At 55.6% G+C, this 247,935-nt stretch overlaps 91 protein-coding genes across 91 annotated transcripts in view; 43 read left to right on the plus strand and 48 right to left on the minus strand.

The window, feature by feature from the left end:
* Positions 1 to 787: 787 nt before the first annotated feature.
* Positions 788 to 1,174, plus strand: CDEST_10202 (uncharacterized protein; the record flags this gene model as incomplete). The annotated part of the gene is made up of 1 exon (XM_062926360.1): positions 788 to 1,174. The coding sequence occupies one exon, from the start codon at positions 788 to 790 to the stop codon at positions 1,172 to 1,174; it is 387 nt and encodes a 128-aa protein (XP_062782411.1).
* A 658-nt stretch (positions 1,175 to 1,832) lies between these two features.
* Positions 1,833 to 7,471, minus strand: CDEST_10203 (Putative NAD-dependent epimerase/dehydratase, NAD(P)-binding domain superfamily). The gene is made up of 5 exons (XM_062926361.1): positions 6,908 to 7,471; positions 6,441 to 6,800; positions 6,152 to 6,280; positions 5,461 to 6,025; positions 1,833 to 5,408 (listed from the first exon to the last, which is right to left on the minus strand). The coding sequence occupies exons 1-4, from the start codon at positions 7,167 to 7,169 to the stop codon at positions 5,706 to 5,708; spliced, it is 1,071 nt and encodes a 356-aa protein (XP_062782412.1). The 5' UTR covers positions 7,170 to 7,471; the 3' UTR covers positions 1,833 to 5,408; positions 5,461 to 5,705.
* CDEST_10204 (Putative tetratricopeptide-like helical domain superfamily) lies at positions 2,549 to 5,472 on the plus strand (the record flags this gene model as incomplete). Its single annotated transcript, XM_062926362.1, has 3 exons — positions 2,549 to 2,631; positions 2,798 to 5,408; positions 5,461 to 5,472. The coding sequence occupies 3 exons, from the start codon at positions 2,549 to 2,551 to the stop codon at positions 5,470 to 5,472; spliced, it is 2,706 nt and encodes a 901-aa protein (XP_062782413.1).
* A 1,000-nt stretch (positions 7,472 to 8,471) lies between the features above and the next one.
* CDEST_10205 (uncharacterized protein) lies at positions 8,472 to 10,904 on the minus strand (the record flags this gene model as incomplete). Its single annotated transcript, XM_062926363.1, has 1 exon — positions 8,472 to 10,904. The coding sequence occupies one exon, from the start codon at positions 10,902 to 10,904 to the stop codon at positions 8,472 to 8,474; it is 2,433 nt and encodes an 810-aa protein (XP_062782414.1).
* Positions 10,905 to 12,580: 1,676 nt separating this feature from the next.
* On the minus strand, positions 12,581 to 14,911 carry CDEST_10206 (Putative major facilitator superfamily, MFS transporter superfamily). Its single transcript, XM_062926364.1, has 3 exons — positions 13,986 to 14,911; positions 13,335 to 13,917; positions 12,581 to 13,256 (listed from the first exon to the last, which is right to left on the minus strand). Exons 1-3 carry the CDS (start codon positions 14,399 to 14,401, stop codon positions 12,705 to 12,707), a joined length of 1,551 nt encoding a protein of 516 aa, XP_062782415.1. The 5' UTR covers positions 14,402 to 14,911; the 3' UTR covers positions 12,581 to 12,704.
* Positions 14,912 to 16,570: 1,659 nt separating this feature from the next.
* Positions 16,571 to 22,752, plus strand: CDEST_10207 (Putative Zinc finger, CCCH-type, Zinc finger, NF-X1-type, Zinc finger, CCCH-type superfamily; the record flags this gene model as incomplete). Its single annotated transcript, XM_062926365.1, has 4 exons — positions 16,571 to 16,587; positions 16,655 to 21,016; positions 21,074 to 21,144; positions 21,217 to 22,752. 4 exons carry the CDS (start codon positions 16,571 to 16,573, stop codon positions 22,614 to 22,616), a joined length of 5,850 nt encoding a protein of 1,949 aa, XP_062782416.1. The 3' UTR covers positions 22,617 to 22,752.
* A 426-nt stretch (positions 22,753 to 23,178) lies between these two features.
* Positions 23,179 to 26,382, minus strand: CDEST_10208 (uncharacterized protein; the record flags this gene model as incomplete). Its single annotated transcript, XM_062926366.1, has 3 exons — positions 23,179 to 23,832; positions 23,890 to 26,281; positions 26,348 to 26,382. 3 exons carry the CDS (start codon positions 26,380 to 26,382, stop codon positions 23,179 to 23,181), a joined length of 3,081 nt encoding a protein of 1,026 aa, XP_062782417.1.
* Positions 26,383 to 27,346: 964 nt separating this feature from the next.
* CDEST_10209 (uncharacterized protein) lies at positions 27,347 to 28,745 on the minus strand (the record flags this gene model as incomplete). The annotated part of the gene is made up of 3 exons (XM_062926367.1): positions 27,347 to 28,101; positions 28,163 to 28,671; positions 28,730 to 28,745. The coding sequence occupies 3 exons, from the start codon at positions 28,743 to 28,745 to the stop codon at positions 27,598 to 27,600; spliced, it is 1,029 nt and encodes a 342-aa protein (XP_062782418.1). The 3' UTR covers positions 27,347 to 27,597.
* A 2,036-nt stretch (positions 28,746 to 30,781) lies between these two features.
* On the minus strand, positions 30,782 to 32,876 carry CDEST_10210 (Putative six-bladed beta-propeller, TolB, SMP-30/Gluconolactonase/LRE-like region). Its single transcript, XM_062926368.1, has 8 exons — positions 32,580 to 32,876; positions 32,346 to 32,500; positions 32,097 to 32,290; positions 31,934 to 32,041; positions 31,662 to 31,871; positions 31,466 to 31,562; positions 31,325 to 31,404; positions 30,782 to 31,230 (listed from the first exon to the last, which is right to left on the minus strand). The coding sequence occupies exons 1-8, from the start codon at positions 32,823 to 32,825 to the stop codon at positions 31,022 to 31,024; spliced, it is 1,299 nt and encodes a 432-aa protein (XP_062782419.1). The 5' UTR covers positions 32,826 to 32,876; the 3' UTR covers positions 30,782 to 31,021.
* Positions 32,877 to 36,202: 3,326 nt separating this feature from the next.
* CDEST_10211 (Putative pectin lyase/virulence factor, right handed beta helix domain, PL-6 family) lies at positions 36,203 to 37,540 on the plus strand (the record flags this gene model as incomplete). Its single annotated transcript, XM_062926369.1, has 2 exons — positions 36,203 to 36,864; positions 36,958 to 37,540. The coding sequence occupies 2 exons, from the start codon at positions 36,203 to 36,205 to the stop codon at positions 37,538 to 37,540; spliced, it is 1,245 nt and encodes a 414-aa protein (XP_062782420.1).
* Positions 37,541 to 39,080: 1,540 nt separating this feature from the next.
* On the plus strand, positions 39,081 to 40,637 carry CDEST_10212 (uncharacterized protein). Its single transcript, XM_062926370.1, has 4 exons — positions 39,081 to 39,268; positions 39,326 to 39,703; positions 39,759 to 39,963; positions 40,056 to 40,637. The coding sequence occupies exons 1-4, from the start codon at positions 39,161 to 39,163 to the stop codon at positions 40,463 to 40,465; spliced, it is 1,101 nt and encodes a 366-aa protein (XP_062782421.1). The 5' UTR covers positions 39,081 to 39,160; the 3' UTR covers positions 40,466 to 40,637.
* Positions 40,638 to 41,081: 444 nt separating this feature from the next.
* Positions 41,082 to 43,699, minus strand: CDEST_10213 (Putative serine dehydratase-like, alpha subunit, serine dehydratase beta chain). The gene has a single exon (XM_062926371.1). The coding sequence runs from the start codon at positions 43,512 to 43,514 to the stop codon at positions 41,280 to 41,282; it is 2,235 nt and encodes a 744-aa protein (XP_062782422.1). The 5' UTR covers positions 43,515 to 43,699; the 3' UTR covers positions 41,082 to 41,279.
* Positions 43,700 to 44,333: 634 nt separating this feature from the next.
* Positions 44,334 to 45,186, plus strand: CDEST_10214 (uncharacterized protein; the record flags this gene model as incomplete). Its single annotated transcript, XM_062926372.1, has 2 exons — positions 44,334 to 44,554; positions 44,655 to 45,186. The coding sequence occupies 2 exons, from the start codon at positions 44,334 to 44,336 to the stop codon at positions 45,184 to 45,186; spliced, it is 753 nt and encodes a 250-aa protein (XP_062782423.1).
* Positions 45,187 to 46,023: 837 nt separating this feature from the next.
* CDEST_10215 (uncharacterized protein) lies at positions 46,024 to 46,383 on the plus strand (the record flags this gene model as incomplete). Its single annotated transcript, XM_062926373.1, has 1 exon — positions 46,024 to 46,383. One exon carries the CDS (start codon positions 46,024 to 46,026, stop codon positions 46,381 to 46,383), a length of 360 nt encoding a protein of 119 aa, XP_062782424.1.
* A 663-nt stretch (positions 46,384 to 47,046) lies between these two features.
* Positions 47,047 to 47,963, minus strand: CDEST_10216 (uncharacterized protein; the record flags this gene model as incomplete). Its single annotated transcript, XM_062926374.1, has 3 exons — positions 47,047 to 47,481; positions 47,538 to 47,564; positions 47,763 to 47,963. The coding sequence occupies 3 exons, from the start codon at positions 47,961 to 47,963 to the stop codon at positions 47,167 to 47,169; spliced, it is 543 nt and encodes a 180-aa protein (XP_062782425.1). The 3' UTR covers positions 47,047 to 47,166.
* Positions 47,964 to 49,900: 1,937 nt separating this feature from the next.
* On the minus strand, positions 49,901 to 52,268 carry CDEST_10217 (Putative major facilitator superfamily, MFS transporter superfamily). Its single transcript, XM_062926375.1, has 5 exons — positions 51,796 to 52,268; positions 51,139 to 51,619; positions 50,650 to 51,082; positions 50,350 to 50,591; positions 49,901 to 50,290 (listed from the first exon to the last, which is right to left on the minus strand). The coding sequence occupies exons 1-5, from the start codon at positions 51,976 to 51,978 to the stop codon at positions 50,037 to 50,039; spliced, it is 1,593 nt and encodes a 530-aa protein (XP_062782426.1). The 5' UTR covers positions 51,979 to 52,268; the 3' UTR covers positions 49,901 to 50,036.
* A 3,126-nt stretch (positions 52,269 to 55,394) lies between these two features.
* On the plus strand, positions 55,395 to 57,318 carry CDEST_10218 (uncharacterized protein). Its single transcript, XM_062926376.1, has 6 exons — positions 55,395 to 56,209; positions 56,341 to 56,499; positions 56,554 to 56,582; positions 56,638 to 56,758; positions 56,817 to 56,928; positions 56,991 to 57,318. The coding sequence occupies exons 1-6, from the start codon at positions 55,872 to 55,874 to the stop codon at positions 57,249 to 57,251; spliced, it is 1,020 nt and encodes a 339-aa protein (XP_062782427.1). The 5' UTR covers positions 55,395 to 55,871; the 3' UTR covers positions 57,252 to 57,318.
* Positions 57,319 to 60,218: 2,900 nt separating this feature from the next.
* CDEST_10219 (Putative major facilitator superfamily, MFS transporter superfamily) lies at positions 60,219 to 63,001 on the minus strand. The gene is made up of 4 exons (XM_062926377.1): positions 61,991 to 63,001; positions 61,156 to 61,886; positions 60,974 to 61,099; positions 60,219 to 60,899 (listed from the first exon to the last, which is right to left on the minus strand). Exons 1-4 carry the CDS (start codon positions 62,388 to 62,390, stop codon positions 60,417 to 60,419), a joined length of 1,740 nt encoding a protein of 579 aa, XP_062782428.1. The 5' UTR covers positions 62,391 to 63,001; the 3' UTR covers positions 60,219 to 60,416.
* A 1,430-nt stretch (positions 63,002 to 64,431) lies between these two features.
* On the minus strand, positions 64,432 to 65,808 carry CDEST_10220 (uncharacterized protein). The gene has a single exon (XM_062926378.1). The coding sequence runs from the start codon at positions 65,756 to 65,758 to the stop codon at positions 65,222 to 65,224; it is 537 nt and encodes a 178-aa protein (XP_062782429.1). The 5' UTR covers positions 65,759 to 65,808; the 3' UTR covers positions 64,432 to 65,221.
* A 1,507-nt stretch (positions 65,809 to 67,315) lies between these two features.
* Positions 67,316 to 67,933, plus strand: CDEST_10221 (uncharacterized protein). The gene is made up of 2 exons (XM_062926379.1): positions 67,316 to 67,411; positions 67,487 to 67,933. Exons 1-2 carry the CDS (start codon positions 67,401 to 67,403, stop codon positions 67,680 to 67,682), a joined length of 207 nt encoding a protein of 68 aa, XP_062782430.1. The 5' UTR covers positions 67,316 to 67,400; the 3' UTR covers positions 67,683 to 67,933.
* Positions 67,934 to 68,208: 275 nt separating this feature from the next.
* On the minus strand, positions 68,209 to 70,072 carry CDEST_10222 (Putative galactose oxidase/kelch, beta-propeller, immunoglobulin-like, immunoglobulin E-set; the record flags this gene model as incomplete). Its single annotated transcript, XM_062926380.1, has 5 exons — positions 68,209 to 68,944; positions 69,003 to 69,338; positions 69,399 to 69,580; positions 69,695 to 69,782; positions 69,894 to 70,072. 5 exons carry the CDS (start codon positions 70,070 to 70,072, stop codon positions 68,209 to 68,211), a joined length of 1,521 nt encoding a protein of 506 aa, XP_062782431.1.
* A 975-nt stretch (positions 70,073 to 71,047) lies between these two features.
* On the plus strand, positions 71,048 to 71,960 carry CDEST_10223 (Putative plant peroxidase, hem peroxidase, hem peroxidase superfamily, peroxidase, active; the record flags this gene model as incomplete). Its single annotated transcript, XM_062926381.1, has 3 exons — positions 71,048 to 71,378; positions 71,447 to 71,834; positions 71,891 to 71,960. 3 exons carry the CDS (start codon positions 71,048 to 71,050, stop codon positions 71,958 to 71,960), a joined length of 789 nt encoding a protein of 262 aa, XP_062782432.1.
* A 431-nt stretch (positions 71,961 to 72,391) lies between these two features.
* Positions 72,392 to 73,657, minus strand: CDEST_10224 (uncharacterized protein; the record flags this gene model as incomplete). The annotated part of the gene is made up of 1 exon (XM_062926382.1): positions 72,392 to 73,657. The coding sequence occupies one exon, from the start codon at positions 73,655 to 73,657 to the stop codon at positions 72,392 to 72,394; it is 1,266 nt and encodes a 421-aa protein (XP_062782433.1).
* An 18-nt stretch (positions 73,658 to 73,675) lies between these two features.
* On the minus strand, positions 73,676 to 81,876 carry CDEST_10225 (uncharacterized protein; the record flags this gene model as incomplete). Its single annotated transcript, XM_062926383.1, has 2 exons — positions 73,676 to 81,540; positions 81,594 to 81,876. 2 exons carry the CDS (start codon positions 81,874 to 81,876, stop codon positions 73,676 to 73,678), a joined length of 8,148 nt encoding a protein of 2,715 aa, XP_062782434.1.
* Positions 81,877 to 83,204: 1,328 nt separating this feature from the next.
* CDEST_10226 (Putative NodB domain, glycoside hydrolase/deacetylase, beta/alpha-barrel) lies at positions 83,205 to 84,304 on the minus strand. Its single transcript, XM_062926384.1, has 2 exons — positions 83,502 to 84,304; positions 83,205 to 83,442 (listed from the first exon to the last, which is right to left on the minus strand). Exons 1-2 carry the CDS (start codon positions 84,190 to 84,192, stop codon positions 83,369 to 83,371), a joined length of 765 nt encoding a protein of 254 aa, XP_062782435.1. The 5' UTR covers positions 84,193 to 84,304; the 3' UTR covers positions 83,205 to 83,368.
* Positions 84,305 to 84,326: 22 nt separating this feature from the next.
* On the minus strand, positions 84,327 to 84,827 carry CDEST_10227 (uncharacterized protein; the record flags this gene model as incomplete). Its single annotated transcript, XM_062926385.1, has 2 exons — positions 84,327 to 84,555; positions 84,805 to 84,827. The coding sequence occupies 2 exons, from the start codon at positions 84,825 to 84,827 to the stop codon at positions 84,327 to 84,329; spliced, it is 252 nt and encodes an 83-aa protein (XP_062782436.1).
* Positions 84,828 to 85,250: 423 nt separating this feature from the next.
* Positions 85,251 to 86,081, plus strand: CDEST_10228 (Putative CENP-V/GFA domain, Mss4-like superfamily protein). The gene has a single exon (XM_062926386.1). It carries the CDS (start codon positions 85,580 to 85,582, stop codon positions 86,021 to 86,023), a length of 444 nt encoding a protein of 147 aa, XP_062782437.1. The 5' UTR covers positions 85,251 to 85,579; the 3' UTR covers positions 86,024 to 86,081.
* Positions 86,082 to 86,358: 277 nt separating this feature from the next.
* Positions 86,359 to 87,545, minus strand: CDEST_10229 (uncharacterized protein; the record flags this gene model as incomplete). The annotated part of the gene is made up of 3 exons (XM_062926387.1): positions 87,284 to 87,545; positions 86,567 to 87,195; positions 86,359 to 86,463 (listed from the first exon to the last, which is right to left on the minus strand). Exons 1-3 carry the CDS (start codon positions 87,519 to 87,521, stop codon positions 86,359 to 86,361), a joined length of 972 nt encoding a protein of 323 aa, XP_062782438.1. The 5' UTR covers positions 87,522 to 87,545.
* Positions 87,546 to 89,320: 1,775 nt separating this feature from the next.
* Positions 89,321 to 92,450, plus strand: CDEST_10230 (Putative zn(2)Cys(6) fungal-type DNA-binding domain-containing protein). Its single transcript, XM_062926388.1, has 4 exons — positions 89,321 to 90,541; positions 90,599 to 90,685; positions 90,771 to 91,601; positions 91,676 to 92,450. The coding sequence occupies exons 1-4, from the start codon at positions 89,388 to 89,390 to the stop codon at positions 91,878 to 91,880; spliced, it is 2,277 nt and encodes a 758-aa protein (XP_062782439.1). The 5' UTR covers positions 89,321 to 89,387; the 3' UTR covers positions 91,881 to 92,450.
* Positions 91,884 to 94,289, minus strand: CDEST_10231 (Putative glycoside hydrolase, family 5, glycoside hydrolase superfamily). Its single transcript, XM_062926389.1, has 5 exons — positions 93,961 to 94,289; positions 93,614 to 93,901; positions 93,020 to 93,524; positions 92,827 to 92,943; positions 91,884 to 92,738 (listed from the first exon to the last, which is right to left on the minus strand). The coding sequence occupies exons 1-5, from the start codon at positions 94,033 to 94,035 to the stop codon at positions 92,140 to 92,142; spliced, it is 1,584 nt and encodes a 527-aa protein (XP_062782440.1). The 5' UTR covers positions 94,036 to 94,289; the 3' UTR covers positions 91,884 to 92,139.
* Positions 94,290 to 94,720: 431 nt separating this feature from the next.
* Positions 94,721 to 97,513, plus strand: CDEST_10232 (Putative major facilitator, sugar transporter, major facilitator superfamily). The gene is made up of 5 exons (XM_062926390.1): positions 94,721 to 95,922; positions 96,006 to 96,286; positions 96,347 to 96,418; positions 96,477 to 96,524; positions 96,598 to 97,513. The coding sequence occupies exons 1-5, from the start codon at positions 95,339 to 95,341 to the stop codon at positions 97,230 to 97,232; spliced, it is 1,620 nt and encodes a 539-aa protein (XP_062782441.1). The 5' UTR covers positions 94,721 to 95,338; the 3' UTR covers positions 97,233 to 97,513.
* A 1,275-nt stretch (positions 97,514 to 98,788) lies between these two features.
* On the minus strand, positions 98,789 to 100,153 carry CDEST_10233 (Putative pectate lyase PlyH/PlyE, pectin lyase/virulence factor). Its single transcript, XM_062926391.1, has 3 exons — positions 99,447 to 100,153; positions 99,240 to 99,374; positions 98,789 to 99,149 (listed from the first exon to the last, which is right to left on the minus strand). The coding sequence occupies exons 1-3, from the start codon at positions 99,955 to 99,957 to the stop codon at positions 98,977 to 98,979; spliced, it is 819 nt and encodes a 272-aa protein (XP_062782442.1). The 5' UTR covers positions 99,958 to 100,153; the 3' UTR covers positions 98,789 to 98,976.
* Positions 100,154 to 101,535: 1,382 nt separating this feature from the next.
* CDEST_10234 (Putative NmrA-like domain, NAD(P)-binding domain superfamily) lies at positions 101,536 to 102,597 on the minus strand (the record flags this gene model as incomplete). Its single annotated transcript, XM_062926392.1, has 2 exons — positions 101,536 to 102,294; positions 102,424 to 102,597. The coding sequence occupies 2 exons, from the start codon at positions 102,595 to 102,597 to the stop codon at positions 101,536 to 101,538; spliced, it is 933 nt and encodes a 310-aa protein (XP_062782443.1).
* Positions 102,598 to 103,781: 1,184 nt separating this feature from the next.
* Positions 103,782 to 104,774, minus strand: CDEST_10235 (Putative auxiliary Activity family 9; the record flags this gene model as incomplete). Its single annotated transcript, XM_062926393.1, has 1 exon — positions 103,782 to 104,774. One exon carries the CDS (start codon positions 104,772 to 104,774, stop codon positions 103,782 to 103,784), a length of 993 nt encoding a protein of 330 aa, XP_062782444.1.
* Positions 104,775 to 105,447: 673 nt separating this feature from the next.
* Positions 105,448 to 107,877, minus strand: CDEST_10236 (uncharacterized protein). Its single transcript, XM_062926394.1, has 6 exons — positions 107,640 to 107,877; positions 107,307 to 107,544; positions 107,017 to 107,233; positions 106,667 to 106,957; positions 105,868 to 106,584; positions 105,448 to 105,816 (listed from the first exon to the last, which is right to left on the minus strand). The coding sequence occupies exons 1-6, from the start codon at positions 107,830 to 107,832 to the stop codon at positions 105,712 to 105,714; spliced, it is 1,761 nt and encodes a 586-aa protein (XP_062782445.1). The 5' UTR covers positions 107,833 to 107,877; the 3' UTR covers positions 105,448 to 105,711.
* Positions 107,878 to 108,758: 881 nt separating this feature from the next.
* On the minus strand, positions 108,759 to 109,679 carry CDEST_10237 (Putative NmrA-like domain, NAD(P)-binding domain superfamily; the record flags this gene model as incomplete). Its single annotated transcript, XM_062926395.1, has 1 exon — positions 108,759 to 109,679. One exon carries the CDS (start codon positions 109,677 to 109,679, stop codon positions 108,759 to 108,761), a length of 921 nt encoding a protein of 306 aa, XP_062782446.1.
* Positions 109,680 to 110,132: 453 nt separating this feature from the next.
* On the plus strand, positions 110,133 to 111,406 carry CDEST_10238 (Putative short-chain dehydrogenase/reductase SDR, NAD(P)-binding domain superfamily; the record flags this gene model as incomplete). Its single annotated transcript, XM_062926396.1, has 2 exons — positions 110,133 to 110,676; positions 110,739 to 111,406. The coding sequence occupies 2 exons, from the start codon at positions 110,133 to 110,135 to the stop codon at positions 111,404 to 111,406; spliced, it is 1,212 nt and encodes a 403-aa protein (XP_062782447.1).
* A 332-nt stretch (positions 111,407 to 111,738) lies between these two features.
* Positions 111,739 to 112,256, minus strand: CDEST_10239 (uncharacterized protein; the record flags this gene model as incomplete). The annotated part of the gene is made up of 4 exons (XM_062926397.1): positions 111,739 to 111,741; positions 111,792 to 111,866; positions 111,921 to 112,119; positions 112,177 to 112,256. 4 exons carry the CDS (start codon positions 112,254 to 112,256, stop codon positions 111,739 to 111,741), a joined length of 357 nt encoding a protein of 118 aa, XP_062782448.1.
* Positions 112,257 to 114,747: 2,491 nt separating this feature from the next.
* Positions 114,748 to 115,615, plus strand: CDEST_10240 (uncharacterized protein; the record flags this gene model as incomplete). The annotated part of the gene is made up of 4 exons (XM_062926398.1): positions 114,748 to 114,900; positions 114,970 to 115,104; positions 115,168 to 115,516; positions 115,578 to 115,615. 4 exons carry the CDS (start codon positions 114,748 to 114,750, stop codon positions 115,613 to 115,615), a joined length of 675 nt encoding a protein of 224 aa, XP_062782449.1.
* A 1,015-nt stretch (positions 115,616 to 116,630) lies between these two features.
* On the plus strand, positions 116,631 to 118,628 carry CDEST_10241 (Putative FAD-binding domain, FAD/NAD(P)-binding domain superfamily). Its single transcript, XM_062926399.1, has 4 exons — positions 116,631 to 117,047; positions 117,155 to 117,426; positions 117,510 to 117,880; positions 117,979 to 118,628. Exons 1-4 carry the CDS (start codon positions 116,749 to 116,751, stop codon positions 118,489 to 118,491), a joined length of 1,455 nt encoding a protein of 484 aa, XP_062782450.1. The 5' UTR covers positions 116,631 to 116,748; the 3' UTR covers positions 118,492 to 118,628.
* Positions 118,629 to 118,671: 43 nt separating this feature from the next.
* On the minus strand, positions 118,672 to 122,388 carry CDEST_10242 (uncharacterized protein). The gene is made up of 8 exons (XM_062926400.1): positions 122,230 to 122,388; positions 121,846 to 122,151; positions 121,429 to 121,544; positions 120,815 to 121,278; positions 120,416 to 120,714; positions 119,924 to 120,361; positions 119,611 to 119,861; positions 118,672 to 119,535 (listed from the first exon to the last, which is right to left on the minus strand). Exons 2-8 carry the CDS (start codon positions 121,951 to 121,953, stop codon positions 119,004 to 119,006), a joined length of 2,208 nt encoding a protein of 735 aa, XP_062782451.1. The 5' UTR covers positions 121,954 to 122,151; positions 122,230 to 122,388; the 3' UTR covers positions 118,672 to 119,003.
* Positions 122,389 to 122,731: 343 nt separating this feature from the next.
* Positions 122,732 to 124,523, plus strand: CDEST_10243 (uncharacterized protein). Its single transcript, XM_062926401.1, has one exon. It carries the CDS (start codon positions 122,867 to 122,869, stop codon positions 124,520 to 124,522), a length of 1,656 nt encoding a protein of 551 aa, XP_062782452.1. The 5' UTR covers positions 122,732 to 122,866; the 3' UTR covers position 124,523.
* Position 124,524: 1 nt separating this feature from the next.
* On the minus strand, positions 124,525 to 127,352 carry CDEST_10244 (Putative FAD-binding domain, FAD/NAD(P)-binding domain superfamily; the record flags this gene model as incomplete). The annotated part of the gene is made up of 7 exons (XM_062926402.1): positions 124,525 to 125,454; positions 125,547 to 125,898; positions 125,960 to 126,117; positions 126,175 to 126,329; positions 126,399 to 126,543; positions 126,601 to 127,037; positions 127,109 to 127,352. 7 exons carry the CDS (start codon positions 127,350 to 127,352, stop codon positions 124,939 to 124,941), a joined length of 2,007 nt encoding a protein of 668 aa, XP_062782453.1. The 3' UTR covers positions 124,525 to 124,938.
* Positions 127,353 to 127,978: 626 nt separating this feature from the next.
* Positions 127,979 to 131,115, plus strand: CDEST_10245 (uncharacterized protein; the record flags this gene model as incomplete). The annotated part of the gene is made up of 10 exons (XM_062926403.1): positions 127,979 to 128,104; positions 128,192 to 128,225; positions 128,291 to 128,333; positions 128,405 to 129,500; positions 129,576 to 129,709; positions 129,768 to 129,788; positions 129,842 to 129,920; positions 130,001 to 130,250; positions 130,323 to 130,491; positions 130,569 to 131,115. 10 exons carry the CDS (start codon positions 127,979 to 127,981, stop codon positions 131,113 to 131,115), a joined length of 2,499 nt encoding a protein of 832 aa, XP_062782454.1.
* Positions 131,116 to 131,909: 794 nt separating this feature from the next.
* On the minus strand, positions 131,910 to 134,397 carry CDEST_10246 (Putative Cellulose-binding domain, fungal, glycoside hydrolase, family 5, immunoglobulin). The gene is made up of 5 exons (XM_062926404.1): positions 134,218 to 134,397; positions 133,780 to 134,151; positions 133,543 to 133,674; positions 132,267 to 133,441; positions 131,910 to 132,131 (listed from the first exon to the last, which is right to left on the minus strand). Exons 1-5 carry the CDS (start codon positions 134,363 to 134,365, stop codon positions 131,976 to 131,978), a joined length of 1,983 nt encoding a protein of 660 aa, XP_062782455.1. The 5' UTR covers positions 134,366 to 134,397; the 3' UTR covers positions 131,910 to 131,975.
* A 639-nt stretch (positions 134,398 to 135,036) lies between these two features.
* Positions 135,037 to 136,372, minus strand: CDEST_10247 (Putative MIOREX complex component 7). The gene is made up of 3 exons (XM_062926405.1): positions 136,181 to 136,372; positions 135,949 to 136,060; positions 135,037 to 135,869 (listed from the first exon to the last, which is right to left on the minus strand). The coding sequence occupies exons 1-3, from the start codon at positions 136,244 to 136,246 to the stop codon at positions 135,760 to 135,762; spliced, it is 288 nt and encodes a 95-aa protein (XP_062782456.1). The 5' UTR covers positions 136,247 to 136,372; the 3' UTR covers positions 135,037 to 135,759.
* Positions 136,373 to 136,545: 173 nt separating this feature from the next.
* Positions 136,546 to 139,529, minus strand: CDEST_10248 (Putative zn(2)Cys(6) fungal-type DNA-binding domain-containing protein). The gene is made up of 4 exons (XM_062926406.1): positions 139,266 to 139,529; positions 139,095 to 139,186; positions 137,959 to 139,043; positions 136,546 to 137,890 (listed from the first exon to the last, which is right to left on the minus strand). The coding sequence occupies exons 1-4, from the start codon at positions 139,374 to 139,376 to the stop codon at positions 137,178 to 137,180; spliced, it is 2,001 nt and encodes a 666-aa protein (XP_062782457.1). The 5' UTR covers positions 139,377 to 139,529; the 3' UTR covers positions 136,546 to 137,177.
* Positions 139,530 to 139,631: 102 nt separating this feature from the next.
* On the minus strand, positions 139,632 to 141,168 carry CDEST_10249 (Putative ELYS-like domain-containing protein). The gene is made up of 3 exons (XM_062926407.1): positions 140,861 to 141,168; positions 140,566 to 140,801; positions 139,632 to 140,507 (listed from the first exon to the last, which is right to left on the minus strand). Exons 1-3 carry the CDS (start codon positions 141,009 to 141,011, stop codon positions 139,974 to 139,976), a joined length of 921 nt encoding a protein of 306 aa, XP_062782458.1. The 5' UTR covers positions 141,012 to 141,168; the 3' UTR covers positions 139,632 to 139,973.
* A 161-nt stretch (positions 141,169 to 141,329) lies between these two features.
* CDEST_10250 (Putative structural maintenance of chromosomes protein) lies at positions 141,330 to 146,724 on the plus strand. The gene is made up of 3 exons (XM_062926408.1): positions 141,330 to 142,599; positions 142,651 to 146,037; positions 146,098 to 146,724. Exons 1-3 carry the CDS (start codon positions 141,553 to 141,555, stop codon positions 146,347 to 146,349), a joined length of 4,686 nt encoding a protein of 1,561 aa, XP_062782459.1. The 5' UTR covers positions 141,330 to 141,552; the 3' UTR covers positions 146,350 to 146,724.
* An 854-nt stretch (positions 146,725 to 147,578) lies between these two features.
* CDEST_10251 (uncharacterized protein) lies at positions 147,579 to 151,635 on the plus strand (the record flags this gene model as incomplete). Its single annotated transcript, XM_062926409.1, has 2 exons — positions 147,579 to 147,797; positions 147,874 to 151,635. The coding sequence occupies 2 exons, from the start codon at positions 147,579 to 147,581 to the stop codon at positions 151,633 to 151,635; spliced, it is 3,981 nt and encodes a 1,326-aa protein (XP_062782460.1).
* Positions 151,636 to 152,211: 576 nt separating this feature from the next.
* On the plus strand, positions 152,212 to 153,860 carry CDEST_10252 (uncharacterized protein; the record flags this gene model as incomplete). The annotated part of the gene is made up of 2 exons (XM_062926410.1): positions 152,212 to 153,037; positions 153,130 to 153,860. 2 exons carry the CDS (start codon positions 152,212 to 152,214, stop codon positions 153,858 to 153,860), a joined length of 1,557 nt encoding a protein of 518 aa, XP_062782461.1.
* A 289-nt stretch (positions 153,861 to 154,149) lies between these two features.
* On the minus strand, positions 154,150 to 154,981 carry CDEST_10253 (uncharacterized protein). Its single transcript, XM_062926411.1, has 4 exons — positions 154,805 to 154,981; positions 154,483 to 154,687; positions 154,368 to 154,415; positions 154,150 to 154,307 (listed from the first exon to the last, which is right to left on the minus strand). Exons 1-4 carry the CDS (start codon positions 154,846 to 154,848, stop codon positions 154,248 to 154,250), a joined length of 357 nt encoding a protein of 118 aa, XP_062782462.1. The 5' UTR covers positions 154,849 to 154,981; the 3' UTR covers positions 154,150 to 154,247.
* A 1,573-nt stretch (positions 154,982 to 156,554) lies between these two features.
* Positions 156,555 to 157,828, plus strand: CDEST_10254 (uncharacterized protein). The gene is made up of 2 exons (XM_062926412.1): positions 156,555 to 156,767; positions 156,953 to 157,828. The coding sequence occupies exons 1-2, from the start codon at positions 156,623 to 156,625 to the stop codon at positions 157,588 to 157,590; spliced, it is 783 nt and encodes a 260-aa protein (XP_062782463.1). The 5' UTR covers positions 156,555 to 156,622; the 3' UTR covers positions 157,591 to 157,828.
* Positions 157,829 to 160,491: 2,663 nt separating this feature from the next.
* Positions 160,492 to 161,387, plus strand: CDEST_10255 (uncharacterized protein). The gene is made up of 3 exons (XM_062926413.1): positions 160,492 to 160,818; positions 160,902 to 160,966; positions 161,048 to 161,387. The coding sequence occupies exons 1-3, from the start codon at positions 160,605 to 160,607 to the stop codon at positions 161,327 to 161,329; spliced, it is 561 nt and encodes a 186-aa protein (XP_062782464.1). The 5' UTR covers positions 160,492 to 160,604; the 3' UTR covers positions 161,330 to 161,387.
* A 287-nt stretch (positions 161,388 to 161,674) lies between these two features.
* CDEST_10256 (uncharacterized protein) lies at positions 161,675 to 161,982 on the minus strand (the record flags this gene model as incomplete). Its single annotated transcript, XM_062926414.1, has 2 exons — positions 161,675 to 161,812; positions 161,860 to 161,982. 2 exons carry the CDS (start codon positions 161,980 to 161,982, stop codon positions 161,675 to 161,677), a joined length of 261 nt encoding a protein of 86 aa, XP_062782465.1.
* Positions 161,983 to 162,045: 63 nt separating this feature from the next.
* CDEST_10257 (uncharacterized protein) lies at positions 162,046 to 163,438 on the minus strand (the record flags this gene model as incomplete). The annotated part of the gene is made up of 3 exons (XM_062926415.1): positions 163,153 to 163,438; positions 162,694 to 163,075; positions 162,046 to 162,614 (listed from the first exon to the last, which is right to left on the minus strand). Exons 1-3 carry the CDS (start codon positions 163,282 to 163,284, stop codon positions 162,046 to 162,048), a joined length of 1,083 nt encoding a protein of 360 aa, XP_062782466.1. The 5' UTR covers positions 163,285 to 163,438.
* A 2,945-nt stretch (positions 163,439 to 166,383) lies between these two features.
* On the plus strand, positions 166,384 to 167,125 carry CDEST_10258 (Putative GNAT domain, acyl-CoA N-acyltransferase; the record flags this gene model as incomplete). Its single annotated transcript, XM_062926416.1, has 1 exon — positions 166,384 to 167,125. The coding sequence occupies one exon, from the start codon at positions 166,384 to 166,386 to the stop codon at positions 167,122 to 167,124; it is 741 nt and encodes a 246-aa protein (XP_062782467.1). The 3' UTR covers position 167,125.
* Positions 167,126 to 167,193: 68 nt separating this feature from the next.
* CDEST_10259 (uncharacterized protein) lies at positions 167,194 to 167,858 on the minus strand (the record flags this gene model as incomplete). Its single annotated transcript, XM_062926417.1, has 2 exons — positions 167,194 to 167,463; positions 167,667 to 167,858. 2 exons carry the CDS (start codon positions 167,856 to 167,858, stop codon positions 167,194 to 167,196), a joined length of 462 nt encoding a protein of 153 aa, XP_062782468.1.
* Positions 167,859 to 168,175: 317 nt separating this feature from the next.
* CDEST_10260 (Putative JAB1/MPN/MOV34 metalloenzyme domain-containing protein) lies at positions 168,176 to 170,795 on the minus strand. Its single transcript, XM_062926418.1, has 3 exons — positions 170,386 to 170,795; positions 168,956 to 170,301; positions 168,176 to 168,885 (listed from the first exon to the last, which is right to left on the minus strand). The coding sequence occupies exons 1-3, from the start codon at positions 170,521 to 170,523 to the stop codon at positions 168,702 to 168,704; spliced, it is 1,668 nt and encodes a 555-aa protein (XP_062782469.1). The 5' UTR covers positions 170,524 to 170,795; the 3' UTR covers positions 168,176 to 168,701.
* A 1,143-nt stretch (positions 170,796 to 171,938) lies between these two features.
* On the plus strand, positions 171,939 to 172,941 carry CDEST_10261 (uncharacterized protein). The gene is made up of 2 exons (XM_062926419.1): positions 171,939 to 172,263; positions 172,327 to 172,941. The coding sequence occupies exons 1-2, from the start codon at positions 172,242 to 172,244 to the stop codon at positions 172,938 to 172,940; spliced, it is 636 nt and encodes a 211-aa protein (XP_062782470.1). The 5' UTR covers positions 171,939 to 172,241; the 3' UTR covers position 172,941.
* On the minus strand, positions 172,691 to 174,086 carry CDEST_10262 (Putative prefoldin beta). Its single transcript, XM_062926420.1, has 4 exons — positions 173,712 to 174,086; positions 173,574 to 173,644; positions 173,390 to 173,514; positions 172,691 to 173,325 (listed from the first exon to the last, which is right to left on the minus strand). The coding sequence occupies exons 1-4, from the start codon at positions 173,770 to 173,772 to the stop codon at positions 173,208 to 173,210; spliced, it is 375 nt and encodes a 124-aa protein (XP_062782471.1). The 5' UTR covers positions 173,773 to 174,086; the 3' UTR covers positions 172,691 to 173,207.
* Positions 174,087 to 174,424: 338 nt separating this feature from the next.
* Positions 174,425 to 177,108, plus strand: CDEST_10263 (Putative AAA+ ATPase domain, ATPase, AAA-type, core, MIT domain, spastin/Vps4). Its single transcript, XM_062926421.1, has 3 exons — positions 174,425 to 175,395; positions 175,460 to 175,910; positions 175,997 to 177,108. Exons 1-3 carry the CDS (start codon positions 174,749 to 174,751, stop codon positions 176,216 to 176,218), a joined length of 1,320 nt encoding a protein of 439 aa, XP_062782472.1. The 5' UTR covers positions 174,425 to 174,748; the 3' UTR covers positions 176,219 to 177,108.
* Positions 177,109 to 177,140: 32 nt separating this feature from the next.
* Positions 177,141 to 179,574, minus strand: CDEST_10264 (Putative nucleolar protein Nop56/Nop58). Its single transcript, XM_062926422.1, has 3 exons — positions 179,202 to 179,574; positions 177,878 to 179,000; positions 177,141 to 177,803 (listed from the first exon to the last, which is right to left on the minus strand). Exons 1-3 carry the CDS (start codon positions 179,369 to 179,371, stop codon positions 177,564 to 177,566), a joined length of 1,533 nt encoding a protein of 510 aa, XP_062782473.1. The 5' UTR covers positions 179,372 to 179,574; the 3' UTR covers positions 177,141 to 177,563.
* A 1,101-nt stretch (positions 179,575 to 180,675) lies between these two features.
* CDEST_10265 (Putative TRAM1-like protein) lies at positions 180,676 to 182,522 on the minus strand. Its single transcript, XM_062926423.1, has 2 exons — positions 181,379 to 182,522; positions 180,676 to 181,298 (listed from the first exon to the last, which is right to left on the minus strand). Exons 1-2 carry the CDS (start codon positions 182,279 to 182,281, stop codon positions 180,813 to 180,815), a joined length of 1,389 nt encoding a protein of 462 aa, XP_062782474.1. The 5' UTR covers positions 182,282 to 182,522; the 3' UTR covers positions 180,676 to 180,812.
* A 1,738-nt stretch (positions 182,523 to 184,260) lies between these two features.
* Positions 184,261 to 185,956, plus strand: CDEST_10266 (Putative glycoside hydrolase family 18, catalytic domain, glycosyl hydrolase family 18 (GH18) active). Its single transcript, XM_062926424.1, has 3 exons — positions 184,261 to 184,644; positions 184,724 to 185,080; positions 185,158 to 185,956. Exons 1-3 carry the CDS (start codon positions 184,445 to 184,447, stop codon positions 185,948 to 185,950), a joined length of 1,350 nt encoding a protein of 449 aa, XP_062782475.1. The 5' UTR covers positions 184,261 to 184,444; the 3' UTR covers positions 185,951 to 185,956.
* A 1-nt stretch (position 185,957) lies between these two features.
* On the minus strand, positions 185,958 to 187,295 carry CDEST_10267 (Putative zinc-binding ribosomal protein). The gene is made up of 3 exons (XM_062926425.1): positions 187,196 to 187,295; positions 186,430 to 186,813; positions 185,958 to 186,362 (listed from the first exon to the last, which is right to left on the minus strand). The coding sequence occupies exons 2-3, from the start codon at positions 186,805 to 186,807 to the stop codon at positions 186,273 to 186,275; spliced, it is 468 nt and encodes a 155-aa protein (XP_062782476.1). The 5' UTR covers positions 186,808 to 186,813; positions 187,196 to 187,295; the 3' UTR covers positions 185,958 to 186,272.
* A 193-nt stretch (positions 187,296 to 187,488) lies between these two features.
* On the plus strand, positions 187,489 to 188,793 carry CDEST_10268 (Putative ribosomal protein eS26 superfamily). The gene is made up of 4 exons (XM_062926426.1): positions 187,489 to 187,810; positions 188,006 to 188,133; positions 188,189 to 188,291; positions 188,509 to 188,793. Exons 1-4 carry the CDS (start codon positions 187,788 to 187,790, stop codon positions 188,615 to 188,617), a joined length of 363 nt encoding a protein of 120 aa, XP_062782477.1. The 5' UTR covers positions 187,489 to 187,787; the 3' UTR covers positions 188,618 to 188,793.
* Positions 188,794 to 188,830: 37 nt separating this feature from the next.
* CDEST_10269 (Putative S-adenosyl-L-methionine-dependent methyltransferase superfamily) lies at positions 188,831 to 189,953 on the minus strand. Its single transcript, XM_062926427.1, has 2 exons — positions 189,647 to 189,953; positions 188,831 to 189,569 (listed from the first exon to the last, which is right to left on the minus strand). Exons 1-2 carry the CDS (start codon positions 189,800 to 189,802, stop codon positions 188,874 to 188,876), a joined length of 852 nt encoding a protein of 283 aa, XP_062782478.1. The 5' UTR covers positions 189,803 to 189,953; the 3' UTR covers positions 188,831 to 188,873.
* A 505-nt stretch (positions 189,954 to 190,458) lies between these two features.
* On the minus strand, positions 190,459 to 191,530 carry CDEST_10270 (Putative cytochrome P450 superfamily; the record flags this gene model as incomplete). The annotated part of the gene is made up of 5 exons (XM_062926428.1): positions 190,459 to 190,645; positions 190,754 to 190,833; positions 191,085 to 191,163; positions 191,223 to 191,419; positions 191,528 to 191,530. 5 exons carry the CDS (start codon positions 191,528 to 191,530, stop codon positions 190,459 to 190,461), a joined length of 546 nt encoding a protein of 181 aa, XP_062782479.1.
* A 1,099-nt stretch (positions 191,531 to 192,629) lies between these two features.
* On the plus strand, positions 192,630 to 194,007 carry CDEST_10271 (Putative NADP-dependent oxidoreductase domain-containing protein; the record flags this gene model as incomplete). The annotated part of the gene is made up of 4 exons (XM_062926429.1): positions 192,630 to 193,203; positions 193,271 to 193,554; positions 193,632 to 193,907; positions 193,969 to 194,007. The coding sequence occupies 4 exons, from the start codon at positions 192,630 to 192,632 to the stop codon at positions 194,005 to 194,007; spliced, it is 1,173 nt and encodes a 390-aa protein (XP_062782480.1).
* A 757-nt stretch (positions 194,008 to 194,764) lies between these two features.
* CDEST_10272 (uncharacterized protein) lies at positions 194,765 to 195,973 on the plus strand (the record flags this gene model as incomplete). The annotated part of the gene is made up of 1 exon (XM_062926430.1): positions 194,765 to 195,973. The coding sequence occupies one exon, from the start codon at positions 194,765 to 194,767 to the stop codon at positions 195,971 to 195,973; it is 1,209 nt and encodes a 402-aa protein (XP_062782481.1).
* A 4,747-nt stretch (positions 195,974 to 200,720) lies between these two features.
* CDEST_10273 (Putative major facilitator, sugar transporter, major facilitator superfamily) lies at positions 200,721 to 202,574 on the plus strand (the record flags this gene model as incomplete). The annotated part of the gene is made up of 5 exons (XM_062926431.1): positions 200,721 to 200,865; positions 200,939 to 201,609; positions 201,680 to 202,029; positions 202,094 to 202,377; positions 202,438 to 202,574. 5 exons carry the CDS (start codon positions 200,721 to 200,723, stop codon positions 202,572 to 202,574), a joined length of 1,587 nt encoding a protein of 528 aa, XP_062782482.1.
* Positions 202,575 to 203,902: 1,328 nt separating this feature from the next.
* CDEST_10274 (Putative peptidase S10, serine carboxypeptidase, serine carboxypeptidase, serine active) lies at positions 203,903 to 205,842 on the plus strand. Its single transcript, XM_062926432.1, has 6 exons — positions 203,903 to 204,193; positions 204,275 to 204,477; positions 204,587 to 204,878; positions 204,953 to 205,330; positions 205,387 to 205,464; positions 205,531 to 205,842. The coding sequence occupies exons 1-6, from the start codon at positions 203,956 to 203,958 to the stop codon at positions 205,776 to 205,778; spliced, it is 1,437 nt and encodes a 478-aa protein (XP_062782483.1). The 5' UTR covers positions 203,903 to 203,955; the 3' UTR covers positions 205,779 to 205,842.
* Positions 205,843 to 206,642: 800 nt separating this feature from the next.
* On the plus strand, positions 206,643 to 208,738 carry CDEST_10275 (Putative cytochrome P450). Its single transcript, XM_062926433.1, has 3 exons — positions 206,643 to 207,288; positions 207,376 to 207,927; positions 207,980 to 208,738. The coding sequence occupies exons 1-3, from the start codon at positions 206,806 to 206,808 to the stop codon at positions 208,664 to 208,666; spliced, it is 1,722 nt and encodes a 573-aa protein (XP_062782484.1). The 5' UTR covers positions 206,643 to 206,805; the 3' UTR covers positions 208,667 to 208,738.
* Positions 208,739 to 209,467: 729 nt separating this feature from the next.
* Positions 209,468 to 211,005, minus strand: CDEST_10276 (uncharacterized protein; the record flags this gene model as incomplete). Its single annotated transcript, XM_062926434.1, has 4 exons — positions 209,468 to 210,070; positions 210,129 to 210,500; positions 210,601 to 210,857; positions 210,903 to 211,005. The coding sequence occupies 4 exons, from the start codon at positions 211,003 to 211,005 to the stop codon at positions 209,468 to 209,470; spliced, it is 1,335 nt and encodes a 444-aa protein (XP_062782485.1).
* A 100-nt stretch (positions 211,006 to 211,105) lies between these two features.
* On the minus strand, positions 211,106 to 214,451 carry CDEST_10277 (Putative glycoside hydrolase family 31, galactose mutarotase-like domain superfamily). The gene is made up of 2 exons (XM_062926435.1): positions 212,358 to 214,451; positions 211,106 to 212,292 (listed from the first exon to the last, which is right to left on the minus strand). Exons 1-2 carry the CDS (start codon positions 213,960 to 213,962, stop codon positions 211,258 to 211,260), a joined length of 2,640 nt encoding a protein of 879 aa, XP_062782486.1. The 5' UTR covers positions 213,963 to 214,451; the 3' UTR covers positions 211,106 to 211,257.
* A 1,232-nt stretch (positions 214,452 to 215,683) lies between these two features.
* CDEST_10278 (Putative major facilitator superfamily, MFS transporter superfamily) lies at positions 215,684 to 217,688 on the plus strand (the record flags this gene model as incomplete). The annotated part of the gene is made up of 5 exons (XM_062926436.1): positions 215,684 to 216,388; positions 216,447 to 216,506; positions 216,563 to 216,801; positions 216,858 to 217,144; positions 217,207 to 217,688. The coding sequence occupies exons 1-5, from the start codon at positions 215,786 to 215,788 to the stop codon at positions 217,686 to 217,688; spliced, it is 1,671 nt and encodes a 556-aa protein (XP_062782487.1). The 5' UTR covers positions 215,684 to 215,785.
* Positions 217,689 to 219,283: 1,595 nt separating this feature from the next.
* Positions 219,284 to 221,249, plus strand: CDEST_10279 (Putative flavin monooxygenase FMO, FAD/NAD(P)-binding domain superfamily). Its single transcript, XM_062926437.1, has 2 exons — positions 219,284 to 220,265; positions 220,380 to 221,249. Exons 1-2 carry the CDS (start codon positions 219,328 to 219,330, stop codon positions 221,200 to 221,202), a joined length of 1,761 nt encoding a protein of 586 aa, XP_062782488.1. The 5' UTR covers positions 219,284 to 219,327; the 3' UTR covers positions 221,203 to 221,249.
* A 1,182-nt stretch (positions 221,250 to 222,431) lies between these two features.
* On the plus strand, positions 222,432 to 225,028 carry CDEST_10280 (uncharacterized protein). Its single transcript, XM_062926438.1, has one exon. It carries the CDS (start codon positions 222,607 to 222,609, stop codon positions 224,863 to 224,865), a length of 2,259 nt encoding a protein of 752 aa, XP_062782489.1. The 5' UTR covers positions 222,432 to 222,606; the 3' UTR covers positions 224,866 to 225,028.
* A 355-nt stretch (positions 225,029 to 225,383) lies between these two features.
* CDEST_10281 (Putative ACT-like domain-containing protein) lies at positions 225,384 to 226,457 on the plus strand. The gene has a single exon (XM_062926439.1). It carries the CDS (start codon positions 225,602 to 225,604, stop codon positions 226,028 to 226,030), a length of 429 nt encoding a protein of 142 aa, XP_062782490.1. The 5' UTR covers positions 225,384 to 225,601; the 3' UTR covers positions 226,031 to 226,457.
* Positions 226,039 to 226,299, plus strand: CDEST_10282 (uncharacterized protein; the record flags this gene model as incomplete). The annotated part of the gene is made up of 2 exons (XM_062926440.1): positions 226,039 to 226,109; positions 226,176 to 226,299. The coding sequence occupies 2 exons, from the start codon at positions 226,039 to 226,041 to the stop codon at positions 226,297 to 226,299; spliced, it is 195 nt and encodes a 64-aa protein (XP_062782491.1).
* Positions 226,458 to 226,915: 458 nt separating the features above from the next.
* CDEST_10283 (uncharacterized protein) lies at positions 226,916 to 228,475 on the plus strand (the record flags this gene model as incomplete). The annotated part of the gene is made up of 1 exon (XM_062926441.1): positions 226,916 to 228,475. The coding sequence occupies one exon, from the start codon at positions 226,916 to 226,918 to the stop codon at positions 228,473 to 228,475; it is 1,560 nt and encodes a 519-aa protein (XP_062782492.1).
* Positions 228,476 to 229,369: 894 nt separating this feature from the next.
* On the plus strand, positions 229,370 to 230,920 carry CDEST_10284 (uncharacterized protein; the record flags this gene model as incomplete). Its single annotated transcript, XM_062926442.1, has 1 exon — positions 229,370 to 230,920. One exon carries the CDS (start codon positions 229,370 to 229,372, stop codon positions 230,918 to 230,920), a length of 1,551 nt encoding a protein of 516 aa, XP_062782493.1.
* Positions 230,921 to 232,323: 1,403 nt separating this feature from the next.
* On the minus strand, positions 232,324 to 232,842 carry CDEST_10285 (uncharacterized protein; the record flags this gene model as incomplete). Its single annotated transcript, XM_062926443.1, has 1 exon — positions 232,324 to 232,842. One exon carries the CDS (start codon positions 232,840 to 232,842, stop codon positions 232,324 to 232,326), a length of 519 nt encoding a protein of 172 aa, XP_062782494.1.
* Positions 232,843 to 233,714: 872 nt separating this feature from the next.
* Positions 233,715 to 234,749, minus strand: CDEST_10286 (Putative alpha/beta hydrolase-1; the record flags this gene model as incomplete). The annotated part of the gene is made up of 2 exons (XM_062926444.1): positions 233,715 to 234,636; positions 234,691 to 234,749. The coding sequence occupies 2 exons, from the start codon at positions 234,747 to 234,749 to the stop codon at positions 233,715 to 233,717; spliced, it is 981 nt and encodes a 326-aa protein (XP_062782495.1).
* A 1,354-nt stretch (positions 234,750 to 236,103) lies between these two features.
* CDEST_10287 (Putative NAD-dependent epimerase/dehydratase, NAD(P)-binding domain superfamily) lies at positions 236,104 to 237,220 on the plus strand (the record flags this gene model as incomplete). The annotated part of the gene is made up of 3 exons (XM_062926445.1): positions 236,104 to 236,485; positions 236,559 to 236,644; positions 236,708 to 237,220. 3 exons carry the CDS (start codon positions 236,104 to 236,106, stop codon positions 237,218 to 237,220), a joined length of 981 nt encoding a protein of 326 aa, XP_062782496.1.
* A 274-nt stretch (positions 237,221 to 237,494) lies between these two features.
* On the minus strand, positions 237,495 to 237,872 carry CDEST_10288 (Putative ankyrin repeat-containing domain superfamily; the record flags this gene model as incomplete). Its single annotated transcript, XM_062926446.1, has 1 exon — positions 237,495 to 237,872. One exon carries the CDS (start codon positions 237,870 to 237,872, stop codon positions 237,495 to 237,497), a length of 378 nt encoding a protein of 125 aa, XP_062782497.1.
* Positions 237,873 to 238,386: 514 nt separating this feature from the next.
* Positions 238,387 to 240,916, minus strand: CDEST_10289 (Putative tetratricopeptide-like helical domain superfamily; the record flags this gene model as incomplete). Its single annotated transcript, XM_062926447.1, has 4 exons — positions 238,387 to 238,392; positions 238,434 to 239,649; positions 239,707 to 240,286; positions 240,343 to 240,916. The coding sequence occupies 4 exons, from the start codon at positions 240,914 to 240,916 to the stop codon at positions 238,387 to 238,389; spliced, it is 2,376 nt and encodes a 791-aa protein (XP_062782498.1).
* A 79-nt stretch (positions 240,917 to 240,995) lies between these two features.
* On the minus strand, positions 240,996 to 242,504 carry CDEST_10290 (Putative patatin-like phospholipase domain, Acyl transferase/acyl hydrolase/lysophospholipase; the record flags this gene model as incomplete). Its single annotated transcript, XM_062926448.1, has 4 exons — positions 240,996 to 241,219; positions 241,304 to 241,734; positions 241,818 to 242,258; positions 242,376 to 242,504. 4 exons carry the CDS (start codon positions 242,502 to 242,504, stop codon positions 241,027 to 241,029), a joined length of 1,194 nt encoding a protein of 397 aa, XP_062782499.1. The 3' UTR covers positions 240,996 to 241,026.
* Positions 242,505 to 243,811: 1,307 nt separating this feature from the next.
* Positions 243,812 to 246,830, plus strand: CDEST_10291 (Putative NADH:flavin oxidoreductase/NADH oxidase, aldolase-type TIM barrel). The gene is made up of 3 exons (XM_062926449.1): positions 243,812 to 245,024; positions 245,173 to 245,742; positions 245,873 to 246,830. The coding sequence occupies exons 1-3, from the start codon at positions 244,432 to 244,434 to the stop codon at positions 246,012 to 246,014; spliced, it is 1,305 nt and encodes a 434-aa protein (XP_062782500.1). The 5' UTR covers positions 243,812 to 244,431; the 3' UTR covers positions 246,015 to 246,830.
* A 455-nt stretch (positions 246,831 to 247,285) lies between these two features.
* Positions 247,286 to 247,935, plus strand: part of CDEST_10292 (Putative ankyrin repeat-containing domain superfamily) — a gene marked incomplete at both ends in the record, with an annotated part of 907 nt that continues 257 nt past the window's right edge. The window contains 3 exons of the mRNA XM_062926450.1: positions 247,286 to 247,316; positions 247,380 to 247,389; positions 247,460 to 247,935. The exon at positions 247,460 to 247,935 is cut by the window's right edge and continues 257 nt beyond it. Of these exons, the coding sequence (XP_062782501.1) occupies positions 247,286 to 247,316; positions 247,380 to 247,389; positions 247,460 to 247,935 (517 nt within the window). The remainder of the gene's footprint in view (positions 247,317 to 247,379; positions 247,390 to 247,459) is intronic.

The raw sequence follows: 247,935 nt of genomic DNA on the forward strand, positions 1-247,935 counted from the left end.
AGATAGCCGAGTGGAGGGCAGCATCTGGTCGAGATTGGGCATCCACCGGGTTCCAAATGCTGTGGATGTTTTGCAATAGGAGGTGTGTGTGTCGGTTGTCAGAAGGGGCAATATGAGTGGTATTGAAAGTGAGTGTGAAACCACACGAGCGAGTGCAATGAGTTGCGAGAAGGGACTGCCACGAGGAAGCAGGACGAGTGGTGAGATGAGATGGGAAAAGGAGGGGCGGGAAGGGCGGGAAGGGCAGGACGCAATGGTGGGGGATGCCTGTGGCAGCCTAGGTAGGTACCTACTGAGGCGTCTTGTCCGGTGTCGCGACTGCGCTGCTGCTAACCCAATGCCACTGCTATCGTCCGTTCGTCCGCGGTTTGCTGCCCCGGGAGCCGGGAGACGACAGAAAAAGAAGGGACGACGAAGGAAGATGAGATGAGCAGACGGGCAGGAAAGATGGAAAGAAGGCAGGAAGGACGGGCCATTGCTGTTATGTCCTCCCTACCGTTTTCCTTACATTGTTGCCTTTCTCCTTCCTTCTTCCTTCTCTTCCTCCTCGCCTCTTCTCCCTCTGGCTCTTGATCCTTTGAACGCTGTGAATCGTCGTTGGCTTTGTTTCCGACCCTGACCCTCAATACTCATCCCTCGCCATCGCCAACACGGACCCGGCGCCGCCACAGCCCTTTGCCTCACTCGAACCCCAGCTCGACCGCCGTCATCCCTGCCCCGAATACCTTGAAGACCCCATGCCCCAATAGACGGCCGACATACGTATGAGATAGGTAATCAACAAGAGATGGTCAACTATCAATCGGCGCCGTACGCGCGGCTTGGCCAGGGACTTGCGCCGCCAGATTCCGCTCGCGGCCTACCTTGCAACGGTAACGGCAACGGCAGCGGTAGCGGCACAAGAAGCGCCGGTAACAGTGGAACTGCTGCTTCATCGGGACCGCATTCCATTTCCGAGAACCAAGGAGCCGATCAGGGTCGTCCTCAGGAACCAGCGCCTGGTGAGTGGAATCTCTCGTTTTGCATCATGTTCATCCCCCTAGTCCCCAAAAGACCATCTCTCCTCCGGATCCCTTTCGTGGAGATCACCTCATTTCATCAAGCCGGTGGACCCCCAAATCGGAATTATTGCTGCTGCTGCTGCTGCTGCTGCTGTTGCTGTTGCTGCTGTTAGTGCTGCCTTCGCCGCCGCGTTTATCTTCAGGGTCTCGACTGCAAGCCTTGGCCGTGGCATGTGGGAAGCGAAATATGTACATCCAAGCGCGCAGGGGGCTGTCTCGCCGGACATGCTGAATGGGCTCATGCCACCCCTTTGGAGGAGGTTGACTAGGCCTGGGGGCTGTTGTGCCTCCAACCTTTCTCCCTCGCTCCGTTTTTCAACGATTGCTGCCACCGACATGTTGCCCATGCGTGCAGGGCGGGCGAAATGGACAACCGTACAGGTTTGAATGGGAAATAAATACACCTTCAACGCTTACATACTCAACTTCGTCTTACATGCCTCATCCTGGCCCTACCCCCCGCCTCTCGACCACCCTTCGGCACCTAATCCTCGAGACCAACCCGCCCCACCTTGCACCGCCCACCACCAAAGTACAGACGAAGATGTACTACACTACTCAGTCCTCTTCGGCTTCGAGCCCGCAGCAAACCTGCAGCGCCGTCAGCATCAACTCAGCACCCACCCCAATAAAGCCTTGTTACCCAGCTCGTCAGCTGGGCTGCAGTGTGCTAGCGCCGGTGCTGCGGCTTGGGGGTTGGTGGAGCAGTATCTTCCACAGCGAGACCAACGACCCCTCCTTCTCTATAACTTCCCTGGCCAGTCCCACTTGGGAGAGAGAGAAGAGAGGGGAGGGGGACTTCCCCCCTCAACTGCTGTTCCAAAGAGAGAAATGCACCTCTGGCACCTGGCACACCCCATCTGGAGCTGTTCCCATGTTTCACTAGCCGGCTCATGCACCCTCGAAAAAGAAAGAAAAAGGGGACGGGCAACTTCTTCTGCACGCTAAAAAGAAAGGGTCCGCCGTCGAGAACCAGATGCTCTGAGCTTCGACCTGGTCTCTCCACCCCGCTTCCGGCCGCTCTCACTCCTCGCACCTCGGATTCGAGACTGAAAGCAAGCGAAAGCCAGTGAAAGCAGAGACAGTACGGATAATAGCCAAGGACGAAGCCCAATACTGGAAATCCCCAAGTCCTTTCCGACCTCAGCCGTGCCATTTCTTCTTCATTTTTTTATTGCCCCCTTTCTGCGCCTCATCCTCCCCACCCACGACAGGACTCGTTATCCTTGCTTGGGTTGTTCCGAACAGACAAGTCCGACAACGAGCAGCAGCAGTAGCAGCAGCAGCAGCAGCAGCTCTTTTCAGTGGCCCCAGAAGGTGGCCAGCGCCCTGTCAGCAACAGGCAAAGCAATTCTAATCTAGCACCGCACACTCCCAAAAAAACGCCGACGGCGGCTCCAACCTAAACGTCATTCAACTCAACCCCCGCTGACTGATTACCTCCTATTTATGCAGCTGCACCTCAGCCCAAAATCACAACTGACGAGATGCCACAATTCGGCGCAACGTTCGTTCCTGGAGGGTTCGACGACTATTACATGCCCGAGGTCGTTGCACCTTCGCCTCAGCGGTACGCGTATTCCCTCATTTTAATCTCGGCGGATCATTCATGGGTCCCTCCTTTCCCCCTTCGCTGGAACTGGAGATGGGGCCGTTTTTGGCGCCCATCCTGTCTTTGTTCTGTCCTTTCCCCCCCCCAGCCGGGACAGCTTTTGCTGACTGCGCGTTTTGTCCAGTGTGACGCCCCAAGTCCCCCAGAACATGCAAAACGACCTTCAGCGTATGGAACTTGAAGCCCGCGAAGTCGATCCGAACCGAACCTCGTCCAGCATCACCAACCGCCACGGCCGAGAGCCGTCGCTATCCTCGGTCCTCAAGCCCCCCGTCCCTGGCGCGCCGACTTTGCCACCGAAAGGACACGCTGACCCGCCAACCGGTGCACCCTCATCCGACTCCTACACAGCCTTCCACGAGAACAGCGCGAGCGGCAATCACCACAAGATGCGGCCCAGCGCGGCGCCCTCGTTCTCTCCCTTCCCCAAAGTCAAGGGCGACAACATACCCCCGACCGACGAGGAAAAGGAGGAGATCCTGTGGAACGCCCGCGAACATGTCCTGCACTCTAACAACGTCTCCATGCAGCTGTCGTGGGCCCGCGACACCTTGGCCTGGGCCGAGATCGTCATGGAGGCAAGAGCCAGAGACCCTGACAGCGGCCGCCAGACACCAAAGGTCGAGCACGAGTTGCGCGCCGACGCCATCAACATCGTCAACTACCTCGTGGGCCAAGAACATCCCGAGGCACTCTTTATGAAGGCAAAGTGGCTCGAGTTTGGCAAGTTTGGTTGCCGGCCAGACAAGCGAGATGCGTACACAAAGTACCAGCGCGCCGCTGAGCTCGGTTACGCGCGTGCTGAGTACCGCCTGGGCATGCTCTTTGAGAACTCGAACGATTACAACAAGGCTGTTGAGCATTACTACCTTGGCGTGCGACTCAAGGACTCGGCGGCTATGTACCGCCTGGGTATGATGAATCTCCTCGGTCAACACGGCCATCCGAAAGACTACCAGCGTGGTTTGGACCTTATCAGGGAAGCCGCAGACCTTTCGGACGAGGACGCGCCCCAGGGCTCCTATGTTTACGGAATGCTCCTTGCCAAGGACCTTCCCGACATTGACGTCCCCGAAGCACTACTGCCCGCCGACTTGACGCTGGCCAAGATGTACATTGAGAAGGCTGCCTACCTCGGATTTGCCAAGGCCCAGTTGAAGATTGGCCAGGCTTACGAGCTCTGCCAGCTTGGGTGCGACTTCAACCCTGCTTACTCGCTCCACTACTACGGCCTCGCCGCCCAGCAAGGCCAGCCCGAGGCATCGCTTGGTGTCAGTCGATGGTTTCTGTTCGGATACGAGGGTATTTTCAACAAGAACGAGCAGCTTGCGTTCAAGTACGCTCAGGATGCAGCCAACGCAAAGTTGCCAACGGGCGAGTTCGCCATGGGCTACTACTACGAGATTGGCGTATACGTACCTAAGGACTTGCGTCAAGCCCGGTTCTGGTACGAGGCTGCCGCTGACCACGGCAACAAGGATGCCAGAGGCCGACTTGATGCTTTGGATCACGAGAAGAGCCTAACCAAGGCCGACCACGAGACTACAACACTCACGAGAATCAAGTCGCAGCATGGGTCCCAGCGTGGCAGGCGACCCGACCGCTTCAAGGCGCAGCCAACCACTATGGCCACTGTTTCGGAGAGCGCGCCGGTCACTCCCACCGACGCACACCCCGGGTATCCGGGTGGTTCGGCCAGAACGTCACCTCACCCGTCTCCGAGAGTACACCCCTCACCCGGGCAAGACCACGTTGACTATCCCGACCCAGCCCGGCCCAATAGTATGGGCAACAGGCCATCCGCGTTCACTGTCAACCTTGATTCCAACTTGGCAATCCGCCCCAAGTCGGCCGCTCCTTACCCCGAAGACGACCGGCCCGCGCCGCTTAACCTCAACAGACCGAAGTCGACGGCCCCTTACCCTGATGACGACCTCCATGGTCGGGGCCCTGGACCTCAGTTGTCTCCCCACTACAACACTGGCGGCCGCCCTCCCGCCGGCCCCCACTCGGATCGACCCGGAAGCGCTTTTGGGATCCGTACCGGGCCTGGCGGCCCTCCGGGGCCCCCAGGCAACGTTCGTGCTTCGCAGTCGATGGGCAACATGATTCCCCCCGCCGGCTCAGACCCGCGCGCTCGTGTGCCAGTCGGACCGCCTTCCGGATATCGCCAGCCCAGCCCAGGACCCGCAGCCCGGCCGTCCACGACACAGCCATACCCCATATCAGGCGGCCTTCCCCCCAACCCTGCCACAAATAGGCTTACCAAGCAGAACCCGTACGCTAACCCTCAACCCTCACCGCCATTCCAGCAAGGGAACTACGGACCGGGCGATTACGGCCAGCCTGCACCGCTGCCGTCGCAGCCTGGAGGTTTTGGCCCGAGGACATCATCTATCCCGCCCGAGCAGCACGGAGGGTACGGCAGAGGCGGTGGAGCGGCACCTCAGCGCATCGACTCGATGCCGCTTAGCCCTTCTGGCCAGTCGCGTCCTCCCCAAGCTGGTACCGGGCCGGCTGGTGCGCCTAGGCCTTTTCCAAACCGGCCAGACCTTGCGGAGCAGCCTGGTCGCACAGGCAGTGCGCCGCCGTCATCGCAGCCGCGACCACAGCAGAAGCCTAGCCCTGCTCCCAGCGCCCAAACGGTGCCTCCTCCGAAGAAACAAGCGGCAGGCCAAGGACCTTCGACGTTCGAGGAGATGGGTATTCCCAAGGGCAAGGATGATTCGGACTGCGTGAGTACACATGTTTCGACACTGGTGGAACCCTTGCTGACAAAGTGCGTAGATCGTGATGTAAATTTTCCTCAGATACCAATTTCACTTGATGACATGATGCTTTCCAGCTTTGATACCGCGGTGGCTGGAGCGTTACATGTAGATAGACATACAGTTGGGCCCATAGGACGGCCAGGCGAGGAGTACACCAGCACCCGCGCAACAATTGAGTCATTTTGAGCACAGGGCACAGGACCGTGAGTGAAGCCTCGAACGTGTGTGTGTGTGTCTGGTCTTATATGCTTGATCCAAACATTACTTGGAGCCAGCTTCTGCGGCAGTATACTGCCCAGCCAGTGGCCCGATGCAATCTCGCAGGCTTGTCCAGCCCTTGCCGCCCTGCAGACGCCTCATCAGCTCGGTGGCCCTCTCGTTGGCAACAATGCCCTTGTCTGAGGCGAGGTCGGGCAGGTCGTCAGGGAAGCTCCGGTCAGGCTGCACCTCGCGGAAGACGGCGAGAAGGTCGTTGATGTTGAAACGATCGGCGTAGGCGATGAGACGCTCGGACTGGACATCAGGGAAAAGGAGGGCTGCGATGTGGATTCTGGCAATGTCGACGACGTCGCAGAACCATTCTTCACAGTGTCAGCTGGACAAAGTCATAGGGAACAAAGTCTGCCAAAGTTCTTCAAACTGCAAAGGGGGATGTGGGGATGTGTGGCATGTGGTAAGGAAGGGTGGTAGGGATTTGGATGGCTTACGAGCCGGAAACATGGCGGCGAACTCGGGCGTCAACTTCCCGTCCCAGAGGTTCTTCAGGACGCCGACGACGGTTGGGAAGCCTTGGTGTCCTGGGAGGAGGACCTTGCCTAAGGCGGCGTTGGGGACGACTATGACGAATCCGGTCAGCGCTTGTTATAACAATGACGATATTCCTCCATCGGAACGAAAGGTTAGAACTAAAGTGGCAGAGAAGAGCAAGAGCTTAGGCGAGCCAAAAAGGGGGAAGGGACATATGTGAAACCAAGCACCAGGGGGGTGGTTCCCTACTTGAATTCAACACAAACCCGGGCTTCTCCTCGCGATACCACCTCCAGAGCTCCAACTCAGCCTTGGTCTTTGCGGCCGAGTAGGCGATGTAGCCGCCGGCCATGCCGCCGGGGCCCTTTCTGGAATACGCGATCTCGACGGCCTGGTGATTGTATGTGCCGGGGTCGACGGTATAGGGCACGCCGGGCCTGGGCATGGCGGCGGCGCCGGAGGAGGAGGTGTAGACGAAGCGTCTGATGGTGGGGGAGCGGGCGGCGGAGCGGAGGACGGAGAGGGTCGCGGACACGTTCTGGGGGACGGAGTGCGTGGGGTCCGGGGAGAGGGAAGTGATGGCGAGGGTGTGGATTATACCGTCGGCACCTGCGGTCGTCGGTCAGCGTTCAGGTGCGGGTGAGCCGGCTTACTGGCTTTCCGGTCGTACAGAGAAAAGGGAGTGAGAAGAGGAAGGGAGAGGGGGGGGGATGAACCATCGACGACGTCGTCAAACGCGCCGTCCTGAGTGATCTCGGCGATCTTGTGGAGGGTGAAGCTCCCGGCGCCGTAGGTCTTGTCGAAGTGGTCGGCGAGCCAGCGGGTCTTGCTGGGGTCGCGGACGGTGCCGCGGACGAGGTAGCCGCGGGCGAGGAGCTGGTCGGCGATGTGGCTCGCGATGAAGCCGTTGGCGCCGGTGATGACGATCCTGGAGCCGAGGGGTAGGGCCGGTGACGATTCACGGGGGAAGTCGGACATTGTTGCCTGCTGGTGGTATCTGACTGCTATGCTCGTCTGCTAACGGGGTGTCGTATTTCTTTCGGTAATGGGAGGGAGGGAGGGAGAAAGTGTGCGGCGGGGGATTCCATCGTGTGAGCCTGGGAGGAGGGTTGCAGGTCTGGAGGTCGCCTTTATATCACCGGCCTTCTTGGAAATGGAAAATGGAAAATGTCCTCCTGGAGGTGGATCGAAAGAAGGGTTGTCGATGCGAGATGCGATGTTCTCGTTTCGCGATGGCGAGTCTGACGCGGGGATGTTCTGGTTTGTCAGAAGGGACCATCCCACCGGGGCCGTCGCGCGGCCGCGGGAGAAAGCTGATGTGAGCAGCCAGCCGATGGGAGATGGCATCCCGTCCGTCCGGTCTGCTTTCTCCTGCCTGTCAGTAATCGGTTCCAGGTTTTGGAGGCATATATCTTCTCTCCATCTGTGTACGGGACTTTGCTCTGCCTCTACCGAGCCGGCCGCGATACACGCTGGACGAGCGGGGATATATATCGTCGGGGGGGGGGGGCTTCGCGTCACAGGAACGAGCGGCTTTCAGCCTCATACCAACCACATGGAAAGCAGCTATTACTTGTTTATGACCAGCGAGCGGATGCTTTGCCCGTCACGCCTCAGTCGAGGCCGGGCTTCAGTCGAACAAGCAAGGCATGAGAGGAGACGAAGTAGGATTCACAAAAAGACCTCCCCCACTGAACTGGAGAGGGAGATGAGGAGGCCAGTTCGGAGCCAGTGGTTGGAAATGCGTTATCTGTCTGTCTGTCTTTCCGTTCGAATGAGGGTTGTTTGTTCTACTATACAATTTTTGCCAGGACCGAAGGCTACGTTCCGTGTGATCTTACAATTGCCCAAAGCCTAGTCCATCCAAATGCTGGAATGCCAACCGGCCACATTCCAAACCTGCAACGTGTTCCGATCGACACCCGAGTATCCTGACTTGTTTTTTTTTGTGTGTTTTCTTTCCCCGTTTTCCTTAGCCACCTTTGTCGACCCTTTTCCAGTCCGGGTATATCCATCCATTTGGGTATATCCGCTGTTCGTCCTCCTGTATGAATGCGTCGCAGCACTCGTCGTGTCATCAGTCATGTCGGACACCTTGACCCATGTCGGCTTCTTCTTAGCCGTCACAATCGTATACTGCTAGTCGTCTTTATTCTTTCCATACTCCCCTTGGTTACCAGTATTCGTCTCGTCTCGTGTCCGTTTGGTCGATACTCTCTCACATCTTCAAAATGTGTATGCCGGATGGAGTACAATGAGATACGGCCGCATACCAGAAACTCAGTGGTTCTTGCGTCGACGCGGAGGAGTCGAATCGGCCATGGACGCGCAGGTTATGGTGTCAGCCGCCTTGTCGTTGTTCGAGGGTCTGCCGCGCTTCTTCTCTCCACGGTCGACCCTGGCCTTGAGCGCGTCGTAATGCTCTTCGTACTGCTTCTGGAGCAACTCGAACTGACCATCTACCTTCTTCATGATGGCTAGCTCGAATGCAGTCTGCCTGTCGCTTTGAATGGTGTGCTGATCCTCCGTTTGCTTGATGATAGCTTGCTCAGAGGCGGCCTGTTGATCTTTGATCTCCTGAACGTGGTCGTCCAACTTCTTCAAGACGGTATTCTCCAAAGCAATCAGCTTTCCATCACAGGAATGCTTCTGGTCGTCAACTTTCTGCGTGATGGTCTTCTCTAAAATAGCCTGCTTGTCGCCAATGGCCTTGATGTCGCTAGACATGGCATCGAGGCGTTCAAGGAAGGGGGAAAGCTTGCTGTCGATAATCTTCTCGATTTTGTCACTTGTCTCCTCAATGATTTCGCGCTCCGTCTTTGCAGTGACAGTTCGACCGTTGAAGGAGAAGCCAGAGTTTCCAGAAAAAAGTCGCATGGCCACCATGTTCGTGAGATCAACAGGGCTGAACGGCTGGCTCATCCATTGAGTGAGTGGATAGGTAGGGGTGGGAGGAGGTGAAGCCATCGTGAGAACAGAAGCAGGAGCCATAGCAGAAGGAGGCGCGCCAAAGGCCGTAGAAGAAAGGGCCGCGGAGTCAGTAGCCGCGGAAGCGACGAGAGCAGGACTAGCCGCGGTGTTATCGACGGAAGTGACTGGACGAGCGGGTACGGCGGGGGCAGCCATGGTCATCAGAGCCGGCGAAGGACTGGTTTGTCGCTGAACTCCGGCCTCTGCATGACGAAAGGTGTCAACATGAGAGGTCTTGCGCTTCTTAGCCTGGGGCTGGCTCATCTCGGAGCGGTCCATCTTCTCGCCCTGCTTCGACTGCTGTTGCTTCCACTCGTTGTCGCGGCGCTTCTTGATGGGGGAAGGGTCAGAGATTTGAAGGTCTCGGACCATGTCTTCCGGTGTACGGTCTCGTCCGATGGCGCTGACTGGGCTCGATCTTACGACGATGGGGTTCTGCTTGGATGGAGTCGGACGGCTGGGGGCGAGTTGGTGCTGAGAGGAAGAGGCAATCTGATTGGCCTTGGCGGACAAAACAACCTTGGGAGGCAAGGGTTTGGCAGTCTTGTTGGCGTTGTGGGGGGTCTTTTGCAATTCGAAGGCAGAAGCAAGAGAGGCGGAAAGGGAAGGAGCCTTCTGCTGCTGGGCCGAAGAAACTGAAGAAGTCTTCTTCTGGGTTGGGGATGGAAGAGTCTCCTTCTGAGCTGAGGATACAGAAGAGATGTCAGGTAGCAAGTTTTTGACAACAACAGGGCGTGACATCAGCTCCTGCATGGAGATGACATGACACTTGCCGTGCATGTCTCGCCAGTGGCTGCAGGCCTCCTTGTTGTAGCCGTTGCTGACCAGCTTGAGCAAGGAGCTGTTCTCTCGGCGGAAGCAGTTGGCAATCATTCTGTTCTTGTGACCGCGGTCCAGGATGATGGCAGCAAGGTATGTGGTCTCAGCCCATTCCTTGTTGCGCGCAAGGCACCACGCAATCCAGATCTGAGTGACTCTCTTGGGACCCTCTTGGAACTTTTCCCAGACCTGTATGTTTTCCTTTGACTGCTGCTCGGCAATGTTCATGATGGCCACAGCACTGCGGATGATGGGATGGTCGGAGCGAGGAACAAAGACTGAGCGGCTCATGATGTCCTTTGCCCATTTCTCAATCTGGTCAGCAAGGCCAATGTCGAGGTTGGGGTGAGTGAGCGGTCTGCTGATCAACCCATAAAGCCTCTGGATCTTGGCCGGATGAGCCAACTGGTTCTTCTGCCAGTATGTATCGCGCAACTCTCTCTCCAGGCCATAGGTATGCACCATCTCAAAGAACTCCTGCAGGCGGGTCGGGTTCCAGATGTCTGTTCTGATGAAGGCTTCGGACAAGAGATAACGCTCTAGGTTAATCATCTCGTCCTGGCCCTGCTTCAAGATGCTCTTCATCTTGGAGTAGTGAATGTTGGATCCCAAATGACGACCTGCAATCTGGGCAGTTAAGCGCATGTCGACTTCAATGGAATCCATCAGGCTCTTTAGGGCCGGCGTGTGGACAAGCTCGCCTCTCATGGCACCTCGAACCATAGCCTCTGTGTAGAGGATCTTGGGCAGGGGTTTCTTGATGGGACGGGGTGGGCCGTAACGGATGCCGCCAGATTTGTTGGGTGGGTGGCTGTCAGTATCTTGCTCATGGTCGCTCTCATGAAGCACGCTGGCGCTGCGCTTCAGAGAGGGCCCTGAAGAAGGGGATGTGCCTCTCTGGGCTGGAAAGCCGTTGGCACTCATTCTGGTCTCTCAGTTGGGCTTGCTCTGAGGATGCATGGTTAGAAAACGAAAACATTCGCGATTCCATAGAGCGAAGAGAAAATATGGTTAAAAAAACAGATAAGCTATAAGCGTCTCTGAAGCTGGAGAAACAAAGAGAAGAGGGGGAAGAGAAAAGAATAAGCAGAGAGCTACTTACTGCTAGGGGCTGCAGTTGTCTTGTAATCAAAACCAAGGTACTTTGAGTGAGATGGAGCTTGACTTGAGAAGGCTGTGACAACAAGGGGCGGGTTGACGGAGGAAAAGAGGGAGGAGGGAAGCAGTTGTGTTGCAGAGACAATCGATACTGGAATATCGCCGCTGTGCGTGAAGATTGGTCGCGTCCAGCCGTTTGTGGTGGGAGGGAAGAAAACAATAACAAGAGACGCAGGTGAAGGCGAAGAAAGGTACCGACAAGAGAAGGTAAGGAAGGTACTGTAGAGAGGACAGAAAGGACCGGACAAGGGCCCATCTGCCCTAAGAAAATGAATACGCATCTGGTCTGGGAAGGAAGGTGCAAGGTGAGGTCGGTAGTCGTGCCTTCCCATTCTGGTTTTCCCACCTTAGGTGTTCATCCCAACTGAGATCTCACTTTGAACAATCTGATACTTGAGTAAGAGAGTCAGTCCACAGCGTAAAGATGACGTTAATTGAGAAGTTGGATCCGGAACTTGGACATGCGAAGAACCTGATGAAGTAAGTTAGGCATGACTGGGATATTGTACATCAAGCCAGCATAGCAGACCAAGACCCAGGCAACAGCAACAGCTTCACCATACCAACCCTGAGAATTATAAGGGAATAGCTGATGTATAAACGGACTGCTAGATCTGTATGCTTCTGGAAAGAGATGGATTTGTTGGGTGACCCGCGTAAGGCAGCCAACTATGAACTATAGGGTTACCGATTCGAAAGAGACCATGATTCTCGTTGCAGAGAGCCATCCATTGAGTGAGCCGGATCGGTATATGTGCATAGAATGAGCTACTGAACGATGTTTCCTTAGAAGGGAGAGGGAAATTCGATCTGCCTGCCGTGGCCTTGGCTGTAAACTGAGCCTTGGGCCTTGGGCCTTTGACGCCGTGTGATGACCACCAGGCTTGAGAATCATGTTGTTGTACGTATAAGATCTATTGCCGCAAAGTTGGACGAACTTGCCTGGCTTTTGGTTGAGAGTCGCCGTCTCACTTCACTTATTGGACCCTTTCCACTATGTGTAACTGTGTCAGCCAGCAGTAGCATCCCCTTACAGCTCAAATGCCGACCTCCACGCCGACGCCATCTAACGAGACCCCAAATATTGGCTTGTCCCAACACACCTGAAGGCTCTCAGCGCCGACACAAAACTGATGGCGAGGCTCCTGGATGCAGGTCAAAGGCCACCGATCTGCGCACATCCTCCCTCACCTGGACTGAGCGAGAAACCACGTCGGAGCGGCGCACGGCAATGCAGAGGCGTGACATCTTCCTACCTAAGGGGGGGGGTGTATCTAGGCCTAGGCCTCAAGGAGGCCGCGTCGCGTATGGCGCTTCTAGATCTGGTGGAAAGGCAGTAGGTCGACTCGATGCTGGGGAAGATGCACCGGTTGCGCGCGGAGGCACGGCAGACGGTCTACCCACCGCCCGGCACGCTTCAAGATTCACTTATTATGATCGTTGTCTATTAAATTAGGGCTGTATCGAGCCTACGCAAACGCCAAAAGCTGCTCGTGTCGAGCAGTCAACAAATAAGCAACGCTGGTCTGTCCGCGAAAGTACACTAACGCAGCAACGACAACCCTCTCACGTTTTGAACCAGAGCCCTCCACCGGCCTTTCTCGTCTTCACCACCCTTGCGGCAATCCAGAAACACATGCCGGCAAGCAAGCACGTCCCCGCGTAGACCTGCGCTCCGACATACCTGCCGCCATCGGCCGAAATGATAGCACCGGCAATCGGCGGACCCGTCAACACGGCAAAGCTGACAATGGTAAATGTCATACCCATCCTCGTCCCCTGCTTTCGCGGGTCGCTCGTCAGCTGGCTCAGGGCGGAGGGGAACAAGCTTTGGATGGCGCTAGCGGCGAGGCCATAGAAGGGCGTCCACGTGTAGAGGCCCGACGTGGAGGAGACGGCGACCCAGCAGTACATGAGCAAGCCGGAGATGAAAGACATGGGAATAAGAGTGTTGATAGAGCCGACGCGGTCGGCGATGTAGCCAGGTAAGATGCGGCCTGGCACGCCCACGCCGTTGAGGACGAGCAAGAGGTTGAGAGAGGGGTTGTAGCTCAACCCGATAATGTCGCGGGTGTAGGAGGCAAGGTAGTAAAAGGCGAAAAAGACGCCGAGGTAATTCTGTCACGTTTCGTCAGCACCAAGACAGTTTGAACGGTGATGGAGGGGTGTAGGGGGACGGGTGTTCATTTGCCATACCAAGAAAGATCCGATGGCGTAGAACGTGTACTCCAACTCTTTGAACGCCGCCCACTCAACGATGCTCCCGGCCTTCCTCGGCTTCACCCTCGGCCGCAGGAACACGAAAGCGATCATCAGCGTGCCCATCTGCACAAACGCGATGGCGCGGATCGTCCACCCGAACCCAATGGACGGGAGCAGCTGCCTCACCATGGTTGGATAGATCAAGCCGCCCGTCGAGCTGCCGATCGATACGAAGCCCAGCGCCAGGCCCCTCCTCTTGTCGAAGTAGGTCGACGCCGTCGACAGCGCCGGGCAGAACAGGCACCCGTTGCCGATGCCCAGGCAGATGCCCTGGGCGAGGAAGAACTGCCAGTACTGGGTGCAGAAGGAGGTGGCGAGCATGCCGAGGGAGACGAGGAGGAAGCCGGCGGCAAAGAGCGTTCGGAAATAGCCGGCGTCGGTGAGGCGGCCGCTAAAGGTGCTGATGAAGAAGAGGAGGAAGACCTCGAAGGAGCCGATCCAGGCGATGTCGGATGGCGGGCGGGAAAGGAGGGTCGTGTAGTAGGATTGGAAGACACCGAAGGAGTTAACTATGCCCCTGAGGCGTTGTTAGTTCTGCTTGGGAAGGGAAGAGGATGCGAATCTGGAAAATGGGGTCGTGCTCACCAGGTATTCATGATAACCAGGTGGGCGCTGAAAACTATAGTCCAGAAAGTCAGACTCGCAGTTTCATCGGTTCGTGTCGCGGCAACCTTACTAGCCATCCAGGCAGTCACGCCTCCGTCGGGAGGCGGCGCTGGCGTAATGCTCGACCTCGACGTCGTTCGGCTGAGAGCCTGGCCCGCGATAGTGGCGGCGTCGGCGGCGTTGACATCGGGCCCGTCTCCGGCATCCGGGTCCGGGTCCGTGTCCTTGTCCTGTGCCACTCTGGATCGGTTGTCATCCGACGACGACGACGGTTGGAACACGGACGGGGGGCTCCCGCTCTTCTCCAGATCTGAGCCTGACCGAACTGGCGTGTTTGTCATCTGCGTGGCCTGCCTCTTCTCTGAATCTCGGGCCTGGTCTGGAGGCGTGCTCATGGTGCACCAATCTGAGCGCCAAGCGACGGAATCTTGGGGTACTTCACTTAACGGCTTGGGCTGTCTCTCCACAGGGTTTTGTCAAATGCCGGCATGCTTTTTCCCTCGTACGTCGACGCGCGGAATCCTAGAGCTTGATTGGAGACGTTCAATAGCCGATGTCCAGAGGCCGTTTATCCCGTTTTCATGTCGCAATCGGGTTGGGGTGACTTTTCTACACAGCATCTCCTTCTCCTCCTTCGATCGAGCAGTTGCTGTTTCAACGTCCATTAGGGTCAAGCGACCCCTTGGGACAGGTAATCAAAGATTATCGATCACCCGAGTCATGACGGTGCAGCCATCGACTACCATACCCCCCCACCCCGGGGCCGACCCCGGCCGCGGCGATTGTCTTTTTGACCGGCGAGGGGAAATGGCATCCACATGTAGACACACGCAATCTGGGGTCGCGTCGGCGAAGCGAGAGTCCAACCGTGCGAAGGGAGGGGTGCTGCCCTGTAGCATTGTCAATAATGCGGTCAATCTTTGCCGAATGCTTGGGATGACATGCAGCAAGCTCAGATGAGGTGACCGGGCTGCCGTCCGTGCCATATTTCCCGCGAAGCGAAAGACATGGAGATGATTGTCGAGGAGGGCAACTTGCTGCGGAGATCCACTCCAACCGTCTCATCCCGTTTTTGAAGTCTGGTCTCTGAACATTGTGAGCATTAAGTCGAGGTTTGGCAACTTTGGCTGGGAATTATTGGGTTGATGGTGTCCAAAGATGAGAACACCAGGTGTCTTGCGCACTTAGTTAACCTACCCTACCTTAGGTACCTACTCATGTCCCCCCAAACACAGCGAAACAGCTTGAGCTGGGCGCTTGGATACCAAGGTACCTAGGCCCACTGCTGGGAGATGCTAGGCTGCCTACCTACCTACCTCACCTCACCTACGAAAGTAAAACAGAGCGCTCTGACCACATAATAAGTGGAACACATCGTGGGGGTCGCATTCCTTCCTCGTAGGAGGTCGCCCCCACCCCCTCTTCAGTCATGAATCTACCACCTTACATCGACCTCAGGTCGGCCTCACATCCGCACATTGCTGTCGACGAATGCCACGCAAGAACGCCAAACCAACCAACTAACAAACCACTCATACGCAATTCTGGTGGTATCAATCTGCTCGAGTGAGGCAGCCGGTTGCTTAGCTTGAGCTTCGCCTTGAAGCCAAGAGCACAGCCATTCCTTTCCGTAGCCGTCCGAGCACCCGACCAACAACAACAACCCAACCTGATGCGTACGTACATCGCAACCGTCATGCGACCTCAACCAGTTGGCTCTTCAAACGGCGACATCGAACCATCCACCGGACACGGAAGTAAGCAATGCAACACTGGATGACTGTCCGGGTCCCAGCTGCCGGCCGACGCGTCCAATACATGTGCTGGACACCGCCACCAGCTGTTGGCCCGTTTTGTCGACCCATCTTGCCTCAACCTCTTGCTATCCTAACTGCGAGGCCCTGGCAACATTGACAGTTGCCTGGCGGCATGACGCAGTCCAGCCCATCTAAAAGACCGCCAGGCTGAGTTTGCTCCATGGGTTAAGCATTCGTTTGCTGCCTTTCTACCGGACATAGTCCTCCAGCTCTGCTCGCCCGCTTACAGTCTAACTTTGGCCTTGGCCGGCCTCCTGCATCAACCGCGTTTGAGTTTGAGACTTTGGGCTGCGCTGCTAACAGTACCCGCTGAAGCCATAAACTCAGCAAAGAGACCGGTACTCTCTTCGATGATCCAGAATGGCCTCGTGTAAGGGCCGCCGTCTCACTGTGTACACCAAAGAAAGCCTCATGGGTCTTTTTAGACTTTCTATGGCGGGAGTGTTGCAGGGTTCCTTGAACATGCTGTAACCTACATTTGATCATGATCAACTGTTTTGCAAAGGTGCTTGAAGGTGCCGCGCGAATCTGCCCAATGCTAGGGCACCATGTTGCTTGGCAAATGCAGGCTTCCACATGGTCTTGTAGCAGCAGCAGCAGCAGCATGTTGGAGGTGAAGCACGCCTGCGTCCAACAAACTTCATAAATAGACGTGTGCTGGCTGATCCTGTTACCCAGCATCCACAACCATCTTGGCTAAAGTTCGTCTTCTCATACCACCATACCAGAAACAACAGATCACCAGCCATGGCTTCAGGAAAAGGGTAAGTGTGGACGAATCACCGCCTCCTCAATCTTGTCATCATTAGACTGACTCGATATTTTCACTAGGTCCCGCTCATCATCGGGCTTCACTTCGTTCGCTCCGTGTCGACAATGGAAGAGTACTGGCTCGTGCCGTTTCGGGGCCAAGTGCAAGTTCTCCCACGACCAAACCAATGGAGGCTATCATCAGCATGGCGTACAACAAGCCACCCCTCGAAACCAAGCTCTCAATCCCGAGTTCGAGAGACTTCAAGCCTGGAGACGGCTTCGTCCCAAGCCGGCTGAGATGCCCCTTCGAGGGGACCGCGAAACAGCCAACTACTTTCGGACAGCTGTTGATTTAGTGGAAGAGGATGTCAACTTGGCACAGGAGGTCGTCAAAGATATGGCTTCCGAGCGCCGGCTGTTCATCATCCGAGATGTCATCGAGGGAACGTTCAACAGAGCCTCTCAAGAAAAGGTTCTTCTCTGGGAGTCCCGAATTCTTCCGTTCTTTCGGATCCTTCTCCACCCAAGTGTCGCCGATTCTGTGATTCTGGAGCAGGAAACATCCATCCTCTTCCGATCGCTTCTGGGCCTTGACGCTACTCGCCTTCGTCGTCTGTACAGCTTTCTGTTCGATCTCGTGGATCATTGGGCAGAGCTGCCCTTTGACAACAACGTCAGCACCTCCAACATGGAAGCTCTCGCGCTCGCCTGTGGTGTATTGGCCAAAGTCATCAACACCAGCACATCGAACATGGTCAACTCACACTTCACTTCCATCATTGATGACATCCAACTACGCTTGGAGGCCCATGGCACTAAAAAGGCCGCTTTTCATGCCATACAAGCCAACAAGTATCTCGACTACGTCCGCCAACGCCTTGGACTCGGCCAATCCCTTCCAGATGCCACCCAAGCCCCGCAATCTTCAGGCTCCTTGGCCGAGTTCACGCTGAGTCAAGATCTACCGGGTAGCCTCTCTCGGCGTGGCCGGCGTCACGACAACGATCACGCGTGCATCGCGGACATCAAGCTCATGCCCACTCTCGACGAGATCTTATCTTCTAGGGAGGAGTATTTGCCAACCATCAACCCTGCGCAGCATCACCTGCAGGGACTGCAAGGCTTGGTTGATAGACACTTTCGTCTACTCCGTGAGGACACGCTGTACGACCTGCGCAATGCCATCCGCACCAGCGTGGAGTCAAACGTCAAAGTACGGGAGGTTCGTACAAGGATCGTTCCGTACGAGCGTGTCGTTGCTGTCGATATTTCTTTCGGAAGATGGTCCGGTCTTGAATTCATCGTCAAAGTGGACCAGCCACGAGCGACAAGGGGCCTCGACAAGATGGGGCGAGCGGCTTGGTGGGTACAGAACAAGAGGCTCGCGGATGGAAGCCTCGTCTGCATAGTCGACGAGATCGACAACATCTTTTTCTTTCAAGTTTCGAGGTCTACCATCAGAGATGCCAAGAACGAGAGGCAGCAAGGAGGCGCCGACGACACGCAAGAAGGGCCGCGTTACAGCTTACCCGATGACCAGCATTCCGCCTACGTGCACCTGCATCTGGTGGACACTAGCGTCGAGGAAGTCCAAAGGTCCCTGTTGTGGTTCAAAACCATGGGCGCCTGGCAGTATCGTCGGCTTTTCGAATTTCCCTCCATTCTTCTCCCAGCATTCGCGCCTCCATTGAAATCGCTGCAGAAGATGTCGCAGACGCTCGACCTCCCCTTCCAAAACCTCCTGACACTTCGTGCGGGTGATCGGCCGGTGGAGATCGAACCGCCCCTCTACTCCATGCGACCAGGATTCTCGTTCGACCTGAGCTGCCTATCTAATGACGGGACAGCACTGTCTTACACACCCGGCGAAGCGCCCAAACCGTTAGAACTCAGCCAGCATTCAAGCTTGGATCTGACCCAATCCGAGGCCATTCTCAACTCGCTCAGAAGATCATTCGCCTTGATCCAAGGCCCCCCTGGTACAGGCAAGAGTTATACCGGAGAGGCTCTCATAAAAGTGCTGCTTGCGAACAAGCCAAAAGCGAAATTGGGGCCAATCATGTGCGTCTGCTATACGAATCACGCCTTGGATCAACTATTGGAACATCTGCTGGATGGCGGTGTGCAGAATATTGTTCGTATCGGCTCTCGCTCCAAGTCGGAGAGGTTGAGTCCGGTGAACATGAGGGAAGTCGTCAAGGGTATGACGCGCACCAAGATGGAAGGGAAGTCGCTGTACAACTCCATCGAGACTCTCGAAAGTGACACCACCTACATTCGCCAAAAGCTTTCGACCTACAAGTTCCTCAACACCAATGAAAAGATCCGCCTCCTTCTCGCAGAGCATCATCGCTCACAGCATGATCAGCTCTTCGGGTCAGAGCCGGAAGACGAAGGAGGCTGGCAAACAGTCCGTCACTCGAGGAAAAACGCTCTGGACGAGTGGCTGTCGGGTGGGCACACAGCAAAAACTCCTCGCCCGCTTCCTGATCTCTACCGTCTGGGGCTCTCAAACATGTCTCGACAGGAGCGCGTTATTCTCCATCAGGATTGGCTGCACAGAGCATTGGAGCCAGAACTTGACGGGCTTTCTGCATCGCATGAGGCGTATCAACATGACAGGGAACGCAACAACAGGATCAGGAGCTCCATCGATCTGCGGTGTCTCCAGCAGGCAAACATCATCGGGGTCACGACCACGGGGCTGGCCACGAATCTAGATCTGCTCCGGCGTGTCCAGGGCAAGGTCCTTTTGTGCGAAGAAGCAGGTGAGGTTCTCGAAGCCCATCTTCTCACCGCCTTGCTGCCCACGGTTGAGCATGCCATCTTGATCGGAGATCATCTGCAGCTCCGCCCTCAGATTCAGGATTGGCGGCTCCAGCGTGCCAATCCAGCTGGAGTCAAGTACTCGCTGGATATGTCCTTGTTTGAGAGGCTTGTCCAGCCAGCTACCAACACTCCCGGTCTTCCGTTTAGCATCCTTGACACGCAGCGCCGCATGCACCCGTCTATCTCGGACCTGGTTCGATCAACGCTGTACCCCTCCTTGTCAGACTCTGACGGGGTTCGCGGGTATCCCGAAGTTTGCGGCATGGCCAAGAGGCTCTTTTGGTTCCACCATGAGAGTCCCGAGTCTGGACGCAATTCTGACCAAGAGTCCATCGAGACTTCGTACTCGAACGAATTCGAGATCGAGATAGTTTCGGCGCTCGTCTCCCATCTTCTGTGGCAGGGGGTGTACAAGTCTGGGGACATCGCCGTGCTGACGCCCTACTTGGGACAGTTGAACAAGCTGCGGCAGAAGCTCGGATCTGTGATGCAGATCGTCGTCAACGATCGTGACATGGACGAATTGACCGAGATGGGATCGTCCGAGGCACCTTCTCGGGACAGTCCTCGCAGGGAGGCGGCAAAGACGACAGCCCTGCACGAGGTTCGCGCTGCAACAGTGGACAACTTCCAAGGTGAAGAGGCCAAGGTCATAATCGTGTCGCTCGTCCGCAGTAACAACGAAAAGAGGTGTGGTTTCCTCAGCACCTCCAACCGCATTAACGTCTTGCTATCTCGTGCAAAACATGGCATGTATATCATTGGCAACTCGAACACTTCGAGCCACGTGCCCATGTGGGCGCAGGTCACCGAAATCCTTCAGAGCGGCGGCAACCTTGGCAAGGAGCTGGAACTACAATGTCCGAGACACCCGGAGAACAGGAGTTTTGTTTTGCGCCCGGAGCAGTTCGTTCAGTCGGCCCCAGACGGAGGATGTAATCTCAGATGCGACCGACGGTTGACCTGTGGCCATTCCTGCACCGGCCCTTGCCACTCTGACTTCCTCCATAACGCCGTGTTGTGCCTCGAAGACTGTGCAAGGCCAAAGGACAAGTGCGAGCATTCGTGCCGCAAGCGCTGCGGCGAAGCTTGCGACAAACTGTGCAATGAATTGCTGCGCGGCGTCGCGCTCGAGCTCTCATGCGGCCACGTCATTGATACAGTCGAATGCTGGAAAGCCCAATCCCCTTCTTCGATCAAGTGTGCCGTCCAAGTCGACAAGAAGATCCCCGGATGCGGGCACACTGACAAGATCTCTTGCCACGTGGATGTCACCAACGACAGTTACCGATGCAAGGCAGAGTGTGGTTTCAAGAGGCCTTGCGGTCACGCATGCAAGATGTCGTGCTCGGCTTGTCGTACGACAGAGGGTGGCATCGTCGTCAAGGAAGATCATGGAACGTGCAAGCAATTATGCGACAGACCGTTCACGTCATGCAGCCATCGCTGTCGGGAGGCATGTCACGGCGAGATGAGCTGCCCACCTTGCTCCTCTCCCTGTCAGAACCAATGCATGCACTCCAAGTGCGGGCAGAAGTGCCACGAGCCCTGCGCTCCTTGTGCCGAGGAGAACTGTTCATCCTGCTGTCCACACTCCAAGTGCAGCATGCCGTGAGTTTTGCTTCGAAAATACTTGCTTTGAGCTACTGCTAAACTCCCATTCGATAGTTGCGCGGCGCCATGCGACTGGATTCCTTGCACAAAGCGGTGCATGAAGCCATTGGGATGTGGCCATCAATGTAGGACCATCCATACTGATTGACTGGCAGATCCAGCTCAGCAAAGCTCCATAACGCTAACTTCATTCCAAGGTCCCTCCGTCTGCGGAGAGCGTTGCCCGGATCAGAGATTCTGTCAGGTGTGCGCGTCAGAAGATAACAAAGACAGAACCGTCGATTTCATTCTCATGGGCGACTACCGCTCCACTGACTTGGACGAGGAGCCATGCATCTTCCCGGACTGTGGCCATTTTCTGACGTATGCGACGATGGATGGCCTAATGGGAATCCAGGAACACTATGAATTGTCGCCCGAGGGCGTACCGGTGTCTATCAAGTCCGACTCGCACCCCTTCTCAGCGACCGAGATCAAGGTGTGCCCCGAATGCCGGGGATCCTTGAGAAATATCTCTCGGTACGGAAGAATCGTCCGTCGCGGTCTACTCGACGAGTCAACCAAAAAGTTCACCAGTTGGTCTCAAAGCAAGTGGCAGGCGTTGTCGAAGGCGTTGCTCGATGCACAAGACGCCTTGCAGAGCACGGACAGGACTGACTTCGTGATGCCCACGGAACCCTCTGGAGGATTCGACTTGCGGGGCTCGCGACAGAAGCAGGCAACCCATCTCTTGAACCTCACCGGGGCGAAACGGCACAAGAGTCTGAAGAGGCTCCGGAATCAGATCTCCCACTTTGTAAAATTGGTCAAGAGGGACGAGCAACCGTACCAGCGCGTGGCGCACCTGGTTTGGCACGTCAACAAGCGACGCAAGACCAGCGGCTTCTCCTTTGACGAGTCGGCGATCCAGATGGGCGGCCTGCTGCAGGCCACGTGCCTTCTCCTCCGCTGCGACCTGCTCCTGATCTCGGATTATGTCGCCTTGTGCCGTCCCCTCGAGGAGAACGCGGCTGCCAAGGCGGTAAAGGTTGAGGTCGCACCGTACATGCGAGACTGCAAAAACCTGATACAGATTGCACATGCGAGAAACTTCCACCGATTGGAAGTCGAGGGGCACATCCTGCTCGTCATGTTCTGCTCCTTTGCAGCCCCCGACGCCACCATGCCGGCAGACATGGTTGGTCCCAACGGAGACGACGGCCCGGGAAAAGACAAGCTGAGAGACCTCGGAGAGCATCATCTGCAGGTCGCAAAGGACCGTATCAGGCGGTGGCCCTCGACAGCCGCGCTGGAACCCGAACTCTCGTCGGCGGGACGCATGCTGCACGACGGCGTCTTTTACACTGAGATCTCGGCCGACGAGATGCGGGATGTCTACGCGGCCATGAGCAAGGAGCTCAGGGGAACGGGGCACTGGTACACGTGCCGGAACGGGCACCCCTTTGCGATCGGCGAGTGCGGCATGGCGATGGAGCGGGCGCGCTGCCCGGAGTGTGATGCCCCAGTCGGTGGCCAGAACCACACATCGGCCGAAGGCGTGCGACATGCAACTGATATTGAAGAGCTCGCTCGCGGCATGGGCAGCATGGGCCTCTGATGTATTCGTACCTAGACCTAATCTTTTGCTTAGTGTTCATGGCTGGCTAAGGGTGTGTGGGTTCTCCGCTTTTACTCACAAGGGATGACGGTCTCGGTCAACAGTTCTCCCAGATAAATCAGAATCTAGAACGTGTGGAAACCCAAATGCTAGAATAAAATAATTCTGAAATCTGCGCATCATGCCAGTCTCAATGACCTAGTATGTGAGCCGAGGTAGACATGCACACGGGACTCAGGTCCGTTGTCGGTTTGCACGTCATCAAGTAGCAGAGCCGGCCCGAGGGCAAATGAAGCGTCGTCAGAAAAAATACCAAGTAAAGCAAGAGCAGAGAGGACGAACGAGATGATCATCGTGGACCTCCAAAATCATTCATGTAGAATACTTGCAGTAGCATACATAGGTGTGCAATTGGTCCTTTCTCCCCATTCCTCATCTCGAACACACATTACAACTCGCAATGAGTCTCCCAAGAAATTTGGATCAAATGGTGTGACAACACAATAATCCTTCCATAATCCCCACGACAACAATCCTTGCTTCGTTGGTCATGCTCATTGACTCACATCAGAAAGTGCGCATTGATTCTGGAAGACGACAAGACTCTCAGGCCAGACGGGGTCCAGTACCAGGTAGGACCTCTTTGGCGCTGAGAGACCTCTGGCTCGGACTGTTGTCGACAGCTCGCCGTCGCGCAGTCATTCTTGCTCCAACCGACTCGGAGGTCATCGCCCCACCAGACCTGGGACTGGCCATCGACACGCAACGTGACCAGGATGGAGCTAAGACCGGTGAAGTCCACGGCGGAAAAGGGGGTAAGAGGGCAATCGGCAGTCTTGTTGCAAGCGTTGACCCAGGCATCTTGACTGACGGCTGCGATCTCCTCGGCGCTGCCGGCGTCCCACCTGTACCCCGTGAAGGTGAAAACACAAAGCTGGTTCGGGACGGCGGCGTCGGTATGGCAGCCCAGATTCATGCCAAAGAAGTCAAACTGGAAGCAGGGAGAAGAAGCAAGCTTTCCCATGCCAATTTGTGCCGTATCGCCAGATGCGTTGTCCGCGGAAGTGTTCGACAAAACAGGAGGCACAAACCCAATCAGACGGCCGCCGGAGGACGGAAGGAATGGCATCAGTGGTGGCGGGCCAACGAGGAATCCCTTGGAGAACCAGAAACGGTGGTATGGGTTGAAGAAGGGACCGGAAGGGACATCGTCGAACTGGAGAAAGGGAAAAAGTCAGCATCGGAAAAAACAAACGGAACGGAGGAAACATACATCCAGGTTGAGGTTGCCAACCTCCGTGGTGCCAGTGCAGATTGGTGTCGGCACTGGTTTCACAGCTGTCGCGGTCGTATTCACATAGCGCTTGTGGACGACTCCAGACTGGATGACGCTGGTGAAGACTCCGGTGGTGAAGACCTGGACGACAGAGCTTTGAACAATGACGCTCTGCCAGGTGGAGACAGCGACGGCAGAGGAAGTGACGACAGACCCAGAAACGGCGGCAGAGGCGGTCAAGGTGGAGGCAGTGGCAGTGCCCGCGGCGCCAGTGGCAGCTACGATGGTTGAGACGCCAACGGTGGTGACAAGCGACTCGTAGGGGAAAGTGTACGTGGTTGTTGCATCGGCGACGACGTTGACCAATGTACTGGTGAGCACTGCTGCTGTGGAGACAATCTCGGTCGTCAACGTGGTGGAGCAGGAAGTCTTGGTCGCAGCATTGGGAAGAGCAGAGTTGATACTTGACGCGACTGGCCAAAGGGTAACGACAGAAGGCGTGCTCTGGGGGAACGAGGCGAGAGTTGCAGGACTGACAACAGAACCGTAGCCGCCAATGACAGGTGTTGGAAGACCAGCAATGGAAGTGGGAAAGCCTACGAGTGATGTTGGAAGAACAACAACCGACGTGGGAAAGCCAACGAGAGATGTGGGAATGCCAGCGATGGATGTTGGGACACCAGCAACAGGAGTTGCTTGGGTGACTGTCCAGACGACGACCGTAGGACCAGAGACGAAAGGAGGAACACCAGTCTGAGCTGAGTCACCATAGCCACCCGGGAGACCGCTGACAGTTGTTGGATCAGTGCCACCTGAAGGAATAGTGATCGTGATGGGCACTCCCGGACCAGATCCCGGGATACCAGAGGCCGGAATACCAGAGCCTGGACCACCAGAGCCTGGACCGCCAGAGCCGGGAACGCCAGAGCCCGGGATACCAGAGGCGGGAAATCCGGATGCACCAGGAAGAGCGGGATCACCGTAGCTTCCAGGGATCGAGGTGGGAATCTGACCACCAGGCGTCAAGGGTGGTAAGCCAGATGCTGGCATCGTCTGAATGAGTGTAACGGTGGAAGCCGCGAGAGTGCTTGCGTCGCCAGAACCAATGCCTCCTGGGACGCTTGGAAGCACAGTGATGTAGGTGGCAGGACCGCCGTCCGAAGGTCGAGGAACTGTCAGAGTGAAAACGACAACAGACGGGTCCGAGGGATCCATTGGTTGGTTGCCACTGCCAGCGCTGGGAGAAGAACCGTCCAGAGTCGTGGTGACCACGGTTGCAACGCCGTCCGAGGGGATGTTTGAAGGTGAGGCTCGGACAATGGTGGTGGTCACAACAGATCCAACGGGAGAAGAGCCAGCAGTGGGCACCGTGAAAGTCGAAACAACTGTGCGAATGGAATAGCTCAACGAACCGTCAGGGCCAGGAACCACGGTTGCAATGTAACGAGTCGTTGTGCCGACAGAACCACCAGGAACGCCGCCTCCAGGGACACCTCCTGGGACAACAGTCGAAGCAGCGGGAACACCAGTGACGGTGAGCCCGGTTCCAGTGGGCGTCGGGAAGGTGACGGTGAAGCAAGTCACAAGTGCATCGACGACAGGCGTGCCTTGACCAGAGCCGGCACGTGTTCGGTACAGCGTAGTGGTGAAGGAAGTGACAGAGTCGCCATTGCTGGGGTTAGAGGGAGAGCCAGTGGCCACGGGTGCAGTGATGGTGTATGTGAAGAGCTCGCCAGAGCCAGGGTCGACGGCGCCAGTGGTCCAGGCAGAGCCAGGAACAGAACCGGTGGCAGCAGGTTGAGGGAACGTGACTGTGAAAGACGCAACAAGGCTGTCAACAGAGGGTGTGGCTTGACCTGGGTAAGCATTGGTTCTGAACAGAGTCGTGGTGATGACCGTGACGCCAGCAGTGTTGCTTCCAGAACCAGAATTGGGGGTGGCAGACTGGCAGTTGGAGGTGCCAGTCTTGGTGGGGTTCCAGGGGAAAGCAGGCGGTCCAGAGAGAGCACCAGTGGGCGTCTGTTGGCCACCAGTGACACCATTGCCAGCGGGAGCAGGAGAGTTTCCAACAGGGGTGCTGAGACCGGGAGAAGGGACAGTGACAGTGACGATAGTGAGAGCGGTGGGCTGGGCAGGGGATGACTCCCAAGGCTTGGGGCCAGTGAACTGGGAACCGCCAGTAGGGGGATCATAGCTGTCGATGGTGACAGTGAGAGTGGCCGGAAGAGCGGGAGAGGCAGGAGACCAAGGAGACTGGGCAGGGGGAAGAACCGTGGCAGTGACAGTCTTGACGACGACCGGGGGATCAACATTGTTGGCTGAGCCGACCGTGACAAAGACCGTCGTAGTGGCCGCCGCAGGACAAGTCGGCTGAGCGAAGCCGCCGGCGCTGCGATGGGATGTCAGCCCGTCAGGCCTCCGACCATCGAAATGACGTGAAAAGAAACAGACTTACACCAAAGCCGCCATGGCGACGAGAGAAGCCCGCATCTTGGGCGATCGGGAGTGTGTTGGTTGGCCTAGGTGTAGGAAGAACACGCAGGAGACGTAGGAGACGCAAAGCTGCAGAGTGAATACGCAAGGAACGAAGACAAGCAAGAGAGAGAGACTGATGATCGAAAGGAGAGGAGGGAAAAGAGTGAAGAGATTTGGGGAGAGCATGAAGAGAAAAGAGATCAGGGACGGAAAATGATGACGAGGGGGGATTAAATAGGAAGATGGGGGGGGACTGGGGAGATGGGAGAGAATCTTGCGGAACAGCTGTGAAGCCTGATGGGCGCAGGAGGGGGTTGCGTTCTTCCTTCCTGTTGTCCGTTATCTGCAGGGAACCATCGAAGACGAGGCAGTCACGCACCTGCGTGCTTGCTTGCTGAAGAAGGGGTAGGTGGGCCATATCGTGACGAGCAAGAACCATCTCACCTGGTCCTTCCTGGCCAGGAACAGGCACAATCGTATCGTTGGCGGTGATCTCCTGAGCATCCCCCGAGCATCCCCGCTAAACTTCCTCTCTCATGACATCGTCGGAAACACTGCGCTTGTGTAAAGTATACTGCCTGCTAGATGCGAAGACTGAAGGGACAGGGCATTGTGGGGGTATACTAGTCTTGAAGATTCACCAGGGCTCACCTCGGAGCGGCACATCCAAAATTTGGTGGTATTCTTCTATTGTTCCTCACACCCGCGGCACATGAAACCGCCTCATAGGCAAGTATGCCTCTCGCCCAGAACTTCCTATGGTGTTCCCTCCGAGAGCTTTCGAGCTGTTCTTTCCCTCATCAACGATGCAGCCCAGGCCCGCACTTGTGACATGACCTGTGGCAAAAACCCACCTACACAGCTTGGTGCGAGGAAAGAGAGGCAGGAGCTGAGAAAAGGTGCACCTCCTGAATCGTACCTGGGCTCCCTCCCCCATGACTTCACACGGTGCATGACCACGCCCTGTTTCTGTTAAGCTGGTAGTAGATGGAAGGTGCCGGGGCTGCTCTGGGAGAGGGAAGCTTCCAGCATCACAATGTAGGATGCAGGGTCTTGGGATGTTCTTGGGCACTCAGGCAGCCCGGGCTCGGGACGAGATGGCTGGTGACCCGGCAGAAGAGGCGGGCAGTGTTCGGGAGTTTGAGATCAAGAATGGGGAATGGGACGAGAGGGATAAACGATGGAAATGCTTGCTTGCTAGAAAGACACAATACAGCTCCATACACCTACTTAGACGGGGTCATCTTCGTAAGGAGGCGGCGGCGGAAGGGGTTCTCCCACCAGGCTCTCTGTCGCCTGCTGCCTCTTGTCGTCCTCGATCCTCGCCGCCCAAAGACCAGCCCCCGCCGACGTGGTGAGCAAGAAGAAGAATGATAGCACGGGGATCAGCTCGAGGATCATGGCGGCCGTGCCGAACCAGACATATTCCCAAGTCCTCGACTTGATCTCCTTCTTGGCTTCCTTCTTGCTCAAACCCCGCAGGTGAAACCATCGGTAATGTGCCAGCTTGCCCAACCGCGTACCCGTGATGATGATGAAAGCCGGGGTGCCAACCACCGGAACAAAGTTCAGCGGCAAGAAGATGACGAGTTCGATGATTTGGATCATCGACCAGGGGGTGAAGACGGCGGGGGTCGTCGGCTTGCCGAGCATCTTGACGGCGGTGGGGGCATCGTGGAAGAGGATCCTGTGGGGAGCGACAAGGTCCGTCTGTGATTCCTTGATGAGGGTAGCCTGGTAAATAGCGCCGTCAGTATGTCCTTCAACGAGCCGAGAGAGGAACAGGGAGGCTTACATCGAAAACATCCACTCGACACTCGTCGACGAAGAATCCTTCAAAGAGGCCCTGGATCACGACGAGCCCTTCTCCGAGAACCAACACCACGGCGTTGACCCAGGCGCCCCACCCGTGGAAGATGGCCAGGAGCGCAAACTGCGGCAAGAACGCAAATGTAAACAGAATGAAGTAGACGAGGAAGGATATGATTGATAGTGGAAGCAGGCGGCTCAGGAACAGCGGGTAGAACTCCTTGTTCCGCAGGAAGTACCAGATGCCGCGTAGGGGATACGACGCCGCAATGCCGGCACGCTTCAGGTACCCGACAGGTCGTTCAACGGGTCGTAAGAGGACGTCGGTGCGGGATGACCACGCTGAGGGCTGTGATTCCGGCATCTCGGCTCTGTTTCCGCTACGAGGACCGTCGTTTTGGAGTCGGCGAGCAGGCGTTTGCAAGGGGAAGTCGGGTTTGAGTTGGTGGTCGAAGGCGACGATGGTGGTGCAAGGGCGTGAATGGCAGCTGATGCCTACGTCATCTAAGATGGCATCACTTCATTGGTCGAAGCGTAGCATTGTCCCACATACCGGCAAGGAGGTCCATGCCCCTCACTGGGGGCCTTTGTCCTCCCACCTGGCAGCCAGTGTCAAACGGTCGGCTGCCAAATTGTCAAGGACGCAGTAACCACAAACCAAATTTTTTGGGATCATTTCCCTAGTTCGACAAGTTTTTTGGTACCCTAGAAAGAAATGCTCTTATTTTCTTCTTCTCTTTCTTTTGCGATATGTGGGGCATCTAAACGCCGACTCCAGCTCCGGCTTCTCGAGTCGGCCAGACCTGGTCGCATGCATAGCTTCGACACGATTTGGTGTTATTACCTATCTATGGTGCCTCTTGCAGTTCTCCCGGCGGTGTTCCCTCACCAATATCTGAAGGATACATACTGCAACGCCCATCCATGATCGAACCTTGAGTAGCCACCCTCACAGGTTCTAGTGACGACCGTTGGGGGTTTGGCTCTCAACGTTCAGGGTGATTCACAACCCTTTTGATACTACGGGCTGTGACAGAATTTTATTGCCAATCATGTCCCTCTATGGCCGTTTGTGATGAAAGCGAAAACTCATCACCTTCACAGCTTTAGCCTCTCATTTCCATGCGTCAGCCATCTTTACCTCGAGGGAACTGTCCTTTGCCTTCACAGGCTGTCGTCCGCACTTCGAATAAAATAATTGTCAGCTTACCCGTCTGTGTTGACACTTTAGGGTATGGAGTACCAGTATGGTGACCTTCGAGACACATGCTGATCGATCGCTCGTACGTGCCAAAGTTTGAGGAGGCATGTCTGAGTTCGATGCCCAGCAATGTACATGAAAAGGTAAACGGCCTGCAACATCGTGTTAAAAGGATCAACCTCTCCCTTCTCAAGCGGGAAAGAAAATTTAATGGCCGCAAGCGAGACAAGAATATCTCTGAAAGCTCAGTTGGTTTCAGCGACATCGAACGCCATCCACTCACACCCCCCACAGCGAAGAGGACAAGAAATTGGGAACTCACAAAAAGAAAACAAGAAAAGAAAAAAGACCTCACGACGGAATGGATTGCATTATCGCCATCTTCAAAGCCATTATGACGGTTGGGCGTCTTTGAGATCCTGGCCTTGGGGTCTACCCGCAGCCTCTTCTCATGAGCGCCGACACTTCAGCTCAGACAAGAATACAACCGCAAACAACCATCATGTACATGAGTAGGCTGAGAACGATGAAGGTAATCAGTGTGTTCTTCCACTCCTCCTTAAGTATCTGCTTTCCCGTGCCGCTTCCTTCAAGCTTACGCGAAATAAAAGCAATGAGGGAGCAACCGCTGACAGGAAGCTTACCCAGCAACGATGAACGACACAGCATCACCAGTGACTGATCCGCAACCCATCTCAAGAGCAATAAGAAGCAACAAAATACATCGTCTGCGGAATCTGGAAACCAACGAACTTGCGAACCTCGAGGGATGCGCCGGAGATGGGTAATGGCTGGGGTCTTGACGAGCATATTCGGTGGGAACTACGGGCTTTGGGGAGTTGAACTTGGGGCTGCGTTGTATATTTAAAGTCGACTATTCAACTCTGAATTCTCTCCAAAAATTTGGTTTTCGACATTACGTACAGCAGGCACACCATCTCATCGGTATTACACTACTCCCAAACCTGGAATATCTCTCGCCCCTTCGGACTGCGAGACGGCTTCCAAGATGTCATGTCGACCCATGCACATCCACGCTATCATAAACCTAGCACCGATCTCAATCACGCTCTGCCTCCTATAATCATTGGCTTGTTGATTCATCTCGGCCCCTGGCCGACATGCGCTGATCTCGACTCGATTGTCAACAAAATCTCTGCAAGTCACACGGTGAACTGTTCTGCGCACGGCATTGAATCGCGAGATGTAGTTCCTATGTCCAGTGAGGCCGTGAATTTTCACCACATCTAGCGCTAGGTAGGACAGAAGATGAACATAACCAAGAGGGGCATCGTAATGCAGAAGAGGCTGGGGCTGTACATTTCGAAGACGTTGGCCGAATATGGGCCTGAATGGACACAGTACGGGTAATTTAGCTGGCAACCTTGAGGAGCACTTCCGTCAGCAAAGGTCCTGCATCGTCAATTACAAACCCTGGAAGCCTGGACGGTGGACAGCCGGGTACTTAGCAGGGGCTCCAAACCACATGGTATTTCTGGGTACCTTGGGACAGAGGAATACCGTTCAAGCGGCAGAACACGATTATCTTTCATCTCAGCGCATTGATTGCGATTTATCAGTGAAGTCTTGTCAAAAAGATCTTGTTTCAGCAGTCTCGAAACCCTTTTTTGTCCCGTCCATCATTCACGTCAAGGCAACCCCTGAAGCTGCGAGGGTAGCATAAAACAGCTTGGTCTGGCCCGTAATAACCATACGTCCATCGCCGGCGAACTGGAAGTTAGCGGCGACGGTTCCGGTATAAATCTTGCCAATAAGCTTGCCCGAGGGGTTCCAGACATGAACACCGTCGTTGCAGCCGGCGTAGACGTTGCCTTTGGAGTCGGTGTGAACACCTGTGTTACAAGCAAAGTTAGTCACTAGTCCTATTGGTTCCAGCATTGGAACTGCACTGCAGAGTCTCTCATGTCTCGAGAAGGGGTTGCTCACCGTCTGGCAGACGCGCATGGGTGTGGGCGAACGTCTTGCGGTTCTCCCAAGTGCCATCTTCATTGACGTCGTAACGGTAGCTACAAAAAAAGTCAACCATTGCCCAAAGAGAAAAAGACGATGAGATAGAAAGTCACTTACACAGTGGCTGGCTCAGTGTAGTTCTGCCCCATACGGCCGCGGCTGATTCCAGTGTCAGTGACATAAGCGTAGGTTCCGTCAGGCGAGAACGTAATTCCTAGACGAAGCAATCGAATTAGCTGCGGTCATCTGCCGAACATGTGGTAATGCGTTGCATCGTTTGTTTCCTGTGTGATTTTCGGGGAACAGAACTTACCGTTGGGGGAAACGAAGTCGTCAGAGACCACAGTCAACGCGCCGGTCTTGGGGTTTAGGCGGTAGACCTGGTTCCGCAGACCCGGCTCAGGACGGAAATACTGCCAGTATCCGTACTGCGTGTCGGTGAAGTAGATGTCTCCGTTGCGACGGTTCACAGCGACGTCATTGAGCGAGTTGAACTGTCGGCCAAAGTAGTTGTTGACAAGGACTAGGGGCGAGGCCGGTCAGCTCGCGCACGTTATGGCAGGACGTGGACTGGATGCCACTCACGGGTTGTATTGTACGGTTCCAGCGGGTTCATCAGGTAGAGGGCCGAGGGAACACGGTCGCCCTGGCCCTCGCCGGCAAAGATGATCTGGCCTTGGTAGTTCGTTCCACCTGTGGTACGTTAGCAAGGTCTTCCGTGCATGCGAGTTTGAGAGCTTTGTATTACCATTGGGGTTGATGACTTGGGGGTTCGACGGCACGGTGACAACCTCGACCTCGGGAGTATCCAGAGACCCGGCGCGAAGAGCCTCGGCATCGGCCAGCGAGATCTTCTGGACAATGGATGACTTGTTCAGGCCCGTTCCCGCCGCGATGGGTCCTGCGTTCTGGACAAAGAAGACCTCCTCCGTCGGAGGGTACCTGTGATGCTCTTAGTCACCGGGACGGCTGATATGCCAACGCTTTGAGAGCTTACCAAACTACGGCCTCGTGGAAAATGGGATCCGTATCCGAGGTCGCAATCAGGGTCAATGACGGGTCGCTGCCGATGATGTCGTAGAACTCAGGATCGTAGATGTGGAAAGGCTTCTCCTTGAGAGACTCCTCAGTGACCCCAGGCCAGACGAACTTCTGTCCATTTATTAGCCTTTCTCAGGCTGGTGATTCGCAAACAATTTTAAGCAACGGCCGTCTCGTGCGTATGACTTACTGACGTGGCATTGAACTCGTATGGGGGCGGCACGACCTCCAAGACATTGAAGCTCTTCTGGTCAATGATCTGAGCCTTTTCAGGCAGAGACCTCTCAGCCAAAGCCAAAGATTGCGCCTGGACCCCCGAAAGAAACAGACTCGCGGTGACTACTGCGAAAGCCATGACGGGCGGGATTGTGGTGTGAGAAGACTGCGACTTCTCACAACTGCAAAGGGGAAACTGCGTTGCGTCCCCAATGCCCATCCCACTCTTATATGTCTCAGTGCCAAGACAGACTCTCCTCACCGATTGTCCACTATGACTGGGGCATGAGGGGTAACGGACTGCATTCTAGCCTGCCCATCTCGCGAACCAGAGCCCTGGGCACTTACGCTGGGCAACCGGGGAACTGGGGCCTTGGGTTCCCATATTGGGGCGGAGATTGTCCGAGTCAACGAGCGGCAGTTGACCCTCCCAGCTACGGCGATCGCTACGTGAGTTGCGGTAAATAGCTGCTGTACGACGACATCGGGGGAGACAGGGCCGTCGTCACCAAGCGGTTACACCCTTGAAAGTTGCGAGATGTGGCTGGTAGGGCAAGAAGCGGAAACCCAGGCACAGGGTGGGATTCCGGGGGTGCGGGGTACGGGGGGGAAAGAGCTCGAGGAGCCGGGGAGACTCGACGAACTATTGCTTATTACGATGGGATTGGGGCAAGGTCCCCGGTCGAGCTCGGGGTGGTGAAGTGCGGCGGATGGCCGAGGACCACATGCACTGCCGAGCTCTGGGATCGGACGCCGAGATAGTCGTTGCCAGCGTTTACGTGCCGAGGAAACAGTAGAGAGAGGGGCGTATGTATGGCATGTATCACCCACTTGGTTGTTTTGTTTAACAGCTTGGACCAACTGTTCAGCGCTTTAAGCTTAACTTCGCACTGATGAGTTTGCTTTCAAGCATGGCACCAAGCTCGGAAGTAGTTATCAATCACATAAACCCCATCATGCTCAGGCGGAGCGGGTGTCGACAGAAACCTTGTTATCATGTCATGTCAGCCCGCATGAACCTTGGGTCGGAAAAGACACCATGGCCGACGGGGAGAACGGCGGAAAAGCGGGTACATCGGAAAACCATTCACTTCTTAATATGCTTTCCCAATTATGGAAAAGAGCTTGACATAGGCAAATGAGGTTTGTCTACCAGGAGGAGTTGAGCTGGTAGAGAGACAGAAAGAGAGAAATGTCTCAGCAGTCCGTCTCACTGTCAACTCTGCCCAAAAGTATAAAGTAAATGGGCAGCATAGAGGTTGCGTGGGATGGGCGGCCAAGCACTCTTTTTTGGCTGCGACTGGTACACTTTCCGTGGGGCCGAGCCGGGGGGGGAGGGGAAGAAGAAAAAAGAAGGAAAGACAAGGAACATTGAGAATCAATAGACAGGGCAGAAAGCTGGCCCTGTCAGACAATTAGTTTCGTCACATCGATTCGTCTGTCACTCAGTTACATTGAATCGACTGCTGGTAAGTAGCATTTTGGTGACCAGCCCATCAAAAACCGCAAAAAGAGTGTGTGACAACTGTGAGATTCGAACTCACGCCTCTTTCGAGACCAGAATACGCCCCGCTGCAGGGAAGATCGGAAAGTGGAACTTCGTTTCTTGAGTCTGGCGCCTTAGACCGCTCGGCCAAGTTGCCAGGAATTGTATGGGACAGTATCGTCCGTGGGGAAACCAACTTCCCTGGTGTTCAATGGGATCCGCATAGCATCATGTCTTCGTAATCGTCTCTTCATGATTTCCATGTAGTCAATAGTCGGAAGAAGCTTGCCTTTGTGTAACTCTTGCGGCAACATGTTAGCGGACACTGGCTGGGCCTTACGCACTCAGCTGCTTCACCGTTCTTGGAGCTAGGCGTTACTTCTGCGTTGACGCATATATAAATCAACAGTTGTTCTAGTTGGCTATCAGGCAGACTTAACAGCGAGCATGTACCCTCTTGGTTTTCATCAGGCCGGTTGAGAAGACACAGTTTAAGCCGGATGGCGGCTAAGAAGTGTCTCGATGTGGTCTTCATGCTCAGTTGTTGCCCAAGTATGTCGTCCTGATCTATGATGGGACACTGTCTTGCTGTTTGTGTGATGTTTTCTATTCGACCAACTTTCGAACTTGAATCCGTAGCTACTTGCAGTAGAGAGACTTGTTGTCTGGTCTGACCTGTGAGCAATCAGTTCACTAGGCGATGTCAAAAATGGTGACAATGCCACACATTGACGGGTCTCGGCCACACGAGGTGGATGATAGATAGCAGGACTTGAATTTTGGCCCATCAATAGATGTGAGCGTTACAGCAGTCATATGCGAAGTGTTTAAGCCCTCGTTCTCGCCTAGACACGAGGGGTGTTGTCTGATCTTTTGGAAATTCAGACCAGCATTGGATCTACATGTGGACTCGCAATAAGGTCAATTAGCTCTGCTTATTTCTCCGAGTTTTCTTTTTGTTAAAAAAAGTATGGGCATCAAGATTATGTAGTCTGGGTAGACCGATTGTGAATGAGTCGCCACAGGACAAGCCGCCCGTCTCACACGTTTTCGACAGGTCGGCCAAGTCAATATTTGATGACGCCACGACGTTTACCTCCGATTCGGACTACTGTCTCGACTACTGTCCTGGTAATAAGAGCAACCGAACTCACGAGACGAGAGAAGGTCAGGTTGTTGTGTCAAATATAGCCAGACAGGAGTTGTAACTTTTGGAAGGAACTGTGGTAGTTTGCCCTGCCAACGAGGTGAGTTTTGCTCTGTTAGACTATCAATGTTTGGAGAAGAGGGTTGAAGCATCGTACGCGATATAATATGGAATGAGCAAAAGAGTCTGTTTCATTTTGATGATCTAATACGCCTTTTTCAGTTGTCACTCGTGTGCCCACGCTAGAAGCGCTCCTCAAGACAGGTGGAACTACTGGTTTGGACTTCGTCCACCTGTCAGGGTGTACTAGTATCCAAGATAAAGTGGTCCAGACGTTAGAAGGCTTAATCTCCTCGGCACTCTGGTGACCCAAGTCGGCAAGACGGAAACCGGCACCCGCGGCGGCTTGGCCCGACGTCAACAACACGGCGAATCCTGGAGTCTACGGAGCAAGCCAAGCGGACAAGATGGAAAAGAGGCACGCCTCCAGCACTTGGCCACAATGTAACTGCCAGCTGCCATGCGTGGCTACAGGGAAATTTAAACTACCAATGTCTGCCGAAACACATGCCAATGGTGGAATTTTGGAACCAGAGATTCGACGGATGCTGGTTGTGGGGGCGGTAAACGGTGAAAAGCTCACGGATACATCGAAGCGTCGATTTCCACGAACGAAAGAACATCATCTCGTGGAGCGCGATTTGGGGAAAGGAGGCATCAAGAAAGGATGGGTGTCACACGTAAATGAGGTGGAGGGAAGCCCCCATAGGATGCTGAGAAAGGTAAGGAGAGCACCCGGATCTTGAACCCCAGGGAGAAAGTCCATATAAGTCGGTCAAACCGACTGTGAAGTAACTTTGCTCTGGGAACAGAACAAGAGCCTTCATTCAACTTCACTGTCTATACTTCTCTACCTGTCGAGTTCATTCCTTCTAGCCATTTATTTTGCACCATCCTTTCCAAGATGCTGTCGTTGTTCAAGTTCTTAGTCGTCGCGGCTCCGGCAGTCCTGGCGGCTGATATCTTCGTTTCCACCGACGGATCGAGCAATGGAAGCGGCTCCATCAGCTCGCCCTACTCGTCGATTCAAGACGCCGTTGATGCCGCCAGCCCCGGAGATACCATTCGTATCCGCGGCGGCACCTACAAGCCGTCCGAGAACATCTCGTTCCGCAAGAGCGGCACGTCCAGCTCCCCGTACACCGTGCGTGCCCACGATGGCGAGGAGGTCATCCTGGATGGTGACAACCTCTTCGGAACCCCCGTCGAAGAGTACGAGGGCTCCCTTCCGAGCTCGAAAAGGGGCATCTTTCACATCCGCGGCGCCGACTACTGGCGGTTCTACAACCTGACCTTCACCAAGGGACCTTACGGTCTCTACGTCGAGGACTCGTCCAACAACTATTTCGAGCGCATCACGACTCACACCAACTACGAGTCCGGTATGCACCTCCAGAACAAGATCTCCAACACCGAAATCGTCTTTCTGGACTCCTACTTCAACTATGACCCGCGCAAGAACGGCCGTAGCGCCGATGGAATCTCGTTGAAGGAGGGATCGGGAGATGGCAACATCATCCGTGGCGCACGCATCTGGCACAACTCGGACGATGGCATCGACCTCTGGTGAGCCCCCTTTCCGTCAAATCCAGTGTTCAGACGCGGCGCGGGCATGCACGCTCTTCACATTTGACCCCGTGAACTAACGTGTCTCTCCAGGCAATTTGGCTCCCCCGTCACCATCCTGGACTGCATCGTGTTCGAGAACGGCTTCGACCGCTGGGACGTCGGCTCCAAACACGAGGCGGACGGCCACGGCGTCAAGCTCGGCGGTGGTAGCTCGGCGTCGGACCGCACGCCCGTCGATCACGTCGTCAAGAACGTCATCTCCTTTGGCAACAAGCGGCGCGGCTTCACCGACAACAACATGCCGGGCGACATGACCTTTGAGCGCAACACGGCCTACAAGAACGGCGAGGAGGGCTTCAACACGCGCTCTTCGTCTGCCACGTACACGGGCAACCTGGCGGCCGAGAACTTTGGCACCACCGACACGGACGACCAGTACTACTTCATCGACGGCGTCACGTCCAAGGGGAACTCGTGGGACGAGGGACAGACGTGGTCGGATGCCAGCTTCGTCAGCGTCGACACGGACTCAGTCACCGGCTCTCGTGCGGCTGATGGGCGCCTCCCCGCGATCGTGAACGACTTCCTGGTCCCTGTCGACGGAGAGGAGCTCGGCGCGCGCGTTGGCGACTGGGCTGCTGGGGATGCCTCGTTCTCTGGCGCCAGCGCTTAGCTGATCGAGGGCGAGACCGAGGTCGACTCAATTGGCTGCAGTACGAAGCTGAGACGCGTACGCAGGGCTTAGAGGATCAATAGTTACCTTCGGAGGCGCTCTGAGATTCCAGGGGTCACTGAATACGTGGCATAGTGCGGCTTTTGCCAGGGGGCCCGTTTTGGGAATGCCGAGTGAGGTCAGGCAGGGGTTACTCTTCATTCAGGAAACCCCTTCGTACATAGTTGTTTACCAGTGTGGCAGTGTCGTGTTCCCAAGCAATCTTATTGGGACAACGGTCCGGTGCACAATTGTCCGAGTTGGTGTTGTTAGTGCGCGGTCTTTACTTGATCGAGTCTTTACTCCGCACCGCACTAGCGAGAAGATAGATAGCTGAGCTGCATACGTACGACTTTCCTTCTTCCTCGCATCGTGTCTTGATATCAGAGACAGTGGTACACATACACACGGAACAACTGACGGATGGATGGCCAGAGCCCAAATGTGACTTTGCGTCTTCCTACCTTTGTATCTCTCGGTTCCTCTCCCTTGGGAAACAATGGAAGGCCAAGCTTTTACAAACACCCGTCATTTCACTAGTGGATGTCTGAGCGAGAGGTCTTGGAGCCACGTGGGATCGATGCTTTTAGCACACCGCGATGCTTGGTCCGCCTCATCTCAGGGAGCCGGCCTGTAAATCCCGAGAATTTGGGACCGTCCCGGGAACACGGCACCTGTCCGACTGGTGTTGCAGCCTGGGCTCTGGGCCATGAGGTTATTTACAACCCTTTTTTTATTTGCATGGCGTCCGGCAACTCACGCAAGGGAGGAGGACTAGCAGCCCCGTGTAGGACCAGCCCACCGGTCCATAATCAGTCCACCGCCGGGTCCACGATTGTGCATCGCAGCGGACGGCGGGCATGTCCGAGGGCTGAAGCTGCGCGCCCTTGATACCGGGGGTTGAAACGACTACCGAAGCCGAGCCGCCCATTCAGCATCTGCTGATGCCTTGCCCTGCTTATCTCACAGCTGGTTTTGAGCCAATATATCTGCCCTTTTCGGGAGCCGCGACCCCGGTCTATCGATTTGCGAATGCCAAGACAACGGCTGTGGTTTGGCAGCGGTTGATCGAGGGAGTGGCTGGCGGGTGTGGGGAGGGGAAAAAAAAAGGGCACATAGAGGCTTGATTTCCGTGAGCTGAAGGCGCCTCATTGTCGACCGTCGGCTGGAAACGCCTCGAGCACGCACTCGCACAGACGAAGCCGGCCATTCGCGATGACACCAAGTTGCGCGCCGCCCTTCCGATCATCCGGGGGGGGGGGCTATCGGGCTGCACCAAAAAACAGTTTGGGCCTTGTTTGCCGACCTCGAAATCGTGGGATTGGTTGGTAGTCTGGAAATTCCCAACGACACGTGGAATTCTGCCATGTGAGAGAGTAAGTATTAGCCGTGCAACAAGCTTGAACGACATGTTGATATGCCTTGTCCGAGACATATAAAGCCTGTCCATGTCCCCCAGTCCTCTGGTCTCAAGTCATCATCGCAGTCATCGCATACTCATCATAAGCCTCTAAGCTTTCTCATCTCTTCTCTCTCGCTTCACCATCTCACTTTGTGGTATTCCAACTGCACTCTGCAAACATGCGCTCCGCCCTGATTGTTGCCGCCGTTGCCGGCCTTGTCACTGCCGGCCCAGTTGCCACTCGTGACACGTCTGCCCAGGACGGGATTGATCTGAGTATCTTCGACGTGGGTGAACTGGTTTTGCCATTTCTGTTTCTTCTAGTAAGCTGACACAAATTGCAGGCTGAGCCAAAGCCGACCAAGGTCGGCCCGGCAGTTGGTGTCAACCACGAGCCGCCAACTTACAACCAGGCGGAGGCGCAAGCCTCTGCTGTTCAGGATGCCGTCGCAAATCCCGTCATCTCTGCCAGGTCGGAGCTGGTGGCACGCGCCTCGACTTGCACCAACTCCAACCAAGAACCCGACGGCTACGGGCCCGTACCGTCGCCCGACACCTACGACTCCTTCATGTCGTGGACTGCGCTGGACGACATTGCCAACAACGCCCCCGTTCCCCAAGGATACTCCTTGGTCTTTGGGGATAAGCAAGCCTCGGTGGAGGGCTCGGGCTACCAGGGTCTCTACACCTTGAACAGCTACAATCCCATCCAGTGTCAACAGGTATGTTTTACCTTCGGCCCAGTTGTGGGATACGGCAATGGCTAAACCTGCCCAGTACTGCGACGCCGCTCCCGCCTGCTACGGTTTCAACTTGTTCATGGAGAGGAACCCCAAGTTCACGCCGAGTGATACCTGCGTCGACCCCGAGAGCATCACCAACTACAAGTGCACGCTCTGGGGTGCCGGAGTCTCCGAGGCGTCCGCCACGAACCAGGGGCAATGGAGAAACCAGTTCCACGTCGGCGTCGCTGGATCGAACGGTATGTCTTCTCTTCTCTCCCCCTTTACATCCCAACACTCTACTACTCTCATGAATAGTCGGGAAAAAGGCTGACTAACGACGGGTTGAAAGGGTACAACAAAAACTCCCCCCCGGACTCGATAGCCAACTTTGACGGCCCCTTTGCCCTTGGCGGCGCTATCCAGGCCCCCAACTCGTACATTGGCGCCAAGTACTACCCCGGCGTCTACGACCCGGGCCAGTGTGCCGCGGCGTGCCAGGCGACGACCCAGTACGACCACGACCACCCGAGGAGCGACGGCACCTACGACGCGTGCAACTTCTTCAACGCCTACGTGCTGAGCCAGAACAACGTGCCCCAGGGGACCTACTGCTCCCTGTACACCACTTCCTGGGACAAGAGCTACAGCACCAACTACGGGCAGTACCGGGGCGACGACTACTTCTCCGTCTCGCAGAGCTACAGCTACAAGCTCACCGTCCAGGACTCGGGCAACGTCAACGCCGCTCCCCCGTCCTAAGACTATCATCACTCAAGCTCATAGCAGGCCCGCAGTATTCATCCCGTTTGGCATCCTCCGTCTTACTTTCTCCGCACAGTATCCCAAGGGGACCGAGCTTGGCATATAATCGAGGGGCATGTCCCGTAGCTGCTCCAGTTTTTTTTATTAGTTTTTTTGAAGTGAACAAACAAGTGAGAGATCGAATGGCTGCACATAGATGAGTTTAATGTATCTAGATTTTTATCAGTACACAATTTGAGTTTGTCCAGTCCAGGCATCGAACACCAGTAAAACATACCATCCAGCCGTGAATAGATTCTCACACCATCATGGTGTAGAAGAACATGAAGCAGCATCTCGGGATACCAACATTTAAATGAGTAAGAAGATGATAATGACAATGCAGCACCGTGACGAATCGTTATAAGTTAAAGACCACAGAACATTGCCATTCGTTAACGCGAACTCACTATCCAACTGGCCTACCTTGCATGGAATGTGATCACGTTGCGGGCCGGCCCCAGATCTCTTTCTCGTCGTATACGGTCGATATATGCAGCACATCCCTCCTAGAACTTGGAAGATATTCCTGACATGCACCTGGATCACTGGGATGAGGTGCGTAGTAGTGGCTGCTAACGTAAATTGACTATCTTTTCTGAAGCTCTTTTTTTGTTACGTCTATTATCCCTGAGAACGTGTAGACTCCCTGCTTGAACCGCCCAGATACCAAAACAACCCACATCTATATCAGAACCCAGACCCGACCAAAACGGAAGACACTCACACACACACACACACACACAACCCCCCCAAAAAAAACAAGACATTCTTAACAGTCGGGCACGCTGACGGGGATATTGAAAGGCACGCTCGTCGCGAGCCCGCTCAGACTCGTCTCCTTGAACTCGTTCCTCATGCCCTTGGCCGTCAGGCGCATGGCGCGGATGGCGTCGTCGAGGCGGACCTTCTGGGTGCCCGTCTCGCTGCTCAGGGCCAGGTTGGCGCTCGAGATGGCCTTGATGGCGCCCAGGGCGTTCCGCTCGATGCACGGCGCCTGCACGAGGCCCCCGATCGGGTCGCAGGTCAGGCCGAGGTTGTGCTCGATGCCGATCTCGGCGGCCTGCTCGATGGCCTCGGGGCTGGCGCCCATGCAGGCGGCGAAGGCGCCAGCGGCCATGGAGCAGGCGACGCCGACCTCGGCCATGCAGCCGCCTTCGGCGGCGGAGATGGTGGCACCGCGCTTGTACAGCATGCCGATGGCGGCGGCCGTGAGCAGGAAGGTCGCGATGTCGCGCTCCGGGTCGTCGCTGATGAACTCGATGGTGTACTTGAGCACGGCGGGGATGATGCCGGCCGCGCCGTTGGTCGGGGCCGTCACGATGCGTCCGCCAGCGGCGTTGGTCTCGTTGACGGCGATGGCGTAGACGGTGAGATAGTCCATGGTAGGGAACGTGGTGCGTCGCGAAGGGGACGGGGTGATGGGGTGGTCCAGGGAGCCGAGGATCCGGGGAGGCTGGCGCCGTCCTACGGTGAGGCCCTGGCGCCTGGGCTTGCTCAGTGCCGCAGGGGTCGACGGCGACGGTGACCCGGTGGATGCGCCCGGCAGGGAAGGCTTGTCGCCGGTTCCCTTGTCGATCGGGTTCGGGGACGTGTGGCCAGCCGTGGAGTAGAGTCCCCGGGTCAACCTCCGGTACAGGGCCGGAGCGCGCCGGTGAAGCTTAAGCGAGCCCGGCAGTTTCGTGTCCAGTGGCGCCTGCACGCTCTCTAGGATGCTGGTATCCATGACCTGCCAGATCTTGAACAGCTTGTGGTAGATCTCCTCGTCGCTGTAGCCATGGCTCTTCTCGTTCTCGTACACGAGCTGGGCGATGGTGAGGTTGTGCTTTCGGCACAGAGCCAGCAGACTCGTCGCGTCTCGGAAGGGGTACCGAGGACCAGACGACTCCTCGTCCCCGGACGCCTCGCCAGTTTCCGGGCCCTCAATCCCGTTGCCGGACGATGCCGATGCTACGGGTGAGAGGTGGCCGACCTGGGCGCCCTCGAGCAGCATCGTGTCATCCTTGGCCTCGTCGAGAGGCTTGACCTCGGCACCGTTCCGACGGTCGCCGGCGGCGTCGGACCGTCTGATCTCCTTGTAGAACATGTTCTCCGCCAGATCGGCCGGGTGTCTTCCGGTTCCCTCAGCAGATCCGTCTGGGGACTCCGCCGCTCGGATCATCGAGGACGATGACGATGACGACGTGGCATCCGGGTTGATGGACAGGGCGCCGTTGACGACGAAGCCACCGCCGACGCTGAACATGTCGTTGGTGGCCAACACGTAGCCGTCTTCGTCAAAGACGGTGAAGCGCATGCCGTTGCTGTGCATGGGCAGCTTCCGGCCCCATTCCCAGACGAAGTCGCGCTCGTAGTCGAAGGCCACCTCCTTGCCCTTGCCGTCCGACAGACCCTGGCCGAGGAACAGCTTCTTGGTGTTCTTAATCTCGGTGAACCTCTCGGGCACGTAGGCGGTGTCGACCGTCTCGACGTCGGCGCTCTCGAGGCCGAGCAGCAGAGCCGAAGGGGTCATGTGGCCCTCGCCCGTCAGGGCCAGGCTGCCGTAGATGGACACGCGGATCTTGTTGACCTTGTGCAGCAGGTTCGCCTCGGCCAAGTCGGCGACGAAGATGTTGCCGGCGCGCATGGGCCCGACGGTATGAGACGACGACGGGCCGATGCCGATGGAGAACAGGTCAAAGGTCGAGATGACGGCATGCTCGTGGTCGGCTTCGCTATAACTGCCCGTGTCCTCCTCATCTTCGGCCTCCTCGTTGAGTCTCTGCGCCGTGCTGCTGAATAGCCTCCGCGACGACGACGACGACGACGACGACGACGACGACGACGGTGACTGCAAACTCGCGAAAGCCGCCGGCGCCGGGCTGGTGGCGGTGCATCGGGCCCCGTGCCGAATCGTCGGGTTGGCCGCCGAGGGGGTCCTGCATCCGGGGCCGACGAGCCGCGTTGAAGCGTGTCGAGCCGAAGCCCCACGCAGCTGGGCGAGCCTCTGTATCGAAGGACGGTTCATGGCCAACGCCGGTCAGTTGAATGACTATGAGGGAGTGGATGTTTATCTCATGGAATGTTGAAAGATGGCATGAACCCTCCGAGTCAAAACTCTGCACGTCTTTGGGGGGTTTCGGGACAGGGCGGTCTGGGGTGGCCCTGATGAGATGAGAGTGAGTGAGTGGGAGATAAGCACAGATCAAAGAGCTGCCCTCAACATCCCTCGTCCTCTCTCTCTCTCCCTCTCCCTCTCCCTGGAGTCTATCTATCTATGTCTGTCTGGGGTAAGACAAACGGCCCCGGGATCGTCGCATTGACCAATCAATGAGCCGAGATTTGTAAACCCCACCGACGGGCATCAGGATACGTAATGATTTGGTGTTGTTTGCTCGTTTAGACAAACCTTGTCTGCTTTGCTTAGGTACAGCTACAGCCTGAGTAAAGGGTCCATCATAAAGTGTAAAGTTAAGCCGGCATGCGCTTTACTATGCCCACTAAGTAAGTGTGTGTGTGTGTGTGTGTGAGTCGCCATTTGGTGTGGGATGAGTGAGAGATGAGAGGCACCAAATGTACCCTTGGCATGCGACGGTAACACAATTGGACAAACAGAGTGCGTAAGCCGCATTAAGCCTGTTTGGGAGACGCAGGGCGGCACAGCTGAGAGGGGAGGGGAAACCATATGAGATTATGCCATGGCAGGCAACCGTCTTCGAGCGGATTGAATATTATTCATTCAACTCTCATACCGACTCATCCTACTCATCTTACGCGGACTTATCCTTCTCATACCATTTCAACTCTTGCCCTGCCGCTCGTTTTACCCGAGCATTCTCGCGCGGCAATGACAGAGACTCGCGACGTTCAGAGAGAGCCTCCGGCAGCCAAAGTGGAAGATCAAGTGACTTCCACCGACGAGCCTACATATGATTCAACCGCTAGCCAGCCAAGCTCGCAGCTGCAGTCGAGCTTCTTCTCCGCCCTCCCGCTAGAAATCCGCCAGAGCATTTACCGTCATCTCTGGCTGGCCACCGGATCAATCCAACACGTGTACCAGTCCGGCGCGTCCTTGTTGGCGCCTCTCTCCCACTGCCAATGCATCGCGGACCTGGATGCCGAGGATACCCGAGAGGTCGAGCTCGCGCGCATATTGAATACCCCGCAGGGTGACCACATTCTCCTTCGTCGGCACGGATGCCCTCTCGCGCTTCCTCAACACCACGGCGCCTGACTCTCTCGCCCGCATCACCAAGCTGCATCTGACATGGCGAGCCCCGATAGCGACCTACATGAATCTCGACTCGGAGGAGAGCCTCGCAGAAATGGCCAGGTGGGAGAAGATGTGGGCCGAGGTGGCCCTCAAGATCCCTCGCCTCAAAGAGCTCCGGATCTGGGCGTACCCATGCTATGCCCGGTACCCGATGCCCCATGAAGAGTGGTTGAGGGCACTTCACCAGTTCGGGAACGTGCCCAAGTTCGACGTCTCTTTCAGGTGGTTCCAGAATCCTCCAACGCCGGATACCGGTCCCCTGGACTTTTTGGACGACGCGCCATTTGAATACGATAGGATACCTCCGGTGCAGGATAACCCTCTTCACTTCCACTGGCGGCGGTTGATCGGCCTGCCCCCGGATGAGCCGCGTCATCCCGTGAGCCGACGACAGAAGAAGCGGCGATATCTCGGGAGGGCGCTGTAGGACACCGTAACTTGAGGACAAAGGTTCCACAGCCAGATGCTTAGGGTCCGCCGTTGCACCCCTCATCTCACGCGGTCCTGCGTGTCTGGTTGCCGAGTGCCGCTATGACGGTCTGGATCGGTTTTTGGTTGCTTTCGTACATGGCGCGCGTCGTCTGATGTTTCGAACGCCGACCAAGGACTCTCTACGGCGGACACGACGCAACGCAGCCCTATTGATCCGCATATGATCTCGAATAGGCCATTCACTCGACGCGAACAAGGGACTGCCCTCGGCGTAATCGTTGTTGATGGGCTGAACACCGATTGTGGCCGTTGGGTGTTACTTGAAGCCAGTGCATGTGCTTCAGGGCCATCTTCCAAGAAATCAATTTTGCTTTCCGCGTAGAGACGAGGGCATTGCGCATGAAACAGCTGCTGCTTTCGTTACCTTTGTTGGACGAACATCTGGTCAGACGAACAAGAGATCACAAACGGTCAGCTGCCATCTCGATGGCTCCTCATGCAAGGTACTCAATCCCCTGGGCAAAAAGCAACCACCAGCTGGTCTCAGTTTCTACTCATCTTGGGCGGGGGAGTAATCCCTCATCGCCGAAAGCCCCAGAGTGATGTTCAGATGACGCACGCTGTGACCTGGGATTTCGGGAACGAGGGCGATGATGCTCGAGGCTTGAGCGCTCATTGAGTTATAAAATTGACAATCCCGATGCTCAGGTAGTTGTGTTATCCCAGGTAGACATTCGTTCCTTGCACTCTTCTGCTCTAACATTGAATCCTTTCATCGGCCTTGCGGCCTTCAACTGCCATTCCGAGGAGGCTCACTTCTCGTTTCCCAGTAATGAAGCCCATTCAGACAGCCATGATCGTGCTGGCCACGATGACAGGCGTTCAATCAGCGCCTGCAGCTGACGCCAACATCGTCATCCCGGACTCGAGTATGAGGTCCGAGTATCACACATCTTGGGTCGAAGACAGCACCGTGAGTTCTCCTAGAAGAAGCAGATTGACTGTTTCCAACTCTAACCCAGAGCACAACAGAGGCCGTGGCTTCGGAAACGAGCCAGGGGCAAGGGCGATCTCTGCGATCCTGGAAAAGGCCAGTGTGTCACTGGTCTTGGTTGTTATGGATGCAGCAATCATCAGCCCGTATGCCAGCGGGGCCCAGGCTCGAATGAGTGTTGTCACCGGGATAATCTGAGTTCGGCGGTCATCTGCGACCGATCATAGCTCTTCATGGGATTCAAAGAGCGGATAAGAGCCGTCGCCTACAAGCAGACTTGCCACCTTGTAGGACGAAAGGGGTGGGTTGGTGTGAAGTTTGGTCCAAGGGTCATCTCAGTTGAGCATCGTTTAAGTTGGCCACGCAGTCACCCAGTTTGCACTGAATAGAGTAAAATGATTCCATACATACTCCGAGAACCTCTCTCATTTTTTAGAGTCCCAGTACTGCGAACTCGTTTTTCGATACATCACCCTTCTGTAAAGATACATTTGTGTACTACGTCTTCTTTCCACTGAATCACACTGCTAACTTGTGTCGACTTGGAGAGTGTAAACCCGCAAGGCAAGTGTGCTCGATGGCTTCTTGCACCGTTGCGGCTTATACTACGTAGTCGTTAGTAAACAAGTGTGGGTCTGCTGAGGATAGACAAGTCCCTGAAAACATCTAGCAGCATCGCAGAGGTCAAGAGGTGTAACTGGCATATCGGTAACTGATGTGAGGTCGGGCTTGGGACGCACTTCCTCACGCTCACAAACTCTAGGAAAAGAAACGAACACGTCCTGTACCGCAGAGACTTTCACAATTCTCGCTGACAGGAACCAGCAGTCATGCTTCTTGTACATTTTGAAGCTGCTACCCACTATTGTAACATCTGGCTGCTAAGCCGTTGAAGCAATGGAGCCGTTGATCCTCAACTCCCACGTCTTGTCGAGCCTCTCAGTCTTCCAACATGTCCCTTTCCCTGCTGCATGGAGATATTCAAGCGGCTGGGGGACGTCTTCTACGACCAGTTCCGCGACCATTGTTGTTTCTTCCGCGACCATTGTTGTTTCTTCCTCGACCATTGTTGTTTCCTCTGCGACCAGCTGCACCACCAACTCCACCACCAACTCCACCACCAACGCCGGCGAGACGAATGCCTTGAATACCGCCGGCGGCAGGGACTGCGGGACCGAGGCCGGTAATAGGAATGGAGGGATTGCCCCCGTTTTGATTGATTTGTGCGACGGGCACGCGAAACGGCTGGGTGGCCCCCCCGATGTTGGCTCGTGGCTTCAGCTTGTGATCGATGCCCTACGTGTGATATTAGTCATGTTGACGACACTTTCTCCCATTCAGCTAGAACCTACGATCGGGTTCTCGATGTCGGCTTCCTTCTGTGAGGTGAACTGTCAGTGAAATGTGCCTCTCTTGATGCATGCGGCCTCTCTAGTAGGCTGTACTCAATCGACAGCCTGTTACTATGTCATTCAGATGCAATTCGAACTCACCATTGCCTCAGATCGCTGTGTCAAGTTTTCAAATCAGCCTTGAACATTATGAGCTCAGAGACCTTGGGCTTGGGAAAAACTGACCTCTTGTAGGTCCTGGGTATCCACATCAAGCTCGGGGATGGCCAAAGCAGCAGTGGCGTAGATGATAACGCCTACTATCAGGATGTATTTGAAGAAAGGAACCTTCATCTTGAAACCTATAGGGCTGGTGCGTTGAAAAGTCTTGCGTGGTTGTGCAATGCTCCGCTGGCTTCGATAATTTTTCAGAACGAGGGCCGCCATTCAGTTCTCAAACTGGCGATCCCATACTGCTTTATACCCTTTCGTGGCAGCGAGCATGCGAAGACATCGGTTGGTTTCTCATGTGAATCACGTGCATGGTGAAAAGACAATGTTCCTGCAGCTAACTTTCATCTTTAGGTTTCAAAGGAAGTCTCATCGGGGGAAATTTTCTTCATTGGGCCCTGGAGAGGTTGCGGGAAACCGCAATGTGCGCCCTGGAAATGACATGGAAGACATCGATGGGGTTGGTGGCCCTCCGGGCTTATACGAACCTGTAAAGGTTGCCATGAAGATTTCAGATGCGACGAAGTCATTTAAAGATTGTGTGGTTGACAACGCCCTCCAGCACAAGAGCAGTTGCAAGAGCATTTCGCCGACCCATCTTGGTTGAAACATCTACCGGATTCTGACAAGGAGGTCGTGGTTTTGATTCGGCAAGTTTTAATTTCACCTCACGATGGTCAATACTGCATATCCTTTCCAATGAATGAATCGTAGAGGATTGAGTACTGTAGACTGTTAGTACGCTGTCAAGGGTCTTCTTCGACAAACTCCCATCGATGCCCTTTGGCATGAGCGAGGTGCAAGAATGAGGATGCCATCAATACTTGCAGCACGAAAAAGACTTTCATTTGACTCTCGCAATGCCTCACATTGCCCCCATCGTCAGTAGACCTTATAAATAGACTTAAAAACTTTTTGTTTCGTTTCGTGGCTCTGCTCCCAGTTCAGTTTCAGTAGACTGATTACTTGTGCCGATATCCATCTTCGAAAGCATCTTGATAACTTTGCCCTGAAGTCCAGCCCTGAGCTCTCATAAGTTTTTTCCCAAATGAGGCTTGAGCTAAAAGGTGGTTAGCTTTGCCGATCTTCTAGGTTTGACAAGGCTTGGCCTCGGTACAAACGATCCTAGTCGCTGTAGTCGCTCCATACAGAAAGCCGAAACAGCCCACCGGGGAGGGGGAGATACAGTTCATGCTAGCATGAAGCTTAACGTTCTTCTGGTCACCACAGGGAAAATGTTCTTAAAAAAATGAGGCTTACGTCGAACCCTGAAACAGTTCACAGGAATGATTACCGGAAGTGCGGATCAGCTGGTGGGGGAAAGGAGGGGGCCCACGCCGTCCCACTGGGAGCTTCTGTGAAGGTAATACGGACTGGAGAGAGTTCCGTGAACCATGAAAAGCTCCGGATGGCGAGACAATCAGCCAAATGTCTGGACGGCGAATGGATGAAGTAACAGATCCTAGCTCGCCGTCTGCTTGCCTGAGTCTGCTGTCAATAGGCGTGACTCGCCACACCAAATGCCGATACTCACAAGAGGAAAAATAATCCCCGGGGGCAAAGGAAGTCTAGGAGACTTGCTAAGAAAATAATGACACAGTATTTCGACGCCAAACTTGGACGAGGAAGTCGCAAAACTTCAGTGTGACTACAATCTTGGCTTCGCTCCCATTGACATACCGTCTTGCCACTTACACCATGAATGGGACAAACCCCCAAGGAAGCCATCAAATACATTTTTAAGGGCCAGATGAAAAGTTCATCTATGAACAGCTGGCCGTTTCAACTGATTAGATCAGTTGGACGAGGCCGTACGGCTACCACAGACCGGGCCCGCGCGGCAGCCCGAGCTCTCGGGCATACAGACGGGCGTGAAAGGTGGGACCGGCGACATTCTCATGAACCGGATCCCTGCTTGACTGGCCAGTCTAGCGACATCTTAACCCAGCCCAACTGTTGGCCGCCCAGTCTATAAGGGCAGCCAGCGGCTGAAAGCTCGCCTGATCTTCGCCCTTCCATTCGTTTAGACATCAGAAGCAGTAGACTAACCTGCCGTCTCCCCTTGCCGAGGGGCATCTTCGCCGCGCACAACCTGTGATACTAACAAGATCACTCACAGCGTTGCTTGCTTCGGCCAGTAACTTTCAGGGAGTATTCGATGAAGATCTATTATCCGATTAGGTAGGTATGTACAAATATTAGGACCAAGACAGGAACATTTTCCTGCACGTCAAGAATCTATCCTCTTGATCGGAACAAATGTCGTTTCGCTCCGCCATCTGGAAAAGTCTAGGAGCTTCGTCTTCCATATGGCTCAAAGGGAAACAATGCCGAAACGCCCGCCATCAGGCCAAAGAGTGCTGCGCACACATAGAGAGGCACGGCAGTTGTCGTATCACCAGAGGTGGCGACGAAGGCAGAAACGATGCCCATCAGGCGGTTGCAGGCGACTGCAATGCCGTTGCCCGTGGCACGGTGTGCCGAAGGGAAAACCTCAACCGTGTACGCGTACAAGGTACCGTAGTAGATGTTGATGCAGCACGCTGATTTGTCAAGCTTGTCAGTCCCCCGCAGACTTTGCAGCCGTGTTTGAGAAACTCACCAATCGCGCAGCTCAGGCCGACGTTCTGATCGGCCGTTTTCACCGCAGTGTAGGCGAAGAAGAGTGCCATGGACAAGAGCGCCCCGATGACCATCGTGTACTTCCGGCCGACGTGGGGGAGATTAGCCAGGTAACCAGCAATGATCGGGCCCGGAATTCCGGAAATGTTGGTCAACGTGAAGTTCCGCCACGTCTCGTAGGGTGTCTCTACGCTGTTCGGAACCCTCGATGCAAGGTAAGAGCTATTGTAGTTTCAGTTAGCTGCCACACACTACTCAGGGCCTTGTCCTTTATACTCACGGAAGAAATACGTAAAATAGAGGATAGGCGAGACCGATCAAAGTCCACGACATCCAAACCATGGTGGTGCTGAGCGCCATCTTCCTGGTCACAAAAAGGCCCTTGACGTGGTCGACCAGCTCGTGCAGCACGAACTTGAGGGTATGCCTGTCTTGCCCCGCGTTCTTCATCTTACCGCACGCCGCGAGCTTCTCCTCTGTGAGCGAGCACTCTCTCCCGTACTTCTGTGCTATCTGCTGGTAGTTGCGCACAAGATCGGCATCTCGGCCGACACTGAGGAGGTACTTTGGTGTCTCCTTCAAGCGCATGATGGTCACTCGTGCGACGGAGGTGAGGAAGACAAAAGCGCCGGCCGTGAACGAGACGTATCGCCAACCGGCGTTGTTCGACCAGTTGCAAGTTTGCCCTGCTGTACAGTTCCATCGCTCCTGGGCTACATGAGAACTTAGCAATCGCGTTGACGGGCGACTGTCAACAGTGTTTTCTTACTCAAGAACCCCCAGGCAATGAAGCCTGTCAAAGCTTGTCCGAACCCCCACCAGAGAGCCAAAGCCGTCACCGTCCACTGCTTGTTGCTGGGCAGAAACTCGAGAAAGACGGTGGGGTCGAGGACCAGGTTGCCGCCGGCGCCGAATGCCGAGAGGGCGACGAAGAAGCCCCATGATGCGATGTTGGGACTTGCGCCCGACACGATGGTCGCGAGGGCGGTGATCAACAAGGTGACGTTGAATGCGATCCTCCTCCCAATGATGTCGGCACCGAACCCCCAAAAGATGGCCCCGACCAGCAGTCCGACGTATAGCGAGATGGTTCCGGCATTCCGATACGTCGACGACGACGCCAGCTCCAGGAACGCCCCGGTATTGGTGACGGATTGCACGAGCGCGATGAGGGAGTCGACGGCGTAGCCGAAGCCGTTGAGGACGAAGAGCTTCCAGTGAAATGGAGTCCAACCGATTTGATCGTTAGCCTTTGGGGCAGGTCAGCTCAGTTCTTCTTTGAGCCGATTGAGCACACGTGGCCGCCGTCCCCCCGGGGGGGGGGGGGGGGAGGGGCCAAAGACTCCCAACGGCTTTCTATTCTTTAATCTTGGACATGCTATGTGTGTGTGTGTGTGTGTGTGTGTGTGTGTGTGTGTGTTCATACGTCATTGACAAGGCGCATCTTTCTCGCCAGTACGGGGTCCTCTCCCTCGTGTTCCAAGATATCCTTGGCCGAGCTGATGGAGCTGTCTTCGATGTCGGACACGGGCGCCGGCGCGTCGGTGTCGACCGGCCTTTTCTGCGTCGCCGGGTCCAACATAGTCGGCTCTTGTTGTTTTGAAAGCATGGTATGCAAGTTGTTCCTGTTATTGTTCGGAAGGGGGGGAACACAACGAGGCCGAGAATGAGATTCCAGGCGGGAGGCGGGGCGGCGGCGTTGCAGGAACAACAATTCAGATGGAAAGGTCCGAGTTGTTCATTTGCCTGCAAAGTGCGTAGAGGGCGAGCCTCACTTCATGTCGTATTTTCGATCCGAATTTTCTTTTCCAATTTTATCTTGGGCGATCAAGTGTCCACTCTTGTACTTTACGTGATTTGTTGGTCACTGATACTATCCATTCCGCCCTCTGTTGGTCGATGTTCTTGGCCACAAACATGTGCGATGAAGCTGCATACATGAATGGTGTGCTTCTGGCTTCCCATCCCCGTCCGCAGCAGGCTTACAACGCCTGTCCCCTCTGGCCGTTGTGGAGCCAGTAGAGAACTTCAGGTGATAATGAGAGGGGGGAAATCTCTAGAGTGTCGAAGCGACTGGTATCAAGATGGTCTAATTGGACGCGAAATAGGCGAAGCATCACAGACACCACTCTCAATGAAACGTTTCCATGATTGTGCTTGGACCTGGATGTCTGGCTCACCAATGACGTGCACTAAGAGCCCCCCACGTGTGAGGTGAGGGGTTAACTGCGCGAGCGGTTGGGGAGGGATCAGCGGGCGAGTTTTTTTTCTTCTTTTTTTCCATCATCGCTTTTTTCCAACGCTCTGGGCGCCGCGGCGCTGCATTGCCGAATAGGCGTGCTCCAAGCTGGAAGATCCACGGGCCGAAGGGAAACAAGGTTCGTCAGCGCATTCGGCGGCAAAATGGTGTGATCCACTGTGGCTCTTCTTCTAATTGAAGCCTGAGCATCTTGCAAAGTTCGGCCAGTCGGTAACGGCGGTGGACTCTTGTTGGTGCCCGTAACGTCCGGCCTCCAACTTCCGTCTCCGGTCTCCACTCCAACCGGACAGCACCGGATGATGCTCCACCCGTTCCGTTCCGAGATTTTCTGGGCACTCTCTCAGCTTCGCCGATGAGGCGCCAACTTCACCCACTGCCCCCACTGCCCCCCCGCTGCCCGCTGCAGCAGACCTAAACTTTATGGTTGAAGCTGAATCGAGTTTCAAGTGAGCTAGAACCTCTCTGTTCGAGTCCCACTGATAGTCCACTCTCGGCAGCCGGCAGCTTCAGAACGAATCGATTCAAGCTGGAAAGACAAACAGCGTCTACCCTTGAGACCATCCTTGTGACCTCGCTCCTTCTCATCTACTTGAACTCTTGGTTCCGAGTCCGGTCTCCCGCGCACATCCTAGGGTTGAGGGTTGGGGAAAGGCACGGTATCATCCAGGCGATTCATGGGATAGCCGTCCCTGGACACAATGTGGGTATGTCTACAAGTAAACCCCTCTCCCCGCTCGAGGAATGGGTTTGGCCAATATCAGACTGTTTCCCTTCAAGCGGATTCCCTCGCCGACCAGCGTCACTGATAAGCGTCGAAGGGCAACCCAGCTTGGTCCCGCATTTTTCGCATATTTCGTCGCTTGATTCTCCGAAAACGTTGGACTTGCTGACTGCGCACAAGGGATCCGAAAGACCAGACTCAATCCGGAGGCTGCAATGGGGAACTATCATTGCCTCGCATTCAGCTGGTACCGTACTATAATTTGCCTTTACCTGTACCTCCTTCGTTGGACCGGGGTTTGATCATGAACGCCTGGCAGTTTCGAGACGACCAGACGCTCGGTGTTTGCCTTTTTCGTCAACTTGCCTATCAATGTTGGCCCGCATCAGCCTATGGTTCGGGCAATTCTCAAAACCAACGTTTTGCGTTTCATGTTTCGTTCTCGCTTCTGGAGTGAGTCGTGCGGCTACGTTGCTCGACTACTACAACCCCTACTAGCGGTGGTCTTGATCACCAACGATGGGGGCTCGGGACATCTTGCGACCAATCCGACGGGGTCCATGATGCACCGCTGCACCGGAGCCCCTTGGAATTCTCAAACACCGCAAACGACTGACCTACCCGGTCTCCGTACAGACATGAGAGACACCTCGCAGGGACAACCGCCAACGTGCATGACCGACCAGCATTGGGCAGCGGCAGCTATCGTCAGCCTCTGGCACTGCACGTAATCTTGGTTGCAGATCGCCGTCACGAGAGCGCAAGGCAGATAGATGCCTGCCGCCCGCGGTCCACATCAGAATGAAAAGCGATGCCACCACAGCCCTGAACGGACTGATGCTCCTTCGTCCCGGCGGGGCTGAGGTGAGGCTTGTGTGCACTCTGTAATCTACATTCTGACGCTATCTCTCGGGGATTGGCGGACATGCGGGGACGGACGGAGTCGACCCAGTTGTCCCGACAGAGATGAACATGTCAGCAACCCTGCAACTGCCGACCAGCGCGGTGCCGGATGGACGCCGTCGCCTGTCTGGACCGACCGATTCTGCCATCTGATGGTGTGCGGGGTTTGAAGGGCGGCGCTAGGGCTCATTAAAGACCAGACAGAGTTCAGTCCGGACCAAGAGGCGTGCGAGCCAGCCTCCCAGGGGGTTCAACGTTAGGGCGAACTCAAAAGAGTATCCGTAGTGGGTACGAGGTCTCGTCGATATTGGGAGATAGAGTCAGAGGAATGGGAGTGAGGCCGGGACACCGCCGTTGTGTATGTACCGTTGGGCAGGGTATTTTGGTCGAATCCATAAAGCCACTGGAGGCGATCAATGACATTCAAGCTTGCTCGGTTCACCCCCGAAGCCCTCCCTCCAAAGCCTGTGATAGGCAACCAGCTTTGGCCGTCCCGTTGCATCACCGACTCAAACCAGCCGTGTCCGTCGACCGAGAGGTAAGAGTTTTCAGCACTACCATTACGAAATACATCATCCATCTCCGTGGTACGAAAGCGAACCGCAACTGACGCTTGGCTACATGGGTCTCCCCATGCATCCCCAATGCGGGGAAAGGCGAACCTCGACCTGCCTCTTCCGAAGCCCCCGACTGCCCCGAGAAGAGCTCGTCACAACGGACCGGGGCTCCCTTGGCGTCCTCCCTTGTTGGCTGTTGGGAGGAGTTCTTTGCCGTCCCCCCCGGGGGATTGGCCATCTCGCGAATCACACGGTCTGCTTGGGCGTGGACCGCAGTCCCGGATCATCAATGTCCTTTTTGAAAGCTTAGCCGCATGCAACCCGGCAACCATCATCCCCTCCAAACTGCTCATTCTCCCGCCCTTGATTTGGCCGTATTCCTGCGCGGATGCAACCCGTACGCCTTCTCTCTCCCTGCAGCCAGTTTTACTGATCAAACCACCCGGGGCGCGCGTAGCAGCCGTCTGAATGAGAGCTACACTAGGATAACGATGGCTTGGCATGGCTGGGGTTGGTAGTATCTGACTCAGAATCCCGTCCAGTCCCTTTGATCCTTTCGCTCGTTTTCCCATCTCCCCCTTCCCCCTTCAGGCTCTTTCAGTGGCTCTTGTTGAAACCGGCGCGTCCTTTTTCTTAAAACTCCCGACGTTGCCCTGCTTGTCGGTTCGTCCCATCGGCGTCCCCCCCTTTTCTCCACATAACGCGAAGCCTCATTCTTCAAACGGCCATATCCACATTGACCGAGGGATTCAACGTCTTTTGAACAGGCCGTTTTCAGCCAAGGCGCAGCAGCAGCAAGGAGTTCTCCTCAAAGGCCACATTGAGAGTAATTCGGTCCAGCATCGCGAGCAGCGAAACGAAAGGACCACAAACGTTTCAAGAGACAGGAAGAAACCCCTTCGACACAGGGAGAGTAGGAAGGAGAGAGAAGGAGAGAGAGCGAGCGAGAGAGAGAGAAACGGAGCGTCAACAAACGTACAAGAACACATCATGTCAACACCAGCTTAACGGCTCTCGTTGCCGCCATCGAGCAGCCCAGCTTCCCCAATCATCCAACAAACATGTCATCAGACGTGATCTTCGACATCGTCTCGGCCACCATCTGCGCCATTCTCATCCTCGTCCGCTGTGGATACCGCCTGTTCTGGCGATGCCGAGCCCACGAGACCTGCCACCGGACATGGCACGCCGATGATGCCTATATGGCCTTCGCCCTCGTACCCCTCATCGGCCGCACGACCTGCATCTCGGTTTCCTTCTACCTCAACCCGACGCACACCTACGCCCGGGCTGCCGAAGAGGCCGCCGCCGCGCGCGGCATCACTGTCGAGAGCCTCCAGGAGTACTACGTCATCTCACACAAATTGCTAATCCCGGCGCGGATATTCTATGCGTTGTTGTACGTTGCCTCCTACATCTTGCGCTGATTATGACTCGCCCACGGCGAATTAAGAACTGCACGCACACACACACACACACACACACACACACACCGGATTGCGTCGTGCTCTTGGCTAACTCTCGTACTAGCCTGTGGTCTTTGAAGCTCTGCTTGCTCAACTTTTACTCCCGCTTCGTGGATGTTTTCCACTGGGGCAAAGTTGCAACCACTGCCCTCTGGTGGTTTATCGTCGTCACTTTCTTCGTTATTTTGATACCCACTCTTGCGGAATGCAGGCCACTCGATTTGTAGGTCGGCTGCCAGTCTTGTGTAGTGTGTATCTCTGGCTAACATCTCGATAGGATGTGGTCTCCTGATCCTACTGGCGCAAGTATGTTCATCCACGTTGCTCAGGGTGCGACCGGAAACTAATACGAAGACTCAAGATACCTGTCATCGAGCGCTGGGAAACCTGATTACGATGGCTGTTTTCAACATCATTACCGATGTCGCGCTCATCATCTTCCCCTTTCCCATTCTTCGGCATGTCAAGCTTGATGGCAAAGTGTATGTCTGGCCTTTGTGCTGGCGTTTCCAAACCTCGGGTACTGACAAATGCTTGCAGAAAATTCCAGCTCATTCTCTTGTTCAGCATTGCGGGCCTTGTTGTCGTTATCACCATCATGCGACTTCCCATGATACTGAACCAGGCAGTATCGCAGAGATCTCGCTCCATGGTACGGACGCACACAAGTCAAAAACACCTTTGCCAGACCCCGAATGCTAACGATTCGTTCAGTGGGCCTCCATCGAGATACTCTGCGCCTGTGTCGTCGCAAACACGGCATTCTTCTACGCCTTGTTGAAGGACTACCAGCGAGGCCACGACTCGCGTGTCGGGGGTTCGAGTTACGCTCAGCAACCCGACTACTACATGCAAGCGATCCCTTCGTCCGATGCGCGCAAGGGTTCCTCGCGGTCGGACACGTTGGATGTTCCTGATTATTGGTCGCGAGAGAGCAGATCTAGCAGGTCCAGCAGTATACCCATGATACCTTGAGCACGTTTACCGTGCACATGATTTAGGAGTTAAGGAAAATCTCAATCAGGCGTTTGTGATGCCGTGCTCATCATTGTGTGTGTGTGTGTGTGTGTGTGTGTGTGTGTGTGTGTGTGTCACAACATCTGTCAATCAGACCACTATTCTTCCGTTCTTGAAGCACCATTACCTGTCTACCCTGGCATCGGAGACCGTTTATTATTGCATGAGTTGCAACCTCTTGGCAAAGGTTCCAGGGTGTCGAGCGTAGACGCTCTTCGGGGCCCAGTTCATCCAAGCCATTCTCATATCGGTTCTCTTGGACCTCGACCGATTATTGTCTTTCGTTTCAGTGTTCGCGGTACACTGCTTTTCTCTCTAGCCTTTTTCAGCAACATCTTTTCCTAATTGATGTGCTGAAGAACACCGTCCGAAGGGGCGATATAATCATTTCATGCCCCGAAGGCGCTGTCGCAGTCCCTGACGAACCCTCCCCCATTCGGCCAAGACAGGCGAAGAGGATAACGCTGGTTCGGATGAAGAATAGGAGCGTGAGTGGATGATCTGGGAACGAGAGGGGCTCAAGTAGAAACTGGGTAAACCCGCTGCAAAGCGGTCGGACACAAGAAGTGGCCAGATCCCGCTTAGTATTTGTGTTGATCCTTGAACCTCCTCTTCCAGTGATTCACTTGGCCAAAAGTATGACTCAATATTGATAGAAATATGATCTGGATACTTGCAGGCATTTTGCTTCCAACGTCAGTTTGTTTTCTATTCGCCTGGGATTTGAAGTTGTAAAAAGTTCAGGTTTGATTTTGCCTTCGTAGTCCATGCACTAACTACGTCCTGCCTTAACGTGTAGTATCACATCACAGAGCTGTCTTGATTCCGTCGTTCAAGAAGCCTTGTTTGCCAGGTTCTGGCGACGAAGAATGCCGTCAAGCGGCAAGAGGACAGGCTGTCAGTATTTAGACTTTTCGAGCCCTACGCTGTCTCCCTGGCTATCGAGATGAGGAGGAAACAACTTGATGAGGTCCATCGTCATCCGATCTCATCGTCGGCTGCATACAATGACTGGGGCTGTCGTGATGTGGGGGATCACCCATGTCACGGTTCCGGAGCGGCAGACGGTTCGGGCCATCGAGGCCCGAAGGTAACTAGGTAGCCCACATGTGGCTTCCGCGCACCCATGACCAGGTAAACTATGAGATTCAGATATTACCCACGATGGTTTCACTGGAACTAGAAAGCTACCGGTATCAATCTCCTGACGAAGGCAAGTCACATATGAGTTGGCATTGACTGCAGTGTCTCTAGCCATAGTTTGGACACATGAGTTCGATCTATTGATAGTATGACGTGCTTTGTGTTAGAAGTTCAACGGAGAAGCCCGCGTAGAGCTATCTATGTTACTTCCAGTTTAATATCGCTCAGGTAGGCCAAAGTCTATTGATATATATTCCAGAGGAACTCCACGAGATTCTAGTATGGCTACCTTACCTTAGTCAAGAGTAGATCTTCCAAATTCAGTGCAAAATGATCAACCAATAGGATCACGTACGATCTGGGAACAGGCTGATGCAGCCAAGACGTCGTCACATGTCATCATTGACAGAAACGAAAGTTCATACCATGTGGCTTCCATGGCGACGGAAGGACGCGCCACAGCCTACAGGGTCAACCTGCGAACACCCTTGGCTCTTCCCGCCGAGGTTGCAAAGAGGGGTTCGAGATGTGACGGTTCGGGAGTCGGATACGGAGCTTTTGGAACCTTTGTCGTAGATCCGGGTCGCCTCGGTAGTCGGGAGAATCGTGCAGCATGCAACTCGATCCACGAGGCCTTGTCGTCCGAACAGGGTCGCCTTGAAGCGAGTGAAGACAGGGAACATGACAACCTGCGTCCGGACCCAGAGCCTTGGACACGGTAGAGTCTTCCCAAGCGTGCAAAAAAAGCTTGTTTCGAGAAGCTGCGTGGTGTTGGAGGCTGGAGTGCTCAATGGAAGTTAATTATGGTCTATTCTCATGCCATCTTGGTTTCCACTGACAGATAATCAATGTGTCATGTACCCACGTTCAAAGGTTGACTTGAATTGTACACAAACAGCGACTTCAACATGTCTTCAGCCTTTCCTAACGAAATCAATTCAACTCCAAAAGCTTCTTGGTGTTCGCCGCATCACATAACTTGACATTTCTGTCGGTGATTGGGGAATTTCCACCCAGGTTCGGTAGTACTTTATGTATCAAAAGCTATTTTTCTGTCAAGTGGACATTACAGTATGAACTGTGAGCTCCAATCTGATGAGCCGTTCTAGGAAGTCCAGAAATCGGAACGCTAGCCTGTGCACTCCCGCACTGCTGCTGGAATATTTCCCGGGTGTGGGTGGACGTCAGACAAGCCCTGCGGAGGGAAACCAAGGATCTTGTCTGGAGATGCAGCTCAAGTGGACCCGGGGGAAAGAAATGGGTGATGAGGAGAAGGGCGGGGGGCAGAGACCCGTCGACGCACGTCTGGATCCTTGGTAACCAGGGCCAGTTTTCGTGCTCGGTCAGGTTCCGAGTTGGACTGGAGACGCGGGGCGGTCTGGAGGATGGGGCGATGGCTCCAGAAACCAAACTTGCTCCGAAATCTTCCTCCCCAGGTATCCAGTCGGTTTTCCCAAGAGGAGGCGAGCCTTGGAAACGCGGGGATTGGCCGGGTGAAGAGTGGGAATCATCGAGATTACTCTGGGTCTGGCAAAAGGAAGAATACTGGAGATCATGGCATGATGGTCTTTTGACTTGCGGATGTCAACCTTTCGAGTTTTCTCTTGCCAATCTCGTAGATCCACTGCGTTTTCTTCTTGGGGAAAATACTCCAAATCTTTAACTCCTTGTCCATGTACCTCAAAAAGTGTGTGGTGTTGTAGTACTTTCATTGGAGCTTTTGGGGGCCGTCGTGAAGGTTTCACGTTGCATCATACAGTCACAGAGAGGGTAGTTTTCAAATTCGATGCTTCAAGCGTCCCCATTCATTATGACATTAATCCATTCTATCGACGTGATGCTTGCTGGATCTCGCAACTTGCACGAGTCTCATAGTATACCGCAAAGTAGGCTTTTTCTTCTTCTTCAAAAATGTACAATACGCTCCTTTCATGGGTATCGACTAAACATCTTTATTCTACTTCACATAACTCGTAGTGCTTAGACCAGGTATCTGAAGCCCTTGCCCATCTGGCGGGCAGCCTCGATCTCGTCGCCGTGGGTGATGTCGGCCGTCTGATGGGCGACGTCACCGTGAACCTCCCAAGCGCGCTCGCCCTCCTCAAGCTTCTTGTTGAGGTTGTCGAGGATGACCTTGAAGACGTAGCAGCCGACAATGGTGGCTCCGAACATGGCGGTGACGATTCCGTAACTCTTGCGGAAACCGTTGTCCTTGAGACCCCAGACGTACGAGCCGGCGATGTTGCCCAGCTGAGAGAAGGCGTTGATCATGGCGATGGCAACGGCACGCTTGGCGGGGGGGCGGGGGAAGGAGGAGGAGATCCAGGAGTAGAAGACGATGAAGCCGGCGTAGGAGCTGGCCTGAAGGAAGAGGGCGACGTAGCGGGCGGCAACGTTCAGGGTCGACATGGAGATGACGAAACCAACGAGACCGACGCAGATGGGACCAACAATGTGCCAGAACTAGAAGGGGGAAATAAGAGTCAGCACCGAGTATATCTTAACTTATGGGAACCTTTTGTTTTGAGAAAACTTACTCTCTCCTGCTGACGATCGGCGTGCCAGGCGTTGATGAGGGAGACGATGCAGGAGAAAGCCCAGGGGGGCGAGCTCATGAGCAGGGTCGGAACATAGCTGAAGCCAAGGGTACCGGTGAGAGTGGGCTACACGGACGTTAATTCTTTGTCCTGAAAGTAGTTCTGGGAACTGCAAAACTTACGAAGAAGGCGTTGAACGACAGGCCGACGACGTAGGCGGTGAAGGTGATCATCATGACGTAGATCTTGACGTCCTTCACGGCCATGTACAGACCGTCCATAGGGCCCATGTCATCCGAGTCGACATCGGCCTCGCCGACATCCTCCGTCATGCGAAGCTGGGCCACGTACAGCTCCTCCTCGGTGAAGCCCTTGGAGTTGGTGGGCAAGTCGGGGAGAATGAAGGCGGCGGAGATGGCGACGGCCATGGTGATGGCACCTTCGATCCAGAAGAGCCAGCGCCACGCGGCGTGGCCGAGAACGCCCTGCATGTTGGACAGGACACCGGCGCCGATGAGGGCCGAAAAGGCGTTGGAGATGAGGTTGCCGCAGAACAGGATGGCGTTGCGGGTGCTGAGCTCGCGGCGGGTGTACCACTTGGACAGGATGAGCAGGGCACCGGGCAGGAAGGCGGCCTCGACGAAACCCAGGAAGAAACGGGTGGCGACCATGCCGCCGAAGTTGGTGGTGACGCCGGACAGGGTCGAGATGAGACCCCAGACGAGCATGGCGGCGGCGATGTACCAGGACGGGCGCGAGATCTTGTTGATGATCATGTTGGAGGGGACCTGCATGAGAATGTAGCCGACGTACAGAATGCTCAGGCAGGTGGCGTATTGCGTGTCGTCGAGGTTGAGGTCAGTCTGCAGACCGCGGAGACGAGCGGCCGCGATGTTGTTTCTGTCGAGGTAGTCTGTGGAGGTGAGTTGCCGTGTCAGCCAGCAAAGCACATCGAGTCTTCAAAAAAGAGGCAAACAACACAACCGAGTGCGTGCGTGAGAGAGAGAGGGGACGTACTCATGATGTAGATGAGCACGAAGAGCGAGCATCGCGTGTCGATCTTGCGCTTCAAGCTCTTCTCAACGGCCACGCGACGCTCCGGGCTCATGACCCGGGGGGCGTTGGGGTCCGCGGGGACTTGGTTCTCGACATTGTCAACGTCGACGCCTTTGTTGTCCAGGCCCTGGGTGATTTTCATCTGATCGTTCAGCTGAGCGGCGTCCATCTCTGCGATTATTGCCCTTTGTCGGCTCTCTCTTCCAAGTATACAACTAAGACCGCGCGCGCGCGCTATGGAGTGACGAGGGGGAGGGAGGGAGGGAGGGGAGGGAAGAAGGGAAGAGGTGAGTGAGGATGCAATGGGAATCGGAGGACGTCTAGGATGAACTCGAGCTCGACAACAGCAATTATCTCTCATGAAACGACGGGGAGATGAAAGTTATAAAGGACGGTGGCACGCTTCGGTCAAGTCCCGTGGTTCCCGCGCACGCGCGCGCGGGGGGGAAACGATTAACCACCCCCCCCCCCCTCTCCCACTCTCAACAACAATTTTTTTATGTGGGGATGAGACCTGATGCATCCATCGAACAGGTAGTTGTTACTGCGTCAAGCGTGCGCGTGAGAAGTAAGAATTTGAGTAGGGTAGCGCCGGGATCTGGATCGAAAAGCAAAATGGGCCCAGTCTGGCGCCAGGTCCTCGTCCGGCCCCAGGTACGCGACCAACGACAATCGAGACTTCGCGGTTGCGATGGAGCTTCGTCGACCGCCATCAGGATGACGTGGGGAACAAACCCGCCCACCCCTACACTACACGGGGAAGCAGGACGGGGTGAGTCGGGGGAGGCCGGGGGTGAGAGAGAGAGCGAGAGAGTGTGAGAGAGTGGGAGAGAGCCCGAGACAGACTAGGCACGCCGGAGGACTTGCAACTCGGGGAACGTCACCTTGCATTCCGAGGGAGGGGACAACAGGCCGGCCACGGTCTAACCAGGCGGCGTCCACTTTGCCCCCTCCACATTGCCCCAGAGTCCGGGTTTTGGAGAAAGAAAAAAAGCTGGCCAAGTCAGCTGGAGTCCTGGAGGACCCCGACATGGGATGTGGGCATTCTGGCTGTTGGTGGCCCCAGCCTTTCCAAGTTCCAACTTCCCCGAGGGGATCCCGCAGTTTACTCGTGTTGCGAAAGTCTTGGCCCTTGGGGGAAGATGGACAGAAAGTAAAAAAAAAAAACCAAAAAAAACACGCACGACTGGGGCAAACTGGGGAAATCTGTCTCGTGGGTTGAGGATAGGACCGATGTTTCGCCGCTAGCTGGCCTCCAGTCTGCGTCAAGTGCCGGGGGAGATCCGTCCTCTTGCGTCCTGCGGCGTTGGAAAAGACTTCAAGCCCGTGTACCTCTGTATTTCGTACGCTACTCTGGACGAATAGTGTGGGAGTTCGGGGGGGGGACAAGGGAGGAGAACGCATAAGGTAACGTGGGGAAGGTAACCGTCCAATGAACTGCACAACTAGCCAGGCGAGGGCGTGTCTCTTTGGGGACAAGATCAACGGCGCTCGTCTCCAAATCCGGGATGTGTCGCCGGCATGGCCTGGCTTCGGCCCAACAGCAGGGCGCGGAGTCTTGCGGAGTTTAAACAAAATGTGACGTGAGCGAGCCGTTTCGAAATCTCCTGCCTTTCCCGGGGCCAATACAGATACCTGCACAGAGTATCCGCAGAGACTACGGATACACGAGACTCTACACTGTAACACGTAGTATCCGCGAAGTAGCATATACGAATAACGACTCTTCCTACAGACAGCTTTGCTGACAAACTCCTGTGGCCTGACAGCTCACGTGGTCGTAGTCCCCTTTCAGACCCTTGCCGCAGATGACGTTTTCTGTGCCATTTTCCGTGACACCACAAAACGTGGCTTTCGATTGAGCATTGGGTGAGAAGATGCTCGGTGCACCCTCCGGCCATGCCGTTCGCGATGCTGAGCGTGTACCGGCCTCCATCCGTACAGGAGGATGCTTCTCATGCCCGATATCGCCTCCCCAGGTGCAACGAACGGGGTCTGGCGCACGCCAAGCTCAGAGTTTTCTCCCGCTTCGAAAACTAACGGCACGAATAGTCATGTTCACCGAGCTTGGCGTTCTTGGCCCGGCGACTCTTTTCATCGTGAAAGAGGACCGCCCATCCACTCGATTTAACATAAATCCGTCCGCTTCCTCCGAGGAGCTTTCTCACGACTGGGTAGGCCCTGCTTCTCACTGCGAGCTACAAGCCGGCCGCACGTACCGGCCCCCCCCCCCCCTTCTTACTGCATCCGGTCTCCCTTTGGGCTCTGGTTGGCGGTTGGGGGGGAAGTTCAAGAGTCCAGTGTTGCTTGGGCCAAGAAACCTTGCGTCGTTGCAGAGAGGTGTTTTCTCCGGCGCGGCAACGGACAGAATGCCGGGCGAACACGCACAAAGTTGCCTTTAACGTGGTGTTTTTATTTTTCTGATTGTGCAACCTCAATAGGGACCGCCTTGGCTACTACGTATCTCGGTGTACAAAGTTGCGAAGAGATTTGTCATTTTGGGGCGAGCCATCGGCTGGGAGGGTATGGGGAAAAGCTCCGCGTGTTTGTGACTTTTTGCATCCGGGAGCCTGGGGAGCCCGCCGCTCAAGAGAATGCGCTTGAACTTGATGGTCCCCAGACTAACGGGCCGACGCTCAAGAAAGTGCCTCTATGCAACCGGGAGCTAAATTGCGGAAGATATCTGTACAGTGTACTACCCCATGAACAGCCCCACGCGGAGCGTCCGCATGGCATTGAGCAAGGAGCTCCCCCGCAAACTGAGTAGTGATTTCCCTCGCCAACTGTAACCTTCTTTGAGGCTGCGGCCACTCGGGAAGGCGATCCAGCCCTCAAGAAGAAGAGGGGAGATCCCAAGGCCACTCTGACCGATCTCTCGGTCTTTGATAGCTGACAAATTCGGTCCAGCGCATTCCGACAGTTTTCTGAATTGGCGGCACGCTGTATCGGGCACCACCCCATCCATCATCTTGTGTTTCGTGATTCCAACTTGCTTTGAAACGAACTTCCTTCACCACGCAATCCTGGCGTAACATCAATGAATCTTTGACCGGAAATGCGCCTAGTGACGGTCGACGGTTGGAGTCCTGGCTTCGGCTTTTACTGATCCTCCAGCGGGCTCGGTGCGTAGGATGGCCGTCGCGGGCCGTATTAGATGATTCCCAAAAAAGCCTCAGCGTGTAGCTGGTATTCTCACGACATTGTGGCCCCTGAGTCTCCGCTCATCAGGAGCTTCTCGGCGGCCGCCTCATCACCTTCCTCGTCGGAGTCATCGTCGTCGTCGTCTTCATCCATGAGGTCGATGACAAGAACTGACCCCGAGCTCAGGGTGTCCAGTTGGAAGCCTGCCTGCAGGACGTCGGAGGTATCGAATATGCAACCGGCGACGTCGAGGCTGATGTCGGCGTCCTTCAGCGCCAGGCAGACGAGGCGGAAATGCTCATGATGGGCATCCGTCACGTCGGCGCCGTCCTTCTCCCCGTCGAAGATCAGCACGACATTGCGGTGGCTGAAGCAAAACGTGTCGTTGACCTCGGGACGGGCCGCGTCTCTCAGCGCCGCCGCGAGCTTTGACGGCTCGGTCTGGGTGTTGGCCGTGAGTCGTGTGAAGATGCGGCCATTGAGCAACGCCGTTGCCGTGCTTGGTTGCGCCGGAGAGAATATTTTGACGTTGGGCGGCAGCGTCGGGGCGCTGGAAGCCTGGATGTTTGACGGTTCGTTTGTGCTCATATTGAATGGTTGTTGGCGAGGGTTTGCTAGACAATATAAATATCCGAGACCGCTGTACAACTTCGTGTTGTTCGCAGTTCATCTCAAATTCAGATGCAAAAGTTTTCGTGGCTGACTAATCGGTCGGTACTTACGGTGGAGACTTTGCGGAGGGCCGTCCGGAGCCTAAGAGTCAGGCCCGGAAGATGTTCGGGTGGATCCCGAGACCGCTGGAATACGGCCAAAATGGCAGGCGTTGTGATTCCCGACATGATTGAAATATTTCCAAAAATCTTTCCTTACTGCGTCTAAAGGTTCATGCTGCCTTTGGTGAACTGGATGCCAAGCCGGTATGCGTCTGTGTTATTAGATCAGGCCTGCGTCGAAGAAGAGGCCTCACCGGCGATGATGTGACTGAGGTTGTCGGTGCCTTCAAAGATGCCAGCCTGATTATGCGATCATGCGAGAAACTACTTCGTCCGCTGGGTAAAGACCCGCATCACGCGGTATTTGAGGACTCGGCGCCGCTCTCACTCTTGGCCCAAGAACGATGCGTCGGCTTCTCACTCGGTTGGCCGACGGAAAGACTAAGTAAGCAACAACGGCGGCGCGTGCGAGAGGTGACACCGACACGAACGCTGGATGCCATCCCTCTAGTCCTTCTTGGCTCAGGACTCGACCGGTTATCCTCCTCAAAAGGCTCACGGTATGCCATGAGGTAAAGCATGACGTCTAAGTCAACTCTTCTCAAAGCTGTTCTACGCCAGTTGGCTGACTGGAAGTCTCCATCGTGATGATGAAATGGTATCTAAGCGCAATTCGATTCCTCTCTGATGGTATTTGGCCACGTCACCGATCAGCCTGATCATCAAAGCGGCATATCTGAGAATACACCCCACTCGTGTATAGTTGGCGGTGTCGATAAGCATGAACATTAGTATTCGACACCACAGAGGAAGATGCCTTTCCATCACCAAGCCTCCATTCGACTCGGTGCCCAACGCCAGCAAAGTACGTCCTTCAACTTGCGTCAGCAGTCAGCTTCGCGGGGGGGTTCATTGCCGCAATGACATTCCCCAATGGCAGATGATTCGAGAGGACAAGGCGGGCTTGGCCTGCATGGTGATGCAAGAAGGGTCCCAGGCGGTTCGGAGTCTGCTGATCCAGCTGATTCTGGCGACCACAATTGGACTGCGCCGCACGGGGTAAACCAGAGGTCCACGCCACTGCGTCCCGAAGATCCCTTGTGGAGCGTCATCAGAAGTGGCGCATGACGGCCTGAAGTTTTCAACGAAAGGGCAGTGAATTGCGAATGATTGCGTTTGGTTGTGAACACCATTGGCGATGGTGGCGTTTGATCTTCAGTCAGCTGTTGTTCGGAACCGAAAAAGGCATCTTGCCAAGTTGCGAGTATGGCGATGATGGTCGCGATGACATGGTCTTCATAGACATTGATGATGTAGGCTTTACCAAATGCCGAATACATGTAGTTGGAATAGGGCGAGAATCAAAGATTATTTAAACCACTCAGAGAATCCTGTAGACGAAGAATGCATTTTACCATCACCACATAAAAGATCAGCCAAGACGCATAACAAACGAACACCAGTTTACTACCATAAATCACCTGATTACACCCCCTCTCCTCAACATATCCATCATAATGGCCCCCAGGTATGTTTTCCTGATCAGAATCTCGTATGACCGCACACAGGCAGCTGAACTAATATGAACCCCCAACTTCCAAAGCTCCCACAGACGGTTCTCACTCAACCTCTCTCCCGCCTCCAGGGCGACGAAACGGGTGATGGCACAACGCAGCGACAATCGTCGCTCCTTCGATTCCCAGGCTAGCTCGTCCACCCTTGGCGCTATGCCCGTCGTCCAAGTCGAAAGCTACTTGACGGCTCCCGCTGCACGCTGGTCGACCGCAAATCGAATCTGAGTCTCTTTTCAATGTATGTGAACTGTGGGTCACAAATAGTTCTGTACTTCTAGTCTTCTTGTGTTCTGGAGGGCATGATCCGTTTCACTACGAAGTTCTCGTTCGGAATTGGCAATGCCCTGGTGAATAATACCCCGATCGGAAAGCGTGCCCGGAGAACACCATATACCATCTTTATCCAAAAACATGTACATGAATCAAAAGTAATAACGTTTGCATTCTGGGACGCGGATACATTTTGCAATAAGTCGACTTGTTCTCTATGAGATTTCCGATATTGCAACTTGCTTGACTGAGATAACTTCATTACCTCTGTACTTCTATCACTGGTACGCGGGAAAAGCATCGTGAAGGTGAGAGACAAGAGGGTAGGTTTATAGGTTTAGGTTCGCGTGAGTGGATGTACTAGACAAATAAATAGATCTACGACGTGGGAGAATATTATACAACGAATTGTTTGAGTCTCAAAGGACCCCTTCGATCGTAATCAAACTCATCGAAGCGCATTTTAACAGGTGCCTCCCCCTCAGAGAGAAACCTTGAAGAACTTGGCCACACAGGGCACTCCGGCCTCGTTCATGGCGAAAAGCATGTAGTACCCGGGGACGGCCACGCCGTAGTCGTCCGGGACATTGACAGTAAACGCCTGGCCGTCGCCACCGTCCTGTCCATCGAGAGGGATGCGCCGCTGGTCTGTGTTGACAGTGTGGGTGGTCGCGCTGACGCGGATCATGCTGAAGGTGTACGCGCCGGCATCCTGCATGGTGACCGTGATGGGGGCTCCGGCCTTCACGGTGGTTTCCGAAAGGTCTTGGATAACCGGTCGCTTGGCCGGGGTCTTGCCGTCGGCTTCGAACAGGTACGGCGGCGACCAGAACTGCCCGTCGAAGTGGTTCTCCTTGCAGTTGGCGCCGCAGAGACCGCCGCCGCCGGACCAGATCGTGGCATCCGCCATCAACAGCGCCGTGGAGTGGTAGTTGCGGGGAACAGTGTGCGGCGTCGTCGGAGTAAAGACGCCCGTGGCGGGGTCGAACAGCTCCGGGGTGAGCTGGGGAGTGCTGTCCGAAAAGAGCTGCATCTGCCGCATCCCGCCCACGACCCAGATCTTGCCGTCCGGCATGACGACCGCGTTGGCAAAGCCGCGGTTGAACTTGCCATTCTGCAACTTCTGGACCTGGACCGCTTGGCCGGGCTCGCCGAGGGTCAGGATGTGTGCGTTGCTGCTCGACGCGACGCCGGTATAGGCCTTGCCACCACCGTAGCTAGGGGGACACAGATCAGATCCGGGAATCTAGGACATGAAGCTTGCTCATGACTTACGTGAAGATCTTTCCTGCCACCGCGTCGTACATGACGGAGACACCACACATAGAGTCGTCATCGGTACCTCGCAAGCCGGCGGGCGTGTTCGCGCCGGTGCCCTTGGTGTAGTACCAGTTCATCTGCTTGGCCGGACCAGCATGGAGTACGGTTCCATTCTTCCAAGACCACAACCAGGCATGGCTGTCGGGGAACAAGCCTCGCTGCATGACCAGAGGCTTGACCGGGCACCCGGCCAGCTTCGTCCAAGTGTTGGCCTTGGGGTCGTACACCTCGCCATCCCGTCTGCCGGCTCCAGAGAAGGAGCCGCCAATCACGAAGATCTTGCCTTCGGAACTAATCCGAGTCTTTTTATCAGCACCGAGTTAGTTGTGAAGGGCCGCAAAATATTCTTACGTGGTGCAGCTCGACTGATATCCCCTGGAAATCTGCATGTTGGACAACGGAGTCCACGAAGAGAATTCGCCCTTCTTGAAGTCAAGGACACTGGTCTTTGAGGCACTAGAACCTCCGGTAACTATGATGCGCCCGTTTTCGTCCATGGAGGTGCCGGGACAGAACATGTCGTGCTGCGTGTTCTGTTCGACAAACCCGTGTTAGCGGACCAGTGTTCCTCTTATGACCTCTGGCCCTGCCATTTGGCAAGTTCAGGAGGTAATTGGATGAAGATACCACTGTAAAATGAAACTTACCTGAATGAGAGCGTCGCTGACCTTCCCGGTTTTGACATCATAGATCGACGTGTAAGTCTTTCCATTCCCAGCGGTCGTCCAGCGGTTACTATCCAACACCCAATGTTAGCAATCCATGTGGTAAGCTAGACAATGCTGACTCGGGCTTATATAAAGCCAACGTCAACCGCGTGGAGTGAGAAAAAAGTAATCGTCTTACGGCCAACCGCTGGACCAGACCAGCATGTTTCCTGTCTCGGGAAGCAAAGCCACGGCGACGGGGACAACAGGAAACTTGACCATCGGTCCCCATTGACCAACATTTTGAGCTTCGGAGACGGCGGCAAGAACGAGCACCGCCGCAGGCAGGTTGCGAAGTGCGGAGTAAAGAGTGACCATGATGAAAAAGGGCGGCGTAACGAATAAACGAGTGATTCGTTGAGAAGCTGCTGAGTATTGTGAGTGGCAATGAAGACTTGACTGAGGACTTGAACGACTTCATGTACTCGTTCATTTACAGTGCTCTCGTCATCGTTTCTTCGCCAAGCCCGTTCTTACTTTCCTCTAGACTTCCAAGTGCAAGAGCTACATGTTTCAGGCAACTCCTGTAGAACTGATCCATCCCGAATCGCTTAGAACACCACCATGAATATAAACATCTGGCAGATCAAGGAAACATGGCCTGGGGGCCCGATAAGGTTGCGGAGGCTGTCCCCCGCAGCGCAGCGCGCACGCCGTCTGCATTTTGGACTCGTTCTTAACTTTCTCCTGAGCTAGGTGAAGCATATTATGATGATGGAACTATTTTTGCTGCCCGCTAGCCTCTTCGAACGACAACTGGGGCTAGAACGCGGGTTAGGCTCGTGAGCTACTTGGTGCTAGATGCCGGCTAGTCACTGGTGGCGCCCATCGCGTAACTACACTCACCTATTGTAGAGCCGTGCGCAATTGAAGGTCCCGTGGAGAGAGTCCCATGAATCATTGCTGGGAGAGGGAGGCCGCCTTAGGAGACCAGTCCGTCGAAAAAGCTAAAATCAAGCTCCCAGTGTTTAGCTATATCGTCCCCTTTCTCTCCGTTGCGATCGTCCGTTCAGGAGGAGGTAGACTTAGTGTTCTCAGGCGGCCACTCCCAAGACACCAACGTCCTTAATAAAACAGTAGCGTTTTCTGTAAACGTCCAAGCAGAGACGAGAACGTTCTAGAGAGGATGAAGACTGGCGTTTGGTAGTCTGTCCTTGGAGACCACCAGATGACAAGACAATCTTATAGCTCTACAGGACGTCCCTGAACATGAGGTTTGTTCATATTGCAACATCATCACAAGTATTGCAACTCTTCTTTTTCCTACCTCATCTCTTAAGGACCGTTCTAGTTATGTCTTTATCTTACAGGCTCACTTCTTTGTTACTTGCAATTATTCTTGCCTTTGCCGCAACATGCCACGCACGATCCTGTCCCCCTGTCTGGAACAAGGTTGCTGCAGACCTGAGAAGCTCCTTTGCAGGATGTCCCTCTGAGGCGAGACAGGCAATGCGCGCCGCGTTCCATGATTGCTTCCCTGGATCCTGCGACGGCTCTCTGATCTTGGCCAACGAGTGTCTCGACAGGGAAGAGAATGTACAGATGCAGCCCATCTGCGAGTTACTGGGCGAAAAGGCCATTACCTACAACGTCAGCACCGCCGACATGATCCAAGCGGCAGCAGGTAAGCGGCGTCATGACAGCCGTATGGCTTGGCGGATAGCATCGAGCCGTGCTGACGGGAGCCCATAGCCTTCGGAGTTGCGGCCTGCGGGGGTCCCAAAGTCTACTTTTTCGTCGGGCGAAAGGATTCCGCTATACCAAATGCCGAGGGCACGCTGCCCACGCAAGACTCCGACGCCGCCTCCCAGATAACCGCCTTCAAGAAGAAGGGCTTCACGGCCACTGATCTCGTGGCCCTCGTCGGGGCGCACAGCGCGGGTCAGAGCATCCAGGAGCTGTCTTTCGATTCGACCCCCGAGAGGCTGGACAGCACCGTCTTCTACCCCGAGACGTTCCAAGAGATGACGCCGACCTCGTTGGGCAGCGACGTCGCCCTTAGCAACTCCCGGGAGACCAAGAACATCTGGAAGGGGTTTGGGGCGAGCCAAACGCGGTGGAATTCCGCGTTCAAGCTGGCGTAAGTCTGTTGTCAGTCGCATTGCTTGAGACTTTGTCACTAATCATTGTGAACAGGATGGCCAAGATGAGCATCATGGGAAACGACCTAGGGAAGCTTGCAGACTGCTCAAAACTGGTCGCCTGAGTGAGGGCCAAGGCCGGCCGCAATGCGGTCATGTAAAGAAACAGACTGGGGCGTAATTCTGTGCCTATTCAATGAGTACATGAAACCCGATTCTGGACATACTCAAGCTTGTTTGGGTCGGATTTGGCTGCGCCAATCTTTCCATGTAAATTCCAAAGTGCTTCCCAGTGCTGGACAGAGTAAACGAGGCGACTTGGTTATGCCGTGATAGCGGACTGTCCAACCACTACTTCGGCGCTTTAAATTGCAAAGAAATAATTGAAAAATATGACAGCTTGCTTATTATCTCATGTTTATGCACAAGGTGCAACGAGCTTTGAGCAACGACAGTGCTACTGTGACTGGCATTCCAAACAACTTTACGTACTCAAATACACACACGTTTCAAGGGTTGAGCTCTGCGCAACTTTAGTCGCACCTCTACCGATTGATTACATGTCCATGTCCATGGAATTTGCAAAATCCGAATCCTCAAGTGTCCTGTGATCCAAAATCCTCCCCAGGTGCGTCTTGTCGATCGACTCGCAATTCCTCCTGATCTTCATCGTGAGAACGCGCAGGAACTTGATCAAGTTAGGCGTTTCAGTGTCCATGACATTCGTAGAGGAGCCAGAGAGTTCGGACTCGGAGTCCTTCTGATCCGCCGACCTCAGGCCTAAGAAGCGGCGAACGCTGAGGTACTCATTCATCGACTTCATGTACAGCTGGCCCGAGAACAGATTGAGCTCGTTCGTAAAGACTTCCGGCATGACTCTTGGAATAGGCTGGTGAGGCATTGTGTAAAGCCTCAGAGTGTCCAGCGGGCGGTACCCAATATTTGGGCGTGGCGCGTACAGATGCAGAGAGACATGTCTCGAAACTCGTATCTCCGGCAAAAGCTCTTGCGCCTCGTATGGACTGATGATCACTGCTTGGTCAACGACGCCCGCACTCGACGCCGTTGTCAAGATCCACTGGACAGGTCTCTGGAACAGGTCTGAGGTGTGTCCTTTTCCCACCGGAATAATAGTGCGGGTGAAATCTGCCGTGACCAAGAGACTCGGGCGAAATCTGGCGACGTCGTAATATTGGGCAGCACTGGTGTCCGACAACGCCTGGAAAGCGAAAAGAAAGGCTGGGGATCCCTTCACAACAATCCCCCTTGAAATGAATGTTCTGACATCCGGATGTATTGCGTGTTCGGCGGGTGTCGCATGAGGAGGTTTCTGCACTTCTCGTTCCTGTTCGACCTCGGGTGACAACTCTCGCTCCTGCTCTTCGCGAAACGTCGTCGACTCGAGCTTGAGACCCCCGAATTGACGCAGCCTCTGGGTTATGTCGTCGGCGCAATGCTCGTTGTCCAGACTGATTTGCGAAGTGTCGAGCTGATGGCCTGGCCTGTATCGTACCTCAATGGTCTGGGCCTCTTCCTCGAGGAACTCTTCGGCCTGTTTCTGGCTCAGTTCGGTTTCTTCGGCATCACCTCGAGCCTCGTCCCACAGGATTTCGTGGCGCTGGTAGCGGCGGCCCTGGTTTGCCCACAGCCAAATGCCTCTCTGGAGATCCGCAAAGGTCTCAGAGATGGACCACTCCAAGATGTGGGCTACGGTTATGGCCGTGTCGCCGCTATTCTGTGATATTGCTACAATCTTTTGCCGGATTTCGTCGGGAACGCAGAAGGCCACCGATTGTCCCTTGCCGAGCTTCCGCATCCGCATACAAGCTTTGAAATCTTGTCAGAGGGAGGCTATCATGGGGATGTTGATTGACTTGCCTTGAACTAGTCTGTCCTTGGTCAGGTTGGCTCCCAGTGTCACGGCAGCTCGGTATCCTCCGGGGAGCTTGAGGTCTGTTCCTCTGGTGTGCGCCTCGTCCAAGAACACGAGACAGACATCGGTCTGATTAGCAAATGGAGATGTCTGGAAGCTCTCAACTCGGCCCCTGCGATCCACGACGCAGATGTGATCATCCTCGTCACAGAAAATAACAGCCTGTGTCATTTCGCGGTCTTCCATCATCTGAAGCCACCGCTTCGCAACTCCCAGGTTATCCAGCTCCAGTATCTGGGCGCCGACGTCGAGAATGACACGGGCCGGCGGGTCCAGTCGAACAACCATTTCCAACAATGTCTCAGCGAGTGACTTGTCGGAACCTTTGACCGCCGGCATCAAGGCTACCGAGTTTTCGTTCTGGAGAAGGTACTCCAGAACCAGCGCGTTGGTCGGCTTCTGCTCTGGAATATCGAGCTGTTTGACGCTCAAGGGAAGAAACGCCCGGGAGTCGTTTGTTCCGCTGAAGCCCGTGGTTGCGTTGACCTTCTTCGCCCCAATGTCCCACCCGGAGGCCGAGAGCTTGTGTGGGAACTCCTTCATCTCCTTGGGAAAGACAATGTGTTGAAGGAAGTAATCGATCGTCCCCTTGGAAAAGCGAATGCATGGAAAGACTTGTTCGACGCATTGCTGGCGGTCTTCGAGGTTGATTCCGGTGAGCTGTCGAAAAGCTACCGGCAGATTGTGGCTGTCCTTTACCCAGTAACCGTACTCCATATCGGCCTGATCTGATCGCGTAAGGTGTTCGAAGCTCATGAAAATCTCAGAATCGTCCAGTCCCCCATAGTAGTAGCTAAGAGACGTGAGAATGATGATGACATCTGGATGGCTGAACTCGGACCGGGCGCTTGGGTTGTCCTTCGCTCGGTACGGCACTGCAAGTCGCGTGCTGGGACGTCTGTTGTGATCAGGTCCATAGTCAACCCTCCATCTCTTCTGACAAAACACGAAACTGAGTATCTGGCTGGAGATGAGCCCTCGCAAGAGCAGAATCGCGTCCTTCGTCGATGAGGACCAGAGTTCGGACGTTTCAACTGCGTCGATCTCAGACTTGGACAAGTCAGTCTTGTATATGTAGGTGAACACGGCATTCTGTACGTGAGAAGACTGGATGGCCATCGGAAGACCTTTTGAGCCAGCTTTGCTGAGATGACGAGCCACGAGGCTGAGCAGAAGATCTCTGGCGATTTCTTGTAGGATCCGCGTCCTAGGAAAACAGCCGTTATGGTGCGCAGACACTTCTATCGAGTCGGGATGGGTTCTTTGAACCTCCGGGAGGAACTTCCTCACAACCTCGAGGACTTGGTGTATGCACACCCACCGGTCGGGGCTGAACTCAACTGGCCTCTGAGTTCCCATCGTGTAGACAAGCTCGAATTTGACGCTGAAGTTCTCGTCGCTTTCATCTACAATATCGCGAGAGACACGGCCAAGAAAGTCTTTAGCTCTTACCAGAGACTGACTCACGTTCGCCTTCCCCGAGATGGCCGTCTCGATAGCCATCAGTTGGAAAGACAGGATATGCTCCGGCTGAACTAGTAGGATGCCTCGGCAGTCCATACAGTCTTGAAAGATGGCCTGGATGGCGGTCGCTTCAGACGTTCCGACCCTAACCGCTCGGGAGAATGGCATATGGAAGATGCGCCTGTTGAGAAGGCCGCCCAGCTTCGATACCATCATCTGAAGCATTTGCTTGGACTGAGGCTTGGCCACAATGACCCTGACGAGACACGATCCGTCTGCGAGGGCTGCTGCAACCATCGGAACGATGACGGCGGATTTTCCCTCACCCATGTTCAACTGCATGACGGCGTTCTCGTTACCCGGCGGGCTCCTCATTTTTTCAGCAATGCTCTCCTGGACCTCTCGAACCATAATGCTGCTTTCGACTTCCAAGAGAAGTGTATCTGGGTAGTCTCTGGGGGACCAATTGGTGTGCCCAGGGTTTCGTAGCTCGTTTTCTAGCGCGATCGGAGCTCCCAACGAGGCCACCATTCGTTCCGCGCGCTGAAGTTGAGATATAGATAGGCCGAAGTGAGTCAAGCAATCCCTCCATGCGACGGGGGTATTGTTGAAATGTACGTGGTTCAGCCGCTGTAAAAGAGACGACACCGAGAGTCTGGGGCGTTGGTAGTAATCAAAGATGTGCGTGGCACACTTAGAAGGGCCGGTTGCTGGTAAATCGAAGAGAGTGTCCATGATGAGACCAAGGAGCTCCTGGGTGTGATCTCTCCAAACCTGCAAGTAGGAACACAACCGACTCTTCAAGTCATCGTTCGGAGAGTCACTCCGATTCTCTGTAAGCTGACGTCTCTGTAAAGCGTCCGAGCTTGATTCGAGGTCTTGAACATATCTTGCTTGATACTCTCCCACAGTCTTACTGGAGAGGCTGGAAAGCAGGCTCGGGAGTCGGTAGTATCGCCTCTGGTGCTTATGAACTGACTCAAGGTCAAAGATCCGGGGTTCCTTCACAATCGAAGGTGGCTGACAGCTCTTGAAGAGGGCATCTTCGCTGATAAAACGTGGTCTTGAGGACAGAGCTGGGTCTGGCGTTGCCACCAAAGACTTTTTCAGGGTTCGAGGCGTAACCCGTGATGGCATCGATCGAACGATCTCTCGTATGTAGGCCTTGAATTGAAGATTGTCGTACCACGTCTTGATGAGTGCCTGGATACCGGGAAGTGCTTCTCTAACCCGGACGTATAAGTCCCAATGGCACTTTTCGGAGTGGTTCGGCGGTATCTTTGGAACTTTACACGGCCACTGAGCCCGAAGAACATCCAAAAGGGCGTTAACCGCGCGCCTCAAATTGGCGTGGTATTCTTTCTCCTGGCGTTGCATGAAAGCGTAATCGGACTCATTCACCTGCTGGTGTAGACGGTGCTCCGGGCTTTCGTCAAAAGGGACACAGCTGCCTTCTAAACGCGCACGTGTCAGGGTTGCATCGAACGTACAGCCATGTCGAAGATCGAAGAGGTCGCCCTCTGGGGCGGGAACACCGGCAACGTGCTGGCTCGTTTGTGAAGAGGCCAACGTCTGAAGCACAGCCGTGTCCGTGTTTTGTGCAAAGGCAAGCGTCGCCAGCCACATCATCAAGTGGTGCTTATTGACAGATATTCTCAGGCTCTTTTGTAGGCCGATCCAGTTGGAGGTTATGAAGTTTAGCGAGGAATTATTCGACAGGAGGTCTGCGTTGTAGGTGACTTGCTCGGTAGGGAGGTCGCAGTCGCTGCCCGAAACCGAGGTGCTGTTGCTTAGGAAATTCCAAAGAAGACTCTCCATGCCCGTGGGTAAGGACTCTATTAGAACGGGCTCCTCCGAAAAGACAAGCTGCGCAATCTTGAAAGCCTGCGAGCTTGCAGAGGATCCGGCACGGTCTCTTGCGGCGTAAGGGGCGTCGTGTTGCAGACTGAAGCTCTCCGCCCCGAACCCAGACACCCGAAACATTGAGGAACGGAGACTGTCTCGTTTGAGGAGATGGGAGTCCACTCGGTTCAGTTCTGGATCTAGTGGACTGACGTAAGATTCCGGGTGGAAGAACTTGGATCTCTCTGCCTGCTTGAAGATGGATTGCACATGGCCCAGGAATAGGTCATGCTGTGCCAAGAATCCCAACTGGGAGTCCCAGGTAACGGTCTGCATAACGCGCTCGTTGGCAGGGTAAAATCTTCTACCCGGTGTGAGCTGGGCAAGCTTGCTCAGGATGTTGATGTTCTCTCCCGTCAGCACGTCGAACGACTTGACCGAGGCCGAGCTGAGAATGGACAAGGCCTGTTCCGTGCCCGTTCTCTCCGTGAGGGGGTCAGGAATCGCAAAAGACGTCATAGCATGCAGGTAGGAAAGGAACAGATTGCTCTGCCGGCTTTCGTTGCTGACGAGCCTCGCGAGTCTATCGTCCACTTCGTAGGCATGCACTCTCGCAGCGTCGCCTTTGGAAATGCAAACTTCGACATGGTCTTTCGTCTTGGCGAACGATACCCGTCCCTCAAGCACGAGAACCTTTCGGCGTGTAGGGATGGCTGGATGGCTAAATTGGTCGTCTCTCAGGACCAGCCTGTCTTTCAGGCCAACCAGTGTACCGATGAACTGGTCGGGGTCAACCGACATCCCGCGGTACTGCCGTGAAAGGATAGAAGGCTGACGAGGAGCGTAACTGAATTCCAAACGAGCTCGAGGGAGTTCCACGGCGACTGACGAGTCCGACTTTCTGCGGACTATGTGGATCCAATAAGGGTCTTCGAGCGGCCGAAAGATTGTTGAAATCAGCTGAGCCGACTGACTGCGTACATCGACAAGTGTAGAGTCGTCTCGGACAAGCTGCCACTTGCTTTCGTAGTGAACCTTTGTAAGCCTCCAGTGCGATGTCGCAAGCAGCCATGGAGCCTTCTTATCGCGAAACTCGACACACTCCCCCGTGTAGTCCCACCAATGGACATAATCCTCCACAAACTTGGTCGGCAAACTGCCCCTGAGACACCGTTTTGGAACCAACTCGTAAATGAAATCACCTCTCGAGGCCTGCACCAAGAAATCTGGCACAGTTTGCCTGGGGCCATGGGTGAGACCCAAGTGGACCAGGTAGCCTGCGTATCGTCGCTTGAGGGAGAATCGCATACCCGGAACTGGCGTGGGCATAATCTCGGCTGACAAGGACCCAAAAAGACATTTGTAAGACTCATGATCGAGGTAGTCTTTCGGCAGACGATTCAGGGGAACGCCGTCGACCAGAAACTCGCCGGTAAGAAGACAGAAATGCACCACCATCGGTCTTAAAGACGCGGTGATGCTGGTCAACCATGATCTATGCTTCACTGACACTTGTTCCCACACACGACTTGGCTGGTAAACGGACCAGGATGCGGATATCGCGTCATCTAGCCCGGGGCTTCCCCCGGACACAATCCGCTCTCTGAGAAACCTGCAATGTAGGAAAGATGTTCTCTGCCAGCGAGAATAGAGATACTGAACTGACGCATCGAGAGAAGTCAGAAGAGTCTGGCCACCCTCCTGGATGGCGATAGAGCACTGAAGAAACGTAGAGACGCTTGCATTGTCCGAGAAGACGGCGTCTTGGAACCTCTCGTCAATATTGAAAGTGTCCGCGCAGATCAGGTAAGCCTCGATTGCCCTGCGCTGGAACTCTAGCTTGTCGACGTCGACTGACGACTCCTGAGCCTTGCTCTTCAGATCCTGCGCCCAAGAAAATGTGACGCTTCTCGCTTTTGACAGGAAACCGAGGCATTCTTGCCGGATATCGGAAGAAGGAGTGAGGGAAAAGAGACAGCGAGCAAGGGCTGTGAAAGCCGTCAAGGCGGCGGACGACTGCCAGTTCTCGTCGAAGCGTTGTGTTGCCTCGAAAAGGCCTTCAACCATCCTTGAGGCGAATTTCTCATCTTCGCAGATACCGTGAGCACATCGAGACGTGGACCTGTTAGGTGGGCCAGCTTGGTAGATACACTGCTGAATGACGAGAACAGTTTCCCTTCGGTTGAAGTCCACTGAAGGGGAGAAGAGTTGAACCATGATATTTCTCCATTGAAGATTGTATCCAAGAGGGATGGAAGCGATGGCCTTGAATTCCTCGATCGTCATGTCTTCGGGGCACTCGTTTAGGCTCGCCAGTACGGTGTTTGGTGGAGGACCGCTAGGCATGGTCGAAGGACGGAAAAGGTATTCTTGGACGTGTTTCGAGGCCGGAGGCATCTTGTAAGTGCAATCCTTTGGGATCGTGTCTGTAGTTCGAAATGGAGTAAGAAAGCAGGACCGGCGACCGTCGTAGCATGCGTAGTGAAGCCCGTTGATGACGCAAACTGTAGACTCAGTAGCCGTTGAAACAGAAACCATCCTCCGATGCGTCGCCATATGGGGTTTGTCCTCCGAGAGAAGACTAATGTGTTGACTACTCACGTTGCTTTGAAAATACCGAGATAGGCCTTGGTAGCCCTTTAAGGAATGGTTTGAGCGAGGCCGTCCTTCACAGTTGAAACAATCCTTCAGGACGTTGAAAAGAAAGTAGATACTGGCTTCGCGCCAGCTTCCAAAGCCTTCGGGGACGGACAGCTCGAAGACCGTCGACTTCAAGGCAAGCAGCCCGTTCGGAAGCGGCCACTCGTGGATTTCGACCTTCAAGCTGTTGGCTTGATCAAAATATGAACAACGCGAGCAATAGCGGCTGTGAGCCGTGTAGGGAACGCCCGTTTTTTTGTTGTAACCCTGGTAATACTCGCAAGAGCTCGCGTGATACTTCCTCATGAGATCGTCGTATTTATCTTTCAACCTACGCAGCTCGTTTTTCTTGCGCTCACGGTCTTTCCGTGCCTGCTCTTCGATTTCACTCCGAAGAGACTGGTGTTTGACGGACTGATCGAAGTAACGAACGGAAAAACACCCGGAGGATCCATATGTCGTGTAGATGTTTGGAGCAGAGGAGCTCGGTTCGCAGTTTTTAAGGCGCTCTCTAAGATACGACTCGGCGTTATGCAGTCTCTCCAAATGGGCCCTGGTCGTAAGAAGGAAGTTTTGAAATAGGCCCAAGGGGATCTCGGGATCAAACTTCCTGAGTAGCGGATGAATCTGGATTGTAGCTTTGTCACAGACGATCCAGAGTTCCAAGATTGTTAACAACATGATGGAGATTGATTCGGGATTGCCTTTGCCTCCATAGAACGTGCTGGCCTTGCCGTGGTAGTCTTCGATGAGGTCTCGGAGCTGAGAACATGTGTTGGCAGTAGTCTTATGTCCTGCAAACCATGTCTGCAGATTTTTGCCAACCCAAGTCTCAAAGGCCGTTAGGTGCAGAGACAAGTGTGCATTGTCTGGTACAGCTACCTCGGATGGTAGCAACAAAGAGTCATACAATGCCACCGTCCATGAAGGGCTGAAGTGGGAGACTGCTGTCTGGGTACCTCGCCTGGCAAAAGAAGCCAGGAAGTCATCGAGCTCGGGGAGATGCATGATGGAGTCCTTCTCGAAATCCGACGCCTCTAGAGCTTCTAACTCTTTACAGAGGCCAGGCGAGTCCTGCTTCTGGATGTTGAGCCAGCGGTCCGACAACAGTTTGTTTGCTTGACGCATGGTCTCGCGAACGTGGTTGAGAGCGGCGGGGACAGGCTCCGATGTAAGCTTGAGCAGCCGCCTGGACAGCTTGGCGACCATGCACAGCAGGAGGTCGGACTCCGATTTGGACTTAACAGTAGATTCCAGGCTATCGCGGAGGATCTCAGCCATGACGAAGGCCATGAATGTTTTGTAAAGGCTATTTTCGGGGTCAGCCAGCCTGCCGAAGATCAACTGCAGACTGACGCGAACAAGCAGCCATGTCGGAGAACGGCGCCACGGGAGCAAGGTGTTGTTCCAGTTGATCTCATCACGGGTGTTCTTAGAAATTCTCGCTTCGTCGAGAGGATTACCGACGGCGAGTAAGAAGGCGTAGAGGAGCTCCGTGACCATCTTCGGATGGGTAGTGTCACGGCTTTCTTCGTGAAGTTTTCCCGCTTTTTTGGCGCATGGCTGGGTTCCCGCAGCATTTTGGAAGCTCATGGTCGCCAAGGTTTCCGCGAGAGTCTCTTTGAAGCCCAGTTGGTTGAACTTTTCAAGATCAACGGTCACACCGACACCGGGAAAGGTCCTGCGGAGACGACCAGAAGTCGCCATGGCAGCTTCGTTGGTTGGAGACAGCTCAAACGCCTCCAAGCGGACCGAGTGGTGGACCTTGGTGATCAGGACTCCGGCGTTCTGGGCCCTGATGTTGAGTGGAATCGTTGACATGGCGCCTTGTATAAAATTAGTGATGACAGAAAACCGAGTTTTGTGTTGGAAAACGTACCTCGTCTGGGTAGCTTATGCAGCATTTCGAGCAACTCATATTCGTCGACAGCCGGATCATCTCCTCGAGGCTGATGGACGCGAATCATGGCCTCCATCATCTCACCAGCTGCTGTCACGGTCTCCAAGCTGATTTTTGGAACAAAGTCGCAAAATTTGACGAGAGCGTCTCGAACGTAATGGAGCAAAACGGTTTCATTCTTGACACTGAAATCATCTGCCTGGGGCAACTGAGGAGGAAGGAAAACGTGATGAATAAGATAAAGAGCTGCTTGGTCGGACATTTTGATGTAAAGAGCAATTTGGTTTAGAATAGAAGTTGATGTCTTCTTGATGTTTAGTTGTCAGTTGTTGATAGAATAGTGTTGCTGTATAGTAGCACCTGTTCTCTGGGCCAAGACGATTTTACATAGCCGCGGGTTTAGGGGCGTATTTTATAATTCTCCTCTTTATTAATGATACAGAGATGGAGACTAACAAGATGGCTCACGATGTGAGTATCGAGAGCTGTAGCATCATTTTCACATGTCGGGAGTGTTCGTCTGAAGATCACACGAGAAAAGCTTTCGGGTTCGTTGAGATGGGTTGTAGGCCTCAACTTAAAGTGACTGAGGATGCTTTTGGACCCTGGAATTGACTTTTGGAATGATAGGAAAAAAGGGTCTACTAGATATGGAAGTTTGATAGGCAATCTTTGACTGGTTGGCTTTTGCAAAGCAGTAGCTCTCTCTCGATATCAGACTTTGTCGTGTAACAGTCTTTCTGGCCTCCTGCCGCTGAAACGATCTTCACGGGAGCTTCTGGGCGTTAATGTGTGGTGATTCTCATTGACTTTCTGAGGAGAGTTGTTGGGAAGCCAGCCGGCTGTAAAAGCCTAAAGGGACTGTAGAGGGGAACGAGAGTTGATTGGACTCAACTTTCGGTACGGTTATCAGAGCCAGGCTTTGCATGTGTTGGGCTCATATTGCCGCTGGCAGTGCTAACGTTGCTGAGTGTCCAGTGAAAGCCAACGTCAAGGATGGAAACTGTGGTCAAGATTCAAGATCATCGAAATTTCGACGGATGACGCGTCCCGGGATTCGGAATATGACGAGTTGCAAGCGGGAAAACTGGCTTTGAGGCCTACAAGACGACCCAGGTTCCGATTTGGCCAAGGCATAGTAAAACCTCGCCTTCCACCTCCTCGGCCGCTTGTGAGGGGGCAGCTGACGCGAAAATCTAGAGCTCGAATCGACGTCCTTGCTTAATGCATCAAAAGGAACGGTGGGATATGGTTTCCTAATCTCGCCATTCGCAAACCTTTACTCAGAGATTCTCCGAGTTTTTTTTTAATAGTTTTTTTTTTGTGTGGATCATGATCTAGACCGACACTGGACTGACGGCGTTGTAACTCGAACCCTCTCTCAAATCGCGATTTGAGAGCCATCGGGAGATGTCTAACTGGGACTTAAGGAATTCTATGCTGTCGGAAGATGATCCGTCATCAGAATCCTTCTCGTCTCAAGGCATGGCTGCCGATGGACTTGTGACACATGCAACGCTTGTCATACAACATGAAACAGCGAAATGAGTGTTCGGTTTATTTCCCAGACTGAGCAGACATCACGGTTTCATAGGGGAATATCATCATCATTCTTGTGTAGAAAACAACATGAGCGTCCTCTTTATGTTCATGAAATCGCCGTACTTCTCAGCGCCACCCCAACCAACCCGGCATTATAATATTTTCAGGGACTTTTTACCCTCTCATTCCCACCCATGCTTGCCATCGTGCACTCAGCAGGAATTCGCGCCATTGCCGGTAAAGGTACCAGGCTGGTAGGCTCCGCTGCCGTCGTTGAGGCACTCGGCTGACGCTCGTGTTAGCCATCGTATATCTCATCATGGGGTAATCGCCGTCGTCACTCACCAACGGTAACCAGCTTGAGATTGTTCTGCTTGGCCCAGTTGATCAGCCAGGGCGTCAGAGTCTGCACCGTGCTGGCGTACGTCTCGTGCATCAGGGGGATGTGTCCGTTGCCGCCTGCGCCAGCCTGTTGGAACTTCTGCTGGCTCTGCGCCGCCGTCTGCCCGTTCCAGTCGCCCGAGTCGACGTCGTTGGTGATGACCTTGTAGCCCAGCGTCTTCATCGTCGGCAGCACGGAGCCGCCGGTGGCCAGGTAGGGCGGGCGCATGTAAGCGGGCTTCCTGCCGATGATGTTGACGGCGGCCTGCTCGAGCTTCTGCATCTCGGAGGTGAGCTGGGCCTGGCTGAGGCTGCCGAAGTTCTGGGGGTGCGTCCAGCTGTGGGAGGCGATCTGGTGGCCCGAGTCGAAGGCCTTCTTGACGGCGGCGCGCTGGTTGTAGATGCAGCCGTAGAGGGTGCCAGTCATGAAGAAGGTGGCCTTGGCGCCACCGTTGTTGAGAATGTCGACGAGCTGCGAGGTGTACTGGTAGGGTCCGTCGTCGTAGGCGAGGGCGAAGACGCCGGGCTTGGCGCACTTCTGGATCACGACGCCGGCGCTCGGGGCGCGCTTGATGAGCTCCATGGGGGTCTCGATGGGGATTGCGGCGGCGCTGGCGACCAGCAGCAGGCCGGTGACGATGGTGTCGAGAAGCATTGTGGCTGAATCGGAGGGAGAGAAGGGTTTGGGACAGAGCTTGGGACAGGGAGGTTCGTGATGGGATGGGATGCAGACATCAGGAGACCAAGAGTAGGCTCAACCGGGCATCCGCGTCTCTATATATGTATATATCACTCTTCGGTTGACAACTGCCATGGATCGACTGGACGACGGTGAGCCCACCTTGAACCACTCCAATCTCGCCGTCCCGTGGAATTCAACCGACGGGAAACCTCCTTTGTGGGGTTGTGGCCCGGTCGAACGGCCGATTGCGATCCTTTCGGAAGCTCGTTTGACGGCAGATAGACATGCTTGTTCCAGGGGTTGGAGACAATAGGGTCACGTCCGGCAGTGAGCCGCCTGCATCATCGGGTCAGCTGCCGCCAAATGCTCATCTAGTCGAAGTGTCTAAACACCAGTTAAGCAGGTCTCATTTAGGCTTTTTGCCTGGCTCTGGGTGGGGGATGCTCAATCTGGAACGGAGCGAACGGTCAAAAGGGGGATTTCCTTACAGGGTACTTGGGTCTGCAGGGGTATTTGTTCCCCTTTCCAGGGTACTTTGGCGGAGGAACGGGGGAATAAGAGAAAAAGCCAGGATCGTCTGCGAACACCGACTGGGGCACGTCACACATAGTAGACACTGCTACAGCTCTTGAATGACGAGTAGATGCGATTTTGGGGCGGCTAAATCAACGTGCCGGCAGCGTTAGTTGGCCAAGGGAGATCTTCCGGAAACTGGGGAAGAGTAATTCTTAGACAAAGCACGAATTGGTGATGTTGCACTGCATCAACAGGCTAAATAGAGAAATGCTTGTCACGGATTCGCGGGGGGGGGGGGGGGGGGGGGGGGGGGCAATAATCGTCGTGGATGTCAGTAATGCGGTGCTCTCAGGGGCGGGTGCGCGCGCTGCTGACTCATCTCATTCTCATTGGGACTCTCTTCTCATCGTGAACGAGGGAATGAGTGAGATTGAGCTTCGAACTCCGCACCACAATTTGGTAAGATTCATGTGCAAAAAGATATCTCTTCTTTTTACTCATAAATGTGTTTAAGGATGTTTTTGCCAGAGCCTCGGAGCAGGAACAATGCCTCGATTGACTGTGATGAATGACTTACTTACCTCATCATCTCATCCAATGCGGTCTTAGTTGGCTGAGCGACAGCGCCCTTCGCTTGTCAAAACCGTCAGAAGAGATAATTGCTCAAGCAGCCAGAAGCATCATCTCACGACCCTAGTTGCATTGTACACCATCGCGCAACACCATCGCGCAACACCATCGCGCAACACCATCAAGCTCCATTCTCACCTTTCATATTCAGCAATTCCAAGTCTCGCGGCTCACCCTCCAGCGTCACATTTAGACCCCTCCCCACTTGACCAACATGGACGTTGAATGCCAATGCGGAGCGGTCGCCTTCAAGACGCCGACCCCAGAACCTCTCGATATCTACTGCTGCCACTGCTCCCAATGCCGCAAGCAGTCCGCCTCCGCCTTCGGCACATCCGCCATCTTCCCCGCCGACGGCCTGTTCCCCCTCTCCGACGACCTCGGATCGAAGCTCCAGTCGTGGACGCGGCCGACCAAGGGCGGCGGACACATGGACTGCTATTTCTGCCGCGTCTGCGGATGTCGCGTCTTGCACCGCGCGCACGACAAGCGCGGCACTCCGAGCCAGACTGTCAGCATCAAGGGAGGGCTCATCGCGGGGCTCCAGATGGACCGGGGGAAACACATCTGGACGAGCAGCGCCGTCGTACGGATCCCCGAGGAGGCTGAGAGGTGGGCCGAGTCGCCGCCTGGCACTCCCACTGACAACGACCAGTGAGGAGGTTATTGTCTGTCAAGATGGTCACACGAAGAGTGGAGGGGCGGGGTCTCAGCTGGAAACTCCCCCCCCCCCCCCCCCCCCCCCCCCCCACCTCTGATAACCATATTCGCTTGCGAACGAGGGCTCCGTGGTAGTCTGAACCTTTGGCAGAGACCGCTAGTTGAATCATTTACAGTTATAAACGTTCTATGTACTTCCAAATATGACACGGGAGAAGCAGATAAAGTGTGCGCATTGCGAAGTCCTCGGCCCCGGTATGATATACATCTCCATTGGCAACGCTGAATGAAGCCTCCTTTCAAGGCATCAACACGGGTCCGATCTGGCGTCTTTTAAGCGTGACGAGACAGGGAACGCTGGCCGATGCTGCGCTTGCCGCTCATCAGCTTGACGCTCTCGTCGTAGTCCGACGTGCCGTTGGTGGGATCGGCGTCCTTCTACACCGTGTGTCAGTACTCTGGGCTCCATCAACCACAAAAAAAAAAAAAAAAGAATAAAAAAAGAACAAAAAAAAGGAAGGGAACCGGGGGATCAACTCACAGCATTCTCGGCACCGCACTTGGAGCCGGCGTTGTACTTGCCGTCGGGGCCGTCGACGCCGGCGAACTCGCGCTTGCTGTTGGCCTTGAGCATGTTGGTCGCGGCCTCGGGCAGCCAGCCGTTGATGAAGTCGCCGTGGGTGCAGAAAGAGTTGCCGCAGGCGAGTTCCAAGGGCGGGGTGCCGTCCCAGCCGCCGGGGAGGATGCTGCGGAGGTCGTAGCGGATCGAGAAGCGCAGCTGCGGCATGCGCTTCATGCCCTCGGGGCAGCGGTTGGCGGGCTTGAAGCCGTCCCGCCAGTTCTGGGTGCCCGAGTAGGCCGATTCGAGCGTCTGCTCGTTGACGCAGTCGTGGAAGAGCAGCAGGGTCTGCAGGTGTGTCGAGCACGTCTTGGTCGGCCAGGCGGCGGCCTCCTTGCCCTCCTCGGTGGCGTCGCCCTCGCAGAACCACTCGATGCCGGCGAGCTCCTCGACGTCGGACTGCTTGGTGCCCTGGGCGTTACCGGCGATGGTCTTGTAGTCCTGCGGGATGGCGACCTCGGCGTTCTCGATGGAGACGTAGTAAGCGCTGAAGCGGCTGAAGGGAACGGGGTTCATGCCGGTGTCGTTCTTGACGTAGAGGGTAGGGACCCCTTTTAAGAGAGAGAGAGAGTGTGTGTGAGCGTGTGTTTCAGAGCTAGTGAAGATGTTTCTTTTGGCAAGAGAAGGCTTGCAACTCACAGTAGGATGAGTAGTCGTTGGGGTTCTCGGCGGTTGAGCAGCCGGCCTGGAGCTCCTTGGAGGAGTTGGTGTTGATAGTGACGGCATCGGAGCCGAAGAAGGTGTGCATATGGCTCTTGTACTGGCTGGGGATGACGACGGGATCGATGTTCTTGCGCATGAAGGGCTTGGCCGAGGCAATGGTGTATGCGTTGGCGATGCCAGCACCGGCAAGCAGGAGAGAGGTGGCGGGATGCATGTCGAAGGACGGACTATGGTGAGGAGAACGGAGATGATAAAAAAAAACGAATGACGCGACTGCTTTCAAGAACAGTCGATAAGGATGGAAGGGAAAGACTAGCTCAAACACGAAGAGAACGATGAGAAGAAAAAGACTTGAACAAAAAGAAGAAGAGGCCGACGTCGTTCTTTAGTATCTTTAAATGTGAAGATCCCCATGGAATCCCCCCTTCCACGATCTGCACGCTTGTTCGTCCCATCCCCGAGAGATATGCCGCTGACCAATGTTGTAGACCCCCAGAAACAAATGCGTGTACAAGGATAAACGCGCCGTCCTGTGGACTCGGGCAGACGAAACGCGGCGACGACGAATGAAGTGTGCATCCGAGGTGCAGTGTTGAGTTTCCAGACCCTCATGGGGGCTGACAAAGGCGCCGCTCGCCGCGGACTGTAATTTCGATTCGAAACGGCCTTGACAGGGGGTCTGTCGTCGGTTATTCCCATCTTCTTATCAGTCTTGTATTATGCTTGATGTTGATGGCATGCCGTATAACAACAATGATATGAGAGTGTCCACCAGCGCCGCTGCGTCTGGTCCTCCCTAAGGCGGATAATCTATTACTGACACCGACACAGCTGTTATTGCTTAGGCGGTCAATGCTGTGTTCCTCCTTTGACTGAACGGCATCAACGGCTTTGACTTGACAGTCCAGGTGGAAGATGAGTACAGAACACAATGGTGGGAGACACCATGGGATTCTTTACTGCTGCGTTCGTTCGGACTGATTTCACCTAGGGTATCCGGACTGGAGTAAACTAATGTAAAGCATCGTTGGCCAGTCAGCTGTATTCCATCCATGCCTTTACACTGCAGTTCTCGCTGATCAGCCCTGAAAAGTCTGTGCCGCAAACCCCCTTTTTACTTGGGACGACAGGGTAGAGTCCCGAATACCGGCGTCTCAGGGGGGAACACAACCTTAGGGACACAACCCTGGCGTCGGTTACAGTGCGGAGTTGGGCCCAGCCCACAAGGATGGATCTTTGTTCTGCCCCTTGCTGCTTTTCCCACCGCCGTAACACACATGTCGATATGTACCGGGTTATCAGGCGTAAGCCACAGAGAGAGTTGCGTCACGAATCCGGAGTGTCCGCGGCTGCGACGGCCAGGTCGTTCGGGCTTGATTACTGCCCCAGACTGGGTTATGCTTTAGGCTCAAACTGGGCGATGCTTTGCAGTTGGAGTGTGGGGAGGCCGTCGCTACGTCGTCGTAAGGGCCTTGGCTACGAATTTCTACGACAAGTACAACGCTCAGTCGAGAATCTGAACAATATGGGTCGATCGTCGTAGCCATGGAGTGTGCATCTTCAGACTTGAGCCGCGATTCGGACGACGGGTGGGTGATTGTCAATCGCTAAGTAGTGGGTGGTCGAGAGTTTCGGACCCCAGAACCAGAAGAGGGGCAGTCTTGAAGTCTGCATAGCATCGAGACTATGGGGGTCCGGTTCAAGGGTGTCTCTTGATTTGAATCATTCGTAAACAGTCCAGATGACGTTCGGGCTTAACGGTGTATTCGCGCCTAATCTCACCGAGATCTGATCTGGTTTGCTTTGCTGTTGTTCGCCAGGACTACGCCACATATGGAAGCTCTCACCTCCTACACAAGCTGTAAGCTCTGGACCTTTCAGAGACCGGTGGCACTGACGCGGATGGCGCATAGCGGGGAGCAGCAGGGATACATCTTCCACGTGGCGCCCCTGAAGCCCTTCCAATCCGGGTCCAGCCAGTGAGTGAGTGGGTGAAATCTCACTACTACTCTTCTTCATCAACCATATCGCAATTCTACAACAACTGACCACCACCCCTCCCCGATGGTATGGTCCGGGCATGATGGACGCCCCCGCGCCGCCGCCCTCCTCCTCTTCCTTCTCCGCTGCCCACTACTTTCCGGCACGGCGCCGGGTGTGGCAGGCTTGCACCAACTGCCGGGCCCGCAAGACACGCTGCGATGCCGCGAAGCCCAAGTGTAGCTTGTGTATGGCGCAGGATGTCGAGTGCATCTACCGCGACTCGAACCAGCCGCGCATCGAGCAGAACACGAGGATCCTGCTGGAGCGCATCCAGATGCTCGAGGACCGTCTCTTCTCCTCGCCAGTCTTTACGGTACAACAACAGACGCAGCAGCAGCCTGCGAGCATATCCCCGCCGCCCCAAGCCGCGCGGCATCCAACAACGCCGGGATCGGCACCGGCGTCGGGGTCGCGAACGCAGACTGTGGCAACACATGATGCACATGATGCACATGATGCCCATGATGAAAGAGGCCGTCCCGGACAGGAAGACGCTGGGAACGCAATCCAATCGGATGGAAGCTCTCAAATCCCTATCCCCCTATCCCACACGGCGAATGCCAACCATGTGTTTGAGTGGCCCATCGTCAAGCAGTTGTTGTCGGAGATGGAAGAATTCTCCTCACCAACGCCACCGCCGCTGCCACTGCCGTCAGCGATACCGGGAGGGGTGCGGTTCACAGAAGCTACCGACGTCTTTTTCCACGGGGGATCACACGAGGAACAGTTCAGGTTCCCTCCAGAGTCGTGGAGGCTCTTCCAAGACCGCAGTCTCCCCGTCTCCATCGACGCGGCTGATCGGTATCGAAAGGCGATCCACGAATACTTCGCCGAGGTCAACATCTTCTTTCCGCTGCTCGCGCTGGAGGACGTAGTAGCAACATTCGACGAAGTAGTCGCCTCGGAGCAGACTGCCGGGACGCATGTGTCGCCTCTGGTTGCGCCCTCGAGGTACTGCTTGCTGCTCCTCGTCCTGTGCCTGGGGTCGTTCGTCTGCACCGGCGCGAATCGCATCTCGCTTGACGAGACAGCGGGCCGGAGTGGAGGACAGCACCATCGGCCCTCGGGCTCGAGCATATTCGCAGACTTCCCCGGACTTGACGAGCTGTTGTGGCGCAAGTCGAGATTGCTTCTCGGGTTCGTTTCGTCCGAGATCACCCTCGAGGCAGCACAATGCACGATGCTTGCAAGGTAGTCCATGTGTCTTGGTCTTGGTCTTCTGAGGGAAGTCGGCTAAGAGGAGACTAGTTTATACATGAACGCAAACGGTCGGGTGGCAGATTCCTTTCACTGGGCTCATGCTACCGCTGTCAAGTGCGAGGCGCTCGCGAGAAGGTAAGCTGAAAAGGGAGCCCGATAGTTACGGTCCCGAATCTGGTCCCGAGTCACGAACAATATTGACACGAGGAGAGAGAGACAGAGGGGTCCTCTGCACAGATGACACCGAACGCTACTCGGACACCTTTCGCAGGCTGTTCTGGGTATCGCTGATCTACGAGGGCGACTTCGTGTCGGAGATATCCATCACCTTGCCGTCCGGCATAGCGAGATACGAGGACGTGGTGCCATATCCGGCCCCGGAAACGCCCAAGCACCACGGAGACTACTACTACCACCGCCACGCCGCCACGACGACGGTCCCGACACCAGACGCCGACGCCGACGCCCCGAGCCCTGCCTCGACGTCCTTCTACCGGACCGAGGAGCTCGTCGCGTTCCAGATCAGCACCAACGCCGCCATCCGGCGGTTCCTGAACCGCGTCAACAGCGTCGTCTACGACAGCAAGGACCAGTTCCGCATGACCCGCGCCAGCTACGCCGACTGGCTGCTGCGCATCACCGCGGACCTGTGGTCCTACCACGGCGCCCTCTACCGCAACCTGCCCGACTTCCTGCTGACGAGCCAGCCGAGGAGGAGGCCCCCCGGCCCCCCCGACCACGAGGGTGTCTCGAGCTCGTCGCCGGCGGCGGCGGCGGTGACGACGCCGGGCATCATCCGGGTCGAGGAGCTCGGCAACAACCCGTGGAACGTGCTGCGCCTCAAGGGCCGGTACTACGCCGGGCAGTACATCATCCACCGTCCCTTCATCGAGTACGTGATGCTCAACGTGGCGCACTTTGAGACCCATCCGTGCAAGGGGGCGATCCTGGAGAGGTGTAGAATGTGTCTGGAGGGTTGCAAGGGATTCATCAACGTTTTCGACATCGACCCGGCCAACAGTATGACGGGCCTTTTTGCAACCGGCATGGTGTAAGTTTCTCCTTTTTTCTTCCCCTTCTTTTTCTTTTTCTTTTTCTTTCGCGTCGGGTACTAACAGTCGGTAGGACATTCACAATGGTTGTCATCTTGCGCGTGGCGACCATGTGCGGCGTCTTCCGGGAGGTTCTGCCTCCGGATATCGAACAGGCCATGTTTGTTGGCACGCGGAACCTGCGGCGGTTCAGCATCAGCGTGAGAGAGTTTGAGTGGCATCTGGGAGTCCTGGACAGGCTCGAAGCGGCCTGCAAGAACAGGATGGCGGCGGCGTAGCCCGAGGGGTCGCAAAACAAAACATTTGTCGTGGATCATTTCATCAGATCTCAAAGCCGCTTACGGCTCTAAGATTTCTCAAAAGTGAAGAAGAGGATATGATATAGTGACACTGTCTGGGAAAGTTGATAATAACCTTGATTCAAGCAAGTCTACAAGAGTCCCCCCGAGTAACAATAACGCCGATTGTATGCAGCACACAAAATGCCTCGTCTCCCGAAAGAACAGAAAAAAGGAAGAGAAAAACAACAACCACGCTTTACGAAGCAACAGCGACAGGCGTCCCGCCGGCCTGTGCAAGCGTCTTCCTCTTCTTCTCGTCCGGCGCCAGCTCGAACACCCCGACGCCAGAGACCGTCTCCTTGGGCCCGGCGCCCCCCTCCCTCTCGGCCTCGGACGGGATCACCTTGCCCTCCAGCCTCTCGTCCCCGGGCCGCATGGGCGCGTACAGGCTCAGCAGCTCGTTCAGCCTCCCGCGCCGCACGCAGTTCTCGAACTTCCAGCTGGCGGCCAGCTCGTCGAGCTCCGCGAGCGTCTTGCCGCGGAAGCAGTCGGCCCACTCGGGGATCATGTACTCGGCCATGGTGATGCCGCGGATCCCGCGGAACACGTGCATGTGCATGCGCCACTGCCAGGGGTACTTCTTGGAGTACTCGGCCGGCACGTTGTCCTCGAACCACTTGTGCAGGGGCCCGAAAAGGTTGGGCTGGAGGTGGGCGTCGTCGTACGCCCAGCTGTCCACGGCGAGGTCGCGCTTCTTGCGGATCATGGGGCCGAGGAGCTTGAGCCAGGCCGAGTCCGGGGAGAGGTATGTCATGCCCATGACGTTGACGTCCTTGTAGGCCCAGATACTCCATGCTGGAAAGAGAGAGAGCGGTCTTTGTCAGTCTCTGTAGGTTCGGTGGTGGTGGGGAACGAGTAGATGAGATGGGTATTGTCAACGTACCGATGCCCTCGTCTGTGTAGATGGCCATTTGCTTGTCCAGCATCTTGTACCGCTCTTCGTTGTGCTCCTCCCAGTCGGGGTTATACTCTTCGCGCTCGTAGATGGGTCCGAACTCGCCTGTGTCGCAGCAACGTGTCAGATACCAGTAGGGGGTTAGAGGTTCATCAAGCAAACCCCACGGCGGCCAGCTTACCGTTCCAGATCGGCACGTTGTGCTCCTTCATAAAGGCAACCTTGCGGTCGTACATCTGCCGGATGTAGGAATCCTGCTCCTTCAGGCCCTGGTATCTGCCGATGCGGTTGGGGAAGCCGAAGCCGCAGTAGTCGTGCACCGCGTAGACGGAGTTGTCAAACACCTTTGTGAAGCCCGAGAAGTCCATGCTGAAGGTGTTGCCCTCGAGCCAGAGAATGTGCTCCGGGTCCGCCTCGCGGATGGCGGGCACGATGCGGTCGTAGAAGGAGAGGAGGCGCGTCCACTCGACGTCGGCCGGCTCGTTGAGCGGGTTGTAGCCCGCGATCCACGGGTTGCCCGCGTAGCGCTTGGCGATCACCTGCCACAGGTTGATGACTCTGTCTTGGAAGTGCTTGTGGTCCCAGAAGGCGGCGTAGCCGGTCGGGTTGTCCGAGTGCCAGTCTTGGTTCTGTCCACCGGGAGCCGAGTGAAGGTCAAGGATGGTGTAGATTCCGTACTTGGCGCACTGGAGAGAGGGGGGAGGGGGGGGGGAGATGTCAGCTTCGATACACTCCGCACGAGTAGGTGTGGTAGAGAAGAAAGACTGGAACTCACAATCTCAATAGCACGGTCGAGATGCTTGAAACCCTCCTCCTTGATGACGAAGGGGTTCATGTCGTCCTCGAAGTGGTGGTAGTTGAACGACAGGCGGACGCAGTTGAAGCCGATGGAGGCGAGGAACTCGGCGTCCTTTTCGGTGAAGAAGTACTCGAGGAACCGGTCGAAGAAGAAGTCGCACTTCTCCTTGCCCAAAACCTTGAGCAGCGCGGCACGGATCTGGTGCTCGCGGCCGGGGAACCCGTTCATGAAGTTCTCCATCAGCATCCAGCCGCCGAGAGCCGTCTGCGCGAAGAAATGGTCAGTGACTTATGATATACAAACTGCATCATACAATGACCTACACCGCGTAGGAGAACGGAGTTTCCATCGGCATCGACGATGCTGGAGCCAGACGTTCTAAGGATTCCGTTCGACATTGTGAAATCGATTGACAACTGTCACCTCTAGCAGTACAGCACAGAAAAGAAAACCAGCTGGAGAATGCGGGAATCAACAAGTCATCGCTCGAGAAACTACCCAGGGTCCTTCGAGCTCCTAAATAGGAACCCGTCTCACGCGAGTGACATACATCCCAAGCTACATCCAATAAGCCGCAACGCACCTTTTACTTGGACTGCGGAGCTCTCGCATGCGTCCCTCAACCCACATGACGTCCCGAACCACTTGCAAATCCCCTCATCTGAGTTGGTTGATACGAGCAAGCAACTCGCGCGTACGCTCCCCTAGAGACCGAGAGCGCGTCCAAAATTCCCCTCCCCCCCTCGTGTTTAGCCATCGGGGCAGACTCGAACACTCCCCCGACCCCACGTTTATGGGTCTGAGTCGGGGAACTCGTTCAAATCACCCCCCCCGGCATAAACGACGCTAGGGGGAAGGTTTTGGATGCCCCGAAGTGACTCCACGTTGATGGGTCGGGGGAGACATTTAGCTGCCCCGAGGATTGGTGATTCGTCAGTCTTGACTGAAAAGGGGGGGGGGGGCACCCATACAACAGAAAGGCGAAGATAGATCTTTTACACTAGTCGAGAAAAGGATCTCTCGAGTCTTTTGCTCCACACCATCTTTGGCCGTACGTACACGCTACACAACTTGGACTTGTGTCGATATCCCAACCGGCAACCCAAGGGAAATCACTCCGCAATCAGACGAGCCTGGCTTTACCCGCAACGTCTCATCGTTCGTTTTTCCCCGTGGAGGTCTCATGATGCCCTTGATGTGGGGAGTGCCTCTGCATTTACCCCAGCCCCCGGATCTCCTCCGCATCCCATCGCCGGAGCTCCTCTCACCACCCCTACCCTTGTCTTTGTCGTGATAGTTTCTCCTCGGCAGGCAGACGTCCCAAAGGTCTGGTTCTGGAGGTGACATTGTACTCGGTTTCCGCGCCAATTGCAAAGTTGTCCGAGTCGACGTCCTTTTTCGCCTAGTGTAAATGCCGACTTCGCTGCAACTCCGTCATACAGCTGCTTGACTGGCCCCCCAAGTTGACGGAGAAGAACCCGGGTGTAGGAAAGACCGCCGGTATTCATCCTCCGTTGCCCCAGCATTGCATTCGGTCCTTACACTACACGAAATATAAAGACACGCAGAATCCCAGCTTTCTGGTTCTGGCTGCCAACTCAAGAGGTCCATCTCCACCCTCGAGGCAACCCCCATTCCCCTCCTCCTCCTTAAGCAAAGCCTTTCGTCAACCCCACAAGTCCAACATCGACAGTGACAACGATGGACTTCCTCCGTCGACGTCTCCCCGCCCCGAGGCAAGACCAGCAGGCCCGTCTAGCCCGCAAGCAGGGCGGGACAGCAGCGGCCAACGAGGCCTACCAGCCGTCCCGCGTCGCGCAGCTGGCCCAGGAGGCTCCCATCTGGTACAAGTCCGCCGCCCGCCGCAAGCTCTACTTCCTCCTCTTCCCGGCCGCCGTCGTCTCCTACGCCACGAGCGGCTACGACGGCTCCATGATGAACTCCCTGCAGACCGTCTCCTACTTTGACGACTTCTTCGACAACCCCCGCGGCGCGGTGCTGGGCCTGATGAGCGCCATCATGGCCCTCGGCAGCATCTGCTCGACCCCGATCGCCCCCTGGGTGGCGGACAAGTTCGGGAGGCGGTGGGGGATCACCGTCGGCAGCTGCATCATGATCGTCGGCGCCATCCTGCAGTGCGAGAGCACGGCCTTCGCCATGTTCGTCGTGAGTAGGTTCGTCCTCGGGTTCGGGCTGTCGTTTGCCACCACGTCGGCCCCGAGTCTGGTCAGCGAGCTGTCACACCCCAAAGATCGTGTGACCATCACGGCCATCTGCAACACTTGGTGAGTTTTATATCAAAGCCAGTCGGCCACAAGTCGAGGAGAGAAAGGAACAAAGGAGCTAATCATGTTGAGAAACCGCACAGCTGGTACGTTGGTAGCATCGCCGCCGCATGGATCACGTACGGCACTCGAACGATCCCGAGCACCTGGTCCTGGCGAATCCCCTCTCTTCTCCAGATGGCCCCGAGCGTGGTGCAGCTGGCTGCCATCTGGTTCCTGCCCGAGTCTCCCCGTTGGCTCATCTCGAACGATCGCGGCGACGAGGCCCTGGAAGCCCTGAAGCAATACCACGGCGAGGGCGAGGAGACGGAGCTGGTGAGGCTGGAGTTTGAGGAGATCCGGGCGGCCATCGACAACGAGAAGAGTAAGAGCTCCTAAACGGGTATGTCTCTGGTGCAAGACGTTGTGCTGACTTGAAATTCAGGACTTGGAAGCACGACCTGGAAGTCCATGGTCAAGACGAAGGGCAACCGATACCGCATGTTCCTCGTCATCTGTACGAATCACACCCGTGCTCTTCTGGGGTTTTCAACTTGCTAACAAAATGTTTCAAGGCATGGGTTTTTTCTCACAGTGGTCCGGTAACGGGTTGATCGCGTACTGTAAGTCTTGTTGAAAACTACAGTCTATCAGAAACCTCACATGAGGCTAATAACTCAACCCCCCCTCCCCCAGACCTGTCAAGGATCATGGACACCGTTGGCATCACGAACAAGAACACCCAGGCGCTGGTCAACGGCCTGCTCAACATCTGGAACTTCGGCCTCGCCCTCACGACGGCCTTCTTCGTCGAGCGGATCGGCCGCCGCCCGCTCTTCCGCGTCTCGACCTGCGGCATGCTCGTCGTCTTCATCGGCTGGACCATCGCCTCGGCCCGCTTCGCCGAGACGGGCGCCAGCTCGGCCGGCATCGCCGTCATGGCCCTCATCTTCCTCTACCAGGTCTTCTACTGCATCGCCTTCTCGCCGCTGCCCGTCGCCTACTCGGTCGAGGTGCTGCCCTACTCCATCCGCGCCAAGGGCATGGCCACGTACGTCTTCGCCACCAAGGCCGCCGTCTTCGTCAACCAGTACGTCAACCCGATCGGCATCCAGAACATAGGTTGGCGATTTTACATCGTCTACGTCGCCATCTTGGCCGTCGAGGCCTGCATCGCGTACGGGTGGTTCCTCGAGACCAAGGGCAAGGCGTTGGAGGAGATTGCCGTCATCTTTGACGGCGAGGAGGCCAATGTCAGGACTGCGGAGAACGGAAAGGGCGAGGGGCCTTATGATGTCGAGGAAACAGAGCATGCGACGTCCAAGGTTTGATTTGGCTGGTTTTTGTTCTTTCATTGAGGCAGGGTATTTATCTGGAGCATCTCCGTCAGATCAATCACAAGCATTCGGCCGATCGCGTACAAATGTCCAGTCGATGTATTGGGTCATTCAGCATTGGTAAAGGAACGAGCTCATGCTACAGGGTATAGAATGTGGATTTTGCCTCTATGGAGCTGTTCGATTCGAGTCTAACGTGCTTTCGAAACTGACCACAATAAGACTCCTATCGTGCTTAAAACTAGTTCTCGCCGAACCCCCGGCCAGCCATGAGCCGAACTCTTGTGTATCTTGCTACTCAGTAGATATGTTAGGAGCTATGCGTCGCATAAATGCTTTCAACACTGATGTCTTTGGGATTCCTGAAGAATAAGCGAGCCCCTTTTAGACACTATTGTCAGTTTCTGATACTCAGACACAACTTATACTAATGGCTCTACTATCTCGGCCTTCACTTGCGGCTGACCGATTCTAGTGATTGTTCTGCAACCAACCACGTGCGACCAAGTGCGTATTGCGCCAATCGTGCAAGTGGTGGCCAACAGGCTGAGCCGCTACGGAGACCAGCCACATCGTATTACAGCTCCCGTGATGCAAGAATTTCCTGGCTGCGAGGGCTGAAAACACGATCTGTCGGGGCCAGGAGTGAACACTGCCCCTAGAGGTGCCATATATAGAGCTCTTGACGTGCGGCCCGATGTCTATCTGTGCGTGGAGGCTTGTTAGTCGCACCAGCACACGATAGCTTGACATTACACGTTGAGAATAGCCTTGAGAGCTAATCAGCGCTTATTTCAAAAGCACACACTTATTTTCTATATATAAGTCTCGTCAACCTCTCTTTGCAGAGTATTCAATTAGCTCAACGTTATCAACACAAACAGCTCTCTCTCACTCGCCTTCGATTTTCAGGCACCGGTCTCCTCATCAAGTCACCGACCTGCATCTATACCAGACACGTTTTGCTATGACGGCCATCACACAATGAAGTCATTGGCCAACGCCGCCGTCTTTTTCTTTCTCCCCGCAATGAGCAACGCGCTTCCTCAACTCGAAAACGTCAAGCGCTTCCCTAACCATACCAACATCCCGAGCCCGCCTCCCCCAGCCAGCAGCGGAGGCATCTGCAGTCCGGCCAAATGGAAGTGCCCACAGAACGCGGACAAGACCTGGGGGCTGGAACGTTTGCGACGTCTCCTCGAAGTGGGTGAGCACCGGAGAGGCGGGTCCTGCAACGGGCGAGACGTGCGCTTTCAACTCCATCAACGGATCTCCCTGCTGTCTCTGAGGGCTTTCCGCGGTTGATGTATGGCTCAAGTCGGGTTTGTCTCGTTGTTTACTGGGGTCAGCCAAATTTTGCTCTTTCTGCAAGATGTCTGTGTAATCAATATCCGCAAGCGCGAGATAGCATCATAGGCTAGGCGTTGAGAGGGACCATTGCTGGAGGTGTTCTGTTGGTTTTTTTGTGATTTGACAACAGTTTTCCTTTTCCATTTTTCTTTAGTACTATGGTTCAAGTAGAGTTGTAGTCATCTACTTGTTTTCTAATGATTGTAATCAAGCCACCGGCTTTTCGCAACTCATGTCTCGTCATTCGCAGTGGACAACTAGGGATTTAGGCAGCAAGGAAGATGGACGGGCTTCCGATTCAAACGCTTTGCTAGTCGGCATGGATACTCATATAGCATCATACTAGATGAAAGGGAAACTGGATGACTCAAGCCTCATCATGCATCCCTTACGACCAGTCTTGACCATTGACCACGCAGTACGGCGCCAACGCCCCCTCGCCAATCTCCCCGGCCTCGCAGGGCTTGACACAGCCCGAGTAACGTGTGCAGATGACTCCGATCTTGGCAAGGCAGTAATTCGACAACGTAGCCGTGTCTCCGTAGTTCTGGTTCACACCCACTGGTTTGATGTCAGCACGTGGAGGATTCAACAGTAGACACCAAAAGCGGTTTTCAGAGGCTCTGACAGGGCAATGGAAGGGTGACTTACTAACGACGCCCTGGATGCCAACAAAGTTGGTAATGTTGACGTGACGCTGGAACTGCTGGCTGCAGTTGCCACACGAGCGGTAGAATTTGCCATACTTGTTGGCGTAGAAGCCGTCGATGTGCAGCCATCCCTCGCCTATACCCAGAAACACCGCGTTAACAACCGGAACTCTGGACCAATACCTGTGCTCGGCTCAAAAGGACTCACCGTTGTGCTGGAAGACCTTGTCGCTGGCCTCCCGCGCCCCTCCGCCCCGGATGTATCTGGGCCCGGAGCCGTAGAACGTGGCCGCGTCCTCGCACACGTCGTCCCACCAGACGTTCTCAATGGTACACGGGCCACGGCAGTGAACGCCCTCGGCCTGGGCGGGCCCGATGATGGCGTTCTTCAGCGTCGCGCCGGGTTCGAGGATGAAGACGGCGGCGGCCTCGTCTTGGTCGACCTGGCCCTTGCAGTCGCCGCTGCTGCCCTTGCGGTCGAACAGCGCCATCTTCCCGTCGAAGACGGCGTTGGCCGGGATGACGGACGCCGTGGGGAACGACGTGCTGCCCGTGGGCGTCGGCCACTGCGTGTTGACGGACGGGTGGGGGCAGGACACGCCGCCGGAGGCTTGCCACTTGATGGTGCTCGTTGCCGTCTTTCGCGTCGAAGTCGTCCGGGACTGGGCGTTGACCAGAGACACGGCCAATGCGAGCATCGAAACCACGGAAAGTTGCATGTTGACGTCTATGCCGCAGGGAGGGCTCGAAGAATGGTTTAAGTCGGTTAATGGGTTGATGTTGGACAACTTGACGTGGAATGCTCTACAGTGTGCTTCTTGACCAAGTTATATACCCAAGCCCTGGCCAGGAAATCACGCCTGGCTGCTGTTAGACGATGCTCTTGGGGTTGTGTGTGAGCCATGTGATACCACGTCTTTGAGGAGCTGGGAGGCAAGGCTTGGTAGCCCGAGTCTCCTAGTCGTGGGTAAAATCACAACGATTTCTCCGCCAAGACCTGCATATACAACCCCTCAGTATGCTGCGGCTTCCCCTATCCCAGGCGCGCATCTTTGGCGTGCGCTGGCGATCATAGGCCTCGCCAAGACTCAATGCAACAGAAAAGCTGAACCCAACTTTGGTCAGCGGGTTGGCTTCTTCCACCAATCAGACTCGAAAGAGATTCAAGGCCACGGTCCAGCTGTTACCAAACTCCGATTGAATTACGCCTTTTTGACGTGACACGAAGGTGCATTCCGTCGTATTACAGGAGCCTTAGAGTGCTCTACCGTCAGCAGGGTTTCCATCGGTGCCCAAAGAGGCAGCTCCTGTTTGGAAGCTCGCGGAGACTAAACCTTGGGAACAGCATCGTTGCTGTAAAAGAAGAGAACAGAAAAGGCTATTGGTTTCGTCCTCTCCGATTTGCTACTGATGTTTGACAAGCTCCAGCGAACTGGTTCAAACACATCATTTGTTGTTTTCCATCTGGGCCAGCTTGGAATCTCCCACCCACTAGACCCCTAGTAGAGCACTTAGTGTAGCATGGTAATTTCCTCTTGGCACTAGTCCAAAGGGATAGGCGAGAGAGAGAGGGGGCAGCATTTTCGAGCAACATCCCTTTTTGTATTAGCCAAGACGATCAGTATGCGGGAGGAGTTGGCCGTTTTGATTGCGGCAGGGAAGCTCCGTGTTGCTTCTTTAGGAGCAGTTTCTAATACACATAACCAGCAAGCTTATATACATGTAGTAATAAAGGTTCTGTCAAAACTTATGTTATTTCTGTTTTATAGTCTAGAATATCACGACTAGTTGAACAGCTTTAGGGCTCGCCGATGACTCCCTCTCTATTTGTTAACATGCCAACCAGTCTATTCACTATCTAACCTCAAACACTTACCAGAACAGAACCCAGTATGGAATTTTGACCCTGAGACCCGCGGCCAATGTTGTATGATGCTCCTTCTAGCCAGCAACAGAGCGTGTATTGGCGAGTTAGGACCAAGGATATGGGAAGCGCCAGGGAGCAAACCCCAGGGTGCTGGCCACTTTTGAGTCCTGAGTTGGGATGGGCCTCATAGCTTGCCGTGATCATCGCTGTGCACTGCGAGGCTGGTCGACTTTATCATGGCATTACACGAGCCACCACTTTACGCTATGCTGGATGGGGGGATGCAGTTCAAGAAGGCCGTGACACGAAACTGGTACGCACAGAAAGGACTGTGATTTCTTTAGATTGATTTGTATACTCCGTACTGGCAGGTGTCTGAGGCGAGATCATGTAGCCAGGACTACGGCTCAGCTGCCCTGGTCAAGTGACTTCAAACAAAGGCGCTCTTGTTCTTCTCAAGAAACTCCTTCCAAGACGTCGACTTGAGCCCAACCTCAGCCAGAAGCTTTTCGGTCGGCTCCAGCGGCTGGCCCTTGTAGTATCCGGGCTTCTCAATAAACAGATGGTTCTCAAGAACCTCCTGCGCCATTGACGGGGGTAGGAAGCTCTTGTACGTGTCAGAGTCGAGTGGGATGAAGGTCGCCTTCTTGCCCGTCACTTCCTCAAACTCGGAAATAATGCGGGTAGGCGTATAGTATCCTGACGCAGCAAGAATCTGCTTGCCCAGGTGGCGAGAGGGATCCTGCAGGACGGCAGCAACGTACTTTCCAGTGTCGGCCTCGGCGTCGATGAGCGGGAAGCGGGCCTCGGCGGAGACGGGGTAGGCAAGGGTGTAGGCACCGTCCTCGCCCTTTCGGAGCATCTGCGAGACGGTGAAGTTCGACATGAAGTAGCCGGGCAGGACGAATGTGCTAGGGATGGCCTTTTCGCGGATGTAAGTCTCCACGTCTGCCTTTTGGTCAAAGTGGGTGACATGGCTGAGGCGGCCCTCGGTTTCCTTGGTCACGTGGAGGAGGGATGAGTAGATGAGGTGCTGGACCTTGGCGGCGGTGGCGGCGTCGGCAACGATCTTGCCGTGGGCGAGCTCAGGGCTGGCGCTGGGGTTGAAGAAATTGGGCGAGGTGACGAGGAATACCGTGTGAGAGCCAGCGATGGCGGCCGCCACCTCGGTGGCGGAGGACAAGTCGGCCTGAAAGGTGTCAGTGCTAACTAAGACTGGCAAATGGGGCCAAATGGAGCATAGATAAAACAAAAGAGGGGGGGGGGGGAGGAGGGAGAAGCGGTCAACGACTCGGGGGGGTAGTCGTAGTGAGCGTACCGTTTTAATTTCGACACCTTTTGCGACCAACTCCTTGGCGGCGGGCTTGGAGGCGTCTCGCGTAACGCCCCGAAGAGCAAACTGCTTGGACAGGACGGGATCGGCGAGTACGGCCCTGATGACGGAGCCCCCCTGGTTGCCGGTGGCGCCAAAGACGGTAAGAAGCTTAGACATGGTGGTGGGATGCGTGGTGTCGGTAGCGAGACGGAAGTTTAAGACCAGCCTTTTTTGGTTGTGAAGTGTATTGGACGTGGAAGATGTATGACGAAGAATGAATGGTGCAGAGAGTATTCGGACAGAATGATATACCATGGACGTCAGGGCGTTCTTATGCATCCACATCGAGCGTACTTGGTGAGAGGCTTCTATGAATAACACGGATGCCCGGCATCTGCCGATTGCGGCCGTTCTGACAATAGACTTTCAGACGGGCCTTGGCCACCGTTACCCCGTGTGGCCGTTCATCGCTCTTCGTCGGAGACCGATGTGGAGCTACGAAGACTAGGATCTGTCAGCAAGGCCGGCGGGAAGTTCATCGCTGTTCATCGGAGGCCGAAGTGGGGCCAAGTTTATTTCAATCTCCGCCCGACTTACGCGGTCCTACCGGGGGTCTCTCTCTCTCTCTCTCTCTCTCTCTCTCTCTCTCTCTCGCGCTCTCTCTCTCTCTGAACGACTCCACGCCATACCTAAAGTCTACCCGTATCTTAAGCCCCTCTGCCCCTTGAATTTGCGAACCCGGTCTAGACTCAAGCACAGACGCCGCTTTTCTCGCTCTATCTCGAATGCATACCGTACCGTCACAAAAAGTAGTGTCTTTGTAACACGCTGACCAAACCTTGCTTGATAAGCTCATTGCGCGGGTTGCATTGCTTAGACAGTTTGATTTGTCCTCTTGACGAGGATGTATGGCACCACGCTATTACCGCGCTTGCTGTGCCTCTCCCGTCCATTTCGAATCGTCTTTTTGGAAGCTTCTAACGGGGCCCGGTGGAGCTGTCATCACATCTGGACGTTGGCACCGCGGAGAAGCACACTTTGGAATGTCACCAAGACCTTCCAGTTCATGAAAATCCAAGAAAACCTAACTCAACAACATTTGGTCACTCTGGTTGGCATTTGCAAGGGTTATTGTCATGGAACGAATGTTTTCTACAAATATGCTACGTGTACAATGAAGGGAAGCAAGTCTAGGCCAGGGAACCTCCTCCTCATCCTCCTGGGAAAAGTACTCAAGGTTTTGTGGCGCAAAAGATGAATGTACGGATCGTTCCATGTCTTTGGGACGCTTAAGTGAACGCATAAGTGAACGCATGGCATCACCCCGGCGTTTTTGTGAATTGATACCTCGTGGTCGTGGCTCAGCGCCAGCCACAGACAGTCGACGCAGCCTGGGAGCTCTTCGTCCGAGTTTCGGAACCCAACGTACGAGTGCGAGAGCCCAACGAGCGAGTGCGGGAACCTACAGGCTTGGTACGAGTGCTGAAAGTAGTGGGGGCGGCGGCAGAAGGGGTGGCGGAAGCCGTTGCAGGAGTAACTGCAGCTACCACGGAAGAAACGTTGTCGGTATGATGAGGAGGAGGGTCGGGAGAAAATGAACCGGTGGGAGCTAGGGCGGAGTTTCCAGCAACGTAGAGACCAGGGCCGGGGATCGGGTATGTTGACATCCCCTTCGCGTAGGGGTCGAAGAGAATGCCGGCGTCGTCCGCCTTGTACAGCTCGACGCCCAGGACGCCGTTCGGGGCGTCGGTGCCCGTGCCCGTGATCTCAATGTTCACACACTGGGGGTACAGCTGGGCGCCGTTCTGCTCGGCGCCGCTGTGGAGGTTGATGATCTCGTTGCGGAAGACGTAGTTGCCGGGGGCGATGGTCGAAGGGACGGTGGTCGTACAGGTGAAGTTGTTGGCAATAAGCTTCTCAACCGCCCACTGACCGTCGTAGCCCGCCTCGTCAATCTTCGTCCACTTGAGCGCCGACTTCTCGGCAGACGCGCAGTCACCGCCGCACGAGGCGATGTAGGTGAGCACAGGGCCGACATCATGGGGCCAGTCGGGCCAGAAAAAGTCGACCTTGCCGCCGGCAGCGACCTGGGCAGTCAAGGCGCCGGGCTGCGCGTTGACGTGGCAGTTGATATCCAGCGTATGCAGGCTGTTGGGCTCGATGTAGCCCCTATCCAAGCTCTCGGTAGACCAGGCGATGAGATCGGGAGTCGGATTGCCATTCTGCTTGCGGTAAATGTAGTCCGTCTGGAACGCGGCATGCCGGACGCCGTCCGTGACGATCTCGCCCAAGATTCCGTGAGCGTAGGTCTGCGCCACCAGCGCGATGGCGACAGCCATGTGCTTGGAGTACATGATGACTGCGAGGGCGGTACTCGGGGAAGTAATGAGTTTGGACACGATGTGGTGAAGGAGTATGAACAAAAAAGAGGCGCGAAGAAAGTGGCAAACGAGGTGAGCGGGCGCAGCCTGTCTCGTGCCGTAAAGAGACTTGAGGATGGTGAATGAATGGAAAAGAGTGTGATGGGCTCTGTGAAGGCTCTGGACGGGTCATCACCCAGAGCATGCAACGAAGAGTTTATATACCCCAAAATCACAACACAGAGAAATAACGATCCTAGGCATGACGAAGCGTCTAAGAAATTAGGAAAAGATGGATGGTGAGGCACAATATGCCCAGTTCTCTCAACCTCCAAGACAGCCAGCCGCCTGCAGTTAACATGGAGGGCAAGTAAGATTATAAGGCGCATCTGAGGGGTAGGTAATGCTCCAACAAGATAGGACGTCTGCCTTCATCCTTCGAGACCCCCTGCCTGTGGACTCTGGCCTGAAACCTCTCTACGTCCACCCCGTCTAACGGTCGTCTCTCAAGCCAGTTCATTGATGGTCCTGATGTTCAACGGTGTAACGAAACAGGCAGGACACCGAAGTGGAGGCGGAGAATCGTCCCTAGAGGGTTAGGCACCTCACAGAAGCCGTTCAACAGGCCAACGTCACCGGACGCAGTCTATTGAGTTTCCATGTGTTACGCCGAGGCAACAATTCTGATTATACACTTGCAGTTGGACATCTTCGCTCTGGAGATGACTATTTCAAACATGATGTGACGCATATCTAAAACGAGTAGAACAAGGCTTGTATCCAGAACAGCGAAGCAGTTCCTCCTCGCTAGTCTACCGTTACACTGCCACGGCAGTGGACACATGGAAATGTCTCCGCAATCAAATTCGGCTCTAAAGACGAACTTCGATACATTGGCGAGGTCATTGTTGACTGAAGCATTGGTTTTACTTTACGTCTCGCTATTGCTGGGTAATCGAAACACGGGACCAGACGACGGAGCACTTCCTTTGGTAAATGCCGGTGTCAAATGACGGCTCTGTGACAGCTCAAGTGCCTATCGCCGTTAGTGTGTGGAGCGCCTTGGCTTGCAGCCTGATAAACGTACCTTCTCAACTGCAGACGAGTCAAGCCCTCGCTGCCGCATTTCCGTCGCGAGCTGGACGGCCATCGAATCGGAGACGGGGTTGTCCAACGTCTTTGCAGATAGCATCATGATACGAAGAACAAAGTCGAGGTTGTCTTGTCGCGGGACGTCCTCTGTGGTTTCCAAGTCTTCGAGAAAGACCCGAGACGTCAGGTAGACGGAAAATATCAGGATCGAGTTCTTGAGATGCTCATTCATGTCTGACATCATCCGGAAGATGTTTAGTATCTCTTCTGCGGCGCAGACAAGTCGGGCTGTGCTCCTGCGAATCATGCTTTTGGGAAGACCAGTCAACTTCATTCTGGAAATGGCTGCCCTATGCAGACAGATGAACGACATGTGGATGATGATGTTGACGAAGACCGCGTTCCGACATCTGGCCTGCCTGGGTAGTCTTAGGCCGTCAGGCAGCCCTTGTAAGAAGAGAACCAGATTGTTGTCGATTTCTCGATACTGTCTCCAGTGTGTGTTTATTTCTGGATCTGAAGAGCTGTTGTTGTGCAGTGGTGCCTTGGTCGAGTGCTGGTAGGATTGGTGGAAGAGAGACGCGGCTCTGACACGTCCGGCGAATGGGGAGAAGACCTTGCCGTCTTGCTGCAGCACGCTTGTAAATAGGCTTGTCTTCTCCTCAACGTCACTTTGAAAGGCTTCTTCAGACGCTGGAAGCCGTACAGACATCTATAAAAAAAATAAAAAAAATAATAGCATTAGTCTGCAGATTGTCGAAAAGGTCTCCACAACCACCCGATGCATCACTTACGTCTCGCTCGTTGATGAGGACTGGCCAGCCCGCGGTACCACCTACCAGTCGATCAGAGCAGTAAAGCGCCCACCAGGTTCTACGCCTCTCCTCTGCTTCTGGCCAGGACTGAGGCGGCGGTAGGCCGGATGGATGACCCAGACCGCCTCCATCAACCTGATGAAGACCGAGCAACTGTGCGATTCTGATGGCCCTGCAGAGACTCATCGAAGATCGAGAGAAAAGCAAGTACTGGGCTTCGAAGTAGCACATCAGACACCATGTTTGTGCGTGCGCTACTCTCAGGCTGGCCTTTGATAATGCATTAATTGCGATTCGTCCGAGGCGAGTACACAGGGCCTACTACTCACATTTACCTCGTCGGCTTGCGCATATGCTCGGGCCCGATTATAGAATGGTATCGCTAAACTTCGATGGGTATTGCCGATTTCGGCTCCCCACGCCATCACGATGTACTGGAGGCACATTGGAGGTCGCATGTGGGATGGTAGGGACAAAGACATGATATAACGGGTCCGATGGATCATGGGCGCCGTATAGTGCCATTTGTCGAAGTATTGGTTGGTGCTAGCCAATCGCATCAGTTGTTGCTACAGAAAGAAAATGAAAAGAAAAAAACCGCTGGCAATGAATGTCTTACAGAGATTCAATCATCTCCAGAGGGGGCCGTTGCTCATATGTCCCAGTCGAAGACAAATCAGCCGATGGAGCCTCAACTGGAGGAATGTTTGGATCTGAAGCAGGCCCCTCCAGAACAGGCAGGACTTGTGGGCTTCCATAGACGGGGCCCATGTTCTGGATCGCCGTGTCCTGATCCGCTGGCTCACCATTGCGTGGGGGTTTGTCTGTACTAGACTTGGCAATACGCTCAAGCTGTTCTGCGGCCTGCCATCAGCAAAGATAGCCTTAGTGAAGGAGAGTCGTGGATATTTGACGAGTGGCTCTTGTAGAGTATCTCCATATGCGTACGAACCTAGTTTGACTTCCAGATCACGAACTTGTTGCCTCTTGCCAACATTGGCCCTTCTTGACTTGGGATACTCGCAGTCGGCGCGGACTCTGACGCAGCGACTGCAACGAGGCTTGATGCGGTCGCATTTTAGTTTCATGGAGCGGCACTGAGTGCATGAAAAACGCGCCGGTTCCTCATCTCGAGACGTTGACATGGCTGATGTTGAAAGACAGACGGCGACGCCGTACGTCAAGGTCTGTACAGAACAGGTAGAAGAGAAACACCCATCCAAGTCCCCCCCCTCCCCCGGTTTGGGACCACTCCCTAATAACTTAGCCCCCAGTGGTACGGAGTAGTCACGCTTATAAATAATCTTGGCATGCAAAGCATAATGTTAATTTTATGTTGGCACGTGACTAGACCCCCGCCTTGCTACCCCTTTACTTAGTTTCCCTACTATTAAATAGGACCGGGTAGTTGATAAAGCTTATTAGGCCATTGAAACCGCCGTGGGAAAAAGCTGCCTGATAAGCAACTGATTTACTCTACTGGAGAATACCTGTACAAGAAGTTGAGTTTGGTCTGCGTGTCGAGCATTGCGCAAGGTTGGCTTGACTAGCCCTGCCCTTGTCGGTTTGGGAGGTGACACGCCTGGGAAACGAACAGAGTATGTTCGCGAGTAGCCAGATAAAGAAAGGTATACTGATATTGAGTCAGGTGTGACTGCACCTGTTCAGTCTATTGGACCCACAAGAATTGCTTTCGCCTGCAAACACTGTTCAGGGCAGGTTATTCTTATGAAGCACACCACCTTTTTTGGACTGCGATAGCCACACGTCTGCATCACGCTATCGGCCTTAGGAGCATTCTAACCTGAACCTAGTTTCAGGATGGGTTTGAGAAAAACCAACCACTGTTCATTCTTCACTTCTCGGATGTATAGTCCTCGTCACACTTATCTCGTAGGTTAATACAAACCATATCAAGTGGGACACACAAGCAAGTGGCAGACCTTTTCTGAAGATGAGTTGACCATGGCCCCGAGGCCTGAAGCAGCTGGTATTAAGCTAAACACTATTGTTGAAAAAACCGTGCAAATGCCACCGTACACTTCTGAGAGACACAGAAAAGTTCCTTTCTTCACTTCTTGTTGACGAAAGCACTGTCGCTCAACCATTGCTTCATAGTCATGACACCAGGATGGATCCTCTTGATCTCGGCCATGTCGGCATTGTAGCCTTCGTCCCTGAACCATGCCACCATGATGCCCAGCTCCTGGACCCCGTGCTTCAGCGCTTTCCCGAGGATTCCAAGTGTCGTTCCAACAGGTTCGCCCGTCACAGTCTTGAAGGTCTGGCTTAGCTCCGAAAACGTGAGGTTGTCACCAGCCAGTCCTATGGCCCTTTTGTTCCAGGTTTTCGGATCACGGAACGCCTCGGCCGCGAAGAAGCCGATATCCTTGGTGGCGATCCACTGCAGCGGTTTCTCTCCCATGATGTCGTGGATCATGGTCAGAAAGACTTTGCCGAAGAACCCCGGCGCCAGGTTATCCATGAAGATGACGGGCCGCAGAATCGTCCAGCCCATGGGGCTCTTGTTGTTCGCGGTAGAGTTGCGGAGGTGGTGTTCGATCCGATGCTTGGTGATGAAATGTGGCACCGGAGTAGGATTGTTCCATGATCGCTCGTCGCCCCCACGCTCGACGCTGCTGTAGACGAAGTGCTGCACGCCAGCCTTGATGGCTTCGTCAACCAACGCCTTGCCCTGCTGGGTCTCCTTGTCCGATTTCCGGTCGCTCATCGCTTGGACGGAAAAGACACCCCACAAGGGTGCCGCCCCGGCGGCTGCCTTGGCGGAAGCGAAAAGAGCCGGAGCGGCATCGAGATCGCCCTCGACAATCTTGATGGACGAAGACTTGGCTGCAAGACGTCTTGCAGAAGGCGAGTTCGCATTTCGTGTGACTGCGAGAAGAAGATCCGATGACCCGTGACTCAAGAGGGCGTCAACGACAGCGCCACCTTGTTTGCCTGTTGCGCCTGTAACGAGAATCGCTCGAGACATGTTTTTGAATGTCGATGTTGTGGAAAGCTCGTAGGGTAGTGCTGGCCGAAGAGCGTGGTAGGTTTGGAGTGTTAAGCCATGTTAACGGGATGTAGGAAGCCGTACTTTAATACTGGTTTCTTGTGAGCTACAGGCCTGAGAATTGCAAAACTTTACATCCTCACCGGCAGGATACTAGACCGGGATGATCTGGGTAGACATTTGGCGACTGGCTTCCAGCGTCTCCGAAGTCTGCTTGAGGCTGGAGTGCCGGCTCGGACATGGTCGGAGGCCGGTGCTAATGTGTTTAGAGTTGATGCGGAGCGATCATGCCGACGGCCTTTCATTCGGCTCTGTCATCGCCCCCCTTTTTCACGGCACTATCCAAACTAGATTATTCAGCGGAGGTGTTAGCATCCTGCTCGCAAATGGACGGCTACCTAATTTGTAATCCCCAAGTGATTACACATCGCGATGTCGTCTCTTGCTAAGCTCTTACGACGCTGCCTTGTCGCGAAGGGAGCTGGAGTCGTCAACCACAACCCACGAACCAATATAAACGCGATTGCTCAAAGCGTACGCAGTATAATAGCGGTGGGGAGGTCATCATTATTCACCAAATCCGAGTCTCGGTTAAGCCGTTCTCAAACATTTCTGCCAAACATGACCCTTCTTGACCAAATCAGAGCCTCGAATGCTCGGCTGGCGGAAGCCACAACCCCCCGAACTGCTGTATTTGTTGGTGCTACAGATGGCATCGGCAAGAGAGCCCTTCTCGAGTTAGTTTCAACGGGATTCCCTCTCAAGGCCTACATCATTGGCCGTCATGAGGCCAGAGATCAGCTTCTTCTGGAAGAACTTCATACAATCAACAAGAATGCCAAGCTCATTTATCTGGAGGGCCAGGTCTCGCTGATGTCAGAGGTCAAACGCCTTACGGATGTGATTCTCGGCAAGGAAAAAACGATCGACCTGCTGTATCATTCAGCCGGTTTCTTGCCCTTTCAAGGAAGCCAAGGTGTGTGATTCATGATCATCAGTAGCTCGACTACAGGCTATCGTTGGCTAACAGTTCTTCAGAAACAACCGAAGGACTAGAGCTGTGCTTCGCAGTAGCCCATTACAGCCGCTTTGCCTTCATCTCGCGACTGCTTCCCAAGCTACAGGCCGCAGCTAGGACAGGTCCAGGGCATTATCGTCCGCGTGTTATCAGCATCTTGGCAGCTGGCTACGAGTCCGCCGACTTGTTCTTGAACGATCTGACCCTCAAAGAGCCTGGCCACTTCAGCATTCCCGCCTATGCTAAGCATGTCGCCACCATGGTAACCATCTCGATGAAGCGCTTCGCGGAACAGCCCGAGAATCAAAACATCGTCTTTGTGCATGCCCATCCGGGCCGAGTCGCTACCGAGCTTCTCAAAAAGAGCTGGGGTGACAAATGGGACCCCAGCGCCCCTCCAGCTGCCGCCCCCTCCTCAGGAAACTTCGACCGATTCACGCTCGAGGAGGCTGGACAGAAGGCGTTGTACCTCATGACGAGCGCCGAATATGGCGGGACCGGAGTCGAAATCTCAAAGGAACGATCGGCAGCGTTGACTTTGACGCACCAGACTGGCGGGTCTCTGTTCTCTGTCAATGACAAGATGGAATACCTTCAACAAGATTCGCTTCTGTCGGCATTGGAAGCGGGAGGCGCTGTGGAAGCGATTTGGCATCACAGTGAAGAGACGCTCGCGCCTTGGTTCTAAGGGGGAAAGCTCCAAAATCCGGGACACAATAGCTTCTGAAAAGTTTGCATTTCGGTGGATGTTTTCGTGGTCATGCGAGAAAGCGAATCGGCCTACGCCTGCTTCGCTGTTTGGAATACAGACATGATGATGCCCCGAACAAAACTAAACGCCATTGTGTTGTGCTGATTCCCCTTATCTCCTCTTCCCGTAGCCTATAAACGTCTAGGGATCTTTGACTCTTGTTGTATTAAGTGCTCGCTGGACTAGACCACCCTAGCTGCCTGTTGAGGTGGGCGGTTGTTCGTTGTACACAAGCCAGGTCCGGTACCATTGGTGGATGTGCTCTCTTTTTACTTTGGCAGTGTTAGTGAGTTGTACTGGCCGAAGGGTGGTTCATACTTACATGGAAACCGGAGATCTTGTCACGACACACGCCATACGCATTCACGCCAGCCGCCTTGCCGGCGGCAATGCATTGCTTCACGAGACAGTCAGCATCTTCTCGCTCACCAGTCTTCTGAACCCCACTCACCTTGTTCCAGTCGCAGTTGTCGATAGCGCCGTCGAGACGCCATGTGCGCTTCACGTATCTGTAGCACTCCTTGAAGTTCTGTCCGTAATACCCAGTCACGCCCCCGCCGCCATTTGCCTGACACGCTTTCGTGGTGTCGTCGTCCCAAGCAATGTTGCTCTGGATCTTGCCCTGGTACTCAATGTCATTTCGAAGACACCTTTTTGGGGAGTGTTAGTAATGGATGATGGGCAACGTGACGGGGAGGTCATAATACCAGCAGTGCTTGTAGCTCGCACATGCCTCCGCAGATGTGAGGGCGAGAGTGACGATCAGCAAAACGGAAGGGAGCTTCATGGTGGAAAATATAACGCGCGTGTTCTGGCTGCAACTCAGTTCCTGGAGATCATGAGTGTTGGCAAGCAGGAGGAGGGGGGCGCTTATAACCTTCGCAATGGGAGACCTGCGGTCATGAGTCGGCGACAACATGCGGATAGTAACTAATGTGAATCCAAACACCCATGCTCTGTTTTGGTTATTGTTTAATATAACCTGATTAGGATTTTCTGGGACTTGACTCTGTACTGAATATGCCTGCACAAGCGGCGCCTCATTATCTACGAATCATGTAGGTCTTCCCGACATTTTACAAACGACCTAGATAAAGCGAGGGCTGCTTACTACATATTACCGACATGTTGTCCTGGAAGCACGTTAATTCCATTGTTTTTTGTTCACGAGTAGACAGAGGAGATTGAGGAGGAGGAAACCGGGTATTCGCGAGCTTTCCTACGCGCGACTCATGTCGGTGATGCCGGCACAGATGTCCAGATGATCAGGAGCAGGTGGAGCAGGCTTCTTCTATTCTATAATTCCTATTGAGTCAGTTTGGATGTTTCTGGACCAAGGAGACATAGGCTTGATTGATCATTGCCTCATTCGTCTGTGGATTCGGGTTGTGGTCAGTAGATCCGCACTATCCCAAGTCGAAGTGCACGATTACGCACCAATGGCGGTCCCCCATTCACAAATAAGTCATGATACGGTGTTGTCCACAATTTCGAAATGCCAGGGCTACCCTTGTTCTTTCATGTGTGAGTGGGTATAAAAGTGTTTACAGGTACTTGCGAATCAAGGGCCTAATCAGGTAGCTTTCCCTCCACCATACCATGAGTTGATGCTTACAGTTACGATGATAAGGGGCTAGATTCACGCTCCTATGCGATTATGACCTGCATTTTCCGTCCTGGGAAGGCTCCCGTGTCCAACCTGACCATCGACAGGCACATAAGCTTTTCGGCGAGACCTGGGCGGCGTGATTGAAGTGCATACTGGATCCCAGTCATATCCCCTCTTCCTGTGGGGATCCAGCTGAGCACCCAGATAACTACGTCGTGTTCCACGACAGACCTGGTGTTCGCTAGGCGAGCATATCTCACTCGTGTGGAAAGCTGTGAGACCATCGATGTACGAGGTTTCGAGATAGACCGTCGGGGCGATGATGAATCTTGGGCTGGATTTAAAGAGGAGAAGAAAGGCACTTGGAAACTCTGCAAGCGGGTCTGACAAAGGGCCTTCCGCGAAGATGCCAGGAACGGGCTCGCAGCCATCGGCATACCGCCTCCCAGATCGGCTGGTGCCTCGGGGTTGAGCATCAGCCTTTGTCCTGATCGCCGAGGCACTGGGTATCACAAGTCGCGTTTCTGCGGAACGAACCCTCCATCGAGAGCAGCCTTGAGCGTAAACAGATCGCGCGGCGCAAATGCTTGCTCAAAGTTCCCAACAGCAGGCTTTTCAACATGTGGTAACACCTTGAGCGGCATAACGATCTCCTTGTCAGGTTGGGCCCCACAGAAGCAGTCCGCGTTGCAATCGTGACTACGTCGCTCAGGTGCAGCCGGATCACCCGCCGCCTTAAGGTTGTGCGACCTGAGATGGTGAGAGCGAGGAGGGTGAGTGGGTAGGCCCTGGCTCTTACAGTGGAGGATGGCCCTCGTTTATCGCGCCGATATGATGAACCAGACCTAACCCCTGTCTCTCGGTGGCTCTAGTTAGAGCGCCACTGCTGCAGCAGCGTGGGGAAGCATGTCCGGCGCCTATATCCAACTCATAAGAAGCTAGCCCTACCGTAAGAGGCGTATTGTACCTGGTCCACGGGCAGCTAACATGCAGATTGGTCAGGGTTTTGATTCGGCAGCTTGGAGGGCCAGATCAAATCGCATTACCCCAGGAAACGCAGACAGCCAATGAACCGAGACGCATGCGAACAGTCTTCGATATGACTACGAACAGGCCAGAGACCTTCTGGGGATATACGGGTACTCGAGATTGGAAAAGTCCGCTTACACAACTCTATGCTGCAAAAAGGTCAATATTCCATTGTATAGGTTGACCGATGGCGAGGGTAATACCCGCCGCACTATCCATGTTCTTTGTCAGATGTTAGAACGTTCCTTGCTGTGCCATGGGCCACTGAGCATACAGACGCATCCTCAGGTCGGGCGACCGCCAAGGATCGTGTCAGACAACAACAAGGACAAGAATGGCAAGGCTCATCTTGGCACTTGAACCACGGGAGGATCTAGCCGGTTGACCCTTGACTCTGCCCAGCGACTATTGACTTAATCACGAGGAACTCGGCTGCAGTCAGATCAAAACTTCGATGATTTCGGCGGAGTAAGACCCGAAGCTGCTCAGATGACATCGAACGTTCAGGTATAAAAGGATGCCCAAAAGTCGCCGAACCAGTACGAAATCGCCATCAGCAATTAGCCTCTTCAGCTTCCTTGAGGGCCATTCTCATTACTGCATCGCTTCATTCCAACAATCAAGTCGACCATCCATCATCATGCGTTCCCTCATCTTCCTGAGTCTTGCTGCGTTCTCGGCTGCCGCCGCTGTTGATACTTCTGTTGCTCCGCTTCCTATCGGGGAGGTTGGTTGGGAGGGCGTCGTCGTCCCGGGCCAGCCTCCGATTCAGGTCTGGGGTGATAGCTTTGAAGTAGGGCTGAGCTTTTCTATCAAGTCAAAATGCAGAGCCGAGTGAGCTCAACTGACATTCCCTTTCTAGGATATTGAAGCCAAGATCCGAGTTGACCATCCCGACTTCTCCATTTACACCGAAGAGGTCCAGGAGGAGCCCGAGTCATCCGGAAATCCCTCCGAAGAGGTTGTTTCCCTACTTGCCAACGTGAACAAGGATGTGGTAAGAAACGTTTCCCCCCTCACTCACCGTCAGCAAGAGCCCTAGAAGAACTAAACAAGGTAGTCCAAATACAACTGCAACAGGGGCGGCTGGGTGTATGATTTCACCGCATGGGATGCCATCGAAAAGGTGAAGAAGATTGCCGGTAACAAGTGCATGACCCGCGCGCGCAAGTGCGTCCGCCTGTCGTGTGTCAGCGGCACCGCCGTCGGCGTCTGCAACGACAACACGCACGATATCCACATGCCGTGCAGTATGGTCGGCAGAATGGCCGATACCATCTACCGCAACTGCTGGAAGCAAGACACCATCTGCGGCCCTCCTGGAGCGGGATGCATCGGCACGATGCCTCTCACGCAAGGCCAGGCCTTTTCCCCCGGCGGCACCTGGAACACCATCATTGGTGTTTGCAGTAAGTGAATACCACGCTTTTGAACCGATACGAATCGGCCACTTACTGAGACGATGACTAGGTTTCTTTGGCAACGGCGAGCGTCCTGTCAAGGCCTAAGTGGCTGATATTTTCACTGGATATCAGCGTTCTTGACAGACGGTGAGCAGAGTGTTGGGGTTTGTTAGCAGATAAACGAGGCGGGTTAGGTCTTGGCAGAAAGCTGAATCCCAGTGCGAGAAACAAATGACTGCCTGTCAAGCTGTCTGGAGTGAGTTTGCAGCAATATCCCAAATGGTAAACAAATGTGGACAAGGAGCGTTGACGTCCGTAATGATGTAATCCTGGTTGGTTATCAACACACATCTTTTAATAGATTGTAACCAAGATGCAATGCAAGGTAGACGTCATTTGTCTTGTTTTTAAATTGACATTGCACCAGTCCTTAACCTACCTCCGGCAATACTACTGCCGGATGCTATTATTTTAGGGACAGCCTACCGTTGAATTACCAACTTTAGCCCTTAGAAATGGCCCTTGAAGAGAGAACATGTAGAACGGATTAACAAGCTGCTTGGCAGCGTAAGTGCACCACTAGAGGCTGAATACTAAACGATGGACCTTGTGGAGGCCGGAGACTTTGCGTCAAGAGGTCACTACTCGTGCGTTACGGGTACAAGCTGTTGAAGCAACTAATATAGCTAAGCACACGCAGTGATGGCTTTTTGTTGGATGAATTTCTTGCATACACTATGCATGAGTTGATACCACTTTAATTAATCTAAGCAAGGTGCCTATACAAGGACTGCTAAGGGCTAGTTGAGAAGTTGACAAGTGGGTAACCAATGGCCACCACCTTGAACAGATCTAGCTTAACGCCAAGCCACGACAAGAGTCACTCACCGACGGCCACCAATCGGACCTTCTCGCCGGCTCCATAGCAAGCTTCACCAAAGAACGCTCTCGGGGCCAAGCTGCGGCCGGGCTGCGGCCGGCTGAGTAAGGTTTCGGCGGCCGCGATGTCCGGCTCCCGGGCAAAGCTCAGGAGACTCCCGCCGCTCTGCTGCAGGTTACAGAGATAAAATGAAACTTTGGGACAATCTTCATCGCAAAATTCAATTCCCATCCAGCAAAGTCTCGGGCTTTTTTTTATTTTATTTTTTACTTATTTTTCTTTCATTACTACCTCCTTAATCTTTTTCTCCTTCAATATCTGCCCCATTTCTGCTTTGCGTTACAGTCTTCCTCCAAACATGGGCTTCAAGGTCATCATCGTCGGAGGCAGCATCTCTGGACTTTCTCTGGCTAATATGCTAGAGAGGTTTGGTATTGACTATGTCCTCCTCGAGGGCCACTCCGTCATCGCCCCCCAACTCGGCGCCAGCATCGGTCTGCTCCCAGCCGGCCTGCGCATCCTCGACCAGCTCGGTTGCTACGAGACGATCCGGGACCTCGCTGGCAACACATACTACACAGCAAGCATGCGCCTCTTTAGCGGCAAGATTTGGAAGGACACGCAGCCCGTGACATTTTCTGAAAAGTTGGAGGAACGGTACGTTTGTTCCGGGCAGCGCCTTTGCTTGCGAAGGGAGGGGGGGATGTGTGAAAAAAACGGGAAAGGCAATAGAGGCAATTCGGCTAACACACTCATGGTAATAGTGTCGGATACCCCCAGATATTCGTTGACCGCAAGACCGTCATCCAAGTCCTCTTCGACAAGCTCCAGCACAAGGACCGGGTCCTGACGGATAAACGCGTCAACCTCGTCGAGCTCGACCAGGACCGCGTCAACGTCCACACGAAAGACGGTTCCGTGTACACCGGAGACATCGTCGTCGGCGCTGACGGCGTACACAGCGCCGTCAGAGGCGAGATGTGGAGGATCGCACAGGAAGAAAAGTCCGGTCACTTCAAGCCAGATGAAATATCCGGTCAGTACAAGCCAATAACAATGCCCTCCAAGCCCCCCAAATACTTGCGCCTCTCTCTCTTTTCTAACACGAAACACCAACAGGTCTGCAATGCGAGTCAAGGTGCATCTTCGGCATCTCGAAAAGACCCGACTGCCTGCCCGCGTCGCCCGCCCAGATGAACGCCTTCTTCATGAACGGCAACTACATGATCCTCACCGCGCCCGGGGACCGCCTCTACTGGTTCCTCTTCACCGAGGCGGAGAGGACGCGCGGCGGGGACATCCCGCGGTACACCAAGGAGGAGGAGCGCGAGCTCGCCGAGCTGCACTTTTGCGATCGGGTCACGGAGACCATGACGTTCAAGGACATGTACGATAACAGGCTCCAGACGACGCTCGCCAGCATGGAGGACCACGTGTTCCGGCGCTGGCACTACCGCCGCATCATCACCATCGGCGACGCGGCCCACAAGGTATACGGCGTCCCCGCGCATTCCAATTTTTTCAAGATTTTTTTTTAATTCTGGGAGAGCATGAGCATAAGAGGGACTGACCCGGTTCTGATGGACAGGTTCACCCGATCAGCGCCCAGGGAGGCAACGGCGCGATGGAGACGGCCGCCGTCCTCGTGAACGCCCTCCGACGCGAACTGGAGAGGACGCACTCCGAGGGCCACGTCAGTCTCGCCGAGGCCGACATCGAGGCCGTCTTCGCCGAGGCCCAGGAGAAGCGCTTCGGCCGCGCCGAGGGCGCCGTCAGCCAGGGCCGCCACACCAACTCGGCCTCGATCAAGGAGACGCTCTTCTCCAAGGTCTTCGTCGACTACTTCTTCCCCCGCTACGGGCAGAGCCTGATCTTCAGCCTCATCGTCAAGAACACGGCAAGCGGCCCCGTCGTCGAGGGCATCCCCGTGCCGCCGCGGTACGAGGCGGCCGTCGCGCGGCACGAGGCGACGCAGAAGAGCAAGGGGCCCAGCTGGACCCTATGGAGCATGCTGACGCTCGGCGCCGGGCTCTTTACCGCCGTGTGCTACTCGGCTCTGGGGCCCGCGTGGCTCGGTCTCTCTCTGGCCTGGACTCAATGAAGTCTTGGGTCGTTGTAGACGGCGTTTCGTATTGAAGATGGAGAGAAAAAATCAAGAGCATGTATCTAGACGGTGTATTTTTGACGGGCCAAGCATAGACAGAGCATGGTAGATAAGAAGAAAGGCTTTCGAGTGTGTACCAAGGTTCTCCCTTTGCAGTAGACGTAGATGTCTTATCGAGTTGAGCGATTGTATTGATCCGGCTAGTAAGACTACTTGTGGCAGAACTTAATCTTTCTACCCAAGACTTCCACCGGAGGTCAAGGCGTAGCAATAGGTGTCAGCTGTATCCTTTCATGGCCATTTTGACAAAGCGGCTCTCTTGTTCTCCGTGGGGTCATTCCAATATCCGGCCCAGATAGCTATCAATACTGACCCTATGTTTAGGTAGCAAGGGTCTGCTGAGCGATGCCACACCTGCACCGAGTCACGCACACCGATGTGAGCCGTAGCATCATTTCAAATAGGGCAGTGGTGTTTCAATCAGTCCATACACTGTAACCGGACAGTTTCTATTCTTTTAGCTGGCTTTGAACGTTGTCGTCCAGTAACATCTCCATCGACGCCTGGTTGTTGTTGAACCAGTCCTCCAGCTGCGGCCCGTTGCCCATGCTCAACACTGAAAGCAGCGGCTGTTGGGCCAGGTGTACCCCGTTGCCGCTCGTCCTTGCGTCGTCGCCGGCCTGCATGGAGTCCCCGCCAAACCCATTCATCAGGTTCGGATCCTGGTTCTGCTGTAACCAAGTCGCGTCGTATACGCCGGCGTGGGGGAAGCCGAGAGCGGCGAGGTCGGTGTCCATCTGCGGGACGGAGAAGCTCTGGTCCCCCTGCAGTTTGGACATGCCGAGATCGATGTAGCGCTGCGAGATGTTGTACAGCACCTGGAAGAGGTGCAGCATCTTGGCAGCGGGTTCCGAGACCGTGGACGCGGACTGGATCGAGTCGACGAACGCCTGCAGAAGGGCCAGGTCTGCCTGGTCCTGGGTCTCCATCACGTGGCAAAAAACGACGACAAAGGGGATGAAAGGGGCGAAGAGGAGTGTCCTGGTTTTTGTGAGTCTAGGCCAAGGGAATTGAAGGGTGGATAGGCTATGGATGACAGTCCGGGCGTTGACATACCAGTGGATGTACACCGAAAAGTAGATGCCGTTGGTCCGGTGTATGATTTCCATGCAGTCGTGATGCCTTTCGAGCGTCGCCCTCGCCACTTGGATGCATTCGGGACTGAAGGTTGTCGGGCAGGAGGCAGGTCTCGGGGCGGCCCGGTGGACATGAGTGAGGAGAGAGAGCCGGAGAATATCATCAGAGGTGGCGTAGAAATCCATCAAGTCGTCTCCCGAGGCTGCCTTGGAGATCCTGAGCCACTGGTCCTATCTCAAGGGTAAGTGGTTTTTTTCCTCTCCTACGTCTCGGGGTTTGGCTTGGTACTGACTCTGGTTCTTTCCGTCTCCCTTTCCAGCTCGTGCAAGCTTGTTAGCAAAAAGTCGACCCTCGACTGCCGTACGTGGTCTGGCTGGTTAATTGAGCCGGAACTGTAGAGCATCTTGTAGATATTGCCTTGGCATTTCGCAGCCTTGACCCACAACGGAAAGAAGGCGAGGACGGGCTCCTGATCCGAGCTCGGCATCGCGGGCGGGCTTATCGTTGTGTCCCAGTCAGGGATGGTGGAAGCCCTGCCCAGGCGGAGGGACAGGCTTTTGTCGATGTAGTAGGTCGTCCAGAAGAGGAAGCTCGTGTACTTTGAATCCGCCGGCCTTTCACTGTTCGCGGGTGCAACTTGATGATAGCCCAGTGTTTGACACAGCTCCGACGCCTTGGACGACAGGGCCCAGCACAGTGACGACTTTGAAAATTCCATAGCGTAGAAGGCCTCGCCTTGGGGTCAGTTGCGGTATTGCCTGCATGACTCCGGGGGACCACTCACTCCAAAGAGAAGTGCGGCGATGGCATCTGAAGAAGCCGGTATATGCAGTGGTAAGTAGGCCAGCCCCGTTTCGAGGTTCTCGCGGCACAGACGGGCATAGGCTAGGTGTTCCTCCTTATCCTGTTGAGAGACGGATGCCGTTTGGGCGTAATCCTGGCATAGAGAGTAAAGCCCGGCATTGACGCTGATGAAGTGGAAGGGCGAACGGTCTTCCGAAAAGTAGGTATCGAGACATAGGTCTCCAAATGCCTGCATAGTGATGAATTCGTAGATCCACCCGGTGCCGGCGAGGCGCTGGGCTGTTTGACGAATAGCGTCAGCTTGAAGCCTTAAGCCTGCGGCAGGCATGGCGGCGCACGGCTTGATCGGGGCGATGCCCATGTAATGGATGGTACTAACCTTTTGCTATGTGAATGAGGGCAACGGCTTTCTGAATGGGAGGCAAATCAAACTTCTCCTGCTGAAGATGGGTCCTCGGCCTAGCGTGGGCCAGAACCATTTCGTATGTGCTGGCTTGCTGCTTGGCGGGGCTGACGATGTGCGAGAGGGCATCCAAGGTCTCGCGAATCTCGGGATCGGGCTTCTGGAGGGACCCAATGAAACCCTGCAGGAAGTCGTTGACAAACACAGAATGGGCCGACAGCGAAGAGTTCCCCTCCACGACCGGTCCGGCGGCCGAATCTGGCTGGCCTGAGTGAGTTGAGGGAGAGGCCACGGCCGGAGCTACGGTGGCCTGGGTTGAAGCATGGTTGCCAGAGTTGGCACTATTGGAGGCGACGGTGGTGGAAATGTGCGTCTTGAGATCCTCCATCAACTTGGCTAGGTTGTCGAGCCGATGGTCGATGAGGTCGATTTTCTTCTCACTGCATGGTGGCGAATATGCGTCAGGAGACTCCAGTCATGCTACCAGGGCACCGCCGTACGGTGCACCACACAGGCAGGACACCATTGCAAGGGACAAAGGCTTGGTGGGCATGGGTGGCGAGAAAAGCAAGTCGGGGGGAGGAACGCACTATTGAGGAGTGAGTAGAATCCGTGTGCGTTTCTCTCTGGGCTTGTTGATGGCGGGGATGCAGTCGATGTCGGCGCGTTGGCATTGGGAGCAGGGGTATTCTTTATCGCAGCCGATCTGGTTTCCGCGTCAGGTACCGACTCGAGATAGATGACACGCGCGAGCATGAGTTGGACCATCCATGCATGTTTGCTTGGAGTGATGCGGACCAATACAGCTTTGTATATATGTATATCGCATGGTTGACACACACTGCCAACTTGAAGGGGGGGTTATGCCGCACAAGATTGTATCGGAACATAATACTACATACCTTACGAGCACGGCAGCCCTCGCACTAGCTCACAGTAAGCCTGAGGACAAGTAAACAGGGACATTGCAATATGCAATATGCAAAATGACGAAAGACACCACTGACAGCTCCACGGTTGTTGGACAAAAGGGCGCTCATCTGCTGAGAGGGCGCGTGGTTTGACTCGGGCGTTGTCTCGTTGTAATTATGGACATGAGGCGTGGGTTCGTCCATCCTTGCTGAACAGACTTGAGCCGGGTGAGGCAGAATGGCCGATGATGGACGGCAGTTGCAGAACGGTTACCGGGGGGTGGGAGGAGGGAGGGGAGAAATGGCGATGTCTGATTATAGGGGGTTCCGGTGAGTTGTGAAGGATAATAAGGGGCCGTCGACCTTGGATAGGAGAACAGACAAAGTTTTTAGTGTTGATTCATGACAGGTACGTACTGCGTTCTAGGTACTTAGGTACCTAAGGTAGGCAACGCCGGTACCCTAAGTTGACTCACTGACCCAAGATAGGTAAGATAGGTGGGTGAATGATAGGTTGGTTCCTACCTAGAAGGTGGGATGTAAGTGCCTAAGGCAACATTTTGGAAACGGTAGCAGGAGACAGCAGGGCACATGGGTGGCAATAACGGTATGGGAAAGTACCTATCTAACAAAACAAGCATAGATATACTTTTTTATACTTTTAACCCTTCTTAGGTAGTTTACCTATGCTTAGGCACCTGTTAGGGACAAGCCTTGGCTACGTATCGTGCTTTTTTACCTTCCTCAACTCCAGAGCCATTCCAGAAAGCCTCCAATCTACGGGCATCCCCCCAAACGCGCCATCATGGTCGCCTTATCGTGGCGTATCGCGTTTTCCCACCAACTCAAACCCACGGGACTGGCGGGGTTTTGTTTGGGTTCATCCGACACGCCGAGTGACTTGACACGGTAATAAAGCACACCCAGCCCGGTCTGTCTCTCACATTCCCCGCCTAACTCTGCTTGCTTTCTCCGTAAAGGTTCTTGACCATCATGTATTCCTTTTCTCGCCCTCGACAACAGGACTATCCGTTCCACTTGGCATTCCTCTTCTTCTCCGGAGGACCACTCTTACTCGTTGCTCATACACACAACACAGGTCAAAAACACAGACATCATGGATCGCAACTCCCAAACATTCATCTCATGTGCCTCTGGCGCCGAAGCAGGGAATATACTGCCCTTTCTCAAGTTCCCAAATGAGATACGAAACCACATTTACAAGGACTATCTCCTGCTCGACGAGGGCTACGAGCTGAACCCGCACACCAACAAGGTGCGAATCAGCAAGGGAAGACCGATCCGGTTCGACTTGATGTACACTTGCAAACGCGTGGCGATGGAGATGCGAGGCCTGCCTCTGTCGCTGAACACCATTACTTTCTCGGCTTTCCATCCTCAGTCCGACATCGACCGTGCCATCGTCGGACGCTTCGGTCACGCCATCTCCTTGTTGGATGAGGAACTAAACGCAAACTTCTACGAGACCAAGCCGAACCTCTTCCACGACAAGGTGGTCAGCGAAATCTCCGACGCCTACCCTGCCTTCGCCCCAGTTTTGGACGTCATGAGGACTGGTCAGAACAAAGTTTTGAGTCACTTCTGCAGCCCTTTTGGCCAAACCCCATCCGCCTGTCGCAACTTCATCCATTTCACCCTCGATCGCATCTTATTGCACAGAGCTTTATACCGAGACGACCATGATGCCTACGTTAATGCTCTTGACATCCCAGAAGGGTGCCCGCCCCTTGACGAGATTGTCCTCGGCTACAACCCGGCTTTCTGGAGGATTCCTACCCAAGACCACCTCGAGCGCCTTTACCATATATTTGGTGGGCGCCATGAGGTTGCAGTACGTTGCTCTAAGAACGATGTATTCAAAGATGAGAGGCCGCCCTCGGACCTAAGGAGGTTTCGCTACTCGGCCGCTGCTGCCGCCATCCGATTCCTGGACTCCATCTCCCAGGCATCTCGCAGCTGCCTCCGAGATACCCGCCTGCTCGAAGATCGACCGTCCGTTGCAAGTCCCGAGTGCCACGGCTTAGGACTGATCCGCTTCTGCCAAGAGAACCCTCTCCTGCGCGTCGAGCGTCGCGTGAGCCTGTGGAACACCGTCTTTGCAGGAGACCCCTATCGCCAGAAAGCACGGCAAGCGAGACAAGCCCCGACGCGGATATTGGTCGACGAGATTTCCGAGAGAATAGCGGCCTGGATCGTCGAGGCTCTGGCGTTGGCGGCGGCGGGCATGCCGCAGGACTCCTTCACCTTGGTCTTTGACGGCGATTCGGAGGGAGACTGGAAATGCGAGCAGATATTCCAACAGGTCGTTTTGCGCGACGCCGCCTGGCAGCAAGCCATGGACGAGTGCTTCGAGCAAGGCATACTCCCACCTCAGTCTTGGGCGGCAAGGAGACTCAACCCGAGACGCGCTGGAGACTGGTCCTTCATCCCAGGATATCCAAACCGTGACAGGCCTGTAAACTGTTGCTATCTTCTCGACGGGTTCCCGCAGGCGATGCGAGACATCGTCAACGGGAACTCCGTCGTCCGCTGCAGTTTCCACCCAGGCAAGCCTTGGGTTGTCGAGAGCTTGATCGATGAACAGAGACTGTGGTCTCTGGGGGAATGGAAGTTCCGATGGAGCCGAGAAGGAAAGTACTGTCTTCGTGATCACCCTGGGCAAACGACGGCCCTCGATGCGAGGAGTGTCGTGGAAGAGGTGGAAGACGAAGGCCGAACGTCAGAATCGGAGTCGGGCGACGAAGCACTCTGATGATATCAAGGCCGATTACACGGAGCGACTCCTAGCCCAGTCGCAGTAGCTCAGAAGGGGTAAACGAATTCAGGCGCGTTGAGAGAGAGGCTCTGAGAGAGATTGAGAATCGGATTATAACGGACAATTGTCACATGCGACATTGTTAACCAGGTCTTCTGCAGCTTGCTGCTCTCTCGACAGCGGGGTTTTGTTTCTGGGCTGTGCAAGGAGCCAGAGGAGATATCTCTTCACCAAAACCACTGGGTTCAAAGATTCAATGAGGAATTCAATAGAACATGGCATTGACGCTTGTATCATCGTTTTGATTTTAGACTGTGTCTGTTTATCCTGTCCCACATTACAACACCCACTCCGGTGTATATCACACATCATTAGTTACTGAAGCTTTCTTTTTAGTCGCCGGATCTTCTCGGTTAAATTGCAGCATCCATGTGCCTCGCAATGCAATTTACAATCTCCGTAGCAGACGTTTCAGGGCCCAAACACTCCAATATGTGCTGGTCCGGCCTTACGAGAATGACTCCTCCGTGAGACAAGCGGCCGTCCTGCTCGAACAGCCTGCTGTGCCCCTCGTCGCAAAAGGCAAAGTCTTCATCGGCGGCCCACAGGCACAGGCTGATGCCGTAGCCCAGCACCTCTGCGGACTCCTTGAACCGCCCAGCCCAAGCGGAGCGGCGTCCCACGATGAGGTTGAACGTCCCCGGCTGCACCAGGTCGAGGGTGGAGAATTGCCGAGCCGCGACCTGCTCGCTCGACAGCTCCTCGACGTACGATAGGTCTATCGGTTGTTGCGGCAGACCGTGGCTTGGTCTTTTGATCCTGATCCAAGCGTGAGGCAGCCGAGCGCCGGTCCTAAACTTTGGGGTGTAGATCGAAGTGCTCGCTGGCGGCTTGTCGTCGCCGTAGACATAGCCGATGTGTAGCTCGATCTGTCCTCAGTCAGATTAGCAACTCCCGCACGCAAACTCGGACCCCCAAGCAAATCATCGTGCAGAAATGTAAGAAGGCGTCTCTGACTCACGTTGTCGAAATGCTCTCGCTGTCTCTCGACGTTCTCTGCTATCAAGGCCTGCTTCGCCGGGTCGCGAATGGTCTCGTACATCCGCCGCCGCGCCCCGGCCAAGTCCTCGCCCTGGCCCGCGGCGCCGACGGCCTTGAGGAAGGAGAAGATGGACTTGCCGTTCTCGATGCTCTGTGCCGCGGCCACGACGGCGACCTGCCTCCGCTCGCGCTCGTACGCATCGAGGAGGCCCGGGCCGGCGCGCCCCCAGTGGACGGCGGCGATCTTGTACGCGAGGTTGTGGGCGTCGGCTATGCCCGAGTTGAGGCCGAGGCCACCTGTCGGGGGGAACGAGTGTGCAGCGTCGCCGACTCTGGTATGGGTCAGTTTCGTGATGTGAGCGGGAGAGAAAGTGTGTGAAAAGGGGGAGGTACAGAAAGACGTTTCCCCGGCGGTATTCCTTCGCAACCTTGCGGCTCAACACCCATGGCCGGTAACTCAGGACCTTTATTGGTATGTCCTGACCTATCGCTGCGGACACGGTGGCGTGGGCGCGCTCTTCGTTCCACGTCTCTATCGGTTGCTTCTTTGACTGTTGAATAGTGTCAGTTGACGAAGCTCATTCCGCGACACAGAGGAAGCACTTTACATCAAAATTGCTAATCAGAACCTGGTTTCCTCCCAAGTCATATGCTATAATGAACCCAGAACAGGCAGGGTCGACTATCCAGTGCAACATGCCGACGCGATCCTTCACCACCGGCCGGAGATCCGCGTTGAAATGGATCGTCATCATCGTCTCATCTGAGTCGTCAGTAACCAAGTCCAGGCGGAATACGACTACGACGAGTTGTGAAATGGCCATAAACTCACATCCATCTTCTCCTTCAGTTTCGATGCCGAGACACCGGCGGACCTGGCTTTTTGCCCCATCGCACCCGACGAGGTGTCTCGACGTGACCGTATATCGCTTTTTCGTAGCACGCTCTTCGACCGTGGTAAACACTTTGCCGCCTCGCTGCAAGCCTATCAAAACTCTGGTCATACTGTAATATTTATACGATCAAAAACCCACCTGTTCGCATGAGACGAAGCCCACGCCTTTGCGAATTTCGACGTTGGGGTCATCGAGCAACCGATCAGATACAAATTTCTCAAAGTCTGGTTGGGGGATGTTGTGAATCATCTGCGAGGTGCCGGGCCCCGTTAGCCTTCTAACCAGTAGTAACCTTATGCACAACAGACGGAAGATGAAGCTGGATCTACACACCTGGGGCGTGTGCTCCAAAACACCGGCATCCATCCGCTCGTACGGCAGAGACCCGATCACCTCGCCGCCGAGGTTCGTCAGGAAATTGACCCGGCAGGCGTCCCTCCGCGGAGACCCCATGCGGCGGATAGTGTTCGTATCGAGCCCGTACTGCCTGCAGATCTCGAGGGTCCGGGGACACAGCGCGTGCGCTTTTGGCGCCGCGAGCCTCTCTGGATATTTTTCGACGAGCAGCGACCTCACTGACGGCGATAAGAAAAACCGAGCGTTAGTAACGTAAACCCGGAACAAACGTGTATTACCCGCAGCACACTCGCGAGAGAGATCCCTGTCCGATCAAAGTGTGTGTGCTGCCGCTGAGTTGACGTACCGCCGTGCCTGGACAGCATGTAAGCCGTCAACAACCCTGTCGGGCCGCCGCCTACGATGAGGACGGGCACCTCGTGTGAAATGACTTTCTTTGGGGCATTGCGCGGGCTTAAATGGTGTTTTGCGTAGTCGACCCCGTGTTGTAAGTGTCCGCCGGCGGGACACGGCGGCTGTGTGATTTCGAGCATGGTCTCAAAAGACGGACAGGCTGGACGTGACGGGATCGATAATGATTTTCTTTCCCTTCTAGATCATGCATCTAAATCATCAGTTCGAGGTATAAGAGAAATTGGGATGTCTTTTCGTCTTTATTACGGAACGGTGCCCGACAGAACATCAAACTGGAAGCCAGCATGCCGAGGGCTCACGAGCAACGAGGACCATCGTACGATGTAGGGGGCAGAGAAGTCCCGACTGAGCATTTCCCATTCGCAGACACTGTTGGGGACTGGTTTTGCCCCGAGAGCCTCGATCCGATTTGTCTTTTGTTGCCTGCTATCTTCCAACACGCATTGTCAATGCGCAGCCCGTGCCGGGGCGTGTCCCCGACGCTCCTGTGATCCGTACACGCCAGGGTAACTCAGGGATGACATGCCTTTTGTCTCAGCTGACTGACGAAACTGGTCCTGCAGAAGCTCTCTCCAGCCAGACGAGCTCGGACGAGTTGCCAAACGTCATCTGGGGAGGGGGTCAAACGCAGTTCAAATTCCCGAATCCCCGCTCCTGGCCTGGGCCGGGAACGAGCCTGGCGGTCATTTCCCTCTTCTTGCGAACATTTACATTCTGCCCTTATTTGAGATCTGAGTCATCGGACATGGAAGCCGACGTACCCACCATCAGCGTTGGCTCTTCGGATAACCCGGGCCCTGCAGGCGTCAAGAGGAAACGGAGGCCTCGAGCCCCGATGGCGTGTGGGACCTGTCGGGCTCGCAAAGTAAAGGTTGGTCGATGTTCGTTCCGGGTGGTGAAGATGATGACGACGAAAGGGGTGAGGGTTTTATCATTGCTGACGATATATGATCGCCAGTGCGACGGCTGCTTACCTTGCTCTAACTGTGTCCGTGAGTTGTCGGATGACTCCTAAAAGGGCTAGGAGATCACAGACTGACTTGGCTACCATACTCAGGACATGAGTTCTCATGCTCGTACAAGGAGGGAGTAGGAGATATGTACGCCTCCAGTGACCTCGTCCATGGATCATCGGTATGACTAACTGACCATCACCCCTGTATACATATAGACCCAAGCAGAGGACTCCCTCCTTTGATTCTCCGGGACGGATTCAACAACGTTTACAACCGCAGCCCATGACTAACTCACAGACTACCATGCATCAACCGCAGTCTATACTGCCAGAGAATCTACACCCTTCCCCCATCAGCCTCGATGAGCCTATCAAGCATGAGCAACAACAGCAGCAGCAACACCACGACCAACAACACCACCCATCCCAGCCGAACGCGTCGGACCACAGGCAGCGCGACGACGACTCGTCCGTCTCGTCAGAGCATGACGTTGACGGCCTCGGCCAGGTCAACGAACACACCGAGGGGGCTGAGTTCTACGGCCCGACGGGCACCTTCTACTTCCTGGCCCGCCTGCGTTCTCGGGCCAATACGCAGAGGCAGCCCGAGGCCGGCGCCGCCGCGCACAGGAAGCAGAGCTCCATCGTCAACCTCTTGCACAGCTCCGACTACTCGACGCCCCCGGACTCTCGGATCATCGGCCAGAGCCAACAGAGCAACCCATATGGCAAGGGGAGCCCTCAGTATGGCGGCGGCGGCGGCGGCGCAGGCTCCGCGAGGCGCGGCTCCTACCAATATCAACAGCAGCAGCAGCAGCAGCAGCAGGGCGCCTTCAGCCCGGGGGCAGCGGTCCTGAGCCCGGCGGACGGGTTGTTGGCGACCGAGATCGAGCGCGAATGCGTCCGGCTCTATTTCCAGAACCTGCACAACATCCACCCGATCCTCGAGCAGGCGTCGTTCCTCAAGCGGTGCGAGGAGGATATCTGGTCGTCGTCGTCGTCGTCGTCGTCGTCGTCGTCGTCGAGGCCGCCGGACGTTTCTCCCATCTGTTCCCAGATGCGCCGGGAGGGCCGGTTCCTCGCGCTGTACCACGTCGTCGTTGCCATCGGGGCCATCACGGCCGGGGAGACGTCGCTGCTGATGGAGGACCACACCCGCGAGTTCCTCGACCGGACGGGGCAGAACGGCAAGGAAGAGGCGCTGTACCCCCCGATCCGGCTGGCGAGGAGGTACTTTGAGAGGTCGAGGCTTCACCTGGAAGACATTTGCGAGTCGAGCTCGCTGGAAACTGCGCAGACGCTGTTTCTCATGGTGGGTGGCACACCGCCCGTGGCCAAGAACTGAATAATCCATGTGGCTCTTTGTGACTGACACGAGATGATGCAGTCGGTCTTTGGTCAGAACGCCCTGAAGCCACACAGCTGTTACATGTACAGCGGCATGGCCATCAGGACGGCGTCTGCCATGGGGATCCCGACCAAGAACGGATCCGATACGAGCCCGGAGAGCTTGCTGTGGTGGTAAGCATGACGCACATATTTTCATTGACTTCCTTTGACTGCTGACTCGCCTCTACAGGTCACTTTATTCCCACGAGATGTAAGTGTCTGGACATCTTCACCCGATGAACCGAACCAACGCTGACAGCCCAGTGAAATGTGCTTCTCGGCAGGTCGCCAGTCAGGCCTGCGCGCGCCGAATTCATACTCGATCCCATTCCCCAAGACTTCAGTCAGTCCAACACCCCTCCCCCTCCTCGATGCGACCAGATTCCCCCCATAATCGTCTATGCTAACGGTAAACTACCACAGCACTTCCCCAACTCGGCCTACTGCCTCATCAACCCCATGGTAGACCTGGCCAAGATCCTCATGTGGATGACGGACAACCTCAGCCTGCACTGCAACCACAAGTCCCTGCAACGGCTCTCGCAGACGGCGCTCGACCTTGACCGCGAGCTGGACGACTGGAAGTCGGGCCTGCCGCGCCAGCTGCGCTTCGACCTGTCGTCCCTAGAGGACAGCGAGTTCGCCATGAAGCAGAAGACGGTCCTCAAGCTACGTACGTTTGTTACTCATTTCCAGGTTCTGAGCAGCATGTTGCGTGAATCTTGCTCGCTGACGCGGCCAACAGGCTTCTTGAACGCGCGGATACTGCTTCACCGGCAGTTCATCATCTCCAAGGCGCTTGAGACTGACAGGAACACGGTATCACGGCACGTCAAGTCCTGCGTCAACGCTGCCACGGACACCATCCGGTTCATGCATACGAGCTATCTCCACCGGCCGTACTTCAGGACGTGGTACGGAGTCATGATCCCCTCCCTCCCCCCCGCCCCCTACTTTTGGTTCATCTCGAGTAGGAGTCTAACTCTGACAGGTGGTACAACTGCATGTATCTTCTCGACGCTTGCATGGTCCTCCTCCACGTGCTCATCTCCAACATCTGCCCCTTCCCCGCCCAGGAGGTCATGGAGGACATCGAGCTGAGCCTCGACATCTTCAAGGCCATGAAGATGCTCGCCGTCGCCCGGCGGTGCGCCGACATCGTGCGCGAGCTGCTCAGCGTCGCCGCCAAGATGCATCGCCCGGGACACTCGCGGCAGAATAGCACGACGACGACGACAACGACAACGACAACGGCGGCGGCAGCTGAGACGGAGCCGGCGGTGAAGTTTCAGGACGGCAGCGGGGGCATGCTTGCGCACGTATCGCCTGGCTTCTTGTCAGATGGGATCGTGGGCACGCAGCATCAGCATCAGCAGCAACATCAAAATCATCACCATTTCTTTGCCGGGGATGCCACCGAATTTGGCGACGCCATGATCCCGGGGGACTTTGACGCCAACCTCGTCGACCCCAACGTCGTGTGGAACTTTTTGAACTTTGAGCACTGGAACGCGTGGTCCGATGCGGCTTTCAGATAGCCGCATCCTCGAAGCTCGTTTGACCTTTGACAACCTCGGTCGACGACCAACTCCCGTTTCTCCGAGGCCTGAAGTCTGGGAACGCAAGGTCTGGTCTTATATACGCCGGCCCCCAACCACGGCCCAGTGTTCAAGCAGTCGGCCATGACTACGTTGTTGAAGACGAGGCATGCCTCTTACCATCCGGTGCCCTTCGTTGTCGAGTAACAAGACATGATTTGGGTAGAGGCCGTCCTCAATTGCGGCCTTGAAAGGGGAATTGCGGCACTCGGACCGAAAACATCCCATCGTCCTCCTGCCAACGAACTAACAGCCCATCTCCGACGGCTGCCTTTTGAGCAAAATCTGTCACGTGTTTCCTACAGGGAAGTTCAAGAGGCTTTGAGACCCAAGGGGCCGACATGGCCAAGACCTATGTTGATCGGAATACGAACGAAGGGGCTGAGGAGGAGGCATCTTTGAAGGGGAAGACCTGCACACGTCTATGTCTGGTGGAAGGTAAGCGGACCCCTGGGTTCTGCATAGGTTCCGCTGGTAATTATCGGGAAAAGGCTTCCTAATCGACCAAGAGACAGAAGAATCTCATGGTTTGGGGGGGGGTGTGGAGGTTTGTTCACGCGCACGTGAGATGACACGGTTCAATCGTGCTCGTGGCATACGAAGAGCGCAGTATATTAATCTCTCGAAATGAAGGTGAACAAAGTGACGACCCGTACAGAAACAACAGCATGAGTTTTGCAGGCTTGTAGACTGAGCCGTACCAGCTCCAGCCCTTGTAAAGCTGGCTGTACTTGGGTTGCGTTCGGGGATATTACTGCGTAACAGGAACTAAACAAAGCCCTCGAAGCTTTTTTACCAATCTACGGACTCAAAGTGTACGTGACGTTGTTCCCCGGCACGCGAGGATAGAACTCGAAAGTGAACGTCGTCGGCTTCCCAGATGCAATCACGGCTTGCACCGTCGCCGCGGTCAGAATGACCTTTGCGCCGTCGTAGTTCCATTGCCCGCTGAAAGTCTATCACCGAACACAGTCAGCACGTCTCTCTTAGTCCTCGTTTTCTCCTCCCATCATGGCCTCGAAGGAAGGCGGAGAGGGAGGTGGGGAGGGAAGGGGGGTGATAAACACAGGAGAGAAAGGGGCAACACTCACGATACGGCCCTGCTGGAGGGGGCCAAGCCACTGCGTCCAGTCATCAAACAGATAGACCCCGTCGCTGCTCACGGCCTTCACAGCAGCCGGCATCCTCACGCCCTTGTAAGTGATCGGGATGTTCAGGTCCGCGCCCGCGACGGCCTTGGAGCCGGTCGAGGCGAGCGTGGGAACGTCCCACTGCACGATCTGGATCTGCGACGTCGCGCCGGCCGAGAATGTCAGCGTCAGGTTCGCCTTGCCCCCAGGCGCCGCCGTCGGCGTGAGGTACCTGGCCAAGAACGCCGCCTTGAGCGTGATGGCCGACGCCGAGACGGTGTAGTCGCCGCCCGTGGCCAGCGACGTGCCGGTGTCCGTCGTGATCTTGGTGAGCGTGTTCCCGTTGAACAGCCAGGGCAGCGTCTGGTCCGCCGGCGCGTTGCCGACGCGGTTGAAGACGTACGCCGACGAGTCCTGCGTCGTGGCCGCCGCATCGACGGTGCTGTCCGGCAGCGAGTTCCTCACACCGCGAACGGCGTTATTGATGATGCCGATGGACGTCGGATCCCGCCAGACGCGCGCGTCACGGTCCAAGTGGTCGAGACCGTTGTCCCAGACGACGACGGCCGTGTTGAGCGCCGTCGCCGTGCGGACGAGGTGGTCGGTCCACTTCCAGCGGCCGGCGGGCTCCGTGTTGAGCGGGCTCGCGTCGAACTCGCCAATGACGAGCGGCACGTCGGAGAAGTTGCCCCTGACGATGCCCAGCTCGGCCGCGAGTGCCGCCTTGTCGGCGTCGGAGCCCCAGACGGTCTTGCCCCAGGCGGAGAAGATGAAGTCGTAGGGGTTGTAGACGTGGTACTGCAGCGCCCAGGGGTTCTTGATGGCGGCCGGGGGCTTGAACCACTGCGTCGACTTGGCGGCGTCCATGCCGCCGCCGGCGAGGTTGACGACGCGGCGCGTGTTGTGGCCGCCGCTGTCGGCGAGGGCCCTGAGGAAGAGCTCGTTGAGCGTGTTGATGCGCGCGCCGTGCTCGGCGGTCGTGGCGGGGGGCTCGTTGATGGACTCGAAGGCGACGAGGCTGGATTTGCACGCCAGCTTGCGGCCGATCTGGAGCCAAAGGTTGTAGAACTTGTCGTACAGGACCTTGAGGTCGGCGTCGGTGGTTGCCTTGGTGACGTCGGCCCAGTTCCAAGAGTCTGTCGGGATGTATAAGTTGGTTTCAGATGGATATCAAGGTGAGGGAGGGAGATCAAGGTAACGAATACATAGGGGTTGAGTGAGTGAGTGAGTGACATACCGTGATGAACGTTGGTCAGGACGTAGAACCCGCGCGCAGTCGCCATGTCAACCACATCAGACACACGCTGAAGCCAGGCCGCATCGACCGTGTAGTTCGGGGCCGCGCTGGTGAAATGGTCGTTATAGGTCACTGTAACCCGTGTGTCAGCCATATATGCCTTCAAGTAAAAAAAACAGAAAAAAGTAAAAAAAACCACAGTCTCGTGTTGCGCGCCGTCCGCCACGGATGCCTTACCCGGAATGCGGACGCTCTTGAACCCGGCGGCCTTGACGTCGTCAAACGTCCTCTCGACCACGGGTGGGTTGTTCCACGACCCCTCGTTGGGGAGCGCGTCGAGCGTGTTGCCCAGGTTCCACCCGGGGCTCATGGCCTTGACGAAGTCGGCCGCCGAGACGTCGGCGAAGGTGCCGGGGCACGCCGACGGGGCAGCGCTGGCGCTCGCCGATGAGGCCGAGGAGGACGAGGATCTGACAGAGGTCGTCGACTGCGCCGAGCTGGACGCACGCGCCGTGCTCGACGTGATAGTCACTGTCGGCCTCGAGGTCGTCGTCGTTCGGAGAGTGGTGGGCGAGGGTGAGCTGGTTCCCTCGAGACACTGCGAGTACCCTGGCGTGTTATGGTTAGCAGATAGACTAAGACCCCCGATCGTGAAGTGCCGAGTTCGAGACGTACACTCGTGCGCCTTCACGCATTGCCATCCCGCTACGCAGGTCGTCGGTCCCGTCCACCCGTTGCCGCCACACTGGCCCCACGGCGCCTGCTGGGCCGAGACTCGGTGCGCCAGTGCAAGCAGCACGGCGATGCTGATGTCGATCTTCATGGCAACGACGCTCTAGTTGGGATGAGGGCGGCCTGGTGCAGGATCTGAGGGTAAATATCACAGGGAAGATTTCGCGCAACTGGCTCGAAGAAGCCGACTGTTTATACTCTAGAAGCATCCCCGCCTCTTACATCAAGAGAATGAATGTCCTTTTCGGGAACGCCAGACCATGGGCCGCCCCTAGGTAGCAAGCAGCTCCGTTCAATCACACCACTTACGAAAGCTGAACCAGCTGCCAGTACACGCGGCATTGCGCTTGGTGGAAAATCGCGTGAGAGCATGGGCGTCGGGGCGTGGGATGGACGAGATGAATACCTGAAGAGCTGAAGTTCAATCGTATAGTAGTCGGCACGGGCAGCGAGACCAGTCTCTTTTGAGGACGGAGCGCGTCTCCCAACGGCCTGGAAGGGTAAGCATCACGGCACGGGCGAGGGTTGCATCACGTAGACGGGGGGTTCCCAAAAGAGGCAACATGGGGGCATCTGCCTCCGTCCTTCCGCTCTCCGCTTACCCCTCAATCAGCCGGTGGGTGCGCGGAGTGTAGCTGGTTGTGATAGGTGTCATGTCAGGGGTTGCTTTGCAGAGAAGCACGGAGAGTTGTTCTCACGTGTCACACGTTGACCCTTGACCATGGATTACAAGTGATTGTGGTGGATGGGTGTACTATGTAGAGAGGATTGAATGGAACTGATGTGTGAAAGCTTGTTTTATTGAAATGCGATGCTACCCGCGCCTATCAGTCTGTCGAGTCAGGGCAGGACTAGGACGAGACGGGATAATCGTCCGTTCAACTGCTTCTTCCGGTCGGTATTTCGAGCACTTTCAATCCCTCATGTTGGTGGAGGGTCTGACACCAGTGATGGATGCCGAGTCCGTGTTCCGGCCAGATTCTTGCCGGGCTTGCCGGGCCGGGGCTCCACTCTCCGGAGGTATCAGCCGTTTCCATCTCTGGTAAGTTGTTGTAAGTACAACGGGGACTTGAGTGTCGAGGCGACCTTCCTGCAGAAGAATCATTTCTCCCACAAAACGCCGTATGCAGAACGAAGATCCAGTGTTAGTCCCGGAATATCGCGCAAGGCTCCTCGGGCTTGATGGTGGAACCTGTCCTGTAGTACTCCAGACGCCGGTACCGCGCGGTGGCGCAAAGATGAGATAGTGAGGTGTCGTTAGAGATGGGTTTCTAGTGCATTGTCACCAATGCAGCCTAGATTGTAGTCGACAAGCGATTCATTAACTCTCGAGACATGCCGAGATCGTCGCGGGGCGCCCGAAGAACTGGGCCAAGTCTTTTTTTTAGTTGTACGTGCTCGTAGCCCAAGAACACATTCCAGATTCCCATGTCTGCCACTGGTCTCCGTCGTGTTGTTCGGGAACTGCAGCGTCGAGTACCCGTTCTATCGCTTCGGCGGGCCGGGCGGAGGTGGCGGGTTCGTCGGGGTCCCGCGGAACTGGTTCTTGAGCTCGTCGAGGAAGTACTGCACGAAGCCTCGGTCCTCCGGGTTCGCTGCCACAACATCTGCGTCAGCCCGTCCTCTCCACACCATTTCTTTGTCCATGATCTTCCACGAGGGTTTGCAACGTACCAGACGCCTGGCCCTGGCGCAACGGCTCATGCGGCAGGGGCCCGTTGCGCTTCTCGTCGATATAGCGATGGACCCGGCCGACGCCGCGATGGAAGCCGGGGCTTTTCAGGATCTTTGCAGCCGAAAGACACATGTCAGCGTACTTTGTTACGCGCAAGCAGAGAACGGAACCCCCCCCCCCCCCCCCCCCCCGAGTCGGCCAGGGTCAAGCGTGCTGGACGAAGTTGCTCACCTGTCGGATGATGACGTCCTCGAAGGCCACGAGGGCGCGGATCAGCATGTTGAGCGGCGGCGCCATCGTCAAATCGTAATTCGGTACGGTAAAAGAATCATGTAGAGTAGCAGAGGCACGGGGCCCTGGTTGTCGCTGGCGACGGGGTAGTCGGGGGGTGCGGTGCGAACGAGGCCTTTGAGTCCCCGAAACGGTGGTGGCGACGGCACTTTCGGTGTTTTTGGTGCAAATCAAGAAGGATTGTTGGCTTAGTCAGCACACATCGACGCATCATGCATTTGGCTGCCCATTGGCCGGGCTTCACTAATATAATAATAGGCACCATGCAGAGTCGGTCAATGATCGCTTGTGATGAGAGATTGATAGATTTTATTGCTCTCGCAGCTCAAGACGGGGCCGAGAACTTGCTCGACTTACGAATGGAGCGTGTAGGTTGACAGAACTCCAGAAATAAAGGTGACCAGAGAGCCCAGCGAGGAACATGAACATGTCCCATCACCTTTCCCTCTCTTCCTTGCTTACTTCTGAGGATTCGCTTGATGGGCGAGTCTGGCATCCAGCAGCAAACGATGTGCTGCTGATCATGATGGGCGAAGTACTTCGGCTTCGCATAATGAGACGGTGCCGACCCATGTCAATACACCCAGGGGCAGGGCGGTGTGTAACCATGATCCAGCTGTACTCTACCCGACATCCGGATGAGACGGAATACAAAACTGGTCGGGCTAGATCCTGATGTTGTAGACACGTGGACCTCGCGGCGAGCGCCTGGAGTCAGGAACCATCACCATATCTCGCTGTGTCAATTAAGCCGACTTCGCTCATTAGACGACGCGCTGGTCCATAGATCACGGGGGCACTCTCCTCTTGGTACGTGCATGAGCGCATCACCGACGTCGACCCACCGTCCCGAATCTGGATCTACATTCATCGGAAGAGTTTGTCAACGAGCCGTCGGACTCCTCCACGTTCAATGTCTCCGTCACAAGACTGGTCCTCAGCTGGCAAAGTGATCCCATTCGCCCCAGTTCAGCGGAAGCCCGATGTCGAGGTTAGCTTCCAGCGCATTGTCCACCGCCGGCAAGTTGAAACTCGGGTCAAAATGGCCAAATACGTCCAGATGCGGCATAGCATCGACGGCCGAGAAATCAATGGCGTCCAGCGGCGGGAACTCGGTCGTCGAGGCTGTTACTGCCGGCACCGCTGCGGCCTGCGATACTGCATCCGGCGCCGCAGCCACAGAGGCAACCTCCTCGGTCCTTGCGGTCGTGGGAACGTCCGTGATGGACGACGTCGCAAGTGGCCCTGCTGTTCCCTGGGCAATCGAGTTGGCCGCCCTCTCCATCTCTCTCAGGATGCGCTCACCCAGCCCGGCGACCACCCTCGCGCTCCAGTACACGTCACCGAAGCGTTTCATCAGCTCCGAGTTGGACTTGAAGGCACTGCGGGCGCGGGCTCGAAACATGGGCAGCGCGCTGTGCCGCATCTTCCTGTATTCGACGCTCAGCGCGAGGGAGAGGGCGTAGGGGACGAGAGGCACGGGGCTCAGGTGATCCCGACGGATGGCTGAAGATATGCGCTCGGCCGCCAGGGAGCGACGGGCGTTTGCCGAAGCAGGTGGGATGGACGAGGCGTACTGCGCTGGCGGGCCAGGCCTAGACAGACGGCACGATAGGATGATGACGGCGTGGTAAAAGACTTCGATGGTCGCTGCGAGGGTTGTCAGAGATTCCGAATCGGCATGAACAAAAAGGAACAGAACAGAGGGCCTGACGTACCGAGGAGCGGCGTGGAAACCTGCAAGGCCTCGGCTTCCAGGATCATGGGCTCCAGCACCGGCAGGTCAATAAACGGCTTGCTTTCAAGAGACTGAGCGATGACGCCTGGCCTGTACAGTTCAATTACCTTGTCCAGCCACTGCACAACCGACAAAAAGAGTCGGAAGCACGGCGCTTGCCTACGAAAGCAGTCATCGAGACCAGGCCCGATGTCTCCCTCGTGCAGGACGCAGGGTCTTCCGTACGATGCGGCGTTGATACGGTCGAGAGCCCACACGGCACAAAACAGGGTATCTAGCGTATCGTCACTGGAGTGGAAAAGATGCAAGCCGAGGGTCTGAGAGTGGTGGGCTGCTCTGGCACCCAGTCGAGCGGGCAAATCCGCCTCGTCGGCGCTCGAAGGTTGAACGTACAGCGACAGCATGCAGAGAGCGCGAATATGCACTGTCCGGTCCGAAATCAGGCTCGTCTCCAGGATGGTTTGGACAGACCCCGACAGCATCTGCGAGAAGTCTTGGTAAGACAGCTTCTTATTGCCTTGGTTGGCGAGGCGCAGATGGCTCTTCATCTCAGGGTCGGCGGCAGCTGCCAGAGAGACGACCTGGCGCATGACAATAGCGGCTGGAGAATCACCATCATCTAAGAGGTCTTCCGGGACCAGGGCGAAGATGGGGTGAATCTTCTCTCGATACACCCTGTGCAGGTGTCTGAAATCCCTCTCTGACGGCACGCACTTGAGGCAAGTCTCCTTTACGAAGGGCAGCAACGCCTTGTCGATCATGGCTGGTGGGCGCGACACAACGCTGGCAGTCGACTGGGCGGATGTTGCGTTCACGGACGGAAGCCATACACCCACCTCTGCCTTTTGAATAGGGTCCGCCGCCGCCGCTGGATCGGCGGCTTCGGTGAACATGCCCTCCGGGTTGAGGTCGCCCACGAACCGTGTTTGAGGGGTCTGCGCATGATCCGGCTGGCCTGTCGTGGCCGATTCGCGGCGGGAGGGCGATTTGGACAGCGCACCATCATCAGGTGCCGCCGTTGAGTTGCGGTGCTTGGTGGGTGAGCCGGTGGATGAGACCAGGTGTCTTGGACGAGAGTTAGCCTAGATCCAGAATTTGCCTGATTGGGAAACCAACACGTCTTTGGCCGGCGAGGATCCTGCAGGCCCATCATGCGCATTTGCGTGCGCGAGCTCTACCGGTGCAACCTCGGCGTGGATGCAACGTTTCTACCGTCCCGAATCAGATACGCGTCTCGGTAGATGGTCGAAACTAAGCTGATAGACCCTCGCGTTACACAAAACCAACCTTCTTTTTGCGACATGATTCACAGGCTTGCTGGACCTGCTTCCGCTTGAGAGGAAGCCCCGAAGCGTCGGAGCCGACAAACTTGACGCCTTTAGCTGAGCCGTTGTTCATCTTTCCGAGGCCTGAGTGACTCCGAAAGGAACAAAAGGTAAAGGAGCGATGCGCAAGTGAAGCATAATCACTGCGGGTATCCGTCTCTGGGCGTGAATCGAGGGTGAGCTGAGACGATTCGGGTGTGTAAGGCGCTGAATGGCAGGCGAAGGATTCCCCCACCCCGCGCAGGTGTGACTCGTCCTAGGCTTAGTCATCCGCCCAATTTCTCGGTGTATCCTCGGTGTGGTCCTCCCACCTTCCTCACCTCTCTCTCCTCTCTCTCTCTCTCTCTCTTTCTCTCTGACGCTCTCACTTCTTCACCATACCGAATCTGGCTCACCTGGCTCAGCTTGTTCGCTCAGTCCAATTTGACAATGTTTAGCCTTGACACAGATCAAGTAACTCGGGCTAGATTCCATGGACCCATAGACTTTTTACTGTTGTTCTCACTCCTGCTTAACTGACCGCTTCTCCAAGTTGGTCGGGTGAGCGGGCTGAGCTTCAGCTTGCCCCCTAATTTCAAGATGAACACAAACCAGTCCAAACGCCAACGCTATGCCAAACTCACGATTTTACCACCTCAGCATTTGAGGGACGTCACCATTTCAACACGCGTTATGCCGCTCGGCCACCCAAGCCGCTCTTGACGCCTTCCAGCACCACTCCCCATCTGCCTCCCAGGTTCTTGTCCTTGACGGCCTCGCTCAGCCGGCCTGTGACAAGCTTTCGCATGAGCAACGTGTCTCTTGCTCGCTTCAGCTTCTTGCCGTCTCCTTCGGACAGATATTCCTCGAACCACGTTTCCTCCGTCGCGTCAAAGGGCAGGCCCACAAGCTCCGTGGCTCGGGCGGCGGTCTCCTCGTTGGCAGGGGCACCGATCACTGTCGAGATCAACTGGCGGAAGAGCTGCGCTCTCACGGCGTCGGCGTGCGTCCTGGAAAAGTACAGCGCCTCGGTGACGCTGGTGCGCGCCATTGCATCAAATAGCAGCTCCATGGCCGCAGAAGTCTTGAGTATGGGCTGGACCGTGTGGAAATACGACAGAGGCAAGGTGTAGTCGCCGTCGGGCGCACGGCGCACAAGGGCTGTCATGATCTCGTCGGCGAAGTCGGTGGTAAGCGAGGGATGCGCGATGTATTCGAGTGCTTTCTGTTGCAAGGACATTCATTAGTGAGCGGGAAACCGTGGCAAACACAGACAGGCTTACTTCGAACTGCTCGTGGTCCAGGAGCCACAGACCCTTCATGAAAATCTGGTAGTTCTTGGGGACGCCCGACGTGACTGCAAACTTGGACGACGCCTGAGCTCTGGCTTGGCTCGTGTCGAAGTCAAGCAGGATGTAGTAGAAGATGGAGAGCCGGTGGTGCGTCGAGATGGTGGTTTCGCAGAGGTGCTGGTGTAGTGTTCGCAGGGCGCTCTCGGATTTGGGAGGATATGTCTTGGCTGTAACAGTCCTGCGTCAGTCGATCCATTAAGACCTTTTGCAGTCTCACGGTACGCACCCTTGGTGAGGCCCAATGCCTTGAGCACCCGATCAATGAACAGAGCGCCATCGAGACTCTTGCGAGACGTGTCGATCTCCTGGATGGTTTTGCGATCGTAGGGGAACTCTTGCCCTCCGAAAACGTGATCGAATTTGGTATAGTCGAACATGGCGAGGTGTTGGCGACGATGCTCTCGACGGGAGTTGGTGGGTTCGGTGATGGAGACGACAGAGCGTGATCTTGGGTGTTTTCTATTTTGCCGGGATGATGAATGCGACAGGCTGAATGCTGAGTGTTGCTAAATGGAGCTCCAGCCACACCTCGTCTGGAAAGTGGAAGTGCACCAGCCACAGTCGCTAACTGACGAGCCCCCCACAAAGAGGACGCGAGATGTGGGGTCGGGCGGTGTAGCGTGTTTGTTTACAATCGGCCTAATCGGTGACCAACTCAAACAAATCAGAGTGGGGGAGCCAAACAACACAATAATTGCATTTTCCCCTTCCCATCACGACACCACCGAAAGAACACCACCACCAACACCACTTTGCAACGGCGGCCCTGTTGCGGTTGCTGCCTTTCTTCCTTCTTTTGCAATCGGTGACATTTCACTGATTGACTGAGACCATCTTAATACTTCACTTTATTGCTCGACAAACCCGTTTCTTCCGACTAACCGACACCAAGCATTATCCCCCACCCCAACCAGCATAATGTCGACTCGTCCGCGCCGCGCGACGCGCCGCCAGGCCATTGTCGACTCGTCGGATGACGAAGATGAGATCGCAAATGTCACCAAGAGGGAATCGAGCGAGGAAGAGTTCGCCCCAGAACCATCTAAAAGCCCAGTGCGCCGACCTACACGCGCCCGCAAGAGCGCAGCACCTGCGTCTGCTCCCGCCCCGACAGCGCCGCGCCGTCGCGGTAGACCGAAAAAGAACGCCGACCCTGCCCCGTCGGAAGAACCTACAAAACTCGAGGCCTCTTCGATCCTCGAGGAGCCTTCGGCCGTGGACGAGCCATCTGTTGCAGAGACGGCTTCGGTGGCAGCAGAGGAACCCTCAGCTATTGAAGAGCCAACGACCCTGGAGGAGCCCACAACCCTCGACGTCGCTCCCTCAATAGAGCCCAGTGAGATCTTTGATCCCGACCAGACAGTCACCAAGACCGAGCTGCCCTCTTCGCCAAGGAAGGCCTCTCATAAAAAGCCTAGGAAGAGCGTCGCACCCCGCGCATCCAAGTCCGCAACGCCAGCATCCGTTCCGACGCCTAGGCCGTCCGCTACACCCGATCCCTCCCGGACACGGGACGAGCCTCTGGCCGACATAACCGCCACCGCGGTCAACGAACAAAGGCCCCACGCCGATGATACGCAGGCCACCTTCAAGCCCGTCCGCGCCATGGATACCGTTCTGGAAAAGCCGATGGATATTGTGCTCAAGTCAAGGAACCTGACGATTCCTGTCGTCGAGGACACCACCCCGAAGCCTCGCCTTGTCATCTCGTACCTGATCCTTACCAACTTCAAGAGTTACGCAGGGAGACAGGAGGTCGGCCCCTTCCACGGTTCCTTCTCCTCCGTTGTCGGCCCCAACGGTTCTGGAAAGTCCAACGTCATCGACTCTCTCCTCTTTGTGTTTGGTTTCCGCGCCAGCAAGATGCGTCAGGGCAAGCTCTCTGCTCTCATCCACAACTCGGCGCAGCACCCCAACCTGGACTACTGCGAAGTTTCTGTGCATTTCCGAGAGGTCATGGACCAGGTCAGTACTCCCCAGTCCTCGTTGTAGAAACAATTGCTAACATAGCCGCAGCCTGGTGGCGGTCACGAGGTGATTCCCGATTCCGACCTCATCATTTCTCGCAAAGCCTTCAAGAACAACTCGAGCTCGTACTACATCAACGGCAAGACCTCCAACTTCACTACCGTCACCACCCTCCTCCGCGACCGCGGCATCGATCTTGACCACAAGCGTTTCCTCATCTTGCAGGGTGAGGTCGAGTCCATTGCCCAGATGAAGGCCAAGGCGGCCAACGAGCACGACGACGGTCTCCTCGAATATCTAGAGGATATCATCGGCACTTCCAAGTACAAGGCACCGATCGAGGAGTCGGCGGCCGAGGTCGAAACACTCAACGAGGTCTGCATGGAGAAGAGCGGCCGTGTGCAGCACGTTGAGAAGGAAAAGAACAGCCTCGAGGACAAGAAGAACAAGGCGCTGTCATACATTCGCGACGAAAACGAGCTCACAGTCAAGAAGTCAGCTCTCTACCAGCTCTACATCGGCGAGTGCAACGACAACGTCGCCGTCACCGAGGAGGCGATCAGCCAAATGCAGGCCCAGCTGGACGACGAGCTAGAGAAGCACCACGGTAGCGAAAAGATCATCAAGGAACTTCAGAAGTCGTACTCCCGCGGCAGCAAGGAATTCGAGGCGCAAGCAAAGGAGACTGAGGCTCTTGTCAAGGAGATGGCCAAGTTCGAGCAAGAGCGCGTCAAGTTTGACGAGAAGAAGAAGTTCCTCAACGACAAGCAGAAGAAGTTGGAAAAGACCATCGCCAACGCCGAGAAGTCGGCCGTTGAAGCCGACGAGACCATCGCTCAATGCGCCGAGGAGATCGAGGATCGCGCCAAAGAGATTGCTTCGCTCGAAATCCGAGTGCAGGAAGAGGAGGCCGAGCTCGCGACCATTCGTGAGAGTCTCAAGGGCAAGACACAAAAGTTCTCGGACCAGATTGCAATCAAGCAAAAGTCCCTGGAGCCCTGGAAGGAGAAGATCAACCAGAAGCAGTCGGCGATCGCTGTCGCACAGAGCGAAATGAACATTCTCGAGGAGAAGGCCAACGCCGGCGCAGTCGCCATATCCGAGACGGAGGCCAAAATCGCCGCCATCGAGGACGCGAGAACAGCCAAGGCGGAGGAGCTGAAAGGGTGCCAGGCCGAGAAGACCAAGCTGGAGGAGGAGGCGAAGGAGGTCGAGCAGGAGTTGTCTCGCTTCAACGCCCACGAGCCCAAGATCCGCGCCAAGGTGTCCAACGCCCGGCAGAAGGCCGACGAGGCTCGCTCCAGTCTGTCTAAGACACAGACTCAGGGCAACGTTCTCACGGCCCTGATGCGTATGCGCGAGTCTGGTCGTATCGACGGGTTCCACGGAAGGCTGGGCAATCTCGGCGCGATTGACCAGAAGTACGACGTGGCAATCTCGACGGCGTGCGGTGCTCTCGACAACTTCGTCACCGACACGGTCGAGGCTGGTCAGCAGTGCATCGAATATCTCCGCAAGACCAATCTTGGCCGTGGCAACTTCATGTGCTTGGACAAGCTCAGGGTACGAGACATGAAGGAGATCCAGACGCCAGAGAACGCGCCTCGTCTGTTCGACCTTGTCACGCCCAAGGAAGAGAGGTTTCGGCCTGCCTTTTACCATGCTCTCCAGGACACCCTAGTGGCGAACGATCTCGCCCAAGCCAACAGAATCGCCTACGGTGCCAAGAGATGGCGTGTTGTCACACTGGCCGGTGAGCTCATTGACAAGTCCGGTACCATGTCCGGTGGTGGCTCGACCGTCAAGAGAGGCCTCATGTCGTCGAAGCTCGTTGCCGAGACGTCCAAGGAGCAAGTCTCCAAGCTCGAGGAGGACCGTGACGTGCTGGAAGAGAAGTACCAGGACTTCCAGGAACAGCAGCGAGAGCTGGAGACGAGGCTGCGCGAGCTCAACGAGCAGATCCCCGCGCTTGACACCAAGATGCAGAAGATCACTCTGGAGATTGAGAGCGCCGCTCGCAACCTCGCCGATGCGCATCGCCGCATCAAGGAGTTGAGCAAGGAGCACCAGCCGTCGGCTTCGGATGACAAGCGCATCGCAGCCCTTCGCAAGGAGATCGCCAAGCTCGAGAAGGAGGTTGAGAAGCTTCACGATGAGACATCCGGGGTCGAGGAAGAGATCAAGGCTCTTCAGGACAAGATTATGGAAGTGGGTGGTGAGAGGCTCCGGCTACAGAGGGCCAACGTCGACTCGCTCAAGGAGGAGATTGTGTCTCAGAACGAGGAAACGTCCAACGCCGAGGTCCGCAAGGTCAAGGCCGAGAAGCAGAAGACGAAGCTCGAGAGGGATCACGCCAAGGCGTCCAAAGAGGTCGAGGCAGCGATCCACGACCTCGAGAAGCTCGACCACGAGATCGAGAACCAGGGCGAGAAGGCTGAGTCCCTCCAGAACCAGGTTGAAGAAGCCGAGGAGGGCTTGGCGGCGAAGAAGCGCGAGCTGTCGTCACTCAAAGCCGAGCTCGACGAGAAGACGACGGAGCTGAACGCCACGCGCGCCATCGAAATCGAGATGCGCAACAAGCTCGAAGAAAACCAAAAGGTTCTGGGCGAGAACCAGAAGAGACTCATGTACTGGAACGACAAGCTATCAAAGCTGACGCTCCAAAACATCGAGGACCTCACCGGCGCGTCCCAAGCTCCCAAAGCTACTCCGGCACCAGCAGCAGCACCAAGGCCTGCAACTGCCGAGGGAGGAGAAGGAGACGAAGAGGGCGAGGGCGAGGGCGACAGGACCATTACGCAGGATGCCGTCGATGGCGGAGCCAAGTCCCAGCAATCCGGAGAGGACGACGACGAGGAGGACGATGACGAAGAACCGGATCGGCCGGAGCGGCCCTCCAGTCAGCCTCAAGAGCTGCCCGTGTACACACCTGACGAACTTGCTGACATGAGCAAGGAGAAGCTCAAGGGAGAGATCGCGGCGTTGGAGGAGAAGACACAAAACGTCAACGTCGACCTTGGTGTCCTCGCCGAGTACCGCCGGCGTGTCGAGGAGCACGCCGCGCGGTCATCGGACCTGCAAAGCGCTGTCAGCCAACGCGACACAGCCAAGAAGCGCTGCGACGAGCTCCGGCGCCTGCGTCTGGAAGGTTTCATGGAGGGCTTCAGCATTATTTCGCTGCGGCTGAAGGAGATGTACCAAATGATCACGATGGGTGGCAACGCCGAGCTCGAACTGGTCGATTCCCTGGACCCCTTCAGCGAGGGTATCCTGTTCAGCGTCATGCCGCCCAAGAAGTCATGGAAGAACATCAGCAACCTATCTGGTGGTGAGAAGACGCTCAGCAGTCTGGCGCTTGTCTTTGCTCTGCACCACTACAAGCCGACGCCTCTGTATGTCATGGACGAGATTGACGCCGCCTTGGATTTCAGAAACGTAAGTCATGCAAATCTCCTTGGTACCGCCACCACATCCGTGCTAATCTTGGGTCTACAGGTCTCGATTGTCGCCAACTACATCAAGGAGCGCACCAAGAACGCTCAGTTTATTGTCATCTCACTCCGAAACAACATGTTTGAGCTGGCCGCCCGACTTGTCGGTGTTTACAAGGTCAATCACATGACGAAGAGTGTGACGATTGAGAACCAAGACTACATTGTGAGGAGGGGTCAGCAAGGCGGTCAGCAGAGCCAGAGCCAGCAGACCCAGTCTCAAACAGCCACGCAGCAGACGGCAATGGTGCGGTGAGGTCCTACATGAGGCGGATGAGGTGGGAGTGTAACGAATGATGGCTGCTTCTTTTTCTTTACGCGCGTCGGATCCTGGGTGGGTCTCTGTTTATTGTATGTCATAGATATCATGACTGTACGAGGGGTAGGGAGGCGCTGGATCCAAAGTAATCATGTCAAATGGGAGGCTTCTTGGCTTTTTTCTTTCCCCGTCATTTTGTTATGCGTCTTGTAAGATGAGAATATTCCTCGTCTCATGGTATCATCTCTCTCGCGTGTGTAATCTTGTTCAACCTCGCTTCCTGGACCTGTTCCTGGGCCTAGTGTGCGTGATCTTGTACACGAGCGCACACGCATCTATGTGATCGCTCCATGTGTCCTGTCTGACAAGAGGGGTGGCGCTGAGGTTTTGGGCGAATCTCGCCTGACCCGAAGAGGCGAGTCGAGTAAATAAGTACCTTGTGGCGTGGGTTAACGGTAACGTGCTGAGAAGCACGAGGCTGTCTCCCTCTTACAAGCTGGCGTTGGAGGAGATGACTGTGATGGCTGAGACGAGAGCTCTAGACATGAGGGGGTGTATCCGGGACCGAGCGAGGGCTTCCAGATGGATATCGACGATGGATCATCGCACATACACCGCGTCTGCGGCTGAGCGCTGACAGGTTGGTACCTGCATGATCTATCTTGGAGGACGCACGGCGGCGGTCTCGGGTGGCCGCATGAGAGAGCTGGGCATGTGCGACGTTGAACCCCCGTGTCCCCCCGGACTGGCTGAGGTTGGAGGTGAGACAGAGACACGATCTATCTGGTATGGCGCTCGCGAAGTAGGGACCTTGGTGAGAGACCCGGTGATGGGGAAGACGATACCCAGTGCCGCGGGTATTGACGGATGGTGATTCCCGCCGATGCGATGGGTAGCGTTCGGGGACATGTCACTACTTGATAGATGTCTCGAGGGGGAGAGAGGGGGGTTGTAAGCTCTTTTCGAAATGTCGGCAACGATGAGTAACATGAGATGTCGTTAGTTTGTAATCAAGCCAGGCCCGTCGTTCCCTTGTATAAAGCTCTCTCGGTTGAGAATAGGGACCGTAGAGTGAAGAAATCTCCTCGATCAAGAACCAACGGCCGACGAAAGCAGCCTCCGCCGAATCATTCTTTTGCGGCTTTCGGTCGCTCTCTCTGTCTCTCTCGCTTTACCTTTCTGCCTTTCGTCATCAGTCATCACTTATCAACGCTCGTTCCATTACAATGTACATCGCCCCATTTCTCGCTCTCCTCGTGGCCGGCGCGGCGCTGGCCGCGGCCGAGGGCTGCCACGGCGATAACCTCCTCCGGGCTATGGAGCGCCACAACGGAACGGCGTACTGCTCCTCGCTCCTGAGGCCCTCTGGCTCCGACACGCTGTTGTCGCCGCGTCTCCCGTCCGACGTGCCGTTGACGTATGCCCCTACTCTTGTCTCGTCTGCAGTAAGTGGTGTCCGTGGACCGTGGAGCCTATGATAAGTGTGTCGTCAAGGGGTTGCTGACGGGTAGGTAACGGCAGTGTTCTTGTCTCCTGGGTCTCAAATCGACGTTAAAGTCACCGTGCCCCTCCGTTTCGGCGACGGCGACGGCGACTTCGACTTCGACCATCTGTTCCTCGAGAGGTGGAGGAGGTGGAGTCACGGGTACCACGTCTTCGTCGACCGCCGCTGTATCAGACACTCTCACTCTGTCCACGACGTCCCTAACCGACTTCGGCGGCGGATATACGTACTCGTTCCCCGGAACCGGGCTATCCGCCTCCACAGGCCCGACGTGCGGGCGGGACTGGGCGACAACGATGGTGCAGGTGACCGAGACGATGGTCAGCACGGTCTACGTCTACAGCTCTGGTGCTTCGAGCAGCAGTGATAGTAGCAGTACAGGCGCGTCGACATCGATCTTCTCGTTCCCGAGCGACGGGGACAGCGGGGGTCGACCGGCGCCGCCGACGTGGTCGGCCGGGTCGGCTTCGGCGTGGGTCTCCACTTTTGCCGTGGGTGACTCGACCTTTGTCAGCACCGTCTCGGGGGTACCTTCGGACTCGCTGGTGGTCCGGCCGCCGGGGCCGACAATTTGGACCTTGAACGGGACGACAACTACTGTACCCGGGGCTCCAATACTGACAGCCTCCGGGAAGGCGAGCAGTTTGACAAACACCCAAGCAGACGGCGCGTCTTCGTGGACTCTCTCCTGGATCTCTACCGTACCCGCCAACGAAAGTACAGCCACTACTTCCCCTTTAGCTTCTTCCGCTGCGCTACCAGACCCTCCCGTGGTAAGCACCGTCACGAGCGACGTGGGCGGCGTGGGTTCGACCTGGATCGTCACCGTGGGCGTCACGAGCGGTCCAGTCCCGTTTCCCAACACGACCTCGACCCTTCGGTCTTCGGAGGGTGCGTCGGCGGCCATCAGCGTCGTCACCAGCATCGTCAGCGGTGTCGCGGTGACGTGGACCGCCATCGAGGGGTCGACCGTCGCCGGACCCGTTGACTCGGTGACGCCTACTTCGGCCGAGGCCGCCCCGTCGAGGCCAGTGTCAGGTGGGTTTACCGTCATCACAAGCATCGTAGGAGGCGCCGAGTCAACGTGGACGTTGATAGACGGCTCCGCAATCAGTCCCTCGTCAAGTGGGACGATGAGTGCACCGGTCTCTCCCACGGCTTCTTCCCTCAAGACGGCCAGCGGTACTTTCAGCGTCATCACGAGTGTCTTTGGTGGCGTCGGTTCGACGTGGACGGTGATCGGAGGGTCGACTTTTACCGGTTCGTCCAGTACGCCGACTACAGCTCCACCGCCTACCGCCTCTGTTCCCGTCTCGGCCTCTCTCGTCACGAGCATCGTCGATGGGGCCGCTTCGACGTGGACCGTCATTGGGGGTTCGACCGTTTCTGGGGTCCTCAGCGAGACGCCTACTTCGACACAGAGCATGGCGGTCTCAGTCATCACAAGCGTCTTTGGCGGCGTCGGGTCCACGTGGACACTTATTGGCGGGTCTACAGACACAGGCTCTTCTAGTACGTCAGATACGGTAACCCCTACCTTACCTCCAGGAGCCTCTATTGTCACCAGTATCATTGGGGGTGTTGTCTCCTCATGGACTGTAATAGGGGGCTCGACCGTATTTACATCAACGAGTTCTGCGTTGGGAACTCTATCGACAACTCCAACCTTACCTCCTGGCGCTTCTGTCGTCACTAGTATCGTGGGTGGCATTGCCTCTTCATGGACCGTCATCGGAGGTTCAACCCTCTTTGAACCAACCAGTTCTTCCCAGTCAACTCCCACTTTGCCTCCCGGTGCCTCCATCGTCACTAGCATTGTTGACGGTATGGTCTCGTCATGGACTGTCATCGGAGGGTCCACTATCTTTGAATCAGCAAGTTCCGCATTGGCAACTCCCACCCTGCCTCCTGGAGCCACGGTCATCACCAGCGTTATTGAAGGCGTCGCATCTTCCTGGACCGTGATAGGGGGCTCGACCATCTTCGGGTCTGTCAGCCCGACAGACGCCGCCGGAGCCACGGTCATGACCAGCGTGGTCGGGAGCGTCGCCTCATCGTGGACCGTCATCGGTGGCTCAACCATCTTCGAATCCTCAAACAGCACCGCGGGAGTCTCTCCCGTTTCCTCTCCTACCCCTACTGTCTTCACGAGCCTCGTCAACGGGGTTGCCTCGACGTGGACCGTCATCGGCGGTTCAACCATCTTCGGCAGTTTAACGCAGTCTTCAACGAGCACAGGAAATACGTCGATCACCGCTTCTTCTTTGTCTTCTCCTTCTTCCTTTTCCCCCTCCTCCGCCACGACGAGCAGCTCGGCAACTCCGACCTCAGGCTACGACTCAGCCTTCACCGGCATCTCCGTCATCGTGGCCCGCAACGGCAGCACATGCTACGCTCTGCCGACCCCCACCGCCTCGCTCCACGAGTCTCTCTTGAACGTCACAGACCGCGAGCCGCCGTCCATCGATGCCTTCTACCTCGACCCGGCCACGAACTCGGTTAAGTATCTCCGCCTGAGGGACGGCAACGCCAACCCGGTCCTCATCGACGTCTCCGACCCCTCCAGGCTGGCCATCGTCGACGGGGCCGGTAACGTGCTCTCCATCGACAGGGAGGGCCTGCACTTCACCTCGGCGAACTGCTCGCCCAAGATCGACGTCTTCATATCCGGCTTCTTCGAGCAGATGGCCGTGCTGTCGGGCCAGTCCTGCAGGGATACCGATGAGGTGCCCGTCAACGGCACGGGCAGACTGTCGTCTTCTATCCCCGTTTCCAGGCGCGAAGTGCTGCTGGACGCGAGACAGGAGCGTTCTTTTGACGTGGTCCTCCACCTTCGGGACCAATGCGGCGATCTCGTCCGCCCCGACCTGCCCGTTTTCGTCTCCCTGGGCGACACCGAGTGTGTCGTCCTTCCCGACGCGGCGGGAGACTTCATCGCGAGCTGCGCGTTCCCCGGTGGCGAGAGCGACTCGATGGAGTGCGAGACGTCCGTCCAGCAGACGCTGGACCACCTCACCCAGGGCTCCCTCGCCGGAACGTGTCCGTCGTTCGCGTCCGTATGGAGCCTGCTTTCCCGGGAACTAGACCGCATAGTCAACTTTGACAATCTTCTCCGCCCCTTCATCGACGCCGGGCTAGACCTCGGCTCCGATGCCGGTCGGGGCCTTCGCTCCGTCATCGACAGCTTCATGAGGTTGTACGATTTCTCGACCTCGACCTTCCAGAACTCCACCTCGGACGCAAGCGCCGGCGCCGGCGCCAGCTCGCGGTTGGAAGACGTGATCGAGGAATACGGCGTGGCGGCCATCCGGACGGACGTCTGCCGTTCCCTCGTCTCGTCCGAGACGCTGGCGCTTACCTTCACGGCGGGTGTTTCCACGGCTCCCGTCTTCCTGGTCAACATCTCCGCCGTGCCATCGCCACGGCCCGAGTACGAACGCACCGTCACGGACCCGACGGCCCTCGCGTGCTGCCCGAACGCGAGCCGGTGTGTGGTACGCGACGGGCAGGAGTTCTACCCGCCCGAGGCGTCGATCCCAGGGTCCGACTGCCTCTGCGGCACGACGCTCGAGGGCCGCGGCGTCGGGTTCCGGACGGGGCGTTGCGTCGGGTACAACCAGTGTAACGCAACCTCGCCGTGTGCTGGCGGCGCCGTTTGCCTCGTCGGCAGCTGCTGCGGGTTTAACGTCTGCGTGAACGGGACCGAGTGCTCTGCGCCGGCAGTCGGGAGGAGATGGGTCTCCCTGTTCGGGTCGGAGACGTCTGGCGGCATGTTTTGATTTGAGACTCGAGAACTTGTTAGGTGATTTCTGCGGCGATACATCTGCGGTTGGTTCTGAGAAGTGGTGCTTTTGTAGCAACTTTTGAATAACCAGTTTGTCTTCTGTTGTTATATCCCTAGTTGACTTTTGGTTTCGAATGTACTTAGTCTGAGTTGTCTGTGACACAACATACTGAGCAACTTTCCTGCCAAAGCCTATAAAAACCCAACTTTGAGGTGTTTGCTGTCCGAACAACTTGTTGAAGCAGTCATACAATAATGCTAAAGTGTGCTAACCGTAGCACTGTTCTCATTGTGCTATTACTACATCTAGAATTGGTCTAGGAATAGATGCAAACATCAGTAGTTGTTTTAAAGTAGATACTGAAACACCTGCTTACATGATATGATGTCTTCTCCCCGATGCAAAGTCCATTGGCATGCAGCTTTGTGGAGTTAGCCGGCAAGTTCAGCAACCAATCCAGGGGGGCAATGAGAACCTCGTCTCTGCATCTACCAGCAAGGATGTCATTGTCACCGCGTCAAGATCTCTCAGACTCGATCCCAACAAACCCCGCCCCCCAAAGCTCACAGAATGGCAGAGTTGAAGCCAATGACGGCGGCTCTTCCGATGGAGTTGCAGCTCATGATCATGCGGGAGCTGGCAGACGCCCACAATTCCCCAACCTCCCGACGTCGCGGCATCGCGTCCTACACCTGCGTCTCCAAAGACTGGCAGGTCTTCTTCGAGCGCCTGACTTTCAAGCACCTCATCGTCCGCCCAAACGCTCTTCCTTCATTCAGGCAGGTCACTCTCGATCCGCGACGACAGAGCTTGGTGAGGCACGTCTGGCTACGGATCGAGAAGCCCCGACCCGACGAAGAAGATGGCCTCGTTGCGCCAGACGATGGCTGGTCGGGTTCCTGCTCCGTAGAGTCGGCCATCGCGTTGCATCTTCTGACGACGCTTTCCACGTGGACGGCCAGAGGCTCGGGTCGGGGCCTGACGCTGGAGTTGAGCTCCCACACCTACGTGGGCCTCGTGCGGTACGCAGAGTACGCTCCCCCGGACGACCTCGGCCTCTACTCCAAATACCTCGAGACGGGATCCCTCGGGGCCTACGATGGGCTCGACAAGTTTGGCCACACGAGTCCCAGGTGGCACGACGAGGTGGCCTCGTCCGCTTCAAGGCTTGCCGGGGCGACGAGCAACCTCTTCACGTGGGGCACCGTGGAGTTCCATACGATCCAGCTCCCGCGCGTCGAGGTTGTCACGAAGCTCCTGATGAGGAGGGCCGGCACCCGGAACATCAAGGCAACGGGCCTCGCGCAAATCATCAAGAGTCTCCCGCGGTTGGAGGAGATTCATTTGGAGAGATGGCGCATCGGGCGCGCGACGCAAGAGAAGAGGTGGCTCAGGGGTGAGTCCCCGTCTTCACATCAGGAGAAGTCACACTTGTTTGCATTGCTTTTGTTTTTTTGAATGCTGATTACAGTTTCACACGTACTGCAGATTTCGCTGATCATCTCGAACATGGTATACCTCCGTCGGTGAAGAAACTCGCATTCTTCCACGAGGAGATTGATGCGCCGCACTATGCGTATAGCCTCCCATTTCGGGCACCCAGGGAGGAACTGGACGCGTTCCTGGCCAGGAGAACCCTCCATGTAGAATGCTTGTCCCTCTGCTTCGTCACGGAAGCGGAGAGCTTCTTCCGCCACGTGCTGCAAGCAACAAAGGTGAACTTGGGAAGCGAAACCGACGGGCCCGCCCGTGCAAATTACACAGAACCCGTCCCATTTCGAAGCCTAAAGCTCTTAACCTTAACCTCGACTTGTTTCGTCCCCAAAGAGGGCCCCTACCGGGAAGTCTATTCTTGGCAACGGAGTGTGGATGAGGTGCTTTTGTCAGCTGCGGCCGTGGTGGCTGGGATACCCACGCTACAGCTGTTGGAAATATGGAGTGGCAGGGATGGCCACGCCAGCATCTTCCGCTACAAAGTCAACAGCAACAACAACTCTGCCACTATTGTTTGGAGCAGCACGCAAGACATTGGAGTGATGAGCTCGGACGTGATCGAGGCCTGGAGGAGGACTACTACGCTTTCCGGAGGGCGGCGCGAGCTCAAGACCGAAGTTGTTCGGCTTCCGCGGGAAGGGTTCGAATACCACGGTTCAGTTTTGCCGTATTTGGATTCTCAGGGGTGGGTTGTGGATCCTGTCTCCGCCGCACAAATCGTCTGAAGGGTTGTTGGGCTTAGCAAATGTTGAGATGGACCATTATTGATCTTTGCGGGAGTGCTGTTTAAATCGATGAAAAGACCGAGCACAGAGATGTAATGCTCGTCAGTGGCAACGCAGGTATCTGTCCCCAGTTGCCAGTATAGTTGAAGGGTTTCTCTAGGATCGAGGAAATAGAAAACAGAGAGCTCAAGGCTTTCTCAATTGGCGCTTTGTCTAGAACTGGACAATCCCACGAGCTCCGTTACAGCTGAGGAATGCTTGTGACAACATCCACAGACCAAATCTCGCCGAATTCAATGGTTTTCATTTATGTACAGAATACTGGCTATTAACAACTAATTCCCCCACGATTCATGTGCATACAAACGCCTTCCGCATCAGTGTGCTCTAGGAGTTGCTGCCCTCAGACTGGGGGGCACCGCAGTACTTGGTGCAGTAGTGGTTGAGCTATGGCACGCCAGTGTTAGTCTTCATACGACACTCATCGCGACCCGGTTGCGAACTTACTTCGTCACCACCAATGTGCCAGCCTGCAGACACGCAAACGTCTCCCTCCTGGAGGCCAAGTCAGTCAGATCATTGCAAGAGAGGGAGAAGGGGGAGGGGGGGTCCGTAGACGCACCATCTTGCAGTCGGGGCACTGGTCCCATTGCTTGTTGCCGGTGTTGCGCCTCCTGTAGTAGTCGCAGGCGCACCTGGTCGCATCGGGCATAATCTCGTACTTCTTGGACCAGCTGTAGCTGACACTCCAGCCAGTGCCGCCGATGGGCATGGTCTGGCGGTTGCGCACGCAGGCGCCAGCGTTGTGGAGTTTGGCCTCGGCGCCGCTGGATGGGAGGGAAAGACAAAAGCGTCAGCAATGGGAGGTTCGTTTTCGCACAGAGAGAGATCAAACGCGTTTCTTGGAACTCGGGGAGCAGAAGAGAGGGGGCGGGGGGACCAACCTGAGGGCAAGGCCGGCGATGAGGGCGGTGGTGCTGAACTTCATCTTGACTGGTACTTTGCGAAAACGAGACTAGGGGGGCCTGAGAGAAGGGGCGGAGACGGTGGATGGCTTCTTGAGAGAGATGGAGCTGATCTGCAATGGAAAGCGAGGTCTGATTAGACGCGTTACTGCCTGGTGTATATATACACTTCTCGGTCCAGGAAAGAATAGAAAGACGGACGACCTCGAGCCGAGCGTCTCGATCGACCCATGGTGAGATCAGGTCAGGTCCCGCTGCCCAGACTTCCAATGCCCAGACTTCCAATGCCCAGACTTCCAATGCCCAGACTTCCAATGCCCAGACCACTGACCACTTTGTCTTATCGACGGTCACTTGTAAGAAGTAGATGTCGGTCATCTCCTGTGACGGTGCACTCTGGAGGGGCAATAAACGAAGGCCAAGCCCGAGCCGGGCAACACCGGGCGAAGAAGTTCCCTTGCCCTGGTTTCACCAAAGAGAATAAATTCCAAATGCACCAGACGATATCGCAGACTCTCCTCGTGATGGTTTAGCCCGTCGACAACTGTTGGTAAGCGTCACGACATCTCCGGCCTAGACCTGAATAACATGACTCGGGCTGTTACAAACTATCTCACAGGCAGAGCCAAGAGAATAGTGCACGACCAAAGAGGCAATTGATCGTAGTGAAGGGTTTCCTTGGCATATAGGCCCTCGGGTATGTCGGTGTAACTCTGTTGACTGACTGTCAGCATCATTGTGCAAGATAGTCGGGTCACGCTTATTCCTTTAGGGAAGGAGCAAGAGCTGGACGTGGAGATGAAATGACGGTTAGTATGGCTGTATGAGTCGGGCGACTGTTGGATCCCTTTGTAATGCGGTGTGTTTGGTTACCACTGAGTCGTACAGCTTATATTGCTTTCCCCACAGCAACTGTAAGGTGAATGACTAGCCACGGCCGAAAAGGTACGTCGCAGGCTCGGACCGGCAATCTATTTGAGTTCCTGGGTGGCAAAGCTCACGAGGAGCGTCTAGCCAAGGAGTTTATTAGCTTATAATTAAGCTTAACGAGTCGTTGCCCCCAACTGCTACGCAGTGCCGCGGCCGAGGTTGTAACCCAAGCTGCTGCTCGGGGGTTTCGATGCCGAGCCACTATCTCTGCTGCATACACCAAGCAGGCTGCATGAGAGCCTCCCACAACTACCGCTGTCGGGATGTGGGATGGGGAAAAAACCTGGGCATCCCTTCCGAGATGCAGTACGGACTCACATATCGCACGATGAACGGTCGCCAAGTATGCATGTGGCCGGAACCGAGAGTGGGTTTGTTACTCAACTCAACCACCTGGAGGGCCAACTCGTATCCTTGGGCCATTGCGGACTCACACCCCCGGTCAGAAATTGGAGCTCGGCCGGTATGGAGATGACGATAATCCACTTGGCCGTCTTGCAAATGACAGAGGGCCCCAGAGCAATGACTCGGTAAGCTTGATGCTATATCCACCCGGCCCTAGCTTAGCTAAACTCAACTGTACGTACGTGACTTTCGAGCCGGATTTGACGAAAACGGAAGACGAAATCAGATGAACAGGTGAGCAGGTGAACAGATCAACATGTGGGAGACTGAGACGAGTTGGTTGGGCCGTCTCGATGGTAACAAAGATGGCAATCTATCTAGCTTCGCGCCCACGCATGTTTCGTGAGTATAAAGTCATTGTCAATTCCTGTCCCTGAATGCTGTATTCCTCACCCCTCTCATCACTTCTCATCCTCATCCCTTCCTTCAGTCAAAGAAAGTCCTTGATCCCCCCTTCTCAAAATGGCCACTCGCTTCCTCACTCTCTGCCTCGCCACGGCCGTTGCCGCGGCCCCGGCTTTTGTCCCGAGAACCATCAACGGCACCGCCTTCGACGTCGAGCGCGGCCTCCTCCCCGACGAAATTCTCCTCTTCGGCGAGGACCACAGTAAGTCCAAACCTTCCCTGTGGCATCTTCATCCCGTCCACGCTGCCCAAGGGCGTTTTACGGGGGAAAACCATGTTCCAAAGGCATGCCCCTTTTCCCCCCTCGCAACGCGCTTGGCTAGGGAAAGATGAAAGCGGCCGGAATCTCTTGAGATTGCAACAGAAGACTGATCCCTTTTGTCACAGTGGAGGTCGTCCACAAGGATGCTTTCGCCGCCATGCTGGCGACTGAGGGCGTGCTGCACCAGCCTCCCAGCGTTGACCACTCCCTCCTGGATTTCGTGGCGCCCTCGGAGGAGGAGCTCAACAAGCTCGAGGCCCGCCAGGCCAGCTGCGGCACGACCACCGCCGTCATCATCGACAGAACCGACAGGTTCTACGACTGGGACCTCCAGATGAGCCCCGTCGTCGTCACCGGCGCCAACCCCGCCACCATCGCCCACTCCTCGACCTACACGGTCACCGACACCATCACCGTCAACGGCGGCTTCAGCCCCACCATCATCACCGGCTACCTCACGGCCAACTTCGGCATCTCCGGCTCCCGCTCCTGGTCCAGCGCCACGGCCATCACTGTCACGGGCACCATCTCAGCACGCCACACCGGCGTCATGGTCACCAACCCCTTCAAGACCCGCCGCTACGGCCGCGTCATGAGGGGCTGCCTTGGCCGCCAGACCCAGATCGGCACCTTCATGAGCGACGCCTACCAGGAGGGAAGCTTCGGCGGTGTCCGCTGGATCACTGGTACCCTTTCCCACTGCGAGAAGCCCGGCGTGCACCGCCCCCTCACCCGCTGCATGGGCTCCGGCGCCTTCAACTAAGGTGATTGCGAACATGGAGGCCCCTCGTTTGGGCCGATGAGTGCAAGCAAACATTCTTTCAGGCTTGGGGATCAGGGGAACTTCTGGGAACCTTACTCCAGGGTGGGAGGATGAAAGGATGCAAAGTCCAATCTGCTCGTGTCGTCGGACTCGCCATCGGACGACTGTCTGGCTAGCTTTTGGGGACTCAATAGTGTATTGTAACTCTACTTGGCTTAATATATCGTAATTTGAGTTATCCTATGACACGTTTCTCCGCATTGAAGAGACCCGTTCCATGATTCCATCATTGCTTTGGTCTTTATCGCTGATGAACTCGGCCCTTGCGCGGTCCCCTTTTTGTGTCCTATCGACGAGTCTCTCTCATTGGCACAGCCCCGCCGCTACATGGCTTGTATGTAACGAGTTACTTGCATATTGTACTTCAACTTCTGATTCGAACAGCCTTGACTGTTAGATGCTGATTCCAGCTTGGTCCTCCTTATAAAAATTGTTAATCATGTGTACACTAATTAGAATGGCTTTTTCTGCGGGCTCAGGCGTACTTGGTATACTTTCTATTCACTGCTTTCCAGTCATTCATCATTGTGTTTCCTTCGCGCATTGTTCCTGGACGACGCCGTCCGTTCGGCCCGGCCTAGTTGCAGCGTCTCGCCCTCTGGGTCTTTGCGGGCTTGCAGAGGAACTGTGGAGCTGTAGACTCTATATGTGTAATAAAGGTTAAATGGCCGCTGATTTATGTACTTGGGTTACTCTGGATCAGATCCTATGGGGTTAAACAACCCGTTCTTGGGCCTTGATTTGTTTGGTTGCTCGTTGCAAGACTATACACATGCCGCTACAAAGTATGCTATTTCCGCATGTTTGGCTCATATTTAATAAGACACATGTGTTGTGTTTGCGGTGGCTTTTCATGAAACGTGTAGCCAAGACTTTCCAAGTCTGATGTTCATTTTGCATATGTCCTGCAGATCCATGCTGGACACCAAGTCTCTGTCCTTCACAGCAGACAAGGTTCCTGTTGATATGTTTACTAACCTAACAATCAAAACGCGACCGCAGCAACAGACGATCACAGGACGTTGTATTCCTAGAGTTATTATTTCCCAGTGTACTCAGTTCAAGCAGAAACACATGTTGCCAATAACGTGCAATTGTCTAGCAATGAAAACTGGTAGCTCTCTCTGTTAAAGGATAATCTCATTTAGTATGAAGATCCCAGAATAGTAAAGCTTCATAACTCAACAAGCACGGCTGTGACAATTCTCCATCGTCAGATTTCGTTATAGCGTTGTGAAAGGAGGTTTCCGAGGATGATGATGCGCTCCAGTCCCCTGTACCGACCTTGCCTATTCTGGGAACTGATGCCATTCCCAATGCTAATTAACATCACTCCTTGGTTGTTTACTGATGAAAAATAATTCATTTGGTCTGAAGTGAAACTGAGATTCGATTTCTCTGCAGTTAACTGTTACTGTTGCAATCATTCCAGGTAACAAGACACAACCTAGACACAGCTCTGCCAGCCAATTAGCCCAGCCTTGCTCAGGAAGCTCTTTCGGCTTGCATCCAGTTGCTGTTGCGCCACACCCTAATCCTACAACATAGAACCAGTTGCCGGTCTTTGGTTAGAAAGCAACCTTGAATCTTTCAAGGAAGATGTGAGATAAGTGAGCACCTGTTCCCTGTAGAATCCAAACACGTTCCGTCACCCAGCCGAGAGTTGCCAAAACTGGAGAGATGAGTCGAGACAATTGTGGGTAGGGACATGTAGCGACGACAGGTCTGAACCATTGCAACGGAACTGTTTGACTCTTTTATATAGAAAGACTGGCAGCACTAAAAGCCCATGGTCTGACTTGCATTACCCACGCTTCCCTTCGCGTACCCTCGATACTCCAGCCCTATTCTTTTACCGGCTAGTCTCCCGCAGCGGGTCCTGCTCCTGTGGTCAGCGCTAACACACCGCCGCCGGGTATCGCCACAGGACCCATACCACTGAATCTGTTCTAACCCCATCTGCGTTCCAAGGAAGGCCTATCGGATCCCTGCGGGGACCCCTAGAAACAGCTGCCTAGAGGAATCTTCCCCGCAAAACTGCGAGACTTTCGTTCCGCCAACCTCGACTAAGCTGGGGTCTTTCTCGTATCGAGAGCACTCGAATCCTCCATGCTGAAGAAAGGGAGGAGTTGCCAAGGTGTGCCTTTTCATTTGCCGCTGACGATGCCCTCAATGTTCTTGAGCTCGGAGACCACCACTGGCTATGCAATGGTTAGCCCATTATCATGGACTTGCTGAACCAGAGTCCAACAAGAGCAGTTTCTTCCGGCTTTACACGTCGCAATGAAGCAAATTGTCGCAGAGATTGCACAGAGCATTAAGCTGCAACAGCGAGGTATCAAACCACAATCTCAACAAGACGTTTGCGAGTTTTTCTCGGTTGACAAGTTTATACCCCAGACCGAAACTCGACGGTCCTGTGTCTCTAGTGAAGATTGACTGCGATGGAATCCAGCGTGGCGGACGGTAACCCCCTTTTTGACAGAGTTTGGAATCCGATCCTGCTGTATCAAGGTGGATACTATCCGCACATTAACTTTACTCCTTCTGCCAGGGCCTTGAATCCTTCGGCTGGACGCGAGCACGGTGAGGCTCAGTTAGCCGCTTGGCAGAGTTGTCTCGGGCCCATCGGGAGGATTGGATTCCTGGCAATAGGAGTTTGCCTGCGGTAGAAACTCTAGGTTGCTCTTGACAAACGTTCGATACGGGCAAGCAACGCAAGCAACGTCGAGATGATGCCCGGCCGTTCCGTGTTCGAAGGAGTTCCGTGTCCGAGGGAGTTCCTTGGGTATATCAGAAGCCGTGTCTTGACGTATATAAAAGCTTCTTCCTCGCCGCCACCAGAATCGAGACTATCCTCTTCATCTCAGCACCTCTCCCCTTGACATCTCCCTCCATCTCTTCGACATCCCATCTCTCACCCAACCTTCAACAGACAGCCCGCCCTCCTCAAAATGGTCAACTTCCTCCGCGCCGCTGGCCTCCTGGCCCTCGCCCCCCTCGCCGCCGCTGCTCCGGCCGCCACCGAGTCCAACCTCGACGTGAGAGCAGCGGACGCCGTCCCCTTCTCCTTTGCGAAGTGGGCCGACGACATCATCGCCAACCCCAACGGACAGCACCCCTCGCCCGAGGAGGCGATGGCCCTGGCCTTCAACCAGACCTCGACCGGTTGGTGACAATGTCCCCAATTTGTGCTGGAAACGAACAGCACGCATGACGCAGGAACTCTAACCGTTGCCCCTTCACTGTAGATGGCCTCGAGAAGCGTCAGGCTGATGTCTCCTGCGAGTTCAACAGACCTGGCCAATCCGCCTCTGTAAGCACTCTTTCATGACTCTCGCCATCCAAACACACAACCGTGATGAAATGACTCCGCTGACGTCCGTTCTCTCCTCAGGTCGCCGACGCCGTTTGGTGCATCGACTTTATCGCCCAGCGCGCCAACGTCCAGTGCAGGGCCGTCGTCTCCGGGACCTCCTTCTGCAGACGCGGCCAGGCCCAGATCACCGGCGTGGCATTCGGCGGCAACCCTCCCCGGGACACCTCGAGCCCTTGCGGCAACGTCGCCCGCTCGGCCGGCGCCATCATGGACGCCTGCACGCGCAACGGCCTCGTCTACGGACAGAACAACGCCTGGGGCAACGGCAACATGGCCGTGCATATCCGCTCCCCTTACTGAGCGGGCTGCGGGGAGGAGCTGGAAGCTGATGCATTTTCATGATTCATGTACATAGCAGGTAGTTAAATATGAGTTGGACTCCAAAGACGAGACCCGCCAGCAGCAACATAAGTCACCATGACCCCTTACACAGAAGCTATAGATATAGGGGAGCTGCCGAGCTCAGGCGAGACTCTATAGCCAATCCCAGTTAGTAAATGTGGTTGTTATTGATTATGATAGCGTGCCCTGCAGTTCTCCTTATTGAATGCTCAATGTTTCCACGGTATAATTGCAATATAGTTGTTACATTCCGCCAGGTATAATGATGAAGGTTTCTGTAAATTGCAACCCCAGCTAACAAACTTAAACTTTGGGTGGCACGACGCCGATCATTGACCCTGTGTAGATCGCGGGACTCACCGTCTCCATGAGACCATGTGTTGTGAGTGGCCCTGGAATTACCTTGGCTGTTAAATGACTGCAATCTGACATTCTAATCACCTGGTCAGACAATCAAGGTATCATGACATCGTTTCGTGAAAATTAACCTTAGCAAGTATAATACTATCCGGGAATCGCTTCAACACACACAGTCCCTCCGCCGGCTGTCCGACAACGCTTTTCAGTATGTACCGTTCATCCATATGTTCTGAAAAGAAATGGCCCAGCATTCCTACCAACAGGAAGCTTGCACGGCTGACAACCCAAGCATTGCCTCGGTAGCTCGTCCCCTCCTACTTCTCTCCTCCCTCCCACGTCCTCAAGTCGCCCTTGACCTCGCGGAAGATGCCCCTCCAGTTGCCGATCTCGTTCTCTGTGCGCTTGCGCCTGCTGAACGCCGTGCGGCGGAAGCTGACGAACCAGACCAGGAACCAGTACGTCGCGGCGGCCATGGACGCCACGGCGGCGACCCAGGCCATGGCCACGAAGGGCCCGCCGGTCTGGATCTGCATTCCGAAGGCGTCCATTGGGCGGTTGAGCATGTTCTTGCCGCCGTAGATGAGGGCGGTCGTGACTATGGCGAAGGCCGGGAGGGCGAAGGAGCCGATGAGGGAGAAGATGACGGAGACGAGGACGAGGACGCGGAGGAAGCCGACGAGGATGATGGGCAGGGTCGCGAGGAGGACGATGCCTGTGGAGATCGTGCCGATGGCGAGGAGGGCCACCATGGCCTTGGCGCCTCCGCTGGCGAGGTTGACGATCTGGTCGAGGGTTCCGGACATGGCGGAGACGAGCGGGACGGATACGTTGGCTGTGCCGACGACGAAGGACGAGGGGATGGAGTTGGTGATATTCTTCAGGCCTGTTATTTTTTTCACCTCGTGTTAGCGTACATGACGATGATGATGACACCAGTATTAGAATGGAGCTTCAGAACATACCCGATCCCTTGTTATCGTAGCTCTCGCAGTTGTTGATGGTGACCTTGCTGTTGGGGTCGTTGTCGTTGGCGTAGGTGGCCTCGCACATCTTGGTGAGGTAGAGGCGGTAGTTGTCCTTGACGCCGAGGAGCTGCGTCAGATTGCCGACGAGCTGGCCCTGGATGTCCTGGACTCCATCGCCGATGGCGTTGGTGAGGTTGCCGAGCAGGCCGCCCAGGACGTTGCCGAGACCCTGGGTGATGCCCGTCGGATCGTTCGGCGCAGGGAGGCCGGGAAGGCCGGGGATGAGGCTCCCGCCGCCGTTGCCGTTGCCGTTTCCGTTGTTCGTGTTGTTCGCCGCCTGGATCCTGATGATATCTTGCCCAATCTTTGACGTGTTCAGCTACGGCGGGCAGCCATGTCAGCGAGCGGTTCTTGTCACAGGTGGTGCGATGCGAGATCTTTCCGGTTGGAACTTACCGACAACCAGTAGTTGTCTCCTCCATTGCTCGTGTTTGTCCCGGCTGCCAGTAGGACAATGGAGAGCGCGACGGCGACGGCCGAAGCGATAATGGGAATAATGGCAGATAGCCGGCCTCCGATTCCGAGCATTTTGTGTGTTACGTGTGTCTCTGTGTGTGTGACCAGTGGTCGGAGTTTTATGAATTTCGCGGATTACAGTAGTGTTGGTGGTTGCGTTTAGCTTGACATTAGGAAATACGCTTGGCTGCAGGGAGGAGTCGACGATGTCTAAATATTCCTGAAGCTTCTTGAACCGCTCTCCTGCCGAGACTTTTGACTCGGGCGCCCTTTGTCTCCCCTTAATATGCGTTCCCGACGAGAAGAGCACCGAGCAGAGCGGAAGAAACTTTCGATCGCGGGACCTGTCAGTACGTCATAAAACGTCCCGACAGGCATCGCATTGGGATGAAACGCTGGGATGAATCTTGTCCTCCTCCTCCTCCTCCTCTCCTCTTTCCCCTATAATATCGTGTCCAACGGCCAACCGCCCAAGGATGGGTATCCTCCCTAGGCAAAGCAATGCAAAGGAAAGCCGTTGAACGGGTGCTCGCGGCTCTCACGTGCGGGTCCTGGGCTCCCTTCTTCAACTAGTGCTGAGTTGTCTGGGAGGTCCAGGGGTGCAGCATGTTCGCGACGACGAGGGTCTTACCGCAACGGGCATTTGATGAGAAACTAACGTCATGCCCGCGCCGGGCGAGCACGCATTAACGTCCAATGAGGTTGTGGGAAGTGAAGGCCATGCTTCTTTTGTGTGTGCATGTGTGTCTCTATGCCTCTGTCTCTCTGTTACTCGTCCCTCCATGCATATCCCGTCGAGGGTAGTCCGAGCTGACGGCAACCCACCAACGGTCGCCAGTTTGAGACCGGGATTGACCTGGGCGCCAAACTCTGCCTGTTGTCGAACGTGGACGAATCATTTCTCTTGCCGTGCGTGTTCGTACCCGTATGTCGGATCTCTAGGCCCATGGTGGTCCATTCATTGACTTTGACAGTACTTGGTTGCAGATCTTGCCCTAGGGACCGTCCTGCATTAACTCGCATTGCAAAGTTAAAGGCCGGTTTCCGTTATTTCAACGTCGTGCTTCAGCAGAAAGTATCGCCAAGCAAGCTTTCAGAAAGGAGATGCACGTCCTCCGTCCTCCAAGGGCGGGCAAGCCCAGGGAAGATTCAGGAGGGTTCTGTAGAACCGCGACGAAAGAAACGGTTTTGGGTACGGAGGGCTTGAAGCAAAGAAGATTTTTTTCGGAGTGAGAGTTTGCTGGTGTTGTGCATTCCGCTATAAACGTCCGGAAGGGCTTAGTTCCAACCACCAACGGCCGAGCGTTTGTCGACGATGCCGTCTCCGATGTGTCGGGACGCCACACTATCTTGAGCAATACCCTGGTGTCCTCGGCACTCGTAGCCGCTTTCAAGCTCGGCTGTTGTTCTTTTATCGTCGATTTCGACGTCTGTTGTTGCCACTATATCAAGGTAAATCGAGTGGCCCCATAGTACCAAGAGTACAATAATATGAACAAGGATTGTATTTCGTAACGAGGCGACACATTTGATTTGTACAGACTTTTTCAAGCGATCATAGAGGTCAGTGAAAATGAATATTTTCGACACAACGGCATGGCGTTGTTTTCGGTTGGGAATTGAAGACATCACGGTACGAAGAGCCAGGTGAACAGGTTTCCTTGTTTTAAATACCCATTCGTAGTTCAGATAAATTTTCTGTATTTCTTAGTCTTCTAGTTGCCCAATATTGAAATTGCAGTTTCGCTGACAATTTAATGATATGATCATTTGCGTGCTCTGATACAGCACCCTATGGCTTTGGAGATGATTATGTCCACTGGTCGACCAGTCCTGACATCAGGCGCGTTTGGCACGTCTACAATCAGAAATAATCTCTTAGGTCAACAACTATCGTTGTCTTGGGCTGCCCGGTGGCGTTGCAGCCCAATGTTCATGTCTTCCGGTTCAGATCGCGAAGACGGACTTCTCCACCTCGTACGTAGCACACGAATTTCTTCTAGGGGTCCGGAACCTCTTGCTTTTCGATCATTTAGACCGATAGTCCCAAAATGACGGACAGAAACGGTGTGTGTATGTTGGTAACTGTAAAGGGGTTGAAGATTGTGGGGCTCCGTCATTGCTTCTCGATCTACAGTACCGTTCTTCCTGTACCCGAATACGCGATATGACGTTCATACGGCATAACACGATGCCCACACAGTCTCTATATTGAGACAAGTGCTCATTTTGAGGTTTAATGACGATGAATGCGCGGGATGACGCGATGCGGCTGGGCGCAAATCCCCTTGCTTGAGATTCTCTTGCCTCATTTTCAGCCGGGACTGATCCAGCTTTTCGATCCAGCAACTCTGGGAGTTTTAATCTCATCGAGAAATTGTAGCCAACACCGTGGTATTTGAACTCGTTTTCGGCGTGCTGTGGTAAGTTTTCTTCAATGTGGCTGAAGGCAATGGGTGTGAACCACTGTATAGCTAAGTTGCGGAGGTGAACCCGGCATGGTCGATTTGGATAATGTAGCCTGGGACCCCCTTTCCCCTCTGCTTGCTCTCGTCTTTGCAACTATCTGCAGTTACGAAATTTGATCCATCAGCTAGTTGTGGACAGATAAAACCTCAACAAATCAGGGCGTCGTCGTCTTAGATCGTAGCCGGGACGGACTCCTAGGCGGCATCAAATAACTTGCCATTCTAGAGAAGATAATGGGATAGGCAGCATTCATGGAGACGCCAGAGTCGTTGATGAGCCTTACATCGTATGCCGACTCTCCAAAGAGGAGCACAGTTACCAAGTCATATCCCGCAACCAACCCTCGCAGAGTGTGGGTAAGGTGAGATTCGCTCCGTAGGATCCGATCCCCAGCTCGGTCACTCCATATCGGGAGGAGCAGGCCTCCCGGTCTACCGACATATGTCAGACGCGCAAATCTCAGAAAAGGGGGGGGTGGGGTGTCCGGCTGACCGGCATCTTCCCGGTCGGACACGTCACATCCGTCCGTCCCCTCCTTTTCACGTCACGTCACGGAGACAAAACCCAACCTCCCAACCACTCAGACTCTTGATCCCGTACTACATCATATTCCGTAATCCCGCGACAACTCGTCCGGTCATCACCGCCAAGATCCGGCTTCCCCCCCCCCCCCCCCCCCCCCCCCCCCCGTCGCCAAGCACCATGACCTCCGTGACCCTCCGCCCCGCAACACGCGCCGACGTCCCCGCTCTCGCCTCCGTCGCCGACGCCGCATTCCGAACGGACTCGCACACGCAGCTCAAAGCCGCCCTCCGCGGTGCGGGAAACTTCGCCGAGGGCATGGAGCAGGCGCTGTTGGCGTGGGTGGACCACCCGAAAGTCGACGTTGTCGTCGCCGAGGACCCGGCGAGCGGACAGCCTGTTGGATGGGCCGGTTGGGTCCGGAGGGGTTTCGCGGGGGACGTCGATCTGCCCCTGGACGATAATGGCGACGACAGCCTGTCGGCGGAGCCGACTGTCGCGACTCATCTCGCCGGGGAGAAGAAGGGGAAGCAGACGGTGAAGGACCTGGAGGATCTGACGAACGCGTCGATGGGCTACTGGGTCCGGAGATTCATGCCCGATGGCTCGAGATGCAGGTTCTTGTGCAGTTGCGTCGTGCACCCGGCATTCCAGGCGCGGGGTATCGGGTCGCGGCTGATGCGGTGGGGGACAGACAAGGCGGACGCGGAGCCCGGGGTGTATTGCTGGGTGCAGTCGTCGATGGGCGGCAGGGCATCGTTCGAGAGACAGGGGTTCCGCGAGGTGGGCAGGCTGGAGGCAAACTTGGATGACTTCGCCGAAGGGACAACGCCGGGCGACGGGAACGAACACATCACGGGGAGCAAAGACTCTTGGGGGAACTATGTTTGGGTGTATATGAGAAGAGACGCGAGGGCGTGACGGATGCCTTGCGGGGCTGATGATTCCCCCCTCAAAGTGAAATAACATCCCTTTATCTCGTGCGCTATCCTACAGCCCGACAAGCTTGCAGACCGCCACAAGGGCCCAAGCGCCGGCCAGTGGGTTCATCATGTCCTGCACCATGGTCGTGTCCGAGATGGCCTCGTTGAAGTCCGTCATCATTGGCACCTTGGGCTTCGACGCCCAGAAGCCGCGAATAAAGCGGTGCCCGTAGGTTAGGCCCGCGGCGAGCAGGGCGGGCCAGCCGACGGCAACGACGCCCGGGCCGCGGGGGACGAAGAGGGAGAATGCGATGCCGCTGACGGCCGAGAGGAGGCACTGTTGCGTAGTGTTAGTGGATCACGATGCGATACATCGGTATATATGAAGAGAGGAGGATGTGTGTGTGTGTGTGTGTGTGTGTGTGTGTGTGTGAAAGAGTGAGTGTGTATGTAAGATAGAGGAGAGAGATGATGGTGAGAGATAATAGTGAGAGTGAGAATGGCCCTCGGGGCGAGGAACAAAGATGGTAAACAACATACGCCGACGAAGCCCGTCCCAACCGTGTACCGGATCTCCCAGAGTTGCTTCTCGGCCGTCCTGCTCCACTCGGCCGCCTTCTTGGCCTTGTCCTCGTACTTGAGCAGCCGCGGGATAGAGTCGGCCGAGTGGACGAGCGCGAAGCCGCTGACGACGGCGATGAGGATGCCCAGCACGTTTGTCGGGAAGGCCATGATGAGGGTTTCTGGATAGGATCTGGGTGTTCTAGAGGTTGTCTTCTTTTGTTTTGTTTGTGTGTGTGGGTATATATATGTTTGTGTGTACATATATGAAGGTCGGCCCGATGTCAAATGGGTTGGGGAATTCCATCCGGCTTGTGTTGATGTTTATAAGAAACCAGAGCACGAGAGCTCACATGCCCAGCAGACGAAGAATCCCAGAGGGCCGCGGCAGTGACGTCATGGCTCTCGCACCTTCACACGCGGCCGAAATCAGCCGGCCTTGGTCCTCCCGACGTGCGTGGTGTCAAAATCACTCTCCAATTCGAACAAAACAATGGGATGGTCAACGCAGGACACGCTCTGGCCCTGCTGGCCACACACACCAAACAGTCCGTTTTCTTTTGCGAGAAAACTCTGCGGGACTCGGCAGCTCAATGAGACATCGTTGGATCGCCGATTTCTCCTCGTCCCCGTTGAGATGGCTCGTTCTGGACTCACAATCGACCCGACGGATACGACACCATCATGAGATTGAGAACCACAGTGAGCTGTCGCATGATTTGTTCAGCCGCCATCGGAGGGCTCTTCTCTTTACGGACAAAATCTCTCAGATTCTCAATTAACTCGTCCGCGCCGGTTGAGACGCTCGCCGAGCATCTCCCAGACCTACAGCAATCCCCCGCTGTTGAACGCCCTCGCCATGCAAAAATCAAGCAAAACGGCGTCTCAAGATTCATTCTTGAGCCGCATAGCACCGAAAACCCTCCCTCTGTCAAGCCACGTTGCTAGCATATAATTGATTCATCCTCTCCACGCGTAGCCTGCACTGCTGCCGCTGTCGTACCCGTTCCGGTCCTACTGGTTAGGACGCAAGTCCTTTACGTAAAAGTCGAGCTTGTCCGAGTGGTAAACGTGGCCTGGCGGATTCTGCGCCTGCGTGTAGAGGTTGTCAATGGAGTGCTGGTGGAACGTTTCCGACCTGGTGCATTGCAGGATGTGATTGAGTCCGGGGGGGTTGGTGAGGCGGAAGATGCCAAATCTGCACACCTGTTAGCCGGTCTTTCCCATCGGGTGAACAATAACAACGGGGGGGGCTGCGGGGAACATACGAGGGCTGGTGCCGTGGAGAACAAACGATGGCTATGCTCTCGGGCATCATGACCTGGTAACCGGCCTGCGTGTGAAGGTCGCGCGAGCTCATGAAGCACGTCTGCGTCGGGTGTGTGTGAATCCATCCCACCATCAAGAGATCCTCGTTGATGCAGTAGTCGAGCATCGTGGACTCGTTCTCCGTCTCGCACGTGTCGGGCGTGCTCTTCTGCTCCGGGATGAGAAGGCAGCTGATGAACAGCGCATTATTAACCGGCCGCCCACAGAGGATGCCGCACATCTCCAGACCCTTGCGGGTGTTCTCCGAAGCGATGCTGAGAAATCTGTCCTTGAGCTGCGTCGGGAGGAATACGGGTCGGATCGGGTCGCCGTTCTCGAGATAGGCTGCCGGGCGGAACGTCAGGCGCTCCTTGGCTGAAGGTGCGACAACCTCCTCCTTGGCTGGCAGTTCGGGAACATCCTGTCGCAGCATGCCAGCTGACGCTGACTCGTACGAGGGCAGAGGATCTTTGCCGGGCCGCATCGGAGGCGCCGCGTCGAGCTCCTGTCGTAGTGTCGTAAAGTCTTCCTTCGGTGGCTTCGGCGGTTGAGGCGGCTGCGGCATGTATGCGCGCTGCGGTTCCAACGGCGTCGCCTCCCATTCCACCGCTCTCGGTCTCGAAATGGATGGGTAATTGTACGAATGGCTGGGCGGCGCTCTCGGTGGGGGTACCGAGCTCCGGTAGCTGGCCTGCGAGTATCTGGCGCTCGCGTCATCTCGTCCTTGATCTGTGCCGTCGAGCCGGCGCCGCGTTGCCTCGATCTGTCTCCTTATCTCATCATCATCTGTCGCCACTGTCGCTGCTGTCGCTGGGCCACCGAACTGCTCCCAGTCCTCCCAGCGACCACCCTTCCGGCGCTCTTGCTCCTCTTCTTCCGAGACACCTGCTTGTCGAGTTGCTTTTCTCGCAGCATCCCGGCGTTTGAAGTCCCTTTGCGCCAGGGAGACGGCCAGTTCCTGGTTGTCGGCGGCGTCCAGGATCTTCGCATTGCCGGACAGGGTCGGGTCTCGGGCGGCGAACTCGTCGTAGCTCGAGGGTCTCTTTGCGGTTTCATCGTCGGCCTTCTTCCTGGACGCAGTCATCAACCTCCACTCATTATAGTCGCGATCGATTTGCGGCTTCAACCCCTCCAACAGCGCAAACACCTCCTTCTGCTGGCGGTTGAAGAGCGGCTTCGTCAGGGCCTTGTTCTCGGGCAGTTTGGCGTCGGGGTGTGTCTTGAGATGTTGTAGTACGAGGATCGAGTGTCGCCACAGCATCTGATATGCCTTTCGAACATCGCGGTCTTGCAGCGCGAACGTGGCCTGAGTCGCGTGTCAGCGCGGTCAGCTGCGTTGAAAGCCACGCAAGATGATGGACGGGTGAGAGCCGAGCACACACGGACGAACCTCTTGAAATAGGGTGTCGGCAGAGCGCGCCCAATACTTGAAGGGAATCGTCGTCCTGAATTCAAAGTCCTCTGCTGCATCGGTGATCTCCTTGATGCTCATGGGCCGCGCAGGCCGTGGGCTCGAGGGGCCGTTCATCTTCTTTGGCGGTGTTCCGGTATGAATCCGGTGTGTCGGAAGCTCTCCCAATGGTCGCTCCCGTGGTGGTTGAGGGCTCAACTAGGGTCGCGGTTGGTGAATTCCGCCGTCTATGATGACGTTTGCATGTTCCTGAGGTTCGAGAGGCCCAAAGTGGCAGCCTTGAGGTGACAGATGCTCGACCGTTTGGTCAAGACGTCTTGCGGGTTTCGTCCCAGGGACCGTATGACGAAGCGCTAGAACAGCCACAAGGGTGGCTGAAGCCTGGGGCACCCCGCCATTACTGTGTACAACGGAAGACCGACAAGGTCCGCACTATGGACATGGAGGGGCAGACACAGAGCTCGGACCTCGTTAGAGGTCTGGCACGTGATCTCAGAGTTTCATTATATAACTTGTTTCCTTATGTCATCATGCGTTGGAATCGAGAACAAACGAAACAGTGGAGCAGAAAGAGAGAGAGAGGGCTCCACATCCTAAGAATGTCACTCATCCATCTGACAAAGGAGACCTTCATCTCAAATCCTCAGAGACACACATTCGCCATGTTCGTCCGGCGTCTCGTAGCCACGACGTAAGAAATTTTCCATATTAATTAGGGCGTCATCAGGCATCCCAAGGCAGTCACACGTATCTCCGTTCGATCTACGAGAACCCCATCTCGTTTGCCCGCCAACGCCCGACGGAGGATGTGCTCGCCTCACTCAAGCGTCGGGAAAAGTCGGGACGCGTGTAATTATCGCCGCTGTCTGCAAGTTGACTGTCCAACGCATCCAGGCGAATTCGAGAGTGCCCAGGCGGGCCGGCGATCCCGTCCGTCCAACCTCCGTTCCCGGTTTCGTCGCACTGATCCTCTCGCGGCTTGAGTCTCGGCATGGCACCATGCTTTGGGCCTTGGGGGTTGCTTCCACCGCCTGCTCGAACTGGGTCGGATTTTGACGTGCATATTGAACCATGTTCATATTGCTCCAAAATTGAATTGCACGTTGTGTCGTGTTGGCAACCCCCCCCCCCCCCCCAATCCCAACCCCCCAAGCTTCCGCTGGTCGCCGGTAAACGGAGAACCAAAAGAGATCCCATCATCTCAGAGCGGTCTGGAGACTCTCCCCTGCCTCGTGTGTTTTCCCATCAGCCAGTCTCTCAAGCTGAGAGGGGCGGACGGCGTGGCGATGACGAGTCCCCAGGTTGTCAGTCATCGTATCTTGCCGTGTCCTCGAACTCTGCCGACGAAATAGCTTGATGGTTTTTTGTGGGTTGTTTTTCTTGACGGGAATATGGAGGTGAAATACCACCAACGTCTCCGAGTGTTCCCTTTTACCCTGTGCAGTGATAACCACCTCCGCCGCCGGGCATCTCCCGCGAAGAACTGGATACCGGGTCTCGATGCCTGACTAGTCGCGGCGATTCTTCTGAGGTCCTTGCCAGGTGTTCGTTCGGGCGTGGCACATCCAGGGGTGGTGGTCGCCATCGCGTCCCGCATGGCTGGGCCATCCATCCTGGAAGAATCCCCGGTGAGGCCACAAGGCGACAACCTTGTTGGGGGGTAATTAAGGAAGAGCTTTTCCACTGCTGGCCATGTTGATGTCCCTATTCACAGGATAACTGAACCTCGATCCGTCTTTAGTATACAACTCGTGTCTATTTCTTCGAGAGACCTGGCATCTCATTACACGTTTACTAGTCTGTCACCAAGCACCATTCATTCTCACATCATCACCATGTCTTCCGCCATTTGCAGAAGTGAGTTCTTGTTGTTGTTGTTGTCTTGATCCGTCGCCACTCAGCCACTGATCACCGGAACAGAAAGCATCGACAGCACCATGTCATACTTCGCCGTCAGCATGGGCAGGGCGTCCGTCCAGAACAACGTCTCCCTCTGGACGACCCTGTCCCAGTGCTACGGCGAGGTCGCCAAGACCTACAACCTCCAAGACCCTGAGGGCATTCTTTCGATGCCAGACAGCATCTCCAAGGTCGTCCACGCGACCTTTGACCATGACGAGCACGGCCTGATCGAGCGGGAATCCTCCTCCATGGCCAACCACCTCGACGACGCCACCAAGGCGCACATGCTCGCCCAGGCCGTCGCCGGCACCGTAGCCTTCTTCCGCGAGCTCGCCTCGCACCACCAGCACGGCCCCGTCACGCAGGCCGGCTTCGACCGCGAGGTCCACCGCTTCGCTGGGTGCGAGCTGCGCTCGGCCATGGTCCGCACCATCGCCGAGAGCCGCCTGTTCGGCCGCTGCTACACCAAGAGCCAGATCGCGGACCTCATCGCCGCCGCCGTCGAGGGGAAAGTCAACGGCGCCGAGTTCGCGTCCGAGGACGAGTACCAGAACGCCATTGGCTGGGCGACGGAGCTGCCCGCGCGGAATATGGGCCTGCCCTGGGGTTTCTCCATCATGGCTCTCAACTAAGAGGGGATGCCGAATGCGTATCATGTCATGACCTTCGTAATGAAACTGGGTAATTCGGTGTGTGGTGGTGAGCGACGGCAGTTCACCATCGGGAAACGGGGCGCATCAGCATGGCGTTTTTGAAAGGAGTCTCGTCGAAGCATTGCTGGGTATAATTCATAGTCCTAGTGGTTTCGTTTTTTGTATCACCACTCTTGCCAGACCTCATTCTTGTTCCTTTTTGTGTCTTCCCCGTCGCCTTAGTCGCATTCATCATCGTCGCGGAGATCATGCCTTCTTGGCCTGGCCCGCCGCAGCCTGTGCGCTGGTCTGGAGCTGGATGATGTCCCCCTTCTTCCTTTCGAGCTTACCCTGGCCTTCCTTGATGAGGTCCTCGTGTCTCTCACTGGCGATTCAGTCAGTAAAAAAAAATAGACCATGTCTGACGACAGCGGGTGTCGTGCACTCACATCTCCTTGGTGATGAAGTCCAGACGGCCGTTCACCGTGCTCTCAGCCTCCACCTTGTCCTGCTTCAGCAGCACGGGGCCGACGAGCTTGTAAATCTGCTCGCCATCCTTGAGCTTGTCGAACTCCTAGAGTTGAGGTGGGTCAGCCGCGTGATAGATGGTAAGGACTGGCGCCTCGTGCTCACCTCCTTCACTCCAAGGTTCTCCTGCTTCTGGGCCTCGAGTTTTTGCCGCGACTGGACGGTGTTTTGAAGTTCTGATGAGAGGTCAGAAACCGAGTTTACCGAGTTTGTCAAGTAAAATGTACAGAATGCAAAGCATACCTTGTTGCAGCGCGGTGTACTCTTCCGACAGCTTTTGCAGCTTCGCCTGGATCTCAGCCATGGTCAAAGTGAGTGTGAGGGGTTCAGTGAGAGACTGAAGTGAGAAGAAAAAAACCAGAATCCGAGGTATTGGCTGAGTAACGACGGCGGCAAGTATCCCACACTTCTGCCAAATTGAGGATTTGAGACGCTTCTATGAAATCAGACGTTCTCAAATGTCAAGACTCTGGGGGATGATTCGTTTGCTTCGAGTTTCTTGATGTGGTGGTCTGGAGGAGGATACTTGGTACATGGACTCAGAACTTCAGCGCTCAGCGCTCATTGCCCGCGGTGGGTGGTGACAGACCATTGGGTTGCTGTTTAGATGAATGGAGGTAGTCCACTTTGCGGCTAAGCGGGTATCGGCGCAAAGCGAGTCTAGAACCAGAGGATGAGACAGTTCAGAATCAAAGAATATCACTATTCTTTCTTCTTCCTTCTTTCGTATTTCATCTCTGTCCAATAAACATAGCTTGAAGCTTTTTCACCATTAGAAAGACTTAGAATAGAGCCCTTAAGTGCTGGTCGCGACTTCTGCGCGATACTGACCCCCCAGTTTGTCATGTTCACCGAAAATGCATAAGCACGCTGATTGCACTTACTAAGGCAAACTCCAATAGCCGGCACAACTCCCCCACCCCCCACCACTTTCAAGGCACCTCCATTGGCGCAGTGTCCATCACGAACTGCCCAGGCAACGTCACAGAATCCACGCCCGCAACCCGCCTCTTCAAGGTCCCCTCAACGCCGCGTTCAACTCCTCCAACCTCTTCAAACCGACATCATTCCCGGGACCTCGTCGTCCTTGTCACCCTCCGGCGTCCGTTGCGAAAAGAACCACACAAGTGCCGACCACCGAACGAGCGAACGATAAACAGTGAAAGCGAGCTTTCCCCGCTCATTCCCATCTTATCACGAACTCCCACCTCTTCGTCGCCGCACCACGACCCAGCCCGGACGGAATCGCTCACGGTCTTAAATAATAAAAAGCAGCCACGATGTCAGGAATCACCGACTTCCTCGGTCGTGCCATCAGCACGGTCAAGCAGGCCATCGACGCTGATAACGCCGCCGAATACGAAAAGGCCTTCCAACTGTACACAAAGTCTCTCGAGCTGTTCGTCCTCGCTGTCAAGTGGGAGAAGAACCCCAAGTCCAAAGAACTCATTCGCCAGAAGACGGCCGAGTATATGGACCGCGCCGAGAAGCTAAAGACGTATCTTAACGAGGCCGAGGCCAAGAAGAGCGGTGGAGGAGGCGGCGGCGGTGGCGGGAATAAACCCGGCGCCATGGGCGTCAACGGCGGTGGCAAGGGCAAGGCGAGCGACGACGGCGACGAGGACAACAAGAAGCTGCGCAACGCCCTCAGCGGCGCCATTTTGCAGGAGCGGCCCAACGTGCGGTGGGACGACGTCGCCGGTCTCGAGGGCGCCAAGGACACGCTGAAGGAGGCCGTCGTGCTGCCCATCAAATTCCCCTCGCTGTTCCAGGGCAAGCGTCAGGCGTGGAAGGGCATTCTGCTCTACGGTCCCCCAGGAACCGGTAAGAGTTATCTGGCCAAGGCGGTCGCTACAGAGGCGAACAGCACGTTCTTCAGCGTCAGCAGTTCCGACCTGGTGAGCAAGTGGATGGGAGAGAGTGAAAGGTCAGTCCACCGCAGACACACACGCGAGACATAACGAGACGGTACGCTAACTACGTAACAACAGACTCGTCAAGGCGCTGTTCAGCATGGCGAGAGAAAACAAGCCCTCGGTCCTCTTCATTGACGAAATCGACGCCCTCTGTGGCCCCCGCGGCGAAGGCGAGTCCGAGGCTTCGAGGCGTATCAAGACAGAGCTTCTTGTGCAGATGGATGGTGTCGGAAACGACAGCAAGGGCATCTTGGTACTCGGCGCGACGAACATCCCCTGGCAACTCGACGCCGCCATCCGCAGACGTTTCCAGCGCCGCGTGCACATCGGTCTACCCGACGTTAACGGCCGCGCGCGCATGTTCAAGCTTGCCGTCGGCGACACGGAAACGAACCTTCAGCAGGACGACTACCGCGTCCTGGCTGAGATGTCGGAGGGTTTCTCGGGCAGTGATATCTCCAACGTCGTCCAGCAGGCCTTGATGGGGCCAGTACGCAAGATCATCCAGGCCACACACTTCAAGCCGGTATGTGATGCACCAACGGCCCCTTGTCCCCCCTTCCACGGGCCCAACCACCGTTTGCTGTGGACTTCCATACTGACTCTTCGCAGGTAATGCACGATGGCGTCAAGAAACTGACTCCATGCTCGCCCGGCGATCCGGACGCCAAGGAGATGACCTACCACGATATCGACTCGGAGGAACTTATGGCGCCCACCCTCGAGCTCAAGGACTTCAAGCAGGCCCTGCGGGACTCGCATCCCACCGTGTCCGAGGACGACGCGTCCAAACAAATAGAGTGGACAAACGAGTTTGGCAGCGAGGGTGCATGAGCCGAGCCGTCGACCCTTGTATCGCAATACTCCCGGTTTGCGGTAGATGTTAAATCCGATTCATGAGAGACAGATGCCCCAATGCGTCACGAGACGAGGCGAGCACGAGCAAACGACCACGGCAGATGACGAAGATGGTACTGGGAACGTTGGAGTGGGAAGGTAGTTGTGATTTTGAACCCAACCCTTTTTTTGATTGTCCAGTTTAGTGTGACGGAGAGGGGAGAGAATGAGGAGAAATAAGACCGAAGTTGCGTGTTCGAGGGAGACAGAGAGTAAAGAGAGTTTGCGGCGTCCTCTGGCGTTGAAACGGGCCGGCATTGGGAGGGGAAATATCACGTCTTTTTTTCTTTTTCTTTTCTTCCAGTCTTCATTATTCGGTTCTCTTCATGTCCCGTTGCTTATTTCTACTGCATTGCAACTCTCCTATCTCACTCTTCATGCTACGTTAAGCGTACAATACAAAAAGTTGCAGTATACACCAAGAGGGCTGAACGAGTCCGGGGACCAATATCTCTCTCTTTGCCGCCCAGTCTGTGGCGCTGGCGCTACGAACATCATGGATTGACGGGATGCCGTTCGTGGAGGAGGGATGTCGTGACCAGCTCTTTGTGGACTCTCTCGTCGCTTGTTTGTTTCTTTGATGGGCGGATCGCGGGAAGAAAGGGAGGCATGCGTGGAGAATTAATAGAGCAGGTGAAAAATAAAATTCGTGGTATTCGAGGCGATCTTAATGTGAATCAGACACGGAACCCCCAACCATCGCGATGTCAGACATTCCATAGCATGGAGGCCCCCGACAAAAAGCCCCGATTCACAGGCATTTCTAGCCTCCAGCAAACACACCTTGGGCTTCTCTCGTCCATCGCGCACACAAACATATACTTTAGTCACGCAAAACACGGGAGACTAGGGGACGCGGGGCAGTGTTGGGTATGGGTGGTTGTTCTTCAACGTGTACATACACAGCATGGGGGGATATGATGATGCAGTTAACATTTTGTGCAGCCCAAACTCCGATAAGCCCGGTTTCATTTCCCCGTACAAAACTCCCAGACAGTTGAAAAAAAACAGAAGGAAAAGAAAAAATAGAACAGGAGAAGATCCTAGGGATAAGACAAGTGGAGAGGAGCCCGACGGATGCCCAGAGAAATCCCTTCCCCCCATGTGCCGACCAACCTACAACACAGTAGTAGACATGGAAAAATTCCGGAAGATTTTGGAACAAAGAGGTTTGGCCAGACAGAGCGCGCGAAGAAACGGGGTTTGGGAGGTGAGTGAGTGTGGCCCCGAGACAGGACAATCCCCATCACGCACACCCCCCGCAAGCCCTTTTTCCCTCCCTTTACTCGTCCTTGGACTTCTTCTTCTTCTTCTTCTTTTCTCCGTCAGCCTTTTCGGGCTCGGCGGCGCCGCCGACGTCGGACTCGCGCTTGCGCTTCTTCTCCTTGTCCTTCTTGTCCTTCTTCTCCTTCTTGTCCTTGGACTTTTCCTTCTTCTCCTTCTTCACCTCGGGCGCGACGGCGTCGACCATCTCGGCGTCGTCGAGCGTGATGTCGCCCTCGACCTGCTCCAGAACGGAGGCCTTGAGACAGTTAGTTTCGGCATCATTGGCGACGGGGGAAAAGGGAACAAGGAGAAGTGTGACGAGGTACATACCATAACATCGGCGTTCTTGGCAGGCTTCTTGCCGGTGGCGTAGAACTCGAGGCGGTCCTCGACCTGCTGGCGCAGAGCCTCACCAAACTTAGTGGTGGGGTTCTCGGTGTAGTTGTCGATACGGGAGGCGATGGAGCACTTGTTGGCCAGGTAGCGGGAGATGCGGCCCTTGTTCTTGACGGCGGCCTTGCCGATGAAGCTGGAGTGGTAGATGAGACCGTACTTGGGGGTGTTGCTCTTGGTCTTGAGGGCGCGGAAGAGGGCCTTCTCGGCGCCGAGAATCTGGAGCGTCGAGGCCGGGTACTTTGACAGGTTCGTCAGGGAGCCGGCGTGCGAGATGAGCTTGGCGGCGACGGGGGTGCCGATGAGGGTCTGCAGGTTGGGCGCGACGATGGACATCTTCTTGTCGAGGTAGTTGGCGGTCGAGCGGCGGGCCTCGGCCTGGGCGACGACGGCCTCGGCGAAGCCCTTGACGATCTCGAGGTCGGCGGGCATGATAGTCAGGCCCATGGACACCTTGGCGGCGTCGATAATGGCCTGGGCCTTCTCGCCGTCCTCCTCGACGAGGGCGGCGATGTCGTGCAGGCGGTCGTCGGTGAGGGTGGCCTTGTCGCCGATGGCGAGCACGAGCTTGGCGTAGGTCAGGTTGTCCGAGACAATCTTGACGAGCTCGGGGAAGTGCCAGCCGTACCACTCGCGCACGCGCATGAAGAACTGGTTGACGCCCTTGTCCTGGAACTCGACGGTGGCGCTGGCCTGAATGACGTGGTTGTCGTTCTTGGTGGTGCTGAACTTCACCTTGGCGCGCGAGTACGAGTGGCCCAGGCCGAGGCCGGCGGCGGTCGAGTCGCCCGTCTGCAGGCCCTTGAGGAGGCGGTCGGCGTGCAGGCGGACGCCACGGAGGAGGTCGCCGGCGACCTCAGAGGTCTCGGAGGTTTCGCAGTCGACACCGGGGAAGGTGGACTTGATCACGGAGGCCAGGTTCTTCTCGGCCACGGCAACGGTGATTCTGCTCTTCTTGCCGCTCGTCTGGGGGAGGTTGAGCTCAAGGACCGACTTGAGGTGGTCCGACATGAGACCCTCAGAGATGTGGTTGATCTCGTCCAATGCCTGCTTTCCGGTGCTGTGAGAGAGGGTGTATTAGCCGTCTTGTGTGTTCTTCCTCAACGTCTCCTTGTGTCCCATTCTCCACTTGTCCCTCCCCCTTCATGCAGAGACGCGCTTTTCGAGAAGCCGTCGCGCAACACACACTGCCGCCGCCGCCGCCGCAAGCACCACCACCAACCACCAACAACAGAACAATTCGCGGAACGGGTAGGCCTACTCAAAGGGGGTGAAGTTGACAAGCTTGACCATCTTGCCGAAGCGGGCAAGGTCGGCAATGGACTCCTGGGCCTCCTTCTGGCGCAGGCCAATGCTGTCGGGCTGGTGCTCGATGTGGAACACACCGTAGCCCATGGGCGCCTCGTAGAGGAGGTAGTTGATCGCGGCCATTTTGAGAGTCGGTCTTCTTGTCTCGGACTGGGAGAAGAGGGGGGGGGGGTTCTGGAATTCCGACAATCAAGCCTCGACGCGGGAGCTCTCTTCAATTTTTTGGTGGGTTTGAGGAGGGGGGGTCGGTTTTCGAGGGTGTCTCGAGACGGCAAAGCGAAAATTGTCGAGGTCGAACACTTCGGATTTTTTTTCTTCAATTTTTCCTCCCCCCACTGGTGTCAATTGGAATTTTTTGCGGAGCTCCAAAGCTGACGCTCGGACCAGGTCGTCCTGCGCTCTGGCTGTGGGTGAGAGGTGAGCGGGTCACGTGGAAATGATCCGGCCTTGAACGAAGCCGGCCGCCGATGGTGGGGCGGGCGAAAGGATATGTGGCTTGTCATCTTGTGGCTCGGGGGTTCTCGATATGTGGCTGACTCTCCGACTGGGGATGAGGAAGCTGATGAGTGAGAGCTGATGAGTCTCGGAGGCTCTCCGGATGATCGTAAATGATTGTCTTCATACAGAAGTCGTTTTAAATGTTCGATTGCCTGTGAAAGCTGCCATGAAAGATATCCGATGTACTAAGCCGCTTATGCTGTTTTTGACTGTGTCTAGAATGGCCCTCATGCAGGTGTAAGTGAGCAAAAAGCCTACCAACCCTCAAGTGACAAGACACTATCCGAATAAAAATGCCATCACGTCTATTTTGAGACTATCAGGAATCGATTCATATTGTTTTTGTGTCCTTAAAATATGGTCTGGTGATGCTGCGGATTTTACATCATGTTTTGATGCCGTTCTTAAACGTACCGAAAACAGTCAAGTTTACATTTAGTTGTCGAAGCACCGTTTTGAACACTCCGTGCAACACAAAAACTTGAATTCAATTCATTTGCAAAACTCAATCATAAGCCGATTTCTCATCCCAAATACCCCATCTGAAGCGGTCGAGTTGGAAGAGGGTGGTCATCATCGCGAGTACGACACAACCACAAGCACACCGACCTATCAAAAGCAACGGCGTCGGCAAACTCGGAGGCCCCAGATCACTCAAAAGTAACCGAAAGAATCATCAGAATCATCATATGACATTGTTGTAGGCCGCATGCCTCCCGGCCCCTCCGACCATTTGAACAGGTCGTTAAACCGGACTCGGCATCGTTCGTCCCATCGCTTCCGGCATTCGGCGGACGTACTAGGCCGTCCTTCAGTCTAACGTCTCATGACATCATGATCCCAAGCCCCCAACCTGTTGGCGCTATGCATCTAAGTGTCGAACTTGCACGAGTAGATTTTCACATGAATTGGATTTGGAAAGAAGGGTTCAGCATGTTTCATTGTCATTACACATTAGGCATTATTAAATATACTACATGTACAAATATCGAGCTCCGACGAGCTCACAGATCAGATCGGGGCTGCTACTGATTGATCGGACGAAATGCTACTTCGCAACGCCCTTTTACGCGGCGCGTCGGCTCCGGGTCCGTGACGCGACGCCGCCACCAGCAGCCTTGGCGACGCCGTTCACAACAGCCTGCGCAGCGTGAGCGGCCTCGCCGGTAACAATCGGCGCGGCATCGACCTTGGAAAGCTCGTCAATCGTCTCCATGGGCTCGGCCTCAGAGTCCTCGGCCTCGGACCGGTCGTCCTGCTTGACGTCGTGGAAGACAAAGCGGTAGCCGATGCGGACGAGGAAGAACAGCCAGAAGAGATTGAGGGACTGCAGCAGGCCGAGCAGACCGAAGGTGATGGTCTTGGAGATCCAGCACTTGTACTGCTGCGTCTCCCAGTTGAGCTCATAGGGGCCGACGGTAGAAAACTCGGTAAGGATGGACCAGAGGATCTTAAGGTTGATGACGTGGCGGAGGTAGATCCACGAGGCCAGCGAGAGGCAGTACCACGGCCCGGTGATTGGGCTGTCGATGTAATTGAGGGACTTGGACATCTATTCAAGGTGAGGTGTTTGGTCAGCGTCCGAGGCTTGGGAAAAGAAACAGTGCGTTTTCACCGAGCGAGCCAACTTACAGCCATGAAAAAGTCACTGATATCGTGGGTCAGGTAGACGGCAATGCCCATGTAGGTGAAGTGAAAGCGGTAGCTCAGACCGATGAGCGACAGGGTGACGATGTGGTGGGCCACGAGCTCGTAGTAGTCCTTGCGCGGCTTCTCGAGGCCAAGGAGCATGACGAGGGCCTGCTGGGCCCAATAGGCGGCCTCGAACAGGTAGTAGAACTTGACGACGGCTTCGTGGGTCTTGTGCGGGAATGACTCGTACATGCCGGTGGTGTTGAAGTACCACACCGGGGTGCGGCTCATGACATACAGGCCAAAGGGACCGAGGATGCCAAAGTAGATGGCGGTGTAGGCCTGCTCCATGAAGCGCAGCTGCTTGCCGCGGGAGCGGATGCCGTAGAACTTGGCCAGCGGGCGGAGGAGCTCCTGCATGATGAACTCGCGCGTGAAGGACAGGACGGTGGCGTAGAAGCAGACAAAGGCGATATCCCAGAGACCCTTGCCATACTGCGCGGGCGCGTCGGGGTCGGCGGCAGCATTGCCGGCGACGGCGTCAAGGCCCTGCTGGGGCACCTTGTAGGAGAGAAAGATGAAGTGGTGGACGATGTTGGACTCGGTCGGGTTGACGGCGTAGATGGAGAGGAAGGCGAGGATGAGGACGAGCGGGGTGGTCCAGGTGTGCTTGACAGCGATATGCTTGCAGCGGCGGAGGATGGCGCGGGCACGGCTGCGCTTGGAGAGCATGTCGAGCTGGTCCTGCTTGTTGGAGGACTGGCGCGCCGTGGGATCGTGGGTGTGGCCGTGGCCTCGCACGCTCGACTTTCTGCGCCGGCGCGTCGCCGCCATCTGGTCCTTGTTGCTAGCCGAGGCCGGGATGGCAGACGACTGTGCCATGGGGGATTCGGGAGCGGTCATTGTCGCGAGGGGAGCGGCGGGAGACGCAGGACGTCCGACAGATGGAGAAGGAAAATAAAAGGGGGGGGTTTCTTGGTGTAGAGATTTGTTGAGGGTTGGAAGACAACCAGACGAGGATGGCGTGCGCCTTTTCGCGTTTGGAGTCAGTCGATAGAGGTAGACAAGACACAGACAAGAGTCGGTCAAGACCTGTCGAGCATGAGGTGGGAATAAGAAAAAAAGGAAAGGAAAACTCCGAGAGAGAAGGAGGAGAGAGAGGGAGATAGAAAAAGGGCGGGCAGCCGGATCTTCAGGAGGAAGCGGTAGTCTAAAGAGGCGGTTGTCGGGGTTTTTTTCTTGTGAACCAATTTCCCCCCCGGCCGGCACAGTACAGTACCAACCTACCTACCTACCTACCTGGGTACCTAGGGTAGGTAGGCACTAAGGTACGACGGATACAGAGGGCGGAATCAGAGTGGATAAGCTCAGTGAACAATTTCAAGACCCGCCATCCATGGATGATGGGGAGGCTTTTTGCGTGATTCGCACCAACCGGGCCCGAGACGGGCGAACGAATCGCGTTGGTGGACGATACGCGGATGACCTCCTGCGGGCACTGCTGGCCGCTGGGCTTTGCTGCATTCTGTCTTTTAGGGGCTGTAGCATCCCTGTTAGAATCTCACAGGGCGGTGTCCTCCCACTTCCTGTCTGACCGACCAGTGGCCGCCAATGATCCAGTTGCTGGGGAAGGATTGTTTTCCCTTTTGATTAAAGGAGGACGACTGCTGCACTGTTGCAGAGAACATGAAAATCCCGCCAGACGAGCACGCGTTTTTCTCTTTTCCTTTTCTCAACTCAATTCGTAGTTGGCAATTCTGGACGTTCCCGATGCAACAATTCAAGGCTTGCAACCAACTGCAGCTCTGTCTATTTGGAACGCATGTGAAGGGATCGGAGACTGGATGGAAACGGTTCCCTGACACGACCAAATAACCAACTACTTGGGCCACCAACCAAACTGACTACCTGACTGACTGACCGTCTGACGCAACGGTGTGCCTCGGTACTGCATTGCGACTAAACTGCGCAGAAGCCCGAATTCTCAATTGAAAGCATCGTCGCGATTGCAATCTTTGACGGCACGACACATTGGGCAAACGACTGTTTTTCAAGACTGGCTGATGTGTTTGTCCGCGTAACCCTAAAACCAGGGGTCCAGAAGAACCATGGAGTCTGCGCGGGCTCTCAACATTTTTATTTTTTGTTAATTTCTTTCGTCCCATGTTTTCCGCGGGGCGGCGGTCTGTCACCGTCTCCGACTGTCCGATGGGCCTGTGGCAACGAAGACGCTGCGCGGAAGTGCCGGTCCTCAACTCAGCCCAACGGCCAGATGGGCACGTGCTGGGTCTCTCTCTCCACACGCAATATGTTAAAGGTAGCAAGGCTTTCATGTGCCTTTGCAGCCAACTGTCTCTCCCTGTCTTACATAAGCACCAGCCACCCGTGGACGGGGAAACGGGGGAAGACGGGGGAGGCGGGAGGTTACTAACGCTCGGAAGCGTAGCGTAGGTATACTAGGTACTTTGTGTCTCTGTATCGATCCATGTACTTACACACCCTGTATCCGCGTCTATGCGGTGCAATTGCGCAGGCTTGGTACTTGTGCCCTGCCGATCACCCATCTGCGCCACGCGTACCTGGCCAGTCACAACAGTGTCTGCCCGCCCGCCCAGTGCCAGCCGCAGGAGGGACGGGGGCCGCCAGCTGTAACTCTTGTAAGTCACCAAGGGCTGACGACAACTTGCGCCGCATCGAGCTCCAAGCTCACCAATAAATCCACACGGCAGCCCAGCTAACAGCTCACAGAAGGGGGGCGAGGGGAGCGGAGGGGCAGTGTTGCACTCGTACCTACGCATGTGTGGCTGCCCCATTCGTTCATCGCGGGGCTCTCCCTAAGTGGTCTTCCAAGTTCCGGGTCCTGCATCACTCACCACCCAAGGTCCCTTGGCCTGTCTTGCGTGTTGCCGGGCATTGACTGGGCTTCGAGGAAACAAACAGACAGACAGACAGCACAGTCCTTATTAGCAATAAGAACACTCATCCTCCCTCTAGCTAGCCAGCTTCCCTTTTCCACAATCCATACTTTCCCTCTGTGACAACCTTGGCATCGCGGAATCCACCCGTATGCATCTCGCACGCTCGACAACCATCGTCACATCCGCTATCGTCCTTCTGGCCACAATCTTTCTGGCGCATACGTACACAGACCTCTTCACCCGTCTACCCATCCCCTTCTTCAAGGCCAACGTCACAGACACAGATACAGGCATCATGGGTGGCGGTCCAGGTCAAGGCTTCCGGTCGGTGGCCTACTTCGTCAATTGGTACGTCGTCGACCCAAGCTCTCTCTCACAACCCCCCCGCCCGAGATGTCCAGAGCCACCCGACTAACACAACCTGCAGGGCAATCTACGCCCGCAAGCACCGTCCACAGGACCTCCCCGTCGAGAACCTCACCCACATCCTCTACGCCTTCGCCAACGTCCGCGCCGACTCGGGCGAGGTCCACCTCACCGACGGCTGGGCCGACACAGACATCCACTGGGAGGGCGACAGCTGGAACGATGTCGGCACGAACCTGTACGGCTGCCTGAAGCAGCTCAACCTGCTGAAGCGCCGCAACCGCAATTTGAAGGTCCTGCTGTCCGTCGGCGGCTGGACGTACTCGTCCAACTTCAAGGGCCCTGCGAGCACGCCCGAGGGCCGCGAGACCTTTGCGCGCAGCTGTGTTGACCTTATCAAGAACCTCGGCTTCGACGGGTGCGTTGGACCTTGATAGCTGAACCGCTTCCCCCCCTCCTCCGCTATATGCGACGGACTACTGACGTAAAGAACAGCATCGACATCGACTGGGAGTACCCGCAGACCCCCCAAGAAGCCTCCGACTTCGTCGCTCTCTTGCAGGCCGTGCGATCTGCCATGGACCAGTACGCCTCGACGCTGCCCGAGTGGTACCACTTCGAGCTCACCGTCGCCTGCCCCGCCGGCGCCCAGAACTACCAGAAGCTCGACCTGCCCGCCATGGACGCCCTGCTTGACTTCTGGAACCTCATGGCCTACGATTACGCCGGCTCGTGGGACAGCGTCGCTGGCCACCAGGCGAACCTGCAGCCGTGCCAGAGCAACCCGCGCTCGACGCCCTTCAGCACCGCCGCCGCGCTGGCCCACTACACGGCCCACGGCGTCGCGCCCGACAAGATCGTGCTGGGCATGCCGCTCTACGGCCGCGCCTTTGAGAACACGGACGGGCCCGGCGCGCCCTACTCGGGCGTCGGCGAGGGCAGCTGGGAGAACGGCGTGTTCGACTACAAGGTGCTGCCGCTGCCGGGGTCCCAGGAGTACCACGACGAGGAGACGGGCGCGAGCTACTCGTACGACGCCGGGCAGAGGAAAATGGTGACGTACGACACGGTGCACATGGCGCGGAGGAAGGCCGAGTACGTCAGGGGATGGGGCCTCGGAGGGGCCATGTGGTGGGAGAGCAGCGCCGACAAGCCGGGCCCGGAGTCTCTCATCGGAAACGTTGTCCACACTCTGGGTGGGCCGCACGGGTTGGCGCGGAGCGACAACCGCATTACGTATCCCGAGTCGAAGTATGACAATCTACGGAACGGGTTTGAGGGACAGTAGATAGCGGGGAAAAGATCATGTTCATAATGTTGAAGGGTTTTCTTCTCCTTTGAATCGTCAAAAGTACGATTACATCTTCACACCGCATACCAAGTTTAGTCACAACTCAATGCATTCAAGGAGAACAGTGTGAGAGGGTCAAGTGTCGTAAAATTTTGCTTCGTCATTGCCAGCCAAGTGATGCGTGCATGCTACATCAACGCCCCTTTTGTTGCGGCTTCCTGCCGACTAGAATGCTAACCCTGAACCGAATCCTCCCAAAGTGTCATTTTTTGTGTTCCATTCCGTTCCCATCGCGACCCACGAATCCGTTGAAAGGAGTTTATTCCTTCTTGTCGAAGACGTAGGTGAGGTGGCAGCGGCCGCAGTACTGGCGGTCGTTCATGGCAGCCATGAAAACACCGGCACCGCACTGGAAGAGGGGTTAGTGAATCTGCCATGTTGAACGACTTGGTGTGTTCGAATGGGATTATACATACGGTGTCGGAGGGGCACTCGCGGCGGAGACGCTCAATCTTGCCATCGGAGTCGACCTTGTAGTACTTGAGGACGGCCAACTTGGTCTTCTTGCGCTTGTGCTTGATCTTCTTGGGGGTGGTGTAGACCTTCTTCTTGCGCTTCTTGGCCATACCACCACGCAGGCGCAGGACCAGGTGGAGGGTGGACTCCTTCTGGATGTTGTAGTCGGAGAGGGTGCGGCCGTCCTCGAGCTGCTTGCCGGCGAAGATCAAGCGCTGCTGGTCGGGGGGGATGCCCTCCTTGTCCTGGATCTTGGACTTGACATTGTCGATGGTGTCGGAAGACTCCACCTCAAGGGTGATAGTCTTACCCGTGAGGGTCTTCACGAAGATCTGCATGATTGCCTACTTGTCAAAGGGTTAGAAACGGCTCCGAAAGGGTTGGGGTAGATAGCAAGAATGCTGTCTGGATCCCTCAGTGTTTCCCGATCCCGCACCCGGCAATTCTAGAGGAGGAAGGGAGACGATGTCGGCGGTGGCGTGGTCGGGCGGTGGCGATGGATGTTACAACGTCGCCGACGCCTTCGCATGCACACTCACTTGAGATTGACAAGATCTGGTTGCGCCTCGACAGACTCCCGCGGACGCTCTCGATTTCGCGATTGCGGCCGTGAAACCCGATCGAGGGCTACATGAAAGATGCGGAAGCGAATTGCCGGGGATACGAGAAAGGGATAACAGGCACATCGGCCTAACAAAGAGGGAGCAGAAGCATCTTCAGACGTACCTCGACAATATGTCTATTGCCTTCCTAAGCAGATCCTCAGATGGGTTGGGTTGGATGGGAATGAGAAAATTAAAAAGGCGTTCGGTCGCAGCGCACGGGATAAACTGCCAGGCCGCTAGGGGGCAGAGACTGGTGGGTCGCTGGAGGGGCTTGACCTGGATTTAGCGAGGACACGTGATTACATTACTGCCTGATTGGCTGGAATGGACTTTGGAATTTCGAGTTGTGAGTGCAAAAAAAGGCGGGCGCGCCGCTGTCGCGCGCGAAACACACTTTCACCTTCACTGAGTGCTCCTGCCCACCTGCGCGTGCTCTCGGCTAAAGTGCCAGAGTGGGAATTTCTCGTTTTTTTGCTCTTTGGGCCAGTCTCCACACACAGTCGTCACTCAGCCCTGGACAAGCCCTCCTTTCCTCCCCCCCTGCTGCTCCCTCAATTGACTTACTGAACCGCGCGCACCCACCGAATTGGAACCTCTTTTTTTGACTCAGCAAGCCAGAAAAGATCAAGTACGTCTGCCCACGAATTTCGATATCCTCTTCCTCTTCTCTTCTCCTTCACGGATCTACTAACACACAGTCAGACGTCGCCAAAATGGTCAAGAAGAGAAAGAACAAGTACGACGATGCCCTCTCAGTTCGCCCCTCCAGCGCCCCGTTGCTCCTCAGTCGTCGCTGTTGCCGCCGTCGCCGCCTAGGATGTTCCGCGATTCGGCGTGAGATTATACGGCTCGACATCGCCGGCGACTGAAGGATGCGCGATGGCCCTCTCGCTGCCCGAACAAGATTACTGACCTGTCTTCCCTCTTACAGCGGACGCAACAAGAAGGGCCGCGGCCACGTCAAGCCCATCCGCTGCAGCAACTGCTCGCGATGCACGCCCAAGGACAAGGCGATCAAGCGCTTCACCATCCGCAACATGGTCGAGTCTGCTGCCATCCGTATGCTCCATTTCTTGCCTCATCTTTATGATTCATTCGTTAACTTGAAAAACAGGTGATATCTCGGACGCCTCCGTCTTCGCGGAGTACACCGTGCCCAAGATGTACCTGAAGCTGCAGTACTGTGTCTCTTGCGCCATTCACGGCAAGATTGTCCGGTACGTTCGTCCGCGGGAGCGACGACTGCGCGACAGTGATATGGCTTCTGGCCAGACACTGTCGCGCAGGCGCTTTAGAAGAACCTTGGCGCCGCTCGAAGCTCCCATACGCTCCAGCCCCTGCACAGTGATGCCATCCTTCCCTTCGTGGTGGTTGATGGCCATCCTGAGTAGTGGGCATCGTGAAGAAACTGTTTATGCTGACCCCCACTCGCAGTGTTCGTTCCGTCGAGGGCCGCCGCAACCGCGCTCCCCCTCCCCGTGTCCGCTACAACAAGGACGGCAAGAAGATCGTTCCCAACACCCCCAAGACCACCACTGCTTAAGCGATTGCTTCCATGAGGTTGCTGTTGGTGTTGCGTCTGGCGTTGGCGATGAAGAGCAGTGGATGGAAAAGTTCTCCTTTCAGGCATGGTTTGGGAACTGGATTGGGCTTTATGACGTTCGTCTAGGAGAATCGGGCCATGGCCCTAGGTTAGCAAAGGAAATGCTTCATGACACTGTCTTCTCATCTCTTGATACTAGTGTGTTCTTATTTCGGTTGTCTGAGGCTTATGGCATGTGCCGCCTGTCGCCATCCCTCTATTCTACTCTCGTGACCTCGAACCCAAGGAATCGCATATCCTTGTCCCACCAAGACGGCCTCTCTTCATGACCCCTAGCCCCAATGTAGTCAGACACCTCCGTCTTCAACTCCCACTTGGTCCCTGTCTGCTTTGAGATATCGGCCCACAGCTTCTCCCATGACTCCTGGTTGTGCCTCAGTGCTGGCTTGTTCGCGACCCCCGGCACGTCGATTCCGTCTGCGTGTCCCGCTGCATGGCCCAAGATGACCACGCCGGGTTTCTGCTTTAGCAATCGAATTACGCGCCCCAGCACGACCATCTGCTCCTCCCTGTTCCACAGGTGCAGGCACAGACCTAGGTGCGCTGTGTCGAACGAGTCCTCGAGCGCGTCGAGCTCAGCGCTGCGGTCGTCAAGCATGTCGGCGTTAACGAAGCGCGTCCGGAGCGTGTCCCGGTCGCAGAATAGCTCGTAGCCTGCGTCGATATAGCCCTGCTCCAGCTCAATGGCAACCGTCTTGGCTGAGTCGACGCCGTCGTGGACGAGCCTGCGGAGATCCTGGCCCACGCAGCACGCGATCTCAAGGTGGCGCGCGTCCGGGTCCTGGAGTTTGGCGATCATGTGCGGGTAGCCGGGCCGCCGGGAGAGGTTGAAATCGAGGAAGTGGAACTCGCCAATGCAAGGGTAGGGGAAGACGTCCCAGATCTTGTCACGCTGCGGGTATGTTTGCTTGCGTTAGACTCTCATGTAGCGTTGGTCGTGATGCACAAAGGAGGACTAGGGGTTCGAACCGTTGTGAGGACGTGGTCTTTGACATCTTCTGGGGGGATTCCGGCGTATTCTTGGAGCATCTCGCGCGCCTCAGGAGAGATACGGGCCTCGATCGAGTACCACGGGGCCGACTTGTTCTTATCTCCAACTACGATCGGGCTGCTTGCAACTTGCATGGCGGTAGTTACTTGTTTGTGTTTGATTCCAACTTGATGTGCAGAATGTCTTGACAGTCTTTAAGACTCAACGCAACGTTTACCCCCAGTGAGTCCTTCCCTGAGAGGCAGGATGCTTCTTAATACTCCTCATCACATCAACTCCCACAGCTTTCCCCCGCAAACCGGATGCTGGGACATCTTCGTGATCATGAAAGCATATTAGCCGAACTCGGTCCCGCAAGCTCCGACATTGGATGGTTTCTGACGAAAGAACTATAGACGCAGCTTAGTTTGTTTCACCAGGGGACGTGATTATGCCCAAACGGAGACCTTCGGAACCCTAGCCATATCATCTGGTGTTTTGCTTACTCCTGCTTTCCCGAGCATCCTCCTCAATGAGATGAATAGAGCTATTGTCTCGGACAAAGCGGAAAGCCGACAACTGTCCGTCTCTTCACTAACACCGTCTGAGTCCCCTCACATGGACTCATAACTATTAGAGCTTACTATGTTACCGGTAGCCGGATAACCCCGACGTCCTTCCGCTATGGGGTGTACTCGATCTCACAAATAGGAAGGGAGCTTCTGAGGTTCGGAAGCTTCTTGGACAGTGTCGCTGTTCCTTTGTCAGCTCCATCGAGGATATACCCAAGAAATACTTTCCACGACAGAACTCATGCGTGATCCGTCCCTTTTCCGGGAAAGACGGAGTGAGAAAATAACTTAGAAAAGACAGCTTCCAGCTCAACCTGCGCATGTGACTCAGAATTACACCTGAGCGGTCCGAAGCCGAAGCTTAGAGCCGTGGCTCGGATCCGTGGCACGGTGCGTGTCGAAGACGTCTTCGTTCCGAATTCCGAACTGGTTAGAGGCAATGGCGCTATCACCTATCTTGAGCCCCTTTTTATTGTGTTCGAACGAGTTAGCATGCTATCTCAGAATGTCGTGATCGTGGATGGATGATCCTACCTTTTGCCGGCGAGGACAATGTCTTCCTTCGCCACGTGCTTCATCGCCATTTTCGACGCGGCGGGATACCTGCAGAGCTCCTCGAAGAAGGTCGGACAAGGGAAGAGTCTGATTCGAGTTCATCCAGCTGAGATGGGTCGCGCAAGAGCTTGATTACGTCCGGTTGGTCTTTGTGTTAGCCAGCAGACCAAACTGTAGTGTGTTCATGCCACGCTCACAACCCACGAGCGTAAACATGTTCACCATGGTCGCATTTCTGGAGACCAGTTGGAACAAGGCGATCTGGACGGGTATGGCTTTTCGATGTGGCCGGGCCGGAGAGCTAATTCACGATCAGCTTGCGAACAAGGTCGTATTTCGGCTCGATGCTGCGCTGGTTCACCAAGTTCGCGAGGAAACTGAGCAGTTCTCTGGAAGCAGAATATCAGTAATTGAAGCATTATAACGACGGGAGTGAGAGGAAACATACTGGTTCGCAGACTGCGCTTGCAAGGCAGGGCCGCTGCTATTTGTCCGGATGGCATTCTGCTGGGTCAGGTATTCGAGGTCCTCGAACAGGACGCCGAGGATCGTGTCAATGCTCTTATAGAATCTCAGCCATCCGTCACTATGATCCTTGCCAGTGTTTAAGACACCGGCGAAGCCACATTCGGCGAGTGTTGATTCCTGTATCAAGGGACGAGAAGCACGAATTTATTTTGTCGCTTTCACGGTCGCACTGCATGACCCACGGCTTGAATGGCTGATTTAGAGATTCCTGTCGGTTCGGCGAACCATTAGTTTTGCCCGGTTCTACTGTGGTGTGTCGCGACAGCAGCTTCCTAGAACCTCCAGTCGGTTACAAGAAAAAGAAGAGTAGGAATATGTGGCTTACCGTCGTTGGAACCTGATTCGAGACGTTCCTCTGTTGAACACATCGTCAAAGTCGCAAAAGAGTCTGGAGCCCCTGCCTCGGGATATGTCATGACTTGGTCTTTGAACCACTTCTCGCAGAAACTGTGCAGCGAAACCATGTGTTGGCGCACTATGCACAGAAGGGGATTGCAAGTCTGTCTGTGATATTCTAAGTCCAGTTCAATGAAAACCCCTCTCGCAAAAGTCACTTGTAGCCGTCAAGAGACTGAAGAACTTGGTATCGAGCCCAACATGGAATCCGTACAGAGCAGTTGATACGCCTAGAAAATCAACTTCCCAAGTGATCAAACACACACAAGTGAATATTTATACAACCTATTTTGGCCAATATTGTTCGCATGGTACGAAGGACGAGGGCTATTTCATACTCGGTCCCAGTCTCACGACGTTTTTAAACAGGGCCACTATTTACACAGGGAATCAACCCGCAAGGCTGGGCAAAGGGCAGCTATTCGCAGCTGCGTTCGATTGCTCGTTGTTTTTAGGTGCCTATGGACTGGCGGATCCGGATCGATTCCAAAATCCGCATTTGGTCGGTTTCAACCAAGAACTTTCCAAATCGACCTCTATTCCTCGTCAGCTTGGGACGGACTTAAGCAGAGTGCTTTCTACAACTGTAGCCAATCAGAACAACGGAGGATCGCTGTTAAACCCGGATGGTTGGTGCGGGACGTCAGCAAGTTGCAGCTTGGGGCTAAATCGAGCGTGGGGACCATCGTAGGAATTGAGCGACCCAACGAGGTGTTGATGCGCGAGACTCGGTATTCCTTAGAGCAATGACTCGGTGTTACTCAGAGCAATACATATTTACGTCATTAAGAAGTCGTGTAAGAGAAGCTGGTAGGAACAATGTCGTGAAGTGTCGCGTGTATAAAGAGGTAGTGATGCTCGGCTAATGCTTCGTTCTCTTTAGGCTGCCTCATTCGTGAACCCCCCAGCTTTACACTCTTCTACACTCAACATGTCATTCTTCGAGTTCCCTCCCAAGCCCAAATCTGCCCTGGGTTGGCACCGTACCTTGTCACCGAACGCCGGCGTCAAAGTCTCGCCCATTTGTCTGGGAGGCATCAGCATAGGCGATTCCTGGAGCAGCATCTTCGGCAAGAACGAGGACCCCTTCAAGCTGCTTGACGCCTATTTCGCCCTTGGCGGCAACTTCATCGACACCTCCAACATCTACAACTCGGAGGACTCGGAGAAGCTCATCGGACAATGGATGGAGGAGCGCGGCGTCCGGGACCAGATGGTCATCGCCACGAAGTACACGGCGGGATACCGCGCGTACAACCGCGAAAAGGAGCCGCTGCAGAGCAACTTCACTGGAAACTCGGCCAAGAGCATGCAAATCTCGGTCCGTGACAGTTTGAAGAAGCTGCGGACGGATTACATTGACGTTCTCTATGTCCACTGGTGGGACTGGACGACGTCGGTGGAGGAGGTCATGAGGGGGCTACATGCTCATGTCATGGCAAAAGAGGTGCTCTACTTGGGAATATCGGACACGCCGGCTTGGGTCGTGGTCAAGGCAAATGCCTGTGAGTCGAATCGCAAAACCCGGTGCCACATCCCCGGGAGCCTCCACCGATACTGACATTCACACAGATGCTCGTGCCAACGGGCTCACCCCGTTTTCCGTCTACCAAGGAAAATGGAACGTTGCTCTGCGCGACATGGAGGCGGAAATAATCCCCATGTGCGAGGACCAGGGCATGGCCATCGTCTCGTGGGCAAGCCTTGGCGGCGGGCAGCTCTTGACATCTGAGCAGAGGGAGAAGTTGGAGAAGGACCCCGATGCCCGGCCAAACCCCTACGGGAACCCCCCCATTGCCCTTTGCAACACGCTCGAAAGCTTAGCCAAGGAGAAGGGAACTTCGCTCCAAGCCATTGTAAGTGACAACTCCAGGGTATTGGAGCGAGGAGAACAGGGCCTATTGTCGATGTAATCGCTCTAACACATGTCTAGGCACTTGCGTACTTACTCCATCAGTCAACATACGTCTTCCCCATTGTTGGTGTCAATAACCTAGCCCACGTCGAGGCCATGCCGGACGCCGTTGGCGTGGAGCTGTCAAAGGAAGACATCGACGTCATCCATGAAGCATCGCCGTTCGACCCAGGATTCCCGATGAACTTTTTCTTCAGCAGATTCAAGGCCCAGAAGTATGATCTGAGCTTGACGGCAGCCGATAACCAGCAATACCGCCTTTCGGCGTGGATTGACGCACCCCCGAAGCCTTCGGTGAGTAGGCCACAAGGCGCCCATGATGACCACAGTTCGATTAACGCGAGATAACCACCAGCCATACAAGCCCAGAAAGACGGGACACGAGACAGAGTAAGACGATGCCATGAAGATGAGTCGCTTGAGACAGTCGATTCATCACTGAACCCAAAGCCGATTGATGAGTGAGAAGGAAGCGAGGGTGACCACTCAACTTGGAAACACATGTGATGATGCAACCTATGAAAAAACTGAGAATTGTTACTCAAGCCTCGTCTCAAGCACTCACTGGTAGTCCGGTAACCAGCCATATCCAACCGGGTGCTGCAAAAACCCCCTTGGCGCAAAGGGGGTCTTGTAGCAGCACCTCTTGGGATCCTTGAGAACCACGGAGTCGATCTTGCAGAAATAAATGAGCATTGCACTGCACTTCAAGTTTGTCATACTGGGCACTGCAAAGCCTCATGATCTCATCTTTGCTTGGTCGGCAAGCTGCCTGGGCATGTGCAAATTTGGATGTGAAGGATGATCTTTTATCTTGGTCGCTTCTGTCTAGGGATTCGCCAGGTTGCAATTGGTGGTTGGTCCTTGTCTTTGTTGTCGATCTCCCAGCACAGCCGGGCGTTTTCTATGGACTGCATGGTATTGGCCACTGGGCGTATGATCTTGACTAGCCACACCGAAGCCGTGAGATTCTGCCTCGTGTACCGCCACTCTTCTCCCACCGGGCGACAGGCTTTCTTGACTTCCGCTTGGCACCATCATCACATATGAAGGGGCGTTGCCCACCAAAACCCGAGCCTCTGCACTTCACCGTGTTGATTGTCTCTTTATCTTCACTTCTCATTATCATCAATTTCCACGAAACGATCAACATGGAGGACTGCTCTTCCATTGACTACTTGGGCTCATTGCTCACCGTCTGCACCACAGACAAGTACCGGTCCATCTGCTTGGACGACAGGAGTGGCCATGTCAGCTGCAACGTGACGATGGGCGGTACATTCTCAATCGATAGCGACCTGGCTCACTTCTTCCTCCCTTATGGCACAGTCGCGTGGATCAGCAACATCATTGGACTTTGGATTTGGATTGCCTTGATGAACGGCAAAACCCCGCTCAATCTGAACCGAGATATCAAACACACGACTCTCATTCCCTTCGGTGCCATCGCATGGATTGTCTTCGTCGGAGTGAGCGCAATAATCAAAGTCCCCAAAATGGAGAGTAGAGATCTGAAGATCATCACCATCTGCCGAGTCGTGGTTGCGGTAATGATTTACGGACCCACGCTTTGCCTGATGAGAAAAACACCCATCGGCCATGAGCAGTCAAAGACAGCGGAAGAACAGACGGACCAAGACAAGGAAAAAACACCAGAAGAGTCCGCCGAGACGATAGACGAAAACGTCGGTTCCCGGTGCCATTCATTGGATTCTGTCAGATCGACGCCATCCATAAGCAGCACCGTCGTGTCGGCATCAGAGAAGACCGGCTTTCTGGACAGCATCGCCAGCAGAGTCCCAGGAATCCAGAGAACAGACACGAAACCATCGACCGAAGAAGAAGACACGGACCCCTCGAAACAGGCAACAAGCACCACAGAAGGCACAGGTGCCCTGTTTTTGGGATTATTCGGCCTCTCGCTCGGTTACATCATCATGTTCTACGGCGTGGTCGGTATTGCGAAAAAAGTCTTTGCCAGCCGCCAGGTCACGGATACCCGACAGCAGCGAGAAGTCAGAGATTCTCTGATACTCTTCGGCGTGTTCTTGGGGATTGCCGTCGTCGCCGGCATCCTCGGCCTTGCCAGCAACCTCAACGCGGATTCGAAGCAGTCGGAGGACGAAGAGAACGTCGACAGAGAGGAAATAGAGAAGAAGAAATCAGCAGAAGCCAAGAAGATAAAAGAAGCTGTCCTTTTAGGTGTCCTTGTGCTGGGTGGGATCCTCAGTCTGTGGTGTCAGTTTTTCGTGCTTGCGGCTGCCGCTAAGGACACGCATGGAATTGTGCATCTCGGAAAAACGTCAAACCTTAGTTTGGTTTACATGATTCTGTCTAACGTGCTGCTGTTCGCGTTCTGACGTTGGAGCTCAATGATGTAGTACCTTGCAAGCGAAAAGAGGAGGCATGTCGAGCAATCATCTTATCACTGTAGCACCAAATCAACATGGATCAAAACATCAGTACACACAGAAGTCACTCCTAATGGCAAATTGAGAATTAGAGAATTCGGAAATGATGAGACCTGCCACTTTGTCGATGCATCATACTGCTCAACATATGACGCAGAGTGCCAAAACAGAATGGTTGGCAACCGATGGTGTGTTCTCATCGGCCGTTTTATGCATGAAGGATGGCGGTCAATGAAACACAAAGAGGAAAATATATGTTCTAGAGCATGCGATGCTTAAGTAGAATAGGGCTGATTTGGATTAGAAACAAGGTTCAGTGGCAACAGGCGATGTTCCGAGATGGTAAACGGCATTATGCCACACTGCAACGTGCAGTTGTTGTGATTCGGGTTTGAGCTTTTATCTGAAATGCACTTGATGGCAAGAGCAAGGAAGATGAAGACTGTCGAGGTGGCGAAACCGATGAAGTGGTGATCAGAGAAGGGAAAGCAAGAGAATAGCAGAACTCTGGTAATGCTGAAGATAGTGACATGTTCTCATGTCCATGACATGGTGATCACAGGTGAGCAACGCATTTAGATACCAATATCGAAAAGCTCCTTTTGCCTTTATGAACTCGCGGAAGAAGCGGCAGCTTCTTGACCTACCTCTCTCGCAGCCAGAAATGTGGTTCTCCAAAGGCGCGTGCCCGCAAACCTCGATCTTGAAGTGTAAGTGTAAGCCATACCTCCGTCTGTCCGTCTTCAGGGTTTGACTTGCGGCCCTTGAGCCCACTGCTTCTGCGTTGGACAAGTCTCTCAAGATGTGACTAGCAGGCTGAAGTAGATGACGAACGGAGTATCCGGACAATCTCGCTTTGGTATCTACAATGAGCTCTCATACAACAACGATCCTCGAGCACCCGTGCAATCCCGTGTGAAAGCCGTGAAGCCGAACACCGAGACATAATGATGGAGGCGCAAACCTCACCACCACCGGCCTCAAGCATTGGCAAAGGAGGAGAAACCCAATGCTCAGAGGCACATCACCCGCTCCGCTAGGCCGAAACTAACAAACAGTGGCTTATTGACGAATCGGAACTCTTCATCAATCACGGCCAAGCACTGGGCGCTCCAAACCATCAACTCACGCGCTCGGCTTCACTCAAGACTCCGGGCTTAACGAGTACGTCAAGCTCTCAGACTCATTGACCGGAAATCGCTGGGTCGTCCTTACAGTATACTGAGGATGACGTCAAAGTTCGAGTTGGTGTCAATGATACCGCTCATGCCATTCGCGTATCACACATGAGATGAGGCCAGGCACACACATACACACACACACACACACACACACACACACACACATCTCTGTTCGAAGTGGTGTGAGAGACCGTGCGGCAGCCTTTCTCCTCTTCTGTTCTTTCGCAAAAGGCATATCACCCTCCCTTTTTGGGTTTAATCTCCCGCCTTGTAAGGACAAGCCGTCATTTTAATAACCTCGCATCGAGCAAGCGAGTCGTTGAAGTGGCCATCATCTGAAGGCGGGAGTTTACCGTCCAACGTCAGTTATAACAGCATCATGGCATAACAGTAGCATCTTGATCTAATCCGGCCAAGACGAACAATCCGATTACTGCCAACCCCATCATCTCATGATAAGTCCACAGCCTCAACCTAGCCTGCCAATAGTCGCCTTCGGTCACTCTGGAGAATCTTGGCACACCTCATTGACCAACCGAAACCCAATAACGCATTGCAGAAAAGCGATGACATTGGGAGCTGGATTAAAGGAATTCGAGTCTTGGTATCGCGGCTGAAGCTCGAAGTGGATTGACTCAAGATTTTCTCGATGCCCAGAACCTTTGGAGTTAACCTAAACCAGACATAGCACACGTAAAAATCTAGGCGATGCAGTCGATGATGAACTTGTTACACACACCAATCGGTAAAGCAGACCATAAACTGGCCCAAGTATATGAAGCCCCAAAAGTAGGTTTCTACATGGGACCAGTGGACCAAGCCACAAGTAGAATGAAAGGCTGTTGGGCGGGCTGCTATCAGGTTCTTGGAAATGCAACAGTCGAGGACGGCCATTGCTGGCGGTGTTAATTCTCCAAAGCTTGGTATTGTTGACTTCCCGCAGAACCCTGTCGGAACCCCTGAACCTGCTGGGCCAATGCCTGTTGATTCAAGCCCTCGTTTTCGCTGTGAGCGAGATCGAACAGCTTGTTTGCGTGGGGTATCATTCGTTCGACGGCTGAGATCTGCAACAATTGGTCTGGGAACCCTTGGCATCCTCGTGGTATTGTGTTCCACTTTCATGCGGTTTCGTCTGTCGCGGGGGCGGGAATGGACGGGTATCGATTCCTAGTGCCCGCTGCAGAGCGAGTCTGATCGCCATAGAGGCGTTTCTGGAGAAAAGACCCTTCGAGTTTCCGCGTTACCGGAGTACAGAGTCCGTCTGTTGTGTGGTGTTTTCGGTTCCGTCGGCAATGTGTCTGCTAGCCATAAACCGAAGTTTTGGAACGGCTTTCAGCTACTACCACTTGTCAAATCTCAACATACGACCCCGAAGCTCTCCCGTTGGCACGAGCGATAACATGATGCCTCGACCTGAAAAAAAAAAAAAGCCCATTCATTGAGTTCCGGTAGTCCAGGTTATTGAAACACCAAAGGGGTGGCATTCGCCTCCCTCAGACCAAAGAGAGGATGCTTATCAGCTTTGATCGGCCCCGGTACCGAAACCGAAAAGTGGACGAAATGAAAGACGGCATTATGAAGGTTGGGAGACAAGCTTCTATGTGTTGACCCCAACATCTGTTGCCGGTCAATGACAGATTTCACGGCATCTAGAAGGGCGACCCTCGTAGCGGTAGACCTCGCTGAGGTCTTCCAAGTTGTAACAACCTGCGACCTCGGAACACAATCCATTGGCTACTGAGAAACGGGGAAAAAAGGTCACTTGTTGCCCGAAGCTTGGTAGTCCCCTCCTTGACACCGAAACGTGGAGATGTTTCGCGGTCGGCCAAAGCGTCACCTCCCGCCTTTTTGAACTAGGTTAAGGCTCCCTTCCACCAACAGCCAGTGGGCAGGCTGAAACAAATTATTAGACTCCCGAGATCTATGCCCTGTGGGCGTCAAGGTTCAGCATCTGACTAGAGACGAGGCTGTGATGTAGTATTGCTGGATGCCCTCTTGTCCCGGCCGGAGATTGTTGGCGTCCGGCAGGCCGCATGCAACATGACAAAGGAAAGAGGGTGTGAAATCTTCCGGTATAATTTTGGTTCAGTACATGTTATGAAGCCTGCCAGTTGTATTTCAAAGCCGTCTATTTGAATTTTGATGCGTCAAACGTGGACATGGCAATCACACGGGTTCGGTGTCAGGTTACATTGAGGTCGAAAGGGCGAGGCTCTTGATGTGGGGATTGACCTCGTCGGCAGATGATACTGCCCATCGGGCGATAAATGGTGGCCGAGAGCTCAACTCTCAAAGAACCGTGTCGGCCGAGAAGAGTGGCCTGAGACGGGAGCGGCGGCGAGTTTGCAACACTCTGCATCGGCCGTGTTTCCCGATGGAGCTGATTCCATCCCATGATTGTTGTGTGAGCGTTTGGCCACTTTGGCTGTGTACTCAGTCATTGTCCGTGTTAGTGTTGGCCTTGGATACTTCCAACGTTGCAAAGAGAGTGCTTCAGCCGTTCCGAGACCGAGGTAGCCGTAGAATCAATAGAGTCGCAGCAGCCCGATTCTGACTTCCTAGGTCTTGCCGCGGCTGTAAAAGCCTTTTTTAAAGGCGGAACAGATCGTTCTCGTTAAATGCAGCTGGGAATACATATGGAAGTGTCGGCCCAGGTTGACCGGTGAAGCAATTGGTCTTCACAGGAGGCAAGTTTCTCGGCATAACTCAAAGGGAAGTTAGATCGGACGGTACTAATGTACCCCGCGTATCTAGCAAGGGTCGATAACTAGTGGAGATACATCCGGGCCGGACCCGTCAAATCGCATCTGCATGGAAGTGATCAGTTGAATCATGCAGGTCACTCGGGAAGGATTGAGTCCCCTTTGGTCCAGGACCATCACAAGACCCGCGAGACGTGGGCCTCGAAGGGGGGGGGAGGCCAGTCAAGTCTCCAGTTTAAACGAAACAATCGTGGGTGGTTTCTGGTCCATGTCGTGCAATCACCGGCGCGTCCCATTGTTGATACGACGACGTTGAGAAATCTCCCAGTGTCTTCTGACCATCTCATGGAACGGGAATTAGGGATGCTGTTTTGCCTTTCGAGCAGGGTGACGGCCCGGATTGAAACGATTCTGTAGAACACTTGGCGGACAGAGCGCTCTAGGGCTGGTCGCGGTGTGCCCCGACGGGATCCCTCGGGAAGCGTTGACGCTCCCAGAGACCATCCAAAGACTCAATGGACGAGTGTGTGAGGTCTGAGGGTCTGGGTTGGGTTTTCCATGGTCGTCCGTGAGCCCTGGCGCAGCCCACTTTGTCCAGACATTTTCGTCTCGCCTCCTATATGAGGGAGAGCGGTAGGCGCGCCGTCAACTCATAAAAGAGAAAGGCGCCCTGCCTTGTTGTGCGATCGACTGTGTTGTATTCGTGTGAGACGAGGATAGAGGGCAGATAGATGCCAATACAAGAAGAAGAAGAAGTTAGCTGGTCTTGAGATTTTCTTTCTTTTGGACGTCTCCTCACAACGCCTGCCCATCATGCTCGACTTCCTCCACCGGCACAACTACAAGGTGACGCGCCACATCACGTCGAACCTGTTGCTGGTAACCTTGGTCTTCGGCATGAGCGTCTTCACCTTTGGATATGAAGCTTCAACGCTCAATACGATTCAGGCCATGACACGTGAGTATCCCTCCCTTTCACACGCTGGGGTTTTGATTGAGCAACTGATACTGACGATGTTTGGGCAAAAAAGCATTCGAACAGAGGTTCGGCGACTTCATCCCCGAAAAGAAGGCTTTTGGCTTCACCTCCAACAAGCTGGCCTACATGAACTCGTTCCCTCTCCTGGTCTACGCCGTCGGCGTAATCGTTGGTGCTCAGATCGGTGAGCGCTGGGGCCGAAGGCTGGTCTTCATCCTCACCAACATCGTCTGCATGGCAGGCACCATCATCGTCTTCACGGCCAAAACGTACGATCAACTCCTCGCCGGCCGAATGATCGTCAACTTCCACGTGGGCATGGAGGCCTTCTTGATCCCCATGTTCCAAGCCGAAATCGCCCCGGCCGCCGTCCGCGGTTCGTTGACGGCGATCTACGGCGTCAACGGCGTGTTCGCGGCCTTTGTCGCGTCCATCATTACCGATTTGACTAGCAAGATTCCGAACGACAACTGCTGGAAGATCCCAGTAGGCATCGGCCTCATTTTCCCGGCCTTCTCGCTGTTCTTCTGGATCCTCATCCCGGAGTCTCCTCGGTGGCTGCTTCGAAAAGGAGACTATGCAAAGGCGGTTGAGAACATGGACTATTTGTATGGGGCCATGCCGAATTTTGATGCCGAAAAGGAGGCAAAATTTCTTCAAGAGGCTCTCAACACCAGCGAAACAACGGGGAAGTGGAAAGATTTGGTGAAGGGAACCAACCTGGTGAGCTGCCGTTCTCATGGGATAACTCAAAAGACGTTTGGCTGCTAACACGAGCCTTCTTTTTAAAAAGCGCCGAACTGGCAACGGACTGATTGCTTCAGCTCTGGCTCAGCTATCTGGCGCGTCTTTCTCCAACTTGTACGGCACCATCTTCTTGAAGAGCCTGAAGGTCATCGACCCCTTCATGGCAACCATGGTCAAGAGAGCACTTTTGCTCGTTACGGCAATAACATTCATGTTCATCATCGACAAGGCCGGCCGACGTCGACTATTCTTGTACATGGGTTTCATGCAGACGGCGGTCCTCATGGTCATGGGCGGCTTGGGCACCATCGCTCACCCCACGTTGGACATTAACAAGGGGATTGTCGCCTTGACGATGATGTACCCGGTTTTCCACTTTGTTTCTTTCGGAGGCCCGTAAGTCTCTTCTTCAGCTTGCCTCGCAAAATACCAGGTTGAACACGGCTAACGTTGAACACAGTCTGCAACTGACCAAGACCGAGATTCCGCATGTCACTCTTCGAGACAAGTCCGTCATGCTCTTTTGGTTGACGGCAAATCTCTGCAATTTCATCTCAACATTTACCTTGCCCTACCTTCTCCAGGAGCCTGCCAACCTCGGCTCAAGAGTCGGTCTGATCTATGGGTCCATCTCAGCCCTGGGCCTTGTGTGGGGTTGGTTCTTCATGCCAGAGATGTCGAAGAAATCACTCGAAGAGATTGATGAGATGTTTGCAGCCGGGGTCCCAGCCTGGAAGTCGCGACGTAAGTTCCTAGATGCACACCCCCCCTATGGTATAAAATTGACTGGCTAACACGACGCAGACTGGAGAGGCGAGCACACTGCCAAGATCACCGAATTGGAGAACAATGGCGTGATCGGCGACAGTGAAAGCGAGAGAAACAGCATCGCGAAGAGCGATCCGGCACTTACGACGCAGGAAAAGCCTTCCAAGGTTTGAGATGAGACGTACAGTTGGCGATGATGACACGAATAAACGGTGCAAACACCTACCTAAATAGTAATCTTAATACTTACAGTACTTGACGGTCTAGACGACCAGTCACTCCATTTTACCTTCATCTCTTCAGTGTCGAAGCATCGAAGACAATGAGAAAGGTGTGCCACACTGCAACAGAACGGAGTCGGCCAGGCGCCGGCGCCGCGGCGCCGATGAGCGGAAGTCGAGATCCCGAAACTGAAACCAATGGACTCGGCAGTCCGACTTTGCAATGCTTCGCGGACTTTCAGAAGTTTCCAGACAAATCAACCTTTCGCACAAATCTTTTTATGTCGACGAGAATTTCTTCCAAGTTTTGTGTCTGTAGAAGTTGCCCGAGACCGACTGCGGTGATGTGCCGGACATCTTGGTTTCCCTGCGATGGCGTGCGTATCAAATCAGAGCGCAACAAATGGAGGACATACTACGGATTGCCTCGTGAGAGGTTGGCAATATGTGAATAAGATGTCGCGATTGTAGCCTCCATCAGGGGCCATACTTTGAACCAAACTTGTTTTAGCGGAATCTCATCTGACATCTCCGACTGAAAGTCCAGCCTCAGCCTACTGTAACCAATCACTCGTTCTGTAAGGCCAGCTCCTTTGGAAGTCCTATCTTCCAAATGTCTCCACATCGTCGTCTCCATCGTGGAGGAGTAGATTGATTGGCTCGCAAACGAAACAACGCCCAACTTTGTTCTTGTTTCTAAAGCATCAGACGGAACACACAGACGAAACATAACCACCAAACTTAGGGCTCTTCGACCTGGCGTGCCCCGGTCCCTCCGTTGAAGCCAGGAGTGGGATTTTCCCTATGCTTAAGCACGAGAGAACTGTTGTTCTTAATTCTAGGACGATGATCCACGCGATGGATCTCTAGGATAGTATTCCGGGAAGCATTTACTCATCATGTCCGACTCTGGAAACCTTGGGGCAATATCTCTTCGAAACAAACACCATCGCCACGCCAGATCTGCCCTTTGATGACCATCGTAACCGCTGGATATCTCCCCATGCCTGGCCGGTACGGATTGTACGCCACCGACCTACCAGGATAAGAAGAAGTCTGTTGATCGGAGAGGCACGAGGCTTTGGAGTGAGGCTTGATGGGGCCCATAATTCAAGCTCTCATCACCAGGATCGGCCAATACAGCTTATCCATATGAGGACCCCGCGTCGCAACCCTCACCAGACTGAAAGCACGCGTTGGTTCCAAGCTCAAATACAGCTCACCGGCCGCTCACTTTATCACAGCTTCGTGAGGCGCTCTAGGTCTTCCTTTCCCTTCTTATCCAGCATCTTCTTGCCTTTCTATTCTTCCTCGTTGGGGTTTGGGAACCAATATGAAGGGCGTCTCTTTCTTTCCATCGGCCGCCTTGTGCCTGGCCGCGGTCGCTGCAGGGCTCGCCATGCCCAAAAGCTATGCAGTCGACAGGTCGTACAGCCTGATGTCAGAGGCGGGAACCAACTACAGCGTCTTTGAACACGCAGCCACGAACTCTAGAACCCGGTTTGTCCAGGACTCGGGCATCTGCGAGACGACGCAGGGGGTCAAGCAGTTCTCGGGCTACTTCGACGTCGGTAAGTCACTGCGAGAAACCCGTCCCACGAATCACCATGCACACATGTGAGCTGGAGAGAGATGTTGACGAGAGGCTACAGGAACCGACCAGAACATGTTCTTCTGGTTCTTCGAAGCGCGTAAGGACGCGAACACGGCGCCCCTTGCCTTGTGGCTGAACGGCGGACCTGGATGCAGCTCCATGCTCGGCCTCTTCCAGGAAAACGGACCCTGCACGTTCGGCAAGGGGGAGGGCGCGGAGCCGACCTTGAATCCCAATTCATGGAACAACTTTGCAAACATGGTGAGTTGTGCCTCACAACACAATGGGCCCCGCGAAACCCCAAGCACGACCGCGCTCGTCCGCTCGTCTTAAAGCTCTGCTCTGCCCGTGCTGACTGTTCCCATCAAAGCTCTACGTGGACCAGCCGATCGGGGCCGGTTTCAGCTACGGCACGAGCGATACAACCAGCACAGTCAAGGCCGCGCCCAAGGTTTGGGCACTGATGCAGTCCTTCTATACCCAGTTCCCCGATTACAAGAACCGCGACTTCGGTGTGTTCACCGAGTCGTACGGCGGCCACTACGCCCCGGAGTTTGCCGACTACTTCCAGGACCAGAACGAGGCCATTGACAAGGGGACGGTCAAGGGCGAAAAGATCAAGTTGGTAGCCGTTGGGATCAACAACGGCTGGATCGACCCAGGTAACATAGCTGACCCCCGCCCAAACGACTGACGACGACGGCCGTGACAGCGGTACTGACTATGAGTTTCGCAGAGGCCCAGTACCCCGCTTACTTGGAGTACGCCGTCAACAACACGTACAACAAGATCATCGACCAGAGCAAGCACGATGAGATCATCAAGTTGTATGAGAAGGACTGCAAGCCGGCGATAGCCAAGTGCACAGAGATCGAGGGCCAGGACGAGGCCTGCGTGGCGGCGGATACGACTTGCTACAATTCCGTGGAAGCTCCCATTGAGGCCGTCAAGACCTTCAACGTGTACGACGTCAGGGCCAAGGACGATAAGTTCCCGCCCAACACGTACGCGAAGTACCTGCAGAAGCCCGAGGTCGTCAAGGCCATCGGCGCAAAGTCGTCGTACCAGGAGTGTCCTCAGGGGGCCTATGACAAGTTTACTTCCACCGGTGACGGTAAGGCCTAGGCCCCGTTGTGATTGGGAGAATGTGAACACTGACATGGTTTGTAGCTCAAAGATCGTTCCTCAAAAAGCTTCAGGAGGTGAAAAACAAAGATGTCCAGGTCCTCATTTGGGCTGGCGACGCCGGTAAGTCACATGCAACGAAACCCTCACCCTCTTTAAATGGCAACATCACTAACTTTCCTCGGGTAGATTTCATCTGCAACTATATCGGCAACTACGAAGTGGTGAAGAAGGTCGGAGGCGAGGAGTTCGAGAAGGCGGAAATGAAGGCCTTCAACATGGACGGGAAGAAGAAGGGCGAGTTCAAGACCGTCAAGAACCTGAGCTGGCTGATGGTGTATGAGGCCGGCCACGAGCTTCCGGCATACCAGCCCGAGGTCGCGTTTGAGGCCTTCAAGCAAACCATGTCCAAGAAGCCCATTTCGTCGCCGCAGTAAGCGGAAACAGCACGGCGTAAACCGCAGCAACAAATATGAATAATCCCTTCGGGGAAATCTTGAGTGATATGAGTATTCCTTTCCACATATCCTTGTCTAATATTCAAGGGGAGGCACATAGCCAAGGGGTTTCCCCATATCTTTCCCCATTTTCTCATGGTGACAATCATGTTATATTTCGAATCTTGCACTCAATCACGCAGCTTGACCCAAATCATGCGGCTGCTCTGCAATTGTGGTTCCACTTTTGTGACAACATACCAAGTACAAGAATTGGGAATAAGGGTTGCTTGTAATGGCATTTGCAATCTATCATGCTTTTTCTGTGCTAAACCAGATAGAAACGTTCGGTTTAAAAGGTTATCATGTCTTGACTGACGGCTTTACTCAAGTCATATCCACATGACACGCTATTCCCAGCTCAAATATCGGCGTGTCAATGAGCAGAAATAACACATGTACCCATCTATGATCACCAGAATTGACAGGGGAAAGACACCATCAGAAACTGGTTTTGCGGTTCCGTTCCCTTCATGCACGACACTGAGACCAGTCATATGTCTGGGCTTACGCCAAGGTCTCGCTAAAATCTGACCACACGGAACAGCCCAGGAATCCTGCCACTGCCGGCGTCTTCAAGAAACCCCGGTGGTTGGCTGTCACGCTGATGGCATTACTTACTGCCAATCATCTCGGGTAATTCGGACCCTCGAGTGCTGACATGCCCCTTTTACTATTGGTCTGTCTTTCATCCCTTGGACGCCACCAACATCCTGAAAGCTGGTTCTTGCAGAGTCAGCTTACGCCCTTGAGGAGACCCTCTAAGCCTGTTCTGGACGCAGGACACCAGCCAAGCCTCAGGGATTCGATGATGTAGCGAGAACCCTGTATCAACTGGCCAGTATAATAAAGCGCTGCCCATGAAGGCGCACACCACGGCTTTGTCGATGTTTCTGCTCGGTTGCCTTCCGTCATCGTACCGAACGAACTCGACACTATCTTTCCGAGCCGCGGTCAAGATATCGAAATGGGGAACCAAACCGAATATGGGCTGCATGATGGCCTGAAGAGCGCACTCATCAACTGGGCGTCCATACTCGCCGGCGCTGTGTTCTTGCTATACGTCCTTCACAGAGCGGCTCTTCCGAAACCCTTGAAGGGAATCCCCTACAATCATGAATCGGCGAAAAGGGTCTTGGGCGACATCCCGAACATCACATCCACCCCATCACGGCGGGAATGGTTCGTGGACCAGGTCCGCCGACACAACAGCCCCCTCATCCAGATCTTCATCTTCCCATTCAAGCCTCCGGTCGTCATCTGCGGTGACCCCATCGAGTCGCAGGACATTTGCACCCGGCGGACTTCCGAGTTCAAACGAGCCAGCAACTTCAAGAATATTTTCGGCGTGATCCCGAACCATCGCATCGTGATGGCGGATGACGACCCCAGGTTCAAGAAGAACCGGGAGCTGACGAGAGACCTGATGACGCCGGGGTTCCTGCACGAGGTGAGGAGGATGTGTTTCCTACTTTCACGACAACGTCATATTCTGAACAGAGCGTAGTAGCTAATCAGGAACCGGGGGAGTTGACAGGTATCGGCGCCTGAGATCTATGATAAATCCATGCGACTCGTGGAGCTTTGGAAACAGAAGAGCAGACTCAGCAACGGGAGGCCCTTTGAGGCTGGTAGAGACATCCATAACGCGGCCCTCGATATCATCCTGTCCGTCGCATTCAACCCCGACCCGACCAAGAACATCACGGCGCGCAATATCGCCCACCTTGAGTCCATTCCGACGCCACTCGCAACGACCGGCGACGAAGACCTACCTGTCAAGATCGAGAACCTAGCGGCAGAGCCACTGACAAGGGCTCTCTCCGCATTGGCTGAAAGCGCCGGTAGGATACTGAGATCGCCACTCCCTCGTTTAAAACTGTGGCTGCTGCGGAGGGAGCGGCTGATGAAGGAAGCTTTCGTCGCGAGAGCCGTCATGGAGACTCGGGAGCTGGGGAGCGCAGTGGAGAGGATGGAGGCTGGGGAGCCGCCGAGATGTGCGATGGACCAGATAATGATCAGGGAGAGGTCGATTGCAGAGAAGGAAGGGAGAAGTCCAGATTACTACTCGGACACTGTGAAAGACGAGGTATGTTTATATGATGTGCAGCATCTAATGGATACTGACCACATCCTCTCAGCTAATGGGCTACCTCATTGCCGGCCACGACACGACCTCTTCGGCAACGCAATGGGGCATCAAGTTCCTCACTCGATACCAGCCCGTACAGACCCGTTTGCGAGCCGATATCCGTGCAGCTTTCCCCTCTGCCGATCGCCCGCCGCCCGTCGCCGAGATCCTCAAGGCCCAGATCCCTTACCTCGACGCCGTCATCGAGGAGATCCTCCGCTGCTGCAAGACGCTCCCCATCATGAGCCGCGAGACCACCATCGACACGCAGATCCTCGGCACCGCCATACCAAAGGGCACGACGGTCATGTTCCTGGCCCACGGGCCGGGCTACCTGCATCCGGCGGTCCCCGTCGACGAGACGAAGCGTACGGAGAGCGGGAAGAGCGCGCAGAAGAGGATCGGGACGTGGGACGCGGAGAACGTCGAGGACTTCGTGCCGGAGAGGTGGCTGAAGAAGGACACGGAGGGCAGGGAGGTGTTTGATACGAACGCGGGGCCGATCTCGACGTTCGGGTACGGCCCACGGGGCTGTTTCGGGCGCAGGCTGGCGTACCTGGAGATGAAGACTGTGCTGTTCCTGGTGATTTGGAGCTTCGAGCTTGGGGAGTTGAGTACGGAGCTGGGCAGCTGGGCCTCGACGGACGGGCTTACGACGATTCCGAAGTCGTGTTATGTCAAGCTGAGGAAGGTGTAGATGTCTGGCATATAGAGTTGCGAGATGTGTAGATTTATATCTGTCCAAGAAGATAATGGATTGGCAGTCTCTCCTTCATTCTAACCTTTTGGTACTTGGAAATGCCGCGATGAGACTAAGAGTATCTGAGGTGATCTCCACATGACAAGAAACTGGAATGGAGTACCTAGCTCTATAGTGAGTGGGAATTGTAGACAGACTGGAAATTGGGTGTAGGTGATGAATTGGGAGTACAATGCTATTAGATCCCACCATTTAAGTCTACGGCTTGTACGGTATTAGACGAGCAGTGTGGCTGTCCATGACCTAGAACCAGCCCGTTGCGAAAACCTCGAAACTTGGATCCCGAAGCAACTCCATCTTTCCTCCTACTTCCTAACCGGACGACATTGTGTTGCGGGTCTACAAATGAGGAAGCATCTGCAGCCATACAGGCATAGAGTAAGCGCCTATCGGAAGTCTTCGTATGCTCGCAAAAGACTCAACGGCCAGGAAAACCCGCCCGCTGACTTTGAGAAGAACGAAGGCTGCGAAGACGATAAAAAGAATGGCATAGATGACATAGAGTAAACCATCATAATCATCTCTATCCCCTATCATGTCTTTGATGTTGCCAATGATGAAGATGAGAACCCAACCGATGGGGTTACATGACACTATGCAGGCAACCTTCCACATTATACCCTCGGCTGTTGTTGGGAACTCATAATTCCAGGCGACCAAATGAGGGCCGCTATATATAAAGGGCAAAAGAATTCCAATCAAGCTCGGCTTTATTGGTGATGCCTTCGCCATGATGGGTCAGTCATTCGCCGACGAAAGGACGCCCATAGATTCAAGATCGTGGAAGTGACTCAAGTAATTGAAGATGGATACGCCTTCTTGACGGTAATCCAGCCCAATCTCATCATTACCATTTTCTGAAAAACATAGACTGTAAGATTTTAGGCGCAAAGGTGTGCTGTTCGGGGTTTCGGTCACAGGTCGTGGCAGACTTCTGACGAAGTGAGTCGATCGCTCCAAACGGGTTCTGTCCTCGGCTGTGAGCCTAAATTTGGTCTTTGATGGAGTCACAGATTTTTCTGAGCGAAGTCTGATACCGCAGCTTAGAGATTGTCCGATTTCACGGATTGATACTGCATTCTCGTCGTCCATGACGTCGTCCGTGAGGTGTGGTTCTTGTGTAGGATCGTTCGGCAACAAAGCAATCCTCGACGCACGGGGTTGAGAACCAGCGCTATGATTACCAGGGTGCGTAGAGTTGCTTTCGAGCTCCTGTGTCTGGATGGTGAATTCGATTTCGTTCATCTTGCAAAGAAGTGATTGCACAGAAAGAGCCAGAAAGCCTCTCATCGTTTCAGACTCCGAGTCCAGCATCTCTGAATAGCCGATATCCAAAGGCTTCTGCATTTACAATGAACATCAACGGTACATTGCCAATAGAGGACATGTGAGCTCTTACGGAGAACCAGAGGCCGTACATCGCTGCAGCGCAAGCAACATGGACCATTGTGTGCAACTCCAGGAGGGTTATGGGGAGTCCTTGGGCTTTTCTGGCGATACACTGGAGCAGCATCCAACCGATTTGCATCAAAACCAACGCCTTTTGAATGATGTTGGCCTTGCTCCTGTCTTTCAAGTGCGACGTCCTTACCGTCGTCTCGATGTTGATTTCGTCCAGTTCAACCAGCCTCAGAAATCCTTCCGAGGACAGCCGAAGAATATCTTCACAGTTGCTGTTATACGCGAAATCTGGCCCCGGTTGAATGTCTTTGATGATAACCTGGTAGCTTCCCATAATCACAAAGAAACAAAAGTCGAGTTCGACAAGTTGCTTCGACTAGTACACGAACACGTAGGTAACGGTTCAATTATGATATGTCTGTCGAGCTGCAGCCATAGCTTTGCCTCGACGCATTAGATGACGGACGTACCGTAGAGACGTTGTCGTTTAGGCGCTGTTGCAACTCCTCTCTCAAATTTCGCGCTTCTCGGAACTGAAAGGCTGCAATGACGAGAACATACTCCAGGAAGAGAATGGCGACGACGACCCATCGGAGATTGTCGTTGAGTCCAGCGTAGCGCTCGTTCTTCGCAGGTACGTTGAGATGGAGGACGGTATAGACGCAGGCGCCGAGAGTGACGACGCACGTCCAGATGATGTCGATGCTGCCCCGGACGACAGGGGAGGCTACCCATGATGCCGTTCAAACCTCGGAGAGCGCCGTCGAGTTACCGTGCTGCTCTAGAATGACTCTTTGAATGTCCTCTGCCGTCTGGCTGCTTGCCCAAGCTGGTACAAGAAGACGGCAAAGGCAGGAATAGAAGAAAATGCGCATGGCTTCCTTGCGGACGCAGTGATAAAGGGGGCGGCATGCGAGAGGCTTGCGAAGACTGCGTAACCCAACCCCAAGTGTTCAGTGTGAGTTAGTTATCCGTGTTTCGCAGGTCCTGGAAGCGGTGTAGACTGTCGCGAGAATAAGTTGTTGAACGTGGCATCGGCTCTTTGATGAGTCTCTTCAAACGTTCTCCCTCCAACCCGAATTATATATACACATGACAGTTTGGCCCACTCCAGGCGACCTCGTCACCTAAACGCTAACAGAGATGTTCCATACCCTCCGGCCCTTCGCATCCAAGGTTTTCTCGACGGCCTCGCCTCCCTGAGTGACAACACTCCTCTCCTCGCCGACAGGCAAGACCACATCAACACCCTTCTCGAGCCACAACGGACTCCATCCTTCCCTTGAGCCCTCCGTAACAACCCCCTTGACCTCGACAGAAATCCTCCCGTCCACAATCTCATACCGGATCGAGAACTTGTACTCCGCCGCCACCTCGCGGCTGATGCCGTCATCCTCGTACCAGCTGTCCTCGAACACGACGCCCTTGACGTCGTCGGCCCCGGACTCGGCGTCCGAGCCCCCGACGGCGGCCGCCGCAGCAGCGGAACCACGCAGCGCGGGCGGCGGGAAGATCTCGACGCCGCGCCAGTCGTCCTTGGCCTGGTTCGGGAACTCGGGATCCGTCTCGGCGCGGGACGTCGTGTCGAGCGGCCTGCCAACGGGGACAGCGGCGCCGACGCGCGCAAGGACGGGGATGCAGGTGTACCACGGTGATAGCACCGTGTGCCACCGGCCGGCCTCCAGGTGCTCGTACGGCGCGTTGGTGTTCAGGAACCCGAAATCCGAGCCGTCGCCCCTCTTGGGGAGGTACACCCTCGCCGTGTCGGCGCCGGGCTCGTAGACGCCGCCGATGACGAAGGCGTCGCCGAACCAGTACTGCGTGTCGCCGTTCTTGATCTCCTTGGTCCACACCTCCGGGTCGGCCTCGTAACCCCACCCGGTCCAGCGCTGCGGCGGGACGGCGGTGTGGTGGGCGCGGAGGTTCTGGGAGTAGGTGTAGGGAACCAGCTCGTAGCGGCGCTTGATGGTGGCGCGGATGATGGGCGTGGCCGTCGGGTACATCCAGGGCTCGATGACGCCGCCGATGAGGTTGTCCTCCTCGCTCGTCTTGAAGCAGTTGATGGCGAAGCGCGGCGAGTGCACGCCGAGCTGGATCCAGCGGACGAGGTGCTCGGGGGTGGGCTGGGGGCCTTCAAAACCGCCGATGTCGTGGCCGTAGCACTGCTGCGGTTAGCACTTGCAACGTTTATCCCAGAGAGGGGAGAACAGAGTTGGTTTGGACTTACGTGGAGGAGGGAAAAGCTGGCGTTCAGGGCCAACGAGTTGCCACCTCTCATGGACTCCCAGGCAGTGACGTTGTCGCCGCTCCACGAGGCGCCGCAGTACTTCATGGTTCCGGCCGTCGCGCTGCGCGTGAGGACGAAGGGGCGCTCCTCCGGCTTGCCCTCGATGGTGGCGTCGTGGGACGCCTTGCCCATGAGCTCCGTGTGGATGGCGCGGCCCCAGATGCCGACGTCTTTCCTGCTGAGGCCCTCGGGGATCGGCACGAGATCCGTCTTCTCGAGCGCGCACTGCCAGTCGTCGTCGGGGACGGTGTACTCGTTGTTGTCGTTCCACATGACATCGATGCCAACCTTCTTCAGCCCGACGACGCCGTCGTACCACCACTGGTAGCCCGCGTTGCTGGTGAAGTCGAGGTGGCTCCCCTCGCCACTCTCGCCGCCGCCGGCGCTCCAGAGCCTCGTCACGGCGGTCTCGCCCGTGTTGGGGTCCTTGAAGAAGGCGCCGGCGGCGGACAGCTTCTTGTACTCGGGGTGGGTGGCGAGCACGTACGGCTTGACGTTGGCGAGCAGACGGACGCCGTGGGCATGGGCCTCGCGCGTGAAGGCGCGCGGGTCCGGGAAGCGGTGGTAGTTCCACGTGAAGACGTTGCGGGTCTTGGGCTCCTTCTCGGCGACGGTGTACCCGGAGCTCATCTGGAAGGCCGAGAAGGGGATGTCGTGCTTCTCGCAATTCTTGACCCAGCCCATGATGGCGTCGTGGGCGCGCGGGGCGTCCATGGCGCTGTACTTCATGCCGCCGCCGATGTAGCCCATCATGTAGCGCGGCACGCGCAGCGGGAAGCCGACGAGCTCGGCGTACGAGCGGACGACGTCGGCGACGGTACTGCCGACGATGAGGTACTCCTCGAGGCCGCCGTGGGATTGGCGGTGCACCTTGTAGGCGCCCCACATGCCGTCGAGCTCGGATCCGATGGACCAGGTCGAGCGCGAGTGGGCGGTGGAGAAGATGCCGACGGCGCCCTCGCGGGTGACGTTGATGAGCAGCGGGATGTGCTTGTAGAGCGGGTCGGTGCGGTAGGCGTCGTAGCCAAAGGTGTCGCTCGCCGAGATGAGGAAGCCGCGGCCGCTGAGGTCCATGGGCGCGGCCTTCTCGCCGAGGCCGACGTGGAGCGTGCCCTTCTTGTAGACGGAGTAGTGGGCGATGCCGGGGCCGTCGGCGGCGTATGAGCGGAATGGCAGGTCCGCGTGGATGGGCTTGCCGGAGTCATCGTGGCCGGCGTAGAGGGAGACGATGGGGGTGTTGGACCATTCGACGACGGCCTTGGCGGCAGATGTGGTGAAGGACTGGGTGTTTTCTGACGTCTTGACCTCGACATCCGTGGGTGCCGAGTCAGTGACGGGCTTGTGTGCGCTGGGGAAAGGAGGGATGGGACGGGATTTGGAGGTGACGGTGGTGCGGAAGACTGTCGGCCGCACGACCTCGAATGTGAATGTGAAGGGCTCCGTCTGGCCGTCTGAGGACTGCAGCTCAATCGAGGCAGTTGAAGCAGCGCCCTTGGCCTCTTGGGGCGCGTACTTTGAGGGGATCTTCTCGCTCTGGAGAAGCATCTTGAAAGGTTATGGTCTGGTGGAGGGGGGTTTATCCAGAATTTAGTCTTGAAAGTGGGAAGATGAGACCAAGTCTTTAGATCTCCCAGAGACGGAGAGAGAGAGAGGTCTTGGTGCAGAGCGGAGTGGACGGAAGTATGGCGGGGTTTGGAAATGGGTGTTGAGGTTACGTGTGAGTTTTATAAGGAGAAGCGGATGCCAGGAGATCGGTCCGGTGAAGGTGAAGATTCTGAGGCCATGCCCGATGTCGCCTTACGACGGGATGGCATCGTGAGCTACTAGAGTCTGGGTAGACTTGGCAAACTCTCGACTTGCACCGAACTCGTGCGAATGGTGTCCCGAGAGACCTCGATTTCACGGGTCGCCGGCTCGTTCATTGGAGAAGAGGCGTCCCCAGAGCTGTCCCGACATGCACATCCCCGGACGGAATCAGGGGAGACGGCTGATGGCTGCTGTCACGAACGATGGGAAGAACCAATGGGGGTCGGGATCTTGACTCGTGGGTGGAGGAGGTTCACAAGTTGCCGTGTTGTTGCGTCGTTTGTGTTTGTTGCGTCGTGTCTAAAGCCGACACAAAAGCGGTTAGCGGCCGACCCGAAAACGGCTAGCTGCCGACTCCGGCGCCGCCCCAAATGGAGTAATCAGCCGCCGCTCCGCTGCGGGGGAGTATGGGGCTGCGGGGTATGGGGATGGGGACGGGGACGAATCGGAGAGTGTCTGTTGCCGTGACTCCACTTTGTATCTAAGCGAGAGTCACGTGTCGTGTCCCGATTCCGCCGGTCCCGGCAATATTCGGCATTTCACGGGCAATGAAGCCCGGGGTTTACGACGGACATGCGTATGTGTGCAGTTTGTCACGTCCCAAGTTCCCCCTTCATGATGCTCATCACGATGGACTTCGGTCATCTTCCGGCTCTTGGGGCACGCTTCCTTGGTCTATTGGTCCTATCATCCTTCCACTTTTGCCTCAGCCGTCCAACCAAGGTCAGGTCCTCCGCTTCTTCCTCCACATCTTTCCCACATCCATGATTCTCCCCAATGTCTGGGGATTCTCTCCTCACTTTCCTCCACGAAAACGAGGGCTCCCCAAAGTTCCCCGCGCGGAGAAGCCGCTTCGCTATGTGGGGGATATGTATCCATTCCCAATCTTTCCACGGAGTCGCGATACTGCGAACCGTGAATTACCCTCAATGTTGTGGGTTCGTACACATTCCTTGCACAAAATCCCAAACTGGCCAACGATGGATACTTTTGAAGAGATGCAACAGACCTTTATGGCCTCTAAATTTCAACATCACATCATCGCATTGCCCTTAATCTCTGATATGGCCGGCGATGTGCTCGTTGTTCGCTGACCTCAAAGAATCGTCCGCTTCATACATGTTGCTCAAGGTCTCGCCCATTTACCGAGCCAATCGGGGATAACTCAGTTTCATCATCACTCAGAACAAGCATTTGGAGGCTCGCTGGCACCCATCCTAGCTGTCTTGGCCGACTTGGCCCCCGGCAGAGCCGCCGCCCCCCTAAAACCCTGTCCCAATGCTTTGAGGCACAAACCAATGACCACCATGAGACGAACCAGCCCCCTGCCACTTCTCCTCGGCGACTGAATCGTAACCAGGGTCGTCAGCCGCTGTGCTTTTGGACGGATGCCGCCCATATCTTGACTGCCCTTCCCTCGTCTCTTCCACCCTCTTGGACCTTGGTTGCTATCGGCTCATGGTCTAATGAAGTGATTTCCACCTGAGTTCTGAGCCTGTTTCTCCTCAAGAAACAACCCCCTTCCCCCCCCTTTTGTCCGAGGCCACCAAAAACAAGTCACCATGCCCGCCGCCGAGGAACCCAACAAGACACCCGTCGACCAGGTCGAGCACGCTCCCGCCCACCCGGCCAACCACCGCCGCGATGCCGCCGCAGAGCTGCTCGGCAAGTCTGGCGCCTCGCCCGAAGACCGTGTCGTCGTCTCGCCCGCCGACGACGCCCGCGTCCTGCGCCGCATCGACCTCGTCATCCTCCCCCTGATGCTCTTCGTCTACTTCCTGCAAGGGATCGACAAGTCCACCCTCGCCTACGCCTCCGTCTTCGGCCTCATCCGCGACACGGGCCTTGTCGGCGACCAGTACAGCTGGCTCGGCTCCGTCGTCTACCTGGCCCAGCTCGTCATGCAGTTCCCGCTCGCCTGGCTGCTCGTGAAGCTGCCCATCGGCAAGTTCACGAGCGCCATGGTTGCCTTCTGGGGCGTCACGCTGTCGTGCATGGCCGCCGCTCACAACTTTGGCGGCCTGCTGGCCGCGCGCTTCTTCCTCGGCGTCTTCGAGGCCAGCGTCGCGCCGTCGTTCGTCGCCATCACGCAGATGTGGTGGCGGAGGCGGGAGCAGACGCTGCGGATCAGCTACTGGTATGCCATGAACGGCTTCACCAACATGGTGTGTATCGACCGCTACACTCAAGAGACCTCGCCCATCCCCCTCTAACACCTTGCAGTTTGGCAGCCTCATCACGTACGGTCTCGGCCACATCTCGTCGCCCCTCAAGGAATACCAGGTCCGATTCTCCCCGTTGTCTCGCATCACCACCACGCATCACTAAACACCGCGCAGATCATCTTCATGTTCTTCGGTATCATCACGGTTGTCTTCTCCGCCGTCATGTTCCTGTACATGCCCGACTCCCCCGTCGAGGCCAAGTTCCTCAACGACCATGACAAGCTCATCGCCATCGAGCGGCTCCGCATGAACCAGCAGGGCGTCATGTCACGCGAGTGGCGCTGGGATCACTTGAAGGAGAGTCTGCTGGATATCAAGACCTGGTTCTGGTTCGCCCTGGTCTTTTCCATCTCGTAAGCTTGGGACCCTTCCCGTCTACCGACACGCCCAACTAATAACACCCTGGTAGCATCCCCTCTGGCGGCATTTCCACTTTTGGTCCCCTCATCGTCAAGTCCTTCGGCTTCGACTCGTTCCAAACAATCCTCTTCAACATCCCCTTCGGGTTCGTTCAACTCGTCTCCACAGTCGGCGGTTCCTGGATAGCAACAAAGATCCACAAGAAAGGGCCCGTCATCGCCGGGCTCTGCATCCCTCCTATTGCCGGATGCGTCATGTTGATGGTTCTTCCCACCGCGGGCCAACAAGCTGCGCGTCTGACGGGATACTACCTCATCTCCGTCTACCCGGGAATCAGTGAGTCCCTATATCCGTCTGCCTTCTTCCCGCAACCTCCCCCGAGTAACACATATCTACAGCGCCCCTCATCTACTCTTGGTCCGCCGCCAACACGGCCGGCGACACGAAGCGGAAGTGCACGTCGGCGTTCCTCTTCGTCGGCCAGTCCGTCGGCAACGTCGTCGGCCCGCTTCTCTACAAACCGGCCGAGGCGCCCAGGTACACGCGCGGCCTGACGTCCAACCTCGCGCTGTACTGCGTCATCGTCGTCCTGGTGGCGGCGACGAGTCTGTACCTCGCCTTCCTCAACCGGTCGCACAGCCGACGCCGAGTCGCGATGGGAAAGAGCGCCGTCATCCTCGACACCAGCTTGTACTCCGCCGTCGAGGCCGAGAAGATGCAGCGGGACCAGGCGGCGGCGGCGGCGGCGGGACGGCAGGCTGGGCAAGAGGGCCACGAGATGTCCGCGGCTGGCGAGGAGAACGCGCAGGAGGACGTAGGCGCGAGGGCCTTTGACAACTTGACGGATCTGGAGAATGAGGAGTTTGTGTTTGTGTTTTAGGTGAGAAGAGTGGACCTCTGGCCTTGGATCGCATTCTATATTCAAGGTTGAATAATGATACCCATGTCAGCTTGACCAAGACATGTAGATTTCAAGATCCTCTGTGAATCCGATTGCTACTAGCAGCTATTTACTCGTCCAGAACCTGTATTACGGCAGATTCCATCACGAAACAACACAAAAGGCTGCCCCGGTTCTCACAAAGACAGCGCAGACCTGTGCTGACTGGTCTCATCACATAGTCTCCCACCAGATCCCGACCACCCTGACCCTTTGCTCAGCCGTAATGCCACGTACAGATCACGTACCAGCCGCTGTTCGCTTAAATCAAACCATTCGATGTGCTGTGGTTATTGATTGCTGCTCACAAGACGTTGTTTAGTGCGTGTTCAGCACGAAGTCTCGCCACTCGTCCTCGACGATCGAAACATGGCCCGGTCTCGAACACGGCCAACCACACACAATTCGTGTTATCAAACCAATGCTGCCGCCGCAACACGTGGCGCGCTCCATGCGAAGGAAACGATCACACACGTGCAACATGTCGGCAAGGGCAGTGTCTGCTCCAAATTCGACCTTGCGATCCTTCGCCGCGGACGTGCCGAGACCCGATCCTTCGGGCCCATGGCGTTGGGACTTCCTCAGCCCTAAGAGGAGCTACGCTGCCGAACGTGCGTCTGGCCACGTGAAGATGCTCTTGGCGACCAGGCCGGATTGTATGAAGATAAGTCTACTGCTTGGGGAAAAAACTTATAAAAGTTCCCGCTGCCAGATTCAACCTCCATACCTCCCGAATGGCAGTGAAATATAGAGGAAGCGGGCAAGTTTCATCTATGAAGACCAGACGCTGTCATACTGTATATGGGCCACCAACACTTTAACCGTACAACTCGCAGGATGAGACATCCGGACCCAGTCCAAAGATGAAGGGGCGGCAAGGGAGCGAGGGGTAGGGGGCGGTCGTCCCAGAGTCCAATGCTAAATGCTCAGGAACGCCACGCTTACTTACTTGACTCCCTAATTAGCAGACCGGCCTCAGCCGCAACGAACGGAGCCCAGACTCGTTGAACGCTGGGCTAGCGTCGCCGCCAAAGGGGTCTGGAATCGCAAATCTGGCACCTCCGTTCTCCTCGCCGTTGGTCACGAAGCCAAGATCCTAGCCCGCATTGCCGAGCAGTGCGTCCAGCAGGCTGGTCCACTAAGCTAGCTCGAAGACCGCGGCGTTTCCTAGTGTTAGTGGCGCGTGGCCAGAAAGCTTGATTATCATGTGTACGACGACGGCTGGAGCAAATGAGGAATGGACCCGCAATCTCAGCTCTCATCCGCTTGCGGACGCCTCTCTGGGCCGAGGTTTTGATCTTCTCTGCTGGCAGGGCTGATGAGCGAAATCAACTCAATCCGGCTCTCCGCCAGCAGAGTCCAGAATGAATGAAATCTCTCAAGGACCGTCGGGCGGAAAGCCGTTGCCCTAACGCAGGAGTTTGTTCCTGTTTGGGCAGAGACTGCGTTAAAAACGTGTGGCACGGGTTGGGTTTAAAATCTCACCATTCCCCCCTTCCCACCCCATATTCCCTTTCATCTCTCCGTCGCAACACCTCGTGAGACAGCTCAATCACCCGCGGATCGTACCTCCAGCGCCATGGCGCCTACCATCGCGACCCTCATCATCGGCGCCGGGCCCAGCGGCCTCTGCGCCGCCAAGACGCTGCTCCAGCACGACCCGGCGGCCGAGATGCTCATCGTCGACGGCCGCCCGTCCGTCGGCGGCGTCTGGTCCAAGGAGACCATCTACCCGAACCTCAAGACCAACAACTTCGTCACGGGCATCGACTTCTCCGACTTTCCCATGGACTACGAGCGGTTCGGGCTCAAGATGTACCAGCACGTGCCCGGCTGGGTGATGCACGAGTACCTGACCGAGTACGCCAAGCACTTTGGCGTCTGGGACAAGATCCGGCTGAACACGCGCGTCGTCCGCGTCACGCGCCCCGAGGACGGCGGCGAGTGGAGGGTCGACGTCGAGGAGAAGGACGGGGCGGCGAGCACCATCACCTGCGCGCGCCTCATCGTTGCGACGGGCGTCCTCACCGTCCCACACGTGCCCGACTTCGCCGGGTCCGAGACCTTCGCAGCGCCCATCATCCACTCGTCGGACCTCGGCCCCCAGGCGGACCTCTTCGCGTCCCCGGACATCACGACGGTGGCGGTCCTCGGCGGCAGCAAGTCCGCCTACGACGCTGTCCACCTGGCGGCGTCGACGGGCCACAAGGTCCGCTGGGTGATCCGCCGCTCCGGGCGCGGGCCCGTGTGGGTGGCGCCCGGGTTCACGCAGCTCGGCCCCTTCAAGGTGTGGCGCGAGCGGCTCGTCACGCGGCGCATCTGCGCCTTCATGTCGCCGTGGCTGTTCCCGGACTTCTCCGGCCTCGAGTGCGTGCGCCGGTTCCTGCACGAGAGTGCCGTCGGGAGGGTCGTCAGCCGGGCCTTCTGGGGGCTGATCCGGCACGACACCATCAACGACTGCGGGTACCAGACGGACGAGAGGACCAAGGTGCTGCAGCCCGAGCAGAACCAGTTCTGGTCAGTATTCCTTCTTTTATTTTGTGAATAAAAAACGAAAAAAGAAAAAAGAGCCAGTCGGGCAGTCAGTCCTGGGTGTCAAGTTTCATGGCTAATCGAGATGACGATGCACAGGTACGGCACCGCGTCTGGCATCCTCAGCTTTGACGACGACTTCTTCGAGTACGTCCGCAACGGCACGGTGCAGATCCACCGCGAGGACGTCGACCACCTCTCGGATCACCGAGTCCACCTCGGCGACGGCACGACCTTCGCCGCCGACTTGCTGGTCGCGTCGACGGGCTTCTCCTCGAAGCCAACCATCGACTTCGAGCCCGCGTCGCTGCACTCGGACCTCGGCATCCCAACGACGTCCCTGGGCCCCAAGCAGGCGGCTTTCTGGGCCGAGGCAGACGCCAAAGCGGACGCCGTCGTCGGCGCGCGGTTCCCGCGGCTCCTGGACGGGCCGTTTCAGAGCCCGACGTCGTCGAAGCCGCGGCCGTTCCACGCGGGAGCCTCGGGCGAGGTGCAGCACACGCCGTGGCGGCTGTACCGGGGCATCGCGCCGCCCGGGCTCGCGGCGCGCGACGACCGGTCGCTCGTGTTCATCGGGGCCTTTAGCAACCTCGCCAACGTGATGCGGCTCGAGGCGCAGTGCCTGTGGATGCTGGCGTACTTCGAGGACCGGGTGGCGGCGCTCGAGGCGGACAGGCGGGCCGGGCGGGTGTTTGAGGAGACGGCGGTGTTCCAGCGGTGGGCGCAGCACCGGGCGCCGTACGGGCACGGACGATGCTATCCGGACCTCGTGTTCGACCAGTTGCCGTATTGGGACATGCTGCTCGGCGACGTCGGGGTGGAGACGCGGCGCAAGGCCGGCGTGTGGGCCGAGCTGTTTGAGAGCTACACGCCGGTGGACTACCGCGGGATTGTGGACGAGTGGATCGCGCAGAATCGGTGAGGCCGGAGGAGCTTGTGATACCCTAGGTAGTTTAATGATGCAACCACAGGCTTTTTGTTGGATTGACGTAGAGTGAAGGGATGAAAAGGGGTTCAGATGGTAGCTTATTGCAGTTGGTGATGTTTGACTTGCGACCCAGCGAGCGATCACTTTATCCGCAGTCGCTCGCTAGTAGAAAGGCGTATTGTGTTTGCTAGTCCAACTACCCAACTATTGTGCTCCTAATAATGCCGAAACTCTTTCAGTAAATGGTACTGCAGACAGAGTCAATCAACCAACACCAAAAAAATCCGTTCCACCCAACGCTGTCGTTTGGGGACTAAGAGGAAAAACTCAAACAGTCAAAACAACAAAAGATGGACGATCAGGGAATCGAACCCTGGACCTACCGCATGCTAAGCGGTCATTATACCACTAAACCAATCGCCCAGGGATGATCTAGCCCGGACTTGAACCGGAGACCTTCAGTGTGCTCAGCTCGCCGAAGTGAGTCGACGAGGTGTTAGACTGACGTGATAACCAACTACACCACCAGACCATGTGAATTGTTGAAAGGGTCGGCGGGCCAAGAGATTATGATTGCTGGGTGGGAATATTCGGCGGTGTGTGTGGAATGTGGAATATCGTAGTGTGGGGGCTGCGAGATGAGAAGCGAGGGATGAGAGGGGGGAACCCTCCCCAAGATGCAGAGGCGGGCCGAGATGCAGGGTGGGTGGCATTCAACGACGCGGACAGGGGGTGTCGTTGGGTGCTATGGAGGGATGGATCGGGAAAACAACAACGCGCGTCTTAAGCAGCTTAGATGCGCATTCACATTGTTCTCCAAGTCGATGAACCTAAGCAAGGGAGCCATGGAGACATTCACTGCATCCCTCTACCCTACCTACCCCAAAGACGTTGCCGTGTAGGAACCACCACCCTTCGTTCAATGCATCGACTTACGCAACCAATCAACGCGTCCTCCGTCAAGTCAAGGGCGCGTTCAAACCGTGACGAGCGTCGCGGGGACTCGGGTCGGTTTCTTGTTTGGAGAGACCGCGCCGGCGCCGGAAACGATTGGTCGACGCGCCTGGACGGATCCCCGGCCGGGCGGGGCCGGTATGGGGTCCGGCAGGGGACCGGTGGCGACTAGTCCCAAATAGGAAATGAGTAAACAAGAGACATATCAACAACTTTCTGCCGACAGAGGGCTGGGGGGGGGGGGGGGGGAGCGTGGATTAACAAACAAAACATGTACGTTGGCGCTGGAACAGAACGTAGTCAGGAAACCAGGGAGCCAGAGACCTTTCTTTAAATCTTGCGTCTTTTCTCTTGACACTACGGCCAGTGGCCTTCCCTCGTTAATCCTCTCTTGTCCTCAATCACTACGGACTTTGTTGTCGAGGACATTCGGGTGCTTTCACGATGACCAACGACGACCTCCCCATCGCGCTGCGGCGCACACGTCGGAGCTTGCCTGGGACGATTGCCACCGTAGCTTCATCAACACAACCACCGCCGCCCCCCGTGGCATCACAAGCCGCGCATAAGAAGACCCCGAAGCGCCGAGTACGCTTCTCGGACCCAGGACCCTCCGCCTCGACACCACGCACAACCACCCGCGCCTCCTCCTCCACCGGCCTCACACCCATGATCAACCGCACGTTTCTCGACCGCCACACGCCATCCAGCTCCCGCCGCCGCTCCACTACGCCCTCAGCAAGCGGCGGCACCGCCCCGCGCCCGACGACGGACCTACCCGTCAGCGGCGAGGTCCACTTCCTGCCCCTCCGCCAGGTCCTCTCGGGCCGCGTCCAGCGACGCATCCGCCGCAACGGGCTCAGCGAGGAGATGAACGCCATCGCCTCCGAGCGCCGCCGCGCCGCAAAGGACGCCCAGGCCGAGGTCGAGCGCCTGCGCCGCGACCTCCGCCAGAAGGACGCCGAGGTCTACGAGCTGCAGAACGCCACCGTCGTCCTCGACACCGAGCGCATCTGGGCCCTCGAGCAGGAGGTCGAGTCTCTGCGCGCCCGGCTGGAGGACAGGTCCCCCGCGGCGGCGGCGGCGGCGGCGGCGAGGAGGGAGGAGGAGGGGCGGAACTGCTTTGACTGGACGCTCGCGGCGCGGGACCCCTTCGCCGACGACTTCATGGAGACGGACACCGTCGAGGCCGAGTCCGTGTGCGGGGACCGCGGGGTCGTGCAGATCGGCGACGAGACCGTCTTCGGCGACGCGACGATGGCGGATATCGTCTGCAGCACGCCCTCGCGGGTGCGTTCGTCGTTCCTGACGCCGCCGCTCACGAGCCCCGTCGCCGCGGGGCCGTCGACGCCCTCGTCTCGCAAGAAGACGAGGGAAGCCCACCCGCTGTCGGACGCCGGCGTGCAGGCCAACTTCCCAGACCCGGAGAAGCAGCGGCTCGACGAGGACGTGGCGTCGCTGCGCCTCGAGGTCTCGAAGCTCACGGGCACCCTCGAGTCCTACTCCGCCCTCACCGACCGTCTATCAGAGAAGCTCTCGTCAGTGACGCCGCTCGAAACCTTGGCTGACCCCTTGGCGACGATCGAGTCGCAAGTCGCCGCCCTCCTCCGCACGGTCTCGGACCGCACGGCGGCCCTCGTCGACCTCGACGCGTCCCTCGGCGCGCTGGGCTTCCCCGGCGCCGATGCGTCCGAGGTCATCGCCTCTCTCGCCTCAGCGCTGCGCACCGCCCGCCTGGAGCTCGAGTACCTCACACCCGGCGAGATCACCCTCCCGCTGTCCTCGCACGGCGGCGAGGTCCTCGACCTCCTCCTGACGCGGCTGCGGGACCTCGCGCGGCGCGCCCGGGAGGACGAGGCGTCCATCGACGAGTACCACGAGCTCGAGCTGTCGCTGCGGCAGCAGCTCGGCGCGCGGGTCGCCGCCATGGGCGAGCTCGAGGAAGAGCTGCGTCGGGCGCGGGAGGCCCTCGGGGCGCGGACGGAGCGCGTCGCGGAGCTCGAGCTCGGCGTCGAGCGGCTCAAGGGCGCGGTGGCGGGCTACGTGCGCGACCTCGGAGAGCTGGAGGGCGTCGTCGGGCGGATGGAGGCCGAGAACCGCGACGCGATGGCGACGCGGGACGCGCAGGTCGAGGTCGGGCGGCGGGTGCTGCGGGCCAAGGAGGACGCGATCGCGAAGCTGGAGGCGAAGCTGTCGGACGCGACGGCGCTGGGCCGGTCGCTGCGCGTGCGGCTCGAGGAGGCGGAGGCGGCGAGGACGAGGGAGGTGGGTGAGGTAACGCGACGGGGCGGCGCGGCGCTCGCGGTGCGGGACGCGCGGGTCACGGAGCTGAGGGAGGAGGTCGACCGGGTGAACGAGCGGTTGCGGGCGGCGCACGAGGGGATCAAGGACCTCAGGGTCGAGAAGAGGGAGTTGGAGGGCGAGATGGTGCGCGAGAGGGAGGCGGCGAAGCGGGTTATCGAGGAGATGAGGGGCGAGCTGGAACGGGTCGTCGGCATGAGCAGGGAGTTCCTGGGGCCGGGGTCGACGGAGGGCGGGGACGGAGGGGTGGGACCGGCTTCCGGAGCCGAGGGTGGAGCGGAGACCGGGGCGAAGAGGGGGCGGCTGCTTACCGGGGACCTGGCGAGGCGGTCGTCGGGGCGGAAGAAGAGGAGGTATGACAGCGGCTTGGGGTTCTTGGACGAGGATGAGGTTGATGCGTGAAGCGTGGAGTTTAAATACATGTATATGTCCACAGTCTGGACAGCTTTGGGTAGATGGTGGATGGCGTCTAGGCGCGTTGTTCGATCGTTTACATCGTCATCACGACGACCCTTCTTTCATTTGTTAGTTCGGTAGACCTTTTGGAGGCGTTGGAATGTAAATCATAGGGCTTTGCATCTCTTGAACCCGCATGCGTCCCCATTCGGGTGATGGAAGAGTTCGAACTCTCTTGTTAATGGTCACATTATTGTTGGACATGACTGGTCCAAGTTTCGAAGTTTCGATTGATACATTACCCATTAGGTTTCAGTTGTCTTGGAGTGCGATGGCTGTGATCTACCTTTCATCTCATGTGAGTCCTTGCATCCCGCCGGCAATCACCCCCAACGACACAGGGTTGATGATGGTGCACATGTGGGAATGGGAGGGCAGACTGACTAACAAAGCCCCCGCTATCCCCCCTCTCGTTTTTGTCGATTGACGACGCCCTAAAGTTGACATGACTCCATAGGGCTACGGCATTTAATAGTTTGCCATGGCCGTCGGCTTCGTAGCAGTGTAGCACGGCTCCATCACCATCAACATCACCATCGCCAGCATCACCGCCAGCATCATCGCCAGCATCATCATATACCGCACATCCCAGAGCTCATCTTCGCTTAAACTCCACCAAACAATCCTCTTTCATAAACACATACAAAAAAACAGTCTAAGCCCCCCCCCCCCCACCATCGCAATGGCCGCCCCCACCGGCGAGACGTCCCTCCAAACCCTCCTGTCAACGCTCACGACCGTACTCCACCCGGACACCTACGTCTTCGTGACCCTCGCCCCGGGCGCCGATCTGCCGCCCCTCGCCGACGTGCAGCTCCTCTTCCGCGAATCCGAGGGCACGACGCTCGTCACGACGCTCCAGACGGCCGAGGCGCGCGGGTGGGCGTACGCGTTCCCGTCGCGCATGATCACGCTCGACGTGCACTCGAGCCTCGAGGCGGTCGGGTTCATGGCCGTCGTCGCCACGCGGCTCGCGGCCAGGGGCATGGGCGTCAACCCTGTCAGCGGCTACTTCCACGACCACCTGTTCGTGCCGGAGGGGAGGGAGGCCGAGGCGGTCGAGGAGCTGAGGAGGCTGGCGTCGGAGTCGGCGGGGCGAGGGGCGGCGTGAGCACGCCCATGAAGAATTCGGATGACCTCTACGGATACTGTTTTTGTTTCGCGTCGCACTCCGTGGCCCACATCCGGATGTGTGCCGAGGAATGATTCGGTCACTTGCAGACCGTGACGAACAAAGCAGTGCAAAATGTAGCCAGCTTAGGTAGATTCTGCCACTTTCCTCCCCAGCCGTTAGGGTTTAATGCCGCCCTGGGACGCGCATCTCGGGGCAAGTTTGACATCCAGGCGGGTATGATACTCGCTACCGGTAGTCTCTGCTGATGGATCTTCTTTCATTCATAATACTACCTTTCTCAGTGCCATGGAAACAAGAAGCTGTCTTCAGTGTTTGCTTCCATCCAGATTGTGGACCTGTGCAGCCTCCTACCCCGTTAGATACATACTTGTATCTCCATTCCGAAAGAACTAGAGCTGTTGGAGGAGATGGAATACATATCTTTTGCCATTTCGGCTATGAGATGCCTCGTTGACGTTTCCTATCTCCGATTGGCCTCAGTGGCGGGTTCTGTCAGGTAAACCAGTTCTATAAAGTCATGCTTGGATCCATCCCCTCCTCTTCTCGCTCATCTTCTCCAACCGATGTTGTCATCATCATCATATTCATCGCCGACGCTGTCTGATCATCATCCTCGTCGTTACTTGTCGCCCATCTTCACCACCATTCAGTCACTCACCCCACGACTTCACCACCACTTTCACCACCACTTTCACCACCAGATCATCATCAAATCATCACCATCCTCAACCAAATCCACACACCAACAGCTTCCCCAGCAAACATCGATCAAACCCCGCCCAAGGTCTCTGCCTCCGCTCACCCACCAAATTGAAGGCACCATGGCTGGCTTTTTTTCACCTGCCCGCCGAGATCCGCGACATGGTTTACCGAGACTACGTGGCTGTCGAAGGCGGCTATGTTTGCGATACCGACGCCTTCATCAAAGGCAAGCTGAAGCAGGCTGACGGCCAGCCCATCTGCATAGCGCTTATTTTCACCTGCAAACGCGTGGCTGAGGAGATGTACGGCCTTGCCCTGCGCGTAAACCCTATTACCTTCTCGACCCTCTGCGGCAACCCTGACCTGCGGTATGTCGCCCAACGTTTTGACCACCTTGTGCACGATGTCATGAATCGCCGGCGGGAGTATATTAATCACGTTTGGATGCGTGTTTCCAAGGAGGGATTCACCAAACTTCGAGCTTTGCATCCACACTTCTCTATGGTATTGGACCGCTTACAGAACGGGCAACGTATACCGCTGTTCACCATGTGCGGACCAAACGGGGAACCGGCGTCTGCTGTCAGACAGTTCTTGGAAGACGTGATGAAGGAGGCTGCATCGAGCAACCCACGCCGGCTTGAAAGGCGTTTCTTATCTAGTCTTCGTCAGGCCCTCGGCGGCTTGGAGAGGCTCGCTCTAACAACCACTTCATATGAGGCTAGCCTCGAGCCCTGGAATATCGTTTCGACCGACGAAATGAACGAGCTCAGCATCTTCGCCTACGGTTTCACTGGTTTGCCTCCGATGCTTCCACGCGCTGCGAAGTGGGAAGCAGACCGTTCGGAATGGCGCTTCTCTGCAGCAGCAACGGCGATCCACTTCCTCAAGTCTCTCCCCAACACCGTTCGTTGTCACCTACGCAAGCTTGTTCTCCTTGAGGACAAGCAAGCTGTCCCATTTCAGGAATCACATGGTCTTGGGCTCATTCCGTTCTGCAGGGAGAATCCCCTCCTCCGCATCGAGCGACGGGTGAGCCTCTGGAACAATGCTTTTCATGAATCTCGGAGTTCAACGTTCCTATTTGAAACGCCGCAGGACCAGTACGAACGGCTCGTCAGAGAAGACAAAAACTCCCTCGACTCCTCCCTTATTACTGCTAGTGTTGCCCCCTGGATCATGGAAGCTTTGGCACTTGCCCCAGCGGGCATGCCTGCATCATCCTTTTCACTGCTTCTGGACGGCAACCCCCTTCCACAGCTTTGCACCCGTATATTTCAGTCGGTCGTTCAACGAGATCTCTGTTGGCAATCAGCAATATCGGAAGTCATCGAAAAAGGTGGATTCCCAGACTACGGCACTCTGCTTCATTTTATGACAAAACCGAACGAGGACGAATTCGCCTGGACGGAGCTGCCGCAAGCAATGAAGGACATTGCATCCGGCAACTCGATTGTGCGCTTCAACTTCGACATTGGCGAACCATCGGACCCGACGAGACTCGTTTTCGAGCACCGAAACTGGACCTGGGGTACGTGGATAAAGAAATGGCACGAGCGCGACATAATGTGTTGGGGGACCGAGCCGCCACTGCCAAGCTGGAGGGACATCTTGAAAGAAAACGTCCACGACGATCCAGTGGAGGAAATCGAGTATTTTGAAAGCCAAACCTGGAGTGATTATGATGACGAGTTGGTCGAACTGGCACTTCGCGGTTAAAAGAGAGGCAGACTCCGGTTCGCGAATGCAGCATGTGTCAAGATAGCAAATCCAATCAAACATGCAAGGCTTTACATCATCGACTAATGTGCACTTTCAAGCCCCGCGTGAGTGTATTAACCATGCTGCACAGATTGCCGAACGGAATCGAAAAGAGATTCTGAAAAGGCCGGACTTGGAATCTCGTGAGTCGCGGAACTTAAAGGGCCTTGCTTGTACAGGCCTTCCTCATTGATCACCTAAAAATAAATTGAACATCGTAGGTTGTAGTGATAGGCAGATACTAAAGGACCATGTCCAATTCCGGCCATCACCGCGACTCGTGGATTCCTGGCAAGAAACAGTGACCTCCATACGACAAACCTGCCCGGATACCATTCAACCTTGACAGATTCAACAGCATGTTACCATGCGAAGTTGTCTGGAACCACGGATAAATCCATGAGAAGGTGTGCAGAAGGTGCTGCATCTGGATGCCAAGATACCCTCACATCAGATTACATACGTCTCCTCTCAAAACCACAAACTCTAGCACATTATGCCTGATCTTTATGGGCCCCAACTCACGGGTTGAGTCATTGGCGAAAAAGCCACCCTTTTATCACGAACTTTAACCAGCAGTTACTACTGTTTGCTGTAACACCTTGAGGATACTTCTTGTATTGTGGGCGTTTTCCATCTCCGATTGGCCTCAATGGCCCGTGCACTACTCAAGAGACATGTAACGTGGTGGTTGATCCCCTCCCCCTCTTTGCCTGCTTACCTGTCACTCATCATCATCATCATCATCACCATCACACTGACACCGACACTCACGCAACACTCCGCAAAAATCTCAGTTGCAACCCGCCACGTCTACTCTATATATAGTGCTGAACCCAAGCCGACGACGACATGGTTAGCTTCCTCGACCTCCCCCCCGAGCTGCGCAGCGTCATCTATCACGCCTACGTGGCTGTTGATGGCGGCTACGTTTGCGATACCAACGGCTTCATCGAGGGCAAATTAAAGCAGGCCGACGGCAAGCCCATTTGTATGGCACTGGTATTTACCTGCAGACTTGTGGCTAGGGAGATGCATGGCCTTTCTCTGCGCGTCAACACCATTACCTTCTCGACCCTCTCCGGCAACCCTGGCCTGCGGGATCTCGCCAGTAAATTCGATTTCCTGCTTCACTGTGTTAACAATTTGAGACAAAAGTTGGTTGCGAAAATGGGCAAATACATTACTCAGGAAGCCTACAACGAACTCCGAGATCTGTACCCGCAGTTCACCCCTCTTCTGGATGCCTTGAGGGCGCGAGGCTCCCTGCCACCCCTTGCCCGCGGACCATATGGAGAAGCACCGTCTGTGTTCCGTCGGTTCATCCAAGAAGTGTTGGATGTTACTTACTCCTTCGACAGACGGGCTATCAGAGAAATAGGAGTCTATTCCCCTTCAATCGGGCATTACGTTAGCGACATGCACGCACTCTGTATAGCACGCTGTTCCATCGATCCATGGATTATTCCCTCGCGCTACGACATGCAGCAGCTCCAACTCATGGTGCTCAACGACGCTGATTGCGAACCAACGATGAGCCGCCACGACGGTTCGGAGTGGCGCTTTTCCGCAGCGGCTGCGGCAATCTACTTTGTCCAGTCTCTGCCGGATACCATACGCAGAAACCTGCGCAGGCTTGTTTTGCTCGAGGACAGGGAAGCCCTAGCGTATCCAGAATCGCACGGCTATGGCCTTATTCCATTATGCAAAGAAAACCCACTCCTCCACGTCGAGCGCCGAGTCAACCTCTGGAGGAATGTCTTCCAGCCGGGTGTCTTAAAAGAGACACCGCGCCAGCGATACCAGCTTCGAGAGGAATCGACCCAGCCAGGCATGGAATCCCTCAGTTCTTGTGTGGTTACCCGGAACGTCGCCCCTTGGATCGTGGAAGCTCACGAACTCGTTGCCGCGGGCATGCCGGCCTCATCCTACTCGCTGCTCCTGGACGGCGATCCTGTCCCGCAGCTCACCTCCCAAATCTTCCAGTCCATCGTCCAGCGAGACGTGGCGTGGCAAGAGGCGTGGACGATGTCCGTCGATCGAGGCAGAATCCCCGGACTCACTTCGTTTTCGAGACGAAGCTGGGAGGGTTGCAGGGTCTGGTACTTTTTCGAGGCCTTACCACAAGCCATGAAGGACATGGCTTCCGGGAACTCAATCGTCCGCTGCAATTTCGACGCTGGCGAGCCTTTGGATGCGGAGAAGCTTCGTATCGAGCACCACCACTGGAACGAGGATAACTGGACGCAAAAATGGCGCGAGCATGACCCCCGGTTCTGGGACACCGAGCCACCATTGCCAAGCTGGATGGACCTTTTGAAGGAGAATTTTCATCACTTCACCATTCGGCCGGGCTTCAGAACCCGTGGGGAATGGCGGCGCTTCTTTGGCCAGTGGTGCTGAATGGCGGGCGTCCCAGAGTTTCGAGGGAAATGCTGCTTTGTAAGGCTTTGGGGCCCTTTAGAACAAGTCACCGATGCAGAAAACTGCCTCCCACAGGAAGGAAATTTTCAGCTGATCAAGAGTTGTTTAAGTTCTGGCGGTTTTGGGTTGTCCTTTGCAATTGATTTTGAGCTGTGAGCAGGTTAGGACAAGTCATCAAAGTTCCAGTGTTGTTCTCAAACTACTAATCAATCAAAGCATGCCGCCTATTTGACAGCAGTGACAAATTTGCATAATCGACTTGAGTTTCTCACCGCGGAGCTATGAGCCGTGGCACGCATGGCTCCCCAGGGCCGCAGAAACCGTATCGATTAACCCAACTCGACTTGGATGACCCCCCTCCACAAGATCCCTGTTTCTACACCTGCGAGTACGGGGCTAGCATGTGGGAGCGTCTGCTGCCAGTCCACCTTCTCTGGAGCACCCAAAAATGGTTTGATTTGGATCCGAAGCCAAACCTCAGCTGCAGACCGTATCTTGAACGAGAACCCTCCTGGTCTTGAATGTCGCTCGAGGGCGCAGTCTTGCGGCGCGAGGATGCGCTTCTCTCACAATTCCTCAACGCTGAAGCCCTTTCTCCCTACGACATTCGCCTGCGTATCCGCGCGCTACTTATACGGGCCACATAGGGAGATGAATGGACAGGCGTGGTGCCACGCGTCTTGCTGGCCTTGGGCTTCAAGCCTGTCTTTCCAGGCCTACGCATCATGGATTTCAAGTCGATAAACAAGTGGCGAATTTCCCGGCACCAGCTCGCCGACGGCAACGCAGATGCTTGGATTCGAATTCGTATCGCTCTCGACATCGCAAGCTTCGAGGAGGCGGTCCGCGACGCCGCGCTCTTAGCAATTTGCGACAGACGGTGTAACTCAGTCGACGGCTTAGTCTTACAGGAGAACGCCGAAAATTCGTTTACCCGGGTCAGATATCTTGATCCTCATCGCAGTGATTCTCAGACATTTTGAAATGTGGTCAGATGGAAATTATTTTGGTGTAGAGCCAATTCGGAATCCAGGACTACCGTACCCGCCACAGTTGTTCGGCTTGATGACAACTGGTTGTGCAACATCACATGATAGACATTTCGACTATGCTTATATATCACAGTTGACATAGAATTGCATGGCGCTGTAGGACAGAGTTCAATGTATAAATACACGAGACGCATGAGTGGTCAGATATGCAAACGAGGCCAACTAGTATGAAATCCGAAAATGTGAAATGCAGCAATTAACCCATGGGACGACTTTTGTTACCTGTAACACCCCCCCAGTCCGCCATAGGAAGGAAAAGAAAGGAAGAAGAAAGAGACCCTGAAACTCCCTTGAGACTCCGCAGCCCACCCTCCAGAGCCCCTGAAAGGATCATTCCCCTCTCGGGACCGACATGAGGACAAACGCCAGGACGCCCGCCCCGAAGATGAGGACCAGCCCCGCGAGCGCGAACGCGAGGAACGTTAACCACCGCCGCCGCCTCGCCGTCGCGGCCGCAAGGTCCCGACGGTACCTGGCGACGTCGAAGGACCCGTAACTGCTCAGGCTCCACCTCCCGGAGCCGGCGTAGCCCCGGGAACCCCGGCGCTCCGTATAGACGCCCCCGTGGCGCACCGTGAAGATGCTCGCGGTGTCGGACTCCTTTTCGTAGATGGGCAGCGTCGGCGCGTAGGGGTCAGAGTCGTCGTCGTTGTCGTCGTGTCGACAGCGGCGGAGAACGCGGGCGAAGTAGGTCGTGTCCGGGGGTGGGGGCGCGCCGAAGGTGCAGTGGGGCCTCGGCGCGGGCGGGGGTCCGTGTCGGGTCCGGAAGGGCGCGGGGAACGGACGGGCGGTCTTGTCGTGGCGTCCGCGCTCGATCTCGCGCACGAACTTTGTTTTTGGCGGGAGCATTGCCTTTTGGTATGTGCGCGTGTGTGCGTGCTGTGTGCGTTTGTGCTGTGTGCGTTTGTGCTGAGTGTGCGTGATGGCTGGGATCTGCGTTGGAATGGGTGTTGCATACCTGTCGGGGTTCCGTGGGAATTCTAGGGAGATTAGGTCTTTAAAACACAATGCGACGAGGGGCTGGGGAGGAAGTGTGTTTAGAAGTTTGCGTGGGACAGGATGTCGCGGGATGCGGGCTGCTGCTGTACGCATCCGGTTGTGATGCGGTCGGTATGCAGGAGATGAGAACAGATGGCTCCCCAAGCAACGACGGTGGGAGGAGAGGCATTCCGGAGGTTGCCGCAAGCACCGACGGCATGTTGGCTCGACGGATGCAATCGTCGACTCCCGTCGATCCCTGATTCAGCATCTTGTGGTTATGACGGGTAGACTGCTGCTTTCTGGTATTCACAGATAGTCATGGCCGAGCTGCACGTCTGTCAAAGATCGACATGGTCTCCGAATCTGGCCGAGAACGGCCTCTTGACTGTGTAACCCAGCCTTACTGTTCTAGATTACCTAACATAGCATGATGACGTCAACTGAAAGTCTAGAAGCCGCCAAGATTGAATGCTATCGAATGTTATTAGTCTATTCAATATGCGTAAGTTGTAGTGTACAGTTCCGGTCTTGTCTGTCAGCGCCACTCCTATGTTCTGTTGAAGTTCTTGCGACTCCATCACCACCTTCTATCACTTTGAAAGTTTGCAAAATGCCTATACGATACCCTAATGTACCGATCGCAATAGAACGGGGGAAAACTGAAGTCTTGGAGACTGGTCGAACGACGGAATATCGTCTCTCCAGGCGAGCAAGCTCCTGGTCCACGACGTGGCGGTATCTCAACCTCGCAGGAAAAGCTCCAGCTGCGCGGCATAGTCCAGCGGGAACTGGAACAGATGAGCGTGGGCCGAGTCGGGATACACGTGCAGCCGCGCGTCAGGCAAGTGCTGCTGCAAGACGAAACTGTTGGCCGTCCCCATCAAAAGATCGTCGTGCCCGCTGGTCACCAGCACCGGGGCGGTGATGTTGGCGAGCCGGGCGTACATCTCGGGATCGGAGGCGAAGGCCGTGATGGCGGCCAGCTGCGCGGCGACACCATCGCCGACGAGGAAGTCTTTCCTCTCTTCGCCCGGGACGCGGCGCTCGTAGATTCTGTTCCACCACGAGTGACCGGCGGCCCTGCTGGTCTCGGACGGGTAGAAGAAGATGCCGAGGTTGTACTCCTCCGTCGGCTGTCTGTCGGGCTCGCCTCCAGGTCCGGATGCGGCGTCCGGCGGCGTCGAGACCACGTCGGGGCCGTATCCCGGACGGATGCCAGCGAGCACCAGCTTGTTCGCCACTTCGGAGTGTTCCATGCCGATGTACTGCGCGACCATGCCGCCCATCGAGAAACCCACGATGTCAGCCCTGGGGACGTCAATCTCGGCGAGGAAGCCCAGGGTCGTGGCCGCCATGGCGCTGATCGAGTCCGGCACGACGCCGTCGCTGTGGCCGACGCCGGCGTTGTCGAACAGAATCACCTCGCGGTTCTCGGCGATGGCGTTGACGAGTTCCGGATCGAGCACGTCCATGCTCCCGCGGAAGTGGGTGAGGAAGAGGAGTGGCGGTCCGGAGGCGTGTTTCCCGAGGCGGCGGTAGGCCAGCTTGGTGCCGTTGACCGAGACGTATCTGGTCGGCGCTGTTTGGAGCAGCTGGCCTGCGTTCTGGCCGCACCCGGGGCCCGATGCGTTCCGCTGGACATCGGAAGTCCCGAGAAGCTTGCTGGACGGATGGTTAGACTTTACAGTTGACTTGCATAAAGGTGGGTGGCATTACCCAGGAGTGGCCAAGGCTGTTACTGCCGCTGCAAGCAGGAATGTCGAGACGAGCTTCATCTTGGGTATATTGGTCGGGATGAGACGATGGTAGAAGGTTTCGATTAGTATTTTCGTAGAGGAAACTGTGCTGAACAGTATTGAAGGTTTATTTGGGACTAAGTAATTGGCTTTTATAGAGCCGGTTCTGGTTGCAGAGACAGTCTAGATATAACATCGCTTACCCAGATCAGCAATGCAGTTGATTCTTTCCTTGGCCTTCGATCCCGTCCGCTGATTACCATATCAACTTGGAAAAATGCAAATAAAGCTCCATCGTGCTCAAATCAAACCGATATTGCCTCTCGACCCCCTTTTTTTGGAGGCTGACATATCACTGAGGCCATAGAGACTGGTCTGCTGCGATTTCGGGGGAACTGGGGTCCGGTGAGGTCAGAATGGCGGCCGTGAGCATCAGTAATCGGAGGAATGCCGAGTCAGAGGCGCCGAGTCTCGGGTCCGGCGCCCTTTTAGTCGGACAGAGAGCCAACTAGCTTAATCAGAGTTTCTGTTACCACAACAAGCTTTCTCCTAGAGGTTCCCGGTGCAATCTCCCGGATAGTTTCTCGCTTGAAAATGACTTTGCTGAATTCATTTAGAGCGGTGGTGATCATAGTCGTCGTCAGATACTGCGAGAAAGTTTCTTGATCCGCTCTGTCACACCCTTTTCTTTTCCCACGTTGACATTTATCGAGAGTTAGAGCTCCACCGCTGGCTGGGCCATCGGATATCACTCTCCAGACCGCTCACTGTGAGTCTGGGGGAAGACCTATCCTGTCAGCATGCTAACAATGGCTGCATGCACTTGAGGTGCAAGTGTAGACAGTGATGAGAATTAGAGAGTGTTTACTTAACGTGACAACCACAACCGTGCGCATCATCAGTAATCGGCGCAACATTGAGCCAAGATTGCCGAGTCTAGAACTCCCCCCGCCGGCGGACGCTCCGACAAAAGCCTTGCGCCTTTCATATCCCCTCCGGTCTCCATCATGGCGGAGGTAACGGCTATCTTTAGCTCCGCAAAGCCAACCCGCGATTACATGGCGGCATCGGACACTGGTCTTGTTCTCCGTCCACAGCAAACGCGCCGCGCAAACTCTACCGGGATCTTCGTGGGTGTGCATTGTCTCTTCGGCAACGCCACAACCATGGTAGTCAACGCGCGTGTCACATAAGCCCGCGCCGCTTTTGCATGACAAAGCTGCTTATTTCTACCACCAAGCATACAGCTCGAGTTACTTGGATGAGGGGGGAAGGACATCATAAAGAGCGACATCTCCCTTGCCACCTTCCTGAGTCGTAGGTTGGCCCAGACGCTTATTCACCTCACATATCCACAAGACTCCTCATCTGCCACATCAACCCCACCCTCAACATGGCCAAGTCGCTTGTTACCGGCGGCACCGGCTTCATTGGCCTGTACGTTGTCAAGCTCCTCCTCGAACGCGGCCACCGCGTCCACACCACGGTCCGCAGCCTGAAGAACACCGCCAAGTGCAAGCCGCTGCTGGACCTGCAGGCGCAGTACCCCAATAGTCTGTCCCTGTTCGAGGCCGACCTCCTCGAGAACGGGTCTTTCCGCAAGGCCATGGAGGACTGTGAGGTGGTGTATCACATCGCCTCGCCATTCCTGGTGCCTCAGCAGATCAAGGACGGACTCAAGGACTGCGTCGAGCCGGCTCTCCAAGGCACCAAGTCTGTCCTGGAGTCCGCCAACAAAGTCGAGAGTGTCAAGCGTGTTGTCTTGACATCTTCAGGTGAGTCGTCTCGTATTACCCTCCCCCTTGTTACAACCGGCTGGTCCAGCCAGTCTGACACGCAAGTACGTAGTGGCCGCAATGTATGGGGACAACGCCGACGTCCTCAAAGAGAACAACGGCACCCTCACCGAGTCCTGCTGGAATTCGACCAGCAGCGTGAGCTATTCGCCGTATGCGTACTCCAAGATGGTCGCCGAGCGAGAGGCGTAGACGATGCAGCGGCTCCAGGACCGGTGGTCCCTCGTGGTCGTCAACCCGGGCATGGTCCTCGGCCCCTCGCTCACGCCCGAGTCCGTGTCGGGGAGCCACTTCATGCTCGAGGCCCTGTTCCGCGGCGACAACCGTATGGGCTGCGCCGACCTCTCGTGGCCGCTGGTCGATGTCAGGGACGTGGCTGAGGCGCACGTCATGGCCGGGGAGGACGTGTCGGCGACGGGGCGGTACATCGTCTCGGGCGACCGCACCGTCAGCCTGTTGGAGATGGCGGACCTGGTGAGGCCGGTTCATCGGAACCCCAGAGCCCTGCCCGGTCGGAATCTGCCCAAGTTGATGGTATACATGGCGGGGCCGTTCATCGGCATCACCAAGAAGTGGACGGACGCCAACGTCGGGATTCCCTTCAAGGTGGACAATAGCCGGAGTATCGAGCAGTTGGGGATGAAGTACCGCTCGGCCGAAGAAGCGTGCCGTTCGTTTTACGAATCGTGGCAGAAGAAACAGAAGGTCTGCTAGTCGTGTTCTTTCGTCCCCGCGTAATGATGTTGAGTATTTGGTTGCTAGTTGTTGATGGAAGCAAGAATCATTTCACTTGTGCAGATAACATTTTACCCGTTCTTATGCTTCTTGTTTTTTCCTATTCTGTATAATTTCATCGAGATAGTTCATCCCGTAATAATACCTTTACGTCCAGTACAAGTACAGAACATATTTAAACACTCGAATAGCCTGCCTTAACTTGCCAAGGACTCCGACCAATAACTTATGTTGACTATTCAGTCCGAAAGCATCAGGAAGACGACTCCTGTGGGCCCCCGACACCCAACAGTACCCGCTCCATGAACTCATACATCTCGTCAGAAGCCAGGTCAAACGCAGTGCCGCCATCTTTGGTCATTGCCTCAATGTTCGCGCCGTTCCGCAGAAGCGTCCCGACCGCCTCCCTATCGCCACTCCGAACGGCAACAACCAGCGCCGTCTCACCGTCGTTATTTACGGCTTCAGCTTCTGCGCCATTCTTCAGTAACAGATCAACGGATTCTGCGTGGCCACTTCGAGCAGCCATCATAAGGGCCGTGTTTCCGTCGTCGTTAGCCACGTTCACGTCTGCGCCGCCGTACAGAAGCGTCCGGATCTTAGTTTGCTGTCCTGTCACCGCCATATCCATGAGAGCCGTGCAGCCGTCGTCAAGCCTGTTGTTTGGGTTGGCTCCGTGGTTTAACAAGATCTGAACTATGGCGTTCGACCCTTTATTGCAAGCTACCATGAGAGCCGTGAAGCCGTCGTCAAGCCTGTTGTTTGGGTTAGCTCCATGGTCCAACAACATCTGAACTATGGCGTCCGATCCTTCAGCGCAAGCTACCATGAGAGCCGTAACTCCGCGGTTGGCCTTTATGTTCGGTTTGGCTCCATGGTTTAACAAGATCTGAACTATGGCGTTTGACCCTTCAGCGCAAGCTACCATGAGAGCCGTAACGCTGCGGTTGACCTTCACGTTCAGTTTGGCTCCATGGTTTAACAAGATCTGAACTATGGCGTACGACCCTTTATTGCACGCTGCCATGAGAGCCGTGAAACCGTCGTCAAGCCTGTTGTTTGGGTTAGCTCCATGGTCCAACAACATCTGAACCATGGCGTACGACCCTTCAGCACAAGCTATCATAAGAGCCGTGCAGCCGTCGTCAAGCCTGTAGTTTGGGTTGGCTCCATGGTCCAGCAAAATCTGAACTATGGCGTCTGAACCTTTATTGCAAGCCACCATGAGAGCTGTTTCGCTGCCGCCGGCCGTCACGTTCGGTTTGGCTCCGTGGTCCAACAGCATCTGAACCATGACGTCCGATTGTTGAGCGCAAGCCGTCTTTAAGGCGTTGGAGCCGTTCTCAGTGACGGCGTCTTTATCGGCCCCATTTTCGATCAGGAGACGAACCATGCCTTCGTGCTCGATGCTCACTGCCAGAATCAGAGGCGTGTACCCAAAACTGTCGCTTGCATCTATATCTGCGCCCTTGTCCAGAAGGAACTGCACTAACGGCTCGCTGCCTGTCCCAACCGCACCCGTGAGAGGTGTGACGGATTCAAAATGCAGCAGATCGATGTCCTTGGACTTAACGTCGGCACCCCCGAGGAGCAGCATCTCGACGTTCGTGAGCACATCGTTTTCGACATCAACCACCTTGACCAGATCGGTTGTTGCTCGTCTTATCCGAGTTGACGAGTCATACACGGTGCAAAGATTCCACAGGAGGTTTTGTTCTGCCCAATTGAAATGCGAGAGTTTCTCTTTCAAATCCTCCAGGTCCGCGTCGTGAGATTCCGATAATGTGGCACCCCGTTCATCCAGACTCGCGGCCGAGGGTACTAGACCAGCCGGTGCAGACCTCCAATCATCCTCTGTTGAGTCTTGACTATTTTCTCCAGGCAAGTGGGAAGGAGCACGTTTGGCACTCGCCGATGCTACCACTGCCGACTGGTAATGTCTCGACATGACGCCCTTCCTCTTTGAGACATGGACGTAGCGAGTCGATAGAGCACGCGTTTCTTCGCCTTCGTCGCCGTGTAGGGATTTGGACAACTCGACAGCCGATCCAAAAGTCTCCTCGGCCTCTTTGAGATCGCCGGATCGGTGATACGCTGAAGCCAAACCCCAGAGTATGACGAGAGATGTCTCGTCGGCCGGCCACTGGCGGTCCAGTTCGTTATTTCTCAGCGTGTCGTACTCGACGGCGGCAAGGAAGTACACCTTGGACTTCTCTACAGATCCTATGCTGAGGTTGACCCAGGCGGCCCGAGTGACGATGGTGGCGTAGGCGTCGCGGAGACGCCCACGCGACAGATCAAGGTCGTCCCTGGGAACGCGCAAGTGCAGGAGGGTGAGACAGTACAAGAGCGGTGCCGCAAGCTTACGCTCTATTGTTTGGTCGTTCCTGGCACATTCCAGAGCATTTCTACGTTGTAGTCTGTCAGTATTAGTGAGTAGAGTTCGAGGCAGAGGAGAGACATACATGACGGACGATGGACAGTGGATGCCCCTTGCGAGACCGTAGGCTGCCTGCAGTATCAGATCTTGTTTTCCTGCCTCTGTAACCTTTTTCAAACACCACTGACACATAACTCTATGAATCATAACGCCAACGACAGACCCGGCTTCCTCTCTGAGGGTAATCACGCAGAGAGTTGCGAGGCGCCGAAGTGCTACCCGGAGGAAGTTTGGGTGGCCCAGGAGTGACTGAAGAGCCTTGATGTCGTCGCTCATCCGGTCAGAGCTATCAGCGCTGGCGAAGCTGAAGCCCTCCAGAAGGTCGAGCGGGATCTGCCACGGGCCAAGAACGCCGATGAGATTGAGAAGAGCCAGGTGTTGAGGGTTCTTCTCGACGGAGCGGTACGTCATATCTAGGATGGTGGTGAAGACGCGGCTCTCGTCGGATGGCGTAAAATTCTCCATCAGTCTCGTGTACTCCGTCTTGTAAGCGGCGAGGAAGTCGGCAAAGGAAAACTCTCCGTCAAGGATGAGGGCGCCGGCTTGCTCCACTGCCAGCGGCATGCCGCTCAGCTCTTTGCCGATTTCCCGCGCAAGCATGCGATCTAACCTAGCGTCAGTGGTGATTATTTGATGCCGAACATGTGATGATCCCACTCACCATCATTGTCGTCTTCATCCCGGCCACTCATCTCTACCAAGAGATCTTGCGAGCTTTGGGGATCGAGGCCATTCATGCTCATCGGCCTGTCCGGCTTGAAGCCGTGTAGTTTCAGAAGGCGGGTGCTGGTGATGAGAACAGAACCGTGGGGGCATGTGGGTATGAAGCTCGACAACTGCCCCTGCTCCGGGTTGTCGGCACTGTCGATGACCAGGAGCCAGTTGGTGAGAAGGGTTAAGCGCAGCCTCGCAGATACCATAAGCAAATCGTCCGAGCCGGCGTAGGGAATGGGCAGGTCCCGCGGCCAGCTCGAAGAGATGAACCCGGCAGCTTCTGCGAACGAGCGTTGGGCGTGTTCTTGCGTCGAGCCGTTGATCCAGATGACGGCGGAGTATCGGGTCCCCTCTTGTTGTATGTGGCGAAGCGTGAGCTGCGTCTTTCCGGAACCGCCCATTCCGTATATCAAAAGGCTTTTTCGACCTGGTTTAGAAGGGTCAAGAGCTGTCTGCATCTCCCTGAGCTCGGCGTTGCGGCCGTAGAAAGACTCGGTGGCCATTGGCATGGTGGACAACATCAACACGGGAGGTGTACTCGAGAAAGTATCTTTGAAAAAGACGATTAGATTGAACTATTCGATCTAAAAAGATACCCTCACCTCGGGCACAGTCACTCGGGGGCCAGTCATTACATACTCGGTCTAGGGTTGATCATCAGCGCACATTGCTCCAGACTGCTCTGCTGGCTCTTGAGATAGGCTTTTGTGACCGCCGCGATGTGCTTCAGAGCATTCTCGTCCGCTTCGTTCAGTTCCACCGACTCCAAGCCCCTGTCGACGTCGAACCGGTGGTAGATGTCCGACCTTCCAGCGTTCTTGAACCTGGCAAGCGAGTGTCAGAAAGAGAGTTGCTCTGAGAAACACGAATCGCGCGCGACGTGAATGAGTTATTTGCGACGTGCGTACCTGTACTCCACGTCCAGATGCTCTCTGTGGCAATTGGTCGCGATCTTGACGCAGATTTTGGCGGCGTCCGTGATGGACGTGATCCCTTTCGGCGTGATCTTGGATTTGAACGAGTCGCTCTCTCGATCAAACGTCGGGCGACCTGCGCCAACGGACACGAAGCACCCGACCTCCGCGACGGCGTTGGCCAACCGCATCGGGGACTCGACGGACTCGAGCTCCTTCAGAACGACGCCGCTGGGGTTGTTCTTCCCAAAGGCCCCGTCGACGTACTCGACGCCGTCGATCGTGATGGAAGGGAAGAATGTGGTCGCGGCGGAGGTGGCCAGGCAGGCGTCGACGACGGAGCAGGCCTCGCTGGCGGCCCGGACGCCGTAGCTCCGGAAGAGGTATTCATCTCCAGTGGTTTTCGACACGGAGATGACGGCGACCTGGAAGAATGTTATTAGTCAGGCAAAGAAAGGAAACAACATGGTGGTTTGGGGGGAGGGGAGAAGGTTGGTCCACGACATACCGGGACGTGGCCACCGGCGGACGCATCCGCCTCGTGGAGGGTTTCTTGCCCGGCCTGGCTGCGGATGACGTCCGCCAGGCCTTCCCTGTTGTGCTGGGAGCCCTTGAGGACGAGCCTCGCCGTCCTCCACGACGAACCTCCCGAGAAGATCTTGGCGCCGAGGTCCCTGAACAGGGCCTCGCACTCGTCCAGCGTCTTGCCCAGGCGGCCGATGAGCACGGCGACGAGGCCGCCCGTGCTCGTGCCGCAGATGTAGTCGAAGCACTGCGCCGGCTCGGGAGTGAAGTCCAGGGAGTTCTGCAGCCGGACTTGGAGCATCAGCTCCTTCAGGATGCGGATCTCGGCGAGGCCGCGGATGCCGCCGCCGTCGAGGCAGAGGATGCGGGGCTGGGGCCGGCTGGCCATTTCGGCGGTGTCGGCCTTGGGAGAGTCTTTTGGAATCTACCTGGCAGACTTGGGTTAAACCTCTCACAACCTTGTGGGTGTTTGTGGCTTCAGTTACCTCTGACGATGAAAGAGATGAGTGAGCTGAGAAACGAGGCCGCCGGAGGTGAATACCAAGAAAGGCCGGCGCGTAGCCTCGTTCTTCGTTGGTCGTTGGTCGGAGGCGAACCATTCGAGCTGAGCTGCAGAAGCAGGGATTATCTCACCACACCACGCGGTGCAGCGAATTAGCATCGTGATCATGCAGGTATTCCCAAGGCTGCATTACGCTAGACCCGACTTCTGCGACTCGATATGCCAAGTGTACTGAGATAACCTATGGGCTCGTCTCGACCAGCCAGTGGAGGGGTAGATGTGTAGTATGGAGAGAGCAAGGAATCGAGGCACGACACAACTCTCGGGTCTTTGCTGCCGCATTGTGTACTTCCACGCTCACCCGCGTAGCTGAGCGAAAGTAGATCGGGAACCCGGAACTCGCGCAATGTTCTAGATCGATCATCGGACCCATCATTGTTTCAGTCAGCAGCATCAAGCGTTCAGGGGTAAGAGCCTTATCTTGACGCCGCATTCCATTGAAGGTAGGAATGTGTTCCACAGGCGAGACTGAGTTGCAGACACCACGCTGTGGGTTGTGAGCCGCAATCAAACCCTAATGTATCTATCCCTTTCCAATAGATTATCTCTGGCTGGCAGATCCAGTTGTGGAATCAAATTCAGAAGCATGACACAACGTTGCAGTTGAGCATCTTGAGATGTTTTTGCGCCTGAGTCAGCATCAGCGGATCCCCTTGACGGATCTCATCAACCGGCGCCGATGGTTTAGTGGTAAAATTCTCCGTTGCCATCCAGCAGCGTCGGGGAGCCGGGGGTTCGATTCCCCCTCGGCGCAGTTCTTTTGTTTTTGGCAGTAGATGAGTGAGGGTGGGTGGAGGAGGAGGCTCCGATTGATTAGTTAAGTCTCTCTCTCTCTTTCTGTCCTAGATAGAGTATTGGAGAGACGGAAGGAAGGCTTGGCGATGACGGTTTTTATTTGACACTATGTTGATATGCTTTGCCGCTTTACACACTTACCTTACTTGCTTGCTTTACTGTCCACATTGCAATCGTGTCATGGCCGCCAACGGGCTGGACCGAGTCATGCAGCAGCGATCGACATGACGGTTCAGAGCCACCCATCACTTCCTCCACGCTTCTCAGCCGGGGACGGATTTAATGTTCTTGTCATATTCATAATAACCGTCCGAGACAGACGCCGGGGCAACGGAACCTCCGAATGACGCCGGCCCGGTCCGTGGAGACAACGGATCGACGCCGGATGGAAAATCTGACGGGTCGCTCGCTCCCCGGCCGCCAGCGGGGTTTTTGGACAACAAACTTCCCTCGGCTTCTGGTTTCCCCGCACCAGGAAGATTAGCTGCCTCGGCAGTCCACTCCGTCGCCTGTCTGAGCCCGAGTTGCGGCAGTCGAAGAAGCCATCTGCAAGAAGCCTGGAATCCTTGAATACGGTGGTGGATCCCCCCGACTGGGTGTTGGCTGCAAGGTGGGAGGGATCCCACCGGCATCGGAATTAGCCTCTCGTCTGGGCTTTGGTCTGAAAAGGCAATAAATAGTCCTTTCATTGGTACTGTGGTCTAACAAGTGGAAGGGGAAAATGCTAGAAGAGCATCTGGCCGCTGCTGCTCTTGTAATCGCAGCTAGATGGGCCAAGGGTGCCGTCGGACCGACGGGATCCAGCTTGAACGGCCATGGGGAATGTCGCCGGCTCGAATTTCAACGTTCGTGGAGTTGGCAACCGGGCAGGCAGGCAGATAAGCTATCCGTCAGCGAATATTTCGAATAGTCGCGAATGTTAACATTCCAACAGGGGGGGGGGGGGGGCTCGTTTAATGCCATTTTCATGGTAGCGGTCGCCGTCAATCGACTGTTTCAACATCCCTGGACGTCGGGTTTTGCTTCGCTGGGGTCTCCCAGAAAAGGATGGAAGTGGGTTCATCTGGCGATGTGTACAAAAGAGATGCGTCTCCCGTCTTCCCACCTCGAGAGAGTTGATAGACTTTTTTGCCCTTTTGGAACTCACGCGCAACGCCAATTTATCCGCTATCTAGAAATTGTTTGCTTTAGACTATCCAGACATTGAAACTCACGTACGTACATTGCACAGACACAGAACATGGCGCCCAGGAGATTCGCCGCCGAGGATGCGGACCCCACGCCGCTCGCGGAGCCTCTCCGGTTTGCCTTCTCGGGCAGAACGGCCAAGAACCGCTTCCTGAAGGCGTCCATGTCGGAGCGCCTGGCGACATGGGACGCCGCGCACCCCGAGGACCGCGGCGTGCCGACGCCCGAACTCATCAACGTCTACCGCCGCTGGGGCGAGGGCGGCTTCGGCGTCATCCTCTCGGGCAACGTCATGCTCGACTACGACCAGCTCCAGGCCGCCGGCAACCCCATTATCCCGCCCGCGGCGCCCTTCGAGGGCGAGCGCTTCGAACGCTTCCAAAAGCTCGCCGAGGCCGCCAAGAGACACGGCAGCCTCGTCCTCGCGCAGCTGAGCCACCCCGGCCGCCAGGTCACCGCCAACATCAACCCGCACCCCATCTCGGCGAGCGACGTGCAGATCGAGGGCGAGGTCATGGGCATGACGTTTGGCAAACCGCGCGCCATGGACAAGGCGGACATCAAGAGGGTTGTGGACGGCTTCGCGCACGCCGCCGAGTACGTGCATAGGGCGGGCTTTGACGGAGTCGAGCTGCACGGCGCACAGTGAGTCTAGGGTTCCATTGGCGAGGTCTTTTCTTCCGAGGAGGAGAGGGGGGAAGGGGGGGGGGGAGGTTGTTAAGTATAGCTCTCCGGAGCCACAGAGAGGAAGAAACCAGAGAATGAGAAAGATGGTGACTGACGCGCCACACAGCGGCTACCTTCTCGCGCAGTTCCTCTCGCCGGCGACCAACAAGCGGACGGACGAGTACGGCGGGTCGCTCGCCAACCGGGCGCGCATCATCGTCGAGGTGGCCGACGCCATCCGCGAGCGCGTGGCGGACCCGGGCTTCAGCCTCGGCATCAAGGTCAACAGCGTCGAGTTCCAGGACGGCGGCTTCAGCACCGACGACTGCCGGGCGCTGTGCGCGATGCTCGAGGGCCGCGGCTTCGACTTTGTCGAGCTGTCGGGCGGCACGTATCAGAACCTCGCGTTCCAGCACAAGCGCGAGTCCACAAGGCGGCGCGAGGCCTTCTTCCTCGACTTCGCCGAGGCCATCATCCCCGCGCTCGACAAGACCAAAGTGTACGTCACGGGCGGGCTGCGCACGACGGCGGCCATGGTGAGGGCGCTCGAGACGGTGCACGGCATCGGGCTGGCGCGGCCGGTGTGTAACGAGTTCGACCTGCCGCGGATCCTGCTCGAGGGCACGGCCAAGAGCGCCATCGAGACGCTGCTCGGCGAGGACAATTTTGTACTGACAAACTCGCTGGCCAGTACGCAGTAAGTTTTTCTTTTAGTGTTTTTTTATCTCATTTTCCCCCCTTCTCTCTCTAGGGCCCCCCGGCAGAGTTGTCGAATCGGGGGTGGGAGGAAATCCTCCCCTGTACAGAACAAGCTGACGACCCGACAGGATGCGCCTCGTAGGCCAGGACAAGGAGCCGCTCGACGTCAGCCAGGAGAAGGGCAAGGACGTGTTTGAGAAGTTGCTGGCCAAGTGGTCCCAGCAGATGGCGAACAACGCCGAGAAGTCCAAGCATTCCACAAGACTGTAGAGGCTTCATATAGTGGTGCCGAATGCGCGCTCTTTCTCCCTAGCCTGAACTATGGGCACCATGGTATTTAGACGTTTGTGCATGGTAGATCAGGACCATGGGACCCTTATGGGTTATAGCCTCGACCCCAAGAGCCGGATGCCTGAAGGTGCAGGCCGGATTTCAGACATCCTTACTTGTTGAAAGAAGTCCGGGTATGATGTACGTCGATGTTGGATCTTCAACGCTGTAGCCCTGTGGCACGCACACCGTATGCGGCCTCGGCTTAGTGGTAAGAGGCGGAGATGTGATGTGAGCGAAGTAGAAGAATAGAAAGAAGCGACTTTTTTGAGTCTATGGGTGCCTCGATCCGATCTGCAGTTCTGCTAATGAGTGATGATGGTGATGGCAACGGTGATGGTGATGATGATAATGTTGATGTTGATGTTGATGTCGAGGGCAACGCGAATGGTCGATAGAACTACGTCGCGTCCCGAGTATCGGCGGGGGAGACTTCAATTGAGTATTCAATGAAAGCTGTTAGAACGGTGGACAGTTTAGAATTAGGTTGCCTGTATTAGATTCCTTGTGACGACATGTTCGCTCAGCTAGCTGGATGAACACCACCTCGTTGCGTGTACTTCCAGGTACATATGAGTCGTGATGGGACGGTCTGGTCTGTCTGCAGGGAAGACTCCAAACCTTGTGTTGCAGAAGATTAGACGGGGTAAACTCAATTGACTTGCCCGAGTTGGTGCACCGACCCCGAGGCCGGGACAAGATGCCGCGAAAAGGCGAGATTGATGGAAGATGTGGATTAATGACGATTGATGATTCAGGTGAAGAAGGAAATAATACAGAGTACTGATCAGCACTCACTCACTAATAAGTGAAAAAGAAGCGGCAACAAAGTAGCATAACGAAATACACAGGAAAAAGGACAACCCAAACCACTACATAATGACTCAGCGGGGCGATGCAGATAAGCCCCATATCGCCCTTTCCCCGCCAATACGACGTCGGGACTTCTTCCCCCCCTTGCGCATCCCATCGTACCCCTGTTGCTCCTTTCCGCTTCCAGGGGGCTTCCAGGCTTGATGCACTAAATCCGGCGCTTCTGTCTGTCACCGGCCCCCTAAACTCGTTCCTACTCATCTTTCTTAGTCTTCGTCCTCCTCCTCCTCCTCTACTACCTCCACCACCTTTCTCCTCCTTGCTTCCGTCACCTCCTGAACACGCCCTCGTCGCTCGCTTCACACATTCGCTTTCGACCTCGGCACCAGTAGCCTGCGATGCCGCTGAAGACCTCCGCCATCGCTCGACGTCAACACTTTCGCTAGATTGTTCAGTCACGACGCCGCCGCCGCCACCGCTGCTCACACCCAGCCTTCATCATGTAGGTTCGCCTGCAAACCACCTCCCCCAGTGACGCAATTCAGCTGACGGTCGTCTCTTCCCTCCTCCAGGATCGAACCCTCTCTTCGCGTGCGACGCGCCATCACGGCCAATGACGCCCTCCTCGTTAAGCGCATCCTCAAATCTCACCCGCGCCTCCTCCACAACCCCGACAGCTCGCCTGAGGGCCTCTCCAACTCGAACCTCCACCTTGCCGCCTCGCTCGGCCACCTCGCCATCTGCCAGGTCCTCGTCGACCTCGGCCACGAATCCCCCGAACCAGCCCTCAACGAGCACCATCAGACGGCTCTGATGCTCGCCGCCAACGCCGGCCACACGGACGTCGTCCACTTCCTCTGCGAGCGCACCCCTGACGCCATCCTGCGCCGCGACGTGCGCTGGCGTGACGCCATAATGGAGGCCAGCCGCGGCGGCCACGACACCGTCCTGCAGATCCTGCTGACCTACGTGCCCCACGGCGCTCAGGAGGCCGTCCAGCGCGCCGACCTCGACGGCAACACGGCCCTGCACTTCGCGAGCAGCAACG

Source organism: Colletotrichum destructivum, chromosome 6 (assembly GCF_034447905.1).
Source record: "Colletotrichum destructivum chromosome 6, complete sequence".
Classification (NCBI taxonomy): Eukaryota; Fungi; Ascomycota; class Sordariomycetes; order Glomerellales; family Glomerellaceae; genus Colletotrichum; species Colletotrichum destructivum.

Excerpts from the sequence above, each read along its gene's own strand:
- CDEST_10226 (XM_062926384.1), bottom strand. The coding sequence starts at position 84,192 with ATGCTTCTCGACACCATCGTCACCGGCCTGCTGCTGGTCGCCAGCGCC. Across the intron at positions 83,443-83,501 it reads TCTCAAGCTGGTTACCGTTG|CCGAGTGCCTCAACGACGGC; the intron begins GTGAGTGACGAC and ends CACGAGCGTCAG.
- CDEST_10280 (XM_062926438.1), top strand. The coding sequence starts at position 222,607 with ATGACCAACGACGACCTCCCCATCGCGCTGCGGCGCACACGTCGGAGC.
- CDEST_10236 (XM_062926394.1), bottom strand. The coding sequence starts at position 107,832 with ATGTCAACGTCTCGAGATGAGGAACCGGCGCGTTTTTCATGCACTCAG. Across the intron at positions 106,585-106,666 it reads TCCTCATCAACGAGCGAGAC|ATGTCTGTACGGCTTCCAGC; the intron begins GTAAGTGATGCA and ends TTTTTTTTATAG. Across the intron at positions 105,817-105,867 it reads ACTCGTCTGCAGTTGAGAAG|GCACTTGAGCTGTCACAGAG; the intron begins GTACGTTTATCA and ends TAACGGCGATAG.
- CDEST_10277 (XM_062926435.1), bottom strand. The coding sequence starts at position 213,962 with ATGCTTCTCCAGAGCGAGAAGATCCCCTCAAAGTACGCGCCCCAAGAG. Across the intron at positions 212,293-212,357 it reads CCAGCTTTTCCCTCCTCCAC|TGCTACGGCCACGACATCGG; the intron begins GTAAGTCCAAAC and ends TAACCGCAGCAG.
- CDEST_10281 (XM_062926439.1), top strand. The coding sequence starts at position 225,602 with ATGGCCGCCCCCACCGGCGAGACGTCCCTCCAAACCCTCCTGTCAACG.
- CDEST_10253 (XM_062926411.1), bottom strand. The coding sequence starts at position 154,848 with ATGAAGTTCAGCACCACCGCCCTCATCGCCGGCCTTGCCCTCAG. Across the intron at positions 154,416-154,482 it reads AGTGCCCCGACTGCAAGATG|GAGGGAGACGTTTGCGTGTC; the intron begins GTGCGTCTACGG and ends CTTGGCCTCCAG. Across the intron at positions 154,308-154,367 it reads GGCACATTGGTGGTGACGAA|CTCAACCACTACTGCACCAA; the intron begins GTAAGTTCGCAA and ends GGCGTGCCATAG.
- CDEST_10243 (XM_062926401.1), top strand. The coding sequence starts at position 122,867 with ATGGATCGCAACTCCCAAACATTCATCTCATGTGCCTCTGGCGCCGAA.
- CDEST_10219 (XM_062926377.1), bottom strand. The coding sequence starts at position 62,390 with ATGAGAGATAATTGCTGTTGTCGAGCTCGAGTTCATCCTAGACGTCCT. Across the intron at positions 61,887-61,990 it reads CGTGCTCATCTACATCATGA|ACTACCTCGACAGAAACAAC; the intron begins GTACGTCCCCTC and ends TCACCTCCACAG. Across the intron at positions 60,900-60,973 it reads CCGATCGTCAGCAGGAGAGA|TTCTGGCACATTGTTGGTCC; the intron begins GTAAGTTTTCTC and ends TCCCCCTTCTAG.
- CDEST_10267 (XM_062926425.1), bottom strand. The coding sequence starts at position 186,807 with ATGCAGATCTTCGTGAAGACCCTCACGGGTAAGACTATCACCCTTGAG. Across the intron at positions 186,363-186,429 it reads GCGAGTGCCCCTCCGACACC|TGCGGTGCCGGTGTTTTCAT; the intron begins GTATGTATAATC and ends CCCCTCTTCCAG.
- CDEST_10233 (XM_062926391.1), bottom strand. The coding sequence starts at position 99,957 with ATGCAACTTTCCGTGGTTTCGATGCTCGCATTGGCCGTGTCTCTGGTC. Across the intron at positions 99,375-99,446 it reads CAAGGTCTTCCAGCACAACG|GCGAGGGATGGCTGCACATC; the intron begins GTGAGTCCTTTT and ends TTCTGGGTATAG. Across the intron at positions 99,150-99,239 it reads TGGCATCCAGGGCGTCGTTA|TGGGTGTGAACCAGAACTAC; the intron begins GTAAGTCACCCT and ends ACATCAAACCAG.
- CDEST_10241 (XM_062926399.1), top strand. The coding sequence starts at position 116,749 with ATGGGCTTCAAGGTCATCATCGTCGGAGGCAGCATCTCTGGACTTTCT. Across the intron at positions 117,048-117,154 it reads TCTGAAAAGTTGGAGGAACG|TGTCGGATACCCCCAGATAT; the intron begins GTACGTTTGTTC and ends TCATGGTAATAG. Across the intron at positions 117,427-117,509 it reads CAAGCCAGATGAAATATCCG|GTCTGCAATGCGAGTCAAGG; the intron begins GTCAGTACAAGC and ends AAACACCAACAG.
- CDEST_10260 (XM_062926418.1), bottom strand. The coding sequence starts at position 170,523 with ATGAACGGCCCCTCGAGCCCACGGCCTGCGCGGCCCATGAGCATCAAG. Across the intron at positions 170,302-170,385 it reads CCGACACCCTATTTCAAGAG|GCCACGTTCGCGCTGCAAGA; the intron begins GTTCGTCCGTGT and ends CACGCGACTCAG. Across the intron at positions 168,886-168,955 it reads TCTCCACGGCACCAGCCCTC|ATTTGGCATCTTCCGCCTCA; the intron begins GTATGTTCCCCG and ends ACAGGTGTGCAG.
- CDEST_10274 (XM_062926432.1), top strand. The coding sequence starts at position 203,956 with ATGAAGGGCGTCTCTTTCTTTCCATCGGCCGCCTTGTGCCTGGCCGCG. Across the intron at positions 204,478-204,586 it reads GGAACAACTTTGCAAACATG|CTCTACGTGGACCAGCCGAT; the intron begins GTGAGTTGTGCC and ends TTCCCATCAAAG. Across the intron at positions 204,879-204,952 it reads CAACGGCTGGATCGACCCAG|AGGCCCAGTACCCCGCTTAC; the intron begins GTAACATAGCTG and ends TGAGTTTCGCAG.
- CDEST_10231 (XM_062926389.1), bottom strand. The coding sequence starts at position 94,035 with ATGTCGAACGGAATCCTTAGAACGTCTGGCTCCAGCATCGTCGATGCC. Across the intron at positions 92,944-93,019 it reads CAACGTGCCGATCTGGAACG|GCGAGTTCGGACCCATCTAC; the intron begins GTAAGCTGGCCG and ends GCTGCGACACAG. Across the intron at positions 92,739-92,826 it reads CTACACAGACGAGGGCATCG|CATGGAGTATCTGGGCCTAC; the intron begins GTACGTTGACAA and ends CTCTCTTTCCAG.
- CDEST_10263 (XM_062926421.1), top strand. The coding sequence starts at position 174,749 with ATGTCAGGAATCACCGACTTCCTCGGTCGTGCCATCAGCACGGTCAAG. Across the intron at positions 175,396-175,459 it reads TGGATGGGAGAGAGTGAAAG|ACTCGTCAAGGCGCTGTTCA; the intron begins GTCAGTCCACCG and ends ACGTAACAACAG. Across the intron at positions 175,911-175,996 it reads AGGCCACACACTTCAAGCCG|GTAATGCACGATGGCGTCAA; the intron begins GTATGTGATGCA and ends GACTCTTCGCAG.
- CDEST_10279 (XM_062926437.1), top strand. The coding sequence starts at position 219,328 with ATGGCGCCTACCATCGCGACCCTCATCATCGGCGCCGGGCCCAGCGGC. Across the intron at positions 220,266-220,379 it reads CCCGAGCAGAACCAGTTCTG|GTACGGCACCGCGTCTGGCA; the intron begins GTCAGTATTCCT and ends GACGATGCACAG.
- CDEST_10249 (XM_062926407.1), bottom strand. The coding sequence starts at position 141,011 with ATGTTCGACTATACCAAATTCGATCACGTTTTCGGAGGGCAAGAGTTC. Across the intron at positions 140,802-140,860 it reads GGCATTGGGCCTCACCAAGG|CCAAGACATATCCTCCCAAA; the intron begins GTGCGTACCGTG and ends GGACTGTTACAG. Across the intron at positions 140,508-140,565 it reads TGGACCACGAGCAGTTCGAA|AAAGCACTCGAATACATCGC; the intron begins GTAAGCCTGTCT and ends TCCTTGCAACAG.
- CDEST_10255 (XM_062926413.1), top strand. The coding sequence starts at position 160,605 with ATGGTCAACTTCCTCCGCGCCGCTGGCCTCCTGGCCCTCGCCCCCCTC. Across the intron at positions 160,819-160,901 it reads CTTCAACCAGACCTCGACCG|ATGGCCTCGAGAAGCGTCAG; the intron begins GTTGGTGACAAT and ends CCTTCACTGTAG. Across the intron at positions 160,967-161,047 it reads GACCTGGCCAATCCGCCTCT|GTCGCCGACGCCGTTTGGTG; the intron begins GTAAGCACTCTT and ends TTCTCTCCTCAG.
- CDEST_10265 (XM_062926423.1), bottom strand. The coding sequence starts at position 182,281 with ATGACCGCTCCCGAATCCCCCATGGCACAGTCGTCTGCCATCCCGGCC. Across the intron at positions 181,299-181,378 it reads TCAGTGACTTTTTCATGGCT|ATGTCCAAGTCCCTCAATTA; the intron begins GTAAGTTGGCTC and ends CACCTTGAATAG.
- CDEST_10210 (XM_062926368.1), bottom strand. The coding sequence starts at position 32,825 with ATGGGCATTGGGGACGCAACGCAGTTTCCCCTTTGCAGTTGTGAGAAG. Across the intron at positions 32,291-32,345 it reads TTCCACGAGGCCGTAGTTTG|GTACCCTCCGACGGAGGAGG; the intron begins GTAAGCTCTCAA and ends AGAGCATCACAG. Across the intron at positions 31,872-31,933 it reads GGAACCGTACAATACAACCC|TCCTTGTCAACAACTACTTT; the intron begins GTGAGTGGCATC and ends CCTCGCCCCTAG.
- CDEST_10203 (XM_062926361.1), bottom strand. The coding sequence starts at position 7,169 with ATGTCCGACTTCCCCCGTGAATCGTCACCGGCCCTACCCCTCGGCTCC. Across the intron at positions 6,801-6,907 it reads GTTTGACGACGTCGTCGATG|GTGCCGACGGTATAATCCAC; the intron begins GTTCATCCCCCC and ends CGACGACCGCAG. Across the intron at positions 6,026-6,151 it reads CGCCGCCATGTTTCCGGCTC|AATGGTTCTGCGACGTCGTC; the intron begins GTAAGCCATCCA and ends GACACTGTGAAG.
- CDEST_10220 (XM_062926378.1), bottom strand. The coding sequence starts at position 65,758 with ATGAGCACAAACGAACCGTCAAACATCCAGGCTTCCAGCGCCCCGACG.
- CDEST_10250 (XM_062926408.1), top strand. The coding sequence starts at position 141,553 with ATGTCGACTCGTCCGCGCCGCGCGACGCGCCGCCAGGCCATTGTCGAC. Across the intron at positions 142,600-142,650 it reads TCCGAGAGGTCATGGACCAG|CCTGGTGGCGGTCACGAGGT; the intron begins GTCAGTACTCCC and ends ACATAGCCGCAG. Across the intron at positions 146,038-146,097 it reads CCGCCTTGGATTTCAGAAAC|GTCTCGATTGTCGCCAACTA; the intron begins GTAAGTCATGCA and ends TTGGGTCTACAG.
- CDEST_10232 (XM_062926390.1), top strand. The coding sequence starts at position 95,339 with ATGGACTTCCTCCGTCGACGTCTCCCCGCCCCGAGGCAAGACCAGCAG. Across the intron at positions 96,419-96,476 it reads CCGCATGTTCCTCGTCATCT|GCATGGGTTTTTTCTCACAG; the intron begins GTACGAATCACA and ends AAATGTTTCAAG. Across the intron at positions 96,525-96,597 it reads TAACGGGTTGATCGCGTACT|ACCTGTCAAGGATCATGGAC; the intron begins GTAAGTCTTGTT and ends CCCCTCCCCCAG.
- CDEST_10275 (XM_062926433.1), top strand. The coding sequence starts at position 206,806 with ATGGGGAACCAAACCGAATATGGGCTGCATGATGGCCTGAAGAGCGCA. Across the intron at positions 207,289-207,375 it reads CGCCGGGGTTCCTGCACGAG|GTATCGGCGCCTGAGATCTA; the intron begins GTGAGGAGGATG and ends GGGAGTTGACAG. Across the intron at positions 207,928-207,979 it reads CGGACACTGTGAAAGACGAG|CTAATGGGCTACCTCATTGC; the intron begins GTATGTTTATAT and ends ACATCCTCTCAG.
- CDEST_10248 (XM_062926406.1), bottom strand. The coding sequence starts at position 139,376 with ATGAACAACGGCTCAGCTAAAGGCGTCAAGTTTGTCGGCTCCGACGCT. Across the intron at positions 139,044-139,094 it reads TCCTCGCCGGCCAAAGACGT|ACACCTGGTCTCATCCACCG; the intron begins GTTGGTTTCCCA and ends CTCTCGTCCAAG. Across the intron at positions 137,891-137,958 it reads GGTTTCCACGCCGCTCCTCG|CGACCATCGAAGTCTTTTAC; the intron begins GTACGTCAGGCC and ends CAACCCTCGCAG.
- CDEST_10261 (XM_062926419.1), top strand. The coding sequence starts at position 172,242 with ATGTCTTCCGCCATTTGCAGAA. Across the intron at positions 172,264-172,326 it reads GTCTTCCGCCATTTGCAGAA|AAAGCATCGACAGCACCATG; the intron begins GTGAGTTCTTGT and ends TCACCGGAACAG.
- CDEST_10254 (XM_062926412.1), top strand. The coding sequence starts at position 156,623 with ATGGCCACTCGCTTCCTCACTCTCTGCCTCGCCACGGCCGTTGCCGCG. Across the intron at positions 156,768-156,952 it reads CCTCTTCGGCGAGGACCACA|TGGAGGTCGTCCACAAGGAT; the intron begins GTAAGTCCAAAC and ends CTTTTGTCACAG.
- CDEST_10206 (XM_062926364.1), bottom strand. The coding sequence starts at position 14,401 with ATGAGCACGCCTCCAGACCAGGCCCGAGATTCAGAGAAGAGGCAGGCC. Across the intron at positions 13,918-13,985 it reads CTGGTTATCATGAATACCTG|GGGCATAGTTAACTCCTTCG; the intron begins GTGAGCACGACC and ends ACAACGCCTCAG. Across the intron at positions 13,257-13,334 it reads ACGCCATCGGATCTTTCTTG|AATTACCTCGGCGTCTTTTT; the intron begins GTATGGCAAATG and ends GAAACGTGACAG.
- CDEST_10291 (XM_062926449.1), top strand. The coding sequence starts at position 244,432 with ATGGCGCCCAGGAGATTCGCCGCCGAGGATGCGGACCCCACGCCGCTC. Across the intron at positions 245,025-245,172 it reads GTCGAGCTGCACGGCGCACA|CGGCTACCTTCTCGCGCAGT; the intron begins GTGAGTCTAGGG and ends CGCGCCACACAG. Across the intron at positions 245,743-245,872 it reads AACTCGCTGGCCAGTACGCA|GATGCGCCTCGTAGGCCAGG; the intron begins GTAAGTTTTTCT and ends ACGACCCGACAG.
- CDEST_10269 (XM_062926427.1), bottom strand. The coding sequence starts at position 189,802 with ATGCAAGTTGCAAGCAGCCCGATCGTAGTTGGAGATAAGAACAAGTCG. Across the intron at positions 189,570-189,646 it reads AAGACCACGTCCTCACAACG|CGTGACAAGATCTGGGACGT; the intron begins GTTCGAACCCCT and ends ACATACCCGCAG.
- CDEST_10212 (XM_062926370.1), top strand. The coding sequence starts at position 39,161 with ATGCGCTCCGCCCTGATTGTTGCCGCCGTTGCCGGCCTTGTCACTGCC. Across the intron at positions 39,269-39,325 it reads TTGATCTGAGTATCTTCGAC|GCTGAGCCAAAGCCGACCAA; the intron begins GTGGGTGAACTG and ends CACAAATTGCAG. Across the intron at positions 39,704-39,758 it reads ATCCCATCCAGTGTCAACAG|TACTGCGACGCCGCTCCCGC; the intron begins GTATGTTTTACC and ends AAACCTGCCCAG.
- CDEST_10218 (XM_062926376.1), top strand. The coding sequence starts at position 55,872 with ATGTCATCAGACGTGATCTTCGACATCGTCTCGGCCACCATCTGCGCC. Across the intron at positions 56,210-56,340 it reads CGGATATTCTATGCGTTGTT|CCTGTGGTCTTTGAAGCTCT; the intron begins GTACGTTGCCTC and ends CTCTCGTACTAG. Across the intron at positions 56,929-56,990 it reads CGCAGAGATCTCGCTCCATG|TGGGCCTCCATCGAGATACT; the intron begins GTACGGACGCAC and ends CGATTCGTTCAG.
- CDEST_10268 (XM_062926426.1), top strand. The coding sequence starts at position 187,788 with ATGGTCAAGAAGAGAAAGAACAA. Across the intron at positions 187,811-188,005 it reads GTCAAGAAGAGAAAGAACAA|CGGACGCAACAAGAAGGGCC; the intron begins GTACGACGATGC and ends TCCCTCTTACAG. Across the intron at positions 188,292-188,508 it reads ATTCACGGCAAGATTGTCCG|TGTTCGTTCCGTCGAGGGCC; the intron begins GTACGTTCGTCC and ends CCCCACTCGCAG.
- CDEST_10247 (XM_062926405.1), bottom strand. The coding sequence starts at position 136,246 with ATGGCGCCGCCGCTCAACATGCTGATCCGCGCCCTCGTGGCCTTCGAG. Across the intron at positions 136,061-136,180 it reads AGGACGTCATCATCCGACAG|ATCCTGAAAAGCCCCGGCTT; the intron begins GTGAGCAACTTC and ends TCGGCTGCAAAG. Across the intron at positions 135,870-135,948 it reads GCGCCAGGGCCAGGCGTCTG|CGAACCCGGAGGACCGAGGC; the intron begins GTACGTTGCAAA and ends ATGTTGTGGCAG.
- CDEST_10213 (XM_062926371.1), bottom strand. The coding sequence starts at position 43,514 with ATGAACCGTCCTTCGATACAGAGGCTCGCCCAGCTGCGTGGGGCTTCG.
- CDEST_10264 (XM_062926422.1), bottom strand. The coding sequence starts at position 179,371 with ATGGCCGCGATCAACTACCTCCTCTACGAGGCGCCCATGGGCTACGGT. Across the intron at positions 179,001-179,201 it reads GTCAACTTCACCCCCTTTGA|CACCGGAAAGCAGGCATTGG; the intron begins GTAGGCCTACCC and ends CCTCTCTCACAG. Across the intron at positions 177,804-177,877 it reads CCAAGAACGCCGATGTTATG|GCCTCCGTTCTGGAGCAGGT; the intron begins GTATGTACCTCG and ends AACTGTCTCAAG.
- CDEST_10228 (XM_062926386.1), top strand. The coding sequence starts at position 85,580 with ATGGACGTTGAATGCCAATGCGGAGCGGTCGCCTTCAAGACGCCGACC.
- CDEST_10242 (XM_062926400.1), bottom strand. The coding sequence starts at position 121,953 with ATGGACGAACCCACGCCTCATGTCCATAATTACAACGAGACAACGCCC. Across the intron at positions 121,545-121,845 it reads TGTCCAACAACCGTGGAGCT|ATCGGCTGCGATAAAGAATA; the intron begins GTCAGTGGTGTC and ends CGCGGAAACCAG. Across the intron at positions 120,362-120,415 it reads TCGCCGCACTTCTCTTTGGA|GCCTTCTACGCTATGGAATT; the intron begins GTGAGTGGTCCC and ends CCCCAAGGCGAG.
- CDEST_10217 (XM_062926375.1), bottom strand. The coding sequence starts at position 51,978 with ATGCTTTCAAAACAACAAGAGCCGACTATGTTGGACCCGGCGACGCAG. Across the intron at positions 51,083-51,138 it reads CATTGCCTGGGGGTTCTTGA|CCCAGGAGCGATGGAACTGT; the intron begins GTAAGAAAACAC and ends GTTCTCATGTAG. Across the intron at positions 50,592-50,649 it reads CTATTTTACGTATTTCTTCC|CTCTTACCTTGCATCGAGGG; the intron begins GTGAGTATAAAG and ends AAACTACAATAG.
- CDEST_10262 (XM_062926420.1), bottom strand. The coding sequence starts at position 173,772 with ATGGCTGAGATCCAGGCGAAGCTGCAAAAGCTGTCGGAAGAGTACACC. Across the intron at positions 173,645-173,711 it reads GTACACCGCGCTGCAACAAG|AACTTCAAAACACCGTCCAG; the intron begins GTATGCTTTGCA and ends ACCTCTCATCAG. Across the intron at positions 173,326-173,389 it reads GACTTCATCACCAAGGAGAT|TGAGAGACACGAGGACCTCA; the intron begins GTGAGTGCACGA and ends CTGAATCGCCAG.
- CDEST_10246 (XM_062926404.1), bottom strand. The coding sequence starts at position 134,365 with ATGAAGATCGACATCAGCATCGCCGTGCTGCTTGCACTGGCGCACCGA. Across the intron at positions 134,152-134,217 it reads ATGCGTGAAGGCGCACGAGT|GGTACTCGCAGTGTCTCGAG; the intron begins GTACGTCTCGAA and ends ATAACACGCCAG. Across the intron at positions 133,675-133,779 it reads CAAGAGCGTCCGCATTCCGG|TGACCTATAACGACCATTTC; the intron begins GTAAGGCATCCG and ends CACGGGTTACAG.
- CDEST_10266 (XM_062926424.1), top strand. The coding sequence starts at position 184,445 with ATGCATCTCGCACGCTCGACAACCATCGTCACATCCGCTATCGTCCTT. Across the intron at positions 184,645-184,723 it reads GTGGCCTACTTCGTCAATTG|GGCAATCTACGCCCGCAAGC; the intron begins GTACGTCGTCGA and ends CACAACCTGCAG. Across the intron at positions 185,081-185,157 it reads AAGAACCTCGGCTTCGACGG|CATCGACATCGACTGGGAGT; the intron begins GTGCGTTGGACC and ends CGTAAAGAACAG.
- CDEST_10230 (XM_062926388.1), top strand. The coding sequence starts at position 89,388 with ATGATGGACGCCCCCGCGCCGCCGCCCTCCTCCTCTTCCTTCTCCGCT. Across the intron at positions 90,686-90,770 it reads TGCGAGGCGCTCGCGAGAAG|AGGGGTCCTCTGCACAGATG; the intron begins GTAAGCTGAAAA and ends AGAGAGAGACAG. Across the intron at positions 91,602-91,675 it reads CTTTTTGCAACCGGCATGGT|GACATTCACAATGGTTGTCA; the intron begins GTAAGTTTCTCC and ends AACAGTCGGTAG.